Here is a 221,538-nt window from a genome sequence, read left to right as displayed (position 1 = left end):
TCCTCAATGCCCAAGGGCATTGGTGGGATGTGATCTTCTGGTTAAGCTACAAACTGCTATAAACCTCCCATTCTTAGATCCCATATCAATTCTTTGCATCCGAATGGCACCCTAACCCCTGGCCAGCCCTCACTCCCAAAACCTGCCCCCTGACCTTCCTCGAGAGATCCTCGGGTCTGGGAACCATTCCCCCATCCAGGTTTTTCTTAAAAATCCCTCTCAGGTCATAACCCAAACTCAGTATACCCTGCCCACAGAATCCCGACAAGGACTTAAACCAATAATCTCTGGACTGCTCAAAGCTGGCCTTTTGCAGCCCATCTGTTCTCCTCATATTATACTGGCAGTCAAAAAGGGGCCCCACTCCTGGAGTCTAGTCCAAGATCTTTGCAAGACCAATGAGGCCATAATACCCATACACACCGTGGTCACTAATCCCTACCCCCTTCTCTCACATATTCCCCCCGACACACTCTATTTCTCGGCATTAGACCTCAAAGATGCTTTCTTTACTACACCCCTACACCACTTCTCACAGCCCCTATTTGCCTTCACCTGGACGGACCCAGCAGAGAAGGCAATGGCACCAGTACCCTTGCCTGGAAAATCTCATGAACAGAGGAGCCTGGTGGGCTGCAATCCATGGGGTCGCGAAGAGTCGGACACGACTGAGTGACTTCACTTTCACTTTTCACTTTCATGCATTAGAGAAGGAAATGGCAACCCACTCCAGTGTTCTTGCCTGGAGAATCCCAGGGATGGCGGAGCCTGGTGGGCTGCCGTCTACGGGGTCGCACAGAGTCGGTCATGACTGAAGCGACTTAGCAGCAGCAGCAGCAGGACGGACCCAGACACATATCAATCTCAACAATTAACTTGGACTGTTTTACCTCAAGGGTTTAGAGATAGCCCTCATTTTTTCAAGCCCTCCAAAGAAGCCAACAAACTTTAGACCTAGGCTCTACTACCTCACTCCAACATGCAGACGACTCATTGTTATGTAGTTCCTCTCCCACAACTGCCTAGTCCACACTGCAAAGGTATTAAATGCCCCAGGCAACAGGGCTACAGAGCCTTCCTCTCCAAAGCACAATTGCTTCCACCACTGTCAATTACAAGGGATTGCTTCTCACTCCCACATCTAAAATAATCCCAACTCAGAGACTTCCAACCTTGACACAAACCCCCAGGCCCCAAACCAAGAGGAAACATCTTTCTCTATTAGGTCTATTAAACTTCTTCTGAATATGGGTCCCAGATTTTGCCCTCCATGCAAAACCCCTCTACAAAGCTACTCGAGGAAACTTAGATGAACCCTTACTGGCCCCCACCTCTCTCCACACCCCCATACAGACTCTTATCAAACATTTACTACAGGCCCCTTCTCTTTACTTACCTGATTACACCAGGCCTTTTTTCCTTTTTGTACATTCTCGACAAGGACTTGCCTTAGGGGTTCTGTGCCAGAAACGGGGAGACATATGGGGCCTTCTAGCTTACTTATCCAAACAACTCGATCTTGTCACACTCAGATGGCCACCTTATCTCCAGGCCTTAGTTGCAACCACCCTCTTAATACCTGAAGCCCAAAACCTAATCTGAAACGCCCCTCTAAATGTATGCTCTCATTCCTTCAAAGATTTACTCTCTCATAGGGCTTTCCATTCTCTGCCCCCTGCTTGACGACAGATCCTCAACCCATCCCTTTCTTTTACACCTTGTAAACCTCTTAATCCTGCTAGTTTACTCCCTACACTAGATCCGGAAGCAGAACACCTATCCCATGACTGTGTTTAGACTTTAAAGGTGACACTTAATCCCTTTAAACATATAACCGATCAGCCCCTTACTGACTCCACAGTCCCATCCTGGTTCACAGACGGCAGTGCCCAGAAGCAAGCCCCATTCAGGGCTGAATACACTATAGTCCAGGGACAGCCCAACAAAGTTATCCCCCCTACCCCCACCTCATCAAGTCAGCCACACTCCCAGCTCACACATCCTCACAGCAGGCTGAACTGATAGCTCTTACACAAGCTCTGACCCTAGCCAAAGGCCAGAAGATCAGCATTTACACGGACTCCAAATATGTCTACAACACATTACATTCCAACATTATAATCTGGAGGGAGAGGGACATTCCTGACTCAGAAGGGCACGCCTATTCTCAGTGCTTCCATTATTTCTGAACTCCTCCACGCGGCTCAGCTCCCAAAACAAACTGCTGTGGTACATTGCCGGGGACAGCGGGGACATGGCCTTATCTCCGTTGATAACAACATAGCAGACCGCAAAGCAAGCAGGCCGCCTCTGTCAGCCCAGATGGACGAGCCAAACAGCCACACACTACTTTCATATTTCCATTCTCTTTTCCACCCCTCTGCAAAAGTACTGAAGGCTTTCCTTCAGAACTATTAAGTTAACTAAAGACGATGTGGCTTATTTAAATAATCTGACCCAAACTTGTACCACTTGTCAGTGGACAGACCCTAATTCTAACATTTGTCCTCCACCCCTTTCCCCACCCACCTAATTCGCGGACATCTTCCCGCACAAGACTGGCAGGTAGATTTCACCCACATGCCACCCGTAAAAAGGGTTAAATTTCCCCCAGTCTTCATAGATACATTTTCTGGATGGATCAAAGCTTTCCCGACTTCTAACAAACGAGCCCCTACTGTAGCTCGCCTTATCCTTACCGAAATCCTCCCCAGGTTTGGGATGCCTTCCTCCCTCCAGTCTGACCATGGGCCCAAGTTCACATCCCAAATCACCCAAAATATTGCATGAGCCCTGCAAATTCCTTGGAGGTTTCACATTCCTTATCACTCCTGGTCCTCTGGGAAGGTTGAGGGAGCCAACAAAGTCCTAAAAGAAACTCTGACCAAATTAACAATCAAACTTCATCAAGATTGGGCTAAACTCCTCCCTTTAGCCCTTTTAAAGGTCCAGTTCTATTCAGTTCAGTCGCTCAGTCGTGTCCAACTCTTTGTGACTCCATGGACCGCAGCATGCCAGGCCTCCTTGTCCATCACCAACTCCCGGAGCTCATGTCCATTGAGTTGGTGATGCCATCCAACCATCTCATCCTCTGTCATCCCCTTCTCCTCCTCCCCTCAATCTTTCCCAGCATCAGGGTCTTTTCAAATGAGTTAGCTCTTTGCATCAGGTGGCCAAAGTATTGGAGTTTCAGCTTCAGCATCAGTCCTTTCAATGAACACCCAGGACTGATCTCCTTTAGGATGGACTGGTTGGACCTCCTTGCAGCCCAAGGGACTCTCAAGAGTCTTCTCCAACACCACAGTTCAAAAGCATCAATTCTTCTGTGCTCAGCTTTCTTTATAGTCCAACTCTCACAACCATACGTGACTACTGGAAAAACCATAGCCTTGACTAGACAGATCTTGTTGGCAAAGTAATGTCTCTGCTTTTTAATATGCTGTCTAGGTTGGTCATAACTTTTCTTCCAAGGAGTAAGCATCTTTTAATTTCATGGCTGCAGTCACCATCTGCAGTGATTTTGCCAGGCCTTACCCAAAACCCCTCTCAATATCAGCCCACTCGAGGCCGCGTACGGGGGGCCCACAGGACCTTTAGGACTCCTCCCCTCCCATGAGGGTCCCAGGATGCCAGCCCCCCTCCCTTTCCCCTTACTCGCCCAGATACAAGACGCCCTTTGGCAACATATGGATAACCTACTCCCTCGACCGCATCCCGATCTCCTGTACCCATCCCTCCAAATAGGAGGCAAAGTCTCTGTGACAGCTCAGTCCTGCTCAGATCTAATCCCCAAATGGCAAAGACCCGGTAATTCTGCTGCCCCCTACCACTGCAAAATTAAAAGAAATCACCCCTTGGGTGCACATTACTCGACTAAAAAAGGTTATGCAGCCCAATGATGAGAATGCTTACCAGACTAACACTAACCGAGTTTCTCCCACAGGCCCTACAACTCCAAAGTTCTCATGCCTTCCACCGGCTCCAACTGACAACGGATGAGCCTGTTGGTTTCACGGCTGCAATTACTTCTGGAACAATTCCTGACAGATATCTGGGTCTCAAGTCCTCAAGGATCCATGTTCGAACACGTTGAGGATTACATCTCCACCCTGTGGCTGCAGGGGACCGTGTATAACTTTTACCCCTTTGAAATCCAACTCTTCTCCACAATAGTCTATCTTATATTCACTTCCCCAAATGTTGGTTAACATCTTCTTCCTATCTTCTTTCTCTCCTCTGACCAAGTACTCTTTCAAAACCCTAAACTCAACTATCTATTCCGGACCCTTAATTTAACCCATACTCTCCCCAATGCTTCTAACCCACAATTGGCTAAAGACTGCTGGATATGTCTATCCATAACTCCTCTGGGAGATTCAGCCCTCCCCACATCCATCCTTGACTGGACCACTGATAACATATCCCTACACCACTCATACCGTGGGGAGCCTTTATTTTTCTCATATCTTAAATACCTTCACACTAGTGATCAAATCCAGAATTCGGACAAACTCTTCAATCTTTCCTCACTGACCCTCCCTCCTACAATGGAAAACCTCCAATAGGAGGCCCTGTTGCCCAGAGAGTAACACTGTTATAACCAGCTCCTTCTTGCATATCTAGAAACTCCGGAAACAGTTCACATGACCAATCTGTGGGCATAATCTCTAAACCCATGTGTAACCATATCTCCACTTTACTCTTTGCCACTGGAAAGGCTATATATATAATGTTTCTGGCCCTACAGGGCTTTCTCTAACCTTTACAGGACGGTTCCCTCATCATACTCCTCCGCTTCTCCCACCGCTGGGGCAGCCTTAGCAGGGTCCCTGTTCTTGAGAGAATGATCAAACCCCCACGCCACCCCCCAACTCCTCTTCACCATCGACTTCAGCTGTTGTATCGTGACCCTGGCCTGTTTCTCTTGTGTGGGGCATCCACATACCTCTGTTGACCTACTAACTGGATCGGAACCTGCACCCTGGCATACTCCAGCCCAAACATTTTTATAGCCCCCAATGCTCAACCCCTACCTATTCCTCTCATTCTCAAGTGAACGAGACAAGCAATTCATTTCATTCCGCTCTTAGTGGGACTAGGAACGCGGCTGGAATTGGAACAGGAACTGCCAGCCTAACCACCTCCATCCACAACTACCGGGCCCTATCTAAAGACCTATCAGACAGCCTCCAGGAAATAGCCCAAGGTCTAATAACTCTCCAAAATCAACGCGATTCCTTGCCGGCCATAGTTACAACATAGAAGGGGATTAGATCTACTAACTGTAGAGAAGGGAGGTCTGTGCCTTTTTCTAGATGAATCCTGCTGCTTCTATGCCAACCAGTCGAGTGTTTCCAGGAAGCTGAAAAAAACCTTAAAGATCGAGCCTCTCAAATCTGCCAGAGATTAAGCAACTCCTGGTAGTCATGGTTGATGGACTGGAACCGACGCCTAGGGTTTTGCTGCTTCCCGGACCATTCATATTCATTATCCTCCTATTCACATCTGGACATTTTTTGCTTAATCTTTTCCAGGGATTCCTCCAGGACCGAATCCGAGTCATTTCTCGAGATTGAGTCAAGACTGTTCTGCTTGAGACCCTGGCAGCTAGAGTAGAAAATCAACACTATGGGCCTTAGACTTCCTTCCTCCCCAACCACAAACCTGCGACTCTGCGACCCCATAGACTGTAGCCCTCCAGGCTACAGCTCCTCTGTCCATGGGATTTCCCAGGCAAGAAACTGGAGCAGGTTGCCATTTCCCTTTCCAGGGAACCTTCCCAACCCAGGGATCGAACCTGAGTTTCTTGCATCTCCTGCACTGGCAGGCAGACTCTTTGCCACTGCGCCATCTGGAAAGCGCATACTGGTACCCACTCCTGAGTGCCCAGAGCAGGCCAATGGGGATGAGCTAATGAAACAGAGATCAGCAGTCTCGGTCTTCCAGATCCTCCACCCGGGAGCTAAAGTGGCTCTGCTTATGACCTTCTCTTGTGGCTGTTATCCCCTCCTTCACCCACGAATGCGCAGAAACCCCGGGCGCTTTGCTTATGTGGATTCCATCTACTAACATTCATCTGAAAGGAGAAAAATAATAGGTTTTTATGTATTAATTCACCTAAACATAACAGTGATCACCATTATGTCTTAGCAAATAACATTTTAGTTAAGAAGTCATATTTTACAAGTAAAAAATGAAAAGAGTAGCTTTTTTTAAAAAAATTTCTACAATTCTTATCTGGCTTAATAGCAGGAAGAGGGACTCTCATCTGCTTCTGCAAAGAGTCTCTTGATATATGTTATTTTGGTTGAATTGTATGAAGAATATCCAGCCTCACACAGGTATGTAGTTGGAAAAGGGAGGAGTATTTAAATAACCTTCTGGATAGTTGTAGATGTTCGTACTATACCAAATTTGTAGCTATTGACGCTACACGAAAAATTGACAGTTGGTGGTTTCCTAAAAGTTAGTTGCATTGTGGAATCTAACAACTAGAGCAATGATTTCAAATTCTGTTATATCCACGTATATTGAACTTTGAATAGTCAATTTGTACATGACTGTGTAACAGCATGCACTAGTCCTTTTGAGAATACTGTTCCACAAAGTTATGGATCTCTTTCAAATATTGACACAGGCTGGTCTACAATACCACTAGGCTTACCAGAAAAATCCAGGAGTAGGAAAGCTGTAAATGTCACGGGGCAGAAAGTTTCACAATGTTTGAATTTTCTTTTGAAAGCTTGAATTGGCCATAAATATTGTCAGTTGTTTACTTGCTGATTTTTTTGGCCACACCTCAAGACACGTGGGATCTTAGTTCCTGATGAGGGACTGAACCCGCACCCCCTGCAGTGGAAGCTTGGAGTCTTAGTCCCTGGACCTGAAGAGACAGGCTCACCCTATTTGGGGGAATGTCTGCCAAACAGCCTGGTTGGAATAACCAGTTACCTGCTGGTGAGATGGGTTTGTAGCTCAGTCATACAAGAGCTTCTGCCTGAAAACGACCAGGGCACTTTGTTGAACAGTATGTGAGAGGCTTTCTGTTACTTCCTGCTTTGTCCCAGAGGCTATTAGAAACATTGGTCTTCAGGGGTCAAGATGAATAAAACTGAAAGTGTGACTGCTTCTTCGGGCCCTTCTTACGAGAAATCAGGCTGTTTTGCTTTGTCTTGTGAAGAACACGATCAGTGATGGTAGTTTGGAGCTGCAGCCCAACCCACACTGAGGCACCAACAGTATGACCACCGCCCCCCCCCCCACTCCCCCACCCCGCAGGGCACCAACAGGGTGACCCCCTCAGGGCACCAACAGAGTGATTGCCTCCCAGGGCACCAACAGGGTGACTGACCCCCCAGGGCACCAACAGCATGACCCCCGGGGCACCACTCAGCCCTGCAGGGTGGCAGGGGCAGCAGGTGCTGGCCTGGCCTCCTCACCAAACTGTCCTCCCAGGCGCCCCTGCCCTTGAAGAAGGCAGCTCTCGGGAACAGACACAGCCGCTCCGTGTAAAGTAGACCAGCACTCGGCGTGGGAACTGATCCTCACCGTCTGGTAACGACTGACAACGGGACATAATCTGCAAAGGTACTGACTCACTGTGCTGTTCGCCCGAGATGAACAGTGTTGTAAACCAACTCTACTTCGATCTTAAACAAAAAATACCCAGCTCTGAGCTCTCCTGGTTAGGGTGCAGGTGTCAGAGACGCAGCCAGCGGCTGGAGCAGACAGAACCCAACAGGGGTCCTGTCTCATGTGCCCCATAAGGCCGGGCGCTCCCCGCGCCCCGCGCGGCCCTGGACTCTCGTCCCTCACAGCTCAGCTCGCCCGGGGCGCTGACTCACTTCTCACCAGCCCGGGAGCTTTCCGGACCTGACAGGAAACAGCCGCAGGAGCCCTGAAACGAGGCTCGCTTGTGATTCGGCGGAGAGCGCTCCCGGCATGCTGTGCGGACATCCGGGCTCACGGAAGCGTCCAGGTGGCCGTGCGTCCGCGTCTCCACAGCGTGTCTCCGCGGGAGCCCCGGGCCGGTCGTGGCCATCGGGGAGGCCGCAGCCCGGCAGCGCCGTCACAGCCCGTCCAGGCGGGCAGGGGGACGGCAGCCCCGGAGGGGAGGAGAGGCTGACGCGCACACCACGGCCAATCTCCCCTCCTGTGGAGAGCTTCGACTAAAAGAATGAGGCAGACGGCACAGCGGCTCTCGGCTCCCCGCTCCCGCGTCTTCAGGGGGTGCCGCGCCCTCCCGGCCCCAGCGACCCCAGAGCACACCCGGTCCCCCGCTGGGCTGTGTCTAGACTCCTCTCTCGTGAGGGCCGGACTTCCGGAAATGTCTTTCTGATGGAAGGAGCTGCAGGGTCTTCTGGAATACACAGAAGACGCTCAGGGAGAGTGGATGCCACAAATAAGGAGGGCAGGAGCCGCAGAGGGGCACCTGTGAAAAAGCACAGCTTCAGAAGCATTTTAACGGAAAGAGCTAGAAACGGGAGTTTGCTGTGAGACACAAGGGTCCATCTGTCAATAAAGGTGAGGCTAACAGTAGGAGCCACAGAAGGAATCCAGTGGGGCCCACCGGTTTCACACCCGGCAAGTAAAAAGACGTGGCAAATTCACTAACACAGCCCGTAACAGGACGAGAAGGTGAATAGAGCGGAGCCGGGTGACTGAGAATTGAAGCTTCATGAAACTGTTCTCTGTGGTGTAAATCTGAACATTTCTGACGCTAATTTTTAGAAAAAGTAATGGAATTTTGAGTTGAGAAGCAAGCGGTCTGTGCATGAGCTTGGATTTCTTCACAAAGAAGTCATATTTGGAACCAGTTGCCTAGAGGCCCCACTCAGCAAAATTTTATTCAAACTAATTAAAAGGAAAGTGTTTCTCGAGGTCTTAATACAGCTGCGAAATAGGGTCAAAGACGGCAGGCGCCCTGTCCTGGGGGTGCGGGCATATTTACAGCATGTCGGTGAATTCTCCCAACCTCTGTGCTCCCGGCTTGAAGATAAAACCGATGCGTATTCCAGTGCGTCACCTCTGCCATCTTCAGCTTTACCAGCAGACTGTTCGCAAAACACTCGCTCCAATAAAGCCTTTCCCCGAGTGTGCTCCAAGTCACACAGGGTGAGGAAAGGGATTCAAGAAAGGGGTTCCAAGGTCAAACGCTTGGAGAAAACTCTGCTGACATCATCTCCCTTCTGAGAAGTAGTGAAGTTTGTCAGGGAGAAATTGTCTCCTGGAGACAAAACTTATTCGTGCTCTGGAGAAAGAAAGTGAAAGCTGCCCAGTTGTGTCTGACTCTTTGCAACCCCATGGACTATACAGTTCATGGAATTCTCCAGGCCAGAATACTGGAATAGGTACCCTATCTCTTCTTCAAGGGATCTTCCCAACCCAGGGATCAAACCGGGGTCACCTGCATTGTAGGCGGATTCTTTACCAGCTGAGCTATCAGGGACGGGCATCGGCTAATTCCAAATGCACCTTCTTTGTAAACACTGTCCAAAGATCAGACATAACAGGAGTAACGCCAACGGAGCGCCAGAGTGGCGAGCAGCAAGTTGAGATCCGCACTCAACCAGACAGAGAGTCTGCAAATGGGAGGACTCCACCCTAAACATGGAAGGAGGCTGGCGTGTGTGGGTGTAGCCAGGAGGTCGTGACTGCTGACTCTTCACAGTGATTGCTGACAACACCACGATTTTCTTAAAAACCGGAATTGGTCAGTAGTTACCTCATAACCAGTTTGGGGGAAACCATTTCAGTTGTGCCCATGATTGCAGAGGCCTAAGCAAGAAATGGCACTTCCCAGGTGGCTCAGTGGTAAAGGATCTGCGTGCCAAAGTTGGAGACGCAGGAGAAGTAAGTCCAGCCCCTGGGTGGGGAAAATCCCCAAGAGGAAGAAATAGCTACCCACTCCAGTATTCTTGCCTGCAGAATCCCAGGGACAGAGGAGCCTGCCAGACCACAGCATGTGGGGTCACAAGGAGTTGAGCTACTGATGACAGGCAAGAAAGCAAGACAGGACCCAGGTCAGGACTCCCTGGTGGTCCAGGGGTTAAGACTTTCCCTTCCAATGCAGGAGGGGCAGGTTTGATCCCTGGTCGAGGGAGTTAATATCCCACATTCCTTGCAACGGAAGAACCAAAACATAAAACGGAAGCAGTATTGTAATGAAGTCAATGGACTTTAAAAAATAAAAGAGAAGACCCAAGTCAGTCTGGGTTCCCTGCTTTGTCTGCAGGGCCAGAGTGCTTTAGTCTGCTCAGGGGTGTTTCAAGGCAGGTCTGTTTTTTGTTTGTTTCTTTTTATTTTGACTGCACCACACAGCATGCAGGACCCTAGTTTTCCAAGCAGGGCTTAAATCTGAGCTCCCTGCAACGGAAGCACAGAGTTCTGAGAGAATTAACTCTTAGGTAGGTTGATAAGAAGTCCAGGGTGCCTATGAGTAGAAAGGGGTCTAGGTTCTGGAGGAGGAGAAAGGGACAAACGTTTTTTTCTACATTGCTTTGTCTTAGTCTCATGAGACATTTTTTCTTAAACTTTGAGTTGTTATGACAACAATCTTTAAGACAAACTTTCTTTAAGCTGAGAACTAATGATTCAGTTCAGTTCAGTCTCTCAGCCTTGTCTGATTCTTTGTGACCCCATGAATCGCAGCATGCCAGGCTTCATGTCCATCGAGTTGGTGGTGCCATCCAGCCATCTCATCCTCTATTGTCCCCTTCTCCTCATGCCCCCAATCCCTCCCAGCATCAGAGTCCTTTCCAATGAGACAACTCTTCGCATGAAGTGGCCAAAGTATTGGAGTTTCAGCTTTAGCATCAGTCCTTCCAGTGAACACCCAGGACTGATCTCCTTCAGAATGGACTGGTTGGATCTCCTTGCAGTCCAAGGGACTCTCAAGAGTCTTCTCCAACACCACAGTTCAAAAGCATCAATTCTTCGGTGCTCAGCTTTCTTCACAGTCCAACTCTCACATCTGTACATGACCACTGGAAAAACCACAGCCTTGACTAGACAGACCTTTGTTGGCAAAGTAATATCTCTGCTTTTTAATATGCTATCTAGGTTGGTCATAACTTTCCTTCCAAGGAGTAAGTGTCTTTAATTTCATGGCTGCAGTCACCATCTACAGTGATTTTGCAGCCCCCAAAAATAAAGTCTGACACTGTTTCCACTGTTTCCCCATCTATTTCCCATGAAGTGATGAGACCAGATGCCATGATCCTAGTTTTCTGAATGTTGAGCTTTAAGCCAACTTTTTCACTCTCCTCTTCCACTTTCATCAAGAGGCATTTTAGTTCCTCTTCACTTTCTGCCATAAGGGTGGTGTCATCTGCATATCTGAGGTGATTGATATTTCTCCCAGAAATCTTGATTTCAACTTGTGCTTCTTCCAGCCCAGCACTTCTCATGATGTACTCTGCACATAAGTTAAATAAGCAGGGTGACAATATACAGCCTTGACGTACTCTTTTTCCTATTTGGAACCAGTCTGTTGTACTATGTCCAGTTCTAACCGTTGCTTCCTGACCTGCATATAGGTTTCTCAAGAAGCAGGTCAGGTGGTCTGGTATTCCTGTCTCTCAGAATTTTCCACAGTTTATTGTAATCCACACAGTCAAAGGCTTTGGCATAGTCAATAAAGCAGAAATAGATGTTTTTCTGGAACTCTCTTGCTTTTTCAATGATCCAGAGGATGTTGGCAATTTGATCTCTGGTTCCTCTGCCTGTTCGAAAACCAGCTTGAACATCTGGAATTTCATGGTTCACGTATTACTGAAGCCTGGCTTAGGGAATTTTGAGCATTAGTTTACTAGTGTGTGAGATGAGTACAATTGTGCGGTAGTTTGAGCACTCTTTGGCATTGCCTTTCTTTGGGATTGGAATGAAAACTGACCTTTTCCAGTCCTGTGGCCACTGCTGGGTTTTCCAAATTAGCTGGCATATTGAGTGCAGCACTTTCACAGCATCATCTTTCAGGATTTGAAATAGTTCAACTGGAATTCCATCACCTCCACTAGCTTTGTTCGTATTGATGCTTTCTAAGGCCCACTTGACTTCACATTCCAGGATGTCTGGCTCTTGGTGAGTGATCACACCATTGTGATTATCTGGGTCGTGAAGATCTTTTTTGTACAGTTCTCCTGCTAATGATTATACAAAAAAATTACCCATCTTGCTCAAGGGTATGTTTTCCCTTAAGCTCTGTACTAAGAATTCAGTTCAGTCACTCAGTCTGTCTGACTCTTTGTAAACCATGGAATGCAGCATGCAAGGCTTTCCTGTCCATCACCAAGTCCCAGAGTTTGCTCAAATTCATGTCCATCGAATCGGTGATGCCATCCAACCATCTCATCCTCTGTCATCCCCTTCTCCTCCCGCCTTTGTTCTTTCCCAGCATCAGGGTCTTTTCAAATGAGTCAATGCTTCACATCAGGTAGCCAAAGTATTGGAGTTTCAGTTTCAGCATCAGTGAATGATTCCTAAGGCCTACTTGACTTCACATTCCAGGATGTCTGGCTCTAGGTGAGTGATCACACCATCGTGATTATCTGGGTCGTGAAGCTCTATTTTGTACAGTTCTTCTGTATATTCTTGCCACCTCTTCTTAATATCTTCTGCTTCTGTTAGGTCCATACCATTTCTGTCCTTTATTGAGCCCATCTTTGCATGAAATGATCCCTTGGTATCTAATTTTCTTGAAGAGATCTCTAGTCTTTCCCATTCTATTGTTTTCCTCTATTTCTTTGTATTGATCCCTGAGAAAGGCTTTATCTCTCCTTGCTATTCTTTGGAACTCTGCATTCCAATGAGTATATCTTTCCTTTTCTCTTTGCCTTTTGCTTGTGTTCTTTTCTCAACTATTTGTAAGAGCTCCTCTGACAACCATTTTGCTTTTTTGCATTTCTTTTTCTTGGGGATGGTCTTGATTCCTATCTCCTGTACAATGTCAGGAACCTCTGCCACAGTTCTTCAGGCACTCTATCAGATCTAATCCCTTGAATCTATTTCTCACTTTCACTGTATAATTGTAAGGGATTTGATTTAGGTCATACCTGAATGGTCTAGTGGTTTTCCCTACTTTCTTCAATTTCTGTCTGAATTTGGCAATAAGGAGTTCATGATCTGAGCCACAGTCAGCTCCCGGTCTTGTTTTTGCTGACTCTGTAGAGCTTCTCCATCTTTGGCTACAAAGAATATAATAAATCAGAGAAGCTGGTTAGTATAGAGAAGCTCTGTAGGAAGGATTATATAACAACAAGGACACGTTTCTCCTTTTTAACAAGAACCCTCTGACTGACATTTTATGTGGGATTGGGGAAGACCTTTCTGCTGTCGATTTCCATCTTGTCAGTTCAAGATGGATGTTGTTGGAGTGGGTCTAGTGAAAGCACGAGGCCTTGACAGGACTAGCGGGGCGGGGGCACTCTGCCCCCTTCTGATGTCCATGTCAGAAGCTTTCTGTCCGTTTTTATACTTTAATATAACTCTGCTACACAAAAGCTCGAGTGATCCAGCCTGGTCCCTGGTCCCGAAGCTAAACCTTCTTTGGAGATCGTCAATCTACCCTCGTTCACTGTAAGCTGTCAGCTCTAACCACTGGACCCCAGAGGCAGTCCTGGTCTGTCCCCATTTTAACGCCACCCAGGTTGGGGAGCAGGAAGTAGAAACTCGAGGCCGAGGGAGTGAAGCACTAGGACCAAATCTTCTTAGGAATAAAAACACAAGACTGTAGAAATAATAGGTCTTGAAACCTGAACTACAGGGAAGTTTTTTCAGAAAGCAAATCTCACTCGGATGAAAAGTAAACTTCTGCCACAGTGGCAGATCCCCACGGGTCGGGTGCGCAGTGTCTCAGCACCCCCGGGCCTTAAACTCCTGACCGCCTGCCCAGCCGTCCCAGGTCACCCCCGAGAGGGCAGGGGGCAGTCTCCTCCCAGCTCCGGCCCAGCACCCCCCCTTCCCCTCCGGCCTCTGTCCGCCTGCTTTGTCCAATCCGCATCTCCTTCGGGCTGAGACCCGCCCCGGCTTTCCGGTGTTTCTCAATCCACTCCACAAATATTTACGGAACCTGTTCTGGGTCAGACGCGGTGCTCGCCCCGGGGCGCAGCAGTGAGCGAACAGGAAAACACCCCCGCCTTCACAGAGTTGGTTTCGCATGCGGGGACACACGGAAAAGCAACAGCCGTGGGTCAGACGGAGGGGTGCTCGGTGGGAACGTGGCACAGGCCAAGAGGAGGAAGGGTGCCAGCCCCGGGCGCACATGTGTGTGAGACAGGGACGGGAGGGACACAGAGTCGGTGAAGGCAACGGGGAGGCAGAACTGCACCGGAGAGGAGCGGCCAGGAAGGCTGGCGGCGAAGTGACCTTCGGGCAGGCGTGGGAGGAGGCTGGGCCACCTGGAGGACAGCGTGATGCCAGGCCGGAGGACAGCGGCACGGCCGAGGGAGGGGCCTGGGGCCCAGGGGGCGCGGGGGCCGAGCGTCCCAGGGAAGCAGAGCCCAGGCTGGAGGCGACCGCAGGGCTCTGGGTAGCAGAGGGCGAGGGGCTGTGGGCCAGGAGGGAGGGGGCTGCAGGATTTGCAGCAACAGACCGGGCACGGGGCTCAGGGCTCTCCCAGGATCTCGGCCGAGCGCTGGGGAGGGGGTTTTGGTGCCTGGAGATGGGAAGATGGCGGGGCGGCTGGGAGCACAGCCCCCAGGCTTGCGGGGCACACATCCGCCGGTCCGCCCGTGTCTGAGGGCAGGTGCTGAGGGGAGTCAGGCCTGGGGCTTGGGGAGGGTCCAGGCTGGAAGGCCGTGCCCACGGGGACTTGTCTGCGTCTCACAGACACCGGAGCCCCCCAGGGAGAAGGCAGGTGGGAAAGGGCAGAGTGCTGACCGCGAGGCCGCTCATGCTGTGGTCAGGGGACGCCCCTTCGGCTGGCCCTGGCTTCCTCCAAGCTCCGGCCCTGGGATTGCCTCACCACTGGGTCTGGGGTCCCTCCCAGCTCAACTCTCAAAGCCCAGCCCAGCACTAGTTGCTCTGACAGGCAGCAAACCAAAAAGGCGGCACACAAAGCCCGGAGTCCCAGCTCTACACGCACTGCTCCTCCTCAGCGTGTTTCCATTTTAAAAATACTGCAGCGGAGTTGGTGTACGCTCCACGTAAGTCACCGAGCTGCTGTGTGACATCATGGGGGTTACAGGTGCACAACACAGTGACGCACAGCTCTCACCGATTATACCTTCCAGGCTTGCTACAGAATGCGGCCTCTAGTTCCTGTACGTGCATGCGGCTTATGACTCGTAAGTGACACAGACGGTATTTGTCTTTCTCTGAGTTAATTTAGGAGAAGGCAATGGCACCCCACTCCAGGACTCTTGCCTGGAAAATCCCATGGACGGAGGAGCCTGGTAGGCTGCAGTCCATGGGGTCGTGAAGAGTCGGACACGACTGAGTGCCTTCACTTTCAGTTTTCACTTTCATGCACTGGAGAAGGAAATGGCAACCCACTCCAGTGTTCTTGCCTGGATTTAAGCATAATACCCTCCAAGCCCATCCATGTTGTTGCAAATGGTGAAATTTCATTCTTTTTTTCTATGGCTATTATTCCACTGTTATCTATGTATGCATACATACACACACACATATACACACAACATACCACTGTACCTATGCTGCAGACACACACACACACACACCACACACCACTGTACGCATGTATACACACACACACACACACCACACACCACTGTACGCATGTATACACACACACATACATACATACATACACCACACACCACTGTACGCACGCATACACATCATGTCTTCCATGTCCATTCTTCTGCTGATGGACACTAAGGCTGTCTCACATTTCAGCAATTATAAATAACGCTGCTGTGAACACAGGCCGGTCTGAATGAATATCGACATTTTAGGAATCAGTGAATTCAGATGACCATTAATCTACTACTGTGGGCAAAACTGCCTTAGAAGAAATGGAGTAGGCCTCAGTTGACAAGAGTCCAAAATGCAGTACTTGGGTGCAGTCTCAAAAATGACAGAGTGATCTGTTCATTTCCAAGGCAAACCGTTCAATATCACAGTAATCCAAGTCTATGCCCCAACCAGTAATGCTGAAGAAGCTGAAACTGAACAGTTCTATGAAGACTTACAAGACCTTCTAGAGAATGCACTGGTCATAGCAAACACCCTCTTCCAGGAACACAAGAGAAGACTCTACACATGGACATCACCAGATGGTCAATATCAAATCAGGTTGATTATATTCTTTGCAGCCAAAGATGGGGAAGCTCTATACAGTCAGCAGAAACAAGACCAGGAGCTGACTGTGGCTCAGATCATGAGCTCCTTATTGCCAAATTCAGACTTAAATTGAAGAAAGTAGGGAAAACCACTAGACCATTCAGCTGTGACCTAAATCAAATCCTTTACAATTATACAGTGGAAGTGACAAATAGATTCAAGATAAGATTATTAGATCTGATAAGAGTCCCTGAAGATCTATGGATGGAGGTTCATGACACTGTACAGGAGGTGGTGATCAAAACCATCCCCAAGAAGCAGTAATGCGAAAAGTTAGAATGGCTGTCTGAGAGAAGTGAAAGGCAAAGGAGAGAAGGAAAGATATACCTGTTGGAATGCAGAGTTCCAAAGAATAGCAAGGAGAGAGAAAAAAAGCCTTCCTCAGCAATCAATGCAAAGAAATAGAGGAAAACAACAGAATGGGAAAGACTAGAGATCTCTTCAAGAAAATTGGAGACACCAAGGGATCATTTCATGCAAAGATGGGCTCAATAAAGGACAGAAATGGTATGGACCTAACAGAAGCAGAAGATATTAAGAAGAGGTGGCAAGAATACACAGAAGAACTATACAAAAAAAAATCTTCACGACCCAGATAACCACAATGGTGTGATCACTTACCTAGAGCCAGACATCCTGGAATGTGAAGTCAAGTGAGCCTTAGGAAGCATCACTGCAAACAAAGCTAGTAGAGGTGATGGAATTCCAGTTGAGCTATTTCAGACCCTAAAAGATGATGCTGTGAAAGTGCTGCACTCAACATGCCAGCTAATTTGGAAAACTCAGCAGTGGCCACAGGACTGAAAAAGGTCAGTTTTCATTCCAATCCCAAAGAAAGGCAATGCCAAAGAATGTTCAAACTATCACACAATTGCTCTCATCTCACATGCTGGCAAAGTAATGCTCAAAATTCCCCAAGCCATACATGAACTGTGAACTTCCAGATGTTCAAGCTGGTTTTAGAAAAGTTAGAGGAACCAGAGATCAAATTGCTAACATCCATCGGATCATTGAAAAAGAGAATTCCAGAACATTTACTTCAGCTTCGTTGTGCAAAAGCTATTGACTGTGTGTGGAAAATTCTTCAAGGGATGGAAACACCAGAGCACCTTACCTGTGCCTTCTGAGAAATCTGTACGCAGGTCAGGAAGCAACAGTTAGAACCAGACATGGAACAATGGACTGGTTCCAAATTGGGAAAGGAGTACGTCAAGGCTGTATATTGTCACCCTGCTTAACTTATATGTAGAGGACATCATGCAAAATGCCAGGCTGGATGAAGCACAAGCTGGAATCAAGATTGCCGGGAGAAATACCAATAACCTCAGATATGCAGATGACACCACCCTGATGGCAGAAAGCAAAAGGGAACTATAGAGACTGGATGAACGAGGAGAGTGAAAAAGTTGTCTTAAAACTCAACATTCAGAAAACTAAGATCATAGCATCCGGTCCCATCTCTTCATGGCAAATAGATGAGGAAACAATAGAAACAGTGACAGACTTTATTTTGGCGGGGGGGGGGGGGCTCCAAAATCACTGCAGATGGTGGCTGCAGCCATGGAATTAAGACACTTGCTCCTTGGAAGAAAAGCTATGTGTAATCTAGACAGCATATTAAATAGCAGACATTACTTTGCCAACAAAGGTCTGTCTAGTCAAAGCTATTTAGTCAGGTAAGAATGTGCGAGTTGGACCATAAAGCTGAGCACCGAAGAACTGATACTTTTAAACTGTGGTATTGGTGAAGACTCTTGAGAGTCCTTTGGACTGCAAGATCAAACCAGTCCATCCTAAAAGAAATCAGTCCTGAATATTCATTGGAAGGACTGATGCTGAAACTCCAATACTTTGACCACCTGATGTGAAGAACTGACTCAATGGAAAGGACCCTGATGCTGGGAAAGATTGAAGGCAGGAGGAGAAGGGGGCGACAGAGGAGGAGATGGTTGGATGGCATCACTGACTCAGTGGACGTTTGAGCAAGCTCTGGGAGTTGGTGATGGGACAGGGAGGCCTGGCCTGCTGCAGTCCACGGTCGCAGCGTCAGACATGACAGAGCGACTGAACTGAACTGATGACCCTGGCAGTGCACGTTGTATTCTCCAATTTTTTTTTTTGGCGGGGGGGCGGGGGGGCGGGTGCGTGATAAACACCCAGGAGTGGAATTGCTGGGTAACAGGGCAGTTCTATTTTTAGCTGAGAAACTGCTAGTGTCTTCCATACTGGTGCATATGGTGGCTGCGCCAGCTGACATTCCCGCCGACAGTGTATGAGGGGTCCCTTGCTTCCGCATCCTAACAGTTGTGGGATGGCTGCCATTCTGACAGGTGCGAGGTGATTCTTCCTTAATCTGTTTTAAGCTAATTAACTTAAAACACCAGGTCTTTGTTGCTGCATGCAGGGAGTGGGAGCTCCGGTTCCCGGCTCTAGAGTGCTGGCTGAGTAGCTGTGGTGCACGCGCTTAGCTGCTCCAAGGCATGTGGGGTTTTCCAAGACCAGGGATCGAACCCGTGTCCCCTGCACTGACAGGTGGGTTCTTAGCCACTGCACCGACAGGGAGGGCCTTTCTGTTTATGTTCTATTTGCATGTATTTGTATTAAACGTACATGACAACTTACCCAAGAAACATTACAAAGACTAGCTCAGCCAACACCCTTGAAAGTCTTCGTAGGCACTGTGACCCTGCAGCCCGAGGTCACCATTTCTAGTTGGAAACCTTCCGAACTTCCATGTGCTGAACTGTCCCCTCTGCTCGGGCGTCCAGAGCAACACACTGCAGCCTTGGGGCTGAGGCAGAGTTTTGTCCTTTCGGTCCTGGAGCTGAGCTTAAAGATGGCCACGTCAGCAATCCTACTCCTGGGCGTTTATTCCCGGAGGCCTCTCTCCTTGCCCTGCAGCCTCCTTCCCACGTGTCCTCACGTGGCCCTCCCCCTGCGGTGTCCCTGGGGTCCTGAGTGGACTAGGGCCACCCACCCTCATTTTAATGCAACCGCCTCAGGAAAGGCTCAACATCCAAAGCCAGCCACAGCCTATGCTGGGGGCGCGACTCAGCCCCTTGGAGCCCCCATGCTCTCGTGCAGCATGGCGTCCTCCAGCTGGGCCCTGGCGACTGGACGGGTTTGTCCAGGGAGTGCTCTGCGCCCCGACTGAGCTGCTGTGTTCCCCCCTGCACCGTGTCATCTTGTCCCAAGTGGGGGTAGTTTCCCTGCATGTCCTGTCTGCCAGCCCCACCACCCTTCCCAGATGCCAACCAATGGCCTCAGCCTGGGCTCTCAGCAACCCCTGCCCTCCAGGAGACATGCAGAAGGTGGGTCTGTTTTCTACTTGAAGCCCCTCCGAAGTCAGGCCAGGCTGGGCCATGGCAGGATCTCAACGCCCCAAACCTAAGACCCTGCCTGTGGATCGAGTCGCCTACTCCAACAAATTAAGACGCCCCCGCCCCCCACCCCGCCAAAATAACGCAGCTAATTCTCAGGCCTTCAGGAGTGAAAATACTGCTAGAGCGCAACACATCCCTGACCATAAGACCCTGATTTCCGCGATGCTGAAACCTAAATGGGCATCTTGAAGCTGCTGAACTGCAGTGGTGCCTGGACAGACTTCCCGCAGGGCCCTCAGCCCCCACGACCCTAATCCAGGAGATGCTGGCAGGGCCTGCCCGGTGCTGGGATATGACAGGACACATCTCAACCCGAGTGGATGCAGGCACAACTGAGGCCCTTATTACAGACACAGAAACGTAAAATCTCCCCCAAACAGGAAACTCACACTGCAGCTGGAGACGGACAGCAGGAAATGTACTCTTGTGAACATAAAGAGCAATCAAGAGCCAACTGAAAGGCTCCTCCCACAGCCCAGAGCAGCTGCAGGCTGGGTGCGACGGGCTGAAGTCCACCAGAAAGGCTCAAGTACACGAGTTCATGAGCTATACATGTCTTAACATGTTATAAAACACATAAAGAAATCCCCCTAATCGGTCACCTTCTCAGGATGACAGGGAGCCAATCTCAGCACTTATCCTGCCTTTCGTATGTGACCTCTACCCTCTGGAGCCAAAATTGATGAGGGGAAGGAGCTTCTGAAACCATTCCAGCTAATAAACAAGCAGGATGGGAGGGTATCAGCTTTCTGCCACCTGTGTGACTTAACGGACCCGGCCCTGAGCGCCGGCAGCTGCCCACGCGGGAAGGACGAGGTCACGTGCCTTTTGATGAGCGCCCGGGACACACATGCACATGGGAGGATCCCGCTGCCAACCTGCAGGCAACCGAGACGCGAGAACACGCTAGACGGCCCAAGATGGCGAGCAACAGATCTCAAAGTGGGAACCTGCAGGGCAGATTGCTCAGGCTCTTCCACAGATAACCTGTAGGGACACCGATGGGTTGAGGGAGAACCTGGGAACTGGAGACTTAAGAAATGTCAGGTTAGGGGGTGGGGGAGGTTCAAGAGGGAGGGGACATACACAGACTGACAGCGGATTCCTGTTGTTGTGAGGCAGAACCAACACAGTGTGGTAGAGCGATCAGCCTCCAATTAAAAGTCAATTAAAGAGAAGAGAAACGTCAAGGTAAGAAACCAGCAGGCTAAGCAGCCATGGAGAAGAGCAGTCAGTCGCTTCTGCAGCAGCAGGGTTCTGGGGGCGCGGGCGCTGTGCGTGGAGGCGCCGGGCCGGGGGGTCACAAGGGTGTTCACTTGCGGGAATCATCATAACGGTAACGGTATTTGTAGCAGTAGCAACAGTAATTCAATAAGCTATTCATTTATTTTTTATCATTTTCTGCATGCTTTTATGACCAAATTTGTAATAGAAAAAAATGTTAAAGTTTTTAATTTTCAAGGTGCTTTTAACAAAAATAACCGAGGACACTTTCACAGCATTCATTTACACCTGCAGTCTTCAGACGCCGGTGACTGCTGCTATCTGGCGGGCACGCAGCAGGGACTGCCAGGGGCAGGTGCCCCGCCTCGTGCCCACCGGGTGCGGCCACGTCCCCCAGGCTGAGCATGGGTCCTGGGGGCAAAAGGGGGGGGGGCCGCACCTTCCTCCAACCCCGCGGAGGCACCGGTCCACCTGAGAGTCCCGACTCCATCCTGCCAACTGGAAGCCAAATGAACGCTTTCAGAAAACATCCAGATTTCTTGCCTGTGTTTTTAAACCCGTGTTTACCTCATCCTTGCAAAATCAAGGCCCTGACGTTTTTGTCCAAACTGCAATATAGCTAATGAGAACAGTATCAAGCCCAATAAAGCATAATGCTAAGATCTCACAAAATTCTCAAATCTGAACAATGTTCATTTTATGAACCATCCAACCAGCTTAACTGCACACACCACAGACCAGCAGCCCGCCTTCCGGGTTCAGTCTGAAAACCGGGTCTGCCCACTGACGGTGGGGCCCAGCCTGTAGCTTTGTTCTTCACCCCAGTCAGTAAAGGGGACGCGGGCCACGGCTCAGGGCTTCCAGGAGCCACAGCACCTGCTCAGTCTGCGGGCTGCTTCGCGCCTTCTCTCGCTAGTCTGTCCGCCTCTTCGTTGCCTCTAAATCCCGAATGGCCAGGAACATGCATCTGTTAAATAAAAAGTTTCCTTTTATTCTTACCAGTTTTTTAAACAAGCAGCACATCACTACACGCTCACTGCAGTACGAGCCAACCCCTCAGAGAGGGCGAGCGCGACGGCCCCCACAGCCCCCCTCAGTGCAGCCCCAGGTGCGTGCCCATCGCACTCGAGCACCAGACACGCCAGCAGAAACCACTGTTTCTCCACAGACTGGGCTTCAGCGCTCTATTGGTTTTTTCCCACTTAATGGTGAGCTTTCAGGTAGAGCAGTGGTATGGATGGATATGTACGTCGCACACACACACACACCCCTTACACACACACCCCTTACACACACACACACCCCTTACTCCCTCTCAGTGCTGCTACACAGAACGGGTGCACTCGTGTAACTGAACTGTCTGCACTTAGGTTACTGAAAGGCAAGTTTACTTTTTTATTTTTTGGCTGAACTGCAAGGCTTGCGGGACTTAGTTCCCTGAACAGGGATCAAACTCATGCCCTCAGCAGTGAAAGCATGGAGTCCTAACCCTGGGCCAGCAGGGAAGTCCCTGAAAGGCAAGTTTAAATGACAGACAGGTCATCAGTCAAGAGGGTCCTGGGCTGGGAGAGCAGGCTAGGGTTAAGAAAGTGACTGGACTTTTAACTTTCTCTCTGTTGTTCAAAAAGATGATTTTCTTGGGGGAGCATGGATATACATTCTGCACGGGATATGGATATATATACATCCAGTGTATATACAGGGCTGAGCCGGCTGTCCACCTGAAACTATCACACCATCGTTACCTGGCTGTACTCCGATATAAAACAAAAGGCGGGAAAAAAAAGGTAATTTTAATAAAAGCAACCTAGTATAACAAAAAAAAAATCACATTACTAAAGTTCATCACACAATTCCACTCTTAATGAGACACAGTACACGTTAGTTTACCTGACGTTTGGGCCACTTCCAGAGAGACAGGGAGCTGGCGCTCACAGGCGGCTCTCGCGGGGGCGGGGGTGGGGTGGGGTGGGGTGGCGGAGCAGCCCGCCTCACGGGGGCCTCACGGGGGCCCTCTACCTGCGGCAGCGATGCAGGCCATCCCCCAAACCACGGCCGCGCTAGCTCACTGATGCCCTGGTCCTCGTGGCCGAGTGGTGAGCGCGCGCGGGCCGGCACTCACCCACTGAATGTCCATGCCCCGCGCCAGCCGCTCCAGCTCCGCGAAGTCCTCCTTGTTGGTCACCTCCTTCCCGGTGCTGGTCCTCCAGCCATTCTGCTTCCAGCCCTTCACCCAGGAGGTGATGCCTGGGCGACACGCACGCTCAGAGGTCCCTCCCGCTTGCGCCCATCTTCCCTCCTCCCTAGACGGCCCTCTGACCGCCGCTCCGCTGGCACCAGAGTTACCTGTCTGGACCCTCCTTCCCCCCGGGCCGGGCGCTGGCTCCTCCGTCCCTCCACTCGAGCTACAACCCGCGGCTCTGGGGCTCAGGCCCCCGGTCCGCCCCCTCCTCCACAACCCCCAGCCCCCAGCAGGCCGTGGGCCCACACGCAGAACTTCCCAGAGGAAGTGCACGTGCCCATCACGGCCGAGCCTCTGGGGCAACCCCGGACCAGTGCGGGCTTCCTTCAGCCCCCACACACCAGCGCCACCCCTACCGTTTGGGTCCCGCCCTGACACCACACCTCCTCCGGGGAAGGACACCTGGACTTCCCTGCATAATCATCCCAAAAACCCAGGATAAGTCAAACAGAGCCGCTTACCATTGATGGTAAACATGCTGTCCGTGTAGAGAACCAGCTTAGTGATGTCCTGAGCCTTAGCTTGCTCGATGGCTTTGCAGGCTGCCTTGAAGAGACACACCAGTTTCATGCTGAAAAGACCATTCAACTTTTGCCACTGTTGTTGAAAATTACTGAAAATTTTAAATTCCTTTTCCTGTGCTAACTGTAAGAATAATATTGTCTATGTGAAATAAGGCTACACATACAATCCTGTTCAGACATCTACTCAAAACAAATTTTATCATTTTTCTAGAAAACTCCTATTCATCAGGACTGTTACAGCCCCAAACTTCTAGACTCTGAGTATTTTACATACAAGGAGAGTAGAAAGTCCATTGATATGTTCCAGTCAATAGTAAAGAATGATGAATTGACATATTTAGTAGAAAAATACATCCAGTAACTTACATGAATCTCAGCCCTTTGGTTTGTTTGTCGCCCAGGAAGTCTAATTCCTACATTTCTGGTACAAAACAGTACAAAGGAGAATAAGATCACAACACTAATTCTCAAAGTGATTCCTGAGTCGCTTAATGGCTCATATGCTTTCATGCATTTTTCTAACTGAAATGAATGGAAGCATCATTCAAGAGCACAGCCTTTAAAGATCAAACCAAGAAACCCAACATTTTATTGAGAAGCGCCATGGTGTGGTCTAGTAGGAAAACCCTGGACCAGGAGGCAAAACCCGAGATTAATTTCTGGACGTGAAACACACTAGCGTGCGGTCCTGGTCAGATACTAACCCTCTGGATGCTCACACCACCCGAGCTCACCACCCCGTGGAGGGTTCAAGGCTCAGTGAGGCATCAGGTGGAGGCGGGCGGACGTGCAGGCCAGGAGGCGCGAGAGCAGCACGCTGCTCCCTCCCGGGGCCGCCCAGGAACCTGGACACCGGTGAGCGGCTACTTCGCAGGGCTGCAGTCCCTCCTTCACGTGAATTCTGGGCCGTCAGTTACTCAAGTTCCGCACTTGGGGCAGGCGCGTGTGAACAATCTCACTCCCCCTCACCCTGACTCTGCGCCGTTTGGAAACCATGGGTCCCCCCTAAGCTCACTCATCTTCAGGAGTGACAGGGGCACAGGGTCCCAGTCTGGGGACCCGCCCATGGAGCATCCTTGCAAAAACCACTGCCCAGGGACCGTCCCGCCACCCCTGCCAACGCTTCCAAACAATCAAACAGTAGCAGACGCTGCCTCATCCGTTCCCAAGTTCTGAAGTGTGACTCGGTTAAACGTTAAATGTGAAGCTTGATAAAAGCCACCGTTTCTGGCTTACTTACAAGGGATGCCCTGGCCCCCAGTACACGCCGATTCCTGCGCGAGCCCTCTTGCGCCCGTTACTGGAGCAGCAGCCGTCAGTGTAGACAACCACGGAGTCCCCTGTGAGTGGGAAACACAGTGAGCACCCGGGGACCAGCACCGTGAGAAACTCGAATCCACCTGAAACACTCACACAGTTGAGAAGGCATTCTACTCCAAGAGGGCATTTGTGCTTTGGAAGTTTCCTGTGCAGGAGAACACTACTAATGCCCCATGGAGGCACTTGACTCTTCCCATTTGCAATCCACTCACATTTCAGTCCTGCCTGCTGGGCGAGTTCAAGTGAAAGCGATCACTCTGTCAACCTAGAACCTGCTGCTGTTCACAATGTTTGCTTTAGAGACCAACCAGCAATGCCATGGGCCCCTCCCCACAGGGGTGTGGCCGGGGGTACGTTTACCTCGAGACGCGGCCCATGAAAACAGTGCCTTGATGGTGATGAAGACCTCCCTGCCTGAAGGGAAGTCCTCTGACAAACGCGGGCCTAATTTCTGTCTTGGGCCTTTTGCTACTAGTGAACTGTGGTCCTGTTTGCTTCTTTCCACCAAAGCAGAGTTTGATCCACACACCAATACTGTATAAGGAACAAGGCAGAGAAGCAGTGACTCTCAGGCCGCTGATGGCCAGCAGAGCACTCAGCCGGGTGGAGGGAGCACTGGGCTGCCAGGCGCCGGGGAGCAGGGGTGTGGGGCAGACAGAGGCCGTGCCTGAGAGGCGTGTCAGAGCAGGGCAGACTACGCAGGGGAAGGCAAGCAGGGCGGAGGTGAGACGTGAGAGGGTGGGGCTAGGAGCCTTCGAGACCACGGTCTGCTGAAGGAGATGCTGGGCACGACTGCCTCCCGGGTCCTCGGCTCTGTGCCGGCTGTGATGACCCATTAGGCACTGAGGTGGGGACCCTCGCGCTTCAGGCAACTGCTGGTGCGCTGGGCACACTCATCTCCCAGTCACCCCACAAATATCTGCTTCACTTGATCTAAATCATTTGATTTTGCTTTTCATGTAACTTCAAACACAGTTTCCATGCAGTGTGACCAAACGTTTTTTACTGGTTTCCCTTGAATTCAGAATTCCCTTGAATTATAAAATGGCTTCTTCTTTGGGAAAACCTGGAACCCACAAATACACTGGTTTATATAAAAACTGCTGCTTATTCCTATTTTTCACTCATGCATGTAAAAGACAAAAAGGGAACGCGTGTACCATAAGTCACTAAATACAAACAACTGATTCCTAGAGCTAAAGGCAAAGGAGAAATTCACAACTATCTTGCTTCACAGGAGAAGACAGGTTCATGTCTGTTTTGCAAAGACGGCATGGAAACGGTTAAGATGCTGGTGCCAGCCAACATACACAGGCGCTCTGTCCAGGGCCTTTCTTACCTGAAGAGCTGAAGTCTTTCCGTTTTTTTAGGGACCAGAAATATTGTGTCCATAGAGAACAATGGTGTTTACAAAGATCACAATTTTTCATGCATAGCTTATATAATAGTTTTCAAGTGAATGTCCAAAATTCTAACAATTCTGCACCATTTGATAGATTATAAAAGAGTGACCTTAGAGATTTTTAAATAACTTTTTCAGGTAAGAAGATTACACATAAGCTCAAATTTTGCTTATTAAGAGAAAAAAGTTTTTACACATAAATAATTACAGTACTAAAATTTTTAAAACTCAAGACAGACATACCCATGTAAGAAAAGGTGTCTTTGCTAACTGGAGGTGGTGGCTCTGTGCTCTGTCTCACGTGCTTTGCACACACCTCTGCATTTTCACCCTCATCCAAGGGCTCACGGAGTCGCTTGCTTGCTTTCACCTGTGGTTCTTCTATGTGTTTAGGTTTTTGCCCTGAAAGACAGTCTCCTCAAAAGCTAGAAACAACACAGCAGGAAATGACTGAGAATCCAGAAATTCACCAAGTCAGGCTTAAACACCTGTGGGGCTCTGTAAGGAGGGAAAGACTGCTGTCCTGGAAAGTGACTCTAAATTTTCCTTACGAAGCTCCACAAGGGCAGGGTGAGCAAAGCAAAGCTTCTGCTAAGGAAGACCACTGGCTGCCATGGAAATGGGAGAGATACCATGGGTGCTGAACCCTCCAGGGCTCAGAGTTTGAAAATCCGAGAGGCTCTTTCCCAAGAGAAAACAAGGACCCAGTTTTTGTACATAAGCTGAGAACAGACGATGGGATGTATTAAGAAAGGGAAGTGGAAGCCAAAAGGTATTGCAGCTGGGGCCCTGCAGGGACGGCACCGCATGGGGGATGGCACTGGCCGAGCGCTTGTCCAGAGTGGACCTGAGGTGACCCTCAGGGGATACTCACACCACTCAGGCTATAGCTCGCTTAACTCTTCCACGTAATTATGGCAGCTGACGCAGAAGAATTAGACCACGATTCAAACAAATGGTTTCAATCTGAGCTCTACCTTTCATCAGCTATGAACTCCGTCAAATGACCTCACCCATCACAGCTGCTGTACAAGGAAGCACTCGGTGACCTGAAGCCGCTTTCCCTGCGCTTCCCTTTCATGGAGCAGAAACAGGAACACAGAGATCTCGAAAACCACCACCTTAACCCAACACTAGAGGGCGCTCCCTCCCTTAAACCCTAAACCAGTGCATTCACTGAGCATCGACCAGACAGGCATGGGCAGCAGCCCCCTGCCCGGCGCGGCCTCTCACCCCACACCTCTCACAGGCCGGCAAGGCCAGCCTGGCAGAGCTGCAGGGAAGTTTCCACTCTGTCCAGAGCAACACTGGTATTTCCACTCTGATGCACGTGGACTACCTCACAGTTACCTTGAAAGCCTCCTCCAGGGGACTTCCCTGGTGGTCCAGTGATTAAGAATCTGCTCGCTGATACAAGGGTTACAGGTTCGCTCCCTGGTCTGGGGAGATCCGACACGCCCAAGGGGCAACTAAGCCCCTGAGCCCACAGCTACCAAAGCCTGTGCGCCTAGAGCCCATGCTCCACCACCGAGAGTTATCCCCACTCACCGAAACCAGAGAGCGTGCCCACGCATCAACGGAGGGCCAGCACGCCCAAAAATAAACCTTAAAAAAAAAAAAAGGACCCAACCAAGACAAGACTGATACTTCCAAACTAGCTTCCTATCCCAAGCTGAATTCTCGTTTGGGGAGAAAATGGAACTGTCACATCATACTCCCGTTGAAAGGCTGCTGGCAGATAGAGGAGGAGGCAGCCACACAGGAGGGTGGGTCTCCTCTACCTCGGAAACTCGCCTTTCAGGGCAGATTCCCAGCAGGACCTCCCTCTCCCTGAACTCCTCTCGGCCCAGAATGGTCACAACAGCCCAGAGGAGCACTTGTTCAAAGTTTGAGCACCTTGGTGAGCTCCAGAGACTGCTCAAAAGAAGCTGATTTGAAATATTCTCCTCTCAGCCTTCATCCGCTGCAGTAAAGAAATGCCTGAATAAAGTTCATGAAAATAAAAAACACTTCACGATAGTTTAAACCTTTGTGCTCTAACACAGTCGCTCTCGGTGTCCCTTATGTTAGTCCTTAAACGTCAATTAACTCTACTTTCTCACACGTGAACTGCAGGAAGTTCCAATTCATGACTTCGTCCAAGGTAAAAAGAAAACGCCACAGAGGTACATGCTGGGAAAAGAACCACCATCATCGTCTTACAACTAGAGCCCATATAATCCACGAACAAGAATGAGTGTTTTTAAAGGAGGAATTAAGCACAGTGAGCACCCTGAACAGGAGATCTGAGTCCTGGCTTGTCTCTGGAGTCCCTAAGTTAAAATGCTTTCAGCCTGTTTCCTAATCTGTGAAACAGAAACAACCATAATATCTCCTCTCTGTGTTTAGAGGAGTAGCTACATAGATCACAGGAGAGAACAGAGGACCCGGTGTGCTGTGGTCCACGGAATCACAGAGAGTGACACGACTTAGCAACTGAGCCATCACCACGACATAGAAATCAAGAGACTCCTGGGCTATGACAGGCTTTGAATAGGCTAAAAGGTCACAATGATGTGAGCTGTGAGTACCTTCTGAATGACTGGGGCTTGCAGCCCTGCTGACAAAGGCCCAGGCTTCCTCCTCTGTGGCGAACTTCTTAAATCTGGCTGCAGGAAACCGGTCCACCTGTGCTCTGCATTCATCCCTGAAACGAAAGGCAGCGTCACCTCCTTCGGTGCTGTGACTCACCCTACTTTCCAATGGACCACTTTCGCAGGCTGGGAACAGTCTGAAAAAGGTTGAGGCTGCCAGCTCCTTGAAAGGCGAAGGGTCAACCCTCAGTGTCTGCAGTTGCACCCTGTGTGCCCCACCCTTTGCTGTGGGTCATGTTACGCGCCAGCCAGACAGCACACGTGCACCATAAGGCCTTCCCCAAAGCATACGAGAACTTTCGAGTTGAATCACTTCATTACAACATAAAGGGGGCTTCCCTGGTGGCTCAGAGGTTAAAGCGTCTGCCTGCAAAGTGGGAGACCCAGGTTCAATCCGTGGGTAGGGAAGATCCCCTGGAGAAGGAAATGGCAACCCACTCCAGTATTCTTGCCTGGAGAATCCCATGGACGAAGGAGCCTGGTAGGTTACAGTCCATGGGGTCGCACAGAGTTGGACATGACTGAGTGACTTCACTTTCACAACATAAAGATCAGCTTCTGGGCGCCTCTTCCTCACAGCATAGCCGCAGGGGGCAACACTGCGCATTCACAACACATAAACACAAATAACAGACCTCAATGACTGACGCAAGGGGAAGAGTGCTGGTCCTAGAGCCCCAACACCTGGCTTCAAGACCCACATCTGTCACTTACTCGGCCCGTCGATTACTATAACACGGTAACTACACCCCAACATGAGAATCCCACCTAACTCACAGGATTGTTACGGGAACATAAACACTAGTTGACGAGAATTTCTCTTTTTAAAAGCAGAAGATGAAATTAGGCGTTGAGCTCCATTATGCGTCCCCGTTTGGAAAATCTTTCCGTGCAACAGAAGGGAAGAAGTGAAGTGATGTCACTCAGTCGTGTCCGACTCTTTGTGACCCCATGGACTGTAACCTACCAGGCTCCTCACTCCACAGAATTTTCCAGGCAAGAATACTGTAGTGGGTTGCCATTTCCTTCTCCAGGAGATCTTCCCGACCTAGGGACTGAACCCGGGTCTCCCCCATTGTAGGCAGACGTTTTACCGTCTGAGCCACCAGGAAGGATTAAATAGAAGCAAGCCTCTGGCCAACCCTGACTGTAAGTGGCGTTTCTGAAAGTCCCAGCAAACACGAAGCGGAGCCGAGGCCTACCACGTCAGGACCCCCGCGCGCCTACCCCAAGCGAGGTCCGCGGGCTCCGGAGGGTGACCGCCGCCCCCTCGCCGCGAAGCCGCCCACACCGCCCTGGGTTGGCGCGGCTTGCTCACCAGGTCCGGAAGACCCCGGCCTTGCGGCCCCTCCTCACGGCATAGAACATGGCAAGACTGCGGCAGCTCGGGACACTGCAGCCCACAGTGGCCAAAGCCACTCTGTGCACCACGCCCAGAAGCCGGGTCATCGCTCAATCCCGGCCACCGCCGAGCACACCAGCTCCCGGGCGAGAGCCGCCATCACAGAGCCCGAACTTCCGGCGGCGGCGCAGGGAGATGACGCAGGCCCAGCGCCGAGGGTGGGGCCCAGAGCCGAGGGTGGGGCCCAGAGCCAAGTGCTCTTCTGAATCGTCAGTTTCCCGGATGTCTGTGAGGAGGCGGGGCCTGGGCGGAAGTCTCGGAGTCCGGGCCCAAGAAGCAGCGGCGGGGACTTCCGGGGCGGGGGACTTCCGGGGCGGAGCCCCACGGAGATGGTCCGCGGGGCGGGGCCTGCGCGGGGGGCGTGCTTCCCGGCTCTCGCCCGCCTGCGCTCCTGGGAACCGTTCTGGGGCTGTGGTGGGCGCTGGACGCTCTGCGCGCTGGGCGTCGGGTCCCCAGCCCCCGGCCCCAGGTCAGCCCCCGCGTGTTCCGCGGCTTTCCCGGGGTGCGGGGTACACTCAGGGTCAGCCAGGCACGCGGATGGGCTGGTTTACTCGCCCACTGTTGTCCTGGCCGGAAAGACATTGGGGTCCACAAGTGAAAAGGGGTGGGTGCAGCAGAGGGAGAAAGGGGAGAGGGGTGAGCTCGCACCCGACGCCGCCTCCATGGTCCCCTCACGTTGGGGGGAAGGCACGTTGTCCCCACCTCCACCTAGGCGCTGTAACCAGAGGGATGTCCAGAGCTTAATGCACTGCGACCCAAGGGGAAATTTACTGGAACGTTAATGTCTTAGAATATTCTCTTAGACGATCAGTTCAGTCGCTCAGTCGTATCTGACTCTTTGCGACCCCATGAATCGCAGCACTCCAGGCCTCCCTGTCCATCACCAACTCCTGGAGTTCACTCAGACTCACGTCCATCGAGTCCGTGATGCCATCCAGCCATCTCATCCTCGGTCGTCCCCTTCTCCTCCTGCCCCCAATCCCGCCCAGCATCAGAGTCTTTTCCAATCAGTCAACTCTTCGCATGAGGTGCCCAAAGTACTGGAGTTTCAGCTTTAGCATCATTACTTCCGAAGAAATCCCAGGGTTAATCTCCTTCAGAATGGACTGGTTAGATCTCCTTGCAGTCCAAGGGACTCTCAAGAGTCTTCTCCAACACCACAGTTCAAACGCATCAATTCTTCAGCGCTCAGCCTTCTTCACAGTCCAACTCTCACATCCATACATGACCACTGGAAAAACCATAGCCTTGACTAGAAGGACCTTAGTCGGCAAAGTAATGTCTCTGCTTTTGAATATGCTATCTAGGTTGGTCATAACTTTTCTTCCAAGGAGTAAGCGTCTTTTAATTTCATGGCTGCAGTCACCATCTGCAGTGATTTTGGAACCCCCCAATATAAAGTCTGACACTGTTTCCACTGTTTCCCCATCTATTTCCCATGAAGTGATGGGACCAGATGCCATGATCTTCATTTTCTGAATGTTGAGCTTTCAGCCAAATTTTTCACTCTCCACTTTCACTTTCATCAAGAGGCATTTTAGTTCCTCTTCACCTTCTGCCATAAGGGTGAGCTGCATAGCTGAGGTTATTGATATTTCTCCCTGCAATCTTGATTCCAGCTTGTACTTCTTCCAGCCCAGCGCTTCTCATGATGTGCTCTGCATAGAAGTTAAATAAGCAGGGTGACAATATACAGCCTTGACGTACTCCTTTTCCTATTTGGAACCAGTCTGTTGTTCCATGTCCAGTTCTAACTGTTGCTTCCTGACCAGCATATAGGTTTCTCAAGAGGCAGGTCAGGTGGTCAGGTATTCCCATCTCTTTCAGAATTTTCCAGTTTATTGTGACCCACACAGTCAAAGGCTTTGGCATAGTCAATAAAGCAGAAATAGATGTTTTTCTGGAACTCTCTTGCTTTTTCGATGATCCAGCGGATGTTGACAATTTGATCTCTGGTTCCTCTGCCTTTTCTAAAACCAGCTTGAACACCTGGAAGTTCACGGTTCACATATTGCTGAAGTCTGGCTTGGAGAATTATGAGCATTACTTTTAGAACTAACACCCAAAAAAGATGTCCTTCTCATTATAGGGGACTGGAATGCAAAAGTAGGAAGTCAAGAAACACCTGGAGTAACAGGCAAATTTGGCCTTGGAATACGGAATGAAGCAGGGCAAAGGCTAATAGAGTTTTGCCAAGAAAATGCACTGATCATAGCAAATGCCCTCTTCCAACAACACAAGAGAAGACTCTACACATGCCAGATGGTCAACACCGAAATCAGATTGCTTATATTCTTTGCAGCCAAAGATGGAGAAGCTCTATACAGTCAACAAAAACAAGACCAGGAGCTGACTGTGGCTCAGATCATGAACTTATTGCCAAACTCAGACTTAAATTGAAGAAAGTAGAGAAAACCACTAGACCATTCAGGTATGACCTAAATCAATTCCCTTATGATTATACAGTGGAAGTGAGAAATAGATTTAAGGGCCTAGATCTGATAGATAGAGTGCCTGCTGAACTATGGACAGAGGTTCGTGACATTGTACAGGAGACAGGGATCAAGACCATCCCCATGGGAAAGAAAAGTGAAAAAGCAAAATAGCTGTCTGAGGAGGCCTTACAAATAGCTGTGAAAAGAAGAGAAGTGAAAAGCAAAGGAGAATAGGAAAGATATAAGCATGTGAATGCAGAGTTCCAAAGAATAGCAAGGAGAGATAAGGAAGCCTTCCTCAACGATCAATGCAAAGAAATAGAGAAAAACAGTAGAATGGGAAAGACTAGAGATCTCTTCAAGAAAATTAGAGATACCAAGGGAACATTTCATGCAAAGATGGGCTCGATAAAGGACAGAAATGGTATGGACCTAACAGAAGCAGAAGACACTAAGAAGAGATGGCAAGAATACACAGAAGACCTGTACAAAAAAGATCTTCACGACCAAGATAACCACAATGGTGTGATCACTCACCTAGATCCAGACATCCTGGAATGTGAAGTCAAGTGGGCCTTAGAAAGCATCATGACAAACAAAGCTAGTGGAGGTGAGGGAATTCCAGTTGAGCTATTTCAAATCCTGAAAGATGATGCTGTGAAAGTGCTGGACTCAATATGCCAGCACATTTGGAAAACTCAGCAGTGGCCACAGGGAAGGTCAGTGTTCATTCCAATCCCAAAGAAAGGCAGTGCCAAAGAATGCTCAAACTACCGCGCAGCTGCACCCCTCTCACACGCTAGTCTTAGACTGTAATCTGCCCACGTTTCACACTTTGATCTGTAAGCCAATGGACTTCTTTAAAAGTCCTCTCCACTGACAAGCCTTCCTTTTCTAATAAGTTTAAACTCCCTAATTTTCAAGAAAGAAAATCAGTCCTGAATATTCATGGACTGATGCTGAAGCTTCAGTACTTTGTCCACCTGATGTGAAGAGCCGGCTCACTGGAAAAGGCCCTGATGCTGGGAAAGATTGAGGGCAGAAGAAGGGGACGACATAGGATGAGATGGTTGGATGGCATCACTGGTTCAATGGATAAGTTTGAGCAAACTCAGGGTGATAGTGAAGGACAGGGAAGCCTGATGTGCTGCAGTTCATGGGGTCGAAAAGAGTCAGACAGGACTTAGCGACTGAACAACAACAATTTTCTTGAAGTCTTCAGTGAGCCAGTGCCTGGAGGGCCAGGGAACACAGCAGTGCATGAGTAAGGTTTGAAGGATAAAAGGAGCCTTCACTCAGGTGAATTAGGCAGAGAAGGAAGTCTGATACTCCAGGAAGAAGAAACAGCAAACGTGTGATCAGTGTGTTTTTGCCTGTGAACTCAATAAATATCCACTTGAAATTTTCAACTTTACTAATTTAAATTGGCTCTTGTCCATGGCTCATTCCTATTGTTATTGCACTTCAAGGTAGCTTCTTTCAAAAACGTTGCCTTAAAAATCGAGTAATGACTGATGGCCACGTCTCTTCTGTGGATATATGATGAGAGTTAGGGACGGCCCAGTGACCGCTCTCAGAACGACCACAGCCCCTCTTCTTGAGATCATTCTCCATTTGCCCAGGGCCTCTGGAGCTCCTGTAGCCTCCTGGTAAGCACAGACCAGGGCCTTGGAAATGTTACTTTTGACCTACTTTTTTAGACGCATCACCCACTCACCTCCTCCCAGTGGCACAGGTGAAGTTGTGGACACAGATGGCACCTGGAAGAGCTGACTTCTGATTGAGAAGCTGAAGTGGAAATAAGTCAGGGCAGTGAGTCAAAAGCAAATATCTTCAAAGCTTGGAAAGAACTGGGATTGTCAGCCAGATATGAAATGATAACAATTGTGCAGGATATAGACAGCTGTAGGCTGCAGTGTTGCCTGGAGGAAGAAGGAGGCTGGGCCCCTGGAAAAGTGGGGTCTGACTGTAGCCCACCTCTCACTAGCTTGACCCTTGCATCTGACCTACTCATTTAGAGTTGCTTTTTCATGTAAGTTAGCTGGCTGTGGTCCTTTATCACAGAGTACTCAGCATCCCTGCAAAGTTGTTGTTTGAATCATCTGAGTATGTTCAGAAAATCATCTGCGTGGCTTTCTGCAATTACAAAGCTGTCTCTCCTGGCATTTTTGTTGATTGATGACCATAAATATTTTTTATCTTAATCTCTTGCTCCAGGTGTGTGACTTTACTTACCCTGGACAAAAACTGGCCCATTCTCGACAAGGTACAGAGCCCTGGGCCGGAGTCGGAAGATGCTGCCGGGGATATTTGCCCCCGGGTGGGGATGGGGCTGAGTGGCAGAAGCGATGAAGCGTTCCTGTGACTCAGCCCCCCGGTTCTGCTGCTCTCCTGCCCCTGAGCGGTGACGTTCACAATGCGGACTGAAAATTCCAGCCCCACAATTTCCAGCTGTATAAGTTTGGGGAGTTGCTTAAAGTCTCTGTTCTATGCTTTGAAAAATGGAGATGCTGCTGCTGTATCCAGTGGCTGCGAGTACCCACTGACTCTGTGTGGACAGTGTGGTCGATACACAGCACGTCCGCAAAGGTGCCAATTCTTTTCATCTTGTGCATGTTTCATGAAGATGCCTGGGAAGAATGGCGTTGCGTTTGATGAGATATATTGAAGATGAGCAAACAATTAGTTTATGATAAAAGTCAAGTGTATTAATATTTCTATAATTTAGAGATTAACATCTCAGCAATCACCTTCTGCCTACCGACAGTTCACTGGTATTTCTACAGGCCACCTATGGTAATACAGGAAAAATGACCTTGAGGCTCTCCAGAAGAAGCCAGTGACCTCGCTTCAATTGAATGCATAAGATTTTCACATTCATTACAGGCCTGTGCATTTATTTCACTCACATGCTCCTTACACTGGCTGATAGATAATACAATAAAAATCCTGCCAGCTATTAAGTGGAGGGGAGAGAAAACCTTCTGTTAAATTCAGTCCATTAATTCTTGACCAGACAGGCAGGCCCATAAATTCATCTTACACTCAGCTCATCAGTAACTCTCCTTTCGTCACTTTATCGTGACCATCAGGAGCTGTGATCTGGAGGGAAGAGAATTGTTTTGACGTCTAAGCATTCTCACCCCCTTGACCTCTAGGCTTTCTGCTTCACAGAGCTGAGATAAGGCATTCCCAACACAGGGTCCTTTTTCATGGGGACTTTTATACAATAAGCAAGTTAACTTTTTAAAGGAGAACTGATCTTGCTGGTTTAACTGTGCCCTCTGCCCTGGCAGTATTTTGTCCTGGGCCAGAACTACCCAGTGTAAAAAATTAGTGAGCAGAAACCTTAAATAGATCTGGGAGACCAGAACGGGAGCTCTGCTGCCCTGCGACAATGGCAGAGCCAAGAGGAAGAGGACTTCTCTTCCTTGCAGCAGAGACTTGGCCAGCTCACAGCCACAGACTGTCTTCCACAGCCCCCACCTCCCTCTTCTCCATAGAAGCTCTCTCTTTGTGGCAGACCCTGAACTGTACTTCCCTTCTGACCCTGAATAAGCCCATCTTTGCTGCAGAAATGCCTGGCAGTCTATCTGTTTAAGGCCATCACTTTTCTTGTCCCTACAGGGGCCAGAGAAGGCTCCAGAGCACTTCTGGTGTTGTAGCCACGCATTCCGGGAAACACTCCCTCAGAAGGACAGTGCAGATAGTGGAGTGCAGTTTATTACACCGGCGGGCCCAAGGCAGAGTCTCCTCTTAGCCAAGGACTCCGACCAGTTTTTGTGAAAACCTTATATACCCTAAGTGTAGTGCCCAAACCTACCTCCCCTAATTCCCTGCAACTAGTCTGAATAAAGTAAAAGAAAGATACAATCAAAGTTAACCCATGATTCATATGCCTTAAGCCTAGGTAGTGAACAGTGGACATACCCCTGTGATCAAACCCCAATAAGCATAATAGAATTTATGATTCTATTCAGTTACACAGATAACTAGGTATTCTTTTAGGCTACAGAGTCTAGGTACGAGCCCTGGGGCTCTTCCTTCTGGGGGCCTGGTTTTCCAGTTGGTATGTCATTACCATAGATACTGGGCATATAGCTCAAAGTCCACACTCCGGCCCAAGATGGAGTCCTGCTTTCAAGATAGAGCCTGTTCTGTCTGTTTCCTCCTTCACTGGGTGAGCAAGGAGGGGTGGTACCTGTATTGCTCCTTTGGGCTCACTGCTTTTCCTGCTGACCCTGGAGTTTGAAGGTACATCTTTCTCGTGGATCCAAGCTCACACCCTCTTTGTGTGCAAGGTCCTCCAGGCTTTATTTGGGATCTATGTAACGGCTTCTTCTTTCCAGTTCAAGCCATGCTCTGTATGTGAGTTTGCCTTTGGCACTTCAGTCTCATCTTGAGATCAGACCCTTTCAACCAAAACTGGCTGAAAATGCCACTGGCCTGGTTCCTGGGAAGGGGTGTTTCAGATAATGGGGGCTTCCCAGATGGCTCAGCAGGTAAAGAGTCTGCCTGCAATGCAGGAGACGCAGGAGCCATGGGTTTGATCCCTGAGTTGGGAGGATCTCCCAGAGGAGGAAATGGCAACCCACTCCAGTATACTTGACTGGGAAATCCCATGGACAGAGGAGCCTGGCAGGCTACAGTCCAAAGGGTCCCAAAGACTTAGCACAGCGTAGTACAGCTTCGGATAAAGTAGCAGAGTTTTTCAGCCTGTGGCCTTTTCCTTCTGGAGACATTGTTGTATTGCCAATTGGGAAAGATTGAAAGCAAAAGGAGAAGAGGGTGCTAGAGGATGGAATGGTTGGATGGCACCAGCAACTCAACAGGCATGAGTTTGAGCAAACTCTGGGAGATCGTGAAGGACAGGGAAGCCTGGTGCGCTGCAGCTCACGGGTTTGCGAAGAGTTGGAGGACGAGACCTAGCGACTGAGCGCCAGCAGCTGTGTATGGGCAGATGCGAGAGTCGGGGCTCACTGAGCTCAGTCCTTTCGCAGGCACCTCAGTGTTTCCGCAGCCTGACTTCCTCAGGGCTCACTATAAGGAGAAGCTGCAGTCTGACAGCTTCTCCTGGCTGATACCCTGTTTCCTTCCTGAGTTCCCTCAGGGCTGGCCAGCTCTCCTTCAGAGTTGGCTGCGACTGCTGATGACTGCGACATTCTCTGTTTACTGATGTGGCAGGCAATATTCCATTTCTCAGTATCTCCATTTCTTTAGTATTCCAGTCCATGAAACAGGCCAGTGCCTTATCCCTTTCACTTGAAAGAAAAACAACTCGGGGAGAGTGACGCCTCAGGATTTTACTGAGAGTCCTCATTCTTCATAAACCCCGAAGGCTGACCCAGATGTTACAAACTCCTGAGGTTCTTCTCTGTGGCAACACGTGGATTTGCTTCCTTGCTCTCCTTCTGGAGCCTCCCCTCAGGAAGACAGCGTCCACTCGCTAAGCTTTCAGCCATGAAGGGACCTAGGACTGCCAAAGAAAAATGGCAGTTTTTCCAAGTCCAGGTTCGACACTTAAGGCATCTGCTGTCAGAACAGATGAAAAGCCTGTCCTCTCCAGCACTGAGTGACCTTCCTCTGACCTCTGGAAGGTAGATTTTCCTAAAGAAGGGGTGCTTTGTTGTACCCCCCGCAACAGACACTACTCTCCCAATCACTGCCCAGATGTTCTTTAATCCTGCGGCGTACAAGCTCTGTTTCCACGTAGTACTTTCCTCCTGCAGGAACTTGAAATAATGTACTGACTAGAAGGTTCCTGTGGAATCTTCTTAAAAATACATCTTTTATTGTACATTAAAAGGATAATAAGGGAATGTTATGAACAATTCTACTGGAATAAATTCAACAATTTAAATGAAATGTACCAGTTCCTGTAGAAGCACAAACTGCTAAATTTCATCCAATATGAAAGAAATAATCTAAATATCCTTGTAACTATTTAAAAAATGGAATTCATCATAGTAAAAATCCCTGGAAAAAGAAATCTCCAGGCCCTGATAATTTCACAGCTGAATTCAACCAAATGTTTGAAGACTTAACACTGATTCTACACAATTGTTTTCAGAAAATACAAGATGGGGAGCACGTCCCAACTCATTTTATGCTGATATTAACCTAATCCAAAACCTGACCAAAACATGCAAAAAAAAGGAAACTACAGACCAATGTCTCTTGAATAGACATTAAACTACAGACTCAATGTCTCTTGAATAGACACTAAAAATTCTCAACAAAATATTAATAAGTGGATGATGAGAGTAAGATGATGAGCCCAGTGAGAAGGAATTATACCCCATTACCAAACAGTGTTTATTCCAGACATTCGGGGAAGGTGCAATATTTGAAAACCCATTAAGGCAGTCTACAACATTAACAGGCTGGGAAGAAAAACTCATGACTATACTAATTAATGCATAAAATGCATTTGACATAATCCCACCTATGATAAAAACCCAGAAAATGGGGATAGGAGGGGACTTCCTCAATAAAGAACATCTACAAACACCTAATGCGAACATCATAGTCACTGATGTGATGGAAGAGTGCTTTCCCTGAGGATGGGGAACAAGGCAAGAATGTCCTCTCCCACCAGGCCTTTCAACAAAGTCCTGGAGACCAGAAAGATCTTTACTGGATGAACTTCTGGAGTTCTGCTTTCGTGGAGTGGGAGACACGGAAGCCAGGTTGAAAAAGTGGGCAAATGAATGGAAATGGTTCATCGAGGGGGTTTGGAATGGTGACCCAGGTAAGATCACAGGTCAGCTCCATTTTCTCTCTTCAACAAGTTCCAAGCTGATTTGAGTGAGATAATAGTTGGCCCCTCTCCCCCTAACATTAGAGAAGTATCAGTTCAGTTCAGTCCCTCAGTTGTGTCCAACTCTTTGCGACCCCATGGACTGCAGCACACTAGGCTTCCCTGTCCATCACCAACTCCCAGAGTCCACCCAGACCCATGTCCATTGAGGCAGTGATGCCATCAACCATCTCATCCTCTGTCGTCCCCTTTTCCTCCTGCCCTCTATCTTTCCCAGCATCAGGATCTTTCCCAATGAGCTGGTTCTTTGCATCAGGTGGCCAAAGTATTGGAGTTTCAGCTTCAGCATCAGTCCTGCCAATGAACACCCAGGACTGATTCCTGTAGGATGGACTGGTTGGATCTCCTTGCAGTCCAAGGGACTCTCAAAAGTCTTCTCCAACACCACAGTTCAAAAGCATCAATTCTTCGGCGCTCAGCTTTCTTTATCGTCCAACTCTCACATCCATACATGACCACTGGAAAAACTATAGCCTTGACTAGACGGACCTTGGTTGGCAAAGTAATGTCTCTGCTTTTTAATATGCTGTCTAGGCTGATCATAACTTTCCTACCAAGGAGTAAGCGTCTTTTCATTTCATGGCTGCAATCACATAGAGAAGTAAATATAGCTTTAAATATCTAAGATGAACACAATCTTAGTAAAGCTTGTTGGAAATCTTAGACATCACCTAGCGTAACGTTCTAAGCATTTTCCACAGCACCTGACCCGTGTGGATAATTGCTCCGCTAAAGTTGACAGGTGAGGAAACTGAAGTTCAAGCAGATTATCTCTTCACAGCCAGACACTGTTGGCTGGGTTGGAAATGCCCTTCTCCCTAGTGACTCCTTGCCACCCCATGGACCGCAGCACGCCAGGCCTCCCTGTCCATCACCATCTCCCAGAGCTTGCTCAGACTCACGTCCATCGAGTCGGTGATGCCATCCAACTATCTCACCCTCTGTCTTCCCTTTCTCCTCACCACAGATTAATTTCATCTCTTCCACAGAATTCCCTGGTTTCTTAAAGCATGAGTCCCCCTGGCCCCCTTTACTCATTTTACTCACATGTACAGTTATCACTTGTCATTATAAACACAGTCAGACAATTTATGTTTTCTTCACTAAACTTCCGTGGTGGGCTTCCCTGGTGGCTCAGCAGGTAAAGAATCCACCTGCAATGTGGGAGACCTGGGCTCGATCCCTGGGCTGAGAAGATCCCTTGGAGAAGGGAGAGGCTACCCACTCCAGTATTCTGGTCTGGAGAGTTCCATGGACTTGTAGTCCATGGGGTTGCAAAGAGTAGGACACGGCTGAGCGACTCTCACTTTCACTCTCGAAACTGCCATCTCCCAAGGGCAAGGATCCAGTGGGTTTTCCTCATAGCTAGCACAGAACACACACCTAGACAATTATTTGTGAATTGTATTTTTCACTCCTCTCGAGGGCAGGAAGTCCTTTACACACGTGTTCCAAGTGACAGGATAGTAAGCATTTTTCCAATAAAAAATTCTGCTGTGTCAAATTCTTGACCCACTCTAAGGCCATTTGCCATCCCCGAATCTTTCACCACAGCTGCACTAAATTCAGCTGTCCAGCTTGAGCCCCAGCTTTCCCCAAGCATCCCTCGTCCTCCTCCTGGAACTGCACCCTGTTTGGCCCCAGGTCTTTGCAGATGGTGACTGCAGCCATGAAATTAAAAGACGCTTGCTCCTTGGAAGGAAAGTTATGACCAACCTAGACAGCATATTAAAAAGCAGAGACATTACTTTGCCAACCAAGGTCCATCTAGTTAAAGCTATGGTTTTTCCAGTGGTCATATATGGATGTGAGAGTTGGACGATAAAGAAAGCTGAGCGCCAAAGAATTGATGTTTTTGAACTGTGGTGTTGGAGAAGACTCTTGAGAGTCCCTTGGACTGCAAGGCGATCCAACCAGTACACCCTAAAGGAAATCAGTCCTGGGTGTTCATTGGCAGGACTGATGCTGAAGCTGAAGCTCCAATACTTTGGCCACCTGAAGCAAAGAACTTGTTGTAGGAAGGCGGACCCCTTCCAGGGCCCGAAACTTGGCTCTTGTCTAACACTCGGAAATGAATTGTACGAGGAGACACGTGCTGACAAAGCAAGAGATTTTATTGGGAAAGGGCACCCGGGTGGAGAGCAGCAGGGTAAGGAAACCCAGGAGAACTGCTCTGCCACGTGGCTCGCAATGTCGGGTTTTACAGTGATGGGATTAGTTTCTGGGTGGCTTTTGACCAATCATTCTAATTCAGAGCCTTTCCTGGTGCCACACACACTGCTCAGCCAAGATGGATGCTAGCGAGAGGGATTCTGGGAAGTTGACGGACACGCAGTGTCTCCTTTAGATGTTTCCCGAACTCTTCCGGTTGGTGGTGGCTTCAGTTCAGTTCAGTCGCTCAGTCGTGTCCAACTCTTTGCGACCCCATGAATTGCAGCACGCCAGGCCTCCCTGTCCATCACCATCTCCCAGAGTTCACTCAGACTCACAGCCATTGAGTCCGTGATGCCATCCAGCCATCTCATCCTCGGTCGTCCCCTTCTCCTCCTGCCCCAAATCCCTCCCAGCATCAGAGTCTTTTCCAATGAGTCAGCTCTTCGCATAAGGTGGCCAAAGTACTGGCGTTTCAGCTTTAGCATCATTCCTTCCAAAGAAATCCCAGGGTTGATCTCCTTCAGAATGGACTGATTGGATCTCCTTGCAGTCCAAGGGACTCTCAAGAGTCTTCTCCAACACCACAGTTCAGAAGCATCAATTCTTTGGCGCTCAGCCTTCTTCACAGTCCAACTCTCACATCCATACATGACCACTGGAAAAACCATAGCCTTGACTAGAAGGACCTTAGTCGGCAAAGTAATGTCTCTGCTTTTGAATATACTATCTAGGTTGGTCATAACTTTTCTTCCAAGGAGTAAGCGTCTTTTAATTTCATGGCTGCAGTCACCATCTGCAGTGATTTTGGAGCCCCCCAAAAATAAAGTCTGATGCTGTTTCCACTGTTTCCCCATCTATTTCCCATGAAGTGATGGGACCGGACGCCATGATTTTCGTTTTCTGAATGTTGAGCTTTAAGCCAACTTTTTCACTCTCCTCTTCACTTTCTGCCATAAGGGTGGTGTCATCTGCATATCTGAGGTTATTGATATTTCTCCCGGCAATCTTGATTCCAGCTTGTGTTTCTTCCAGCCCAGCGTTTCTCATGATGTACTCTGCATATAAGTTAAATAAGCAGGGTGGCTTACTAGTTCCATATTCCTTATCAGGATCTCCTGTCATAAAACAACTCATGCAAATAGTTACTATGGTGCCTGGCCAGGGTGGGCGGTTTCAATCACTGTGCTTCCCCTAACAAACTAACTCATTGGAAAAGACCCTGATGCTGGGAAAGACTTAAGGCAGGAGGAGAAGGGGACAACAGAGGATGAGATGGTTGGATGGCATCACGGACTCAACGGACATGAGTATGAGTAAACTCTGGCAGTTGGTGATGGACAGGGAAGCCTGGCATGTTGTGTTCCATTCGGACACGACTTGAGCAACTGAACTCAGCTGCACTTCCCCTCTTGGGGTGGTTCTTCAGCTCCAGGCCGCCTCCACCACAGGTGCCCCAAGATGTCTCAGAATCATCACCCACACCAAGCAGTCGATACGACAGCCCAGTGTGGCCTGGAGCACTTCGTTCAAAAAGAGCTGTCCCAAGCATCTCATTTGGTCCTCCACAGCCCAAACAGAACCCAAGTCTCCGGTTCCTTTTCATTGCTTCAGCTGGGACGTTAAGCTTCCTCGTGTTAAGTTAGGCTTTTGGTCGTATCTTCGGGCGTAGCCCAGGCTGTTTTCCTCCGGCGGACCTGGGTCCCCCGACAGATTGCCGCCGGGCCCGCCCACCGCCCGCCTGGAACCTCGGCTGCCCCCACGGGAATTCCCGCGAGCAGCCGAGAGAAGAATAACAGCGGAGCCAAAAAGCCTTCCCAGCTTTCCGGCTCTCAGGAGCCCCTTCCGGCGACTCTCTAGGCTGCCTCCGCGTCTCAGTGGTTCTTCCGGTTTCTCTATTCTCGCTATTCCCGCCTCTTCCCCTCTGCCGCCGGGATTTAATGAACTCTCGCGAGATCTAGGCCTCTTCCTAGGCCTGCTCGAGTCGGCAGCGGCAAGAATCTTTGGCCGCCTCTGCAAGGTACATGGTCCGCGGGCGCCATGCCGGTCCGCCGGCTTCGGGGGACACACGTCTGGGGCCCCCGGGTGGGGATGCGGCCGATTGTCCGGCCCGGGGGTCCCGATGGCTTGTGCGGGGGGAGGATGGGGCCGGCCGCTCGCCCTGAGCGCCCTGTGCTTCCAGGTCCCGGCCATGTTCAGCTCCAGCGCCAAGATCGTCAAGCCCAATGGCGAGAAGCCGGACGAGTTCGAGTCGGGCATCTCCCAGGTGAGGGGGCGAGCGAGCCGGGGGCGGACGAGCCGGGGTCCCGGCGGGGGTCGGGGTGAATGAGGCTGCGCGCGCTGAGCGTGGGCTGCGCCCTCTGCCGCCCCGCAGGCTCTGCTGGAGCTGGAGATGAACTCGGACCTCAAGGCGCAGCTGCGGGAGCTGAACATCACGGCCGCCAAGGCAAGGGGGTCCCCCCGGGGTGGGCTTCGGGTTCCCCCAGGACGGGGCGGGGCTCGGGCACGTGCGCGGGCCGCCGGGAGGGCCGGGCTTCCCCTCCCCGCCTAACTACATCTGTGCCTCTCTTCCCGCTTCGACTCTAGGAGATCGAAGTTGGCGGTGGCCGGAAAGCTATCATTATCTTCGTCCCCGTCCCGCAGCTGAAGTCTTTCCAGAAAATCCAGGTGCGCCTGGTGCGCGAGCTGGAGAAGAAGTTCAGCGGGAAGCACGTCGTCTTCATCGCCCAGGTGCGCCCGCGGGGCGCGGCGTGTTGGGTCGCTGGCGTGAGGGCTCGTGTTGGTAGAGTCACTGGCCGGTGCTTGCACCAGGTTAAAGAGATAGGGGGTACTGCTGCTGGGTGCCCACCTGATGCGAAGACCTGACTCGTGGGAAAAGATCCTGATGCTGGGAAAGATTGAAGGCAGGAGGAGAAGGGGAGGACAGAGGATGAGATGAAGATGGTTGGGTAGCATCACCGACTCGAAGGCCATGAGTTGGAGTAAGCTCTGGGAGATGGTGATGGCGAGGGAAGCCTGGCGTGCTGCGGTCCATGGAGTGGCACAGAAGCGGACACAACTGAGCCACGGAACTGGACTGCTGCTGTTGGTGTCAAAGCGGCCCCAGTGCCTTCCCTGGCTGCAGTGCTATAAAGGTACTGGGCTGTGCAGAAGTGATGAGGGTGAGATGTGAAGCTGCCGCTTGCTCCGCCTGGTGGGATTTCTCAGCAGACTCGCACCACCCTGGGGAATTAATGTAGATGCTGGAGGAAAGGCACGCAAAGGAATGGTTGGTAGGGTAAGGAGGAAATGGGTAAGGGGCTGTGTTTTTGTTTTCTAAGTTAGATTGGGCCTTCCTGCAAACAGATCTCTAGGACTTAAGTGCTTGGCTGATGAGGAAGTTAAGGAGTAGTATTCTGACTTGGTACCTGTAAGTGGGTAGTGGGTTGGATGAAATGTGAACAGGCATGTAATATTTGGGGGATCAGTCACATTTTTCCAGTTACATTTTATTATAAGCTGTGGGTTCTGAAAGAATAAATGAGGTCAGGAAGTGCTTCAGAGATTCTTACTCACTTGTTGGGTCTAGGTTGTTTGATTTTCTGGTTTGAATTTATTCAGCCATTATGTCCTTTGGTTTGTAAAGCAGTTTTGATAGTGCTTAGTTTTCTGACAACTTAAGTCTTTAAAAGTTTGTTGAATGATAATTTTTGCCTTACAGAGGAGAATTCTGCCTAAGCCAACTCGAAAAAGCCGTACGAAAAATAAGCAGAAACGTCCCAGGAGGTAGGTTTTATCAGCATGGAAAATATGTGTACCACTCTTAATAACCATTGTTGATTGGCAGGGGTTATTTATAGTAAGAGTTATATAAGTTTTTTAAAATTAAGTGTGGATGATGTAGGAAATCCATTCACATGGGAATTTTTATCAAGTAACTTGGTTTCTGTAACTGTGTGAAATGGTTTAAGGTTGATTCTGGAGATAAGAATTACATATACTCACGTAGGTGGTACAGTAGGTTGCTGCACTCACAAAAGGTGAGACTTTCATCCAGTTCTTTGGGTAAAGGGTAGGAGCAGTGAGGAGGAGCCAGCTGAGCGTGGTGGGGTGAGGCTCACCCGGCGTGGGGGTGGGCAGTGCAGGGGCAGTCAGGAGGAGCCAGCTGAGCGTGGTGGGGTGAGGCTCACCCGGCGTGGGGGTGGGCAGTGCAGGGGCAGTCAGGAGGAGCCAGCTGAGCGTGGTGGGGTGAGGCTCACCCGGCGTGGGGGTGGGCAGTGCAGGGGCAGTCAGGAGGAGCCAGCTGAGCGTGGTGGGGTGAGGCTCACCCGGCGTGGGGGTGGGCAGTGCAGCGGGCTCTCACTGTTCACTTTTGCTGTGGGTTCGAGGCTGAGTAGACGCGTCTGTTGCTCATGGCACAGGCTGAAGGCGTTGCTGGTGATGCGTGTTTTCTGAACTGGACTGACGTGCAGGTTATCTGCTGTAAACTGGATCCTGGAGGTTGGCTCCTTGGTCTCAGCTTTCTGGTGTTTTCTTGGAGTCGCTGAGTGCACACACTTGGTTTCTTGGGTCCCTGCAGGCCTGCCCTTGGGCAGTTTGAGAAAGGACTTGAGCGTCCCTGCTGACAGGGTAAAGGGTGTCACTCATCCTCCCTCGCTCCGTTCAGCCCGTGGTGCTGGCATCTGCACTCAGCCAGGGAGTGCCTGGAAGCAAGGCGTGAGGGGCCTCTGGTGCTGTGGGCAGGTGTTGATGGTGCCACATTGTGGAGGATGGAGAGGCTGGACAGGCCCGCGCTGGGTGTTACGGAACTCGCGCTGTTGGTGCTTCAGGCTTGTTTCCAGGGCAGTTGGAGTAGCATTAGAATGTAGAACTTTGGGGGGAGTGGGGCTCTTCTGGATAGTTTGCAGGAGATCAAACACGGGATAATCAAGAGCGTTCAGTTTGTTAATGCTGACACTGAAGTGGCTTTGCAGCCTGGGTTCTGACGACCTGAATCAGTACTTGCCTGTGAAGCAGCCCCTTGCTCTGCACGCGGTGAAGGTGCTGACTCCCGGGTCTGTGGCCTTGGCTCTCCCTCGTCGCAGACCTGCCTCCACTTCTCAGCTGATGACGCCGGCCTGTCCCAGTGGCCTGGCCCAGACCCGGGAGTCTTCCCTTCCCCTGCAGGGAGCCATCCTGCCCGTCTCCAGTCCGTCCGCCCGCCCGCCCGCGGCCCCTTGTCCTTCCCTGCGCTCGCCCTCCTGCGCCAGCTGCGTGCAGGGTCTCGGTCACTTTCCTTCTGAAGCAGCTGCAGCTCTGCCGCCCTGTGATGGTGCTGCCACTGCTCTCCCTCAAAGAGGCTTTATCTCGGGCTAGAGTTGAGTGTGAGACCAGCTAGATTCCGTTCTGTGTTTTGAAGGAAGTGATTTACGGGGTCCATGGTGCTTTCCTAACCTGTAAGGGTGTGCTTAGCCAGTGGTTAGCAGCCATTCGTCAACTGGGCTGACTGTCTAATTTGTGTGCTGAGAGGTGCTGAAGCTGCTCTTGGCCTTGGAGCAGTGAGGCTTTGCGGTCATTTAGGAGCCCCTGCTGTGTGTGCGGAGGTGCGGACAGAACGAGTAGGATGTGGTGTCTGAGCCACTGAGGGGTAAATAAGACCTGGACGCGTTCCGTAATAAAAGGGAGCTCTGCAGACGTTGGGAATGAGAACAGTCTCTTCATTCTCATTCCTGGTATCCTGTGGCACAAAGCTGATAGGCTAGCAGTTTGGAGTTAATTGAACCTTGTCAGGCAGCCAGATGGGTTGTGAACTTGGAGTCATATCCAGGAGGGGAGCACGGCTCCCTTGGCAGTCTGTGACGGGACGGGCTGAAATGGGAGCCTCACGGGAGGGGCCGCATCCTAGAGCTGGGGTAGAGCAGTGTCCTTCGGGTGGGGTGTCATTCCATTGCAGGAACAGGGAGGGGCTTGGGTGCATCTTAGAGGCCGGGGACTCCTCAGAGGGACTTCAGTAGGTAAAGCCTGTGGTGACATCTAATCATTTGACAACACTGGAGAAGATCATTTTAGAAGAGGTAAGAGGTTACTACAGAGAATCGTGTGACTGACAACCTAAAGGTGTGTCCAAGAATAAGTCATCACTAATCTCCTTTTCTGCGGACAATCGCTCGTGACAGCTGGTGTGTGTGGCTCACAGCACGCTGGGTTTTGAGGTGAGATGGTAGCATGTGTCTCCCTCTCCTCGTGGCCGCGGCTCTGCTGTGATAGATGAGACGGAAGGATGGAAGCGCGTGCTGCTGTGGCTTCAGGAACCTGGAGCGTTCCACTCAGGGTTTGACTTGCCGAGGTGCCCCGGGGGTTCCCAGGAGGGCAGATGTTGCTGAGTTTCTCACCTTTGTCGCTGTGTTCTTTAAGCCGCACTCTGACCGCCGTGCACGACGCCATCCTGGAGGACTTGGTTTTCCCAAGTGAGATTGTGGGCAAGAGGATCCGCGTGAAACTGGACGGCAGCCGACTCATAAAGGTCCATCTGGACAAAGCTCAGCAGAACAACGTGGAGCACAAGGTAGGGGCCGGCCTCCCGGGGAGGGGCCAGACGCAGACCCAGGTGAGGGTCAGGTCAGCCCAGCCCAGCCCAGCCGCCCCGGTGGCTCCGAACCCGCCTGCTGTGGGCTCTGCGCCGACTGCCTTGGGGGCTGTAGATCAGGTTAAATTGGGAGATGGTTTAAACACTGGAATTGTTTTCAACTGTTAGGAGAAATGGACCTGAAGTAATTCCATGGCGTGTTAGGCTGAACTTGAGGCTGGTGGTGGTCGAGATAGACTCTGGGGAGAAGTGTCGTTTTGCTTCATTCCCGGTAAACCGTCAGCCCAGGGTCTCCGAGTGACCCAGAGGAGCCAGCACGCGGTGCAGGCGGTGGAGTCCTTCCCCCGCACCAGACTTGAGCTTGCCCCGTTGGGACTACGGAGGACACGCCCCCTGTGTGTGTTGTGACGATTTTTCTCTTCTCTTGTAGGTTGAAACGTTTTCTGGTGTCTATAAGAAGCTCACGGGCAAGGATGTTAATTTTGAATTCCCAGAGTTTCAATTGTAAAGAAACGACTAAATAAAGTGTTATTCTCAGTGCTCTGGTTTGGGCGTGGTTTCCAGACAGGCAGAGCTGTGGATGCAGAGCTGTCTGGATTTTCCGGTTGCTTCCTGCACCAGCTGGGGATCTTGGACTGGTGGCGCGCCTCGTCAGGGCCCCGCGCTGGTTTCACAGCACAGTGGCTCACTTACCCGTGCGTTCATGTTTCCAGATTCTTGCCCCTTGTAGGTGACGATAAGCATGAGTGTGGTTCATGTACACTCAGTAGGCCCTCTGTGGTGGTCGTCTGCGTTACATAGTGGAGCCCACTTCTGAGCCGCAGGGTTTGTCTTGAGGACAGTGACTGACTGAGGACCCCACTGCCCCAGCCCCCTGACTGACTCACGGCCTCCACGGCCTCCACGGCCTCCACAGTCCTCGAACCTGGGCGGCCTCCTGTACTAAGATCCCTCGGGACCTTGGGGTCTTCGGGTGTAACGTGCTGCGACGCCTCTCTCCACCGTGGGGCCCTGTGCGCTCCACGTTTGCGTCCTTGTCCATGCTGGCTGGGCTCCTGTGTCGCAAGCCAGCGGGCCGTGTGGACGGGACGGGTGGCTCTGCCATCAGGAGCTCTGGAGGAGTGAACCCTCGAGGGGAGGGCGGGTGAGGTTAATGTCCTTGTGGACAAAGTGTCCCGAGATACGGCTGCACAGAGGTGACCTCTGGGGAAGATTCCCAGCTGGAGACACATGGGCGTGCTGGGGCTTGTGTCCAGATGTCTCAGTTATATCTGAGAAATGTAAATAACAACTGGGATGTGGGCCAGATTCTTGTCCAAGCCCTTGGAAGTGGCCCGGCTCTTTGGCGGTCAGTTTTGGGAGTGGGGGGCAGTGGGGTGAAGAAGACCAGAGGCCCCGCAGGAGAAGCGCCACCGATGCCGGTGGCGTTGGTGGTCATTTGCAAGGCAGGTATAAACGCGGCTTGTGATCTAAAAACGGCTCTAATTTACAATCTACTTCAAGTAGGCAAGTTGCACATCAAAACCACAAGCTATCACCTCACACCTGTCAGAATGCTGGTCGTAGAGGTAACAGGACGGAGGTAACGATCTTGAAAACACCGGTGGGGATGTGTATTAGTGCGGCCACTACAGAGAAGTACGCAGGTTCCTCCAAAAAAGGAGTTACCGTATGATCACGCGGTTCCATTTCTGAGTATTTATGCAAAAGTAATGAAAACATCAAAGGGATGTGTGTCCTCCCAGGCTTATTGCAGTGTTATTCTCAATAGGGTACTGAAACCTACCTGCCTGTCATGGGACAATGGATAAAAGCTACAGGTAGAGATGTGAGGAAGAAGTGTGTCCTTCATTGACGCCTGTGTGCTTTTCCCTGGAGGTCATAAGCTAAGAGAGAATCCAATGGAAAGACACTAACTTTCATGTGGGTCTAAGGCAGCCAGACTATAAAGGGGCAGTGGTTGCTGGCAGGTGGGGACGGGGAGAGAGGTTCCAGGGACACATGTGCAGCTAGTAAGTCCTGGAGAGCTGATAGCGCAGTGCAGTGAACACAGACAGCAATGTATTAAAACTCAAGATTGCTGAGAGCGAGATCTTATTCCCACCACACAAAAGAAGAAATGGCGGACTTCCCTGGTGGTCGGGTGGCTAAAGACTCCACTCTCCCAATGCAGGTGCCCTGGGTTTGATCCCTGGTCAGGGAACTAAGATCCTGAGTGCCTCAGCTAAGACCTGTCAGGCAAAAAGTTTTAAATAAACATTTAAAAAGCAACGACAACTCTGATGTAATGAAGTGCTAACCAATGCCACCCCCGTAGGCGACCATACACCGTGTTCAGACGCATCAGATCAGTGTGCAGTGCACCTTGGTCTTGAATGCTGGGTGTCAGATATGTTCCAATTAAAACCACAGTTTTTATTTTAAAAATGCATGCTCTTTGTCAAGATGAGGAAATTCCCCATCTGTTCCCATTTTTCTGAGAGTTTCCGTCATCAAAGTGTGCTGGACTTTGTCAGATCTTTCTGCTTCAACTGGTGTGACACGTACCTTTCCTGGGTTAGTTTATTGGTGTGGCGGATCACTTTAGTCGATTTTTCACTTGAGCCGATTTTTGAATATTGACCCAGCCTTGCATCCCCAAAATACCCCACAGTCATAGCTTATAAATCTTTTCACATATTGCTCAATTCTGTTTGCTAATACTTGGTTACAGATTGATTTCATCTCTCTTTTTTCTTGCATCCATATCTTTTGCAAGTTATTGGTCTATATTTTTCTTTTTGGGAGTGCCTTTGTCTGGCTTTGGTATCAGGATAACACTAACTTCATAAAATAAATTGGTGAGTGTTTCTTTTACACTTCTGTTTCCTGGAAGAATTATATGGAATTAGTTTTTCTTTAAACATTTAGCAGAATTCGCCTATGATACCATCTGGCCTAGAGATTTCCTTTTGGGGAGATTTAAAATCACAAGTGCAATCCCCTTAATTGCTCCAGGACTGTTGAATTCTCTGTTCCGTGGGGAGTCCGCCGTGGTAGCTTGTATTTTCCAGGAAGTGGTCTGTTTCCATCCGAGTCGTCGGTCTGACTTACACTGTCAGGCAATTTGAATAAACAGTCCGTTCTTCCTCATGCACTTGGGGATGTGTGTGGCATCTGTCCGTCCCTACTTCTGTAATTTGTGATAACTTCTCTTGTCAGTCTTAATAAGTGTTCATCTTTGACCCTAGCTGTTTATGATCCTAATTCGCCAACTGTCTTCTTAAATGACACCTCCACCCTCCACGCCCCACTTTCCAGCCACACGGAAGCCGGGTCCATGCAGTCATTGGATCTGGCTTGCGTTGCCTTAAGTGAAATTCCGGGGAGTGGGGGGCTTTTGCGGTCTTGTCATGGGTCAGGGCTTCCCAGGTGGTGGTGGTGGCAAGGAACCCCGCCTACCAGCGCAGGGCACGTAAGAGACGAGGGTTCGATCTCTGGGTCAGGAAGATCCCCTGGAGGAGGGCGTGACAACCCACTCCAGTATTCTTGCCTGGAGAATCCCCATGGACAGAGGAGCCTGGCAGGGTACAGTCCAGAGAGTTGCAGAGTCAGACACGACAGAAGCGACTTAGCACACACACGCACAGATTAGGTCTCGGCAAGCAGCAGGTGGGAAGACAACACAGGAAGTCAGCCTGCGTGTGCTCCTGTCTGTGTGACGGCTCCTGTCCGTGTGACGCCGGCTGGTAACTGTCACTCTCCTGTGTAAGTTCTGCTGCACCCCACAACACGATGCTTCTTTTCAAAAGAAAAAGAGGGACAGGGAAGATGGACAGAGAAGGGACTGGTGTGGAAGTTTGGGGGGAAGAGTGAGGGGCCCTGAGACCCCGACGTCTCTCACGTCCCCGAGTTCCCACACTCCCTCCTCCGCCTGAGGCTTTGCAAACAGGAAGCCGTTTGCAGATAAGGCTGCAGCCCCAGCCTGAGTCGAGTCGCTGGCCGGCCGACAGCCAGGCCACTCGCCCGACGTGCGGGTCTGAGCGCAGACTCAGCCCGGGGCCCAGGGTCCCCGTGGCCGCAGTCAGGACGCCCCCTCCGCCTGGTGTGCGCCTCAGGTAGGGACACTGCCAGCTCCTCTGCAGCCTCGGGGCGGGACATGAGAGATGCTGGGGCTACGAGGTGTGGCTGCTTGGGGGGCACCGGGGGTACTGGGTGCGGGGCGGAGCGGTCTGCTCCAGGTCGGCCTGTCACAGGGACCAAGGCCGGGTTCATGGTGGAGACTGCCTGGAGCCGACCAAGGAGAAGCACTTAGTGTACCAGTTACTAGGAGACCGAGGCAAGCCCCGCCACGCTGACTCAAGGCGGGGAGAAGCAGCTTTCCCTGAGTCCCAGCCGGGTCCGTGCCCCGCAGGAGGAGCGCCCCGGGGAACTGCTCCTCTTTCAGCTCAGTTCAGTCGCTCAGGCGTGTCTGGCTCTTTGCGGCCCCATGAACTGCAGCACAGCAGGCCTCCCTGTCCGTCATTTAATGAAAACGGACAATTGCATGTTTGGCGCGCAGGAAGCCACATTTTTTTTCATTGCCTGTTTCATTCTTACCAGGTATCTCTCCTAAAAGTTCCAAATTGAATTTCCTTTCCCCTCCACAAAGCTGCCTCCTTCATGGAGGAGAGGGTCCCAGTCTCGCGGGCTCTGGCCTCCCGGGTCCTGGCTGGGAGATAAGGGTGGTGTTGTTGAAGAGGCGCCAGGAGGAACTGCAGCTTCCTGGTTTACAGAACAAAATTCCTCTTCTAAGAGGGCAGGAAGGAGCCTGAAGGCTGGGAAACAGGCTCCCACCAGGGTCTGCCCACCCCAACTGCTGCTGGCAGGACCTGCTGGGTGGGTGGGCACAGACACACCAGCGGGCAGAGGGCCAGGGGATGAGGGAAGGGCTGAGGGGGCTGTCCGCCACCCAGGGTCCTCCTCCCGCTGCTCCCCTTTCTCGAGACCAAGTCGGAGCAGTTGTTGCTGTTCAGTCGCTCAGTCATGTCCAGCTCTTTGCGACCCCATGGACTGCAGCACGCCAGGCTTCCCTGTCCATCACCAACTCCCAGAGTTTACTCAAATTCATGTCCATTGAGTCGGTGATGCCATCCAACCATCTCATCCTGTCGTCCCCTTCTCCTCCCACATTCAATCTTTCCCAGCATCAGGATCTTTTCCAATGAGTCATTTCTTAGCATCAGGTGGCCAAAGTATTGGAGTTTCACCTTCAGCATCAGTCCTTCCAATGAATATTCAGGACTGATTTCCTTTAGGATGGACTGGTTGGATCTCCTTGCAGTCCAAGGGACTCTCAAGAGTCTTCTCCAACACCACAGTTCAAAATCATCAATTCTTTGGCACTCAGCCTTTTTTACGGTCCAACTCTCATATACGTGACTACTGGAAAAACCATAGCTTTGATTATATGGACTTTTGTTGGTAATGTCTCTGCTTTTTAACATGCTATTTAGGTTGGTCAGAGCTTTTCTTCCAAGGAGCAAGCGTGTTTTAAGTGCCAGAGCAACAGGTCTTGCTAAACACCCTGGTAGTCTCCTGACGCAGCTGTTTCTAGTTAGAGAGGATATTCTCATGTACACTTTTGATTAAAACAATCTGAACATGGCCTGCATCCCACAAACACCAATCGGACAGTGTCCATCGATCTGAGCACAAGCCATCTGCCGCTAGAGCGGTGGTTCCCTCTCTCCCCGCCCCAGCCCTCCTGCTGAGATGCCTTCTCATCGATGTAAGGAGATAACAGAAGCCACAGATGCCTGCAGCATCCTGGAGCACAAATGCCGGCTAAGGGCTTCCCTGGTGGCTCAGCAGTAGAGTCCACCTGCAAAGCAGGAAACAAAGGTTCAATCCCTGGGTCAGGTAGATCCCCTTGAGGAGGAAAAGGCAACCCACTCCAGTATTCTTGCCTGGAGAATCCCATGGACAGAGGAGCCTGGTGGGCTACAATCCATGGGGTCACAAAGAGTCGGACACAACTGAGCAACTAAACAAGCAAAACAGATTTGAGTAAAGCAGGTAAGACCGTGCAGCGTGAAGCAGGATCCCATGACTGAGAGCCGGGCGCACTAGCCCTGCGCTGTCCAGGAATCCGCCGAGCCGACTTCAGGGCAGGGGGAGCGGGCGGGCTCACAGGTGTGGGGACATGCCCCTCTGCAGGAGATGGGGCTGGGGCAGGCGCCAGAGACTGGGGTCAGGACACCGTCGTGTGAAGGGGCAGCTCTCCAGCGTTTGGTTTTTGATGCTGAACACACCTTTGTGTGTGTTGAACCTTAGTTATAAAGAACCAGAAGACAAGAATCTGGAGTAACACCTCCCAGGATAGTCATCGTTGTCACTGCTGGGCAAAGGGGACATCTGGGTGGAGGTTTAAGTTGGCACCCGAGTGAGAAAGAGACAGAGGCAGACAGAGAGAAGGAGAGAGAGAGGGACACCCCAGGACGAGGGGAGCGGCCCCAGGCAGGCGGCCTGCGCGCTGTCACTCACTGTCAGGCTTCCGGAATTCCCGTCACTGTTTATTCCTCCCCCCTCCCTCCAGGAGTCAGCGTCCTGCCAGCCTCACCATGAAGTGGGCTCTGGCTCTGCTGGGCCTGGCCTTCCTCTGTGTGCTCCGGGCTGGGGCCGCTCAGCAGATGGTGGACGATGCCTGCTCTGTGCAGATCCTCGTTCCCGGCCTCAAAGGTACGGTCCCCAGGCCTCCCGGGCAGCGCCGCCCACGTGGCCATCGGTGGGCAGGCGGGTAACCTGGGAAACGCAACCAGGAGGGGGTTCTAAAGAATGTTTTACACAGAGACCAATTGTTGTAGGAAGAGTCAGCAATTTTAAACGGTCCCTTCTGAATCCCAATAAAATGTACAAACGCACAGAAGTTGGAAGAAAAGCTGGAAGGAGACCCACCGCCGTTTCAGCAGCCGCGCTTCTGAGCACAGAGCCCAGGAGGGTGTGGCGCGCCTGTCTACAGCTCAGCCTTGTCCACAGATTAAATACAAAACGGGGGCAGCATCTAGAGTCAGGCGTCTGGGTTTACAAGCACATCTCGAGGGCACTTCTGAGAAGATGCTGTTTCCATCTGCTTCGGGACCATTTCTGCCTCATCCAGATGCGGTGTCTCTGACCTGCATGCTCCGCAGGCCCCGCAGGGCTTTCTCCCCCACAAGCAGCTGCCCCAGGGACCGGTCACTTCCTTCAGCACTGGTCTCTCACCACCTAGCAACGTGCTGCGGGCAGCGATGAGCCACTGAACTGCCAGGAGAAGGCCAGTCGCAGAGAGCTGACCGGCTGTCCCCCCCACCCCTCCCGCACGCACAGGCTGGGCGGGTGCAGTGAGCAAACGCGATGGGAGATCTTTCGCAGAGGGGGTGTGCTGGTGAATCTGCTGGGATCCTGCTCGCCAAGGCTCACCTGCCAGCAGGCGGTCGGACGGGCTCCAAGCAGTGGCATGGGATGTCCTGGACCGTGGGCGACACGCTGTCACTCGGCACACGGTCTGGGTCCCGGGTCTCAGGGGCAGGATGTCTGGGGCCGTGGGTGACACGCTGTCACTCAGCATGCGGTCTGGATCCCGGGTCTCAGGGGCAGGATGTCTGGGACCGTGGGCGACACGCTGTCACTCGGCACGTGGTCTGGATCCTGGGTCTCAGGGGCAGCCTCATCTCACACGTGTAGTTTCATGCTAGTCTATCAACATCAAATCGGCAATTCCAGTGGAGAAACTTCCCAGTACGTTTACGAAAGCCCTTGGAAATCTGGGCAGCTGGTTCTTTCTTAGATATCCAGCTGCTGAGGGATAACTGGCAAACAGAAGCTGCAGCAGCTACTCGGGGCGAGCTTTGTGATACTGGATTCTGCAGGCTCCTTGGGAACCAGCCGCAGAGTCACGCTGACGGACCTGCCCGCACCTCGCCTGGTTACTCTCTGCAGCGTGTTCTGACTCAGAATTGCAGGGCCGCCTGAGAGCCTTCTGGGCTGAGAAGAAGCTAACCGGAAGGGAGGAGGGTTCAGTGTTCTGCGCTTTACGGGGGGGTCGGGGGAGTGAGGGGGCAGCGGGGGAAGGGTGGAGGAGAGACGCTCAGGTCCACGTGCATGCATGCCCCCTGCAGAGCGAGGCTCCGCATCACAGCAGGGCCCACCCCCGAGACGTGGGGCCCTGTGGCGGGGGAGAGGGGGAGCAGGCTCAGCCGGCCCTCACCGCCTGGGTCCCCGGCTCACAGCTCCATCTCTGACCTCGCAGGTGCTCTGGGATGCTCCCCGGCTGCAGAGAGCAGGAGGCCCCAGGAGCAGAGAGAGGCCCTTCTGACCCCAGGCCCTTTCATGAGGCTCAGGGTCGTGGGGCGGCTGGGACTTCTCCAGCGCTTGGTGTGTACAGCATCAGCGTCACACCCAGCTTCAGGGCACAGAGGACGCCCTGCTGCCCCCTGCCCTCTCCAAGTGGCTTCCCAACCACTGGGTGCTCTGGCCACACAGGGAGCCAGGGAAGGGACGAGGGCTCCGCCGGCCACACCTGCTCAGAATGTGCCCACAAGAGCCTGTGAAAGCTCTGATGACCACACATGTGTCAGGAGCGGCCTTGGCCAGTGGGGATGGAAGTGAAAACACAATACGGGTCCTGCTCTTAAGGTGAAAGAGGAGGCAAGTGGCCTCCGCTTGTCCATTAGACAAACGCTGGGCCAGGCTCAGGCCATGAGGACGAGCCGGTGCCCGTCTCCTTAGAGAGGAGCCTGGAGGCACAGGGGATCTTAAATGCTGCCGCTTCGGCCGTCCCACGCGGACGCTTCCTCCACCGAGTTACAGGGGCTTCAGGTCCTTCTCAGCACGACTCCAGGCAGCCTTCCCCTGACTGGCACTGTGCTCAAGGTGAGGTCCGTTTGCAGACCCAAAAACAGCAGGCTCTCTCTGCATTTAGAGTAAGAGCCCTTTCCATTATGGCTGGAACAATGGGGTTGCAGGGAGGAGAGCACTAGTGTGTATTAGCAAGCCTGCCACTCAGAGATTTTAAAGGGGCATGGTTATTCTGAAGGTTTTTTCCAATTGATTGGTTCAGTTCAGTTCAGTCACTCAGTCGTGTCCGACTCTTTGTGACCCCATGGACTGCAGCATGCCAGGCCTCCCTGTCCATCACCAGCTCCCGGAGTTTACCCAAACTCATCTCCATTGAATCGGTGATGCCATCCAACCACCTCATCCTCTGCCGTCCCCTTCTCCTCCTGCCTTCAATCTTTCCCACCATCAGGGTCTTTTCCAACGAGTCAGCTCTTCACATCAGGTGGCCAAAGTACTGGAGTTTCAGATTCAACATCAGTCCTTCCAATAAACACCCAGGACTGATCTCCTTTAGGATGGACTGGTTGGATCTCTTTGCAGTCCAAGGGACTCTCAAGAGTCTTCTCCAACACCATAGTTCCAAAGCATCAATTCTTCGGCGCTCAGCTTTCTTCACAGTCCAACTCTCACATCCAGACATGACCACTGGAAAAAAAATTGATTGGAGGAAGGTTGATAAAACCAGTTAGGTGACTCACACACGCACTTGGGAATTTCGCTCTTCTGAGATGTTGCTCTGGGCCTGTACCGTCTTCTGCAGTCTCCCGGGCCCTTCCTTCCGTTGCTGGGGCACCTCTGCCCTGAGCTTGGCCTGGGGAGGTCTGCCCGCAGACTCAGCATTTGCAGCAGGTGTGGTGAGAGCTGAGCCGCTGTGGTCCTCCCTCGGCGGCTGTGGACTCAGCCTGGCGATGCAAGTCCTGACGGGCATGCCTTCCAGCTCGGGTGGAGTCTCCCCGAGTGTGGTCTAGGCGCGGGAGCTCGCGCACGGTTAGGGTTAGGGTTAGGGTTAGGGCGAGGTGCGCAGGCGCGGGGCGAGCCGTACGCAAGGACACGTGGTCTTCCCTTCCGTGAGGCTGGAGGACATACGCACACGGCCGCGGGAAATGAGCAAGACAGCGGAGCGTCAGCCTCTGCTGGTCCAGACACTACGAATACCCGTCATTCAGAACCTGATGTAGCAAATCGGCCTCAGATCAGCGCCCGACAGAGACCTGGCTGTGGGGAAAGGCTCCTGAGCTCCCTGGCGTGTGCGCGTTGCCGGATGCGTGTAACGTGTGTACGCGGGAGGGGTCAGGGGTCAGGAAGACAGTCCCCAACGAGCACCCCCCAGCCCCACAGGAGCGCAGGCTTTATGCCCCCAAACAGCAGACACCATGAATTCAAGCCCTGCCGAACACCAACAGGGCTTGGAAACCACCTGTGTTCCTGTAAGCGCGTCTAGGGCACGTCTGCAAGGAGGAGGTCAAGGTCAAAGTCACAGGACAGGTAGCCACGAGCTTTCCTGCCGCTGAGTCTCGGGGTCTGGGCTGCCTCCCAGGGTGGGTGGGGAGGGGGGGTGAGTCTCCAGCGACCCCCAGCATGCCGTGTGCACATAAGTCATCCCCTCTTCGTCAGAGAGGAGGGAGCCAGGCAAGACAGTCTACATGGCCTGGGATGAGGAGGCCCGCGGACTCCAGGTTCTGGATTCCCCACGGCAGGACCTCGAGGAAGGCTGGGGCCTCCATCCAGAGCTGGGGGAGGCTTGAAGGGCCTGTCTCACAGGTCAGAGACACAGAGCCTTGGGAGAAGGGCGAGGAGGGGGTTTCTGCCTAGACTCGAGAGGAGAGAAACCCCTTGGAGGAGGGAGGTGGGAAGGGGGTTCAGGATGGTGGGGGGAACACATGTGTACTCGTGGCTGAGTCACGTCAATGTACGGCAGAGATCACCACGATATTGTAAAGTAATTACCCTACAGTTAAATTAATTAGAAAAAAAGAAAGCAGCCCCATGGACCCCGCTCCTCAGGAAGCCTTAACTGTGCTGGGCGATGTCTTATTCCTGTTCCTGTCTCAGCAAGGAGAGTCTGGGGACACGAGGTGACATTTGGGGCTCTTCAGGCTCTTGCTGACCTTGGATCCTTACTCCCAACCCCTGCTTATCCTCGGAGAAGGGCCCGTGGAAGTGGGTGGATGCAGGGCAGGAGGTGGCGTGACAGGACGCGGTCCTGACGGCTTCCTCTCCCCGAGGAGGGGCTTGGCCGCCTGTCCTCTCCCCGGGGCTTGGCGGTCCCGGGAGGCGTGGCCTGTCTCTGGCCTGTATTCATCCGTGACGTGGACACGGTTCCCGTATCACATGGGGCTGCAGGGGGCAGGGGCCGAGGTGGTGATGCTATGGAGATGAGTGAAGCAGCGCGTGAGCTCTCGGAGTCCGTCTTAACCAACGAAAGAAAACCTGGTGGGTTTGCTGGTGCTACCTTTCCAGGCTTGTTGAGGCCCCCGTGAGGTCTGGGCTCCCCAGGTGCTCTCAGAAATGCGGACACACTCTCCTCACTACCCTCCCGCGATGCAGTGGGTGCCCTGGTGGGCGCTTCCCTCCCGCAGCCTGGCAGGTCGTCTGGTCCCAGCGCCAGCTGCTCCGGGCTCCCTGCCCGCCGGCCCAGACCCCCTGGCTCACCACTCCTCACCTGCCCAGGTGGTCCTCTCCCCCGACTCCCGCCTGGGTGCATCCGCCTGCTTAAGCAGGCCTCCGTCAGAAGCCGCATCATCGGGGAGGCCCCTTCTGGTCTGTCTAAATTACGGCCTTTTGTTGAAAACCTGCCTCGTCTTATTCTCGTAGCCCACGTCGCCGTCGGGGAGTCTCCGTCTGTCTGACCCCCATTCACGTGCACGCAGGCTTTAAGCATTCCTTTTGCTTGCGTTGCTTGCGGAATTCTCTCTTTACTCCGGACGCCCCGTGTGTCACTCTCGCACGTCTGAGTCGTTTCCCCCATTTTCTGCTGCTGCTGCTCCGTCGGCGCTCGCATCATGCCCTTCATGACCTTCCCCAGAGCTGCAGAATCACAGCTATGAAGGCTCAAACGTCTGTTCCCCTTTGCTGGAATTCCTGTGTGGTGGGTGTGGGGATTTGTGGGTTTTTCTTCAACTCCCGACTTGATAACTTCAAAACCGAAACAAAACTTTTCAGCCCTGTATCCAAGTCCTTCTATCTAATCTTTTGTTTCATAAACTAGCCTTGTCATTGGCTGTTCTGTTGCTCAGCCTGTCTATGTGTGTGTTAAGCCGCTTCAGTCGTGTCTGACTCTTTGCGACCCCCAAGGACTGTCACCCTCCAGGCTCCTCTGTCCATGGGATTCTCTAGGCAAGAATACTGGGGTGGATTGCCATGCCCTCCTCCAGGACATCTTCCCAACCCGGGGATGGAACCCACGTCTTCCGCATTGGCAGGCAGGTTCTTTTCCACTAGTGTTACCTGGAAAGCCCCATCTATAGAGTAACTGGTTTTGGAAATTCATTTGATGCAGAAGACCCCTAGCTGGTCCTTCTTCAGTGCCATTTGCTCCTGTTCCCTCTCATCTTTGCGGGATCCTCTGGGTCTCATTTCAGAGCAGGTTCGGGCTGCCCCCTGAGTCCCACCTCCTGGGTTGCTCCTTCTCTGTCACGATGCCGGTGGCCCTGCAGAGCCTGCCGATTCCTGGCGGTGACGGAGGAGCCTGTCAGCTGGTGCTTCAGGCCGGACTGCCAGTGCTTCTCCCAGCGCCATCGCTGCGACGGTTCCCTTCCTTTTTAAAGAGAGAAAGAAAGTGGAGTCGCTCAGTCATGTCTGACTCTTTGCGACCCCATGGACTGTAGCCTACCGGGCTCCTCCGTCCATGGGATTCTCCAGGCAAGAGTACTGGAGTGGGGTGCCATTCCTTTTTAAAAGATAACAAATCCCAAGAACTATCCTGCAATTCAAGGGCCCGTGTGGGTGCTGCACGTGTCGGTCAGCCTGAGTAGTGGCCCCCGGAGCCGCCAGGGCGGTGACACGGCCCCCCGCCTTCCAGGTCTCCTTGGCGCTCACTTTGCTCGTCTCTTCACGCTTCGGGCCAGATGATCGGTTTGGGGAATGTCACTGGGGAGTCAGTAATCTCAGAGGAGCGGGCCACCCAGTGAAGGTGCACGGGGGCCGTTCAGGCAGGACGGAAGTGCACTCGGACTTGTGCACGCCGGGGAAGGCGTGTCAGCCACAGCCACTCCCGGGAGCAGGGGCAGCGGGAGGCTGTGTGAGGCATGATGACTGTGGTGAGGACAGGCTCCCCGTCTCCAGAGAAGGGAGACCCACCTTGCGGGGGGCGAGCGGGTGAAGCACAGCCTCCTGGAGGGTCCGATGATGAGATGAAACCCCTCCAGGTGGAAGCAGCGTGTGAGAAAGACCTGGGCTCTGCACACAGGCTTGTGGGGCTTAGAGGCGGGATGTTATTTTTAGGGACATTTGGCTGTTGGTGGTTTTGAATCTCCAGCCAAGGGAGGTGTCCTAACGGGCTCTGTGTTTTAGGAAGGTCGTTCTGGAGCGGAGACCGGGGCGGGCGGGGGAGGCCTGGGTGTTCTGTCAGGACTCACCCCCTCGCTCCCGCCACACCCTGACCTGCTCTGGCACAGTTCTCTGCGACCTGTGCCCTGTCACAAGCTGTGTGAGGGCAGGCTCGTGGTCCACACGCCCCCAGAGCTGCAGAGATGCAGCTGAGCGTGGGGGCCCCTGAGGGGACCGGGGGAGTTGGCTGGCCTGTGCGCAGTCGGTGGACACTCACTGGCTCAGCTTCGGCCCAGTCTTTGGCTCAGATGGTAAAAAGTCTGCTTGTAACGCGGGAGACCCAGGTTTGACCCCTGGGTCGGGAAGATTCCCTGAAGAAGGAAATGGCAACCCACTCCAGTATTCTTGCCTGGAGAATCCCATGGATGGAGGAGCCTGGTCAGCTATAGTCCATGGAGTTGCAAAGAGTCAGACACAACTGAGCGACTTCTCTGTCTCTTTGTGACCCCATGGACTGTAGCTCGAGATAGCCTTGGTGAGGGGGATGGAAAACCAGAAATGACTCAGGGCCTGGGGCTTGGCATCTGGGCGAGTCGATGTCTCAACGGCAGGAAAGTCCACAGAAGAGACTACTTCTGGGGGAAACCCTGGGGTTGATTTGGGACATGGCAAGTATGTGGTACCCAGGAGACTCAACAGACAGCCCATTTCCCCTTTTCAGTTTTGAACAAAATAAATGAAACAGAGCCCAGTGACAAGACTGGGCGCCAGCCCTGAGGGTTGTCTGGAGAGGGGCCGGTGCATTGCTGCAAGAAGGGGGTGGGCGAGGACACAGAGTCCTGAGAGCAGACCGGGGAGGGAGACCAGCTAGGAGGGGGTCGGGAAGGGGGGTGAAGCCCCTGGGGGCTGGGCAGGAGGGAGGTCAGGGCCCCGGCTGGAGGCACAGACGTGGAGCAGCTTTCTCTGGTTGCCGCCTCCGCACAGAGGCCGGGGCCCAGCGCTTGGCGTGAGGTCCTAACGGCCTGTGGCTTCTTCTGCAGGGGATGCTGGTGAGAAGGGGGACAAAGGCGCCCCAGGACGGCCCGGGAGAGTCGGCCCCACGGGAGAGAAAGGTACCTGCCGCCCCTGGGCCCTGGGGGCGCTGCTGGGGGAGAAGAGGGAGGGGGAGTGAGTGAGCAGGTGCCCAGAGCTCTCTGTAAACAACGCTCCCAGTCCTGCCTGCCTGGCACCAAGAAACAAAGTGCCTCCTGGGAGGCACACATCGAGGGACGGCCCAGGGCGCAGAGCTCAGCTCTGGCTGGCCCTCATGTGCCCAGTGATCGTTACACGCAGGTTCAATGATGACGGTGTGCAAACAGTGATGGAAACAGTTACATCGGTGTGCAGGGGAGAGAGGGCACAGATTTGGATGGGCCATGGTGGGGGGGGCACTCTATGGCCTCCCATTTATGGCTGATCGACCCTAGTCATTTTTGGAGGGTTCTGAAACCTGAGAACGGAAGTCACTTTGAACCTGTTCCCTCGTTAGTAAAATGGTGTCGTGTAGCCTGCCTCCTGGGCTGGTGCTGAGGTTCACAGGGAAGCAGCTACACGGTGCACGGCGATGTCAGCCAATGTCCCCTTTAGGGTTCACTTACTGCTGCTGCTTTAAAATTCGCAAAGTCCTTAAAAGTGGTGTGCCGAGCGCTCTGTCAACACTGGGACACTGGCCTGGGGGCCCACGCCCTGAGATGCTCTGGCCCGTCCCCCAGCCAAGCTCTCAACGCTGGCGTCAGGAGAAGGTGCAGCCACACGGGCAAGGCCGTTGCATCTGTCAGCCCATGCCCTGTTTGCTCACTCTTCCGAGGTGTGATTTGCCCCCCCGTCTCCTTTGGGAGGTGCCGTCCTTGACTTTGGCCTGTGAAACCCTGGTCCCACCAAGACCTAGAGCACTTCTGCCGCCACCACCCCCCTCAAGCCCAGGAGCTGCTTTTCACTGATTCTCCCTTTACTTGGAACAAATTAATTCAAAATAAACCGACTAAGCTCCTGGCTCAAAGTTCAGGACGTATATCCATTCCCAGGGACTAGCCTCCTTCCTTCCCCACCAGCCACCCTCCCCTCTGACCAGCTGTCAGCGTTCTCCATCTTCGCAGAGCGATTTTGGAAGGGCCAGGCGGGCTCTGTTCTTCCCTGCTTCTGTAGGAACAGCTGCAAAATGTATGTGCCGTCGGGCGCCTTGTTCTTTCCGCTTGTCCGTGTACCTGGAGATCCGTCCACAGGAGGACACGCGGGTTTGCTCGCTCCCTCCTGACGACCCAGTGTCCGTGCTTTAGCTGACTGGTCTCCCATTACTGCAGGTTTGCAGTTTCCTAGCGCCTTGCTGCAGTGAGTCATCTTTAAATGTCATTCCTAATGTGCACGAGTTGAGCTTGAAGATGAATTCCAGGCGTGTAATTATAGATCGAAATGCTGGTGTCTTTCAAATCTGAGTGGATATGGCCGTTCAAAAGGGTCAAACCTGTTCACCCTTTCTTTCTTATTGAAGCAAAAGGAGGCCATCCGCCATCACCCTCATTGCCTCAGAGAGCTGCCAGCCTGGCAGCAGTGAGAGGCTACGTCAGTGTGCTTTTTAGAAAGAGATGTTCACTTCTCCGGCCACATGAGGCCTTTGCTGGGACGCGCGGGAGCTCTTGGCGCCGTGCCCGAACTCCTGGTTCCAGCCCGCAGACTTAGTTGCCCCGAGGCACGTGGGATCCTAGTTGTCCGACCAGGAACTTTTTTGTTAGTTGCTGAGAAGGTGTGAGGGATTCCCTGCAGATGTCCAGAATGTCCCATGGGCGTCCAGTCTCCCTGGTTTTGCATTGTTTTCCCCGTGGGACCCCTTCCTTCCCTTCTCCGCTGGCTCCTGACTGGAGTCTTCCCATCCCATCAAGGACCCGGCCCTTGGAAGGCCCTCAGTCAGTTGTCTGGGAAACATTTGGAAGGAATGCGTCTGAAACCTGTGGGTGGCTTGTCTGAGGGCCTGGGTGACTGTGCGGAGACACACCCCTCCCCAGGTTCTGGCGGGGGGCGGGGGGTGGTCTGTGGCCCAGGCATCTGGCCGTGCTGGGCTGGGTTCTCCCTGCTTCCCGCCAGGCAGATGCTCTGCCCTGAGATGCCCCTCCAACCAGGAGGACCAGTTGGGCTTATGCAGCTTCAGCTTTGGTTTGGGGGTCAGCCGAGGTGGGTAAGACTGGCGGCCGGTGCCAGGGAGTAGGGTGAGTGGGACCACAGCACCATGCCCCCGACGTCCTTCTGAGCCCAGCTTCCGCGAAGTGCCTGGGGGGCCTCCCGCTTTGGCTGGCATGACATGTGTTGGTGGGGGGGGCACCCTCTGGTCACACACGGAGCAGCCCCCTTGCCGGGAACTCAAAGCAGCTGCACCAGAAAGTGCCTGCAAGCTGCTGGCTAGCTTTTCTGGAAGAACAAAGACGGCCCTTGCACGCGGCAGATCCCCTGCGCCCCGCCCACCGCTGTCGCAGTCCTTCACTGGAACGTGAGTCCTGCCCGCACTCTGCAGGAGCTGTGCTTGCTGATACCACCTGCTAAACGCGTGTCATCTCAAGCCCCCAGACACGCAGCTAAGAGGCCGCCCGCCGGCCCCCGAGCGCAGGAGCTGGGGCCCCTCCCGGCCTGGGAGGGTGGAGAGCAATCCCGACCCTGATGGGCTTTCTGGGTGCTGGAACGCGTGCGTCATCCCCGTTAAAAATCGCTGAGGAAGCGGGCTGCCAAGAGCTCTTTCTGCCCTGTCTCCTCTTCAAAGGACCGTGTGAGATCTTCATTAAAACTGATGAGAATCGCCAGCCCACTGCAAGCCCCGTCCCCCGTGCGTGGCCAGAGGACAATGTGTGCAGTGCCCGTCTCATTAGCAGAGGGGATGGGCTCCCTGGGAGCCACCACCGCTGGCTCTGGAGGCGTGGAACGACAGGGTCTGAGTGTGTCTAGTGTGTTCCCAGGGCGGGAAAGTTTGCTTTTGTCCTAAAGGACTCGAGAGGAGGCAGGATGAAGGCAGTGGGCTCCTGTTGCAACCAGTCCCCGCCCACTTGGCAGTCACTTGGCTTTTCTGACCGTGGGTCGCCCTCAAGCAGAGAGCGTGTGAATACGTCAGGGGACCCAGTGGTTCTCGCCTCCTTCTTCTCCAGCAAACCCCACAGAGAGAATATTCCTTGAGGAGCGGCAGGCTGTCCACACCCCGAAGGTCTCGCGTGCGCAGGGTCACGCTGCAGGACGTGCTGGGCTCCTGCTCCCAGGTTCCAGCCCAGATGCCGCGAGGCTGACAGGGTTGCAGGGTGTGTGTTTATGTCTGCATGTCTGAATGTGTTGTTCGTGTGCGTGTGCATGTCTGTGAGTGTTGACGTGTGCGCATGCCTGCATCACGCACACATATGCCCAGGCATGTGTACGCGCACATGTGCGTGAACGCATGGGCACGTGTGTGTGCGTGCACACGTGACAGGCACACACATGTATTGTGTGTAATATAGATGTGTGTGTGTGTGTGCACGTGTGTGTGCATGAGTTCCCCAGCACCAACACTGCCCGCAGCAGCACCCACAGGTGGTGTGTGGGAACCATGTAGGGCAGGGTGCTGGTCGTGCTGGTGAGGGCGACCACTCACTTGGGGCCCAGCTTCCCCCAGGGCCCACCTTCTGCACAGAGGCCCTCTTGTGAGGCCACCGGGCTGGGAGCAGGTGGCCTGCTCCCAACTTTGAGGCCTTGGAGTCACTCCATGATGTGTTAAAATGTAGATTCTGGTGTGTGAGCTGGTGGGCCCAAGGCTCTGTGTGTCTGTGTGGGTCCAGGTGGGATCGAATGACAAGGGGAGTTCAGCCAGGGCCAGGGCCCAAGTTCTGAGCACCCCGCACACGGCTCCTCAGGGGCAGGTGGGCAGCGCCATGTGCCCAGCGTCTCAGACCACAAGGAGGATGTTATTATCACATTGTTTGGAGAGAGTCGACTTTGAGGGCCCAGATGCAGGGCTGGCTGACCCCCAGCCTTGGCCTCCTGCACCTCCCGCCTTCTCACGCCCCCAAAGCCTCAAGGGTCCCCAAGCCTGGTTCTGGGACCAGGATGCAGACCAGCATCTGCATCACCTGGGAGCTTGTGGGGACACCCCTCCCAGACCTCTGGAGTCCCCCCTGGCGTGGGTCCAGCCATCTGTGGTGACAAGCCCACGGGGGCCTCTCCCCGGATCTGCAGACCTGCAGCGCCTTCACTCCCCTTGGCCTGGGGATCCGGGCCCGCCTCCATCCCCTGCCCCATGAGCCGCTATGGTCTGATTGTCCGTATCTGTACCTGGATTCTCGGAGCTCCCTGCAGCAGTGATCACATCCCACACTCCTCCAATTGGCTGTGCAATTCATAGATGGGCTGAACGCCAGGGGCTCTGCAGTCATCCTCAGGTTATGGCTTATGTACAACAGCAGGATGTGTACTAGACCCTGACTGCGTCCTTTAGCAGATGAACCGAATCATTACTTGATCGACTGCTAAGCTGGGAGGTTTTGTGTGTGTGTGTGGGGGGGTGGGGCGGGGGAGGAAGCACTTCACCAGATTGTTCCTGATGGAGGCGCTTCCCCTCCAGGCCCTCCTGCCTGCCTCCCACCCTCTCCTGTCTGCTTGGGGCAGCAGGGGCTGTCTCGGGAGCAGAGGGGCGGGCGCGTGTTGCTCTGAGCTGCAGGGGTTTCAGGGGGAGGTGAGCCTCAGGTTGTCAGAGGCCTGCACTCTGCCCTCACCTTTTCTAGTTGGAATCTTCTTGGCAAACAGCAGACTCCGGGTGGCGGGCCCACGCTCACACCCAGCCTACCCCAGTGTGGCCCAGGCTCCTCTGCGGTGGTGGGTCTTCTGAGTGAGGCGGCGCGTTCCCCAGGCAGGAGGTCGCTCCCCAGGCTCCAGCGCCCCGCCCCTCTGCAGTGGGGCCCTTGTGCTGGGAACCATCCACCCTGCTCCGCACTGTGGGCACAAGTCCCTTGACTCTGTGTGTCTGCCCTCCCGTCCGCAGCTGTGGTTGGGCGGGTGGTCTCCGAGACCTCCAGCTGCTCTGGGCGTGGGTCTTCGTGGGGCTGCCGGTGGAGCCCAAGTTTAACCTAACTTAGCAGATCTGCACATCCCCTAAGGAGGCCACGGCAACTGTCCCAGCGGACCCTGCTGGACAATGAGGAAACAGTGTGAAAACCAGCTGAAGCACCCCAAGAGACCCCCATGCCTCTCCTGTTACAGCACACGTTACCGAGGTTAGAGCCGCCTCCTCCAGCAGACACTGAGCTCTGTCTCTCTTGTGTCCCCAGCGTCACACAGGGCACATGCGTCTGGGGCAGGAGCTCGCCTCGTGGCTGGACCAGGGACCTAAACCCGGGAACCTGGTCTATGCAATGAACCGCTCCTGTAATAAACAGGAGCGCGTCCGTGCACACGCTCTGCCCCAGACCTCTCCTCCTTGTGCGGATCTGAGCTGGCCCTGGTGGACTGGGGGCGTGTTTCGGCCTCCACTGTGGGTCAGCCCTCAGCCTGTGCTCTGTCCTGTGACCTTGACCTGGTCTGACCTGGGGCAACGTCACAGAGGCAGGACTTGCCTGAGAGCTCGGTCTGAGGCTTGGTTGAGTGGAGGACACGGGTGTGCGCGGAGGCCTCTGCTGTTCCAAAGCGTGCAAGACTTGGGGGGGGAAATGGTGACAACAGGTGACATGAGGAACCTTCGGGGGTTAGTTGACCCCACGACCTTGGAGAGATTAAGAACGGCTACGTATCCGGCCTCCTCGTGTGCATTCGTGGCTGTGCGCCCGTGCGTGGCTGGGTGTGCGTGCGTGTGTGTTCCGGCAGATGGCGTGCCTACACGTTACCTGTACGCGTTACCCGTGCCTTGGCCGACCGTGATCTTGTTGTTTCTGCAGGAGACGTGGGCGACAAAGGACAGAAAGGCGGTGTGGGGCGTCACGGGAAGATCGGCCCCATTGGCTCCAAAGGTATTTTGCTCGCATCTCTGGCTCACGTTCCCTCGCAGGCTCACCGCTGGGCGCTCGGAGAGCAGCTGGTGGGCATATTTATTGTGTGTGCTTTACACGTGATCAGGTCTCTCCCTGGTTTGGGGAGCGATCAGACTTGACTGGGTGCCACCAGGCAGGGGTGCCCCCACCTGCAGGGCCTCCTGATTGTCCCCCGAGCCTGGGCACCTCGTTCCCAGCACTGGGGCCCCACTGCAGGGGCGGGCCGCTGGAGCCTGGGGAGTGACCTCCTGCCTGGGGAATGCGCCGTCGCACTCAGAAGACCCACCACCGCAGAGGAGCCTGGGCCATGCTGGGGTAGGTTGGGTGTGGGCAGGCCGGTCACCCGGAGTCTGCTGTTTGCTAAGAAGAGTCCAGCTAGGAAAGGTGAGGACCAAGCTGCCCGGGCTCGGGGGACGATCAGGAGGCCCGTTTGAGCAGCAGAAGAACGGTGTTCTGGACACACTGTGTGTCCACCTCCAGCTCGGTGGCTCAGACTTCCTGAGACTGGGGGGCGGCTCCCCACGAGCACAGGGGAAGCAGCATCAGTGCCCACCTCATCCCGTTTGACCTGCACGACCCTGGAGGGTGGGCTTAGAAGACGAGGCCCAGGGCAGTCAAGGGGTGGCTCGGCCTCGTGCTCTGCCCCCTCCGCCCTCCGTCAGCGAATGATTTCTGAGCCCCTGGCTTATCTGCACCTCTGCTGGGCCCCGGGGCTCGTGATGAGGCAGGCAGGCCCCGGTCTCGTGGAGGCCCCCACAGGTCTTGTCGTGGGTGTTGGTGCCAGGAGACCGAGGCTGGGGGACCTGGAAGGCTGTGGGGGCTCTGCCCAGTGGGCACACCCTCCACACAGTCCTGGCCAAGGAGCCCTTCCTGCCAGGGCCGGGCTGGGCCAGGGCAGGTCCCCGTGGCCCCCATCAGAGGAGACCACCTAGACCCACTCGTGACTAAAAGCCCCAGATGGGGTGACAGGGCACAGTCCCCGGGCCCCACGCTGGGGACAGGGACTGTCTCTAAAGCGCCTCTGCCCCTAGCAAATCCGCAGGGAGCCTCTCCCCCGGGATTCGTCACGGAGCACACAGACGTGTGTGACACAGAGGATAATACGACTGCTTCCAGAAAACTTTAAAAAGTGGTGGTAAGACATTTGCAACATAAGATTCATCGCTTTCAGCGTGCAGTTCGGCGCCACTAAGTTCCACTGCCGTGTTGTGCGACCACCACCGCTATATGTGTAGTTCCAAATTACTTCCGTTACTCCAGAGAGAAACTCTGTCCTCGTGAAGCAGTAACTCCCCTCTCCCCTCCAGCCCCAGCAGCCGCTTATCCGCGTTCTGTGAACTTGCCCATTTACATATTTCACATACATGGAGTCACACACTCTCGGTGCTTTTGTATCTTATTTCACTAGTATGATGCTTCCGAGGTTCATCTCCACTGGATCAGGCGTCAGGACCTCCTCCCTTCACAGGCTGAACAATTTTCTGTTGCATGGACCACATTGTACTTGCCCCTTCATCTGCTGGGGGTCGCTGGAGGGGTTTCTGCCTTTCAGCCATTGTGCAAAAGGCAGTGGGTGTTGCTTACGAGTAGGGGTGTACATGCTTGTAACACACAGCGCGTGCTCTGGGTAAATGTTAGAGTCTTACGGGGGACAGCTTGCCCTGGGGGTCCTCAGTGGGCTCAGCTTACCTGAGCTTCCATGTCTCTGAGGCTGCCATGCTGGGCCCTTGTTAGGCTGAACCCTGAGTCATTCTCAAGCTCCTGATGCTGATAAAGGCATCCCTAGGATGGAGCCTGCCGAGCTCTCTCCATCTCCATCAGACAGAACATGGGTCTCCAGGGATATGCACTTCATTGTCCCTTCACTGCCCCCAGGTCAGCGGAGATGCTTGGGTTCTCTCAGGGGGAAGAAAGATTACGCTTTAGGGACATCCCTGTGATTTAAAAATAAATATCCATCGTCTAATTTCAAAGCAGCTAGAAGCTCTGTCTCTGTGGCTTTCTCTGACCCCCTTGTTTCATAAGTTGGCAGAGATGGAGGGTCAGAGTGGCTGAGTGGCATGTCCTGTCCACGGAAGGCTGGCGCCCAGGGGTCCATGGTGACACCTCGCTGCCTCCCAGAGAGGGTCGGGGAGGACCAGTCTCATCTTGACTCTGTTTGGCTGGGTAACCCGTAAGGTCCGTTCATCTCTGAGGTCACATGTTCTAGCTGGGTTCTCTTGCTGTGATGAGGGCCTCAGACAGGACTGGCACTGAGCCTAAGATTTCCTGAGATGATGGATGTCCTAGGAAACATGCTGGCTTTCCAGGATCGACGTGATGCTTGTCTGGTAACCTCTAAGTCCTGTGCTGTGTGTGTGTTCCCGCTCATGTAAGCAGAGCCTGGAGACGCCATCATCGACAGACTGTGCCTCCCTACAGTTCACTGCGGGAGGAGGGACTGGGAGGAACCCCAGGGCACTACCCGTGGAAGGGTGAACGCTGTCACCTGGACAGTCTGATGGAACATGCCCCAGCTCTGCTTGGTGACTTTGGCCTTCTCTTTTGCAGGTGAAAAAGGAGATTCTGGTGACATAGGACCCCCTGGCCCTAACGGAGAGCCAGGTATGGCATAAAGGGTCCAAGGATTTCTCAAGCGTGTGTTGAAACTGCACTTTTAAAGCGTATAAATCATGACAGCATGGTGCAAGGGGCTGGAAAGCAGCACGCGAACCTGCCCTCCCCTCCCCGGGCGTCGCTGCCTCTGTGGACTCCTCCAGTGTTCCGTTTCCTCCCGCCTGAACGTGTCCGTGTCCTGCTTAGGGCCGTGGTCTGCCTGCCGACTGCATGTGGCCCCAGCTCCTCATTCGGCTCAGACACAGGGGTCCTAAAGACCCCTAAAGGCGTCCTTCCCTGATGCGTCTCTGGGGAGCCCACTTGCTCTGAGCGCCTGGCTTCTCTGAAAAGCGTGTCTGTACCTCCTGGGTCTGCTCTTTCTGGAGTCCTGCAGCAGACTCCCCAGGGGACCCCAGCCCAGCTCGTCCCTGCCGGCCACCCCTCCTGGGGGCCGCGGAGGCCCGGCTGCGGGCAGACCTGTCCTGTCAGGGTCCTGTCGCCCCCACGTCCCCCCTCTCCCCGGAGGAGCCCCTCTGCTGCCTCCCCTTCCTCCTCCACGTGGAGCCGCCTGCCCCACCCCCCCACTGGCCAGCCCACCGCCCAGCTCGCGCCTCCAGCGTCCCCGCCAGGTTCACGTTGTCCACAGCCTCCCCCACCCGCGCGGGACTGTCCCTGCGGTCACCTGCCTCGGCTGTCCTGTTTCCCGTCCCTGCCCCGCCCTCCCTCGGCTCTCGAGGCCGCTCAGACCCGTTGCTGAGACCCCCTCCTGGCGGGTCTGCACCTGCGGGTCCTTGTCTGTCCCTCCCGGGTGACACAGGAGACACCTCACAGACTCTGGATGAGGGGGGAGCACGGTGTCCGCGTCCCTGGGGCGGCCCCTGTGCGCGCTGAGGGGCCCGTCGGGTGGACAGCGGACCCAGCTCTCCAGCTCGGCCCTCAGAGACCCTGAAGACACTTCTCGGAGGAAGTTCCCTCAGAGCAAACCCACCAGGCCCGGCGGCGCCAGGTGCCCCGGGAGTCCTGCGGCCGGGCGGAGCCGCTGTGGGCGGAGCCGCTGTGGGCGGAGCCGCTGTGGGCGGAGCCGAATCGCGGGTGGGCGGATGGTGGGCGGAGCCGCGGGTGGGTGGGCGGAGCCGAGTCTCAGGTGGGCCGAGCCGCTGGTGGGTGGGCGGGGCCGCGGGTGGGTGGGCCGAGTCGCGGGTGGGCGGAGCCATGGGGTGGGCCTAGCCGCTGGTGGGTGGGCCGAGTCGCGGGCAGGTGGGCGGAGCCGGCAGCCCTTTCTGATCTGGAGCGGATGCTGGAGTCAGGTGTGTCTCCACATGCAACTCGCCCAAGACGCTGTGACAGCCAAGTGACATTTCGAGAAGGCTCCTTACCCCGTGGAGCTCCTCAGGGCACGAAGATTAGGGTCCTCTCGAGAGTCCGGGAGGAGACACCTAAACTGAAGCGTGGTGGGCCACGCATGTGTGACCAGACATCGCCCAAGGGCTCCAGCTCCACCACGCTTCCCAAACGTCTCGTCTTCTGTCCCCCGCCCCCGAAACACGGTCCAGACATCCTCCCGCGGCGACGGTCTCGACCGCCACTCTCGCCCACCCCGTGTCGCTTCTGCACCCCACTGATTCCTTCCCACGGTGACCAGAGCGAGAATGAGAAACTCGGACCTGACCCGGGCGCCCCTGTTGCTGCCCTCCCACCGCTCCTCGCCTTTAGGGTCAAGCCTCGCTCGCAGCTTAGACGGCCTGCGTGTCTGCTACATCACGTCGGTGCTTTGAGGAGGGGGATCATCTCCTAACATGCTGGCCATGGTCTCCATCCGCAGGCATCCCGTGCGAGTGCAGCCAGCTGAGGAAGGCCATCGGGGAGATGGACAACCAGGTCACCCAGCTCACGGCCGAGCTGAAGTTCATAAAGAACGGTACGTGCTTCCGGGCACCTTCCTGCTCCCGGGCCTCCCCCAGCCCTGCCCCGGGAACTGCTGGCTGCGGGGGTGGTTTCCGTGGGCCCGGCCGGGACTCCGTGTCTGTGCACGCTGCACGGTGCCCTGGGTCGGTGCTCCGGGTCGGTGCTCTATTCGGGGACCGCCGGCACTCACCCCCAGCCCTGTCGTCGCAGCCGTTGCTGGGGTGCGCGAGACGGAGCAGAAGATGTACCTGCTGGTGAAGGAGGAGAAGCGCTACCTGGACGCGCAGCTGGCCTGCCAGGGCCGGGGCGGCACGCTGAGCATGCCCAAGGACGAGGCCGCCAACGCGCTGCTGGCCGCCTACATCACACAGGCCGGCCTGGCCCGCGTCTTCATCGGCATCAACGACCTGGAGAGGGAAGGCGCGTTCGTCTACGCGGACCGCTCGCCCATGCAGACCTTCAGCAAGTGGCGCAGCGGGGAACCCAACAACGCCTACGACGAGGAGGACTGCGTGGAGCTGGTGGCCTCAGGGGGTTGGAACGACGTGGCCTGCCACCTCACCATGCACTTCCTCTGCGAGTTCGACAAGGAGCACATGTAGGGGGCCCTGCCCCGCGGCCCCTGCGTCTCCAGGGTCTGGAAGGAAAGACAGTGTTTCTGGCTATTATCCTAAGAACTTAAAGTTTTACAGCTTGTAGCTAAAATGTTTGTTATGTAATTATTACTCAGAATTGCTTTTGGCTTTGTCCAGAGTATAAAATGACTTCTTTAATTATTACAACAGTTAGGTACAAACAATGGTAGGGAGGTCATAAAGGACTATATATGGAAAAGCATCCTCTTACCTTTGATCAATGCTTCTGTAAATTATATTAAAATATAAGTTCCTTTTCTTTATTAATCAAGTAGAGACATCTTTGCTTTGCTGCAAACCCAGATTTCAAAAACAAGAAAAATAAAGGCTCTGAATCTGATTGAATGTGCGGTGTCCTTTCCTCCTCCGCGTCCTCACTAGCGGTATTCCTCGTCTGTTCCTGTATCACTGTCACCCCCAAACAGCAACTTGTGACAAGTCATCGGTGTCCCTGAAGGTGCTGTGGGGCAGGACTTCACACCAGGCACAGCCAGGCTCTGCCTCACCAGCCACACTTGACCGTGAGGTCACACGGGTGGCTGGACGAGGCCTGGGTTCCTCGCTGGGCGCCTCTGCCCTGGGCAGCCCCTGAGGACCGCTGGTGCCTCTGAGCAGTGCGGCCTGAGCCCATCAGGGAAGTGACACCCCATCGCAGTCTGCATCCCTGTCTCAGGAGCCAGTGGCCAAGCCCAGCCTACACTCAGGAGGGGACTCCTGGGGGCGGGGCCACTGGGGACCATTCTAGAAGCTGCCTGCCACAGTCACCCATGTTTCTTCCTCCGGTATGTCAGAAACCTCAGCAAAAAAACCCAAGCATCTTCATTTTTCTAAGGAACAAATAACAAACATCTTTGTTTTTCTAAGGAAGCATGTAGATGTGCACGTACAAAGGAAAACAGCTGGGGCTGGAGGCCAGAAGGGGGCTGTGAGGAGACAGTCTCAGGGACCCCTGCGAGTCTGTTTTGGGAGCGAGGCCCTGGCTACCCGACCATGCAGGATGCTTGTACACTGATTGCCTCGGAGGAAGGGATGGTCTGCCTAGAGCGGCTGGGGCGAAGGGAAGGCCGGGTGACGCCCAGCACAGGCGGGGGCTGGTCCTCTTCGAGCACCCTGTGGATGTGTAGGTACCACAGCAGCCCTGCTCCGGGTTTCTGCGAGCGCCCCCACAGCACCTCCGGGCCTGCAGCATCCCTGCCCGCAGCCCACAGCCCTGAGCTGGCCTGGGTGCCTGCCCTTCACAGGACGTGCAGATCCAGCCCAGGGGGCCTGTGCCAGGGAGCTGACCACGCGGGGACAGTGCGGGGCAGAGCCTCGGGAGGGGTCCGGCCTGGGCCTCCAGAAGCTGAGTCTTTGCTGCGTGAAGGCCAGGACATCTGCCTGTGAGACTACCCCTGGTCACCGCCCTGGTTCTAGGGTGGGTCAAGGGTGCCCCCACCCGGCCAGAGCCAGGCTCTTCTCCCGGCATAAGTGCACCTCCCTAGACTGCGTCCCTCTCTTATCGGGAGGTGGAGTGGGGCACCTCTGTGATCTCATGTGGTCTCGACTCTCAGGTGAAACCAGAGGGAGCCATGCCCGCCTCCTCCTCCGCCACGCCCTCCTGGGAGGCCCCGTGCCAGCAGGCCGCGCAGGAAGCCCGCGGCTCGGTCTGTGGTCCGGGCCGGGCCACACGCCTCTGCAGGGCGGTGATGACTGCAGCAGCATTTGTTCCGACGCGACAGCCGGCGGGAAGCCAGGACTGAAGTGCTAATTCAATCCCCGGGCTTGGCAAGGGAGGGCGCAGCGCCCGATCTGCGGAGGAGGAGCGGCGGTCTCGCTGCGGGCGGGCCGGGCTTCACAGGCTGCACCGAGGCGGGACCGCGACGCTGTGCGCGGGTCTCCGAGAGCCCAGCGCAGCGCGGGAGACACGGATGCGCTGCCACCCAGCGGCCGCGGAGACGGACGAAGAAGGAACAAAGGGATGACGGGGGCCTGGGAGGGGAGGAGCGGGCCCCAGACCCAGCCGCAGGCTGCCATCAGGAGAGAGCGGAGATCGTGTGGTGTCCCCTCCAGGAGCGAGTGTGACCCCAGGTGGCTGCTCGGATTGCAGGGGGCAGACGGCTCTAGCTAGGGGCTGTCATTCCTGCCCTGGTCCCCACCCCCTGCAGCCCTGGGCCCTGGGGGTCTGGGGTTGAGGGCTGCAGCCAGACTGGCAGGAAGGTGTTTCCTCGCAGACAGATGTCCTGTGGCTGTCCATCCTCTTGTCCCTGGGGCAGCCTCTGTCTGGACATCCCTGCCTCTTGATGGGGGTGACCAAGGCTCTCACATCTGCCCACGGCCGTCTCTGGTGCCGGGTCTAGACGGAGCTCACGTGCTCCTTTGGGGGCAGGTGTTGGGGGAGGGCCTGGGGGTGTCACTGGGTGTAGCAGTTTAATCCAGCAGGTCAGAACCTAGGACAGGGCTGTTCCTTCGCTGTAAGCAGGAAAATCAGAGTCTGGCTGATGTAAGCAGAAAGGGGATTTGTTGAAAGATTTGGGGCAGGTGAAAGGGATTTCGGAAAGACTGGAGAATGTCCCGCACTCCATCCAAGGAAGGGAGAAGCCCACACATCCTGCAGAACGCGGGCCTGCTCCGAGCACCCTGCTGTGGCTGCTGTCTGTGTCCGACTGGACTCAGAGAAGCAGAGGACAGCAAGGCCCTCCTGCGCTGGGGACCCACTGGCCACAGCCTGGACACTGCGTCTGCCGCCTCCGGAGAGGCCGTGGGTGAGAGAGACATCAGGACAGAAGCACACCCATTAGTTTAAGTTAAAACAGTCTGCTACATGAGGAAACACAGGATGGGTTTTGCTGTCAAGAATTTCACTTGGAAGGGGAGACGCATGCCCCCTGGAACCAGAGGGTCTGGTGGGGGCCAGCCAGGTTCCTGGAGGGGGATGAAGGCAGCCTTTCCATCAGGGCAGGGTGGGGGTGCAGGGGGAGCAGGGTGGGCCACGGCCTGGGAGGAGAACCCCGGAAGGGAAGTGGGAGGGGCTCTCAGGGTGGGAAACACCTCTAGGCGGCAGGGACGCCCGAGTTCCCGCACACTGGGTGTTCTGAGCCCCTGCTTTCCTGCATCTGTGAGCCGGGATAACACCAGCAGGATGCTGTGATGACAAGTGCAGTCGGCTGTGCCCCTCATGTTTCAGGCATGACTGCGGGTGTCAGGCATGACCATGCATGTCAGGCGTGACCAAGGGAATCAGGCATGACCATGCATGTCAGGCATGACCACATGTGTCAGGCAAGACCATGTGTGTCAGGCGTGACCATGTGTGTCAGGCAAGACCACCTGCATCAGACACAACCATGTATGTCAGGCGTGACCACATGTGTCAGGCATGACCACATGTGTCAGGCATGACCATGTGTGTCAGATGTGACCAAGGGAGTCAGGTATGACCATGCATGTCAGGCAAGACCAGGCGTGTCAGACACAACCACGTGTGTCAGGCATGACCACGTGTGTCAGGCATGACCACGTGTGTCAGGCATGACTACACGTTAGGTGTGACCAAGGGAGTCAGGCATGACCACGTGTGTCAGGCATGACCACAAGTGTCAGGTGTGACCTCGGGTGTCAGGCGTGATCATGCCTGTCGTGTATGAACACAGGTGTCTGGCTGTGCTCAGCTGTCCCCATCTCACGGGGAGCCCTTCCTCAGACCCCAGGCTCCCAGGGCCAGGACAGGTGCCTTTCCTGCACCATGGGGCACAGGTATGTCTTCTCCAGATCCACGGGCCCCTTTAGCCCCCAGAAACTCCGTGTGTGTCTGCACGTTCAGGCAGAGGGTCCTTCCTGCACTCACCCCCCAGGCTATCGTCTGCTGGGCACCCACGCTGGGTGTGCGACACGTGCTCTTACAGGAGCCTCCTAGAGACGGACCCCAGGGGACCTGAGGGCTGGCAGCGGGGGGTTCAGGCCCACGTTGTTCAGTAGGGATTGGGGGGCCCCTTGGCTTCTGTAGGGAGGGCTACAGCTTCTGTAGGGGCTCAGCTCGGAGTTCCGTCTCCCGCAGCCCTTGTGACGTCACACAGGCACAGCCCGTCCCTGGGAAACTGAATTCTCTCTTGCTGGCACCTGAGGGCCATGAGACCCGGGCTGGCTTGTGGGACAGAAGAAACCCAATCCTGAACACGGAACCTCAGACTCCTTCCTGGTGAGCTCAGAGGCCCGTTGATAAACAACATGTTTTTAAGTTGTTATTGTGGAAAGAACAGGGTGGCAGAGAGGAGCTTACTAGCACAGCGAGTGTTTGACCCCCGTGAGAGGGGAGGATGGGACGGGTCTGGCAGACGCTCGGTGTCGGGGGTGGCTAAACCCCAGGAACAGTGTTGGCAGAGCCAGGAAGAGCCCAAGTGCGCCGAGCAGCTCTGGGCTCTGGTCCTGCTCTGCTGGGGCTCAAATCATTTGACTTTGCTCTTTACAAAACTACAGAAACATTGACAGCGCTAAACCCATGGATGAGATGAAACTTTATTCCAAAGGAGAGCCACACATCCGAGAAAAACTTGAACAAATCCCCAGCTGTGTTCACCAGGGGTCTCAGGGCCAACCTCGGGCACTCTGTGTCACTGCCCACACTCACTCTAGTTTTGTCCACGCTTCGATAAACTTCTTCTATTTTCTTCTATTTTGCTATAAACCTTATACTTCTGGCCAGAGGATTTTTTTTTTAAGTTAGGACTTATCAACAGAGATGGCAGACGTCACTGTTGGTTTTGAATTGTCAGCACGGCCTGGCTGGCTCCTCGAACAAAGACCTTCCACACACGTTTCCTAGACTCACCCCATAGCACCCTCCCATTTTAGGGCAAATCCCAGAAGAAAATAGCTCTTGACTGTATGAAATTTAAAGATTGGCTTTTTCCGTCGGGAGGGAATAATGGCCTCCTCGCACTGGAATAGCCCATATAACGCTCCTGATTTCTGTTGACTGAGTTGCAGTGTGCCGGAAAAGCTTTAGCATGTGCGTTAAGCGTTGCAGCCTGACCTCATTCACAGCCCCTTTTAGAGGCGGTCTTGCTCTTTGCCTAGAATTATTTAACAGCTGATTTTAAATGAAGAGGTGAGGGAATTCCATGTTTAGTAGTCAGATGTAGAGGCAGCCGCAGCAGGTGGTCTGAGCGGGTGGGAACGAGAGAAGTCAGGTCTGGGGGCTCCTTCATCAGTAAAAGCAGTGGGGGACCATAAGCTGAGTTTGGGGCACCCACAGCACCCCAGTCTCAGAGCCGTGGACACCCCCCCACACAACGAGGGGCGAGAACATGCTTCTCTGAGCGGTCTCAGTTGGTTAGGGTAACCCCACCCGGGCCACCCAGGCTCCCCTCCCTCTCGTATGGTCCATAATCTTTGTTAGAGTTGCAAACTCCCTCTTGCCATGTGAGGTGACGTGGACACAGGTTGTTTTCAGGACAAAGAAGCAGATGTTGGGGGGGCCTTCTGCCCACTAAGGGTGGATGGGCTGCGCCAACACTCGGGCCTGCTGTGTGTCTGTTACTGAGACCAGCCACGGGCACCAGTGTCTCTGTCTCCCCCATCACCAGATTCCCTTCTGGCGGTGGACGGGATCCCCTCCGGCGGTGGGAGGTGTGTGTTCACGGTCCCCTTTACTGGACCGCGCCCTTGTGGTGGGAGGTGTGTGTTCACGGGTCCCCGTCACTGGACTCAGACCCAGTCCACGAGGGAGTCTCCCGTGGGCACAGTCCCCAGGCCCTGTGTGTGCATCTCCAGAGACGAGGCGCACCCTGCCCGTTTCTGTGGGATCTCAGCCCACTTCACATTTGCTCCGTCAATGCCCACCCACAGCCCCCCGACATGAAGACCTTTCTGCATCCCCCATGCTCAGCCCCACCCACTTCATCCCACCCACTCTTCTCCCAGGGCAGTCTTTGACGGCAGGAGGATCAGTTTGGTGTCTCATCCTCAGCGCCCAGCGGTGCCCAGCTGGCTGTCAGAAGAAGCTCTGGGAGTGGATGGCTGATGTGACAGACAGATGGATGACTGGGTGCTTGAGGCCCGTGCGCAGGAAGGAGCCAGGGTCTGAGCGCTGGGAGGCCACGCGCTGGCCTTGCAGAACTGGAACCGTTGCACAGAAGCAGCCAATTGTGGCTCCATGTTGGAACTGTTTTTTGGCTTGCTTTTCATTGCTTTTGTTATTATAATCATACAGAATGGCCTGCCTCAGACAACCCTGTCTCTCCGCCTGACTGTTAAACCGAAGTGCCTTCGTTCAGAGCCTTTTCCACCTGTGGATGGCAGGAAGGAGGAAATGAACACATGCCCTGGCTGAGGCTTGCCATTCTAGGAGGCGTGTGCAAGACTAATGGCCTTTTTACTTTGCTTCCTCATCTCCCCCCACCTCTAATCTGTAAAAGAGCCTGGCATCCAGACCCTGCTAAGATTTTTGGTGCTTGCCTGCCGTCTTCTCGGTCAGCTGGCTTTCAAAATAAAGGCTTTCCCAGTCTCATGCAGCCAGCAGAGCAAGCTTGGACTTGGTAACAGAATGAGGCTGGTGGGTGGGTTCTGTTCTCTCGCACTCAGATGTGGCTGAGGATCTCATGCGGGGTGGGGCTTGGGGGTGGTGGGGTCCTCAGCCCCCAGGAGGCGTGACGAGGTGGCTGTGCAGCAGGAGAGCAAAGTATGGGCAGAGAGCGGGCCCGAGCCTGGGGTGCAGGCGTCTGTGCAGGGACGCCTGGTGGCCATGGCAGGCAGCTGCCCTCGGCTCGCCGGTGACCTCCCAGTGGCCTCACGTCTGACAAGCCCTGAGCGAGGAGCACTGGCTTTGGAGACTGCAGGGGATGGTCCGAGCTCCCTCCCCAGGCCTAGACCGAGCGGGGCTGAATGTGCATGGTATCCATGGGGAACGTGGGGACAGACATGGCCACCTTGTAAGCTCATGGGCGTTAGAGCCTGTGTCATGGTCTGAGCGCCATGCCTGGCGCCTAGTAGGTCTCTAACTTCAGGGGTGCCTAGTAGGTCTCCAACTGCAGGGGCGCCTACTGGGTCTCCAGCTGCAGGAAGCCCACAGGCAGCTCTCAAGTGTTAGCTCTGGCTTTCCTGCATTGGTGGGAGGTTGTTAAAGACTTCCGAGACTTACTGAAAATCGATATTACACCCAGGGTCATTCGTGAAAAGGCACAAAAATAACGAGTGTCCTCCTATAACACGCAGCAATGTGCTTTGCGTCCACACACCTCCACCTTGACTAGAACTTTCTACAGCGACGGAAATCTCTCTTCTGGCTGTTCAGATGACACCTGGCTTCTGAGCATTGAGCTTTAGATAGATTTCATTTGCTTCAAATTCAAATGGTTCAAATAGCAGACAGTTACCATCTTAGCACAACCACAGCATGCATAGACACTGTACCAGCATCAAACCTCGTGTGCGCAGAACCCAGGGCTGAGTGACTCTCCTGTTCAAAGGGCTGGCTGTTTTGTTTAAACACAGGATCGTAGGAAAAGCTGTGAATGTCTGAAGAGAAGACAGGGGGCTGGATTTCACACCCCCCATCGGTTTCCCAGCTATTTCTATTAAACTGAGATGGGAGTTTCATTTTCCTCCGAGATTTCTCTCTGTCCTGGCTCCTCTGCAGTGTCTCACAAAGATCTGTTTTTCTTTTATTTCAGTGCAACACATTTTAAACACACTTGAGTAGCGAAGTCTCACTGTTAATGGAGTTTGCCAAGAGAATGATAAAGCTTTAAGTCACTAGGTCTTGGAGTGGCTGTAAGGTCACCACGTGACACCTCAGTTCTAGCGAAGCGTGCAGGATCAGGAAACGGGCAGACGTGGCCTCCAGCGAAGGCTAAGGAAGACGCCACGGAGAATTTCTGCCCCAAGCCAAGGTTATTCTGCCGATTAAAACAGATGTTTCCAAATGCCAGAGTTCATGGGGAAAAGCGGAAGTCAGCCTCGGAAACTTCCAGCTGTTTTTGAAGTGCCCTTTGATGAATATATATATGTATGTATGTATGTATGTATTGCAATGAACTCGAGGAAAGTGTGCTCACCCCATTTTGAGAAACAGGCCACATTAAAAGATCTGGCTTGGTGGCCCCGGGTGCTGCCTGTATCTCGCAGACCAACGAGGGTCGGCTTCGGCGGCTTTACCCATTAGCTGTAGAGAGTGCTGACCAACATGCACCCAAGAAGGACTTTTTATGTATTTATTTTCCAAACAGAAACATTCGTTTCCAGAAGGGAGCATTCTTTTTTTTTTTTTAATTTTTACGTTATATTAGAGCATAGTTGGTGAACAATGTTGTGTTAGGGCGGGTTCTCTTTTTTTGAAACAAGTGCTGCACTGCAGTGTTTATTGTCTAAATGGAGTGCCAGTTTTCAGGGGTGGGGCTGGAAGAACCTGAAGCGGTGACATCAATATCTAGAAAAAAAGTGTAAAGTTTTTTTCCCCTTAATCTCTTTCTCCCTTGAATCTGCAGCCTCTGGTCAATGTGTGCCATACCAACTGTTTGTGTAGTCTGAGGCACATCAAAGCAAAAGATAAAAGACGGCTAAGATGAAAAAGAACGCTCTCCATCCTCCACAGCCCTCTGGGAGGCAGAGAGATGCCTGCTCCGTGTGGGTCAGGCCTGCGTTGCCATGACGCCGGGCTCCTCCCATCCAGTGGAGTACCGGGCAGGGAACCCTGCATCCCTGACTCAGGCAAACGTGCGGATGCTCTGTCCTGGGGCGGCTCGAGCTCACTGCAACCCATTGAGAAGCAAAGCCAAGCCTGTTTGAAACACTGGGTGACTCATGTGTTCCGTGTTTAGCTAAGGAGATGGAATACTCACAAGTCTTTGTCGAGTGTGCACAATGGGCCTGGCCGTGTGGGTTTTGTTCAAGACGCGGGACACTGACTGAGTTGTCGTCGTGCTGGTGGTCGGGGGGGCACCTGAGCAACCCACCGAGTCTGGGATGGGTCTTCCCCCGGCCTGGCCTTGCCCCGTCCCTCTGAGCCCCCAACACCCTGAGCGGCCAGTGGAGCTGAGCAAAGCCGAGTGTGTGAGCTCGACGGCTGCCCCGGGGCACGGCAGGGACGTTCCGGGAAGAGGCCTTTGATCAGTGGCCATGAGGGCGCGTCTACCGGGTGGGCTAGTGTTGCCTTGTCCTTTGGCATTAAAGGTTTGGAGACTGCGTGTGTGTGTGGGGGGAGCGGACATGGGCGGGCTGCCCACTATTATCTTCTCCAGCCGATAAATGCCCTGAGTGGATGGAAAGTTCTCTGTACTGGGGGAGCTGGGAGTCACGCACGGCTACTGGGCACTCAGAATGTGGCCAGCACAAGAGGAACTGCATTGTAATTTTATTTTCTTCACCTTTATTCACTTGTAATTATTTAAAAGTCGCTGTAATTTTTGTAATTCAATTGTAATTCTTTAAAATTACATTTTATTCACTTGTGATTCTTTAAAATTCGCTGACTAGCCACCTGAGGCCAGGGCTTCCAGGCTTCCCCGTGCAGGTCTGGACCAGCGGGGTTCTCCAGCCCCCAGGCCCTGGACCCACCTGGCCACGTGCTCTGTCGCCCCATCTCCTTGGTGCCCAGCTCGGCTGTCCCTCCTAAAGGAGGCCCCAGGAGGACACCTCTTGTCTCTGCATCTCCTGCTATGTCTGCCCTCCACTGTGACCCCTAGAGAGCAGGGGTCAGGGGTCAGGGGTCAGTCCCACGCTTGGCCGTGGGCCTGGCCACCGCGGGAGCTTCAGCCACAGCCACTGTATGAGCCTAACACTAATGGGTGAGCATCCCTTCCGAGACTGATGCGGGCTAAGAGCTCTCAAATATCCATCATGTCAGGACACGTCTGGGTTGGAAATAGGGTTCCCTCCCCAGCTGTGTGGTTTGGACAGTTCACTCGGCCTCTCAAAGAGGCATTTTGTTTGTAAGATGTGAATACCAAACTCATAGGGTTGTTCTGAAGATTAAAATGAGATAAAATAAATGAACTGTGTAGGACGCTATTGTAGACTCAAATAAATGTCCGGAAATAAATGTCCTGTTTTCTTCTGCACCTGTTCATCCTTGGGAAGATTTTGGTCCATCTGAGGAATCAGTATTTTAACACACAAATCAAGAAAGCATCATTCACCCATTCATTTATTCATCAAGTATCTGTCAAGCATCTTGTATGTGGCAGGCAACGTTCCAAGCCCTGCAGACACACCAGTGGGCAAAAAAAAAAAAAAAAAAAATCATCAGTGTCCTCATCTGTTGTTCAGGTGCTCAGGTGGGTCCGACTCTTTGCGATCCCATGGGCTGCAGCACACCAGGATTTCCTGTCCTTCAGCATCTCCCAGAGTTGACTCAAACCCATGTCCATGGAGTCGGGGATTCCATCCAGCCATCTCGTCCTCTGTCGCCCCCTTCTCCTCCTGCCCTCAGTCTTCCCCAGCATCAGGGTCTTGTCTAATGAGCTGGCTCACGAGTGTCCTCATGGAGCCTATCACATCTAATTGGGAAAGAAGATAATAAAACCCACGAGCAGGGGAATCCCGCAGAGGTCTGCGTGCTGTGGAGACAAAGACAGATGCGGCGGGGGTGTCGGCAGTGCTGGGGTGGGGGTGTGGGCAGAGATGCCATGGCACTGGGGGAGCCGTTTGCACTGAGAAGGTGACAGTCCCGCCGGGCCTCGAGCAGAGGGAGCGGTGAGCTGCACAGGTGCCCGGGAAGAGCTTCCTGGCAGAGGGAACAGACGTCGCCAAGCCCCAGAGGCAGGGCACCCGGCGCCGCAGACGAGGAGAGTGCTCTGTCCTCTGTTTTCTGGGCCCGCCTCCACCGGGGTCCAGCGCCTAGCTGCTCGATACGTGTGTGTTCCTAATATATGTATTTTACTGAAGTATAGTTGACAAAATGTTTCAGGTGCATAGCAAGGGGATTCAGTCATACATACACACATACATTTCAGATTGCTTTCCATTATTACAAGATATTGACTCCAGTTTCCTGTGCTCACTCTAACCCTTTGTTGCTTGTATCTTTTTGTGATTAGAAATCTGTCATTCTATTCATACTAAGTCAGACACAGGGAATCAAAACACGTTTTGTTTTTTAAAGTGAGACTGTTTTCTAATGTCTCAAAGTAGCCTCTCTGTAAAGGCTATTTTCCAAATACTTTATTCAGGCTGACTTGTTTTGGGCCGCGCTGCGTCTTCTTTGCCGTTTGGGCTTCTCTCTAGCTGGGCGGCCCGAGCGTCTCACTGCGGTGACTTCTCCCGAGGATCCAGGATCGCGGCCGGTAGGGAGTGTGGTCTCCGTATTTGCGGCTCCTGGGTCCTAGAGCGCAGGCGCAGTAGTTTTGGCACGCGGGCTTAGTTGCCCCGCGGCGTATGGGGTCTTCCTGGACCAGGGGCTGAACCTGTCTTTCCTGCATTTGCAGCGGATTCTTCACCAGTGAGTCACCAGGGAAGCCCAGGATGTGTTTTTTTGAATGTCCCTCAAAACTATTCAAGGCAAACTGTTCTTTTCTACATTAAAGCACTTCTTCCTCCTTGAATAATGAAATTTTGCATTTTGTGGCTGCAGAATTTGTGTATTTTCTTCTTAGATGGTTCACACAGGGGCCGTGCTCTAGTAACCGCCCACTGCAGTTTTGCTGGGGAGGGACCCTGAGCCAGTGGGTACCCCCACAACCAGTGGGGGGCACGTGTGTTGTCTGAATGGCTGAAGCCTTGGTTTGGGGGTCTGATGAGAGCCTTGCTCCCTGAGACTTGGCACCCAGAGGCTGACCCAGCCCGCCTTTCTCCTTGCAGGAAGCATGGCTGACTCCCCCAGGGAAAGAAAAGTGGCCAGGCCTCCAGACTTCACGCAGCTGATTGACTTGGCGTCTGAGTTTGTAGGAGGAAAGGTAAGCAGGGTGTCTCAGGGCGGGAACAAGTGTTGTACTTAATGCACCCAGGCTGAGGCTCCAGCTGACCACTGCAGGGACCCCAACTGGAACAGCAGGAATCAAGAGGAAGGCTGGCCTCCCCAAGGGAGCCCGTTACTGCAAAAGTCTCCCAGGGAACTTCCCTTAAATTGGTGACAGTCATGACCGGGGCAGCATTGCCCGAGGTTGGGAGCACACTTTTTGCCCCTGTGGAAAGAACTCCCCACCCCGTACTTTGCTTTCTTATGGGGCAGATGAGTGGTCCTCAGACTTCAGTATGAGAATCACGTGAGGACCTAACATGAGGCTCCAGGTAAGCTACAGACCTACCCTCGAGAGCTTAGGCTCTGCCAGGAGACGTGCAGACAAGGGCTGGCATCAAGGCAGGACAGGACGCTGTGGGGCCACATCTGCCACGCAGGGTGGGGAAGCAGGGGGAGGGCCATGCAGGGAAGCGATGCTCAAAGGAGCCCTCAGTCAGGGGAGGAGCCGGCAAGGCAGGGGGGTGATGGGGAGGGTCAGACAGAGGACGAGGGGAAGGGGGCTGACATGGGGTGTGAGCGCAGGAGCCTGGAGGGGTAGCAAGGCCCCCCGTGCCTGGAAGGTCTCTGCCCCAGAGGAGGCTTGCAGGTGAGCTCACCAAGCTGCGTCCTCGGGAGGCAGATGTCAACAGACAAAACTGCACAGCCTAAAAGCTGAGCACAATGCTTTATTCAGAGAGAAAACAGGTCGTCAGCCCAGGACACGGCCTCTCACATGGCTCTACGGACGGCTCCGAAGAGGTGAGGGGGGAGCCAGGATGTGTAGGGGGTTTTGCAACGAAGACCATGTAACCACAGCATCAAAAGATTCCTATTCATAAAAGAAAACCAGACATCTTTAGTTAAGGAATTTAGCCCTTTTCTGTGTACGGGCTTCCCAGGTGGCGCCCGTGGTTAAGAACCCGCCTGCCAATGCAAGAGACATAAGAGACGTGGGTTCAATCCCTGGGTCGGGAAGGTCCCCCGGGGGAAAAAATGGCAACCCACTCCAGTATTCCTGCCTGGAGAATCCCATGGACAGAGGAGCCTGGTGGGCTACAGTCCATGCGGTCGCAAGAGTTGGAGACGACTGAGCAAATCTGGGCTCACCGACACCTTCCGTTTTTATTATTAAATTAATTTATTTTAATTGGAGGCTAATGACACAGTCCTTTGATGTGCGCTTCCCTCCCGATCCTATGCTTTCCGCTCACACAGAGACGGCCCCCACATTTGGCCAACCAGACAAGCAGCAACTCCCAGACAGCTAGGCCCTCCCCTGCCTTCTAGGTTCTGGCTGGGCTCAGAGGTCAGGACACTCTTTCCCAGACCACAGGGTCCCCAGGCCTCACGTCTGGTGGAGTGGCCAGCAGCCAGCCTGCACCTCACTCTTGAAGGTGTCCTGCTTCGCGAGTTCAGTGGTGAGGGCTCAGCGCTTTCATTACCATGTCCAGGGTTCAATCCCTGCTTGACAGGGCAACTGAAAGCCCCCCGAGCCATGAGGTGTGGCCAAACAAACATTCTGCTTTGGTTAACAAACCACAGAGACAAAGGAGAAGACTCAGCAAGACGGTAGGAGGCCAAAATCATGTTTAGAAGCAAACCCCTCTCCCGCCAGAGACGCTTGGCGGGCACAAACAAACCTTGTGTGCACCAGGACCCAGAGACCCACAGAGACGGAGCCAGAAGTGTGTGTGAGTGTCTTCTGTGGATTACGGGTCAGCAGTGGGCTGCCACAGGCAGGGGCTTGGGGTGCAGCAGATCTGGGTATGGCATAAGCCCTCTTGGAGCAGGTCACCATTAACCCACCATAGAGCTGCCAGAACTTACACAGGACTGGGGAAACAGACTCTTGGAGGGGCACAAACAAAACCTCATGCACACCAGGACCTGCAGAAAGAAGCAGTGGCTCCACAAGAGACTGACCCAGACTTGCCCGTGTCCAGGAGCCTCCAGGGGAGGCGTGGGTTGGCAATGGCCTGCGGCAGGGTCGGGGGTACTGAGTGCGGCAGTGTGTGCTTGGGACCTTCTGAAGGAGGCCCCCATTATCTTCATCACCTCCACCATAGCTTGGTCTCAGGTCAAACAACAGGGAGGGACCACAGCCCCGCCCATCAACAGAAAATCGGATTAAAGATTTACTGAGCACAGCCCTGCCCATCAGAACAAGACCCAGTTTTCCCCTCAGTCAGTCTCTCCCATCAGGAAGCTTCCATAAGCCTCTCATCCTTCTCCATCAGAGGGCAGACAGAATGAAAACCACAATCACAGAAAACTAACCAATCTGATCACATGGACCACAGCTTGTCTAACTCAATGAAACCATGAGCCATGCTGTGTGGGGCCACCCAAGATGGACGGGTCACGGTGGAAGTTGTGACAAAACGCGGTCCACTGGAGAAGGGAACGGCAAACCACTTCAGTATTCTTGCCTCGAGAACCCCATGAAGAGCATGGAAAGGCACAAAGTTATAGCACACTGAGAGAGGAGCCCCCCAGGTCAGTAGGTGCCCAAGATGCTACTGGAGATCAGTGGAGAAATAACTCCAGAAAGAATGAAGAGACGGAGCCAAAGCTAAAACAACACCCAGCTGTGGATGTGACTGGTTACGGAAGTAAAGTCAGATGTAAGAAAAATATTTCATAGGAACCTGGAGTGTCAGGTCCATGAATCAAGGCAAACTGGAAGTGGTCAAACAGGAGGTGGCAAGAGTGAACGTCGACATTCTAGGAATCAGTGAACTAAGATGGACTGGAATGGGTGAATTTAACTCAGATGACCATTATATCTACTACTGCGGGCAGGAATCCCTCAGAAGAAGTGGGGTAACCATGATAGACAACAGAGGAGTCCGAAATGCAGTACCTGGGTGCAGTCTCAAAAATGCAGAATGATCTCTGTTCGTTTCCAAGGCAAACTATTCAATATCATGGTAATCCAAGTCTATGCCCCCACCAGTAATGCTGAAGAAGCTAAAGTTGAACGGTTCTATGAAGACCTACAAGACCTTCTAGAACTAACACCCAAAAAAGACATCTTTTTCATTATAGGGGACTGGAATGCAAAAGTAGGAAGTCAAGAGATACCTGGGGTAACAGGCAAATTTGGCCTTGGAGTACAAAATGAAGCAAGTCAAAGGCTAACAGAGTTCTGCCAAGAGAACACACTGGTCATAGCAAACACCCTCTTCCAGCAACACAAAGGAAGACTCTACACATGGACATCACCAGATGGTCAACACTGAAATCAGATTGATTATATTCTTTGCAGGCAAAGATGGAGAAGTTCTATACAGTCAGCAGAAACAAGACGGGGAGCTGACTGTGGCTCCGATCATGAACTCCTTATTGCCAAATTTAGACTTAAATTAAAGAAAGTAGGGAAAACCACTAGACCATTCAGGTATGACCTAAATCAAATCCCTTATGATTGATTATACAGTGGAAGTGAGAAATAGATTTAAGGGACTAGATCTGATAGATAGAGTGCCTGATGAACTATGGACAGAGGTTCGTGACATTGTACAAGTGATCAAGACCATCCCCAAGAAAAAGAAATGCAAAAAGACAAAATGGCTGTCTGAGGAGGCCTTACAAATAGCTGAGAAAAGAAGAGAAGTAAAAAGCAAAGGAGAAAAGGAAAGATATAAGACTCTGAATGCAGAGTTCCAAAGAATAGCAAGGAGAGATAAGAAAGCCTTCCTCAGCGATCAATGCAAAGAAATAGAGGAAAACAGCAGAATGGGAAAGACTAGAGATCTCTTCAACAAAATTAGAGATACCAAGGGAACATTTCATGCAAAGATGGGCTCGATAAAGGACAGAAATGGTATGGAACTAACAGAAGCAGAAGATATTAAGAGGTGGCAAGAATACACAGAATAACTATACAAAAAAGATTTTCATGACCCAGATAACCATGATGGTGTGATCACTCACCTAGAACCAGACATCCTGGAATGTGAAGTCCAGTGGGTCTTAGAAAGCATCACTACGAACAAAGCTAGTGGAGGTGATGGAATTCCAGTTGAGCTATTTCAAATCCTGAAAGATGATGCTGTGAAAGTGCTGCACTCAATATGCTAGCAAATTTGGAAAACTCAGCAGTGGCCAGAACTGGAAAAGGTCAGTTTTCATTTCAATCCCAAAGAAAGGCAATGCCAAAGAATGCTCAAACTACCACACAATTGCATTAATCTCACACATTAGCTAAGTAATGCTCAAAGTTCTCCAACCCAGGCTTCAACAGTACATGAACCCAGAACTTCCAGATGTTCAAGCTAGATTTAGAAAAGGCAGAGGAACCAGAGATCAAATTGCCAACATCCAATGGATCATCAAAAAACCAAGAGAGTTCCAGATAAATGTCTACTTCTGCTTTATTGACTATGCCACAGCCTTCGACTGTGTACATCACAACAGACTGTGGAAAATTCTTCATGAGATGGGATTACCAGACCACCTGACCTGCCTCCTGAGAAATCTGTATGCAGGTCAAGAAGCAACAGTTAGAACTGGACATGGAACAACAGACTGGTTCCAAATTGGGAAGGAATACTTCAAGACTGGATAATGTCATCCTGCTTATTTAACTTATATGCAGAGGACATCATGTAAACTGCTGGGCTGGGTGAAGCACAAGCTGGAATCAAGATTACTGTGAAAAATATCAATAACCTCAGATATGCAGATAACACCACCCTTATGGCAGAAAGTGAAGAACTAAAGAGCCTCTTGATGAAAGTGAAAGAGGAGAGTGAAAAAGTTGGCTTAAAACTCAACATTCAGAAAACAAAGATCATGGCATCTGGTCCCATCACTTTATGGCAAATAGATGGGGAAACAATGGAAACAGTGAGAGACTTTAATTTCTTTGGCTCCAAAATCTCTGCAGACAGTGACTGCAGCCAAGAAAGTAAAAGACTCGTGCTCCTTGGAAAAGAAGCTGTGCCACCCTAGACAGTGTGTGAAGCAGCAGAGACACGGCTTCGCCAACAAGGGTCCGTCCAGCCAAGGCTGTGGTTTTTCCAGTGGTCACATATGGATGTGAGATTGGACTGTGAAGAAGGCTGAGCGCCAAAGAATTGATGCTTTTGAACTGTGGTGTTGGAGAAGACTCTTGAGAGCCCCTTGGACTGCAAGGAGATACCACCAGTCCATCCTAAAGGAGATCAGTCCTGGGTGTTCATTGGAAGGACTGATGCTGAGGCTGAAACTCCAATACTTTGGCCACCTGATGGGAAGGACTGACTCATATGAAAAGATCCTGATGCTGGGAAAGATTGAGGGCAGGAGGAGAAGGGGACGACAGGGGATAAGATGGTTGGATGGCATCACTGACTCAACGGACATGAGTTTGAGAAAGCTCCAGGAGTTCGTGATGGACAGGGAGGCCTGGCGTGCTGCAGTCCATGGGGTCTCAAAGTGTCGGACTCAACTGAGTGACTGAACTGGAGAAACCACAGACCAACCCCCAACAGGGTGTCCTAGGATGGGCTGGCTAAGCTGCAGGGGTGACCCTTGTGACAATTTTTTCCCCATTGCTCTGGGACAAGGGTCACAAGGCCCAGGGTCCTCCATTTTTGAAAAAAAGTTGGTTTATTTTCTTTCTAAGAAGTTAGCACTTTTGTATCCAGATGGTAAAGGGGATTAAGAAGGAAAGGGTGAGAAGGCAAGATTAAGGGGGAGGCAGGCAATGAAATCTAGGCATTTAAAAAGCGCTGTGTCTTAATTGCCTATTGTTTCTCTCCCCCTCAGCAATTTCACATTTTCTTTTTACTGCATCTCATAATGTTTCACCAGGGAATGAAATAAAATGATTTTAAATTTATGGTTATTTTATCTTTACTTCTTTCTTTGTCTAGATTTTATTTGCAACAGATGACTTTTTTGCTCCTGCCGAAAATCTTCTAAAGGTACTGTAAATTGGTCTCTGCTAAGTGCTGGGGTGGGGTGAGCCACACAGTCCTGCTAATTAAAATTTCCCTGTGTGTTTAGGCTGGGAGTCACATGATGTGACCCAGAGAATTAGCGTATTAGAACAGTAGAAACGTGGGCAAATTAGCCTCCACTCCTGTTAAGATGGCAGAGACAGCTGTGGAGCCAACACAGGGTTCTGGGACCACCTTGCTTTATTGGGGAGTCGCTGATGCCGTCTGTATTTCTCTCTGCCCCACTTTGTGTTCATAACTTGTGATGGGAAGAAAAGTGTTGCAGAGCTTGAATTTTTTGGAAAATGTTTTTCCTACTTAGTTATAAAAATGTTGTTCAGTCACTCAGTTATGTCTTTTTTGTGACGCTGTGGACTGTAGCACCCCAGGCTTCCCTGTCCTTCACTATCTCCCAGAGTTTGCCCAAAGAGTCAGTGATGCCATCCAACCATCTCAGCCTCTATCAACTCCTTCTCCTCCTGACCTCAATTTTTGCCCAGCGTCAGGGTCTTTTCTAATGAGTTAGTTCTTTGCATCAGGTGGCCAAAGTATTGGAGCTTCAGCTTCAGCATCAGGCCTTCCAATGAATATTCAGGATTGACTGGTTGGATCTTCTTGCACCCCAAGGGACTCTCAAAGAGTCTTCTCCAACACCACAGTTCAAAAGCATCAGTTCTTTGGCACTCAGCCTTCTTTATGGCCTAATTCTCACATCTGTACCTGACTCTTGGGAAAACCATAGCTTTGAATATATGGACCTTAGTTGGCATATGTTTATTAAAAACAGAAAATACTGATAAATGTAGAGAAGGACGCGAACTCTGGGGAATCCAGCCACCTTGTCCCTGCAGTGGGACCAGCGAGAGTTTTTACAAGAGGGGTGATGGCCTTGGTGCCCGTAGAGCTGGCACCCAGCAGTGTGTGACTGCTGTGGGATGGTGGTCTCCCTTTCACTGGTGGGCCTGGAGCAGCTCAGAGCACAGGGGTGGGGGCAGGGGTGACTGTTCAGAGTGACCCGCAGCATCGAGCCTACACTTCCTGAGACTCGGCTGGTTTCTGGTTGCCCAGTCTTTTGGGGGTTGCTCTGGGAGTCCAGCTACCCTTCCTCACTTTGCTCAACAGCCTTTCAGGAGGCGCCCAGGTTGCAGCTGCACCAGTGGTGGGGCCCCTGGGATGAGCCTTGTGTGGTCTTACCTTTTGCTGCCAGTGGCAAGTTCCGTGGATGAAGGCCCGCAGAGAAGCAGGACTTCTTTCTCGGAAGCCGATACGAAGACGCAGGCACCGTCCTCCGTCTCCCCTACAGGCCCTGTTCTCTGCACCACCCATCTGTCCCTTTGGGGCAGACGTGTATTTGCTGGGAGCCCAGGCTCTCGCGTGAAGGTTAATGATCCACTCGTCTTTGTTTTAGAGGGACAACCCAAGTTTTAAAGAACACGAGTACACTGAGTTTGGGAAATGGATGGACGGATGGCAGACCAGACGGAAAAGGATTCCAGGTGAGACGATGATGACGCTGTTCACTCACTCCTGCGACATTTGAGATCAGGGGCTGTTGGAAAGCAGTGCACGTTGGGGGCGATTTTAACATGGGCCCTTGGACTACTCGGTCACCTCAGATGTCCCTTCTGAATGGCAGGCTCTGCCCATTCAGGAGCGGTCGCAAGAGCCCTGGTCATCGGTGCAAGCAGGAGGGGGCAGGCGCTTGTGAGGAAAAGGAGACTCTGGAAAAGGAGGGCTGTGGGTGACGGAGACTGAGCCGATGCACACGTCGGTCAGTGTGCGTGCAGCATCTGACATCAGCACCCCTCTCTGAAGTAGGTGTTCTGGTCCCATCCGATTGCCATGAAACAGCTGCATTCACGCAGCTCAGGTCACGGCGATGGCAAGAGAAGCCGGGATCCATCCTATCTCTTACGTCACCTTAAGAGGCCGTGTTCGCTCACTGCTACCCATCAGTCAACATACACCCTTTAAATTTAAAGAAATGTCTGTAAAGGAAAACCAGCCAGCATTAGGCCAATCACTGACGTGCTTGCTACTGTCTCGAGTGTCACAGACGCAGCCGGCGTTCCTAGCTTTCTGTATTTCTGTGGTGCTCCAGGCCTCATGGCTGTCCTCATGCGGTGCTTAGTTGCTGGGTCATGTCTGACTCTCTGGGACCCTGTGAACTGTAGCCCACCAGGCTCCTCTGTCCATGGGATTCTCCAGGCAAGAATACTGGAGTGGACTGCCGTGCCCTCCTCCCAGGTCTCCCGCATTGCAGGCAGATTCTTTACTGTCTGAGCCACTGGGGAAGCCCAGGCCTTATTCAGTTCAGTTCAATCGCTCAGTCGTGTCCAACCCATAGTCTTGACTAGATGGACCTTTGTTGGTAAAGTATCAGGCCTTATTAGATTCTAATAAAACTGGACGTTTTAAAGTTTCAGATCTGAATCTGACTACTGGGAACCAAGAATCACACAGCGTCATACTGGGAGTTCTTATACGTCGCCCGATGCAGGGCGGGGTAGTCCTGGCTGGGCCCCTGAAGGCAAAGCTTAGGCTGTTTCCGGGAGACCCTGCTCAGTACTGAGCCCCGGCCTAGCTGGGCTGGTGGTCCCTATACCAGAGTTACAGCTAAACTTTTTGGAAGCTGAGCCTCATCCCTGATTTGCAGTTAAATGAAGCTCAGAGACGCCCCTCTGCCAACGCTGCCCACAGGAAGTGGCCCCTCTGGACCCAGGGCTTACGCACGTTCTGATCAGATTAGAAGTGAGGGTCCGTGTGGCGAGTGGCGGTCCTGTGTGGCCACGTCATCAGAGCCCTCGCAGGCTCGGCCGAGAAAGAGCCCGCACCGTTTTTCTCGGAAGCGAGAAGTGCGTTTCCGGAGTTTCTCTTCGGCTGTCTCTGTGCTCAGGCTCGGCGGCGGGATTCAGCCCGCGGGGGTTCCTGTTGTTTACGTCCCCAGGTCACGACTGGTGTGTGGTCCAGCTGGGCATCCAGGGTGTTATCCGGGGCTTCGACGTGGACACGTCCTACTTCACGGGAGATCACGCCCCTCGAGTGTCGATCCAAGCGGCAAACTTCGAAGAAGGTGCCTGGGGGACCTTTGTGGGGAGCTTTGTGGGGGCCCTGATGGCTCACTTCCCAGCCAGTCTCGTCCAGAGGCCCCCCTCTCTGCCACAGAGGCTGACCACATTCCCCCTCAAGGGCTCCGTGATTTTTGAGGTTTAGCTTAACAGTGTTCTTCAGCTCAACTTAGATTTCGCTATTCTCACATGCAGCACCCCCGGCAGGCGCAGGGTTTGGGGAGCAGGCTGCCTGGGCGGCCAGGGCGGTCTAAAGCCTGGTTGGGGCCAGCTGTGGGGCCACCGCCGCCGCTCATTCTGCTGCCCCCCAGCCCCCCCCCCGGGTCTGCGTAACCACGCGGCAGCTCTGGGCTTTCCAGGAAGTTTCCTTTCCGAATCCTGGAATGGAACTGGTGTCTTCCGAGGTTGGTCCCAGAGGTAGCTGTCTAGAAACATGTACACTCAGGGGCATGTCTGTACATTACTTGGGAAACAGGAGTCATATCAGTTAGCGGCCTTATCCTGGAGGCACCCTGTGCCCAGCTTGTATGAGGCTCCAGGGGCGTGACAGTCTCCCCTCCAGAAAGACAGTGGAGGGCCTGAAAAGTCACGTGATGGTGGGAGGCAACCTCCAGCGACACAGAGAAAGATGCTTTCAGGAGGCGCACTGATCATCCACGCAGGCTCCTGCTGGTGAATTGCCCCCGGATCAGTTCTGAGGATGCCGCTGGGGGAAGCAGTGTTTGTGAACTGACTAACAATATTCCAGAACTTTATCAATCCAGCAAAACCCGAGTCGTGTGATGAGTTTGTCTATCTGGCTAAACTTGGAGATGATATTTACCCTCTGATGAGCAGACAAACCACCAGATGTGCAGCACCCCTTTGGAAGTTACTCTACGTATTTTAAATATGGAGGAACTTTAACACATATATCTATTACATTGGTCTTTGACTTAAGAAGCGATATCTTTAGGCAAAATAAAAATGACCCCACAGCCCACTAAGAGAGTATGTATATTCTGATTTTGAATGGGAATGATAACCTTCCTGGTCACTGTAACTTTAGATAAGCAGCCAGAAATCCCACAACGAGAAGTCAGGACAGGAGCCGCGGCCACCCCTGAGGAGTTTGAAGCCATTTCAGAGGTACGTCTCCCGGGGGAGTGGGGGCTTGTCACGAGCTGTTGGGAGCAGCTCTGCCTGCCTGCCCACCTGCACTCAGCCTGGCAGAGCTCACACATTGTGCTTGCCCCGTGCGACCCTGCAGAGGTTTCTGGGTGGGTCTGTGCACCCCTGACCCCAGCGCATGCGAGGTCCAGGGTGCTGCTTTCCACGGGGCAGTCTGCTCACAGAGACGCGGAATGATGGCCCGTGAGATAAATACAGAGTCATTTCACGTACTTTTGATAGCAATTGGACAAAATAACATTATGCTAGATGAATGTAATCCAATAAACAATTTGGTTTGTGTTTGGGGACATTTTTCTTTTTTGAAGTTTGTCTCCTGATCTTCATTGCGTTTTACAAAAGTGTGGATCCATAACAGACTGGGGAAACACATGACGGCAGCAACAGGCGGGCCCTTCCAGGGAAGCGCTGATCTGGAGGAGAGCGCCGGGGGGCTCAGGCCGACGTGTTTACCCCCAGGCCCACGGCAAGAGCCTGGGTTTTATTTAAAAGTTCACATCACATTCCGGCTGCTGCCTTTTTATGAATCCTCAAAGTGAAGACATCCGGAGGCTTGTTTCTAACCCCCTGCCCATCCCTGGCCACCACCAACCTGTGGCTGTTATGACCGGGGTAAAACAGAAGCAGGCCTTTACTCTGTTTATTAAACCTGGGACTTGATGTTTATTAGTGTTTTTATTAAAGTGTTCCGTTAGGCATCCATCATTAGTCTTGTTCCAAAGTGGTTGCCCCGAAAGCCCCGTGCAGGCATTAGGATGCGAGGACTTATTGCTCCCTAGAGCCATCACTAGTGTTTTTATATTTATTGCTAGCTGAAGTCCGACGACTGGAGTTGCTTGGTTCCCATGACAGAACTTACACCGGGAAATCCTGCTTCCAGCCACAACTACTTTCCAGTCACTTCCCAGCAGAGGTGGAGTCACGTACGACTCAACATTTTCCCGGGTAAATACGACGGGCTGCCTCCAGTCCGGTGCTTTCTTCATGGAGTGCTGGCGTGTTTCAAAACCACAAAGCAAAGTCACCCTCTCCTTCTCGGTCACTGATCTCTCTAGCATGTTAGGATTTTAATCTTCCCTTTCTGTGCACTAGGAAGTTCTCGTTTTAGCCCTGCCATCCATAGGTGATGAGGAAAAACTATCAAGTAAATTAGCACGTGATGGACCTAAGCTGTGTTCGGTTAGACATCGCCTAACAGTGTCTATTTCGCAGACATACTAGCAGTCGAAGTGCTGCGTACAAATCACCTTTACTTTGTCCTGTTGAGCAGCTTCATTGCAACAAGGTGATGAGTGTGCCGTGCATTTCACCCATGTGGAGTGCACACCTCTGTGGCTTATGGTGCATGTGAATTCACAGTGTAAAGTCTATGTGAGTATATAGTATTGCTTCCCAGGTGGCTCAGCGGTAAAGGGCACGCCTGCAGTGCAGGAGATGCAGGTCCCACCCCTGGGTCGGGAAGGGCCCCTGAAGAAGGAAATGGCTACCCACTCCAGTATTCTTGCCTGGAAAATTCCACAGACAGAGGAGCCTGGTGGGCTACCGTCCATGGGGTTGCAAAGTCAGATGCAACTGAGCGACAGCGTGAAATATATATATATATATATATATATAGTATATGTGCACCCATCACCACGGTCAACTTTAGAGCACGTTTATCACCTTGAAAAGGTACCTGATACCCTTTAGCTATCAGCATTCATCTCCCCCAGCCCTAAGCAGCCACTAGTCCACTTTCTGTCTTGATCCATTGGACTACTCCAGACCCTTCGTATAGATGCTCTTTTGTGCCTGGTTAGCGTGTTTCCAAGGCTCACCCGTGTTGTCGGGCGCCAGCACTTCATTCCTCTGTGTGGTTAAGTAATCTTCCATTGTATGGACAGACCTCATTGTCCATGCATCAGCTGACAGACATTTGGGCTATTTCCACCTATTGAAAGCTTATGAATAATGCCGGTATAAACACCCCTGTACAAATTTTTGTGCAAACATACGGTTTTCATTTGGGTGTACAACTAGGAGTTGAAACTGTGGAGTCATATAACTGTGTTTTAAATTTTATGAGAAATTATCAGACTTCTTTCCAAAATGGCAGCACCATGTTAGAGCCCCACCAGCGACGTATGAGGGGTCTGGTTCTTCCACATCCTCCCAACACTTGCCATTTTCTGAGTTTTTGATCACAGCCACCCTAGAGGAAATGAAGTGGTATCTCGCTGCGGTTTTGATTTGTATTTCCCTCAGGACCAATTATTTTTAAAAGCTTTCTATTTTTTATATTGGAGTGGAGTTAACAGCATCATGTTAGTTTCTGATTTTCTGATGTTCAGTTGCTCAGTCACTCATCCGTGCCCAACTCTTTTTGACCCCACGGACCGCAGCACGCCAGGCTTCCCTGTCCATCACCAACTCCCAGAGTTTACTCAAACTCATGTCCATTGAGTTGGTGATGCCATCCAACCATCTCATCCTCTGTCATCCCCTTCTCCTCCTGCCCTCAATCTTTCCCAGCATCAGGGACTTTTTCAGTGAGTCGGCCCTTCCCATCAGGTGGCCAAAGTACTGAGTTTCAGCTTCAGCTTCAGTCCTTCCAATGAACATTCAGGGCTGACTTCCTTTAGGACGGGCTGGCTGGACCTCCTTGCTGTCCAGGGAGCTCTTGAGAGTCTTCTCCAGCACCACAGTTTGAAAGCATCAGTTCTTTGGCGCTCAATCTTCTTTGTGGTCCAGCTCACATCTGTGCATGACACTGGAAAAGCTACATGTGTGTGCGCGCCCAGTTGTGTTTGACTCTTTGCGACTCCATGGACTGTAGCCCGCCAGGCTTCTCTGTCCATGGACTTTTTCCAGGCAAGAACACTGGAGTGGGTTGCTATTTCCTCCCCCAGGGGATCTTCCCGAGCCAGGGATTGAACCCACATCCCTTGTGTCTCCTGCACTGACAGGTGGATTCTTCACCACTAGCGCTACCCGGCAAGCCTCAGCTTTGATTATGGACCTTTGTCAGTAAAGTGATGTCTCTGCTTTTTAATACTCTGTCTAGGTTTGTGGTAGCTTTCCTTCCAAGGAGCAAGTAAGTGTTAGTTAGTCATGACTCTTTGCAACTCCATGGACTGTAACCTGCCAGAATCTTCTGTTTGTGGAATTCTCCAGGCAAGATACTAGAGTGGGTTGCCATTCCCTTCTCTAGGGTATCTTCCTGACCCAGGGATCGAAACCGAGTCTCCTGCATTGCAGGCCGATTCTTTGCCACCTGAGCCACCAGGGCTGCGGTCGCTATCCGCGGTGATTTTGTAGCCCCCCAGATAAAGTCTGTCACTGCTTCTACTTTTTCCTCTTCTGTTTGCCATGAAGCGATGGGACTGGATGCCATGATCTCACACAAGCCCCTTCGCCACGTCAAGGCTGTGATCCATGAAGGGGAATATTCCTTGAGAATGTGATTAAAAGTGAGGCCGGATATTATTTCTGTAAAGAAGAATCTTATTTTTTTAATGTACAGTTTTACATGAACTAACACTATGTACCATGAAGGCAGTTTATAGTGTTCAGTGAACCAGTACAGTGTTGGGAATTGCTCTTGTTAGTGTATTTTCTTGGGTTTTATACAAACATTCCAGGAGATGGTGAAGGACAGGGAAGCCTGGTGTGCTGCAGTCCATGGGGTCACAGTGTTGGACACGACTGAGGGGCTGAACAACAGCAAATAGCAACACAGCCTGGTTTCATTTACTGTAAATACCAAGACTTCCACCGTCCTACTGAAATTCCTTCAGATCACTCAATTTCACCAAATTTTTCATGTAAAAATATAGGGCTTGTTTCACTAGAGTATTCTAATTAGTGATTTTGAGCTTCTGTATAAAAAATCTTGGGTTCCACCTTCTAGGACGTGATGCTCAAATAAAAAAAACGTTCATTTTATTAGACTCACATATTGTGAGCAGATCTTGGTAGTTATTTTTCACTCTGCAGACCTACTCTCAGCTGCTCTGGTTCTCAGCAGCTACTTGAATTTGTGAATGTTATCTTCAGTATTCTCAACCCCACTGCAAAGCAACGTGTGTAAAAATAAAACGTAAGATCTTGTGTAAGTTGGTGTGGGATTTAGCAATGTTGATTTCAGGCACCAAGTATATCTGTGGTGAATTTCCCAACTGATTTTTTGCCTTCCTAGAGTTAATAATTCACCAACAACACAAATATGTGAGTATTTACTATGTGCCACATGGAAGCAAGCAAGACAGGTAGCTATTCTGGCCTTCAAAGATTTTTAGATTCTGCTTTTGGGAGGCTTATTATCAGGGACTTAAGAACAAGGTAATTCTGGACTGTGATTAGTGCAGTGGAGTAAATAAGTGTGTGTGTGTGGGGTGGGGTTGATAACCTTAACCTGGGGAATCAGACTGTGGCTGAGGTATGGAGGTGGGGGGCAGGAAGGACATGGCTCTAGAGAGGGAAAGAAGGCCTTCCTGGGGCCACGCGGCTAAGCTGAGACCTGAGAGTAATGAGCAGTCTTCGGGCAGCAGGGAGGTTGTCTGAGGACGAAGGGGGTGGCGGGTGCAAAGGCCCTGGGGCTTCGGGCTTAGTGTATTTAAGAACTACAGCAGGCAGATGTGTGGAGCTCTGTGTTTTAAGATCCACAAATGGCAACTGTTCCCAAGTAGTAATAATAAGGCACTTTTCCTTTTCAGATGGTGGAATTGCACGTCTTAGGGTATATGGTACTGGACAAAAAGACTGGACTGCGGGTGACCCCAAAGAACCGTTAGACCTGGTGACCATCGCTTATGGGGGTGCCTGTGTAGGGTTCAGCAATGCACATTTTGGGCACCCGAACAATATCATAGGTGAGACGATGCTCGAGGAGCTTGGGACATGAGGGCATCACACTGAGCACCCCGGTATGGTTTGAATCACTCAAGAGGAAGGGGCCATCTCAAGCTATATGGGTGGGGGAGATCTTCATATAGGATCGAAAGCCTTTAAGACAGGAAGTAAATCAATAGCAATCTCCCTTCCTAATTTTGGCTTAAGCAGTGGCTTGGGTGTGAATTTGCTGACGCATTCACCTTAATGGAAACCACGGATGTTGCCCTGCTCCGGCGCACGGCGTCTGCACTGATCACGCCAGCGCATGTTTATTCTAAACATTCTTGCGGTTACAGTGAAACGCGGTGGTCCTGTGACATCCCGTTAAACGCTGTTTTTGGCAGGAGTCGGCACGGCGAAGTCGATGGCAGACGGCTGGGAAACAGCACGAAGGCTGGACAGGCCCCCGATACTGGAGGTGAGAGGCAGAAACTCTGCGTCCCAACGCTTCCCAGAAAGTGAAGGTTGTTTCCTTCATTTGCTGTCAGGGAGACTGATATTTCAGAAACCTCTTAGGCATTTGTGTAAATACTTGTTGCTTCTACATGTCTTCTAAATCTTCCACTGTTTCAATATAATATCAGAGCCAGGCTACACATAAAGACCTAGAAGTCAAACTTGCTAATTAATGCTGGCTGTTCTAACACAGCATTGGAATGATCCCTTTTTTAATATAAAAAAGCTAGAGCATCTAAATTTAATAAAAACCCATGAGTAGATTTGTTGATCTGGAGGAAAAAAAACACCATTTCATCATCTTTGATTTTTGTGTATCCCTGGGTCAGTCCACTTCTGTGAGCGTGTGATGGCTCAGCTGTTTAATCTGACCAGTAACTAACTCAATATAAGGAAGTAAAACGGGAAAGAAAACACCTTTCAGTGTGCAAATCATATTACAAACTTAATTGTAAACACCCCTTTCATGGGTTAGTTTTTGTATCACCCAATGCTTCCAAATATAAACAAACTCTCCTCACTAGAAACTTGTGTTTGGAGGCAGGTCACATATTGGTATAGATTTGGTCAAAGACATATCTGCTTTGAAAAGTGAAACCAACCACAGGAGCTATGGGTTGGGTTAGATAGATATCCGTTGGTGTACAGCAGCCTACCTGAACTCACTTGCATGTATGCTAAGTCATATCCACCTTTTTGCGATCCTGTGGACTGTAGCCCGCCAGGTTCCTCTCTCCATGGGATTTCCCAGGCAAGCACACTGGAGGGGTTTGCCATGCTCTCCCCTCCAGGGGATCTTCCTGACCCAGGGGTGGAACTCGAGTGTCTTAAGTCTCCTGCATTGGCAGGAGGGTTCTTTACCGCCAGCGCCACCTGGGAAGCCCACTTGAGTTTATAACTGACATACGCGATCATATCAGAAATTCATCAGAATTTACCACGCGCCCAGTCAACCCCTGAGTCGGCATTAGGCGTTTACAGAATGACAGCAGAGAGACGCTTTATTACGCAAGAAGCAACTTACACCAGATCACAGGAAGGAAGCACTCTTTTATAGTGGAAAGTGAAACTGTTAGTCACTCAGTCATGTCTGACTCTTTGTGACCCCATAACTAGCCCACCAGGCTCCTCTGTCCACGGAATTATCCAGGCAAGAGTACTGGAGGGGACTGCCATGCTCTCCTCCAGGGGATCTTCCCGACCCAGGGACCAAACCCCGGTCTCCTGCATTGCAGGCAGATTCTTTACCACCAGGGATGCCCTACTCTTTAACAGTAGGAAATGACACGTGCGTGCCAACGTTGTTACTTGCTGGTTTTCAGGACTGGTGTCTTGAATGACAGCAAGCTGACTTACTTTGTTTCTTCCTTTTTTTGAATTCCAGAATGATGAGAACGGTATTCTCCTGGTTCCAGGCTGTGAGTGGGCAGTTTTCCGATTGGCGCACCCTGGAGTAATAACTCAAATCGAAATCGATACAAAATATTTCAAAGGTAAACGTAATGCCACTAGGAAACCGCTTATAATTGGTGTGCTGGTCATAACGGCAGCAGGCTCCATGCCGCAACTAAGACGCGATGCAGCCAAATAGATAAATTAAAACTATGAAAAAGAATAAAGACAGCAGGCTCCAGCAGGGGAGGGACTCAGGGCAGCGGGCTGTGGACCTGGCTTTCCACTCCCAGCTGTGCAGCTTCAAGCGTGTTAACTCTTTGCACTCTGCTTCTCTCTACAAAGCATTAGATGTGCGCTCGACCACACAAGTCGTGAGGTTCCATGAGGCACTAAGGCTCTTCACCGTGAAGGGCCCTGAACTCCACGTGGAAGAAGCCTAGGAAGCACTTCCTGGTTAGGTCATCCAAAGGAAGGGGTAGGGGTGTCTTTTCAGGGGAGGGACCACAGGCAGCTTGGTGACTATTTCTTCTCTGGGCAGTGATCTACACACATTTTAAAAATCATAGCCTTCCTTTAGTAAAATAATATTTGGAAAAAGCACCCTTAATGTTCCATATTTACTTTCTTATGAAAGAGATACATGTTCCATTATATTAAGTTCAAAAGAGGTTACTAAACTTTTATAATCGTTAAGTTTTGCCAAGTACTGTGGTGGGTGTCTAATGACTCTTTGGCCATCATTGAGTAAATACAACAATTTGTATTTATACACTGGATGTTTGATTTTTAAATGTCTTGCGAATCATTATGACCTCACTCAACTATTAACTCTTTCATCAAGGGTCAGTATATATTTAAGGTGAAGTTAATGCTCAGTGGGCAGATGTAAACGGTTTCAAGAGGCCTTGATAATTTAATCTCCTGTTGGGAAGACCATGGTTTAGATCTGACTAGCGGCCACTGTTTCCACTTCTCAACATGACTGACCCAGGGCGGCTCCTGAGGGTCAGGAGGACTGTCATTCCTGCTATTTCCTTGCCGTTTCTGGATGTTCACAAATCATCTCTAGTGGTATATTTAATCCATGGTTCTCTGTGTGGTAGTTTAAAGTCACTGGTTTATTTTTGCAAGGGACAGTTTAGCCAAAACTAGGGTGAAAGTGAAGTTGCTCAGTCATGTCCAACTCTTTGTGACCCCATGGACTGTAGCTTACCAGGCTCCTCCCTCCATGGGATTCTCCAGGCAAGAGCACTGGAATGGGTTGCCATTTCCTCCTCCAGGGGATCTTTCTGATCCAGGGATCGAACCTGGGTCTCCCGCATTCCAGGCAAACGCTTTAACCTCTGAGCCACTAGGGCCAAGGTAATAAGCCCCAAATCCGTGTAGCCAGGGACCCCAAAGTGCAACACGGCACGGACGCACTGGTATTGGCCTTGGGTATCTCTGTCAGGGAGGTGGTCATGGGGATCGGGAACAGACCAGCATCCAGTCATAATGTCAAACATGCAAGGCCTAATACATGCACACACACACATGTGCACGCACACATGCGCGTATATACACACGTGCACACATGCACGCACATATATATACATGTGCATGTATATTAAAGAAACAGAAACAGTCATTGGGATGTCCTCTCACTGCGCCCCAGAAGCATGCTCACCTCACCCATGCTCACTCTTTGCTGGGTCTTTCGATCTGATTAAAAAGGTCAATATTCCATAAACCAAACTGCGCTGAGTGCAGAGTGGAGACGGTGGCCTTTGTCTTGTTCCAATAGGTAATTCTCCTGAGACCTGTAAGGTGGATGGCTGCATCCTGACGGCTCAGGAGGAGGAGGACATGGTCAGGCAGAAGTGGGACCTTCCGGGCCATAAGTGGAAACCACTGCTTCCGGTCACAAAGGTAGCGTGGTGTCCGATCCCTTGGGGTCACACAGGCAGCCCTCCAGCGGGCTACTTCGGTCAAGGCCGGATTTCAAAGGGTTACAGTTCCACCCCAAAACTTCTGCTCAGTTTAACAGTGCAATGAATGAGATTTTTAAAACTGTCTCTGCCCCTTTATATAATAAAATGACGGGCTCTCTCGTCTCAGGTCTTTGCATATCTAACTCTCAAATTTTCTTTTAGACCACCTTGTTCAAGTGTGCACACGTGGAGAAACGTTTCCGCGATGCACTGACTCTCTAGGCGGGGGTCTAGCGTACTCAGGGCCAGCAGCGTGTGGCCAGCCGTGGGACGGATGCTGGGGTGACCCAGAGCGTTTCCCTGCATCACGCAGGAGGAACGTGGTCATTCTCGGGTCGGAGACGGGAGCGAGCGCTGCTCCCCTTAGTGAAGGGTGACCGCTCCCGCAGCGCCCCCCGTCTGCTTTCTTTTTCTCATCAGTTTGTCCGCTTACTTAACTATCAGAAAGAAACATCACGGGGACCTGAGTATTCATGCCGGTCTCCTTGGGGCATCCTGTCCCCGAAAGCAGATTGCTAGGGCAAGCCAAATTATTATCATGGAATAACTTTTCACCTTTTAAGGCCCAGAGTCCAAGCGGATGGGTGGCCTTGGGAGAGTCAGCCCCCTGGTCATTTCAAGGACCTCTGCCTCCCCTCTCTTTACAGCTGAAGCCTGATGAGATGCACGTGCTGGACAGCCTGACCCCCGAACTGCAGGACGTCATCACCCATGCCAAGTTCACCATCACCCCCGATGGGGGCGTGAGCCGCCTCCGACTTAAGGGTTTCCCCAGCTCCATCTGCCTCCTGCGGCCCCGCGAGAAGCCCATGATGAGGTTCTCGGTGAAGGCGGGGTTCAGGGCGAACCTCTAACCCACATGAAACCTGTACAGTGACTCGGACTTTTCTTCTGAAGTATTTTCAACACCGGAAACTTAAGTTTCCAGCAATTAGTGTTTTGAAGGTCAATATAATTCCTGATGATTTAATAAAGTGGTCACTCTCACACATTGGTATCTGCATTTAGTGTCACTTAATGGAGTGCTTGGCAGTTGGATCCCGTGGTTGGGAGAACCCCCTGGAGGAGGGCTTGGCAACCCGCTCCAGGATGCTTGCCTAGGGAACCCCATGGGCAGAGGAGCCTGGCGGACTCCAGTCCACGGGGCCACAGAGTCGGGTACCGCTCACTCGTGGAACACTTGGTAGTTCAAAGCCTGGCTGTGGCTGTGAAAGAGCAGGATTTCTTTATTACTTTTTTTAAACAGTTGTACAAGATACTGATATTTTTAGAACATCAGTATTCTGTACCTTCGGAGGGACTTCAGCACTTTATACATAGTCTACTGTCCTGAAAAGTTTGTTGAAGCCCATCAAAGCCACTGGAAAAACACAATCCTAGAAGCATTCTCTGTCTGGGTTGAAGTGTCGGGGTCTGCCTTCACCTGGAACAGGAAGTGACCTTCCCAAGGTCACCCAGGCACTTGACTTGCTCCTGCTGCACATGAAGGTGCTTTCTGAAGGTTACACCTTTGAGGCACCGCCTGCCAGCTGCGCCTGCTCGCCTAGGTTCCCACTGCTCTGGATGGTTCCTGGCACATGCTCCTTGACCAGCTTTAATTATCCGGGTGGTCCTGTCCGCCAACTCCTCTCCGCCTCTCGGCAGAGCGGGAGGTGGAGGAGCAGGCCGAGGGTCCCAGTGGGGCCCAGGGCACGCGTGGCCTCCCACCCCCCACCGTGGCGGGTGCCTCCCTCCGTGGCCCCGAGCTCTACGGGCCTCACGTGCCGGGACTTGGATGCCCTTCGCCTGGCCCGGCCCTGCCCCCGACCCTCCGCTGTCTGGCTTGGCCGCCCCTCTCCTGGGCAGCGGGGCAGGTGGGTGGCAGTCACAATCGCCGGTGGCGTCAGCGCGGGCGGTGGGACCGTGGACCCGGCGCCCCGGTGGCCGGGCTGCCCGGCGGCGGCTGGAGCGCACGGGCGGCGGCTGGCGGCGGCGGCGGAGGCGCGGCCATGGGCTCGCGCGCGCCGCACGCACTGGTGGACACCACGCCAGCCAAGACCATCGTGGTGTACCGCAACGGGGACCAGTTCTACGTGGGCCGCAAGTTCGTGCTGTCGCGGCGCCGCGTGGCCACCTTCGAGGCGCTGCTGGAGCAGCTGACCGAGCAGGTGGAGGTGCCGTTCGGCGTGCGGCGCCTCTTCACGCCGACGCGCGGGCGCCCGGTACTGGAGCTGGACTCGCTGCAGGCCGGCGGCAAGTACGTGGCGGCCGGGCGCGAGCGCTTCAAGAAGCTGGAGTAAGTGCCCGCGGCCCGCGCGCCCCTGCCCCGCCCCGCCGGGGCCGCAGTCCGGCCCCCGAGATGGGGACAGCGCCGGCTCTGCCCGGCCGGCGCCGACTCCTGGCGCGCCATGCACCATCCGCCTGGTGACCAGGGCCGAGCAGTCTGTCCCCAGACGCAGAGGGTCGGGAAGGGGATGGGGAAGGGACGGCGGGCCTGGCAGTGAAAATAGGGCGCCAGGGCGCGCCTCTTTGGAAAGGTGGGAAGCTCTGCGGGGAGAAGGGGAGTTGGGTACGCGGAGCAGAGCAGCACGCAGAGCTGGGTCGTAACTGGTCCAGACTGGCATCCCTGGGGGCCTGGGCGCACGTCCTTTCATGAGTGCGCCTCCTGAAGTGTGCTGTGGGCCTGCTCACCGCACTCTATCCTGCTAGATCCGGACCCAACTGAGGACAGGCACCTGGGATTTCCGAAGTTCTGGCAGCTAAGGAAGTGCGGACGTGCCTTCCAGCCTCTGAATGCCCGCCGGGAGCAGGGCAAGGACACCCCTGCTGCCCCAGTGCTGCAGAGGTCAGGACCGCAGCTGGGGAAGGATGTAGGTGTCCTGGGCAAAGAGGCCCATGTACCAATTCCAGAGCCGCCCGGCCAGGTTCAGGCTGGCCGTAGTGCTTTGGGTGCCCAGCCGGAGCATGAATTCAGTTCTGTTTCATTTAGCCTGGGGCTAGTGTTAGTGCAGTACCAATTTGTGAGACCTTTCAGCAAATGGGGTCACCACACTTCTGTTCAGACCCTTGCTTTTCTTTCCAGGAGTACATCCGTCTCTGTGCTCTGACAGTCCCCATCATTTCTCTAAGCTCTGGGTGCCTCGTTATACAAATGTCATATCAATGCAGCGCTTTCTTAAGTTCCTTAACAAAAGCTGTTGTGGGCGTCTTCCTGGAGGGCAGCCTGGGAGAACTGGGGAGGCTGCGAGGGCCTTTCAGTGTGTGTTTCAGGGAGATAAGACGCAAACAGAAGTAACTGCAGAAGAGAAAGCAGAGACTGCATGGACAGGCACAGGTGTGATTCTGTCGAGGTGCAGGACCTCAGTAAAGGCTTCCTTTAGAGAGCAGAATCCGCCTGCAATGCAGGAGACCCTGGTTTGATTCCTGGGTCGGGGAGATCTGCAGGAGAAGGCATAGGCTACCCACTCCAGTATTCTTAGGCTTGCCTTGTGGCTCAGCTGCTTAAGAATTCGCCTGCAATGTGGGAGACCTGGGTTCGATCGCTGAGTTGGGAAGATCCCTTGGAGAAGGGGAAGGCTGCCCATTCCAGTATTCTGGCCTGGAGAATTCCATGGGGTAGCAAAGAGTCAGAGGCGGCTGAGGGCTTGCATTACACAACAGAGCGGAGGGGAGAAAATCGCTTGTTCGTTCGTCCTCCGTGAATTCCTGGGCTGCCCTGGCGTCACTCACGTCTCGTGTCTTCCTCTAGAGACATCATTTCTGTTCCTTACGTGCTGTTGGTGCCGTTTCTTTTATTGTGAAATATATCATGTACACAGAGGAGTCTGTGCATGCTCAGTTGCTGAGTCGTGCTCAGCTCTTTCGACCTCATGCACTGTAGCCCTCCAGGCTCTTCTGTTCGTGGGATTCTCCAGGCAAAGATACTGGAGCGTGTTGCTGTTTCCTCCTCCAGGGGATCTTCCCAACCCAGGGATCAAATCTGCATATCCCGTGCCTCCTGAATCTCCTGTGTTGTCAGGCAGATTCTTTACCACTGAGCTTCCTGGGAAGCCCCGTATACAGAGGAGTCTGTGGAATTTTATGTGTAGTTTAAAGAATAGTGATAAAGCAAGCCTCTGTGTGAACCACAGTCTGGATTCAGGAAAAGAGAATGTCCAGTATTTTCAAAACCACCTATCTCCACTCATCCCTTGCCCACATGGAAATACTATTTTGGCTTTTGTGATAATCATCCTTTCATAATAATCTATCCCTGAAGGATACATTTTTTCTCCAGCGTCTCATGTACTTAATGTAAACGCAGTGATGCTGTGTGTATTCTGTTACTTGCTTTTTCACAGAATGATGTGCTTCTGAGGCTCATCCATGTTACCAGCATGTAGCTATAGGTCATTCGTTTTCACTGTTAGGTGTTATTTTGCTGACTGATACACCCGTTCATTTATTCAATCCGTTGGTGGATAACTGGGGTTGCTTTAAATCTCATGCTAAGGCAGCACAGTATTTTGCACATTCCCCCACCCATCTCCTGGTGCATGTGGGTGAGACTTCCTCCCGGAGAGCATGTGGGTTATCTATTGCTGCGTGCCCTATTCATGCAAGCTTACTGGTGGGAAACAGTGTTTATTGTCTCACAGTCCCTCTGACCAGGAAGTCCGGAGCAACTTAACCAAGTGGTCCTGCTTCAGAGACTCTCGTGTGTTTGCAATCAAGACGCTGGTGCAGTCACATCTGAAGGCCTGACCGGGGCAGGTGCTTGCAGGCTCACGCCCATGGCAGGAAGCTTCATCCGTGTCGTGAGGCATCCACGGGAGATCTAGCTGCTGGGTCTGCTGGGCAGGAGTGGTCCAGCCCGAAGCCACGGGAGCTCTTGTTACAGCTACGTCTCTGTTAGGCTGTCTTCTCTCTCCCTCTGCCTCATTATCTCTCTGTGCTGCACATTTTTACTTTAAAAACTTATTTGCAGAAATAATTGGAACAGTGTCATTCCAGGTCACAGTCACTTTAACACAGCTTCAGAGTGTGGGATGGTTCGGACCACCCAGGGGTCTCTAGGAGAGTGGGTCATGACGACCCCGTGACTGGCGGGCCCTGAGCCAGCGCCTTTGTCTGGTTCGTCCTCTCTGCTCCCAGCAGCCACCACCCCTAAACCAAAGTGGCCCCAGACATCGGGCTCTTGTCTTTCTATTCCCTTTCTTTCCTGGACTGTGCTAACCCCTCACCATCTTGTTATGTTGCGGAGGTGTGTTTTTCAGTTTGTCCAGTTTCACTTGTTTTTAAGAGGACACGCTGATCAGGGTTCCTTAGTCCACGGTTCCCAGAGCCGAGGTCTTCTCACCCTTTTTCTTGGTGTGTGTGTTGTGAATCTATGGGTGACGGTGTCCTTCAGCCCATGGAAGGCACTTTTCACTGTCTTCTGACTCAGCGCTTGCTGATGAGAAATCAGCCATCATCTTTCGCTTCCGGAAAGTGATGTTTTATCCTTTTCAGCTTTTTGAGATGCGCCGCTTGAGTCCGGGTGCTGTGCTCTAAGCGGTGTGTGTACGTGCGGCTTTCCTGGCTCTCCCCGCGTCCAGGATGGCGGCAGCACCGGCTCAGGGGAGTTCTTAGCCAGCCTCTTCGGACGGCTCCCTGCCTTGTCTTCCAGCTCTGCTTCCGGTATCCGAGTGGGTGTGGGCGGGCCTGTTTCATTGGCTCAGACCTCCTCTTTCTCATCTCTCTCTCTCTCTCTCTCAACTTTGTGCTGTAATCTAGGCACTCTCTTCACATAGATCTTCTGATTAATTTTTCTGCCTCTGTGTCCTATCCTATCAAACCTGTTCATTGAATTTTAAATCTCTAATTTTTCATTTCCAAACACGCTATCTGGCTTTCCCAGAGCTTCCATTTCATTCTCCTGGGTCTCTCGGTCCTGCGTGACTTTTCAGGTGTGCCTCTTGTTGAGGTCTTGTCCTGTGATCTGCACCTGCAATCCCAGTGTTTGAAACTTGCCTCTGTCTTCTCTTATTTCGTCTGGTTTATTCTTGTGGTCCTTGCTAGCCTTGTTAGTTTACTTACGTTTTGAGTGCAAATGACTCCTTTTCCACGGAATTTGTGTTTTGAGGAGATCCTTTGAGGCCCGAGATAAAAGTGAGATGTTCCGGAGGGGATTTCCGTTTTCTCCTCCCAAATGCCCGGGATGCTCCCTATACAAAGGGCCCTCCAAATTGTCAGTGTCTTGAGTTTTTCAGGGCCATCCAGATAGAGGTATTTTGTGAGTTAGCTGGCTTGCAATCCAAGTTCTTAATGGCATCTGCAAATGGGCAGACTTGACATCCTGTTGCTTTTGGAGAAAAATCACAGACATCATAGTTGCTAAGAGGTAGCATTTGGGTTGAAGCGTCCCAGGTAGTGCAGTGGTAAAGAACCCACCTGCTCATTCAGGAGACGCAGGAGGCCTCTCATTTGGCGGAGAGACTTTCAGGGCTTATTGAAAATGTTTCAGATTCATGGCAGAAATATTGAGGAAGACGTTGAGGTGTTTCTCTTCCTGGATTTCTTAAGGCCGATGATTATGTTCTGTAGGGAAGGGAAGGTGATCCAGTTCACTGAGCAGGAAGGGGAGGAGGGGTTCCCACGTGGTGGAGACCCTCCGTTATTTTGCATTATCGGTGTACCATCACTGCTACCGAATGGATGGGAGGGGTTTGCATGCAGAGTTCGACACGGAGAGGCATTTGGATTTCGCTTCTTCACTACCCTTTAGATCAGTGACGTATGAAATCGGAACCCAGACGTTGGTGAATAAAGCTCTGAAAACTGTTTGGGCTTAATTTACGTTGGTATCCGTGAGACTGTTTGGGCTTAATTTACGTTGGTGTCCGTGAGACCGTTCGGGCTTAATTTGCGTCGGTGTCCATGAGACCGTTCGGGCTTAATTTGCGTCGGTGTCCGTGAGACTGTTCGGGCTTAATTTGCGTCGGTGTCCATGAGACCGTTCGGGCTTAATTTGCGTCGGTGTCCGTGAGACTGTTCGGCTTAATTTGCGTCGGTGTCCGTGTAGCACTTTGTCGGAATGTATATTCTGCACTTACCGAGCCGTCGAGCGGCTAAAATTAATTTCCACCAGCAAATAAGCTTCTAATTGTGCCGCCAGGGGGTGAACTTTGAAGTGCAACCTGATGATATATGAACCGCCCCGGAGGTCTTCTCATAATAACGGCTGTGAAACGGTACATTGAGAAGACAAGCAGCGTAAAATCTACCCAAATCCAGTCATCATTCAAACACTTCCTACACTTTCTGGAATAAATTAATTTGAGATGAGAAATAGAATTTTTTCTCTATAAAACAAAATATTGTAGGCTAATAATTACCTAAAAGATAAATGTCCCATAAAGCCTGGAATTAATGGTTTGTGGAGAAAGTTGTATTCACAATAAAATGTAGATCACGGCATTGTGTGTGTGTATGTCTGTGTGCATGTGGCACACATATGTGTGCATGTGTCTATGTCTCTGTGTGCATGTATGTGTGTCTGCATACGTATGTGTGAACGCATGCATGCATACGTGTGTATGTTTGTGTATGTCTGTGTGCATGTGGCACATGTATGTGCACACATGTATGTGTGCATGTCTCTGTGTCTGCATACGTATGTGTGAATGCATGCATGTGTGTGTGTATGTGTGTGTGTGTATGCATGTGTGTTTGGGGAGACCCCAAAGAATCTGAATTATGGTAGGAGTTTTTCCTGTTTCCCTTAGGAGTTTTTCGTTGAGATAAAAAGTGAACGTGCTGTTAAACTCGGGCAGCTCCGTGGCACCCTGGTCTCCGTGAGTCTCCTAACCCCAACTTGCTCCTGAGCACTCACAGGGGATGAGGGGGGGGAAGAGCGTGTGCAGAGGCCAGCCTGCCAGGGGAGGAGGAGTGTGGTCTCCGGGCTGGGAGACCTGGGCTGGACAGGGTCCTGGCTCTCCCCATGTAGTGGCACTTAGCCGGTTGAACAGCCTCGCTGAGACTCAGCCTCCTCATCGGAACAGGGCTCTCTGATGTCTGCTCCAGGGCGGGTCGTGAGGACGCAGTGGACACAGCACTTTGAAGTGCCTGGCGTGGGCCTCGTGGTGGGCTTCTGCCTCGCTCTTGTTCTCCAGAAGCAGCAGGGGGTCGCCTTGCACATGAGCATCTAGGCTCTGCTTCAGGCTCCTGCTCCCCAACCCCCCACACCCCCAAGGAAACCCAGGTCCTTCCAGAAGCCTCCTCCAGGCGCCTGGCTTAATGGCCCAGGCACGCTGGCTGTCCGAGGAATCACTTGTCCCCTCTTTCCATTCTGTCTCGATGCTCTTCAGCAGACAATGTGGAGACAATAAATAGCATTCTGTGGCTGTTCAATCTTTTTATGCCTTAATTTTCCCATATTTATTTTTACCTTTTGTTTTCCATTTCATGATAATAAGTTGTGTCATTTAGGGGATTAATGTTCATCGTCAAATATGTAATTTGGGGATTCAGCCCTAAAATGCCTATTTGGAGACAAGCAGAAGTGTGCGTGGAAGGGACCTACAAGCCAAGGGTGGTGAGTTGAAGATGTGCAGTCTCTTCAGTTCACAGTTTTCAAAGGTTTGAACTGACTGCGACATTTTATAATGGAGGTGTTCATGTAATATGAAATTTTGGTTTCCATTTAAAAATAGAGGATTTTATTGTTTAAAAGGACTGAGTTTTTAGTTGCCTGCATTTCCATAGGAAAACATTGCCAGGAGTTACGCACCCCATCCATCTCAGAGGGACACTCACTCCTCTAGCCGCAGACCCCACCATTCCCTAACACCACCCTTTGCAAGCATCACCTTTCACTTGCCTCCATAGGCGTCTGAGCTTGTGACTCCTGACTGCATAGTAAGTGCTTAAAAATGTCTTTTCCTTCCATCCACCAACTCTTAGTCAGTCTTTCTCTGACTGGCTAAAATCATTGTCAAAAACAATCTCAAATACATAAAGATTTTTTTAAATCAGAAGGAAGCCTTAACTAACATACATTTTAATGTATTCTTTTTTTTATCATTAAGAACGTCTGTTCTATCTATGAGGCATATGGAAGACTCTTCAAAAGTCCTCAGGTTGTTAACAGTTGTACCTGTGGGGCTCATACACGTTTGATTCTTGTGGCTCTTTCCAGTGTTCAGGTTTTGGCAGGATGGGGTCCAGGACGACATTCCGTGAGACATGCGGGACAGTGCAGGCGTGAGGGAGCTGGGCGGGGCGTCTGGGTCTCCGCCCTGACTTTGGCCGGTAGTGGACCCTGGACGAGCCCCGAGTGACCCTGTAAAGTTTTCCTCTTTGAGTCCTTCCCAAGGTTCCTCTGTGATTAATCATGTTGTGTGAGGGAAAGCAATGGCACTTGAGGACAGTTTTCCCGAGTGGTGCCAACGATGGCATCACCAACTGTGGACTTTTTCCTGCAATGACATTGCTGTCGTATGTTGACGTGGGCATGTATGGTGCTCTAGATTTTAGTTTTAAGTTGGTATGCAGTGGGATATTGTGATGCTGAAGGTGAGACACCTCCAAAGAGGCTCAAATTTTCAATCTAAATATCTACCTTCTAACTAGGTTTTTCTTTCTTCTTTTGCAGTTATATTAATATAGTTCCCAGAAAACCTGCAAAGATGAGGAAGTTGAAGGAAGTAAGTGCTCAGTGCCAGCTACTAAAGATGGGATGAAGTGGATGACTTGGTAAAAATGGAAACGTCAGTATGGAGTAATTGAAGTTTCATAGAAACAGCCTTTTGTAGGGAGTGCCTACAGAGGCAGGCTGCTCTTGAAGCCAGAAGTCACTGGGCGAGCTTGTTCTGTTTGTCCGAGCACCTCAGTCACTAAGGTGGTGGACGTGGGCGAGAATGTTCTAAGGCCGCTGTTAGGCAGAGAGCGGGTTCGTCCATCCAGTTAATGAGATGCAATGTGCTGTCATTCATTAAGCCTTTTAACTCCTCTTTTGTTTTGGGGATTTGGAAAGACAGGTGTCAGGAAGTTATTTCAAGTCGCACGATGTTGGAGCTCATTATAATCTTGAATTTAAAGATTTGCTCTATGTTCCCAACATTTTTGTGCTTGAAAGACATTTGAAAGGTCTACAAGATGGAACCATCCATCACTCTATTCACATCACTTGGGTCTTAGCAAACAAAAAAACAAACCGTATTTTAAAAGAGTAAGTTAAAAGAGATCCACCTTTTTAATGAGCAACAAAAATCACCGACTTTGAGCAAGATAGCCCGATGCTTTTTAGAATGCAAGATGATTCTTACTTTTTTATCTTATGAATGGGCTTTTGGGGAGTATTTCAAAGGTGAGCTGTTTTTAGAGTATCTGCTTCTACACATGGTAATTTTGCTATTAAGTCCTCTCCTCTGTGGAAAGGAGATGAGAATGTGTTAGACAATGTGTAACATGAAGATTACATGATGAAATACACGCAGCACTAAATGTGTCGGTTCTCATCCTCCATGTCCTCTAAATGTCCTTGAACCCCAGCCAGGGCTCCAGTCAAGGACAGTCCAGCGGTGCTCGCTTTGCCCCCAGGCACCAGCCTGCAGACACGTTTAGCATTACTTGCCCACCTTAGACTGTCTCTTGCCAGGGACAGGAGGAAAAGTTCCTGACCAGAAAGCAATTGGCTGCTGCTGCTGCTGCTGCTAAGTCACCTCAGTTGTGTCCAACTCTCTGCGACCCCATAGACAGCAGCCTACCAGGCTCCCCCGTCCCTGGGATTCTCCAGGCAAGAACACTGAAGTGGGTTGCCATTTCCTTCTCCAGTGTATGAAAGTGAAAAGTGAAAGTGAAAGCACTCAGTCGTGTCCGACTCTGTGCAACCCCATAGACGGCAGCCCACCAGGCTCCCCCGTCCATGGGATTTTCCAGGCAAGAGTACTGGAGTGGGGTGCCATTGCCTTCCCCAAAGCAATTGGCAGTCACCGAATTTCAGAGCTGCCTTAGTAAAGAGAGAGGAAATGTGTATGGTCATCTTTAACCCCTAGGTCCCTGCCTCTCCCTCTCCAGGCGGCAGGGAGTAGGATTAAACACCAGTTCTGAAGAGGACCCCTCGACGGTAACTGTTCAAATTTGAGTCTATGTTTATCCATTGTACACTGCAATGATTTAAAAACATTAGACTTGATTACAGGCAACATTTAGCATTTTAGGACAGGAAGGAGAGTTCCTAGAGTATCTCATCAAAGCTCCCTGTTTTCTGACTGAGGACGCTGTGATGGGAGACGTTTGGACAAGCCTGTGTGAAAGGTGGGTACTGCCCCATCTTCTCCAAGTTGGGCTTAGATTCCCAGGGCCCTCACACCAAGGTTGTGGTTGCCCAAGGAGCTTTGTTATTGTTCTTTTGAAATTTGCACTCTTTCATTTTTTAAAAAAATCTGATTTTAAAATCATTCTTGCTGAGAAAAATGTCAAAATTGCCGTGCAGAAAGGCTCAATGAGGAAAGCGAAAATCACCCATGATCCCACCTCCCAAAGATCAGCACTGTGTGTGTTTCATCATGTTTGTTTCCAGCGGCCTTTCTCTGCACAAGTAGCAAATACCTAGCTATCTACCCTCACAGACACACGTGTATGTACAATATGTGTGTGTGTGTATGTATTTAAAGAGATGCGGTCCGCCAACACACACTGCGTTCTTTTTACTAGTTAGGTATCGTGATAGTTTGCCCTGGTAAAGGATCTCCTGCAAGATGGGTTTCAGCGGCTGCAAAACGTTCCATCATGTGAGTCTATCATAATTATCTAACCCACTCCCTGTCAGCCGACCTCCCATCTTTTTGCGTTTCCATTATTGTAACCTGGCACTGGGATGGCCCCCGACAGAGCCGTCATGATTGTGTGTAAGGAGGAGGAGTTACGCGCACAATTTTAGCCTCTTTAATGTTGACTTCTGGCACGTCTCTAAGAGCACGTGTTGGTTCCAGGGCACATGTGATGGTATTCCCATGAGAATGCCACCCCCGCCCTGGGGTGCTGCCGGGCTGAGCCGTGTCCTGTGCAGTGGGGAGGCCTGGAGGTGCTTGACGGTCACCCCCGGCCCCCGCTCCTTCAGTGGAAGACATCACCCCCTGAAAGTGGCTCGTGAGTATTGCTGTTTGCTGTGTAAATCCTTGTCTTGGTGGGACTGTAGTGTTTTCACAGCCTCTATGAGGTAGCTTTGCAAGTGAACGTGGTGTCAAAAGCTCCCCACACCTGGTCAGAAGTCGAGGCCGTGGGCTCCCCTCCTGTGCCCACTCCAGCCAGCTCACTCAGTGCACATGCTGGGCCTTAAGCATGTTTATGGCAGCATTGATTATTATTATTTTTGTAATTTCAAAAACCTGGGAACCACGTGAATGTCCGTCAATAGAGAAGTGGTTGAATGCTTTATGACATCATACTAGGATTAGATCTATAGGTGTGGATCTGAAATAATACCTCTTAGAGTGTTGTGGGGATTGAGACAGTGATGGGCCTATTGTAAGCACTCAGGAAATCATTGAAATTATTACTCATGATATCTTTAAGCTGGAATAGCTCACCCTATCTGAATTTGAAACCCATGAATGTCTACCAATTTGAACACCAGTGCAAACTGTTAAAAACACTAAGTATACTATACTGTAAGTTTTGGCCAAGTCCAAATATTCAGGGTTTATATGTTTTACTAAATTACTCTGCCTTATTTTGTGATACAGTAACACAGAATAGGAGTGCCTAGCTTTTTGTAGAGTATTCTTTCACAGAATTTACATTCTGGTCAAAATATTAAATTAGTGTGGAAATTGCAGAAGCTTCTTAAGAGATCTTAGTTTAGCAAAAAAATTTGCTTAAAATTAATTAGAATATCACAGTAGTACATTTCCTATAACCATAGAAATGACGTGTGCTTCAGTGTGATGAGTCTGGAATTGCATTTCATTCAATGGAGGCGCGAGGAAAATTAGACTCCAAATAGTGCTCTTGGGATCTTGAGTTTCGATGATGATGTCATTTATTTAATGAGAATGTCGTCGGTGTCCGATTTTTAAAAAGACTTTTAAAATAAACATTAAAAATACTGTCATTGGTGTGTTTTGGCTCCGCGGGGCCTTCGTGGCTGAGCGGGCTTTCGCCAGCTGTGCCCGGTGGGCTGCTCCCTAGTGTTGGGGCGAGGGCATCTCTTGCTGTGCAGTGCCCACTCTGGGGCCCACAGGCTTCACGAACTGTAGTTGGCGGGCTCCAGAGCTTGGCCTCCAGAGCTGTACATCTTCCTCCAAACCCCGTTGTTATTCTGTGTTCCCTTTTTCGAAGAACAGAGTTGTACACCCGGTTCCTGAAACCAGAGACCTAGGCGCTGTTCTTAGTTTTCCCGTCTCCCAGCTGCCCAGGCCCCATCCCTCCCCTCGCCCCTCAAGCCCGTTCAGTTAGTCCTCCGAGTCTTGCTGGCGCCCCGAGCTGCTCCTGGGAGTCCCGTGCCTTCCTCTGGCCGTCCGGCAGGCTGCGCTTCCCTTTCCAGCTTGGTCACCTCGGTTCCCTGGTGCAGACACTTCCAGGCCTGCCTCCTTGCTCCCGGGGGGTGGCGTCTACTCTGCTAACCATGACCTGGCCCTTGCTTTCTCTATCAGCCCCGCCTCTCACCACCCCTCCCTCTGAGTCCAGGATCTCGTCTAGCACTTTCTGTCTCCCAGAGACCTTGTACCCACGAGGGTGTGTCCAGAGTCCTCTAGCCAGGGTGCTGCATACATGCTGCTCCCCCAGCCTCATTCAACATTTCTTCCCACCCTCGACGGACTGGCTCCTTCCTGTAGTTTGGCTCTCAGCCTGGATGCCGCTTTCTCCAGGAAGCCTGCTTTGTGTCGCTGTGAGGAGGGGGTGCACCCGTCTGTGCACACTGGCCCCCACGGAGCCCTCACCACAGAGCTGCGTGTGCTGGTCCCCTTGTTGCCAGACTGCCGCTTCAGTGGCCTGGGTCCCCACGCGCCCAGCACTTCCCAGGCAGGGGTGATGCTCGCGCTTGCATCTCTGTCACTTAGCACAGTTCCTCCTGTGGTGCGTCCTCCACAAATAGGGCTTAAGTAAATGCATGGAGCCGTGGCCGAGGGCCTTGCGGAGTCTGCAGCCCAGCAGAATTTGGACCAGGTGCTGTCCCTGGGTCTGTTTTACTTGAGGCCCCGCTTCTGAGTAAAGACTTCAGGGATGGCCAGCAAGCAGGCTGCCTGAGTCAGTAGCCACTTCATGCTTTCTGATGCTTTCTCTGATTGCGGACTCAGCAAATCTGGAGTCATTCAGGGCCCCAGTTCCAGCTGGTAAGTCCATTCGTCAGCGGGCAGCCGAAGTCCTCAGATATGCAGATGACACCATCCTTACAGCAGAAAGTGAAGAACTAAAGAGCCTCTTCAGGAAAGTGAAAGAGGAGAGTGAAAGCTGGCTTAAAGCTCAATGTTCAGAAAACTCAGATCATGGCATCCGGTCCCATCACTTCACGGCAAATAGAAGGGGAAACAGTGACAGACTTTATTTTTCTGGGGTCCAGAATCATTGCAGATGGTGACTGCAGCCATGAAATTAAAAGACGCTTACTCCTTGGAAGAAAAGCTATGACCAACCTAGACAGCATATTAAAAAGCAGAGACATTACTTTGCCAACAAAGATCCGTCTAGTCAAGGCTATGGTTTTTCCAGTAGTCATGTATGAATGCGAGAATTGGACTATAAAGAAAGCTGAGTGCTGAAGATTGATGCTTTTTAACTGTGGTGTTGCAGAAAACTCTTGAGAGTCCCTTGGACTGCAAAAAGATCCAACCAGTACATCCTAAAGAAAATCAGTCCTGAATATTCTTTGGAAGGACTGACGCTGAAGCTGAAACTCCAATACTTTGGCCACCTGATGAGAAGAATTGACTCCTGGGAATTGACTCAGAAGAATTGACTCAGGGAAAAGACCCTGATGCTGGGAAAGATTGAAGGCGGAAGGAGAAGGGGACAACAGAGGATGAAATGGCTGGATGGCATCACCGACTCAATGGACATGAGTTTGTGTAAACTCCGGGAGTTGGTGATGGACAGGGAGGCCTGGCATGCTACAGTCCATGAGGTTGCAAAGAGTTGGACATGACTGAGCGACTGAACTGAACTGAACTGAGCTGAGCTGAGCTGAGCTGAGCTGAAGTTCGTCCTCCAGGGGAGCGTGACCATGGGTCACCCATGGGGCTTTTTGTTTGATGTTTGGCATGAAGAAGGCTGTCAGGGTGTTCACGGAGGGTTGTCGGAGCAGGATGGGGCCGCGGAGAGAAGGGACTTCAGGGCAACAAGACAAGTAAGATCCGCTGCTGTGGCCTGGGCCCTTAGCTCTGAACTTCAGGTGCTTTCTGAGCACTGGACAATGCGTTCACTCACTTTGTGTTACTGGTATCTCGAGCAGGCCTATGTCAATGCACTCCTTTTTTTTAAACTTTTTTTTTGCCTAATATATATATTTTTGTTTGTATTTGTATTTGAAATACAATAATGTGTTAGTTTCAAGTGTGATTGAAAAAGCGATTTGGTCATGCATATTTTAAGGCTATATTTCATTGTAGATTATTATAAGGAATGGATATTGCTCCCTGTGTTACGTGGTAAATCCTTGTTGCTTATCTACTGTACGTGCAGCCGCTTGCACTGGTTAATCCCCATCTCCTCATTTATCCCCCACTTTCTCTGTTGGTAACCATAAGTTTGCTTGTTATGTCTGTGAGTCTGTTTCTGTTCTGTATATAGATTCACTTGTATTTTTTTCAGATTTGACTTATAAATATATCATGAAATTTTCATCTTTTTCTGTCTGACTTACGGTACACGCACTGCCCTGATCTGCATTGCATACGCAGACAGACAAACAGGCTTAGGGAAGCGAGACAAACTGAGCAAGCTCACACGGTGATAAAGAGCTGGAAAAAGTCCTGGAGTCATGGATGACTCAACAAAGGCTCCTAAGTGCTCTATCAACATAGGTTCAAGTGCCCATTTTGCTAAAACCTATAATAAGATATTTTTGATGGTATATTATGGCCAGGACACTTAATAGCTGTGTGTTCTTGGAAAGATTGCATAACCTCTGATTCTTGTTACCTGGTTGTTTTGAGGATCAGACACGAACGCTTATAAAGGTCCGAGTGCAGCGCCTGGTGGAGAAGGCGATGGCACCCTACTCCAGCACTCTTGCCTGGAAAATCCCATGGACAGAGGAGCCTGGTGGGCTGCAGTCCATGGGGTCGCGAAGAGTCGGACACGACTGAGCGACTTCCCTTTCACTTTTTCGCTTTCATGCATTGGAGAAGGAAATGGCAACCCACTCCAGTGTTCTTGCCTGGAGAATCCCATGGACGGTGGGAGCCTGGAGGGAGGCCGTCTATGGGGTCGCACACGACTGACGCGACTTAGCAGCAGCAGCAGCAGCAGCAGTGCCTTGCGCACAGTAGGCATCAGCAAAGCATCCACGCTGCTTTGGCCGCCTCGAGTGTCTTCCATCGCAGACACAGATCTGGTTTAATGACCTTGGTTAGTCACTCAGTCGTGTCTGACTCTTTGTAACCCCTTGGACTGTAGCCCTCCAGGCTCCTCCGTCCATGGGATTCTCCAGGCAGAATACTGGAGTGGATTGCCATTTCCTTCTCCAGGGGATCTTCCTCCCAACCCAGGGATTGAACCCAGGTCTCCTGCACGGCAGGCAGATTCTTTACTGTCTGAGCCACCACCTCCAATAAGGAGCTCTAAAGCCCACTGGGTCCTGCCTCTTGGGGCAGATGATTGACACAAGTCTTGAAACTGTCACCACCAACAGACAACAGAAAAGCATGTTTGCCTGACACTTGTTAGGAGATTATTGTATGGAATACAGGGGGAAAGGTCCAGAATCATATATTTAATGGCTGGAGCCACTGAATCAGGCAGGTGATATTGGGGTTAATGAATCATTAACACATAGAAAAGCAATCGGTTCATTGTTTCCATAATTTTATGCAGTCAAGCAGAGAGCTGTATACGAGTATACATAATTTTAAAAATCTGTTTCATTTTGGCTGGGCTCTTTGTCGCTCGCTGGCTTTTCTCCAGCTGTGCCATGAGGGCTTCTCATCGTGGTGTCCTCTCTGGTGGAGCACCGGCTGCAGGGCGTGCCGGGTTCAGCCGCTGCTGCTCCCAGACTCCGCCAGCATGGAGCACAGCTTCCCTGGTCCCCTCTGGGGTTTGTTCTGTTGGTGGGGCTGCCCCACCTTTGCTTAGATTTTGGGCTGATGCTGTGGGTCATATCGGTGTTCAACAAGCATTTGTTAGCTTGACCTGGGTTCTGAGCTTCCTTTGTCTCCTTGCAGATCAAACCGGTGGTGCACTGTGGCATGAGCGTGCCTTCCAGGTGGCAGACGTTCCATCGCACATCCCGACAAATAAAGTGAGTCCAGTGGGTGCAGGGGCCCAAGCCCCTTAAAGACGGTAGCCTCCCTGCTCTGCCTTTCTCCTCGTCCTCCCCCTGCTCACCCTGACGTCTCTTCTGTCTTCCCAGAACCTTCTGTTCGATTCCACCTTGCAGGTGCCACGTGTTCTCTCAAGAACCTTGATTTTGGAGAAGCTATGCCGTTGCCCCACTGCAGTTCCCGGGTCACGTGGGGGCAGGAACGCGCAATTTAGTCTCCGTTTTTTTCATTTATTTTGCAGTCTAGTCATTGCTGCTGCTGGATGGTGATCGGAAATGTGGAAGTTCTGTTCCCAGTGAAACTTAAAAAACAAACAGAAAATAGTTATGATGGCTTTCAGAGTTTCCAATGTTTGAGCAAGGAAGGTAGTTTTGAGCCTCCCTGCTGAACTGGGCGGAGAAGGCAATGGCACCCACTCCAGTCCTCTTGCCTGGAAAATCCCATGTGTGGAGGAGCCTGGTGGGCTGCAGTCCATGGGGTCGCTAGGAGTTGGACGCGACTGAGCAACTTCACTTTCACTTTTCACTTTCATGCATTGGAGAAGGAAATGGCAACTCACTCCAGTGTTCTTGCCTGGAGAATCCCAGGGACGGGGGAGCCTGGTGGGAGGCCGTCTATGGGGTCGCACAGAGTCGGACACGACTGAGGCGACTTAGCAGTAGCAGCTGAACCGGGAGCTGGGGTATCCGGAGTGGAGGCTATTGAGGGTGAGTTCTGCAGCAGCCAGATGCCGGAGAAGAAGCTGATGCACCTCCCTTCTCTCCTGGTCCTGCTCCCGATGGAAGGAGTTCCAGTGATTTTACAGGTCCTGCCTCCCCATCAGAGAGGCCCCAGCTCGGGTTGGTCCCAGCCTTGAGTAGCCGAGGCTCCACTTTCCAGCTGGTTGTCCTTCCTGCCCCTGCTGACCAGCCAAGCGCTGGGGCCCTGGACACAGGGAAGCCCCTGTGGAACCAGTGGAGCCCCCGATGGAGACAGCCCAGGGTATCATGAGCAAATGCGACCTGCTGGTTAGCGAAGCTGCTCCTTCACTCACCCTTGAAAACCCATCCATCATTTCTCCAGGATACTTTTCCTTAGCCTTCTGCAAGGGAGCCACTCACCCAGCCAGGATCTTTCCGCTGTGTCTTTTATTCATCTGAGAGCTGTTTTGAAATAACAAAAAACAGTATTTCTAAATTTCGTGAAAGACATCTCTTTCTGAAGAATGGATAGAAACCTGAGGGAACATTACTGGCTTACGGGTCCTTCCCAGCAAAGACATATTTCCCTAGATGTATATGTATTTTTTTGTCCTGACACAAGTCTCCAGTGGTTCTCACTTCCTTTTCCAGACTGTTTTTTCCTATCATAAATCAGTTATTCCTAGAAACTCCACTGGATGGACGCAAAACCATCCAAATGCAGGGCCTTTTCCACCATGTTCGCATGGAGACCTTGTAACTTAAAACCAAACAGAAAATAGTTAAGATGGTTTTTCAGAGTTCTCAGTGTTCAAGAGAGAAAGGTGTTTTGACCTTTCCTCACCATCACCATCATCACCACCACCACGACCGTTACCACCATCACCATCACCACCACCACCACCACCGTCACCATCACCACCACCGTCACCATCACCACCATCACCACCATCACCACCGCCATCACCACCACCATCACCACCGCCATCACCACCACCGTCACCACCACCGTCACCACCACCACCATCACCACCATCACCACCGCTATCACCACCGCTATCACCACCATCACCACCATCACCATCACCACCACCACCACCATCACCACCATCACCATCACCACCACCACCATCACCACCACCACCATCACCATCACCACCACCACCACCATCACCACGATCACCATGATCACCACCACCACCATCACCACCACCATGATCACCACCATCACCACCATCACCACCATCACCATCATCACCACCACCATCACCACCATCACCATCACCAACATCACCACCACCATGATCACCACCATCACCACCATCACCACCACCATCACCACCACCACCATCACCATCACCACCACCACCACCACCATCACCACGATCACCATGATCACCACCACCACCATCACCACCACCACCATGATCACCACCATCACCACCATCACCACCATCACCATCATCACCACCACCATCACCACCATCACCATCACCAACAGCACCACCACCATGATCACCACCATCACCACCATCACCACCACCACCATCACCACCACCGTCACCACCACCACCACCATCACCACGATCACCATGATCACCACCATCACCACCATCACCACCACCACCATCACCACCACCACCATCACCACTATCATCACCACTATCATCACCACCACCATCACCACCACCGTCACCACCACCACCACCACCACCACCACCACCATCACCATCACCTCCCCATCACCACCACCACCATCACCATCACCTCCACCATCACCACCATCACCACCACCATCACCACCATCACCACCACCATCACCTCCACCATCACCACCACCATCACCATCACCTCCACCATCACCACCGCCATCACCACCATCACCACCACCATCACCTCCACCATCACCACCATCACCACCACCAACACCATCACCACGATCCCCATGATCACCACCACCACCATCACCACCATCACCATCACCACTATCATCACCACCACCACCATCACCACCACCATCACCACCACCATCACCACCATCACCATCGTTATCACCATGATGATAAAATTTATTCCTGGATCCAGGTGCTATTTCCTAGTTTGAAAAAACACTTCTTATTTAAAAACATTTGATGTTTTTCCTACTTTAAAAATTAATAGTAGCTGTCTGTGTTTGGAAAGACTTTTGGTGTACACCCTTTAGGAGCACCACTCGGTGGGAACGTTGCTGCCAATCTTCAATGTAGTAGTAACATCATAGATGAGTTGTGGTGCAGCTTGTACAGAACATCCTTTCAAGGTTTATTGTGGGGCAACATTTAAACATGGGAAAAGGTGGACTCTGGAGTTTGCAGGCCTCTTGCCACAGAGCCTTAATGAGAAAATGGATTCTCTTTATTGGGTGCAAGCCTGTTAAATTTAAAGTTACATTTACCCTGAAAAAAAAATAGAGATGTATTTCTCCAGTTTTAAATTACTTGTGTTTGGATGTGGCTCAGCAGGAAAGAACCCTCCTGCCTATGCAAGAGATGTGGGTTTGATCCCTGGGTCGGGAGGATGCCCTGGAGAAAGAAATGCCACCCACTCCATAGTTCTTGCCTGGGAAATCCCGTGGACAGAGGAGCCTGGCAGGCGACAGTCTATGGGGTTGCAGAAGAGTCAGACGTGACTTAGCGACTAAACAACAATATTGTTCCATCGCGCCTGTGCACCGCGTCTTCTTTATCCGTCCCTCTGCTGGTGGACGTCTAGGCCGCGTCCACGTCCTGGCTGTTGTGAATGGTGCTGCAGTGAGCATTGGGGCGCATGCATCTGTTTGCATCACGGTTTTCTCTGGGTATGTGCCCAGTAGTGGGATTGCTGGGTCATGTGGAAATCCGATTTTTAGTTTTTTAAGAAACCTCCATACTGGTCTCTCCTAGTGGCTGTACCAATTTTCGCTCCCATCAACATTGTAGGAAAATTCTGTTTTGACAGAGGCATAGTTTTTGAAGAACAGAGTGTAGCCCTGCCCATTGGCACATCCTCTCTCCTATGAGGCTGAGTCCCTGCCATTTGTGCCCCCTTCTCCGAGCTCAGGGCTCTGTGTGGTTTCCGTGGTTCTGTAAGTGTGTGTGTTTCCTGAAAGCCCAGCGTTCTCCCCCAGAGCGTGAGGCGCTAACGAAATCTTTCCCTTTATCCTTGCAGTGTTTTCACGAATGGAAGATTGTTTATTCCACCTGTGAAGATCATTATACCCAAATTCCGCCTGATGGAGTGGAACAGCGTGCTGGCCACGGTTGGGGAGAAGGTCTTCCCTCTGGGAGGCGTTAGAAAGTAAGACTGTGTCCTGTCCTGGGGACCCAGGAAATGGGGGGTTTCGGTGAGAACTTGTAGCCAGCACCAGCGAGGTCTAACATGAGGCTCGTGAACTCTGGTTTTAATTCTTCGGGCAGGCAGTATTTCTGTAGTCCTCGGGCCATACTTATTTTTAACCAATTTTGTTCATTCACTCAACAAAGTTTAGTGAGTGTCCCCCTCCCACGAGGTGTGGTGAACACAGCTACCCAGGTCGGTGTGTCCCGTGACCCCACTCTGTCCCTGGGGCCCCCGCACCCCTGCAGGTGGCCTGCAGTTAGAGTTGGGCAGAAGTCGGGGGGCTGACCGGCCCATCAGTGGGAGTGGAGTCCTTGGATGGAGGAGGCCGCGGTGGCTGCACCTGGGTCACGCCGGGGAGACACTGAGCTTCCCAAGGTCTGTCTCATCCTCTGGGAGATTGGAAATAAGAACAGTACCTGCTTCCAGGAGTTGTGATGTGGTGAAGTGCCTGAGGAGCCCTTGGTGTGTTTTAAGTGTGGGATGGGCTGGTGATACCGATCGGGAACGAGCGAGGAGTCTGGGGGAAACCGCAGACGGTCCACTGTATACAGCTGGCGTCCTTGTGGGGAGGCAGCCAGGCCTGAGGCCGGAGCAGCCTCCAGGGTCCACACCGTGCAGGCCCTGCAGGCCGGCGCCTTGCTGTCTGCAGGCTGCTGTGTGTGTGTGTGTGTGTGTGTGTGTGTGTGTGTGTGCATATGTGTGATCAGTGATGCACTGGGGAGGAGAGGGCTGGGGTGGCCACTGGGACAAGGTCCCGAGTGGATGGAAGGCGCTGGACCTGGAGGTGGGGAAGGTAGCCCCTTGTGAGTGGACAGGCGACAGCGAGCCGAGTGTGAGAGGAGAGGAAGCGTGAGCCTGGGCCCCGAATGTGCAGTGAGATGCCTTGCAGGGCCGCTGTTTGCTCTGATGCTTGGTGGCCTGGGGTTAGGGAGGGGGCAGACGGGTGGACGGGTCTGTGGCCGAGCAGGGAAGGATCAGCCTGGGAGGGGCTCGGTGTGGAGGTGAGTCCAGGGACAGCCCAAGGTCATAGCCAGCAGCCTCAGTGTGGAGGTGTGTCCAGGGACGGCCTGAAGTCGCAGCCAGCATCCTGGTGGTCCCCGCAGGGAGGAAGGGGGCTGAAGTCATCGAGGCCAAGGGGCTGTGGCTGGAGGGGAAGGTGTGGCTGAGACAGTAGCGCAGCCTGCTCGGGCAGCAAGGGGAGGACGAGGGAGGGTAGCCTGTCCCCCGGCCCTCGTCCCCCCAGCCCCCGTCTCCCTGACCCTGATGGAGAGCACAGCGCTGAGTGGTCCCGGCCGAGTCCTGAGGCCCCGAGGTCCGGCCGTTTCCGCTCTCAGCGTCCGGGGAGCACGGTGGGCCGCGCCTGTGACCCCGAGCCTGGTCTCGCTGCTTTCTCACTCGCTGGGGGCGCTTCCAGCTCAGCTGCCCTTTGTTTTTCCCTCTGTGACGCTAATCTCCATCGTTTCTACGTGTGTTTCTTCCTTTTGGCTCCTGTTTTAGCTTCTTTGGGGATTCCTGTTGTCTGGATGATGGCACCTCTGGTTTTTATCCCCTAACTTTCGCCCTCCATGTTCTGCTCTCATTCCCTGCTTCATCCTGGGATGAAGCTCCTCTGTTTTTATCTTACAAACAGTAATTGCTTATTTCTTTTTTTATTAATTTATTTTTTTATTGAAGGATAATTGCTTTACAGAATTTTGCTGTTTTCTGTCAAACCTCAACATGACTCAGCCACAGGTATACACACATCCCCTCCCTTTTGAGCCTCCCTCCCATCTCCTGCCCCATCCCACCCCTCTAGGTCGATACAGAGCCCTTGTTTGAGTTCCTGAGCCATACAGCGGTTCCCGTTGGCTGTCTGTTTTACATATGGTAATGTAAGTTTCCATGTCACTCTCTCCACGCATCTCAGCCTCCCCTCCCCTCTCCCTGTGTCCATAAGTCTGTTCTCGATGTCTGTTTCTCCATTGTTGCGCCGTGAATAATTCTTCAGTACCATTTTCCTAGATTCTGTGTATATACGTTAGGATACGGTATTTATATTTCTCTTTCTGTCTCACTTCACTCTGTATAATAGGTTCTAGGTTCATCCACCTCATCAGAACTGACTCAAATGCATCCCTTTTTGTAGCTGAGTAATATTCCCTCGTGTACATGTACCACAACTTCTTTATCCATTCGTGTCTATGGACATCTAGGTTGCTTCTGTGTTCTAAGCTATTGTAAATAGCACTGCAGTGAATACTGGGATACATGTGTCTCTTTCAAGTAATTGCTTATTTCTTAGTTCCCTTATCTTATAAAGTTTTCCTTGCTCAAGCTGCTGCTCCATCTGTCCGAGCACGTCTTCCGGTGGCGTCTCCCTAGCCGTCCACCCCCAGCACCTTGGGGTCCAGGCCCCGGAGCCCAGGCTCTGGGGGAGCCTGTCCTCCAGGCTACGGGAGGTCAGTCTGCCCCCGCCCTGGGCCTCTCAGTGCTGAGAGTGCCTGCCCCTCCCTGGCTTGCCGCTGGTGAGCTGTGAGCCCTCTGGGGGGATGGACACAGACTGTCCAAGGAGACAGCAGGAGGGGAAGGGATTTCCAAGCCCTGCCTCCCACCTGGAAGCCCGGGGCTCTGCTCCCAAGGTGGCTCACCACTCTCTCCTGTCTGGGGGTCTCCTTCTTGCCCCTCCCGGTGACCCAAGGCAGCAGGGCCAGGAGCTGCCCTGGTTGGAAACAGATGCTCAGGCCCCATCCTGGGCTCACAGGGTCAGCACTTCCGAGGCGGGGGCCCAGCTGCTGTGTATGGGCCAGTGCCCGGGCTGGTCCCATGCTCGCTGGGGTTTGGGGGTGCGCGATGGAGGGAGGGAGGGAGGGGTCCCGGGGGTCCCGCCCGTTCCGCTTGTCCTGCTGCTGTCTCTTGCCCCCGCCCCGTGCCCGCTGCAGCTGTGGGTAGGCGTGTCCCCCACCCCGGCTCTGCGTCTCCTCCCCCGGGCGGGGTGCTTTTCCTCTGCCGCATCCCACCCATAGCAGCCAGCTGAGTGCTGTCAAACAGCGCTCACCCCACACTTCCACCCTCCGCTCTCTCTGAGTAAGCGATGAATTCCAGGCTCGTGATTCAGTGTTCAAGCCCTGTGTCCCGGCTGTCTGCAGAGGCCCCTTCTGCTGCCTCACAGGTTTCCCTCCTCCTTCCCGTGAGGGACTCCTATGCACCCTTCAAACCCCTCTGCACATTCTCCCAGCCCAGTGAAGCCCGCAGTCGCTTGTGGTATTTCTCTCCTCAGAGCGCTGGCACTTTGCCCTTCTCTGGTCCTACTTGTCTCTCCAGGTTTTGTACACTGCTTGACTGTGGGGAAGCAGTGACTTTCTTACCCATATTTTTATCCAAGGCAATGCTTACCTCATTGTCTTGTGCTGAACAGATGCTCAACATTGGGTGAACTGAACGGTTTCTTAAACGAATGAATGAGTGCGTTAATGCTTGCCGGAAAGAGTGCAGAATATAAAGCAGACATGTTTTAGTCTTTCGGTGCTTATAAGAAGGCGTATTGTTTTCTAATAAATGCCAGGCTTTTTTCAAGTATTTTTACACAATATAAGCCAATTTGTATTCATTTTAGCTGTTATTAGTTAAAATTAATTGAACAACAACCTACAGCGTAAAGTGTTCTTCTCAAGGGCCTTTGAACACTTGTACATAATTAAAAATATACTTTAATTTAAAAATCTAAAAATGGAAAGCAAGCCTAATCCTGGCAGAGCCGCCCCCTCAGGGCTCAGCGTGTTTGGATCACGTTTGTTCAGAGAGCATCAGTCCCGTTACTCCCCGAGTGATCCACACGCCAGTCGTGTTCTCTACTGGACGCCCCTTCTCCCCATCCCCAGCCCTGACGTCACAGCTCTTAAATCTCCAGCCCATTGCTTTTTCTTTATCTGCAGGCTGTTTACAATGAATGGACATCTTTTGGACAACCCTAAGGATTTGCAAGACAACCATTTTTATGTGGCTGCAGGACTGGAGACCTTCAAGAATTTCCCTTACTGGAAGTCCCCGAAGGTGCCGAGTGAAGTCCAGCAGTGAGCACTTTCTGTTCCTTTTCCCGCCTGGTGAAACCTGCCCTTTCCCTGGCACCTCCCCTCACGTGGCCAGTTCCGCTCAGGGAGTTCAGTCTCTGTGGCCCCATGGACTGCAGCACGCCAGGCCTCCCTGTCCATCACCAACTCCTGGAGTTTACTCAAACTCACGTCCACCGAGTCGGTGATGCCCTCCAGCCATCTCATCCTCTGTTCAGGTATCTGCTGGTATCAGGCCAGTTCAGATATCTGCTGTTTTGCTGAAATTTGATCTTATTTTATATGTGATGCAGTTTTGGATTTTCAGAATCTTGGCGTGGAGGAACCTCTGCTGCTGGGGACAGTCACAGCGAGGCGAGGTCCTGTGTCGAGTGTGCTGTCTTTCTCTGGGTGCCTGGGGTCACAGAGGTCAAGGGTCTAATCGTGCAAGATGGAGGCGGTCCCAGGCCACTGTCGTGGTGACCCACCCTCCACCTGACACAGTTTGTTGTCTTAATTCGACTTGCTTTTTCTTCTGTAAAGCAGCGTGCGTCGGGGGGCAGTCTCTGCTGGTGAACAAAGCCATGATTTTACAGTGGATCCCGGGCCTGGGCAACAGGGAGCCCCCGGAGTGTGGGTCTTTGGTCGTGGAGGAGGGGCTGGGAGGAGGATGAGACGGCAGGGGCTGTGGTCCCATCCCCTGAGAGCGTGTGGCGACTGTCCCTCACTCCCGGATCTGGGACAGGGCAGGCGGGCACCTGAAGAGGAGGCCCCTGCTCTCCTGTGGGCTCCGGCCTGGGGGGCGGCCAGGGTCTTCCCTGAGGCAGAGGAGCCCGGCGGCGGCGCTCCACTGCGCAGCCGCATCCTGCGTCCATGCTCCTGAGGACGGAGCGGGCTGCTTCTGCAGAGAGCCCTTCTCACTGTTCCCGGTCCCTGAGGTGAAGAGACAGGTGGTTTGCGTTCGTCCCCAGGGCAGAATGGTGCTTGACCCCTCCGTGAATTTCCGCGTCCCACCCAGCTTGCTTCTCAGGCTGTTTTTGTGTGAAAACCCTCCGTGCTCCGAGCTCCACATATCAGCCTGTAGATTCCGGTCCCTTCCGCCCTTTCTGAGTTTGCCGCCAGATGCAGACACTGCCCTATGGGTCTGGGGCCCTCGGGGTCATGACCCTGGACAAGCTCTGAGTGTCAGACTCCCGGTGGCGGCGGGGCGGCCCCAGGCTCCGCGGACTGACGTGCAGGAGGCTGCCTGCGGGACAGAAGGTCCAAGCTGTGTGCCGATCCAGCTCCTCACTTTTGGCTCCAAAGGAAATGGAGGGGGACTGGGTTTGGGGCTGGATTTTGGCCCCAGTTGTGCTGATCAGTTGGGGGGCGTTTGTACACCCTCGTGTCCGGAGCCCGGGCTCTCCACCAGCCCAGGGAGAGCTTTGTACACCCTCGCGTCCGGAGCCCGGGCTCTCCACCAGCCCAGGGAGAGCAGGAACGCTCGCTCTGCCCATCCTCTCAAGGGCTGTGTGAAGAAACGGCGTTTGCAAACGTGATTAAACAGCTGTCAAAAACGTTCAAATGTTAGGGTTCCCATCCCCCCTGCCCTGAGAGCGTATAAAGGCTTTAGGGCAGAAAGGAAAGGAAAGTGAAGGCGCTCAGTCGTGTCCGACTCTTTGTGACCCATGGACTGTAGTCTACCAGGCTCCTCTGTCCATGGGATTTTCCAGGCAATAGTACTGGAGTGGATTGCCATTTCCTTCTCCAGCACATCTTCCCAACCCAGGGATAGAACCCAGGTCTCCCACATTGTAGACAGACGCTTTACCGTCTGAGCCACCAGGGGAGTTTAGGGCAGAAGGTGCCTATAAATGTGCTGCCCTTGGGTCAACCTTGGGTCAACCACTACCCACCCCGGGAGGGGGTGCTTTCTCTCCCTGGAAGCTGATGCTGTTAGGAGGCTGTGTCCTCTGAGACAGTTAGCTCCTTCCTCGTGGCGGTCAGTGTCTCCTGAGGCTGAGGCAGTGGTCAACATTTTTATTCAGATGTTTTTGGTGAGCTTTAAACATTTCAAGCTTGATTCTCTTTTGTTTTTCAGAAAGTACACAGACATGGAAAAGCATTCACGAAGAAAGAAAAAAGTAAGTGCTTCTTAACAAAGGACAGAGGACAGCTGTAATCACCTCCGGGGGGCTCTTCAGTGTATCAGTCTGTTCTCTTCTGAGTCAGGCTGCCAGCCCTTGGGTTTGCTCTCCTGGTGGGGCGCTTTCCTCCTCCAAAAGACCCTGGTGTCCTTTGGCATCAAAAAGGACGCAGGACAGGCTAGCTCCGCTCCTTTCGAGTGAGCTTCTGAGCACAGGCTCCCTCCTAGGAACAAGGCGAGCAGGAGATCGGGGTGAACCTGGGGCCCAGAGTCCAGGCCTGGGAGGTACGTCAGGGGTCAGTGCTGGAACACAGTGAGTGCGGAGATAAAAAGATGCGCAGGTCTTATGGGACCTGCCGGGAGGAGCAAAGGTGAGCCTGGCTTGGCCTGGAGGGAGCTGGGAGCGGATTTTAGGTAGACGTGACAGCTGGAGGAAGTGTGTGAGTTTGTGTGTGTGTGTGTGTGTGCATGTATGTATGTGTTCATCTAAACACAATTTGTTATTGCAACGCAAAGCATGGGACAAGGGCGGCAGGTGGAGGCCAGATCTTGGCGACCTGGACAGGCCCACCTGTTCATACGATGACCACCTATTCCAGATCAGCTTATGAAATCCAGGCTGCAGTGGCTCTGCTGTGTGAATATTCATTCAACAAAGCTGTTGAATGCCTACTGCTTCCTTCCTTCCCAGCTGGGCTGCTTGAGTCCTCACCCTCTGGGAGTGGCTGGCCTTGGGAGCTCTTGAGTTATCAGTCTACTCCTTCCTGATAGCAGGCCGCCAGCCCTAGGGTTTGCTCTCCTCCTGTCGCAGCTCCGATTTCATACCCACCGTCTATCACCTCCCTGCAAGGAGCTCTGGCTTCCGTACCCCCGGGACCACCTTGCGTTCACCTGGGGCAAGCCTGGCCTTGGGGTCCAGCCCTCACTCCGTTTGTACTTTCCCTGGAGGAGCTCAGAATGATGACACCCCTGAACTGGTGCTCTTCACATTGACGTCATGGCCACAATCCTTGCCCAGCTGGCCTGCACTGAAAAAGCCTCACTGCTGAAAAAAAAAACTTTCTGAGTATATTTTGCTAAATGTTGTTAGGGAGCTTTGCACGTCTCTTCCTAGGTGAGACGAGCCCAGAATGGGGCTCGTCTGCTGTCTGGCTTTTGGTGTGAAGCTTTCTCTGATTTGACGCTGTTGTTATATTGGTAGCTTCTCGAGCTGAAGGGTCATCTTACTTCTGTCTCTCTCTCTCTAAGGATTGCACTGAGTGTTAAATGTCTGCTGGGTGAGTGGGTGAGCATCACCAAGGACACAGACATGATAGCCGTGATTCTGCTCTCGGGGTGCGCTCTGTCTAGTGGGGACAGGCACACGGACATGAGCTGCGACACACGTTTCGTATAAACGAGTCGTGTGAGTAGGATGATGCCTGGTGGGAAGGGGGCAATCGGCACGTGGAGCTCAGCAAACGAGGTCCAGGCTGTGACTCAGAAGGGCCAGGTCACCTGGGAGGGAAAGAGCACAGGATCCGAGCTCTACGGGGTTATTCTCTGCCGCCTTCCCCAGGATTTCACAAGTCGTGTGGGCACTGGATTCTCAGCGATGACTCTTGTTTAGCGTGAACGGTGCCAGTTTGAAATCCCACACCTGTGTGGTTTTGGATGCCGCTGAGCACACAGGTGATTGGATCCACCTGCTGAACCTGCAACGCGGGTTTGCAAGTACGTGCTTTCGTTGTGTCCTCTTTCTGCTGTTTTGCTGTTTTGGCTTTGGCTCCTTATAGGAAGGGACGCAATTTTCTTTTCACTATACATTTAAAATTGGTCTAAAATTGAGCACGTTTTTCCCAGCGTATCTGCATTTCGTTTCCCCTTCTGGAAATCTATCGCTGCAAAGATAATGGGTTTCGATGAGGGTATTTAATACTTTGGACTCTTTAAACAGAATGATTACCAACATGGCATAAACTGCAATGCAAAAATGTGTTATTTTAGAAAAACTAGATCTATTGTGCGTGCAACAAGCACGTTTTGTTCTATTAATAGAAGACTAAAAGTCTTAGGAGAAGATAAACGGCACTGGTTTAGCAAAGGCTGATACAGATACCTGCCAAGGGCTCTGCGTTATCCGCCGTCTCTTGTCTAAAGGCGCACGTGGCCCGTTAACCTCAGGACTGAGCCCCGAGGGGGTCCTAGCCCCATCTGAGGACTAGACTGTGTTGCTGAGAATGGAGACTGCTCTGCATGCTGGCCCCTTCCCTTTGGCTGCAGGAGCCTGGATTTAGGGCTAGTCACGGCAACTATCTTAGGCTAAATACATGTGTTCCCTTATTTTCTTGTCCCCAATTTTCCACTTCTAGCTTATTAAGCTTTCATTTATTTTCTGTGTTAGCCATCTCAACATCCTTCTGGAAAGTGAGGGGAGGAAATTTAAAAACCCACCCGGAAGCCCAGGACTGCCCTCAGTGGGGACATCGCCCTGCGGCGTGTGAGGGGCTGTCCTAAGCCTTTGGTCATCTGCCCATTCTAAGAGTGTCAGCTGGGCGGAGTAGCAACTTTTGGTAAGACTGAGAACTGAGTTTTCTTTTAAACCTGCAAGCAGTTTTCTAAAACAGTTTTAAAAATTGAAGTATGGTTAACTTACCATGTTGTGTTAGTTTCAAGGGAACAGCAGAGCGATCCCGTTACACGTGTTTACGTGTGTATGTGTATACGTGTGTATGTGTATGCGTGTGTATGTGTATACGTGTGTATGTGTATACGTGTGTATGTGTATGCGTGTGTATGTGTATGCGTGTGCATGTGTATGCGTGTGTATGTGTATGCGTGTGTATGCTCTTTTTCAGCTTCTTTCCTATAGTAGGTTATCGCCGGAGACTGAGGCTAGTTCCCTGTGCTGTGCTCACTGTCGGGCGCTGTATTCCCCGGTGCTCATTGTTTATCTGTCTTGTAGAGCAGAGCCTCATGTCTTAATCCCAAGCGGCTGGTTTATCCTTCCCTCCTCGTATCCCCTCTGGTAACCATGAGTTTGTTTTTTATGCTTGTGAGTCTATTTCTGTTTTGCAAATGAGTCAATTTGCATCATTTTTTAAAGTTTCCACACATCAATGATATCATATGATATTTGTCTTTCTCTGACTTACCTTAATAGGATAACCTCTGATAATATGATAATGTTACGTATGTTTGTTCCACACGATAATGATAATCATAATAATATGATAATCTGATAATCTGAAAATCTCCATCCATATTGTTCCATTGTACGCATGTACCACGTTGTTCTTAATCCATTCATCTGCTGATGGACGCTTAGACTTCTTCCATGTCTTGACTACTGTAGATAGTGCTGCTGCGAACATTGGAGTGCGTGCATCTTTTCAAGTTAGTGTCTTCTCTGGGTGTGTGCCCGGGTGGGGCTGCTGAATCGTGTGGTCCAAGTCTGCACGTGTGTGTTTTGTTTTAGCACGTTGATTTTTTAAAAATCATTTATTTCCGGTTGTGCCCGGTCTCTGCCGCTGGGTGTGGGCTCCCTCTAGCTGCGGCGAGTGGGGGCCGCTCTTTGCTTGGGCTTCTCATCGCAGGGGCTTCTCCTCCCGCAGAGCCCGGGCTCTAGGCACACAGGCTCCAGGAGCTGCAGCTTGCTGCCTTCATTGCTCTGCGGCCTGTGAAATCTTCCCGGACCAGGGATCACACTCGGGTTGCCTGTGTTGGCAGGCAGACTCTTATCCACTGCACCACCAGCGAAGTCCTGCAGGTGTGTTTTTAAATGACCTACGGTACGAGGTCTTGCTGACCCCTCAGTGAACAATCTCAAAAACACACAGAGTTCTCCACCCACAGACTGTCAGACTTGAACGAGGGCATCTGGTGATGAATTTATACGTGTCTGGTGGCCGGGCAAAGCTGCATGTGCTGGAGATAACAGATGAGCCGCGTGTGAGTGTCTGCCAGTGGAGTGCAAGAGCGTGACGCGGCCGTGACGCGGGGCCCACAGTGGTCGTGACTGTCCTCACCCGGGAAATGGACTCGTTCTCTGGTCTAGCCCAAGCCTGCTGTCATCCCTGATTCCACCAGCATCAGCCCTCCCTCCATCAACAATTCCAGGAGGGCAGCCAGTCACCCCTCTGACTTTCAGATGCACTCATGTGTCTCCATCAGCACGGCCTCAAAGAGTCGGGAGGACACAGTGCCTGTGAGGGAAAGTGGGGTGCAGGACGCAGGCTGGGAGGGCAGGTGAGACACCTGTATTCATGGGGCTCCTGACCTCAGCAGCAAAGTGAAATGAACAGACGCGCACTCGAGAATCACTGCTAGCGACGGAACCCAATGTATGGACTGAAGCTGCAGCATGAGTAGAAATAGCAGAGGAGAGGCCCGTCCCGAGGCCGCCGGGCCCCCCAGCCGACGGCACGAGGGGCAGCAGTTGGGTCTGAGACCTGCTGTGTCCTGTCTTCCTGGCGCCGAGACGGCGCGCGTCTTAGGCTGATGCCTCTTGGCCGTCGTGTTGCAGGTTCATTTGTTGTCACGGTGAACTTGACCACAGCCGCTCGCTTTACTGTCTTCCCAGTTGAGGGGTGCGTGGCTGGCACTGCGCACGGTGAGCTTAATTGCTGTGTAAATGTCCTCGAGATGATTCTGCTGTGATTCAGAATTGAAGTGGACTTCTATGCGTTTGCTTTTTATGTTCTTCAATTCCATATGCTTTTGTAAAACAACAGCCAATCTGTTTATGGACACAGAAAAGGGAGACAACCCATACGTAGCTGAGCTACCAGCTTCAGTAACCTGTTACTACACAAACAGCCATCATCTAAAAACCGAGGCGCTTATGACGACTCTTGACGAGACCCTCATGCTGGGAGAGATTGGGGGCAGGAGGAGAAGGGGACGGCAGAGGATGAGATGGCTGGATGGCATCACTGACTCGATGGATGTGAGTGTGAGTAAACTCCGGGAGTTGGTGATGGACAGGGAGGCCTGGCGTGCTGCGATTCATGGGATCGCAGAGAGTTGGACACAACTGAGCGACTGAACTGAACTGAACTGAACTGAGTGGCTCAGCTGGTAAAGGACCCACCTGCAATGCAGGAGACCTGGGTTTGATCCCTGGGTTGGGAAGATCCCCTGGAGTAAGGGAAAAGCTACCCACTTCAGTATTCTGGTCTGGAGAATTCCGTGGACTGTATAGTCCATGGGGTCGCAAAGAGTCGGACACTACTGAACGACTTTCACTTACAATGACAGTGATTCATTATTTCTCTAGATTCTGTGGGTTGGCTGAGTGGGTCTTGGGTTGGTTCCACCAGGTACTTAGGAGGCTGCATTTGGCTGGAGGGTCCGCTGGGCTGGGGGCCATCTAAGGCCATGTCCCCACTTCTGAAAGGTGGTACTGGTTATCAGCTCCTGTTTTCCTTTGGGCTTCCCTGGTGGTTCAGGTGGTGAAGAACCTGCCTGCAACACGGGAGACTCAAGTGTGATCCCTGGGTCGGGAACATCCCCTGGAGAAGGGCATGTCTTCCCACACCGGTATTCTTGCCTGGAGAATCCTATGGACAGAGGAGCCTGGCGCGCTACAGTCCATGGGGCTGCAAATAGTCAGACATGAGTAAGCGTGCCCACACACACTGCTTCCCTCCACGTGGTATTGATAATTATCTATGTCTAAATAGTTCCTAAAGGGCTTTTTTTTCAGGATGTAGAGGTAAGAACTTCTGGGTAATAAGGAAGCACCTCAACATGGCTTAAGTGGCAGCTTAACTCCTTTATTAGTGACACAGGAAAGAACCATGTGTCTTACCGATTTTTGGCATCTCGATTCAGTAAAACGGGAAGGAAAACCGCGAGAAGGAACGTGGGCATGCCCAGATGACCGGGGAGTGAGAGGAAGTGGGAGGAGTCAGGAGTGACTTCAGGGTTCCCAGGACAGCGGTGGTGGATGGCGGTCAGGAGCTGAGACCTGGGCCCCTGGGGAGGGAGGAGGCAGGTGTTGGTGTGTGAGGAGGTGCTTTGCTCCACGTGACCACGTCCGCCACACGAGAGGGAGGGGGCGGTGTGAGATGATATCTGTGCAGAAAAGCATTGTTTCGGCTTTGTTTTGATCAGAGAAAAGCTTACTGCGGGGCCAAGCAAGGAGGACGAGTGGCTTGCGCTCAGAAACCCTGAACTCCCCACAAAGTATTGTTGGTGTCGAACAGAATTCTGTGTGACCTGCAGCAGAGGGCAAGCCTGCTCCCGTGTTTGTCTGGGGTTGTCCGTGTGGATTCTTTAATGAGGAAAAAGATGAACATGCTCTGGATCTAACTGGGTGCCTAGGAAGTGGGTGAGACCTTCTCCACATATTACGACAACAGACTTCCTTTCTTATAGCCAAGGACCCCCTCCCAGGGGATGCCCGAGGCTTTAAGAGCGAGTGTTCTGGACTCTGATGTCCTCAGTTGGAATCCTGGCTCTGGTGACCAGTGATGAGACTTGTCACCACTGACCTCTCAAGGTTTCCATCGGTGAAAGCCGATTCCCCCCTTTCATTCTTATTCCCTCCCACAGGATTCCTGGCATCAAACTTGCTTCCAAGGGCATAAATTTCTAATTTAGGCTAATGTAGATACCTTAACAGAGTATTAAAAAAAAATTGAAGAGCAAAGCTGTTTGCTTCTTATATCTTGATTTCCGTTGAGAACAAAATGAAAGAGTTTATCTTAATTTAGTGGAATTTTAAATTGCACTGTTAAAAATGCCTATTTCTGAGAGAATGACAAAAAAAAAATCATAATTAACACACTTGAACTGATTGAACCACACTTGGGACACAGCCTGCCTCATTTGATTGACTTAGTTCACTTATTGTCCGAGGCAGATATTTGAACATTTGAAAATATGTCCTTAGGACCCTGCCGATACCTTAACTCTTTTTTTAAAATTGGTTTTATCTTTGGTTGCTGGTGTGGGCTTTCTCTAGTTGCGGTGATCAAGGGCTGCTCTCGATCGTGGTGCTTGGGTTCCCCGTTGCAGCGGCTTCTCTCGCTGCAGAGCACAGCTCTAGAGTCCGTGGGCTTCAGCAGTTGTGGCACTTGGGCTTTGTTTTCCCCACAACATGTAGAATCTTCCCCGACCAGGGACTGAACCTGTGTCCCCTGCTTTGGCAGGCGGATTCTTAACCACTGGACCACCACGGAAGTCTTAGGAGCCTGCCAATACCTTAAGTGGTCCAATTAACTTGAACCATGACTCTGTTAGTCCAGTGAAAGTAACTGAAGGCAGCCACTCCAATTTTGTTACAGCAAATTCAGTTTTGTAGCACCTGCATTTACTGTGCAGGAGACAGAGACACGGGTTCAATCCCTGGGTCGGGGAGATGCCCTGAAGGGGAACATGGCAGCCCACTCCAGTATGCCTGCCTGGAGAATCCCAAGGACAGAGGAGCCTGGCAGGCTACGTTCCATAGAGTCACAAAGAATCAGACACACTGAGTGACTTAGGACACATGCATGTGTCTTCCTAAGACGGTATCTGTACCTTCCAGAGAAGTGTGGTTACTCTAACAAACACTTAAAATCGGGTTTGTATACTAAAATGATATTATATGGTGCAAGTCTCCATGAAATATTGGTAAACAGTTACTGAGCATTGTATTTATATCATATCCACAATCAGAATGTTAATATTACCTGTTTCTCTTTGGCCATAAAACCCAAGTGTTGGTAAGCAAATAGTAGAACCGAGCACAGCACTGGAACCCAAGTGTGAGTGTGTGTGGGCGCCCGACACCCGCACTTTAATAACCGGGTCCAGACTGTGAAGTTCAGCGTGAGATCAATGCTCTGGAGCTGACATTTGCAGGCTGACGAGGTCAGGTCCACACAGCATCACAGGACAGTCAGGCAGTGCTTGTTGCCGTCTTCCGGCAGCCTGGGGATGCAACGCTCAGGTTCAGATGATAGTTTTGTCTTCACTTCCAAATACTTCAGTAAAGAAGGAATAACGGAGAACTGAAAAAGGTGGTTTGTATGTAAAGATGGGGTAGGATTGGAATGGTGCTCAGAATGAGCTCATCTCACACTGTAATCTGGTTATGCTTTGTTATTATAGTTTATAGTTTTTTGGGTGTTTGTTTTTTGTTTTTTTTTTTTTTTTAGGAATCTGAGGTCCCCTCAGTTGTAACCTGAACACACCTCCCAGGCATTTCTTTTTTTTTTTATTAGAGGTGCTCCATCCTGCCCTGAGGGTCCAGTGGCGGCCATTTGGTGGTTGTTGCTGAAGCACTTTTTCGGAGGCTAGCAGGAGTGTCTCTAGAGCCCCAGCGACCCCTGCAGACCTGCCCCCCGCCCCACACAGGCCTTCCTCCCGCAGGCGCACAGCCCCTTCATCTGGGCAGAGAACCACTTCCCTTCCTGCCGAGGTGCTGCCCCTGGTGTTCCTCGGAGGAGGGAGAGTATTTTCACCACTTTACAGCAGAGAAACGTAGTGACGGCATGGTCCAGGTGCTGTGAGAAGGGGGGCCTCTTGGAGGTGCCTGGGTCCTCTCCCACAGATCACCTGAGGAGCGTGCACTTTCCCCGGCTCTTATCAGAATAACCAATTAGATGGTGTGCACACATCCATCCTAACGTGCTTATTATTCTTTGTTTGTACCTTAGGAGGATCCCAAGGTGAAAGACACTCATAAACAGGACAGCGTTTCACCCAAAGCACAGGATTCTGTGTTTTATGCCAAAGAAGGAAAACAGAAACCAAAGGCAGAACCTTTAATCCAGAGTGGGGCAGGTAAGGTGCAATTCCGTGCGGCTGCTGGCAATTCAGAATGCTGCCAACACTATCATTGCTTTTCCAGACCAATTTCATCCTGCAGAGATGTGACTGACAACGATCTGATTTAAAATCCTGACTGTAACTGTCTGACTTATTAATACATCGGTTAGCGGTAGGGCTGTGGTGAGGGGAGTGAAAAAGCAAAATTCCACGGTTGAGGACCGTGGGCTTCTCCTGTCAGGAAGCCCAAGATGAACACAGGACTTAGAACTCATTCTGTCGTCTGTCTGGACGTCAGGGTGGGCATGTTCTCCCTGAAGGGCCATTGACACAGAGAACAGCCAGCAAGCGTGTCAGCCTTTTGAGGGAAATGTGAGCGTAAAAGCCGTCTGAACCGTTTGGAGTGTGAGAGACTTTAAAAGACTGAATTTCAGAAGTGATTCTAAAAGCAGATAATTTAAAGGATACTCCTTGCAGTCCACTCCTAGTTTTAGCGCTATTCCAAAACTACAGCCGCTGGTACCCTCGGTATCACTGCCGATAGTACCAGCAGGGGGACCGGGGTCCCGCGGGGGGCTACCCCTCCGTCAGCGCCACCATCGGGGTTCCTGGCCGTGCGACTGCGGCGGCGGTTACTGCTGCTGCTGCTGCTACTGGCCTGTTACTACTGCTGTTAGCACGACTGTTACTACGGCCGTTACTGCTACTGTTACTACTGTTATTAGTAGTACTGTTACTACCGCTGTTAGTACTACTGGTACCACTATTGTTAGTGCTACTGTTAGTATCACTGTTACTGTCAGCGCTACTGTTACGGCTGTTACTGGTGCTATTTTTACTACTACTACTGGCCTGTTACTACCGTCATTGCTGCTGTTACTGTTAGTGCTGCTGATACTGCCATGATTAGTGCTATAGTTACTACCATTGTTAGCACTGCTGTTACTACTGTTACTACTGCTACTGTTACTGTTATTAGTGTTACTATTCCTGTTAACACTATCATTGCTAGTATTATTCGTGCTCCTGTTACTACCGATATTAGCTTTGATGGGGGTCCAGGCGCTGAAGAAGGTGCTTCTGTGGCCGTGTTCCCTGTAGGTGTGATGGATGCTTAGGAGACCCAGTCCCGTGGCTGGCTATGGAGAGAGAAGAGAGTGGCTGGAGGCAGGGGTCCCCTTGCCTTCTCCACAGCATCTGACAAGTTCGAAAGTCCTTTCTCTTAAAGCTGTCCTCTCCCTCGGCTCTCGGTACCACACAAGACGACCTCGGTTTTCTCCTCTTTGCTCGCTGCTTCTTAGCTGCCTGTGTTTGCTTCAAGCTGTAGTGTTTTCTGTTTCCCTGACGTCTTCCTCTGGCTGTCCCCCCGCCACCGCCCCCGTGCTCCCCATCCCAGGACAAGGCATCGTCCTGCGGTGCACCAGGCTCTGGTCTGGGCATGCAGGGGTGTCCAGACGCACTCTGTCCACCCGCGGAGCTTGCAGCCTGGCAGGCCAGGCAGATGCATGAGCACCGAGGTCATCTGGAACTGAGCGGCCCTCTGAGGCCATCACGGAGCCTGTTGAACCTTTATGACCCGAAACTCTGTAATATATTAGTGGCAATAGAAAATTTAACCACTGAGTAAAGCCTTTCTTGGGAATGCATACCCTGTGGGCGTGGCCCGGGTGGCCAGGCGCAAGGCACGCCCTCCCTCTGGGAGGAGTGTGGTGTCCTAGGCTGTCACCCTGCTGGAGCGGGGGGCCTGGGAACACTCTATGTCTGCAGGGGGCCCTCTGGGTCTGTTTGAGGACTGCCGTGAGTGTTAATATCAAAGGCACAGCTAGAGGAACCTCTGGGACACGGTGGGTCCTGCCTCTTTCCTCTCCTCTTCTGCACCTCAGCCTCCAGCCCAGGGTGTGGGGGTGGCTCTTCTCGGCCGGGGGCTGGAGAGGGCAAGAACGGGGCCGTGGGGGACGGTCCAGGACTCTCGACCAAGGAACGGGATGGGCTGCGATCACAGCCTCCCACTTTGGATCACAAGCCCGTCGGCGGCCGCATCTGTGTCTCCTTGGATGTTGGAGGAACTGCCTGGGCCACTGCTTTCTCTTTGCTGTCGTCTGTTGCTTTTGATCAGGATGAGGATAAGCTTTTCAAGAGTCTTGGGATTTTGTAAGCTTATAACTCATCCCATTGTAATGCTAATTACATGATTTTATCTGCCAATTCAGTTGAGTGGCTCAAATATACAGCCTCAACCCCTGCCTGGTTAAACCCAGTTCTTGAATATGTTTTGAAGGCGTACATCTGCGTGTCCTTAAAGTCTGATGCTGATGTCTGGCAGCTTCTTTGCATTTGTTTCTAGCTGAATGAGCCGGACACACACATGTCGCACACTCACTGTGTTTGTCTCTGGCCTGAGGCCCATGAGGGGTGGGACACAGGGCTGACCTGGACTCCCAGGGCCCGGGACCTTTGTGGACACAGTGCGGATGTCAAGGGACACCAAGCCCAGCACCTGGCCTAAAGCAGAATCGGGGCAGTGGGGAAGCGGAGGTGGTGTGCAGGGCTGTGGTCCCTGAACCAGGCGGCCCGACAGAGACACAGGAGGCTCTGAGAAGCTGAGCTGAAGCTCTGGTTTGGGTCAGAAAAGGCCCAGCGCTCATCAGCTTGAAGCCACTGTGTTATTTTCCTGCAGATGGTGACGTGTTTAAAGCGCAGACTCCTAACCAGGAGACCCAAGAAGCCCCGGAAGTCAAGGAGGCCCCAGACGTGCACTTGGAGCTGCCTGTGGACAGGGTGGGTGGCCCTTCCCCCGCCTGCATCCCGGCCCCTCCCCCAAGCTCTCCCTGGCCCCTCTAGAATGTTCTTTGCCCCCTGCGGTTAACACCCTTCAGATCCTGTGCCTCACATTTGCCTGCTCATCTTTCCCCCAAGAATCTCCTGCTACCAGGACCCTCTGGTCAGCCGTCTAGGCTTGTGACTGCATGCTCCGCCTTGTCGTTTTTTGGTTCCTGTCTTTTCCCCGCTAAGCTGCAAGCTCCACACCAGTGGGATGGTCTGCGTTACTTACTTGTGTAGCCCCTGTTCCCAGCAGAGGGCCTGGCAGGTAGGAGGCTTCTAGCAATCACTGGCGGAGAGACGGGATGAGTGATGTCTTCAGACCCTGTGGTCGGGAACCAGGGATCTGTCCCTTCCTAGCTTCCGGCTCTCCAGCCTCCGCCTCCTGTCCCTGTGGTGAGGTGGCATCACTGAGCCGGTCAGCACGGGCACCGAGTGACGTCAGTGGAAGTGTCCCATCCAGGGAAGCCCTGCGTGGCCCCCGGAGGAGAAGAGCGGACAGATGAGCTGGCCGAGGGGCTGACCTCGAGGCCAGGCTCCTGCACAAGAGCAGAAGCCAAGGGCTGCCCGTCCAGGACCAGCTGGCAGGAGCTGTCGGGCCCTCAGGGCTCAGCACTAGCATCAGTTGGGTCACTTGTCCCCTCACTTTAAGTCAGGCGTGGCTACATGAGCTGTCATCCCCGACGACACACGACGTGTCCAGGCAGAGGCCTCAAAGGCCAGTGTGCACTTGACCATGTGCCCTTTCTGCCTCTGAGGTCGTGGGAGCACCAGGGGTTGGAGTCTGCTGGCTGGCTGACTTTGGGAGGCCCTCATCTGCCCCAGAATCTCTGGGGGGAGCCTTTGATTTTGACCCCAGAATACACGATTTTCAGAGCGGAGAGGGGCCCCAGGGCACCAACTGCAGCAGCTTGTTGCCTTTTGCCAACAAGCCTTGACCACCAGGAAGGTGCCCACACAGAGCAGTGTGCCCACGGCCTTGGAGCGAGCAGGGCCAGGCAGTCTCTTGGACCCGGAGGAGTGTGCTGTTCAGGGTCCCCACGGGTACCCTGGGAATTGCAGAGGGTCTGCAGGGACCAGTCTCTCCTTTTGACCCAAAGGGCATTTGCAGTGTTTCTTAACATTTTTCCCCAGCAATTTTATTACAGAGGTTGGCATTCTTTGGCACAGCCAAAGGTAAAAATGGAGCAGATTCCATCCTGGGTGTGAAGAAACCTCTGTGGGATAAAGGGTGGCTTTCATCTCTGCCCATACAAGCGTCAGGAGGTCACAGGGCTTCATCCGCTCTTTGCGGCTTGGAAGGACCGTGACGCTGGTTGACTGTGACTAAACCCAGCGTGTGGTGTATTTTCTCCCCAGAGACCCGCCGAGATCGTCAAAGATGCTGAAGAGACACACAGACACACGTCTGATTTTGAAGGCAACAGGGTGAGTTAATTCAACGTTTGTTTCGTACCACCTAGCCTGAGTCTACGGCACCTCTTCATCCTTGTAACATGCTGGGTGGAGCGCCCATTGGATGGGCAAGGGTCGGAGAGCCAAGTCTCCCCAGGGTAGAATCGTTGGACCAGAGTGTGTGTCTTCCGGGTGGGCTGTACCCACCCAGGTCTCTTGTGTGTCAGAAACTGCACGTACTGTTCATGGTTCCACAGTGACCCTAATTGCCCTTTGCTGTATTTCTGGTCACAGACTGAAGAGCTTTTCCCCCAACGACCCTCAAGATGCGTCTTTAGGAGGGGTGAAGGGGAGGGGAGCCGTGGCAGCCGGTGTGGGAGGCTCTGTTGTTCTGAGGACCCCGGGGCATCGGTTTTGCGGGGTGTCTGTGTGGTGTAACAAGTCTTGGCTGAGGTTGCGTGCGGCACAGGCTCTGCAGTGGCAGCGTGAGCTCGCTCAGCATGCTCTGCCTGGCTTGGGCTTTCTCCCTTTCCCGTCCAGATCCTTCAGATCTGCCATCAGTGCACGCAGCCTGTTTCTTCCTGCAGTAAGTGATAAGATTATGTGACTGATCTGTATGAAATGTGTGTACTGGGAAAGCAAAACTGATGCCCTTCTATTTTAACTTTTTTAATCGAGATATATTTGACAACTAAAGACTGTCTATTTTTAAGGTGAACAATTTGATTGTTTTCGACTCTGAAATGGTCACCATAATCTAGCTGATCAACAGAGACGTGTGTGTGCAGTGAGAACATTCAAGACAAAATTCTCTTTAAATGTACAGTCCATGGAGCTGAGAAACAGATTTTGGGAATTTGTTTTAAACATTCTATCCCTAGATTTTTTTTTAAGGTGGCTTCTTAACTTCTTGGTCCCAGGCAGGAGGTTGTGTAACACACGCGGGGTATAGCGTCCGAGTGTGTTCTGATGACAGAATATGAGCCAGTCCTCAGTATGATGGCCCTGCAGGTGACCGTCTCCCGCTCTGAAACTGGCCCCGCAGTGTCCAGGCTCCACGCGTGGGAAGGGGGAGCAGTGACTCCAAGGTGGGGGACTGCGAGGTGCTGGAGCCAGAGTCGGCCCCTGGTTCTTGCACGTCGTGGAAAGGGGTGTTTGTGGGAAAGGACGTGGGTCCTCAGGAAGCTGGTTCAGGTTTTTCAACCTGAGCAAGGTTATGATCTGAGACAGACGGCTAGAGGGAATAATCTTTCAAATGATCCTTTTTCCTTCCTTACAGTCTTAACTTTCTGATCAGGAGGCAGCATTCAGGGAAAGACACGCTATGTCCAGACACTTAGGGAAGCCTTTCAGATGCAGGTGGGGGGTGTTTACGAGGATGCTCACGGTGGGTGACGAGTGTAAGGCTGTGTCTGGGGTGGGAGGGCTTTGGTCCCAGGGCGCTGGGTGACCAGGGGCCAGGGGTCTCCTGCTTGCCTTGGGGCCCTGGAGGAAAGGGCACTGGTAGGATCCAGTCGCGGAGTAACGGAATGTTGTGGTTTAGCGGGAACGCGGCATCCGTGTTTCATCTGCGCTGAGTTTGTGCCGTCGCCTGGAGGTCTGCACACTGTCGGAATCCATCTCTGCCTTACTGACTTGTTCTGTAGATACATCTCCTCTGGCCTCCGGGGCAACTTGTGTATTAACCGCTGACTTCAGATAAGAGACAATTGCTTAGCACGTATCAAAGTGACTTTCTCAGTGCCAGCAATATCACTGGAGTAATGGCAAATACAAGCACCTCGTTTGTTCATATCTGGGCTAAGAACCTGAGCTTTGGGGCAGGAAGGTGATAAGGAGCCCAAACAGGATGACTTAAGTCATGCAGAAGGGCTGGATGGGGCCGACGTATCTCCATGGAGCTCTGTCTGGGGGGGCGGGCACGGTGCTGGGACTCGCATCCCACCTCAGCCACACGTGACTCTTCCAGGTGGCACCAGCCCCGCTTTATAGAATCAAACCCAGCGAGACGGAGATGTGAGTGAGTCTACCACGCCGGCAGTCAGGAAGCAGGGTGCTGGGCTCTGAACCCTGTTTCGAATGCTCTAGAGTCGGTCTCTCCTCCCCAGTGAGCGGGCTGGTTGCGTCCCGCCCCTCGGAGGGCCCACTCCATGCACCAGGCTTCCAGGACGGGCGCTCTGTGGCGCTGGGTGCTGGCTTCCTCGTGTGCGAGGCTGCGGATGCCTCAGTCCTGTCGGGTGCTCACGACTGGTCTTGGCTCCAGCACGAGATGATCAAAAACCCCACTGGTGTGAAAGGCCTCTGAGGTTGAAGGTTGTCAGCCCTGAAATCTAGCCCACGTTCTTATGGGATCACAAGGAGAGCAAGCATTGTATAAGCACTGCAGTAGCTGGTAACACTAATGAAAAGAAGTGATACTCCACACTTCCTGGCCGAGAGGCTGCGTGACCTACCTGCTCTCAGTGGACTGGGGTTTCTCTTGGCACTGCATTTATTTGTTCATTTGAAAAATCGCCCTTGTGATGTTTATTCGATGTTGGATGTATAGGTTCCTTAGGCATGTGGCTTCTGGCCTGACCACCCTCCCCAAACTGACCGTGAAATCCTGAGGGGCTGATATGCACCCTGTATGGAGTCTAAGACAGTGTCTTATGCACAACAGGTGCTTCATAAATTCTGTGGAATTGCTTCACCTTGCCTGTGACTCAGTTGCTCAAACCGAACTGTGTGATCCTGGGATAAAATGGTAGTGACCGCGCTAAGCTGTAGGATGGCATATTGTTATGAACAAAACACAAGAAAAGCTATGACCAACCTAGAAAGCATATTAAAAAGCAGAGACATTACTTTGCCAACAAAGGTCTGTCTAGTCAAAGCTATGGTTTTTCCAGTAGTCGTGTATGGACGTGAGAGTTGGACTATAAAGAAAGGTGAGTGCCGAAGAATTGATGCTTTTGAACTGTGGTGTTGGAGAAGACTCTTGAGAGTCCCTTGGACTGCAAGGAGATCCAACCAGTCCATCCTAAAGGAGATCAGTCTTGAATATTCATTGGAAGGACTGATGTTGAAGCTGAAACTCTAATACCTTGGCCACCTAATGCGAGGAACTGACTCATTGGAAAAGACCCTGATGCTGGGAGGGATTGGGGGCAGGAAGAGAAGGGGATGACGGAGGATGAGATGGTTGGATGGCATCCCCGATGTGATGGACATGAATTTGAGTAGGCTCCAGGAGTTAGTGATGGACAGAAAGCCTGGCGGGCTGCAGTCCATGGGGTCACAAAGAGTTGGACACGACTGAGTGACTGAACTGAACTGATGAACAATATTTAGAAATACATATTATGTTTCTGGTGTTGGATCACAAGGGTTTCTGTTTCATTTTGAAAGTCATTAGGATAAAGCATATTAATATATAGCGTGAGCCTCGCTGTTCTGACTGTTTATTTTGTGCTTAATTCATCAGACCATTGAGCTCAGGGGTGTGAAGTGGATTTGCAGTGTAGCACAGCTGCATCCTTAGGACACTTTAAATATGTTAGTTACAGTCAGGACAACTTTGCCCACACCCGACACTTTAAAAATATTTTCCTTCTTAAAAAGTTGGGATCTTAACAATGTTAACTAGCTAATATATTCTGTGAATTTATCAAGATGATGTGTGTACTTTCCCCCTTTATCTAGTTCAAGCTGTGTTCCTGACACATGTTTTTAATTAAACTGGGTGCTTGAGAACTGTCAGAATCGAGGTGGGCTGCAATCTCTCCCGTTCTGCTCGTGGCTGATCTGTTTGGATACATCCGTTGTAGGGCATTTCACATGCAAGCAGGACTTCTTAACGAGTGCTGCCTGCTAAATTTGTAAAGCATTGTCTAAAAGTTTAGCAAAGATTCAGTCCCTTTCCAAAGGAATGTGAAGATGAAGTCACAGACCATGTGTTTAGGGCTCTCTGGCCTGGCAGCAATTCTGCACCCTGGGAAGAGTTCAGAGTGGTCTGCAGGTAGGTTTGCAAAGGAGTTGTCCAGCCTCTGGGACTCTAAGCCTTCATGTCTAACTCTGAGATATGGGTTATCAACCTTTCAATTGATTTTTTAAAAGTTTTTCCTGCCTTCAAAAAGGTTATCTGTTTAAACATGTCCTGGATAATTTTGTGTATCCATGGAGTGGGGAGGGAGACAGGTTGACGTTAATACTTTGGGTGCTCTCCATGGAGGTTATTCTGGCACTTTCTACTGCCTTTTGGCCACTTGATTCGAAGAGCCAACTCACTGGAAAAGACCCTGATGCTGGGAAAGATTGAAGGCAGGAGGAGAAGGGGATGACAGAGGATGAGATGGCTGGATGGCATCACCTGCTCGATGGACGTGAGTTTGAGTGAACTCCGGGAGTTGGTGATGGACAGGGAGGCCTGGCGTGCTGCAGCCCATGGATCACAAAGAGCTGGACAAGTCGTATCTAAACAACAACCTCATCACTGCCAATTCAAGTTTCTCCCACCCTCCAGGCTCCTTACTAAAACCAGCATCCTCATTAAGCTTTCTGGATCCTTCAGCAGGAGGTGGTGGCTCTTTCTCCACGACCCCAGTGGCGTTTCGTTTGTATTTCTTACACCATCTGGATCACAGGTTGGCTCTTCTGAGAGTTATTTGAGTGCTTGTCCTGTGTCCTCTGACAGAGTAGGTTTTGTGAAGAAAGACTTTATTTTACTATATTCTTAACAATGCTCACAGCGCCCGGCACGCAGGAGTAACTGGTCTTGAATCTGATCAAGAACCTTGAGCACAGTAGATGCTTATTGTGTAGTTGGCCTAGAGGCAGGGCTGTGGCCAAGCTGGGATCGAGAAGTGATTCCCAACAGAGAGAACTAAAAATGAAGCCGGATATGCAGTGAGTCTCCAGAGACTGCGGCTTAAGAAGTCACCGAAGCCTTGACCTTTCTGTACGTGAAGATTAAATCCTCTTCGGAAAATACCATAAAGTCAAAAGTCAGCCAAAATATGGAAGAAACTATTTGCAAGGCAAATTTTCTTAATTTACAAAGAGTTCATTAAGTCATTAATATAATTCCATAAAAGAAAGGTAAATGAGACAGGAATTTCACAGAGAAGAATACAAATCAACGAAAGATGTAAGAAAATATATCAATGTTATTCCTACTTAAAGAAATACAAACAAGAAATGGTGAGTTTATTTTAAAAATCAGGTTGACAGTTTCCAGGGCTGGGATGATACAAGGGGGTTGAAATGCTTCTTAACAGGGTCAAAGGTAGATGGTGCAGCCTTTTGGGAAGGGAATTTTGCTCTTCCTATAAAAATTAAGTCTGCACATGTTTTTAAACCATCATTCCCATAGCTAGAAATATCCCACAGATATAAATAAATCCCACAGATATAATATGCTCAGAAATAGAAACAAATGAGAAATTCATCCTTTGGGGTTGGTTGATTAATTTATGCTTCTTCCATACAATGGAAAACACTGCGGCTGTGGAAACAATGAGGCACGTGTGTGCTGAGCGTGGGGGCTCCAGAGCATTAGGCGAAAAAATCAAGGTGCGACTGGGCATATGATAGTCTGTATTTTGTGTAAAAATATGTAGTAAGGTGCACACAAAACTGAGCTTAGAGTGGAGAAGGGGTAGTGCCTGACCAAACGGAAGGGAAAGAGGATCCCAGCAGTGGTAGCCTGGATGGTCAAGGCCTAGACCCAACTCCCGAGGGATACTTGTGACAGGAAAGAATCTGGCCCAGCCAGAAGGGTGAGAGGAGTCTGGGAGATTAAGGGTGTATTTGACAATATCCTCCTTGCGGACAGTTGATTGCTTTATTTATTTTTTTAACAATAGGAAAAAGAAGAAGAAAAGCTTTATGAAGATAATGAAAGGAAGGTTTGTACCAACAGATTCTGTAGCTTTGTGTTTCCTATTCTGAAGACAGACCTAACTAGATAATCAAAGGATTCCCAAACCTTGTCAGGTGCTTGTTAGAAATACAACGTCTGTGTCTCCATCATCCACCATAGCTGTTCCCTAGAGGCAGAAAACTAACTCAGAGGAAAGGAAATGTGAAGACATTTCAAGCAGGTGGATGGATCTGCTGTAAAAGCAGATAAAAAACAGGGGAGGGAAGACTCCTTTAGGGTCATGTATCAGGAGACGCCTCCCCTAACCCCGAGTTATCTGCCTTCAGGCACCTGGAGACACCCCCCGGGGTTGTCCAGGGAGCCAGGAATGCCCCACGCTGTCAGGCTCAGGATGAACGAGTCACAGGCTGGGGACATCAGGGGAGGACAGGCTCCCAAACCCCGAGGCTCATGGCCCCTGGGAAGGCAGGGCTCTGGCCGAGCAGCCGGCCCCCCGTGGCGGGCGATGGCGCGTCCGGCTCCACGGCGTTCCTCTCCAGTACAGTGTCCTAGGTAGAGTCAAGGTCTCCTCGTTATTTGTTAAATGATTACGTGATCATAATGATTTTTGTCTGAGTACGTAAGAATTTATTTACTTATTCCTAAGTTCACTTAGTCTCCTCATCACTCCATAAAAAAATACCTGGGCCATAAATACTAATATTTGGGAAGGTGCCTAATCAAAACCAGCACCTGGAAGCCACCTGAACTTTGACATCACATCAGCTCATCCACCACTCACCGCGTGTGACCTTGGGACCCCTTGACGTTTCAGAGCCTCAGCTTCCTCTGCTGCAAGCCTGTTCTTCAGCAGTTTATCACCAAATCAGCCTCCGGGATTGGTGACTATGTGGATAAAGTGTGCTCGATGCTACGCTTTCTATGTATATGAGCAGGAATAGCGAATTGTGGGAGGATCCTGACAGCTTCAGGGGAGAGGGCACACACAAGCTGCGGTTCCTCGTGTGAACATGTTCCTGTGAGAGGCCCAGGGAGAGGGCACACACGAGCTGCAGTTCCACGTGTGAACATGTTCCTGTGAGAGGCCAAGTGAGAAGGCACACACGAGCTGTAGTTCCATGTGTGAACATGTTCCTGTGAGAGGCCCAGGGAGAGGGCGCACACGAGCTGCAGTTCCACGTGTGAACATGCTCCTGCGAGCAGCCGAGTGAGAGGGCGCCAGACGCCCGTCTTAGTGCGCCTGTGAATTTGCAAGTGTCCTTTGTTGAGTAATTTTACCTCTCTGAACCCCATTCATTCATCGACATTTACAGGTTTACTTTCCTCGAAAGAATCAATTGTCACAGTGGATTTGAAAGTTCTCGAAAAGTGTATTTATGTTTAAAATGAGGTTTATGCGATTTCTACTGAAGCTAAATAACGAAAGCACATGTTTCCAGTTGGAAAGTGGGCACTGGGTTTTCCCTCTCTTAGCCTTCTCGTTAAAAGCAGTGTGATCAGTTTTATCCAGCATTCTGTCCTTTGGAATGTCCTTAGGAAAGACCCCTCAGTGGCCAGTCTGTGCAGAAAAGATCACATTGTGTTTGCCCTGATATCCCCGAAAACTGAAGTCACATCCACTTGGCCTTCAGTGTCCGGTGATTCTCTGGGAAATTCACCATTCGTTTGATGTAGCTATTACTTGCTCTTTTAATCAGGATGTTTAACCAAACACAGTGGATGAAGAATGCAGACCTTGAATGTGTATAAACTGTGTCGTGAACACGATTTCACTTCCCTGAGCCCCAGCGTCTTTGTTTGTAAAGCTGGGAATGTCTAACCTGTGAAGTCAGTATGGAGATTAGAATTATTCTTAAAAAGCCTTACACAGTGGGCTGAGAGTTAATTATAGCAGTTATTACTGTTATTCTCCAGTCTCATCACGGTTTCTAGCAGAGGTTTCAAGTCCTTAGAAGTGGGAATTTGACTTTATATTTTCATTTTTGTCAGCATCAGGCACATACAGTGCCTTACTCATAGTTAGCATTAATTGTATTTTTAAATTGAATCTTCTTCTCTGCTATCTCATGTTTTAAAATTAAGAATACTTTACCAAATTATAAAGAGTTCAGTGTTCTTGTAGAATTATTAGCAGATACAAATAGAAAAAAATGAAAACATTGAATTCCTGTTCAGAATCTGTTTTCACTTTTGTGTATATTCTTAAGACTATTTTCCATTTATTTTTTTATGTAGCATATTAAAGGAACCATGACTCTGCCGATAATAGAAACGTATTATTTTAACAAGTACTATAAATCAGTATTGAGGGTATTATCAGAATTTACTTTTTTTTTTTTGATATACTTCAGAATGGTGATTTTATTTATTTGGAATAAATGCAAACATTTTGAGCAAAGCTGCCATTCATATAAAAAGAATACCCTGCCCCCACAAAAATGACAGACGAATCAGGCGCTTGTATGGAATTCTTCCAGAACAACGTTAGCTTCACATCTTGGGTATCCTCTTGGGTGTCATTTGTTTTGATCAGTTAATTTCACGCCAGCAGTTTTACTTCTCTTTTACTGGAATAAGTATTTTATTGATTTTTCACTGGATATATTTGTGATTATAATGAAATATTGAGAGTCTTAGGGAAGTACAGTCGACCCTTGAACTGCAGGGGTCTATTTACATGCGAGTCTGTTCAGCAGTAAATATCGCCCCACTGCAGGAGCCCTGGGTGGGGCTGCGGGTGTGGACCCTTGGACGGGGAGGGACCCCCTATGCGGAGGGCCAACTGCTAGTTACGCTGGGATTTTTATCTGCATCAGGACTGGCCCCCTGAGCCCTCCTCCAAGGGTCAACTCTAAATGGATAGAATCATTTATCCAGTAATACATTAAAAATGGAAACTAAAGTTTAAAACCTTAAATAGATGTGAAATCACTCTGGTCCGTCCTGCGTCGGCTGATAATAACTGAAGCCAAACCCGGCAAAGGGCACTCGGACGCCCTGGCGTGCAGGTCGGTGGTCTGGTTTGTTTCCACTTCGTAGGACGTGATCAGAACACATGAGCACTCTGGGCCGACAGGCATCCAGACTGGCTGCCACAGTGGCAGGTTCTAGGTGCAAAGCATGTAAGGAGACAAAATGATAATTGTGAAAAGTTTTCCAAAGGCCTCAAAAATCAAGTATACTTTGATAAGTGTGCTATCCATCACAAAACACTTCCTAGATAAGATTTTTAACACATATTCATTGATTTATGAGATGTTTTATCGCATAAAACATATGAGATGTAGAGATGCATTTTGTATGTTTTATGCCATCGTTATGTATGTGGGCTTCCCTGATAGCTCAGCTGGTAGAGAATCCACCTGCAATGCAGGAGACCTTTGATCCCTGGGTTGGGAAGATCCCCTGGAAAAGGGAATGGCTACCCACTCCAGTATTCCGGCCTGGAGAATTCCATGCAGTATATAGTCCATGGAGTTGCAAAGAGTCAGACATGACTGAGTGACTTTCCCTTTCACTATGTATGATTAGATCAGGTTGAAGTCCCTTCAGATGAGTGTTAAAGGCAAGGCTGGACCAGACCTCAAAACCCCTGGAGCATTAAGTGCTGTCACCGTGATGAAAAATAGCAGATTTCGTCTGACTTTAACGCATTTGTAATCTAGCCCATTGGAAAAGCAAGAGAGAAACGGTACCCAGCAACACATAACTAGAGCTCACATCTATTTAAATTTATTCCCTGGGACACATGTAAACTTAAAAATAACACACACCTGGGTGTTGCTTGTTCTGTTAAAATCTTGATGTTTATAAATTGGAACATTTAGAACACAAGCCTAAACTGAGACTCTGCTGTCTGGTGTCTGATTTGACAAGGCAGCACAGAGGGTCGTTTTGTCTGTAGGTTATTGCCCTAGGCTGGAATTAATGTAAGCTCGTCAGGGCAAGGCTTGGATTCTGCACGTGCAATGAACCTCAGAGCTTAATCTTCTTATCCAAGAATGTAAGGCTTCCCTGGTGCCTCAGAGGTTAAAACGTCTGCCTGCAATGCAGGAGACCTGGGTTCAATCCCTGGGTTGGGAAGATCCCCTGGAGTAGGAAATGGCAACCCACTCCAGTATTCTTGCCTGGAGAATCCCATGGACGGAGGAGCCTGGTGGGCTACAGTCCACGGGGTCGCAAAGAGTTGGACACGACTGAGCGACTTCACTTTCACTTTCGGAAGCAGTGCCTAGGTGAGAAAAAGGGGCATCTTCAGATGGCCTGGCCGTGCCGTCTGTGAGCATTCAGCGTCAGCCTCGTGGAGGACGCTGATGGTGGCTTCCCTCCCCGCGTCCTCTCTTCCTTTCAGGGGAAGGCAGACCCCCATCCTTCCCCTGAAGAAGTCTAACTTCTAAGTTTCCCCTTCTGGCCTGACCGTCCACTCTTTCCCTAAAGGCGTGTCTCTAATCAACTCATGAGGTGCCTCTTCCAAGAAACTCGTCAACTACGCTTTAACGCCCTTTTCTTTTAACAATTACGCATGCTACTTCACTCTTGTCATTTTTCCCTGATTACCCCCAAGTTATTGTGTGTGCGCGCGCTTTCCAGGTTTTCCGCAGCTCTCTCTTGCGTGCCGGCTTCTCTTTTTCCTGCGAGGTGGCAGTTCCTTCCGTCAGGCCCTGACTTCTGCTGTCTTCTTCTCTGCCAAGGAGCGTGTGTCGTTCAAAACATTCTTCGCTGAACAAGGCTGGGCTTCCTAGAACTAAAATCTGAGATGAGAAAGATGGGGTCCTCTCATAGCTCTTAGTCTTCAGTGTCTTCCTGTGGTTGAAAAATGGAAAACTGCAAACAGTAGAGTCATAATAACAAGAAAATTGGAATAAACATGGAACGCTGTGGGTAATTTGGATGCAGTGGAGAACAGAAATTGTCCATCATTGATGAATGTTGCGTGCTTTTATTTCTTTTTTAATTTTGGTTTTCTTGTTATTATGACTCCACAGTAAATAATGCTGTGGATCAAAACCTCCTAGGATGAGGGGTTTTGAAAGAAATGTTGCGTGCAGCTCTGCTTCACGTGGGCCGCGTGGGCTGATGAGATCAGATCAGGAAAGTGACTTGATATGTTTCCAAGGGTAAAATGAGTGATAAGACCGAAACACCTTAAAAAAAAAATCAAGTAGCAGTTTCTCTCAATTGACATAAATCACATATAAGTGACTGAACGCACTTAACAAGTGGTGGGCTCAGAACGTGAGGCATTTCCCATTGCCTGCAGCTACTGATGAAAACACCTTTGAAGGATCTTGCTGAAATACAATGCACACCGAATCCAAAAGAGTAACTTACCCTTGTTATCTGCTTTATCAGGCAATCGGCAGAGGGATTTCATTTAATTCCCTTTGCCAGAAATGCCGATAACGCTGGGGAGTGTTTGATCTATCTTGTCTCCGACTCAGGATTTTTGTGACCGAATGAACTGATTTTTGAAATTCGTTGCCTGCCCAGTATCTTTACCATTTTTTCCCTTGTATGATTTTGATACCACTTTGTCACTGCAGCTGAGTGTTTCATTCCTTCCCTAAGAGTCAAGGTTAGCACTGAGCAGCAGTGGAGTTTCAAAGGCTAAGTGTAAGTCATCAATGCTAATTGGGCTTTGGTGAACTAAAAGTTTTAGAGGATTACAGCTTCAGAAAAATAAAGCTTGGATTCCTCTATACATAGGAGATTCCTTTGGATTCAAGCAGAAAGAGAAATGTTCACTGTTGAATAAAAATGCTTTATCTTCATCCCAGTTGCAGGCATATATTCTGTGAAATGCTCTGCATTATTGAAGTGGAGGTATTGAATTGATGTTTGATAACAGAACAGACACAGATGAAGTGGTCTGTCTTTTCATATGGTGGGCTCCATCCAAAAACTTTTGTTGAATTTATGCCAATGTTAGAAATGATGGTTAGGGACCTGACTTACTTTTAATTATGAGAATTATTAGTATGTGCTCCATCTACAATGTTTCTGTAAGGGACCAAACAACCTAGGGTTTAGACCTGTGTAATGTGGACAGGACCATACATATAATTTTTGGAAGCAAAAAGTAACACTTAAAATTTTCATTTCTGAGAAAGCTTTATTGGCTGCCTGTACCAACCACTTTCTGGAAAGATGCCTTTAGGTGAGTTCAGAACTTAGCTGCCAGAAATTAATAGCCATATTTTGGAAGAAAAACTATCTTTTCCGTGAGTAGTTTCAGTGGGAAGAAAATCAGAAACACGAAGGGAGGGGCTGGAAGGCCCATAGAAACGTTGAATTGACAAATGAGATTGTTTGGGGCGCTTTGTCTTGATTCCACGTATTTTCTGTGGTCCTGGCAGCTTTTCCCTGAGAAAGAGCTAAGATAAGAAATAGCCAGGTCTTTGGGATTCAAAGCTGAGGTTTACTGTTGAGCTCACAGAGTTACTATCCACGAGACCGTGTAATAGTGGTTCAAGTCAAGGCATGTTTCCTATTTATTCATTTTCAGGGTTTGTCTATATTGATATTTGCAGGAGAGGAGTCCATGGCAGGGCAAAAATCAGTTCTATAAGTAAAAGTCACATTTCTGCTTGTGAATAGAATAAGTGGGAAGAGACAGGCTATTTGGAAGTTGTAAAATATCAGAAAACAGGTTTCCACCTTAGACTCAATACTGCACCTCACAGATCGGTGAGGGCTACAGGCACAGAACACGTGTGCATGCCAGCAATCTCTGTGTTGATCTGGATGCAGTGAAGCGCCCTCCCAAGCATCCTTTCCTCCCATCCTCAGTGCTGAAAGCCCGCGTGACAGCGTTCTCGGTCAGCTCCGTCGGAACGCGCATCACAAGGCCTGCGCACTCGTACCTGGTAAATAAACCCGCGTTAGACCAGCCCCTGACTCCCCGTTCTAGCCGTCTGTCCGCGGAATATACTGGGTCTAAAGACCCTGATGCTGGGAAGGATTGAGGGCAGGAGGAGATGGGGACGACAGAGGATGAGATGGTTGGATGGCATCACCGACTCAATGGACATGAGTTTGAGCAAACTCCGGGAGTGGGTGATGGACAGGGAGGCCTGGCGTGCTGCAGTCCATGGGGTGCCAAAGAGTCGGACACGACTGAGCGACTGAGCTGAACTGTTGGGACCTTCAAATGCTGGTTGAGAGGCTCCCCCTCCACAATAATTATTCTCGTCTTTCCTTCTACTGCGGAGGAAATAGAAACATCTCTTTGCTTCTTTCAATACCTTACTGTTTGGTAGTTTCCCTATCACAGTAGAAGTATCTTACAGCAATTTCGAATCGCCAGTGAGGCAGCGCCGCGCGCTCGGTGTCTGTTCAGGTGTGAGAGGCTCTGGTGCTCAGATGCTCCAAGACGCAGACTCGTCGCCCGATCCAGGGATCGCTGCTCTGCTGGGTCTGGCCCAGAGACTGCGGGCCTGGGGCGGGTGGGGGTGGGGGGGAGCTAGCGGATGGGAAGAGGGTTGGGCCGGCTTTGTTTTTAAATGTACGTATCTATCCATCTGCGCCAGGTCTGTGGGGCCTCTCAGGTGGCACTAGTGAGAAAAAACCTGCCTGCCAAAGCAGAAGATATAAGGGTGGAGGCTCAGTCCCTGGCTCAGGGAAACTCCCTGGAGAAGGAGCCCACAGCCCACTTCAGTGTTCCTGACTGGAGCATCCCATGGACAGAGGAGCCTGGAGGGCTACGCTTCTGGAGTGTGGACTCGGACACGACTGCAGCGACTTAGCGCACACGCACCGGGTCGTATGTGCGGCGTGAGGGGTCTCTGCTGCGTCACGCAGCGTCTTTGCGGTGGGGCCGGTTCTCTAGTTGCGGCGCCTGGGCTCTCGGGCAGGAGAGCCTAGTGGCCATAGGGTGCGGACTACTGCATGTGGGATCTTAGTCCCTTGACCAGGGAGTGAACTTGCAGTCCCTGAATTGGAAGGCGGATTCTTAACCATCAGACAACCAGGGAAGTAGTTAGAAATGTATTTTTAAAGCAAAGTCTGTCTTCTTGCTTGCTGTATATACGAGTATGTAATTAAAAATAAAGAATCAGATTTTTAAAGTTACAAAAAGCTATTTTGATTGGTGAAGCTGGTGACTTCTTTTTCCAAATTCTAGTTCGGAAATTCTCCTTGCAAATGGTGAGCTTGAAAACTGCGCCTGAGTTTGTTTTCAGTCTTGGAGGCGTGATGTGTAAAGCGATGGTGGATTCAGGGCTCCGCTATTTGAGTTAACGCACAGCATCCATTGTTTATAATATGCTGAGTGAATTAAGTGGTGCTGTATCAGATTTTGATTTGATTTGATTCTTCAGGTGGTAGTTCTCAAACTTATTCTCAGGATCCCTTTATATGCTTCAGTAATTGGGGACTGCAAAGACCTGTGTTTACATGGGTTACATCTGCCAGTAATTACCATATTGCAGTCCCACCAACAGTGTGTGAGGGTTCTCTTTTCTCCAGAGCCTTGCCAAAATTTGTTGTTTCTTGTCTTTTTGGTGTTAGCCGTGCCGACAGCCGTGAGGTGATACTTCACTGTGATTTTGATTTTCGTTTCCCCGGTGATTAGCGATGCTGAGCATCTTTCCACGGCCTGCTGGCAGTCGCTCCTGTTTGGACCCCTGGTGTTCTTTCAGCTCGGCTCCTGTGTTCCCTGGACGTGTCCCTTTGATGCGTTTCGTTAAGAACTCTCTTTGTTTCTGTTGCTGCAGGTGTCTCCTTGCTCATCTTGTGCTGTCTGCCTTGGCATCCCGCTTGTCTAAGGTGCCCTGGTGGCACGCCCTCACACTCGGCGGCACTCTCTGAGACTCCTGGCTGAAATCCGCTTGCCCTCTGTCGTGGTCTCTTCCTCCTGGGCTCTGCTCCAGGGAAGCCAGCGCTCTGTCCTTTCTCTCCTGGAGGAGTCTGTCTGTCCTGAGATTCCAGCCTGGTTGTTGCCCTGTGATCCCACCTCTCCCATGAGTTCATGGTTGTAACCCTGTGGATGATCTGATTTTTTCTTGTTTTTCGGATGGGAGTGATTCTCTTTGCAGCTCTTTACATTCCAAGGGGAAGCCGGGCCATTCTGATGTGGGGGATGTTTGAGAGGACAGGATGGTCATGGAAAGCAGTTACACTTGGTAATCAGTGTGAACTGGGTCCATAGGTCCTGGTCTCCAGTATGGAGTCTAACAGAGAAGGGCTGGACCCTGAAGCTGGACTAAGGGAACTTATCTGGTCCAGGGTGACCTGTGGGCTTCCTTGATCTTGGTCTGGGCTCCCAGGCCAGGCAGCATAAGGCCGGCCCATGGTGGACCATGGAGAGGTGGGCACCCTCCAGCACAGGCTGTGTGGTTTGGCACGTCACTGTTTTTGCGTGTGTGACAACCTCTGGCAGGCTGACCTTTGTTGCAAACGTCAGTTCTCAGCGTCCAGTTGTAGCTGAATGTTCCAGTCCCAAGGGCTCTTGCTTATGTTCAGAGAACAAAGTTTCAGCTGCTAACACTGACGGTTTCTATTTCAGGAAGACAATTCACGAATGTCTTTTAAGAAAAAGTTTCCCTTAAGACACAACACAAAGAAAAAAGGTATGTCACGTAGATGTTGAAGAAATAGAAATGTGTGTATTCTGTAGTAATTCAGCCATGCATGCGGATACTGTAAGATCCTGTTATAAACAGCTAGTCAGATCTGTCTCCTAAAACGTAGTTAAAATATGCATGAAACACTTGACTGAGCAAAGGTCTTATGTCCTGCCCCCATAAAGCCTCATAATAATACCACCACCAACTTAGAAATTCCTTTTCTTATTTCTTCCATACCTATTCATTAATGATCATAATGGTTTATATTTGTAGTTTTAAAGGCAATTTACAATAGATTTTCCTGTACATGCCTTCTAATGTAGCGTGTCAACCATGAGGAGCAGGAAACGATGTATCACAGTATTAAGTGGCGCAGTGTGTTGCAGACTGTGAAGATGGATGTGTTCTTAACCATTTGTCTTTTTATCACGTAAGCTGGGTATTTTATGGGTGAGGAAAGGGAGGCTAGACAGGGTGCTTGCTTCCTAGCGTTGCCTGGTGATTGCCTAGGTTCCCGAACTTGCAGCGTTGTAGCCAGAACTCACAGAGTGTGTCTCCCTTTTTCTGTTGTTGTTTTAAGTCATTATTGAATTTGTTACAATATTGCTTCTGCTTTAGGGTTTTGGTTTTCTGGCTCAAGGCATGCAGGATCTTAGTTCCCTGACCAGGGATCGAACCCACACCTCCGGCAACGGCAACGGCAACGTGAGGCGAAGTCTTAATCACTGGACACCCCGGAAGTCCTCAGGGTGTGTCTTCTGAGGTCTGAAGCCTCACGTCTGGGGGTGGGGGTGGAGCCCTACAGTTCACCCCGGGGCTTGAACGGCGGCTCAGACCTCCAGCAGCAGCTCTTTCAGTTCAGTTCAGTCGCTCAGTCATGTCTGACTGCGACCCCATGGACTGCAGCATGCCAGGCCTCCCTGTCCATCACCCACTCCTGGAGCTTGCTCAAACTCATGTCCATCAAGTCGGTGATGCCATCCAGCCATCTCATCCTCCATCGTCCCCTTCTCCTCCTGCCCTCAGTCTTTCCCAGCATCAGGGTCTTTTCCAATGAGTCAGTTCTTTGCATGAGGTGGCCAAGTACTGGAGTTTCAGCTTCAACATCAGCCCTTCCAATGAATGTTCAGGACTGATTTCCTTTAGGATGGACTGACTTTACTTTAGGATTGTATGTGCTTTCGGTGTACTTTATCCCCCCTACAAAGCACCTGCAGGCTCCTTTCTTTGGAGTGTGGTGATTACAATCCTGTGAGACATTCGTGTCCTGTGAAAGGAGCCAGTGGTCAGGATTATCCAACGCTGTTGCTCCCCCGCCCTCCCCCGTGGGCTCTGTGTGTGGGGACCTGTGGTTGTTCCCCTCGAGGAAGGTAGAGGAGGCGTGTTTGCCACAGAAGACATTGAAGAGGTCCCCGGTAGCTCGTATGGAGGCGGGTCAGCCCGCACTCCCGTCTGGTGGGCAGGGGATCACCCGTCACATCTCAACAGCCGACTTCCTTTAGCGTTTATACATGGTAAAACCTGGTGCCTCAGACGGCAAAGGATCTGCCTGCCAGGCAGGAGACCTGGGCTTGATCCCTGAGTCAGCAGGATTCGCTGGAGGAGGAAATGGCAACCCACTCCAGTATTCTTGCCTGGAGAGTTCCATCGACAGAGGAGCCTGGTGGGCCACAGTCCATGAGGGTTGCAAAGAGTCAGACTTGACTGAACAATTAACACTAAACGTAGATTAAACCAACCCCGGGGGGAGCCTTGAAGGGAAAAGAGAGCTGAAGGAACAGTTGGAAGATTTCCCGTGGAAGAGGTGAGCATGGAGTCTTGTCAGGACCCAAGAGGCAGAGCCACCAGGAGTCAGAGGGTCCCTAGAGAGGCTGGGTCAGGGAAGGGGCGGTGGTTTCAGGCTCCAGGACGGCAGAGTCTGTTGTGCGACCTTTCATTCTATTTCTCACCTGCGTCCTGGGAGGAGCGACAGACCCAGGGAGACAGGGTTCCTCAATCTGACCCTGTATTGTGACGTTTTGGGTTTCAGTTTTAAAATTCCATTGTGATTGTCAGTATCTCCACAATCAAAATCTTTCAACCACGATTTCCACTGAATGTGGGGAATGTCTGCCTTTCCATTTTCTACTCTGCTTGGTAACTTAAGAGAAAAGTCCTCATTCATAAACGCCAGTAAAGTGATCAGAGAAGATATTCTGTTTTCAAGAAGAGAGGTTTTTATAAAGTGGATCCTAGGTATTAAAAGGTGAAGGTAGTGTTTACCCTATAGGGGAGCTGACAGCCACGTGGGCCCCAGGTCACCGCCTAGTGGCCAGAAAGAAACCTGCTGAGCATCACAAATAAGCGTGTCCTTGCAGTTTAAGGGATGTCCCTGTAGCTCAAATGGTAAAGAATCTGCCTGCAATGCAAGAGACCAGGGTTCGATCCCTGGGTCAGGAAGATCCTCTGGAGAAGAGAATGGCAACCCACTCCATTAATCTTTCCTGGAGAATCCCATGGACAGAGAAGCCTGGAAGGCTGCAGTTCTTGGGGTTGCAAAGAGTCAGCCACAGCTAAGTGACTCACACCCGTGCAGTTTAGGGTGTGTCTAAGCCCCTGCTTCTCCTCCTTGCTATTCGGTTTTCCACAGAAGGATGCTCACGAGGTGACAGTTCATCCCAGAGAGGCATCTCCGTGGACAGAGTCCACCCCGTCTTCTCTTCCAGTCTCTCTGTGCCCTTTCCCTGCAGTCAAGGACCTGTGTACTTGAAAAAAAATCCCATTAAATGCTGTCAGCTTTTATGGAGCCTTAAGTATATAAAATGTGTATTGAACCATCTGCAGTAACAATAATTTAAAACCATGCATGGATCCCACATTCCTACACAGACATCTTCTGATTTTTATTTTCATTTTAACCACCTTGCCAGGTGACGATCGTCATTTTACGGAGGAGGAATCAGAGTGATTACCTGTCTTGTCCTTGGTGGCAGAGGTGATAGTGGAAACAGCAGGGGTTCAAGCAGTTCCACCCGCGTCCCCCTCCGCACTCTTGCCGGGGAGGCGCCGAGCTGGGTGCTGGGGGAGGTGGTGAGCTGGGTGCTGGGAGGGTGCCGAGCTGGATGCTGGGGGGCCAGTGAGCTGGGTCGTGGCTGTGGCCCCGGAAATGGTGCTTAGGGTGGGCTTGTCCGTAATGCCAGTCCTGAGCGCCCGATGGGGGGGCTGTGAGTGATGTCAGGACCCCCCCCCCAGTTTGTTTGTTTGCAGGTGCCTCTGGGCTCTACCTGGGAGCTCCGAGGTTCAAGGGCAGCCTCAGAGGCCTCTGGGTGGTGTTTCACCCACGCACAGAGCTGCAGGAGATCGCCGTGGCCCCACACAAAGCTTCGTGTAGGGGAAGGGAGTGAGCCTGTTTCACGCCTCCCTGGGTTGGTGCCCATCCCTGCTGTCGGCTCCTGTCGTCTGTGCTTCAGAAACCTTGGAAGCTTGCCGGTCGGCAGGCTGTTTCCAAAGCGCGGGCTTCACCTCACCTTTTGGGAGAGTTTGCAAGTTTCATTTTTCTGGGAGACTGAGGCAGTTTTAAGTCCCTGAAGTTTAATTCAAAACAGTAATACTTTTTTTCTCACTAACAGTAACTTTTGGCTGTGTTCCACTGCAGTTATTTTTGTTTGTTTTTGAGAACTGGAAAGTGGAGAAGGAATCAAAGAATCAGAAAAAAAAAATCAATTTCTCCCCTCCGTGATTTCCACCTGCGTCTCTGTGCTTCGGAGCTCGCAGTTCCTGGGGCAGAGTCCCAGGAGCAGCACCATGCTGCCCGGCCCCAGGCGGCCTGGCTTCTGGATCCCTTTTTGCACAAGTGGGTCTCCTGGCTGTTTGGTTCCCTTGGGTGCTGTGAGGTGGAGAACATGAGCTTAGCTGGGCCAGGCCAGATGCTCACTCTGCTTAAAGGCTTCATTAGAGGCCTTTTTTGGGGGGTGGAGGCTATGATTTTAGTCAATCTGGCAACTTAGAAATGGTTAAAAATGAATTTTCGACATTAAAAAAAACAGATTAATTAGCTTGGTTCTGTGATGGCCTATTATTGATTGTCATTCAAAGAGCTGCTAACAGTTGGTGAGGGTTTGGGTTCAGAAGACCCAGGAGACAGGATCCTCTCAGGGGTGGGGAACATAGACCCCCATAGACCCCACTGCCAGGCCTTTTTAAAAGAGGGCTTACTGAATTTGTTACAGCATGGTGTTGTTCAGTCTCTCCGTCGTGTCCGACTCTTTGCGATGCCAGGCTTTCTTCTGTTTTATGTTTTGATTTTTTGGCCACCAGACATGTGGGATCTTAGCCCCCTGACCGGGGATCGAACCCACACCCCTTGCAGTTGAAGGCAAAGTCTTAACCCCTGGACCACAGGGACATCCCGCCCGGCTGTGCGATTAACACGGCTTTAGCGTAAATCGCATGTTGCTGTGCTGTGATTTCCTGAGCCCTTTTTTGACGCTCTGCTTTGTTTGGTGGGAACAGCGCGCTCAAACAAAACGAATCATCCAGGTTTATCCTTTAGTTCTCATGTCTTGTCCCTGGGTAAATCTGGGACTTCCCTGCCATGTGCGGTCCTCATCAGAGCGACCTTGAACAGAACGAGACTCTCTGGGTTTCGGGGCTCTCAGCCCTCACATCCTCCCACCCCAGAGTCACCCCTTCTGCCACCTCCTCTTGCTGCCGGGGGCCCATGGATAAGCCTCTGCTCTCGGGAGCTGTCATCAGTTACTCACAGCGCACGTGAGGTTAAAGCGGTGACTTGGCTTTCCGTGTGGATGGAGCCACCTTTTCTTCGAAGACTCTGCTATTAGTAAGGAGGTGTGAGGGTCCAGCGAGTGAAGTGAAAGTTGCTCAGTCATGTTTGACTCTTTGTGACCCCATGGACTTAGTCCATGGACTTCTCCAGGCCAGAATACTGGAGTGGGTAGCCTTTCCCTTCTCCAGGGGATCTTCCCGACCCGGGGACTGAACCCCGGGGACCAAATCCCGCATTGCAGGCGGACTCTTTTACTAGCTGAGCCACAGGGAAGCCTGAGTCCTCAATTCCGTTGCTCTGTCTTCCCGCGTAGGCTTGTGAGCGCACCCCTGCTCTGTAGGTAAGGAGGTTAGCTGTGCAGACGATTACTCCACTGAATACCCACCTTGTTTTACCCAAGAACAAGGATAGCTGAAAGCAAACCAGTCGCTTCCTGTTGGCTTCGTGGTCCGGGCCCCAGCCTTGTGCTGTGAACGCCAGGCATCCACCATCACGCCTCGCACATTCTCACCAGTGTGCAGTCCAAAGTCACTAACCAGCTGGTGCTTCCTTCCGTTCATAAAAGACCTTGGTTCAGCCCCTGGGTTGGAAGATCCCTTGGTTACTTGACAGACCTAGTGATATTCTGTGATCCTTTACTTCGATGTAAAGTGATGCTTGGGCTTGCTCCACGGGACAAAGGACGGTAGGCACTGCCCCTGCCTCCAGAGTCTGCTAACAGCACTGGACCATGGGCTAAGCTGGTCCAGGAGGCGGGGTGTAGCTACTCCAGGGAGGGGAAGCGGGCGTAGAGTCTCAAGATGTGAACCAAAGAGGCTGAGGTTGTTTTAGGGGCGAGGAGGGATAAAGGCCTGGGAACACCCGCTTCCAGGCGTGTGGCAGAGTGAGCAGCCCTCACTCAAGAGGGCTGCTGGAGACTGAGTCCTCGGGAGGGTGTGACTTGGGTCGTCTCTCCTGCAGGGCGCTTTGCGGTATGCGCGCCTCTCAGCCAGCAGTCTACATCGTGGAGTTTATCTTGAGGCCGTAAAATCAGAGATAAGCGCTTATTTTGTATCTCCAGATATCATCTAGGTTACAACTTAAAACAAGTGGTGGGTCTATGACTTAAATTTACTTTCATTTTGGGGGCGCCTATTCTCTGTTTTCCAAGTTTTCTGTGATGAACAGCACATGAGAATGTAGAAAACGGAATTATTTTCTGGAATGAAAACCCTTACCAGTTTCAGGAGAGCGCACCATGTTGATCTGCGATTCTCAGTCTCTGGTTGGGTCTTCAAGTCACTGTCAGAGAGTGTGTGAATTCAAACTACTTTCTGGTTTGATTTGTAAAAGGCTTGGTGCTTCCTGGGTGGCTCAGTGGTAGACACGGCTTTGATCCTTGGGTTGGGAAGATCCCCACTCCCACATTCTTGTCTGGAAAATCCCATGGACAGAGGACCCTGGTGGGCTACAGTCCATAGGGCTGCAAAAGAGTCACACACAACTTAACGACTAAAACATCAAAACAGAAAGACTTGGTAAACGTCTTTGCTGATTTATTTAAAAACATGCCTCGCTCACAGAGAAATCAGATGCCTACACAATTGTTACCAAATGCAAAAATTAAATGCCATCTAACTTAGGGTTTCTAACTTTCACAAAGTAATTACCCCTTAAACCAAAACATTGGATTCATTTTCACAAATTTGAGCCTGACATCTTAATTCATAAAAAGCAGCTGCAGTAGACTCCGGCAGTCTCAAAAATGAGTGAAAATGAAGACAAGGTTTTAAAGCAAGTATTGAACACAGGACTTAACAGAACGTTCAAATCACGCGACTGTAACACAGGCTTTAGGGGGCTTCTTTGTGGACAAAGGCAGTGGTTTTTCTGCTTTCATCCAGCTGTTGTGGTTCGTGGTGGCCTCTGACCTCCCACGACTGTCAACGAAATCAGCCTTCTCTTGAAAATCTCAGTTCTTATTCCTTTTCCTCTCTGCTCCAACGTTCGGATTCTCTCAGCTGCTGCTACGGCAGTTTAGTCTCTCCCATATCTCTCCTAACAGCTTCTCCGATTTCTTCCTTTGTGACCGGCAGCTCCCCCAGCTGCTCTCGCATGTCTTTTTTCCTCTGACTTGCCAACATGTCAGGTCTGCAGAGCAGCCTCAGTCTAGTTCTTTTTGGCCCCTGAGTTCAATTTAACTGGAGTGCTTATTAGCAAAAATATTTCCGTGTTAATTATGCCAGCGGAAACTTCACACACTGATGTGTTTAGGAGCACATATCTGTAGTAGCGTAACCATTTCCATGCCATGTTGATGGGTTGCCGGAGATGCTCATGAGCTTTAAAATGCCTGAAATCAAAGCAGAATTGTCAGATGAGAGGCTCAGCGGGTGGATTAGCAGAAGTTTTATTGCATTTATTTATGTTGTGCTTGTGTGTACCAGCACTTCGCAACTTGCAAGTATTGGTGTAAATCTCGCATTTCTAGTTTTAGCATTTTTCACTGGACGCTGAATATTATGATTTTCCTCCCCTTTACTGTTGACGTTTTTGATGAGCAGCTGCCATGGGAACGGAGCGATGGTTTCTGATTGTTGGTGGGGTACATCCCACATGCGCACTTTATGGTTTGCTGGTCTGGCTGGAGAGCCCCTGGCCCCCTGGGATCCCTTGTACGGAGAGAAGGAAATGCCAGCACGTACCCCCCACTGCCTGCTGGAAACCTGCAGGAGGGAGGAGCTGAATGAAAGCAACCTTGACTAAAATCTGATCTTTTTCTCAGAGGAAGAGAAGCAAGAAGATTGAAATTCCGTTGCCCCGTAGTCTGAGAGACCACGGTTGGCATGACACTGGTCTGACCTCCTGTGTCATAGCGCAGGGTCGTGCTTTCACCGAAATGGCCCTAAACGCCTCTGCTCGCCCCTGCGTGCTGGCGCGCCCCTCGTGCTTTTTAGCCGTAGGTCTCACACCACCATCTCACGGGATGGAAACCTCTAAGGCGGTGTATTAATATCTGTTTTCCTTTCTTTCTTTTTTCAGCATCTCTCAAGAACCTCAGCAAGAATAAGAAAGTGGTTCCGTTTCCTGGTAAGAGAACAGTTATCCTGATGGTTTATGGGGCGCCTGTGAGACTGGTCCTTGGCAGTTACCCCCGAAAATGCGTGCACAGCGCCCCTGCTGGGCAACCCCGGAACTTCCATTTGGGGGCAGCGCCTGGCTTGGCTGCCCCAAGCTGACCCTCTCGGGACTGTGCTCTGACCTCTGCAAACCCTCTTTTGTATGGCACCATATTTAGGCAGATTGACAAAGGAGAATTTTCACTCAGCAACATAGTCACACTGTCCGTCAGCCAGCGATTCAGTCCAGGCAGACTTTGCATTGTTGAACTATGCAGTTATTTTAAAATTTCACTGTATTTATAGCATTTTATAAGAAAAAAGGAAAGAAGAAGGGGAAAAAAAGCTTATACTTGGGGTAAGAATGTGCAGTTTTCAGACAGGAGACTTCAGACAAATATAGAAATTCTTGGGGGCCCTGAAGTGACACGTTTCAGCCACATTTAGGGGCCTATTGGATTATGGGTTCAATTCTGAAGGGAACCTATATAGAACAAGTGTGCAAGGTCAGAGACACCTCACCAATGACCGCATCTAAAAGGTGACGTGAACTCAAGGGTTTTTGAAATGTGTTTTATTACATATCAATATAGCACATATATTACTGTATATTAATGTTTCATGCAATTTCATATTAAAGAGTATGGTGATCTGTTATTCACCTCTCACTACCATTTTTAATTCTGCACGTTCTGTGGTGGAGTCATGTCAATGTATGGCAAAACCAATACAGTATTGTAAAGTAAAATAAAGTAAAAATAAAGATAGGAAAAAAAATTTTGCACGCTCTAAGTTTATATGTCTTTAGGGATGCTTTATGTATGGGACTAGGCACTGCTGGTCCATTTATTATTTATTCCCTTTTTTTCATTTATCAAGCATTTTCCAAATACTCTTCATGTGCCAGGCTGAGCTGAGCACTTGGGAAAAAAAGATGCCTAGGACACAACCCTTGCCCTCAGGCAGCTGCCAGGTGGGGACTCGGACCCAGCAGAGGTCACCCCGCCCGCAGGTGCAGGACGGAGCCTGGAGGGGTGCTGGGCCGGCTGTGGGTGCTGTGCGGTTGCACCTTCCTGGGGGGTTGCCAAGCGCGGTTTCAGCTCCTCTGCCTCTCACCTCCTTGGCCTTTCATTTTCATAGGATCGATTATTACCTTGTGAAGGTTTTTGGTCTTTCTCCTTTAATAATCCCCTCCTTTGTTTTTTCTCTTTAAACGTGTGGTAATAGTGAGTCTCATGCGTGCAGTTTGCCTGCCACATCTGTGGATTCAACCAACTGTGGATCAAAAATATTGGGAAACAGATTCCAGAAAGTTCCCCAGAGTGAACCTGCCCAGTGCTGGTGACCGTCACGTGGTGTCTAACTGCACTGCGTAACGGCTGCACACATAGCGCTCGCACCGTATTAGGCGTTCCAAGAGTCCAGACGCGACGTGAAGTGTGCAGGAGAACGTGCCTAGGTTGTGTGCAGACACCGTGTCCCGTCACATAAGGGACCGGACATCCGTGGGGCCCTCGGAACCGCGCACACGGAGAGATCAGTGTCCACAGTTCACTGTGGCCTGGGATCACTTATCACCATGGTCTTACGTTTTCTGAAGACCCACTTTCAACTTTTTTTTTTTTTCAAGAAAGAAATAACTGAGACCCAGGAAGAGAAGGCAGTCTGTCTAAGATTACTCTGAAAGTAGGTAGACGAGCCAGGACTCATGAGTCACTTAAACCTTCCTTTAAAAAGGAGACAGGCTAGTGGGGAGCCGCCCTCCCCGAGCTCGGCACTGGCTGAGCTCAGAGCCGCTCTGCCGCTCTCTGGAAGCGCATTGCTCCCAGGCTGGGACACAGATGGACGCAGACACAGATAGAGGCTCGTGCTGGAGGCCCTGGAAATGTCCTGGGGAGGGAGTGGCTGACGTCCAGGGCCAGAGAGAGGATGCGGCGGGAGGTGTTACAAAGGAGGGGGTTCTGCAGGCAGACTGCGAAGGGTCGGGGGGTCTGCTGGGAGGGGTGGGCAGTGTTGAGAAGGGGGTCAGGCCAAGGGGGCCGTGTGTGCAGGCGTGAGGCGGCGCGGTGGGAGCGGGCGGTGCAGCTGGAGCAGAGGGATGTTGGGGGGGGTTGCTGCCGTGTGAGGGGAGAGACGGGGACGCAGGTGCCCTAACCCAGGTCTGCTGTGTCCCTGAGAGCAGGCGGGGCCAGGTGCCGGTAAAGGTATCAGCCCCGAGGCTCGGGGACGCGACCTGTCGGTGCTGGCTTCTCGGCTGCACAAAGCTTGCTGCAGAGTAGAGGCTCTCGTGGGCGTCTCCCCTCCCAGCGCTGACTCAGGGATCTGGGGGCTTCCTGATGCTGCCGCCTCCCAGAGGAGAGGCGAGGCAGGAGGTTACACGAGACCCTCCCCAGCTCAGCCGAGAGGGAACAGGGCTTCACGTTCACAGCCCTGTGGTCGGACGAGGCCCTAGCCCCCCATCCCAGGTGTGAGCTGGCTGGGAACCGCGTGCAGCAGCTGGATGCTAGGGCTGGCGCACAGCTGGGTCTGCTGGTGACCGCTGCCACGCCCTGGGCATCACTCGAGGGGCCTGGTCTTTGTCCTGCAGATGATGTTAAAGCCGGGAGATGATGTGATCAGGTTCGCCTTTTAAAGTCATCGCTCTGACAGCAGGAGGCGGGGACAGGGGAGGTCAGAGCGCTCCTGTCTGCAGCGTCTATTAGGTGGCGTGGACCACGGCCATAGGGCCACACAGGAGAGACAGACCTCACGGCCACATGGACCAGACCCGGCCGCGGAAGGGATGGGAGAGACAAGGCCAGCGCGGAGCTGGGCTTTCTGGATTGGGCTCTGGTGCAAACAAGAGCAGGAGAGGTGCAGGGGAAGGAAGGCACCAGGGTTCCGGGCTGAGGCGCCTGGCTCCTCCTGGGCTCTGCGAACCTCCAGCTGAACGTGTTTTCCCTTGGGCTGTTTCCAGTGGTGGTGTTTTCAGGTTTTAGGAACATCCTCTGCTTTCTGACGACAGAGGGCTTTCATTTCTGCGGGATTTGCTTGGCGTTGGCGAGCACGGTTTGGCCGCTGGGAGGCTGATAAGTGCACAGGAACCTTCCTGCTCTCCTTGGGCGGTGTGTTGGCGCCTCTTCTGGAGAACGGTGGCTCTGGATTCTCCTGCACTGATGCTTTCTTTTCACTTTCATGAACGTGCCTTCCCTCTCCCTGTGACTTAGAAAAAGCAAGTCTTCCCAGTGGTTTGTCAACTTTTAAACAGTGAATGGATCACATTGCTGAATGAGAGTAAAAGAGAGAAACCATGTAAAAGCACCTTGTCAGTGTGATGTCATATGTGAAAGCTATTTTCTTAATGTTATCATGTCATTTTGAAATCAGTGGTACAGCAACAGTGCTTGTCATTTTATGATTTAGTTCATGTGGTTTAGATGGCTACTATGTTTACTGGTGATTTTGTTTTATTTTGTTTGCTGAAAACAAGAAAAGGAACCAAATGACATTCTAGAGGAAAAAAATATACCTGTACAACTAGACACCCCGGCTGAAAAAGGAGACCAGAGAGGCCCACCAATGGGACACCAGTCACAAGAGTCATCACCGAGACAACCAGACGTGAAACTTGACAAGCAGGAATCAACTGAACAGTCGTCCTTGGGACAACCGTCCCAGGAACAGGTACCTGACAAACCAGAACCCCCTGAACCAGCACCCTCAGGACAACCATCCCAAGAACAGCTGACTCAGGGAGAAGACAGAGAGCAAGAAACACCGTGAAACCAGAGTATCAGCCGTGGCTGTGAAGAGCACAGTCTGAAGCTAGGAAGGGTCAAAGGCAAATGAAAATCACATTAGGCATTGCTTTTCACATAATGCTGAAGAGGTATGGCAGTAGGAGATTTCAACTGTGAATTTCATATTTTGGTGCCCAGACATAAAGTTTTCAAACAATGACTAAGACTAAATGTATCTGGAATTCTTTCTTCTGCCCCCTGAGTGTAAAGCTGGGAGGGAGTGGTTGGTGAGACTGAATGGCCTAGAACCTCACCCGTATCTGGCATTCCAGAGTGACTCAGCCATCCCCCAAATGATACATATCTGCATAGTTATCCGTAATTACTAATTCCTATCTAAAAGTGATTAAGACATAATTATAATACATTTTGGGGCTTCCCAGGTGGCGCTAGTGGTAAAGAATCAGCCTGCCAGTGCAAGAGACGCAAAAAAACCCAGATTCAATCCCTGTGTGGGGACAATCCCCTGGAGGAGGAAAATGGCAACCCACTCCAGTATTCTTGCCTGGACAGTTCCACAGACAAGAGGAGCCTGGCGGGCTACAGTTCACAGGGTCACAAAGAGTTGGACACAGCTGAGCAACTGAACATACACGTAATACATGTGATATATAAATCTACACCCAAACGTATCTGCATTATATACACAGATACCTGCTCATACATGTCAGAAATAGGCATTAGAGCCCCAGCAAATGGTGTATTTTTGGTGGTGAGGAGAACGGACTTTGAAGTCAGACTATGCAAGTATGACCTCTCCACTCATTAAGTGTGTCTCACCCATTAATCGGGGCTGATAGCAATGCCTAACTCGGGCTGTTGGGGTGATTGAAAGTGAGAATGCTTATTTAAAAGCCCTTCAAACAAGAACACATGGGACGCACTAAAAGCGTTGACTGTACCGTTATTTCATTTTGGTTGCTGTCTTCTCTGTTAAATGAGAGAAGGCAAGTTGGAGTTTCTGCGAAGATTGTTACCAGATTTGACTCTTCTTAGGGTTACCTGAGCTGCTCGACTGCCAGAACAAAGCTGGCAACAAGGATTTCAGGGTTGTCAAGCCCTAGTTAAAAATCATACCAGTTCTTCACCATCTGTTAATTAGTAATACAGTGTTTGCGTGTGGAAGGATAAAGGAGAGCTATTATGTTACCATTTCATGGTTTATTGGTTTCTTGTTAGACCTGACCGTAGCGTTTGTTACACCCTAAGGAGGAAATTGCAATCAAAGGGAAACCATCTCCATCTTGTCTTTATAGATATTTTCAGTTAATTAATATGTTTCTGATGGAGAACCCATTGATTTTGATCTGGCTTCATTCTCGCCATATGTTTTGAAGCATGAGAAGGAATTTAGAACTGTGTCTCATGCCTTTTGCCCAAGCCCTCTGTTCCTGTGTCTGGTGTGTGTTATTGTGAAAAGAAGATGGATTTGGGGGAGGAACCTCTGGTCCAGTCCACGTCACCCTTCATGGACCCAATGGTCTTGACCTTGGTCTTCTGTAAAGCGAGGAGGATGATGTGGGAGCTAGGAGCAAGTCCAAAGATCATAGCATTTACACCATAGGGATTAGTTAATTGACCCAAAGACACGGGTGACCTGTTGCAGCTTATACTGACAGGGTAGGACGTGGACTCATGGTTTCCTTTATTTCCCCCTTAAAAAAAATTTTTTTAGTTACAAATCACTAACATATTTAATCTGTCTTAGTATAGAATTATTGTAGTGGCAAATGAAACTAAACTCTCTAAAATCCACAGTAGTGTACTGGTGTAAGATAGAACCTTTATTTTAATGGATACATAAATACTGTTTCATTGAAAATACTGCATCCAATGATACCCACATTTGGGGCCTAACTTTAGTGTGGTCTGGGTGCTGGTGGAGTAATTCAGTGTTACAGTCAGACAAAAAGACTGAAGTTCAAGCAATGCCATAGCAGCTCAGCTCCTGTAGAGAACGGGGCTGGGGGCTGGGCCGGGGAGATGAGACGGGGCAGGCGGGACCCCAAGGGTCTTCTTAGATCAGCGGAGACGAGACGGCCACACCCCGAGCCAATCTCGGACTCGCTCTGAAGACACTGTCAAGGTTGTTTCCTGCGTCGGCGCCCCCTAGCGGCAGGCCGCCGCCGGGCCGCTGCTGTCACCCCCGTCTCGCACCGCAGATCCTGACTCTGCGCGGCGCGGACTGCGGCCGGAAGTCCCCCAGGATCCCGGCTTTACAGACATACGGGCCTGTGAGAACTGGGAGCGGACGGCGGCCAGACCACCGCTTTAAGAAGTTTTCCCTTTAACCTGCTTTTCATGTCTTTCAGATGGCCTGGGAGTGGAAACCATTAAATTTAAAAAATCACCTTAGTATCCACTTGAAGTCAGCTTTCCTGGGATCATGATGCTTCCATCTCACACGTGGACGGTTTAACAGCGAGAAACCGCGTCCGGGGTGAAGCGAGGCCCCGGGCGGTAATGTCCCCTCGGGAGCTAGAGATGAGGGCTCCCCATGCATCCCGGGTTGTTCTGATTCCTTTCCTTTATGACATTTCTTTTTGGTAAACATTTAGAAGACTGAAATGTGGTTCTTTAAAATTAAGGCTCACAGGGATAGTTCAGAAAGCCAGAAGGGTTTGGAATAACGTCTGCACATTTCCCCTGGTGACATTTTTTTCTTGGAATGTGTGTTGAAAGGTATGGTTTCATTTTTATGCAACATGGAAGTTCTCACAAAGAGGCATCTAGAACCTCCACTACGTGACGTTCAAAGCATGAAAATATTTTATCTGCTGAATGATTAGTTCCAAAAAAAAGAAACAAATTACCAAGGTGAGTTGGGAAATGGGTTTTAAAATTTACTTTTCGTTAATGACAAAAGTAATACCCATGTAGCTAAGTGCAAAGATTAACAGTTTTCTTTAGCAAAGATTTTAATTACAGCAAATAATATATGCCTTCAAATTACTCTGCTCAGAGTTGGGGGTTGTTTCGCTGAGCACACGTAGAGCTGTTAGCTGTGTGGTGTTTGCAGTCTAGTCATACTTAAAGAAGCTGTAGGCTCTTTACCTTTGCGTTTTGGTTAAAAAAAAATCATGTGCTATCAACAAGGTTAAATTTTCAAAATTAGAAATTCATTTATTTTTTAATATTTACTATTTAATTGGAGGATGATTGCTTTACAATGTTGTGCTGATTTCTGCCATACAACAACATGAATCAGCCATAACTATACATCTGTCCACTCCCTCTTGAACCTTCCTCCCACCAAGATTAGAGAGTTAAATATTGTCATCTCCAAGATACTGATCACTGCTATGTTGAGAACTTAAGCATATATTCTGTGACACTTATTGCTAATACAGTTATAACCATTGGTAACAGGCTCGACAGTGTCACCTTCTTATATTTGATGCTTAACATGCTTGGGAAGTCAGTGTGCATTGAAATGTGTCAGAACCTATGGGGTGTGAAAGAGAAAGCGAAGAAGTAGGAAAAAGGGATAATGAGTGTCTGTGGAGGCTTCTGAACCAAGTAGGGAAGCCAGAGGAAAATGAGCAGAGTGGAAACATATTTCTCTGTCGCAAAAATACATGGTAAAATAAACTGTTTGTGTTTCCACTGAAGCAGCACATGTTATTTGTATGTGAGAAGCTGCTTCTTTCTTATTAAGATTCTGTCTTTGCTTTTGGTTTTCATAGTTCAGTCATGATGTGTCTAGGTACATATCTCTTCCAGTTTATGCAGCTTGGAGTTTGCTGAGTTCGGTGTTCAGCTATTGGTTGGACAGAGATTCTGGGTATGAGGTTTCGGAGGGCTCCAAACCCGTTCTGGGCTTCCCAAATGGCTCTGTGGGTAAAGAGTCCCCATGCAGAGGAGGAGCTGCAGGCGACGCAGGTCCGATCCCTGGGCAGGGAAGGCACCCTGGAGGAGGGCAGGGCGACCCTCTCCAGTGTTCTGGCCGGGAGAAGCCCTGGACAGAGGAACTACAGGCCATGGAGTCTCAGAGTCAGACATGCCTGAAGCGACTGCGTGCACCCACGCACACAAACCCATCCTGCCTTCTGTGGTTTCCACAGTTGTGAGATGATCCATTTTCAAGGTGATTGTTGAGCTGCGGAGAGGGAGCTAGGAATAGGGCAAGCTAAAATGTCACAAAGCTTTCTGTTCCTACTGAGATTCAGTTATCTTTATTGAATAAATGCTCCTTGGATAGCCACAACCCTTTAATTAATTTCCAGAGTCCTGAAAAAGTGATTTTGACCCTTTTTGCTAGTGTTCTTGCTACCTTTATGAAGGAGTGGGCTTTTGACGGCCGTTGCTCTGCTATTTCAGAAATGCTTCCTTTGTGGCATCTTGTCGTGGCAGCTGGTGAGACTGCAGACGCCTCCATTTTCGCACCTGCCACATGTTTTTAGTTCTGCTCTCTCTTGGTTTTATAAACACAGAGAAGTAGGTCAGCAAGCCCGTATCACCACCAGGCTGGGGAATGGCATGCCAAGTTCTTGCTCTTGGAAGTCCTCAATCTCTGTGATTGGTACACGTGAGAGTCTCCTTCACTTGACTTTGGGTGGATGTGGAAAGTGAAAGTGAAAGTCACCCAGTCGTGTCCAACTCTTTGTGACCCCATGGACTGTATAGTCCATGTATAGAATTCTCCAGGCCAGAATCATGGAGTGGGTAGCCTTTCCCATCTCCAGGGCATCTTCCCAGCCCAGGGATCGAACCCAGGCCTCCCGCATTGCGGGCAGATGCTTCACCAGCTGAGCCACCAGGGAAGCTCTTGGGTAAATGTGGGAGGAAGTGTTATTCCTCCACTTGAAGGGAAGCAGGGAAGGAAAAGCTGAAGCATTCTCCATTAAGCCAATGATTAAGACGGTCTTATAATTTACCATCTGAGCTAGGGTACGTTTGATAGCGAGAAAGGCTTCTAAAATAATTTAATATATGTATGTGTGTATAAAGAGAGGGAGGGAGAGAAGACAGACGTGTACCCAGGTGTGCGTGTACACACACATGCGCGCGCACACACACACACACACACACACTGAGAGTGATTGACCTCCAAACTAATTTTTACAACATTGGTGCATCTGAAGATGGTTCTATTAAAAAACATGTTTTGAAACTTTTGAAAGCAAGTTTTGTATAAAATAAAAAGTATCCACATACATTAAAGCATACAGGGCCTTTTGATATAGATAATCTGAACTAAGAAAAAGCAGAATAACCACTTTTGGTACATACACACACACATACATACATACACACATACACATACAGATACACACACACAGATACACACACAGATACACACACATACACGCACACACATGCATACACACACGTACACACACATACACACACATACACACGTACACACACAGATATACACACACGTACACACACAGACACACACAGACACACAGACACACATACATACACACACACATACACACACGTACACACACATATACACATACACACATACACGCACACACATGTACACACATACACACATACATACACATACACACACGTACACACAGAGACACACAGATACACAGAGACACACACACAGACACACACGCACATGCATATACATATACACACAGACACATACACACAAACATACACGCATGCATACACACACACACACACACACACACACACACACACACACACAAGGACTGATCCCTTAGTTGATGAATTATTTTGAAACGAAATCCTGATCAGTGTTCCCAATACTTTACCTGCCATCCTGGTTTGATGTGAAATGGAGCAGGACCCCATGGCCCTTGCTCCCCACCCTCGTGTCCTCAGGCTGCCTTTCATCTGTGGAAAAACTTCAGCCAAAGAATAAGGTTAATCAGAGAACTGAGAACATGTAGAAGCAAAGGGAGGCCGTCAAACAAAACCAAATAATGATAGTTTAGTCATTACACAAAGTCAAGGACCTTTCTTTCCTCCTGTAGGTCATATCCAGAGCTGTGTTCCTGCTGGGAGACGCTGACTGTAGTGAGGGATTCAGACACAGGTTTACACCCTGTCTGACTCGGTCCCACCACCAGGGAGTGAGGTTTGCTGTGTTCACGGCGAGTGTTGCTCACTTGTAACCTGGGAGAGGAGCAGAATGGTTCGCTTATTGCATAAAGAACTGGAAATGCCAAAGCTGTTATCTGAATTCTTCTCAATATTGTCTTTCTTAAATATAAGACTGTCCTTAAACTCAGCTCAGGACAACTACCTCTGCAGTATTATGGCAGAGGCCTCCTCCTCCTTCTAGGATGGAGTCATGTAGGTGAAAAAGAAAGTGCGCAGAGCTTTCTGTGTGTTCATGTTTTTTTTTGCGACTTTGCTGGATTCATCGCTGAGATCTAGTGATTTTCTGGTGGCATCTTTAGGACTTTCTCTGTATGGTATCGTGTCATCTGCAAACAGGGACAGTTTTACTTCTTTTCCAAGTCGGATTTCTTTTATTTCTTTTTTTCTCTGATTGCTGTGGCCAGGACTTCCAAAACTATTTTGAATAAAAGTGGTGAGAACAGGCACTGTTGTCTTGCTCCTGATCTTAGAGATAACGCTTTCTGCTTTCGGTGTGCTGTTAGCTGTGGGCTTGTCATATAGACGACACTTGTCATGTTGAGGTATGCTCCCTCTATGCGCTCTTTCTGGAGAGTTTTCTTTTTCTTAATCATAAATGGGTATTGAATGTTGTCAGAAGCTTTTTCTGCATCTGTTGAGATGATGCTGTGGTGTATTGTATCACACTGACTGATGTGCGGATATTGAAAATCCTTGCATCCTTGGGATAAACCCCACTTGATCGTGGTGTGTGATCTTTTTAATGTATTGTTGGGTTCAGTTTGAGAGTATTTGTCGAGGGTGGCTGAGACGTACAGCCTGCAGGGAGGCAGGCGATCAGCAGAGTACCCGGCTCCTCTGCCGTGTGTATTTGTCACGTCTCCTTTCAAAGGGAATTGTCCAAAGGCCCTTCAGTGTTGAGGTTAGGCCTTCTGCCGTCAGAACTTGTCTGCATTTGCCTGCATGGAGCTCCCCGCCAAGAAGATGGAAGTTTGGGTAATCTTACATGAGCTCTAAGTTCTTTGATCAGAGCCAGTACTGTTGGAATTTAGGATATAGTGTCATTATTTCAGCGAGGGTTTTTAACCCAAGAGCTTCACACTGTTGGCATCAGGCAGAGACAAAGTCATGTGGGACTTACTGGATTTCTTAGGAAAAAAGGAAAGTAAATGAAATTCCCAAGGGTGAGAAGGCCTGGGGATCTGGTCCTGTGGCAAGGCAGGCCTGGGAGACAAAAGCCACTGTACCCGCAGACTTCTCCATCACGGGCCCCGGCAGAGACAGCAGACACTAATTAAATCAGTGAAGAGGAAAGATACATAAACCAAACCCCTTTACTGAGAGATGCTGTGAAGAAGCAGAAGAGAGCTGAGAGGGACCTCAGAGGCACGTCTCACCCCAGCACGTCGGAGGCCAGTCTTGAGAGGATCTGCTCAGACTCCCAGGGACGAGCGGTCACCTCGGCCGCTCAGACACAGGCCTGACTGAGGGCCGGCCCTGTCGCCCTGTGGCTAGGGAAGGAGGCAGCCTCTCACACTTCTAGGAAGATCTGTGATCCAGTTCAAATAGAGCCAATATTACAGGTTCAGGAAAAAGGATTTTGTTCAAGAAAAAGGAGGTGGCTCAGCTCGGAAGCAGCGCCTGGGTTTCATCGAACGTGTCACGATTCTCTGGGGGTTCGCGTCCCGAGACGGCCACGACTGTCACCTGGGTGGACCCGCGTGGTCTCCAAGCGCGTGGACGTGACTTCTCCTGACAGAGGGGCCACGAGCAAGAAACCCATCGGGGTCCAAGACTTGTCGGGAGAACGGGGTGTAAAGCAGCTGCTGGTCAGTAATCTCTGCACTGACTTCATGTTCATGTGACCGTGCTTCTGTCTGTATCAGGCTAGCTAAAGCCCACCGCCAGAGTGAGCTCCACCTCTCACCCCAGGACGGGACCTGCGGCTCGCGGGGCGTCTCCACTGCTGCGCTCCAGGGACCCTCGCTGGTGTGGGTCTGAGGCTGCGGGTCCTGGAGGCGTCTCTCCTCCTCCTCCCTCCACCACTTTCTTCTCTTCTCCCCTAACTAATTTTCCCAGGATCACCCTGGCTCTTAACTCATGCCAAGTGGACAGAATTGAATCAACGTTGGTGCTTATAAATCTCAACATTTCCCAGCAGGAGTGTTGCTGGGAGGACCTTCCTGGCCCTGGGACTTAGCCTGGTCTGATGGGAGAGGTCTGGAGAGGGCTGGGGGTTGGCAGGAGGCTGGCAGTGGAAAAGCCCCCGTCCTCACAGTCCGCTAGTGGAAGAACCCCCATCCTCACGGTCCACCTGCTCCCCTCTTCACAGGTGGGCTATTCTCAGCTGACCCTCCTGGGTGTTTCTGGACCCCGTATCAGACTTCCTTACCGCACACCCATTACAGAAGTTTTAGGAATTTCGAGGTAAGCATGAGAGCATTAGCTCCATGCCTGCTTCCTGGGTCCGCGGTCAACATTCTGCCTTCGAATTCAAGGTGAATGAAAACAGAACATGAGCGGAAGGACTTGTGATTGACTGGGGAGGCAGGCATTCCTCCAGGGATTGGTTGACTTATTTCGTGTATTAAGCTGTCTGAAGTTTATCGCATCTTTACACTGGGGTTTTGATATTCTGGAATTCCCAGAACCTGTGTGAGAGTAGGGTTGTGGGTCCAGGAGACGGTAAACTCCTTACCGGCAAAGAGAATACACTTTCCCAGTGATGCTTGTAGCTCGTGGCAATGTTCCTGGTGAGTGTGGGGTGCCGAGGGAATGTTGGTTGCAGTGAAACTGCCGTTCATCCTGAGCAGCTCATTGCAGTGACACACACACCTGGGTCTCGTCTACTGTCGGCTTCTCTGAAAGAGTCATCGTACAGAACGGGGAATACAGCCAATATTTTATAATAACTCTAGATGGAATATAATAAAAGAATATCGAATCACAGAGTCGAGGCAATGGGCAGCAAGTGACCCCAGCACGCCGATTAAACGCCTGTGCAGAATAGAAGCCAGCAGATCGGCAGGTGATAGTCGACGAGGCACCTCTGTGACTTTTCTTACCAGTTTTTTCTGAGCGTCATGCGCCCAGCGAAGGAATGCCTGAAAACAGCCTCCTGCCTCATCATCGTATTGCGAAGCACAGGCATGAAATCCCAAGGAGACATCAGTAAGCCAGGTGGATTGGGGAAAGGAACCGTGAGATGAAGCAGGAACCCAGAACCTCCTCTCACCGTGGAGATTTGCTATTTAATGTAAAATCTGAAATCACGAAGCAAGAGGCAAGCCCTGGTCACAGGCCCCCACTCCGGCTTTGGGAAAGCAGCCCCTGGAAGATGGTTTAATGTGCCCAACAGGGTCAGTCCTCTGCACAGGGAGTCCAGAGCCCTCCCTGCCTGCCCCCGGCCCCGCGGCCCTGCGGGAACATCTGCCCTGCTCGCTGACCCAGCACGCTGGCAGCAGTGACCTCCTCCCCTTCTCTTCCGGGGCCCCTCTCCTCATAGTCCATCTGCCCGATTACATCTTCCAAGATATGAATGGGTTTCCATGCATTTCACTCGAAACACAGCTATCTATAAATGGAGGTCGTTCTTCCAAAGGTCACTACCTTGTTGGTAGACCACGTGACCTTTGGCGTTCTGCTGTCATTCTGATGTTAAGACCCCTGGGAGCTCAGTGCCCACTAAAGCACGGTGACTTTCTAATCCCTAGAGAAAGCTCGGCTCCTTCCTTTTTTCTTTTCTTTCCCCCTTTCCGTTCAGGCAGGATCACTGCGTTGGAAGGGATACTGTGCTTTCTAAGTATCATTCTCTTTTTCTCAACATGGGCTGATTTTTTTTTTTTTCCAGTCCTTAGATTGATGTTCCGTTTGCCAAAGACATTTCTTAAAAGTATTCGGGTGCATCTGTGTAGTGTTAATTTTTGAAAAGGCTTTGCCCTTCTAGAACGCCCTTTCCTGTTCAATCAGTAGGGCGACTTTGGCTCGAAGGCTTGGAATATTTATTTCTTCGGGGTTTTTGAAGAGAGTCCATCACGTTACATGAGCATTTTGAAATCCAGTGTCATAATTTACTCTCATGATATGAGGTCTGTTCCAAGTTTAAAGATTCATCAGGACAGTGGATGCCAGCTCATGATTTTATGAGTATTCTAAATTGTAGCTGAAGGAAATATTTGATCTTAAAACATATTTATTTTTTTACCAATTACATTGGGATTGTGGTAGAACCTGGATGAAAATTGTTGGTCTGGTGTTGAATTATTTTTTCTTTGGCCTGATTTTCCTGATATATATTATGTTGGTAATTCCTTGTTTGTGAATGAGGGGGAGAATTTTTTTCTTCGCCCTTTTTTAGAGAGCAGTTTTCCGGCCTGATGAAGTGAATTAATGAGGGTCTGACCTCCATCAAGTCTGGATTTATGTGCACTCAAATGTAAAGATGTTGGGAAAAGATGTAGCAGTTATTCCACACATCAAGGCATGCCAGAAAAGCAAGGGCCTGGGTTATTACTTCTAAAAAAGATGGATCAGGACTCTGAAATTTAATCCCGTACAAACAGACCATGACGCTAATTTCCACTCTCCGCTTTTCCTGACTCAGCGGCTCCAAAAGTTATGTGTCACAGACAGATTTTAAGTTGACTTTCCTTGTATCTCTGCTTCCACTAGGCTAAAATGTGGCACCTCCACTGCCAACATTCTAGCTTCTGTTGGGACCGAATCACGCAGTGTCATCAGGGTCTCAGTTGAGAGCAAAGAGCAGGAGCTTCTTGTGAAGCGCGGTGCGGATCAAGGGTAAGGCAGTTTAGCCCTGGAAATCTTCTCGTAATCCCATCATTCCAGTTACTGGAAGGGTGGAAGAAAATGAAGGAGGCCACTTCTTAATATCCAAGCATTAAAACGCCAGCTTGAAAGATTAGCTTTAAAACTTGTTATATAGTTTAATTTCCTGTTTGTAATGGCGTGAAAAATAAAGCAGTGAGTGGTCAGTGCAGGCGGGGTGCTGGGTGTAGACACGGCATAAGGCGCTGCACTCTTTCCCTTCCATCTCGCAAACTTCCCTTCTTATTTCGTTTATGGAATTAAAAATGTTGGTCTGCACTAGCATCTTATAGTCTTGCAAATGCAATCACCAAGGCAATTAGTGGAATTGTAGAGAAATGGAAATATTTGACTAGACCAAGTCTGTTCTCCAATTTGCTTGTGTAGGTGTGTGTGTCTACAGCTTTACATTTACAAGCTTCTGAATAGAGTTCCATGCAACTCTTATAACAAATGGCACAATTCTGAGAAGAAAACAGGACTTTTCCCCTTTACACAATTCTTATCACCCTGGGCACTTAGGGGCCTTCACCGTTAATGAGAAGTGGCCACGAGCTTGTGAATGCAGGCGACGCTCGTGACAAAATCACTTCCTACACCCAAATACTGAAGAACTGACAGTTTCAGACTGTGGTGCTGGAGAAGACTCTCGAGAGTCCCTTGAACTGCAGGGGGATCAAACCAGTCCATCCTAAAGAAAGTCAGTCCTGAATATTCATTGGAAGGACTGATGCTGAAGCTGAAGCTCCAATACTTTGGCCACCTGATGCGAAGAACTGACTCATTTGAAAAGAGCCTGACGCCGGGAAAGATTGAAGGCGGGAGGAGAAGAGGACGACAGAGGATGGGAAGGTTGGATGGCATCAGCAACTCGATGGAGATGAACAAACTCCAGGAGAGAGTAGAAGACATAGGAGCCTGGCGCGCTGCCGTCCTTGGGGCTGCAAAGAGACCCAGCTTACTGACTGGACAGCAACAGCAACATGCCCAATCCTGGCCACACTTGCGTCTGTATCGTCCAGTACTTTATTCTCCACTCCTATTCTACTTATTGTTTATTTATTTAATCTTATTATTTTGTATTATTTAATCTTATTATATTTGTATAGCGGATTAGCAATGTTGTGACAGTTTCCGGTGAACAGCAAAGGGATTCAGCCACGCGCACACTCCTGTTGGTGTTGAGATGAAACTGAGTGGCTCGCCTCACCAGGCTCCCATCATAATCAGTGCAGAGAAGGAGTCTGCCATGTCCCAGATTCACAGCACGGGGGGCGCGCAGCCATCTGCTGTTTCCTTAGTCGCCGAGTCCGCATGCCTGGGGGCAGGTGTGCCACGCTGGGCACGCCATGAGACGCCTGGGGGCAGGTGTGCCACGCTGGGCAGGGCATGAGACGCCTGGGGGCAGGTGTGCCACGCTGGGCACGCCAGGAGACTCCTGGGGGCAGGTGTGCCACGCTGGGCAGGGCATGAGATGCCTGGGGGCAGGTGTGCCATGCTGGGCACACCATGAGATGCCTGGAGGCAGGTGTGCCATGCTGGGCACGCCATGAGATGCGTGGGGGCAGGTGTGCCACGCTGGGCAGGGCATCAGCCACGTGCGTGGCCAGGTCTGGCCTGAGCTCCCAGAGCGCAGGCTGGGTTGGCAGGACGAGGTGGGCTTACCTTGGAGAAACGGACACTAAGTGCGCCTGGAGTCTGCCAGCCCTGGGAGGGGGAGGGGGCAGGGGCCAGGGCTGGGATTATTAGTGGCTGGTGGGGGTGGAGGGAGGGCGGGCTTTGCAGGGCTCCCTCTCCCCAGGCTCCATCCCCAGGGAACACCGTCCTGCATTGCCAAGGCCGTCAGTGCTCACTTCACGCAGTTTGCCTGTTTTCCAGTTGTTTATGGCTGGAGTGCACTTCTGCACCCTGCCACTTTCTCATGGCTGGAAGCGGGCATCTTGGTCCAGATCGAATATAAGCATGTCTTTAAATTTGAATTTCGAATTAACGGCAAGTCATTTTTAGCGTGTGTCCCGGGTCAGCCATCTGTGTTCTCACCACAGGAAGTGCTGGGGACCCAGAGGGGCCAACTCCTCCCCGTGCCTTTTCTGTACTGAAGGTTTTTTAAGAGCAAATCAGAAGCCCACAAAAAATTATCTCTCACATTAAGGGAGTCTACATCCTTTGGGAAGACTTGGACAATTTCTAAAAGGAAAAGGAAGCAGATTGCTGAATGCCAGAATCAGAAGGGGCATGGGTGACCAGCCTGGTTTCACCAGCAGGCTGGGGTCCAAAGACAAGTTTTCAAGATGCAGCTTGCCAGCGGCACCCACCTTTGATGTCAGTGTCTCAAACGAGAGAATAGTGAGCAAACAGCACCCAGTAAGTGACATTTAAGCCCTGGTTATAAAGTAATGCAGACTCCAGCTTGGGGTTGTTACTGTGATTACTTCTGTAATTAGGAAAATGGCTTATAGGTTTTACTTAATGTGGATATCAAGATTGCCGGGAGAAATATCAGTCACCTCAGATATGCAGATGACACCACCCTTATGGCAGAAAGTGAAGAGGAACTAGAAAGCCTCTTGATGAAAGTGGAAGAGGAGAGTGAAAAAGTTGGCTTAAAGCTCAACATTCAGAAAACGAAGATCATGGCATCTGGTCCCATCACTTCATGGGAAATAGATGGGGAAACAGTAGAAACAGTGTCAGACTTTATTTTGGGGGGCTCCAAAATCACTGCAGATGGTGATTGCAGCCAATTAAAAGATGTTTACTCCTTGGAAGAAAAATTATGACCAACCTAGATAGCATATTCAAAAGCAGAGACATTACTTTGTCGACTAAGGTCCCTCTAGTCAAGGCTATGGTTTTTCCTGTGGTCATGTATGGATGTGAGAGTTGGACTGTGAAGAAGGCTGAGCGCCAAAGAATTGATGCTTTTGAACTGTGGTGTTGGAGAAGACTCTTGAGAGTCCCTTGGACTGCAAGGAGATCCAACCAGTCCATTCTGAAGGAGATCAACCCTGGGATTTCTTTGGAAGGAATGATGCTAAAGCTGAAACTCCAGTACTTTGGCCACCTCATGCGAAGAGTTGACTCATTGGAAAAGACTCTGATGCTGGGAGGGATTGGGGGCAGGAGGAGAAGGGGACGACAGAGGACGAGATGGCTGGATGGCATCACCATCAACGGACATGAGTTTGGATAGACTCCGGGAGTTGGTGATGGACAGGGAGGCCTGGCATGCTGCGATTCATGGGGTTGCAAAGAGTTGGACATGACTGAACAACTGAACTGAACCGAATGTGGATATGGATATTATTGTAATTCTTTACAAACTTGGCAAATTAAAAATGGATTTTAATAGGAAAAATAATCCATGAAATGGAAATATGATACTTTGAATGATAGGTTCTTGTTAAATGAAAACGTTAATCATCACCAATGGACATATAAGACAAAATGCATCCCAAAGGTGACGATGAGAACTGTTAACAGCTTTGTTTTGGGTCAGCCCAACGAAAAGTCCAAGGAGGGCCTAGGGGAAATGCTAGACAAGGACTAAGGCAGTGCGTGTGTTTTTGGGTGGAAGTCAGTGAAGAGGAAAACGGTACCAGTGCGAAGGGTCCCAGAGAGAGAACTATGGTTGCATTAAGTTTCTTAGTCAATATATTTAAATGTCCTTGCTTTTTAAGTTTAGTGGTTTGCTTTTAAAATGCCCCATAATACTGGGATGAAAGTGGCCAAAATCAGGTTGACTTTTGATAGTGAAACCTTAAAACCAGAACAGAATGGGTCAGGTCAGGCGCGGGCCCAGATGCAGAAGCGTTGCCCAGAGAAGCCGCCGCAGCTGCCCCCATCCTGCCGGGGCGTTGGTGGCGGCACTCTGCTGGCCCTCAGCCCCTGTGCCCGTGCGCCCCCAGCTTTGTGGGCTGGTCCTCAGCACCCGCCCTGTTCTCCTGCCCACCTTCGGGTCTGGTTTTTACACTTCGAGATTCTGTTACCTTGAAATGGGAGGGGACTTTGGGGGAGAATGTATGCATGTGTTTGGACGTCTGGGTCCCTTCACTCTTGACCTGAAACTGTCACAACATTGCTTGTTAATCAGGTATACCCTGATACAAAATACAAATATTAAAAAAAATATGTCATCTTAAGCTTGATCCTTAGGGGGACTCAAGCTTTTTGCACCGACTGAAGCTGGTGCCAAGGTTCCAGACCCTCAGTTCCAGAGGTGGGGACCCTGAGCCCCTGGCCTGGGTGTTTAGACCGATCACGTTGAAATAGCGGGTAAACAGGTGGCTGGTCACCATGGAAACAGGAAGATGGGGGCCACAGGCATGGCCTGGTCACACAGTTTTTTCTACTTAGTCTTCTAACTCTTTTATTGAACTTGAAAGTTTTCTGCTTTTATATTATTAATTTCAGGAGCTGCTTTTGTTTCCAGATCTTTCATTTCCCACATATTCCTTGAAAAGATTTCTTGAGTGGCCTGCTTTATGGACGCGCTCTCTTTTCATCTTCTGATACTGTTAATAAAACCATAGGGGATGTTTCCATATTAAAGTATATATTTCATGTTAAAATATCTCTCAAACGTCAGAGTGTCGCTAGGATGATGATAAGAGGCCCTGAGCTTCCAGGTGGCTTTGCTGCAGGGTGGTCTTTGGGGCCAGTTTGGAGGGAACCCCACCATGGTGTTACGAAGTCGCCTTGGCTGGTCAGGTTCTTCGGGTAGCTGGCTCCGGTCTGCTGCCTAGGGAGAGGAGGATTAGATCTGAACACCTTTGGGAGGCTGAGCATAGTGCCCACTATTCTATCACACTCGGAAAATTTAGCATTATTATAATGCAAGTATTTAATGCACTTCTCCAGTTAATCCAATAATGTCCTTTAAGGCTGTATTTAAAAAATCCAATTAAGGATCAGGTGCAGTCACATCTCTTTAGTCTCTTTTAAGCTTGATAGCTTGTCTTTCCTGATGGACATTTTGAAGAGTGTGGGCTGGCTGATTCGCAGAGTTCCCAACTTAGTTTGAAAATTAGAAAATTGTTTCTAATAACCGACCCCATGATCAGGACTGAAGCCATGAAGCTGCTGGCCTTTAAGTTTCAAGAGGAGAAGTGTGTCATCCTGGGGGAAGACGACCAGGCTGCACGCGTGCTCCCCCCGCCCCCACAGTAGGGACACGTAAGCCTCTGTGCAGGCGGCAGGTGGGTAAGGGGGGGTGACCACAGGCTGAGTCACAGCCAGGGCGCTTCTCCACGGGGACTGCAGGGCCCCCTGAAATACTGAGTTGTCAAGCAGCACACCAACCACGGTTTTCAGGTCAGCCCCCGCCCCCACCCCGCTGCTACATTTTGTCACTGACAGACTAGTAATTTCTCCAAACTCACACGAAAAACCAAGGAACCCATAAATTGACTGTTTTCACAAAATCATGTTTTCTGCATCTCCTTATTTCCCCATCTCATTTTCTTGGCAGCTTTTCCTGTTTTGGAGACTATTGGAGAGGATCATCCCCTCTCTCATTTTCATTCCTGCATATGGTTACAAGCATCATCCATGAATTCCTCATCAGATTCCTTTAAACTGGAGACTGCTGCTGCTGCTGCTGCTGCCAAGTCGCTTCAGTCGTGTCCGACTCTCTTCGACTGCATAGACGGCAGCCCACCAGGCTCCCCCGTCCCTGGGATTCTCCAGGCACGAACACTGGAGTGGGTTGCCATTTCCATCTCCAATGCAGGAAAGTGAAAAGTGAAAGTGAAGTCGCTCAGTCGAGTTCGACTCTTAGCGACTCCATGGACTGCAGCCCACCAGGCTCCTCCATCCATGGGATTTTCCAGGCAAGAGTACTGGAGTGGGGTGCCATTGCCTTCTCTAAACTGGAGACAGATATATTAAAATACATATCCATAATTTTGGGTATGGGAAAATTATTTGTCCTCTTACGGTTGGGCTTCCCTGGTGGCTCAGCTGGTAAAGAATCTGCCTGCAATGGGGGAGACCAGGGTTCGATCCCTGGGTTGGGAAGACCCCCTGGGGAGGGGAAAGGCTATCCATCCTGTATTCTGGCCTGGAGAATTCCATGACTGTTTAGTCCATGGGGTAGAAAAGAGTCTGACACGACTGAGCAACTTTCACTTCACTATGGTTGTTTTTAATTTGTGCTTTTTGGTGGCAAAGAGAGTGGAATTTTTCCATATTTTCCTTTCAAGTCTGTTTAGCTTAATAGATGATTAATGGTGAAGTGATCACTGGAAGAGATTATTTAGTGAAAACTAGCCAGTGTAAAGAATAGCTCATCTCTATTGGACCCCTACTCTGAGCCCAGCACCGTGTTGGCATTTCACACGTAACATCCAGTCCTTAGACTCTAAGAGGCTCCTGGCGAATCCACCCATGAGACCTGTTTATTAAGTGATAGAGCTGGTTTATTTACAGGATTGATAACAACCAGCCTCTTCCCTTTTCATACTGCTCATGGGGTTCCTGAGGCAAGACCACTGGAGTGGTTTGCATTCCCGCCTCCAGAGCACCATCATGTCAGAACTCTCCACTCTGACCCGTCTGTCTTGGGTGGCCCTGCCTGGCATGGCTCATAGCTTCATTGAGTTACTCAAGCCCCTTTGCCACGACAAGGCTGCGATCCATGAAGGCTGGGCCAAAGCAGAAAACACGCTCAGCTTTGGATGTGTCTGGTGGTGAAAGGACAGTCCCATGCGGTAAAGATCAACATTGCCTAGGAACCTGGAATGTTAGGTCCAGGTATATTGGTGGGGAAAGATTGAGGACAGGAGGAGAAGGGGGCGACAGAGGAGGAAATGGTTGGATGGCATCACTGTCTAGATGGACGTGAGTTTGAGCAAACTCTGGGAGATGGTGGAGGACAGAGGAGCCTGGTGTGCTGCAGTCCTCGGGGTCGCAAAAACTCGGACGCGGCTTAGTGTCCGAACAACAGCAAGTTTCTTCCCTATGCCTGGAGGACCTGGGCGCTGCTTGAGTGTGAGGATGAGGAGGGCTGTGATTTTAAGACGTCTTGTTTTCCTTTTGTGGTTGGGAGACATTGCGCCTGCTCAGACTCTGATGGAAGCGGTCCATTCACAAACACAAAGCTGTGTTTGAAGGAGAGAGGAGGGATAATTGAGTGTAAAGTTTAATTCTCCACGATTCTCATAGTTTCCTGGTGGATTTTTGAATATTGCTGTTTGGCAAAATCATTCCAATGACTCAGTGGAAGTGCTCAGTTATGGCTCTTGCCATAGTGTCATTTATAAGGTTAAACGTGACCGTGGTGTTGGTCTCCAGCTTGAGCACGTTCCCTCCAGGTTAGCGCCTCGCTCTCTGCGGCGCTTGCTGGGTTCCCAAGGCAGGGGGATGGGGAGGGTGGGGAGCACACACGTGAAGGCTTTGAAGTCGTGGTCGGCGGAGCTTGAGTCAGATGCCAACACACAGATTCTTAACCACTTGGCTATGCTGCAGCCTCCATGGCCCTGGACTCGAGCGCTTCTCTAAGAAGACGCCAGAGTGCTGGCTCTCTCCTCGTCCCTGCTGCCCCAGACACTTCTCCAGGGCGTCAGGCAGCCTAGAGCAGCTGGATCTGATCAAATACAGTCACAAGCTGTGAGCTGAGGTTCATGACTTCAGAAAGACAACTTTGATTTCAAAAACCAAAAACCACAGGGCTTCCCTGGTGGCTCATTGGTAAAACACACACATGTGTCCATGCAGGAGACAGGGGTTCAATCCCTAGTCAGCGAAGATCCCATATGCCTCAGAGAGATTAAGTCCATGCTCCACAACCACTGAGTATGTACTCTGGAGCCTGGGAGCCACAGAAGTGCTGAAACCCCTTAGAGCCTTGCCCTGCAACAGGAGACGCCTGCCTACCGCACCTGGAGAGCGGCCCAGGCCGTGGCAACTAGAGTAAGTGTGTGCGCAGCTTCAGGGATCCAGTGCACCCAAAATAAATAAGCAAAGAGCATTTAAAAAGAATTTGCAAGGAACCAAAGAGTTACATTTTTTAAAAAACTCTCAAAGAGAGTAAAGAAAAAAGCCCAAAACCATGGGAAAGAAAACAGGGCTCTTCTTTCTGTTGTGCCACAGAAGCAGGAAGATAGAGAGGTGCACGTGGGTTTTCCCTTTAGAAGATTCACTTCAGCAGAAACACCTGATGGGCGGTGCCTCCCCTTTGCCTTAAGAAGCTCCAGGCCCCTGAACCAAACAACCCAGAAGAGCTGCTCACTGTCACACGCCTGCAGGTGGGGGGCTGTTCCCTTCCCTCCCCCAAGGCCACACACACCACACCTACACACACTCACACACACCGAGACACACTAACACACATGCACCCTACATGCTCACGCACCTACACACACCTACCCACCCCTGCATACATGGCTACACACTCTCCCTCACACACACGTACACACACACCACTACACACCAACACACATGCACTGTACACATTCACATACCTACACACGTATAGATGCACACTCCTACACACACACCCCCCACTACGCACTAACACATATGCCCCCTAAATGCTCACGCACCTACACACACACATGTACATACACACACACCTACCCACCCCCACACACTCACATGGCTACGCACACTCACATGCACACATACCACTACACACTAACACGTGTACCCCTAACCCACACATACCCCTACCCACTCACATGGCTACACATTCTCCCTCTCACACACGTATGCACACACCACTAGACATTAGCACATATGTACCCTACATGCTCACACACACACACACACACACACACACCCCTAGTTACATGCTATGCACTCTCACACACCACAGCCCTCAGGTGGGGACTCTTGAGAGATCACCTTCCGAGGGGAGGACCACCCATTGGTCTTTACCGGCTCTTCCACGTCCTCCCTGAGCCTCTGTGCTCCCAGGCCGAGAGGGGGGAGCGCCCCCAGAGCTCCAGCTCCTCCAGGAAGCGAGGTGTCCTCTGGAGGGGGGTCTGAAGAGGAAGGTCCAGTTGGCCGGTGGTGAGGGTCTCTGGAGGGGGGTCTGAAGAGGAAGGCTCAGTTGGCCGGTTGTGAGGGTGTCACGGAAACCGCAGCAGAGACGGAAGCAGAGCTGAGCCAGCGCCCCTGGTCACGCCCAGGCTGCCCGAGGCTGTGTGATCCCATTCATGCTGCTGTTGTCCCATGTCTTGAAACTGAGTGACGGTTAAGTGCTGATTTATGAGGACGAATAAAACTGACCAGGACGGCTCAGAGAACACAGTTTTGCTCTGCTGGACGCATAATACACTTTAAAAAAAGATCCAATCCTCCATGTATACATGATAGACGGCAGTAATTTCAAGATCGCAATTGCAGCCAGCTCTCAGGTAGCTAATGTGCATTTTAACAGTTTTGTAAATACGCACTCTGATGATGGATGGTCCCTGACACGTGAATAATCTCTGTTATGAAAGCCCTTAAATGCACTACATAAATTAGATGTTTGTGTTTTAGCATTCTGGAGCCAGCCGTGGGTGTTTCCTCAGTCCTCTGAGCTGAAACAGTCACCCCACTCACACTTGTCAGAGCTGAGGGCCGGCACTGCGGTGTTACAGGCGGGTTTACGACCTGCTTTTCAGAACAGATGCACCATCTTCCTTCTCGCGAATGCTGACTCACTCGGTGCTTCTATGAACAAAAAGCATGTATCCAAATCCCATCTCTGTCCCATATGGAGATGGACGCACTGCAACAGAGCATCCAGGGGACTGGGCAAGAGGAGGGGAGCTTTTCTGTGTGCCTGCTTGCTCAGTCGTGTCCGACCCTCTGCAACCCCATGGACTGCAGCCCGCCAGTCTCCTCTGTCAGTGGGATTTCCCAGGCAAGAACACTGGAGTGGGATGTCATTTCTTTCTCCAGGGGATCTTCCTAACCCAGGGATCAAACCCACATCTCTCGTGTCTCCTGCATTGGCAGGCAGGTTCCTTTACCACTAGTGCACCTGGGAAGCCCCTTGGGAGGTTCTGAACCCCTTGTTGTCATTGTTGTTCAGTTGCTCAGTCGTGTCCAACTCTTTGTGACCCCATGGACTGCAGCACGCCAGGCTTCCCTGTCCTTCACCATCTCCTGCAGCTTGCTCAGACTCATGGCTATTGAGTTGGCGATGTCATCCAAACATCTCCTCCTCTGCTTCCCCCTTTCTCTAACTCTCTCTAATTCTTCATATCAGTATGAATTTTACCAAACAGCAGCAGAAGTCCCAGCACCATAAGTTTCTGGATTGTTTCATAAACTGAGAAGCTTGTAGCTGAATTCTCCTGGGAGGCGATGCCCTTTCCACCTGTCTCTTGCTCACATCTTACAGTGCCAGGGAGGAGGATGTATTAAGAACTCAAGGCAGTTCATCGACAGAGGGATGGATAAAGAGGTGGTGGTACATGTACACAATGGAATATTAGTCAGCCATAAAAAGGAATGCATTTGAGTCAGTTCTGATGAGGCGGATGAACCTAGAATGTATCATACAGAGTGAAGTGGGTCAGAAAGGAAAGATAGCTATCGTATTCTAAGGCACATATATGGACTACAGAAAAATGGTACCGAAGAATTTATTTACAGGGCAGCAATGGCAGAACGGATGCAGAGAACAGACTTATGCACATGGGGAGAGGGGAGGAGAGGGTGAGAGGCAGGGGAACAGTAACATGCAAACTTACGCTACCATATGCAAGACAGACAGACGACAGGAGTTTGCTGTGTGTCTCAGGAAACTCAACAGGGGCTCTGTATCAACCTAGAGGGTGGGATGGGGCGGGAGATGGGAGGGAGCTTCAAAAGGGAGGGGATGTGTGTATACCTATGGCTGATTCATGCTGAGGTTTGACAGAAAACAGCAAAATTCTGTAAAACAATTATTCTTCTATTAAAAAATAAGTTAAAAAAAAACAACTCAAGGTATTAAGGTAGTCTGCAAAGAGACAATAGGATTTGATTTGGTCCAGCGAGCCGGAAGGCAGAGGAACGCGGAAGTGACGTCATTTGGAGGCGGATGAGTTGAAGCTGGAGCTCTAAGACCCAGGCGACTGTGCTCTTCCAGTCTTGAGTTGAGGATGACGGACGTTTTCTGCCCTCAGTTCCCTGACACCCAGGTGCCGTGTCTGTGGGCTGTGCTGGTGTCCCTCTGGCCGTTCCCCCTTCGGTGGTCCTGGCTCCCTCCTGGGTGCGCCACCCAGAGCTCTCCCAGTTGCCGTCATCTTAGGAGAGCGTATGCTTCCTGTCTTCACTCTGTTCCCAGGTATGTTCAGTTCTTTGAAGAGTCTCCCCGAGGGGCGCCGCCTGCTCTGCTGTTTGTGTTCCCGGCGGGGTCAAGGAGCCCGGAGGCCCCGCTGCTGCCAGCTAGGCCTCTGGTGGAAACTGCGTCTCCGTCTGCCTTTATCACATTCCCATCTGTTTGGGTGTGGATGGCCTAACGATCGTATCCTGTTTCCTCCAGACCTGGTCGTAGAGGTCTTTATTTAGTTGGTGAGTGTTAGGGACCAAACGACGGCTCTAGAACCTGAGTCATGTTTACCAGAAAGAGATAGGACATGCGCTCATCCTGCCTGGCCAATCATGTAACGCCAGCTACTCTTGTAACTGAGACAAAGAACTGCCTGTATATAAGCCGCCACACTCCTTTGTTCAGGGCTCTTGTCGGATTCTGCTGTGCCGGATGAGACTTGGGCCCTAGCGCGCTAGAAATAAACTCCCTTCTTGCCTTTGCATTACTGTGGTGGACTTGCTCTCTCTCTCGGTCAGTTCGGAGATACGGGCTCGGAGCATAACATTTGGGGGCTCCTCCGGGATCTCCGTCCCGCTGGGGAAGACAACCCTCCTGGTAGAAGGGAGTAACCTCGTTAGGAGATAAGAGCTCTGAGCACCGGTGCTAACGTTGCAGAAGCCCAGATTAAGTCCGGGGCCCAGTATCGTACTGGGGAGGCATCTGGGTGTAAAGTGCAGAGGCAAGTCCAGTGTAAGGCCGGGGCCCGGTATCGTGCTGGGGAGGCGGCTGGCTCTGGTTACTGGATTAAGTCCAGCCTAAGGCCTGGGCCTGGTATCGTGCCGGGGAGGCGGCTGGCTCTGATACTGGATTAAGTCCAGTGTAAGGCCGGGGCCTGGTTTCGTGCTGGGGAGGCGGCTGGCTCTGTGAACATCCTGCAGGTAAGATTGAGTGCATTGTTGGTGGCCGCCTTGTGTTTGTTATCTGTTTGTCTATTTGTGGTGTCTGCGTTGCTCTTTGTGTGCTCTGTTGGCTCCCAGTGTACTTTTCTGTGATCATGGGACAAACAGCTTCTACTCCTTTATCTCTTATGATTAACCACTTCTCTGATTTCAAGTCTAGAGCTCAGAATCTTTCATTACTGGTGAAGAAGAGCAAACTGGTGACTTTCTGTTCCGCCGAGTGGCCCACCTTTGACGTTGGATGGCCACAAGAGGGAACCTTCAATCCCCAAACTATCCAGGCAGTTAAAGAGAGGGTGGTTACTCCTAGTCCTGCCGGGCACCCAGATCAGACTCCCTAAATTCTGGTCTGGCAGGATCTAGTGAGAAGCCCACTGGAATGGCTTAAACCCTTTGTTCTCGCTCCTCCTAAACCTCCTAAACCTCCCCATCCCTCTTCCCCAACTCCAACCTCGCCAAGCCCACAGGTGCTAGTCATGAAGGCTTCTGAAGAAAAAGAAGGAAAAAAGGACGAGAATTGACCAAAGCTGGTCTTCCAGGAATCTTCTCTGTATCCTAATCTGATAGAGCTGGAGACCGAATTGTTCCCACCCCCATATGCGGATCCACATCTGCCCTTGCTTCCACAGGTTCCACAGGTTTCATCGGGAGAAGCCAGGAGGAGAACTGAGCCTTCAGCTCATCCCAGAGAAGGGGGCCCTGCCCAGGGAACTCGGGGAAGAACAAGGGAAATGGCCAGCATAGCGGAAGAAGACCCAGAAGTCCCCTCCTCCACCGTTCACACGTTTCCAGTCCGGGTGGGACCAGCCAGAGAGGGTGGAGAGCGGACATATCAGTACTGGCCCTTTTCCACTAGTGATTTGTACAATTGGAAAACCCAGACTCCCTCCTTCTCTGAAAAACCGCAGGGTCTTATTGATCTTTTAGAGTCTATCCTTTTTACTCACAGCCCACTTGGGATGATTGTCAGCAACTGTTACAGGTGCTTTTCACTACAGAGGAGCACGAGCGGATCCTGCCAGAAGCTCAGAAGAATGTGCCAGGGGTGGATGGGAGGCCCACAATACAGCCTAACCTCATTGAGGAGGGATTTCCCCTTGGTGCGACCCAACTGGGATTTCGAACGCGCTGAAGGTAGGGAGCGTCTCCGAGTGTACCATCAGACTCTTATGGCCGGCCTTAGAGCAGCCGCCAGGAAGCCAACTAATTTGGCCAAAATAAATTCAGTGAGGCAAGAACCAAATGAGAGCCCAGCAGCCTTCCTTGAAAGGATAATGGAAGCTTTTAGACAGTATACCCCTATGGACCCACAGGCAGATGAGTCACGAGCGGCAGTTATGTTAGCATTTGTAAATCAAGCAGCCCCCGATATTAGAAAAAAGTTACAAAAGATAGAGAGGTTAAATGAACAATCCTTGCAAGATCTAGTGAGGGCAGCTGAGAGAGTTTTTAACCATAGAGAGACCCCAGAAGAGAGAGAGGACGGCATTAGAAGAGAAGAAAGAGAATTTAGAGCTGAAGAAAACCGTAAAAATCAAAAAGAGCTGGCCCAGATATTTTTTGCTGGGGTTGAAAACAAAAACAGGTTCCAAAAAAGGAAAAAATTGGACTCAAAAACTGAAGAAAAAATTTCAAGGCGTAAGCTTGAGAAAAACCAATGCGCGTTTTGTAAAGAGTTTGGACACTGGAAAGATAAATGCCCCAAGAAAAATCTAAAAGAGGGGCCCAAGAACCCCAAGAACGTGACTCCCTCTCCAGACAGTCATATCCTCTACGCAGGTGAGGATAGCGACTAGAGGGGTCAGGGCTCGAAGCCCCTCCCCGAGTCCTGGGTCACTATAAATGTGGAGGGGAAACCGGTTGGCTTCATGGTGGACACAGGAGCCCAATACTCAGTCTTAAACCAAAAAGATGGACCCATGTCTAAGAAAAGTAGCTGGGTGCAGGGAGCAACCGGGACTAAACGATATGGATGGACTACAAAACGGCATGTGAACTTGGGGGCCCACCAGGTGACCCATTCCTTTCTGGTGATACCTGAGTGTCCAGCGCCCTTGTTGGGAAGGGATTTACTGTCTAAAGTAAATGCCCAAATTCATTTCAACCACGGACAAGTGTCGGTTTTAGATGGGACCGGACATCCTCTTCAGGTCCTGTCTCTGGCATTAAAAGATGAATACAGACTCTACTTGCCAGAGGCCCCAGCGACAATAAGCCCCAAAGTACAACCATGGATTCAAAGATACCCTCAGGCCTGGGCTGAAACAGCAGGAATGGGACTAGCCAAACAGAGGCCCCCTATCATTGTGGAACTGAAAGCCAGTGCTTCCCCGGTGAGGGTACGACAGTATCCCATGAGTCAAGAGGCTCGACAAGGAATTAGTCCTCATATACAATGCCTCATAGACGCTGGGGTCCTGAAAAGGTGCCGGTCCCCATGGAACACTCCCCTGTTGCCTGTGAAAAAGCCTGGGGGAACTGATTTTAGACCGGTTCAAGATCTACGAGAAGTCAACAAACGGGTGAATGATATTCATCCTGTGGTTCCTAACCCTTATACATTGCTAAGCAACTTGCCTCCAAACTACATTTGGTACACTGTTTTAGATTTAAAAGATGCCTTTTTCAGTTTGCCTCTTGCCCCCACAAGCCAAGAGATCTTTGCCTTCAAATGGCAGGAAGACGGTGGTCAGACCCCTGTGCAGCTGACATGGACTCGCTTACCACAGGGTTTCAAAAACTCGCCCACGTTATTTAATGAGGCCCTGGATGAAGGCCTCCATGAGTATCGGGTTGAACACCCTACCATTGTTTTATTACAATATGTTGATGACCTTATGCTGGCAACGGCTACAGAGAAAGAGTGCCAAGAGGCAACAGGTGACCTTCTCCAAACCTTGGGGACTTTAGGTTATAGGGCCAGTGCCAAAAAGGCCCAGATTGCCAAGCAAGAGGTTACATACCTCGGTTATAAGATAAAACAGGGCCAGAGGTGGCTAACACAGGCTATGAAAGAAACCATCCTCCAGATCCCTGAGCCGGCTAACCCTAGACAAGTGAGAGAATTTCTGGAAACTGTGGGATATTGCCGGTTATGGATCTTGGGGTTTGCAGAAAAGGCCAGGCCCCTATATGAAGGGACCAAAGAAAACAAGGACTGGAAATGGACTGAGCCAATGAAAGAGGCCTTCCAAGAGCTCAGGTGAGCCTTGCTAGAAGCTCCTGCCCTTGCCCTCCCTGATCCATCTAAGCCTTTCCAATTATTTGTAGATGAAAAGCGGGGGATAAAAAAAGGGGTACTAACACAGAGATGGGGACCACGGAAGCGACCTGTAGCTTACTTTTCCAAGAGACTGGACCCAGTGGCAGCTGGATGGCCTCCTTGCCTCCGTATCATCGCGGCCACCGCGCTTTTAGTTCACGATGCTGATAAACTGACTTATGGACAGAGACTCTTGGTCTACACTCCTCATGCCATAGAGAGAGTTTTAAAGCAACCCCCAGGTAAATGAATTTCTAATGCCCGCTTGACGCACTACCAGGCCTTGCTACTAGACACCCCACGGATACATTTCCAAACGCCCTGCACTCTAAATCCAGCCACTCTTTTGCCCAATCCGGAGGAAAATAACCCCCTCCATGATTGTGATGAGATACTGGCCAGGGTAACAGCAATATGAAAGGACTTAACCGATACTTCACTGGATAACAGTGAGCTAAAATGGTTCACAGATGGCAGCAGTTATGTGAAAGATGGACAGAGACGGGCGGGAGCCGCAGTAGTAGATGACTCTGGACAGACGATATGGGCAGAGGCCCTTCCCCCGGATACCTCAGCACAAAAGGCAGAGTTAATTGCCCTGATTCAAGCATTAGAGAGAGCCAAAAGAAAAAAAATAACTATTTTCACTGACAGTCGCTATGCTTTTGGCACGGTGCACATCCAGGGCCCGATATATCGGGAACGAGGGTTTTTGACAGCTGAAGAAAAAGAAATTAAAACCTTGCCTGAAATCCGTAGACTTTTAGAGGCTGTACAGATGCCTCGGGCTGTGTCAATAGAACACGTACCTGGACATCAGAAGGGTGACAGCCCCACGGCACGAGGGAATCGTGCCGCAGACCTGGCAGCTCGAAAAGTAGCTGATGAAGATTTCATCACCCCTATGTTGGCGATCGGACTTCCACCTCCAGGTATGGGAACTCTGCCCCCAACCCCTGAGTATTCATCCACAGACTTTGCTTGGATCCAAAAACACACCAACCTTCAAAAAGATAAAGATGGATGGTACCGAGACTCAGACGGCTACTTGATACTCCCTGCTCAGTTGGGACGGCAACTATGTGAGCATTTACACTTGTCTACTCATCTGGGAAAAAAAAAAGACTCTGATGCTCTTTCAAACTGCGCGCCTGTGATTTCCCCGGCACCAGACAACTGTAAGGAACATAGTGCATGCTTGTAAGGCGTGTCAACAGATGAGGCCAGGAAAAGGACAACATGCAGGACTGAGGTTTCGGGGAGAAGGACCAGGGCAAACTGGGAAATAGATTTCACGAGGTAACCCAGGCAAGTATGGTTACCGGTACTTGTTAGTGTTGGTGGATACCTTCTCAGGGTAGAAGCTTTTCCTACAAAGAGAGAAACCGCGATGATAGTGGCAAAAAAGATTTTAGAAGAAATAGTTCCCAGGTTTGGCCTGCCAGTGACCATCGGCTCTGATAATGGACCTGCTTTTGTGAGTCAAATAGTTCAGAGCCTTGCCCTAGCCCTGGGGACTAAATGGAAGTTACATTGTAAATACAGTCCACAGAGCTCAGGGCAAGTAGAAAGAATGAATCGGACCCTAAAAGAAACTTTAACTAAATTGGCTATAGAGACTGGCGGGGACTGGGTGACCCTCCTTCCCTTCGCCCTCTTCCGTGCGCGTAATACTCCTTATCAACTTAATCTGACCCCATTTAAAATTCTGTATGGGAGACCTCCCCCTGTATGCCCAATATTTGAAGGGAAAAAACTACCACCTCCCACGTTGGGACAATTCCAAGAGGCCTTGATGGCCTTAAGCAAGGTGCACTCTCGTGTCTGGAAACTGCTCTGGGAAATACATGTGGGTCAAAATAAGGGAACTATTCCCTCACATGACATTGGCCCAGGAGATTGGGTATGGGTCAAAAGGCACCAAACCAAGGCACTAGAACCCAAATGGAAGGGTCCTTATGTTGTTCTTCTTACCACCCCAACTGCCCTAAAGGTTGACGTTATCGGGCCTTGGGTGCATTGCAACCACGTACGTCCAGCTACTTCAGCAGAGCAGGAAGACGCTAAAAAAGAATGGGAAGCGTCTCTGCACCCTTCCAACCCCCTGAGGCTGAAGCTCCGGCATCGTCGACAGGACCAAGACAACTCGTCTGGACCATCTTATGGATGACCATGTTACTCTGCTCCAAAGCTGCCAGCGTGAACCCGCACCAACCCGTCAGAATCACCTGGAAACTGCAAAATGGGCTAACACGTGAGATGCTTAACTCCACCACCGCAATACATCCACCAAATACTTGGTGGCCAGACTTATACTTTGACCTTAAGCCGGTGGTAAATGTACCCTGGAAGAGGAGCAAGCTCCGGAATCATACATTCTGGGCATGTCCAGGTGCGCCCAGGCATAACTGGAAGAGCTGTGGGGGGATACAAGACTCTTATTGTAAATCTTGGGACTGCGTAACTTCCAATGATGGGTTGGAGACTCCAGGGTATAGACGGTGGGATGTAGAAAATCGGGACTTGCTTAACTTCTCATTTGTAGGACCCGTACCTCCGTACTCCAATTGGGAAAAAGATCATAACTTTGCCCAGGTAAAAATAAGGTTTAACATTGACAAAGCAAAAAAAAAAAAAAAAAAAAGGCCTGGGTCAACGGGATATCATGGGGGCTTCAGACCAGAACTGACGGGTTCCCATACCGGGAGTATTAGAATGGGATCATTGTTGTGAGACAAGTTTTAGAACTGGTACAAATGTATAGTATCGGTCCAAACCCCGTTGAACAGGTCCATGCAACTCTCTACCCAACAACCTGCCTACCTACATCCCAGGGACCAACAAAAGACCCAGAGGCCAGCCCCCTTGCTAAACCTGGACAAACAGATCCACTATGGAAATTAGTAAAGGCAGCTTATGCTACCTTAAATCAAACCCATCCTGAGGCAACTAAATCCTGTTGGTTATGTTACAACTTAATTCCCCCTTATTAGGAGGCAGTAGGCCTCAACGCCTCTTACGACCTGGCCAACGGCACCGATCCTCCTCAATGTCGATGGGGAGACCGAAAAGTCGGCCTTACAATGAGAGAGGTGTGGGGAAGAGGGTTATGTATGGGCAAGGTATCATCAGGGAGGTCTCCACTGTGTGCGCATGTCGTTGAGCCTACGGACTTGCCCATAGCCAGGTGGCTAATACCACGGATGGGAGGATGGTGGGTCTGTTCACACATGGGGCTGACTCCATACTTACACAGCTCAATCTTTGATCCCAAAGAGGAATTCTGTGTTATGGTAGCAGTCGTGCCAAAGATTCTGTACCGACCAGAGGAAACAATATATGATTACTGGGCCCAAAAATTGACCCTAAATCCTCAAGAAAGAACTTACAAAGTCAAGAAGAAACCTCTTACGGCCATAACCATAGCAACTATGTTCAGTCTTGAAATAGCCAGGGCTGGAACAGGAATAACAGCTTTGTCCCTGCAAAGCCAAGGATTTAACTCCCTGAGAGTGGCCATAGATGAGGACATCACCTGTATAGAGCAATCTATTAGTCATTTAGAATCATCTTTAACTTCCCTATGTAAAGTAGTTCTGCAAAACAGAAGAGGATTAGATCTGCTCTTTATGCAACAGGGGGGACTCTGTGCTGCCCTAGGAGAAGAGTGTTGTTTTTATGCTGATCACACAGGAATAGTTAGAGAATCTATGGCCAAAGTAAGAGAGGGACTAGCCCAGAGTAAACGAGAACATGAGGCTCAACAAGGATGGTTTGAGTCTTGGTTTCAACAATCCCCTTGGTTGACCACCCTAATCTCCACCTTGCTGGGACCCCTGCTAATACTTCTACTGATGCTTACCTTTGGCCCATGTATTATCAATAGACTTGTAGCCTTTGTAAAGGAACGCATAAATACAATACAGCTGTTTGTGCTTCAGCGACAGTATCAAACTGTGTCTCAGGACCGAGAGGAAGATTCCTCTATATGATCTAAGGACAGGGGGGAATGTTAGGGACCAAACGACAGGCTCTAGGACCTGAGTCATGTTTACCAGAAAGAGACAGGACATGCGCTTATCCTGCCTGGCCAATCATGTAACGCCAGCTACTCCTGTAACTGAGACAAAGAACTGCCTGTATATAAGCCGCCATACTCCTTTGTTATTACTGAATATTCAGAGAAGACATCACAAGACCTCCCTCTTTCATGTCTGAATTCTGTTAGAGTCAAGCAAGAAATCTTTCTTAACTCCCTGGCTTTATTATGAGAACACAGAAGAATTCTTTTACCCACTTCCTAATTCTCGGGATGATCGTTGATGATAATTTCAAACACTTCAACATTCACTGTTTTGAAATGCCCACTGAGGATCTGTGCGCAGTCACTGACGCTGTGACCCTGGCATTGGCGGCTCACCCTTCACGGGGAGGGTGGTGTGCTGTCCCAAGCTGGGCTGGTCTGGGTGAGATGGCCTGTGTAGGGCCCTTTGCCAAAGCCCTGGAAATGACTCACTGACTTAATGACTTAATTTGGAGAATTAAGTGGGCCCATTCATAATTAAACACCTGGAGTGCAGCACTCGTGTTTTCCCTTCCTGAACCGGGCAGACGGATGCCCTCAGCCACGTGTTGCATCTCCTCCTGTTTTCTCTGTGACTTGTCTTTGGCGGCAGCGTATTCCCGTCTTCTCAAACTGAGGTTACTCCAGCCCATTCCATTCATTTCCTTGTACACCTTTTGATAGTTCTCCCACAATAATGGATTTTCACCTATTGGCTAGAGAAGGATTCTTCTTTCACTTCTGTGGGGTTTTGCAGCCACGAAATTAAAAGACGCTTACTCCTTGGAAGGAAGTTATGACCAACCTAGACAGCATATTAAAAAGCAGAGACATTACTTTGCCAACAAAGGTCCATCTAGTCAAGGCTATGGTTTTTCCTGTGGTCACGTATGGATGTGAGAGTTGGACTATAAAGAAAGCTGAGCGCCGAAGAATTGATGCTTTTGAACTGTGGCGTTGGAAAAGACTCTTGAGAGTCTCTTGGACTGCAAGGAGATCCAACCAGTCCATCCTAAAGGAGATCAGTCCTGGGTGTTCATTGGAAGGACTGATGCTAAAGCTGAAGCTCCAATACTTTGGCCAACTGATGCAAAGAGCTGACTAATTTGAAAAGACCCTGATGCTGGGAAAGATTGAGGGCAGGAGAAGAAGGGGATGACAGAGGATGAGATGGTTGGATGGCATCACCGACTCAATGGACATGGGTTTGGGTGGACTCTGGGAGTTGGTGATGAACAGGGAGGCCCGGCGTGCTGCGGTTCATGGAGTCGCAAAGAGTTGGACACAACTGAGAGACTGAACTGAACTGAACTGAACTGTGGGGTTTTGTCAATTAGATTAGAAAACAGTAAGGAGGGAGTGAGAAAAGATTTCTGTCTCGCTTTCCACGTGTCACAGATAATGACTCCAGCACCCATGACGTGGCTGGATTCAGCTACAGACGACATGGAGCATTCACTCAGCATTCAGTCCTCGCCCTGAGAAGCTCCCAGATTTCTCAGCGCTGTCTGGTTGGCGGAGGTTAGCCCGCCCAGTGCTTTGAAGGGCTGCAGTTTACCACTGGTGGGTAGGGCGCTGGGTGCCAACTTCTTTGAAAGCAGGCACTGTGTTCTTTTGATTAAATATAGAAAAGCTAACTAGAAGCCTTGGCATGGAATTTGAAAGGAGACCTCCAAGAATTTTTCAACTCTCTGATGCTTTAATGTCTTGAATGGGTCAACATTAATGCCAAAACCTGAAATGAGAAAATGAGAGCACGTGCGGGTTCCATCGACCGGAGGAATGGCTGCGGCCTCGAGAACCAAACGAAGAAGCAGCTCAGCTTTTCTGCCGCGTGAACATTCACTCCCCTTGATCTGGGAGGTGTGTCTGAGTCTGGGGATGTGCTGTCCCTCTTATTCCTTGAAACTTCTTCCAGTCATGCTGGACAGAAGGCTCCCTCCCCTGAAGTCCTTCCTCTAAAATATATCATTTTTGCTCAGAACATCTTTGCTAAGAATCTGCCTGCCAATGCAGGAGATGCAAGAGACACAGCTTCCACCCCTGGGTCGGGAAGGTCCCCTGGAGGAGGAAATGGCAGCCCACTCCAGTGTTCTTGCCTGGGGAATTCCATGGACAGAGGAGCCTGGCGGACCACAGTCCACGGGGCTGCAGAATCCGCAGCACCATACAGCACCCTTGCTCAGAACAGCGGCTCCTCCCCGTCTACTCAACATCCACTGTCACTGAAACGACCGCCTCTGGGGCCTGCCTGTGTTTCGACTTCCACTGTGAACTGTTCTCAGTGCCTTCTCTGCTTCTCCCTGTCTTTCTTGTCCTCCAGGCTCAGGACTACAGCAAGTGAGTCAGATTCCTGCTTTCCCTGCTCAAGCCTCACCCTTATGAGCCCCAAGGATGCTCACCAGGCTGGCCCGACGGAAAGCAGAGCCATCCACCCTCAGGGCAGGACTGGCCAGTCTGACCCCCTTAGCACTCAGCCTAGGTATCTTAGGGCTCTTTTCCATTTTCTGTGACTGAAAAGCTTTAAGTACTTAGTGACTATCCTGGTCAGATCCCAGAAGACAGAGCATCTTATGACTGCCCCCGCCACCCCCGCCCCGACCCCAGCCTACATTTTCTCATCTGACAATCAGAGCTAATAATACCTCCCTGTCTCCCTGGTAGGTTCCAGGGGAACTGAAGATGACCGGGGTGGAGGGGCGGGGGGAGAACTTCCTGGATCGCAGATGTTACACCATCATCAGGTGCGACTGCTGCTGTGTTTTTGGTAAACCAAGTCCACTTAAGTGTTTGCCCCGGACTCATACTAAAAAATTCCCAAGAGATCCCCTTGACAGGGCATTTTGTCTCAGAAGATGAATGTCATAGTTTCAATAATATCCATTTTTAGCTACATTTTTTTGAGGACTCACAAAAAAGACACAAGGTAGAAATACCCAGATTCCCTAAAATTCTTAGAGAAGAGTGTATTCTAATTTACCTAATTTCTGGCTAACAGGCTAATGGAAAATACTTTCCTTTGAAACTTATTCTTGAATATCTAAAGGTCTCAGGCTGATTTTTTCACTGGAATAAGTATAATATATAACATGAATCTTTAATGCTTCTCAGATAAAGAATTGCTGTATTTAAAAATATTAACTGCATCTCCTGCAGTCTCAATCCAAGGTTAACTGAAAAAATTTGGTTGAAATTCAACAATTATGGAGGTCTCAACTCTGATCATCGTTTTTTAAGGTAGGGTTTTCATGATGCTTTTATTTAGAGTGAGGACGCATCACTTTCCTGTTTCCTTACCTCCCAAATGGAACAATCACACGCTGTCTCATTCTGAGGGCAGGCTGTGATGAGGACAGAGGACTCCCATGTTGCAAATGCCATATACTCACTCTGCATAGAGACTCCAGTCCAGTTCCTTAAATCAGAGAAAAGAGCAGTGTTTATTTTATTATGAGTTGGTTCCTGTTTTGGGTGAAGTCATTGGAGAATTAATTTTGGAATAATTGTGGGGTCTTCGGCACAACAGTCTTGAGCCAGGCACGCCTGATCTAAAATGGACATGATGAAGTTCCATGCAAACAGCACGTTCATAAAGAAAGTCTAGGAACCACAGCATCTTGTGACTCGATGGCTTGCTCGCGGGTATGATTCATATCCATACGTTTGAAACACAGGCTTCCGGATGTAATGGTAGATACAGGAAGTGACGTGTGCCCTTTACGGCCTCTTGGCTCTGCTGGAGGCGCAGCGGACGTGAGGGCGCTCTGGAGAGGCACGGCGGGTCGGGCTGGGGGACGTCTTACAGGGAGGCTGACTCTGAGCCAGGAGACTGGGCACGGAGCGGGCAAGCAGCATCGTGCCTTGAGTGATAACCTCACGGGACGCTCAAAGCCAGGCGGCCGTGCCCACGGTCCTGGGGGTGCGCCATGACTCTAGGAGAAGACAGACAACTTCATCCAGTCCTCACAGCGGGTGAAGCTAAGGGAATGACCCCCGTTTAATAACGAAGAGCCTCAGCCTCACCAAGGTCAACATCTTACCTAACGCTGCCAACTGCGCGCCGACTGTGGAACCGCGATTCTGGGGATTATTTTACTCCCCTGAATCAGCTCTAAAGCAGTTGTGAAAGTGATGGTTTACTCATCCTGGGAGTGGAAGCTAATGCAGCTTGACCGAGTTTCGGAAAGACTGGTTGGGGAAATCAGGAGAACTAAGCCCACTTTTCCATGTCCTGAGACTAATGTGAGCACACAGCTATTATTTAAGTTGACGTGTACCGGATGGGTGGTGAACCCAGACAAAGCGTGTCCGTGCGGTTCAGTGACCTCTCTGGCTAGGTGACCTTGAGCATTTGAAGAAGATTCGGGACTCTAGATTTCTTGTTTCTGCTTTAGGTTGTCTACTTTAAAAAATGTACAACAATGTACAACTTAACTTGCGAGTTAAGTTTTATTTGGGGCAAAATGAGGACTACAGCCTGGGAGACAGCACCTCAGTTCAGTTCAGTTCAGTTCAGTCACTCAGTCGTGTCCGACTCTTTGTGACCCCATGAATCACAGCACGCCAGGCCTCCCTGTCCATCATCAACTCCCGGAGTTCACTCAGACTCACATCCATTGAGTCGATGATGCCATCCAGTCATCTCATCCTCGGTCATTCCCTTCTCCTCCTGCCCCCAATCCCTCCCAGCATCAGAGTCTTTTCCAATGAGTCAACTCTTCGCATAAGGTAGCCAAAGTACTGGAGTTTCAGCCTCAGCATCAGTCCCTCCAAAGAACACCCAGGACTGATCTCCTTTAGGATGGACTGCTTGGATCTCCTTGCAGTCCAAGGGACTCTCAAGAGTCTTCTCCAACACCACAGTTCAAAAGCACCAATTCTTCAGCGCTCAGCTTTCTTCACAGTCCAACTTTCACATCCATACATGACTACTGGAAAAACCATAGCCTTAACTAGACTGCACCTCAGATAGCGCCAAAAGAGGCAGTGGAAAAGGTGGATATATATGTGAGTTTGGTGAAGGGGGAGTCCGTGCAATCAAGCGCACGGACTTTCTGTAGAAAGTTTCTGCTGATCTCCTGAAGCTTCGGCTAGTCATGAGAAACAGTTGTCATCATGGATTTCAGAGCTTTTCTAGATATGAGGAGATACAAGAAGTGGGCTCATGAAATTAGCTCCTGAGAATACCTACCTATCTGAAGAACTGTCCTGCCAGTTTTTCCCAAAGCACAGAGTGCCTTATTTCTACTCTCCCCCCTGAACTCCTTCGGGGGCGTTGAAGATCAGCAGCTGCAGCAGCTCATGATTTAATTTTCATAGAGGTAGATGGCAACCACCCATGGCAAGGGCCAATCTGGAGTTGACAAGGGGTTGGGTTTTTTTTAGTTTTTGAATGTTTTCATTTTGTATTGCAGTATAGCCAATTAACAATCCTGTGATAGTTTCAGGTGAATAGTGAAGGGATTCAATTGTACTTATACATGTATCCATTCTCCCCCAAACCCCGCTCCCATCCAGGCTGCTCCATAACATTGAGCAGATTTCGCTGTGCTATATGTTGTTGGTTATCCTTTTGAAATATAGCAGTGTGTTCATGTCTACCCAAACTCCCTGACTACCCTACAAGCGGTTGGTTTTGGTGGAGGAGACTTCTGTAGGCACGAGGAGTGTTATGCAGTGTCTCATAGCATCTTGCATCTTCTAGTTATTCTAGAGACATCTCTCAGATAACAAAATTGTTGTTTCGTCACCAAGTCCTGTCTGACACTTTGCAGCTCCATGGACTGCAGCACGCCGGGCCTCCCTGTCCTTCACCATCTCTTGGAGTTTGCCCAAGCTCATGTCCATTGAATCCGTGATGCCATCCAACCATCTTATCCTCTGTTGCCCTCTTCTCCTTCTGCCTTCAATCTTTCCCAGCATCAGGGTTTTTTTTTCCAGTGAGTCATCTGGTCACATCAGGTGGCCAAAGTGTTGGAGCTTCAGCTTCAGCATCAGTCCTTCCAGTGAGTATTCAGGGTTGATTTCCTTTTAGGATTCACTGGTTTGATCTCCAAGGGGCTCTCAGGAGTCTTCTCCAGCACCACACTTTGAAAGTAACAAGTCTTTGGCGCTTTGCCTTCTTTATGGTATGACTCTCACAACCATCATGACTGCTGGAAAGACCATAGTCTAGACTGCACAGACTTGTCTGTGATATGATGTCTTTGCTTTTAACACGCTGTCTAGGTTTGCCATACCTTTCCTTCCAAGAAGCAATCATTTAATTTCTTGGCTGCAATCACCATCCGCAGTGATTTTAGAGCCCAAGAAGAGGAAGTCTATCACTGCTTCCACCTTTTCTCCTTCTATTTGCCTTGAACTGATGGGACCGGATACCCTGATATTCGTTTTTTTAATAATGAGTTTTAAGCCAGCTTTTTCTGTGTGTGTGTGTGCGTGTGCGTGTGTGTTTCCCTATGAAGTTGAATTAATTGCAGGAATATGGTAAATTTAATTGGCCACTGGATGTCACTGTTTACTCACCAACAGAGGACCAGCTCCCCCCACCCCACCCCCTTTTTTCCACCCCCCCACCCCCCTTTTTTCCACCCCCGACCTGGTCAGGACAAAAGCCTGTGGAGGCAACTCCAGTTGCGAAGATTTCAAGCTTATTTCTCATAAATAACCTGCTTTCTCTTGGGAAAAGAGTGGGTCCTGAGTTATTCAATTCAGGATATTTTCTCCTCACAGCAATTTAGATTGAGAATTGGTGCATTTTTTTCTTTTATCTTCCTAAAGAAGTTTTCTTTTCCTAACACAAACAAGAGCTATCTTGCCATTCATCCTGGAAACAGCAACATGAGTTAATTCAAGACTGTGAACTTTCACATATAACTTTCATACAACACTGTTGGGCTTCCCTGGTGGCTCAGTGGTAAAGACTCTGCCTGCAATGCAGGAAATGTGGGTTTGATTTCTCGGTCGGGAAGATCCTCTGGAGGAGGGCATGGCAACCCACTCCAGTATTCTTGCCCGAGGAATCCCATGGACAGAGGAGCCTGGTGGGCCACAGTCCATGGGGTCACAAAGAGTCGGACACGACCAAAGCAACTGAGCACACACATGGAATGACATCTGTATCATCTTTGTGGGGTTCACTGCTGCAGCAGAGAACCTGGAAAATGGCAGTCTTAAGATGAGCAGGAGCCTCAGGTTTAGGTAATCGGACCCCCTTTTTAATGCTTTTTACCCTAACTTCAGCGTTCCTTGGAGAGCCACAAGATCTTGTAAACGGGAGGCTTTTCTTGAAATTTCCCCAAAGTGTAAGACCAAGGATGTGAATGAGAAGGACCTGTGGAAAACAAGCCAGCGTGACAGTTCCTGGTCCGCATGTCCCCTGCCCCCTTTCCTCCCCACACCTCATCTGCAAGGCGTGTGCTCGTCCACACTGTCCACGTTGCCCACACGGTTCACCCATCCACACCACCCGCACTGTCCACACCATCCACATCATCCACTGTCTACACCACCCACACCATCCACACCACCCGCACTGTCCACACCATCCACTGTCTACACCACCCACACCACTCGCACTGTCTAGACCATCCATATCATCCACACCATGCATACCATAACCTTGGCTTTAAAGTCAGGAGGGAAAAAAATCACTTCCGTTTCCTGAATCAGTGTGTTCCCGACAGATTAACGGCAGTAGTTGCACCGTTGATTGAACCCTTCCCCTGTGCAGGGCCTGTGTCAAGGCTATTCCCACAGTTTCATTTACCCCTCACTTTAGCCCTGCAAGCTGCTCCAAACAACCTCTAATTTCCAGGGAGAAGATGGGCACACAGAGAGGTTAAAGGGCCCACAGGAGCCCCTCAGCTGGTTACCTGTGCAGCCTGGGTGAGCTCCCATTGGCTCTGAGGCCTTTGGTTTTACCCACTCAACTGCTCACAGGTGTGAGGGTCAGGTTTATTACAGCGACCTGATAGAACTTGGTTAAACTTACGAAAAACAAAAGACAGAGCAATGACAGCCCACTTAGCATCTTGGCGGTTTAAGCAAAGCCTCCAGTGAGTGGCAGGCCAGGTGTATTTGTGTTAGGGGTGTTGAGAGTGATCATCTGTGAGAATGATGGTTATATATGAAACGATGGAAACCTTACTCATACACTTTGAAGGTTTAGCTCGTGTCAAGGAAGAGTTCATGGAAATCTGAGTTCCTGAGAGGTTTGGGGTGCTGCTGCCATTTGTAGCAGAAGCTGCATTGCTCTAGCTTTCTTTTGTGTATCGAATGCCTGGGGGCTTCCACTAATATAGATTTAGGAAATGCCAATGGTGTTTACACTGCTGAATATTCATCCTTGTCATCATCGGAAATATGTCAGTCAGCATCGAGGTGGGGGAGCGGGCTTTCAGGGACTTGGGGACAGGCAGGTTCAGCAGCAACTTGAACGTTCTGCTCGAGTCTTAATTTTTTGCAGGGCATGAGACATTCACTTCACCTCCTATTTCCAGGAATTTTCAGATTGTCTAGACTCTGCTATCTTTTGAATGACCAAGAAGCAAGGGATTTCATAAAGCTTAGGAGATGGGACACAGATTGGAAACATTAGAATTGCATCTGGGGGAGAGGACTCTGGATTTATTCCCAAGGACTTACTCAGATCTTTACACTGGAGTATTTGAGTAAGTTCAGAGTGGGGGAGGGAGGCATGGCCTATGCTGTAAGGACACTGGGTGGCACAACCTGCTGTCAGGTTATGGGGGTTCAATCCCATCCTTCTTGGCGTGGGCAGTGGGAAGGTGGGCCTTAGGGGGCACAGCTCAGTTCAGTTCAGTCACTCAGTCCTGTCCCACCCCTTGCTACCCCATCGACTGCAGGCCTCCCTGGCCATCACCAACTCCAAGAACTTACTCAAACTCATATCCGTTGAGTGGGTAATGCTATCCAACCATCTCATCCTCTGTCGTCCCCTTCTCCTCCTACCTTCAATCCTTCCTAACATCAAGGTCTTTTCCAACGAGTCAATTCTCATCCAGTGGCCAAAGTATTGGAGTTTCAGCTTCAGCATCAGTCCTTCCAATTAATATTCAGGACTGATCTCCTTTACGATTGACTGGTTGGATCTCCTTGCAGTCCAAGGGACTCTCAAGAGTCTTCTCCAAACACCACAGTTCAAAAGCATCAATTCTTCAGTGCTCAGCTTTCTTCACAGTCCAACTTTCACATCCATACATGACCACTGGGAAACCATAGCCTTGACTAGACGGACCTTTGTTGGCAAAGTAACCTCTCTGCTTTTGAATATGCTTTTAAACAGGCTCAGGGAAGCAGTAACTGGCCCATGGCCCAGCATCTCCCACACTCCCTCCAGCAGGACCTGCAGGGAAAGCGCACTCGGCCCCTGCAGGCGGCATCAACGGGATCAAACAGGAGCCCTGGTGGTGCCAGGCGAACACGGTGAACCGGAAGAACACTCTCTCGGCTCTGAGACCTGTGCTGTCATTGGAGCCAGAGCGAAGAAAGCGAGCAGGGGCCTAGGCGCTAAACTAAACAGGGCGCCTGCTGCTGAAAGGAGAGACTTAGATAGGGTCCAGAGTCTCGTCACTCAGTCCTCAAAACGTCCAGGGTACAGAGATTCACCCATCACACCAAGAGCCAGAAAAGTCACAACCTGAATGAGACAAGGCAATCAACTGATATCAGTATAAAGATAAACCAAAGATTTGAATTATCTGACAAGGATTGGACAGCAGCCATAATTAAGAATTGCTTCAGGAGGAGGGACAAATTGGAAGATTAGAACTGACATATACTCAATACTATATATTTAAAAAGTAAGTAATAACTGTGTACCCGGGGAATTCTACTCAATACTCTGTAATGACCCATATAGGAAAAGAAGCTAACAAATAATAGATATATGTATAACCAATTTACTCTGCTGTACAGCAGAAACTAACAAAACATTGTAAATCTGTGTTCCAATAAATATTAATTTAAAAATTAAAAATCCAATTCTTATTTCACTGAAAAAAAATGCTTCAATAAGCGATTCTAAATTATCTCTAAACAAATGACAAAATAGAAAACTTCAGCAAAAACATTTATATCTGTAGAAGGACACATACTATATATATATATCACTTATGTATTACTTTACAAAACACAAAGTAACATTACAATGATTGACGGATATATACATGAGCAAAGATACAAGGATATGAATTGTAAGAATGATTGCCAAGTTTGTGACTGTGGCTGCTTTTATGATAGGAAGGAGATGCAGTTTGAAAGGGAAATACAGCATGCTTCCTCCAGACGAGAAATGTTTTATTTCTTAAGCTTTGTTGTCGATACATGTTCATTATAATAATCTTTACATGTTTATGTCTGAAGTATTTCATAATGAAAATGACTACGGAAAAACTCTACCAAGTGATGGCTGTCTCTTGTGGCTTGAAACTCAACACTTAGTACCTTAAACAAAGCATTAGTGCTTAACATGGTTAATTTCTGCTTTAACTTTTAAGGCTTTTAAAATATCAAAGAAGAAATAGAAAATTAGAATATCTTAAAAGAAATGGAGTCAGAGAGGGAAAGTCTTTTCATAAAAGTAACTCTAGGCCCTTTTCTCATAGCATTTACAAAAATTAACTCAAAATGGATCAAGAATCTAAATGTATGTTCCCAAGTCTTGCCTATTGTAAACAGGGCTGCTGTGAACATCAATGTGCATGTATCTTTTCAAATTAGTTTTCTCTCAATATCTGCCCAGGAGTGGGGTTGCAAGATAATATGGTAAGTCTATTTTTAGGTTTTTTGAGGGACCGCCATACTGTTCTCCACAGTGGTGGCACTAGTTTACATTTCCATTAATAGTGTATAGGAAGGTTCCTTTTTTCCACATCCTCTCCAGCATTTATTACATGTAGATTTTTTTTTTTTAATAATGGCCATTCTGACTGGTGTGAGGTGATACCTCATTGTAGTTTTGGCTTGCATTTCCTTAATAGTTAGCAACTAAAGACTCTCTTGATGAAAGTGAAAGAGGAGAGTGAAAAATTTGGCTTAAAACTCAACATGCAGAAAACTAAGATCATGGCATCCGGTCCCATCACTTCATGGCAAATAGATGGGGGAACAATGGAAACAGTGACAGACTTTATTTTCTTGGGCTCCAAAATCACTGCAATGGTGACAGCAGTCATGAAATTAAAAGATGCTTCCTCCTTGGAAGAAAAGCTATGACCAACCTAGACAGCATATTAAAAAGCAGAGATGTTACTTTGCCAACAAAGGTCCGTCGAGTCAAAGCTATGGTTTTTCCAGTAGTCATGTATGGATGTGAAAGTTAGACCATAAAGAAAGGTGAACACCAAAGAACTGATGCTTTTAAACTGTGGTGTTGGAGAAGACTCTTGAGAGTTCCTTGGACTGCAAGGAGATCCAACCAGTCCATCCTAAAGGACATCAGTCCTGAATATTCCTTGGAAGGACTGATGCTGAAGCTGAAACTCCAATACTTTGGCCACCTGATGTGAAGAACTGACTCATTCGAAAAGACCTTGATGCTGGGAAAGACTGCAGACAGGAGGAGAAGGGGACGACAGAGGATGAGATGATTGAATGGCATTTCCAAGTTGATGGACGTGAGTCTGAGCAAGCACTGGGAGCTGGTGAAGCCTGGTGTGCTGCAGTCCACGGGGTCACAAAGAGTCAGACACGACTGTGAGACTGAACTGAACTGAATATTGAGTATGCTTTTATGTGCTTATCGGTCATCTGTATGTCTTTGGAGAAATGTCTATTTAGGTCTTCTGCCTATTTATTGGTTGGGTTGTTTTTTGATATTAAGCTATGTGAACTGTTTGTATATTTTGGGAATTAATCCCTGGTCAGTAACATTATTTGCAAATATTTTCTCCGTCCTTAGGTTATTTTTTTGTGGTTTATGGTTTCCTTTACTGTGTAAAGCTTTTAAGTTTAATTAGGCCCCATTTGCTTATTTTCGTTTTTATTTCTATTACTCTAGGAGATACATCCAAAGCTATACTGCTACACTTTATGTCAAAGAGTGTGCTGCCTACGTTTTCCTTTCGGAGGTTTATAGTATCTGGTCTTACATTTCGGTCTTCAATCCATTTTTATTTTTGTATATGGTGTTAAAGAAGTTCTAATTTCATTCTTTTACACACAACTGTCCAGTTTTCCCAGCATCACTTATTGAGGAGACTGTCTTTTTTCCATTGCACAGTCTTGCCTTCTTTGTCAGATATTAATTGACCATAAGTGTGTGGATTTATTTCTGAGCTTTCTCACCTTTTCTATTGATCAGTATGTCGGTTTTTGTGCCAGTTCAGTTCAGTTGAGTTCAGTCGCTCAGTTGTGTCTGACTCTTTGCGACCCCCTGAATCGCAGCACGCCAGGCCTCCCTGTCCATCACCAACTCCCGGAGTTCACTCAGACTTACGTCCATCGAGTCGGTGATGCCATCCAGCCATCTCCTCCTCTGTTGTCTCCTTCTCCTCCTGCCCCCAATCCCTCCCAGCATCAAAGTCTTTTCCAATGAGTCAACTCTTCTCATGAGGTGGCCAAAGTACTGGAGTTTCAGCTTTAGTATCATTCCTTCCAAAGAACACCCAGGACTAATCTCCTTTAGGATGGACTGCTTGGATCTCCTTGCAGTCCAAGGGACTCTTAAGAGTCTTCTCCAACACCACAGTTCAAAAGCATTAATTCTTCGACACTCAACTTTCTTCACAGTCCAATTCTCACATCCATACATGACTACTGGAAAAACCATAGCTTTGACTAGACAGACCTTTGTTGGCAAACTAACGTCTCTGCTTTTTAACATGCTATCTAGGTTGGTCATAACTTTCCTTCCAAGGAGTAAGCGTCTTTTAATTTCATGGCTGCAATCACCATCTGCAGTGATTTTGGGGCCCCCCAAAATAAAGTCTGACACTGTTTCCACTGTTTCCCCATCTATTTCCCATGAAGCGATGGGACCAGATGCCATGATCTTCATTTTCTGAATGTTCAGCTTTAAGCCAACTTTTTCACTCTCCTCTTTCACTTTCATCAAGAGGCTTTTTAGTTCCTCTTTACTTTCTGCCATAAGGGTGGTGTCATCTGCATACCTGAGGTTATTGATATTTCTCCAGGCAATCTTGATTCCAGCTTGTGCTTCCTCCAGCCCAGCATTTCTCATGATGTCCTCTGCATATAAGTTAAATAAGCAGGGTGACAATATACAGCCTTGATGTATTCCTTTTCCTATTTGGAACCAGTTTGTTGTTCCATGTCCAGTTCTAACTTGCTTCCTGACCTGCATATAGGTTTCTCAAGAGGCCAGTCAGGTAGTCTAGTATTCCCATCTCTTTCAGAATTTTCCACAGTTTATTGTGAGCCACACAGATTGATTATATTCTTTGCAGCCAAAGATGGAGAAGCTCTATACAGTCAGCAAAAACAATACTGGGAGCTGACTGTAGCTCAGAGCATGAGCTCCTTATTGCCAAATTCAGACAAGTTGAAGAAAGTAGGGAAAACCACTAGACCATTCAGGTATGACCTAAATCAAATCCCTTATGATTATACAGTGGAAGTGAGAAATAGATTTAAGGGACTAGATCTGATTGATAGAGTGCCTGGTGAACTATGGACGGTGGTATGTGACACTGTACAGGATCAAAACCATCCCCATGGGAAAGAAATGCAAAAAAGCAAAATGGCTGTCTGGGGAGGCCTTACAAATAGCTGTGAAGAGAAGCAAAAAGCAAAGGAGAAAAGGAAAGATATAAGCATGTGAATACAGAGTTCCAAAGAATAGCAAGAAGAGATAAGAAAGCCTTCCTCAGTGATCAATGCAAAGAAATAGAGGAAAACAACAGAATGGGAAAGACTAGAGATCTCTTCAAGAAAATTGGAGATACCAAGGGAACATTTCATGCAAAGATGGGCTCAATAAAGGACAGAAATGGTCTGGACCTAACAGAAGCAGAAGATATTAAGAAACGGTGGCAAGAATACACAGAAGAACTGTACAAAAAAGATCTTCACAACCCAGATAATCATGATGGTGTGATCACTCACCTAGAGCCAGACATCCTGGAATGTGAAGTCAAGTGGGCCTTAGAAAGCATCACTAAGAACAAAGCTAGTGGAGATGATGGAATTCCAGTTGAGCTGGTTCAAATCCTGAACGATGATGCTGTGAAAGTGCTGCACTCAAGATGCCAGCCAATTTGGAAAACTCAGCAGTGGTCACTGGACTGGAAAAGGTCAGTTTTCATTCCAATCCCAAAGAAAGGCAATGCCAAAGAATGCTCAAACTACCGCACAATTGCACTCATCTCACATGCTAGTAAAGTAATGCTCAAAATTCTCCAAGCTAGGCTTCAGCAATATGTGAACCATGAACTTCCTGATGTTCAAGCTGGTTTTAGAAAAGGCAGAGGAACCAGAGATCAAATTGCCAACATCTGCTGGACCATCGAAAAAGCAAGAGAGTTCCAGAAAAACATCTATTTCTGCTTTATTGACTATGCCAAAGCCTTTGACTATGTGGATCACAATTAACTGTGTGCCAGTACCATACAGTATTGATAACTGTAGCTTTTCAATATAGCCTAAAGTCAAGGAGTGTGATTCCTGAGTTCTGTTCTTCTTTCTCAAGATTGTTCTAGCTATTTGGAGTCTTTTGTGTTTCCATATAGTTAATTTTTTTCTCGTTCTGTGAAAAATGCCATTGGTAATTTGATAGGGATTGCATTGAATCTGTAGATTGCCTTGGGGCACAATGGTTATTTTAACAATATTCAGTCTTCCAATCCAAGTATCCAGTTTATCTTTCTGTTTGTGTCATCTTCAATTTCTTTCATCAGCATCTTACAGTTTTCAGAGTACAGATCTTTTGTCTCCTTAGATAGGTTTATTCATAGGTATTTTATTATTTTTGATGGAGAAGGTAATGGCAACCCATTCCAGTATTCTTTCCTGGAGAATTCCATGGACAGAGGAGCCTGGCAGGCTATAGTCCATGGGGTCACAAAGAGTTGGATATGACTGAGTGACTATCACTTTCATTTTTCACTTTATTATTTTTGATGTGATGGTAAGTGGAATTGTTTTCTTAATTTCTCTTTCTGATAGTGTGTATATATATATATACACACACACACAAGACTTTTGTATATTAAAATTTTGTACCTAGCAACTCTACCAAGTTCATTGATGAGCTCCAGCAGTTTTCTGGTAGTGTTTGAGGGGGGTGGGGAGTTTTCTATGTATAATAGAGCATTAAGTCATCTACAAACAATGCAGTTTTACTTCTTCTTTTCAACTTAAATTCCTTTTATTTTTCTTCCCGGATTACTGTGTCCAGAACTTCCAAACCTGTGTGGAATAAAAGTGGTGAGAGTGGACAGCCTTGTCTTGTTCCTGATCTTAAGAGGAAATGCTTTCAGCTTTCCGCCACTGAGTATGAGGACAGCCGTGAGATGCCATAAGTGGCTGTTGTTATGTTGAGATGTGTTCCCTCTACACCCACTTGCTGAAGTCCGTTCATTGGTGTCCAGTCACCAGGCGTGTCCAGCTCTTTCCATGCAGTCCATGGGGTCTCAAAGAGGCTAACACGACTTAACTGACTAGAACAAAGGAGTACATAAAAGTTAACACTAGATGGCACAATATTACAAAGAAAGTAACCTAGCCCTCTTCTGTCAGCTGGAATTGCTTGAAGAAAAGCCTAACCGTTGCCAAGTTTCCTCTGGCCTCCCCACTTCCTGGCCTGCTCCTGTTATGCTTTGCTGTAGTAACACAAATTTCACCGAGTTATGCCCCACCTGCATAAATGTTACTCTGCCCTGCTGAGTATTTCGGAGCTTCCACGTGCCAGTCTGTGTCACCCAGCTCCTCCTCCCCACCCCTCACAACCTTCCAGCCTATCTTCGACTGGTCATTAATGCACTAAAGCCTTCCCTTTCTGGAGCTGTGGGTGGTCTGTGGTGAGAATCTGTCCCCTCTGGGTCACACTCTATTGAGCAGGCGTTGTCAAACATTTTACCCCCCAACCTCTTCTCTCCCTAGAACTCGCATTGGACCCATGGATTCCAAGGGTTGGGGATGGATCTGAATGACAGCTGCCACGGAGCCTGAAGAATCGCCACTTCTCTGTACCACTTAATGCTTTCATACTCAGCCAACTAACCCATCTTGACTGCTTACTCCCTAAGGGCTGGTTATCCCAGAAGGTGACTTGGCGCTCGTGCCAAGAAGCTCCTGTCACTAATCAGCCTTTGCCAGTTCATAGTGGGCTGGGGTGATGAATTCATTCCAGCTGTCCAGGGACGTTCCCTGTTGTAACACAGGAACTCTCAGGCTCTGGGCAGTCCTTCAGTCTGGAGCAAAGCAGGGCAGTTGATAACCCTACATAAAGCCCAGCTCTCGCTCCCTTCAAACTCAAGCCAGAACTGGGTCACCTGGGTCACACCTGAGTAAAACTAGTGCACATCCGGATTTCTGTTCTCCACTCCCACCCACGTCACCAGCTGCCACGTCAGGGGAGTCTGCCTCCTCTGTGTCATCTATCTTCATTTTCTACTCTACGTTCTCACTGCAAAAGCTACTGGGAAACTACAGCAACCAAGACGAGAGGGGACCATTGAAGGTTCAGAGTCTTCAGGAATGAAGCTTTCGATCACACCACCTGGTATAGCTGCTGGCTCAGAGCAAAGGAAATATGGACTGAGTAGGGGAAGAAGGAAGTTACAAGTATCAGCTACAGGCTCATGACCACAGAGGGGTCTAATCCCTAAATATTATTTTCTTCTTTGCTTAATGTATGTCTATAAATCTGTGTGTTTGTATATTTGTGTATATACAAACTAATTTTTTCTTCCTTTGCACTGTAAGAATTAATGGCAGCGGTTAACTTTACAGTTTCATCTTTAGCTTACAGGATATTCAAGAGGGACTCTTAAAGTTGAGAAGTAACTGACATCACCCAACGATCACTAAAATGACATTTGAGATCTTTTCTTTTTGTGGAAAAGGTGAGAGTGCCTATTTCTACAAAGGACAATTGTATTTTGTTAAAGAAAAGCTGAACTTTGTTATTGCTGTATCGGAAGTTGAAATAGATGTAGAAAGCTGTGCACAGATATTGAGTAGGCAAAGTGACAAGCCGTCCCGGTTATTACACCATCATCTCTCAGTCCAAACCCACACTTTAATACTCTGCGTTGTGATGCTAGGGTTGGGACTATGAGAACTGTATTTCTACTTTGCCAGTTGACTTTCTGTTTGATTCTGCAAGGCAGAGAAGGGAGGAAGGATGTAGTCTTCTCTGACAAGTGGTTAACAATTATAGTACTGCGCTTTGGGTCGGAGGATACTCCAAGAACCAGCCTCATCATGCCTAATCAAAGATACCATCAACTGTCAGCCTCAGGTGCTGTCTCAGAGTACTCGCCTTCAAGCTTCTTTTGTCCCTACAGTCCCAGAAGTGACAGCTTCATCACAGTTCCTAGCTGTGGGTTAGCTCAGGTCCCCTTTTCTGCCTTTTCAGTTCTCCAAAACTACTTCAGTTCAGTTCAGTCACGTCCAATTCTTTGCAACCCCATGGACCACAGCACGCCAGGCCTCCCTGTCCATCACCAACTTCCAGAGCTTGTTCAAACTCATGTCCCTCGAGTTGGTGATGCCATCCAAGCATCTCATCCTCTGTGGTCCCCTTCTCCTCCCGCCTTCAGTTTTTCCCAGCATCAGGGTCTTTTCCGATGAGTCAGGTCTTCGCATCAGGTGGCCAGAGTTACTTAGCCAACTCCTTATATTAAATTCTGTTGAAATCCCAGGTGTGTTTTCTGTTGTGGTGAATATATCCTGACTGATACAGTTATCCAGCCAAGTAGATAACTCTAACCACCTGAAGGGCTAGCTTAAAAAGAAAGGCAATATGGAATAAAAGTTAAAGAGGGAAGTGATAGATATCAGCTATGACCTTGTGACTCTTTATAGCAATCAGGATGATGGTACTAAAGCATATTTTTGTTCTGTACCTATAAACCAATGATTTCTACTCCCCCCCCCAACCCTTCCCCATCTCCTACAGTTTTGTATGGAGTGTTGGTGGGACTTAATTTACAACTTAGTTCATAGGTCACCAGGCCACAAAAAGTCACATCTGGACCTGCTGGAGAGGGGTGAGGCTCATCAGTAGATCCTGAAGTCAAAAAGGAAATGGTGACTAATGGACTTTGAGTCCCTCTTCCTATTTTGGGAAAAGGGGAGAGTGCCACTGCATGATAGGCAGAAATTTGAAGGCACTAAACATGGGCTGAAGGATAAGGAACTTAAATGCTGAGTAAAATGAGGGCTGGGCCATATAGGTTCTGAAGCCATTCACCATGCTTCCACCACCCTGCTCTGGACTGCAGGGGCTGACCTCTGTTAATTGTGACACCCAAACTCACGATCAGCTGATTTCTGAAAGACTGGAAGACAGGGAGGAAAGGTCAAGGCCAGGACATTCCTCTCCCTCTCTCTTCTAACTCAGGCACTTCTCCAGCAGTGTCTGCACCTCCTTAGTGGCCCCAGCCCCCACCACGCAGGTCCTTAGAGGTCCTAGTCTCCAACAGGTGGCCCACAGCTCTGGGATTCAGTCACACAGGCTTTGATTTCTGTCTCTCTAGGCCACAAGCTGCGGCGCCTCTGCTTCGTTTTCTCAGTTAGGCTCTCAGTTCTTCTACCATGTCATAAGCACTTCCCTGCATTACATTTCCTCTGTTGTAAATACTAGCGTTGAAAGAAAAGCGTTAGTTGCTCAGTCGTGTTCGACTCTTGCTAGAAGTGAGTGTTATTTTTCTGGTCATTCCTGTTTCTG

At 50.5% G+C, this 221,538-nt stretch overlaps 5 protein-coding genes across 8 annotated transcripts; 4 read left to right on the top strand and 1 right to left on the bottom strand.

The window, feature by feature from the left end:
* On the bottom strand, positions 21,058-30,577 carry RNASEH1 (ribonuclease H1). 2 transcript variants are annotated; one of them, XM_018052722.1, is made up of 9 exons: positions 30,352-30,577; positions 28,971-29,086; positions 26,644-26,802; positions 24,919-25,018; positions 24,045-24,099; positions 23,616-23,700; positions 23,035-23,159; positions 21,789-21,879; positions 21,058-21,410 (listed from the first exon to the last, which is right to left on the bottom strand). In XM_018052722.1, the coding sequence occupies exons 1-8, from the start codon at positions 30,480-30,482 to the stop codon at positions 21,793-21,795; spliced, it is 858 nt and encodes a 285-aa protein (XP_017908211.1). In that variant the 5' UTR covers positions 30,483-30,577; the 3' UTR covers positions 21,058-21,410; positions 21,789-21,792. The 2 variants fall into 2 exon arrangements, with proteins under 2 accessions (XP_017908211.1, XP_017908210.1); XM_018052721.1 differs by having other exon boundaries at positions 21,126-21,879.
* RPS7 (ribosomal protein S7) lies at positions 43,729-48,925 on the top strand. The gene is made up of 7 exons (XM_018052720.1): positions 43,729-43,861; positions 44,024-44,107; positions 44,216-44,287; positions 44,428-44,571; positions 45,542-45,606; positions 48,214-48,364; positions 48,816-48,925. The coding sequence occupies exons 2-7, from the start codon at positions 44,033-44,035 to the stop codon at positions 48,891-48,893; spliced, it is 585 nt and encodes a 194-aa protein (XP_017908209.1). The 5' UTR covers positions 43,729-43,861; positions 44,024-44,032; the 3' UTR covers positions 48,894-48,925.
* On the top strand, positions 51,766-74,190 carry COLEC11 (collectin subfamily member 11). 3 transcript variants are annotated; one of them, XM_018052718.1, is made up of 7 exons: positions 51,766-52,132; positions 54,942-55,084; positions 62,752-62,823; positions 68,623-68,694; positions 71,266-71,319; positions 73,133-73,228; positions 73,426-74,190. In XM_018052718.1, exons 2-7 carry the CDS (start codon positions 54,967-54,969, stop codon positions 73,815-73,817), a joined length of 804 nt encoding a protein of 267 aa, XP_017908207.1. In that variant the 5' UTR covers positions 51,766-52,132; positions 54,942-54,966; the 3' UTR covers positions 73,818-74,190. The 3 variants fall into 3 exon arrangements, with proteins under 3 accessions (XP_017908207.1, XP_005684426.3, XP_017908206.1); XM_018052717.1 differs by lacking the exon at positions 51,766-52,132 and adding an exon at positions 52,216-52,482; XM_005684369.3 differs by lacking the exons at positions 51,766-52,132; positions 68,623-68,694 and adding an exon at positions 52,215-52,482.
* On the top strand, positions 82,686-105,605 carry ALLC (allantoicase). Its single transcript, XM_005684368.2, has 12 exons — positions 82,686-82,959; positions 85,620-85,714; positions 91,620-91,670; positions 93,094-93,181; positions 94,633-94,758; positions 95,802-95,881; positions 96,736-96,868; positions 100,618-100,773; positions 101,140-101,213; positions 102,636-102,744; positions 104,430-104,554; positions 105,264-105,605. Exons 1-12 carry the CDS (start codon positions 82,941-82,943, stop codon positions 105,468-105,470), a joined length of 1,263 nt encoding a protein of 420 aa, XP_005684425.1. The 5' UTR covers positions 82,686-82,940; the 3' UTR covers positions 105,471-105,605.
* Positions 106,605-151,131, top strand: DCDC2C (doublecortin domain containing 2C). The gene is made up of 10 exons (XM_018052787.1): positions 106,605-106,891; positions 114,209-114,260; positions 121,938-122,014; positions 125,903-126,031; positions 129,988-130,125; positions 132,182-132,224; positions 140,854-140,980; positions 143,643-143,743; positions 145,145-145,213; positions 151,027-151,131. The coding sequence occupies exons 1-10, from the start codon at positions 106,605-106,607 to the stop codon at positions 151,129-151,131; spliced, it is 1,128 nt and encodes a 375-aa protein (XP_017908276.1).

Source organism: Capra hircus, chromosome 8 (genome assembly GCF_001704415.2).
Source record: "Capra hircus breed San Clemente chromosome 8, ASM170441v1, whole genome shotgun sequence".
Lineage (NCBI taxonomy): Eukaryota > Metazoa > Chordata > Mammalia > Artiodactyla > Bovidae > Capra > Capra hircus.
This window is presented reverse-complemented; position numbering and strand designations above follow the sequence as displayed.

Coding starts and splice junctions, on each gene's coding strand:
- RNASEH1 (XM_018052722.1), bottom strand. CDS start 30,482: ATGACCCGGCTTCTGGGCGTGGTGCACAGAGTGGCTTTGGCCACTGTG. Junction 24,100..24,918: donor TGGGGGCCAGGGCATCCCTT/GTAAGTAAGCCA, acceptor GTTTTGTACCAG/AAATGTAGGAATTAGACTTC. Junction 23,160..23,615: donor CAGCATGTTTACCATCAATG/GTAAGCGGCTCT, acceptor CGTGTCGCCCAG/GCATCACCTCCTGGGTGAAG.
- RPS7 (XM_018052720.1), top strand. CDS start 44,033: ATGTTCAGCTCCAGCGCCAAGATCGTCAAGCCCAATGGCGAGAAGCCG. Junction 44,288..44,427: donor TGAACATCACGGCCGCCAAG/GCAAGGGGGTCC, acceptor CTTCGACTCTAG/GAGATCGAAGTTGGCGGTGG. Junction 48,365..48,815: donor AGAACAACGTGGAGCACAAG/GTAGGGGCCGGC, acceptor CTTCTCTTGTAG/GTTGAAACGTTTTCTGGTGT.
- COLEC11 (XM_018052718.1), top strand. CDS start 54,967: ATGAAGTGGGCTCTGGCTCTGCTGGGCCTGGCCTTCCTCTGTGTGCTC. Junction 68,695..71,265: donor CGGCCCCATTGGCTCCAAAG/GTATTTTGCTCG, acceptor TCTCTTTTGCAG/GTGAAAAAGGAGATTCTGGT. Junction 71,320..73,132: donor TGGCCCTAACGGAGAGCCAG/GTATGGCATAAA, acceptor CTCCATCCGCAG/GCATCCCGTGCGAGTGCAGC.
- ALLC (XM_005684368.2), top strand. Junction 94,759..95,801: donor AGCGGCAAACTTCGAAGAAG/GTGCCTGGGGGA, acceptor CTGTAACTTTAG/ATAAGCAGCCAGAAATCCCA. Junction 101,214..102,635: donor ACAGGCCCCCGATACTGGAG/GTGAGAGGCAGA, acceptor TTTGAATTCCAG/AATGATGAGAACGGTATTCT.
- DCDC2C (XM_018052787.1), top strand. CDS start 106,605: ATGGGCTCGCGCGCGCCGCACGCACTGGTGGACACCACGCCAGCCAAG. Junction 114,261..121,937: donor AGATGAGGAAGTTGAAGGAA/GTAAGTGCTCAG, acceptor GTCTCCTTGCAG/ATCAAACCGGTGGTGCACTG. Junction 145,214..151,026: donor CTGATTTTGAAGGCAACAGG/GTGAGTTAATTC, acceptor TTTTAACAATAG/GAAAAAGAAGAAGAAAAGCT.